At 45.4% G+C, this 288,358-nt stretch overlaps 1 protein-coding gene across 1 annotated transcript; it reads left to right on the plus strand.

The window, feature by feature from the left end:
- Positions 1-42,171: 42,171 nt before the first annotated feature.
- ZBTB8A (zinc finger and BTB domain containing 8A) lies at positions 42,172-221,021 on the plus strand. The gene is made up of 4 exons (XM_086955702.1): positions 42,172-42,307; positions 144,870-145,853; positions 203,674-203,843; positions 219,474-221,021. The coding sequence occupies exons 2-4, from the start codon at positions 144,887-144,889 to the stop codon at positions 219,822-219,824; spliced, it is 1,488 nt and encodes a 495-aa protein (XP_086811828.1). The 5' UTR covers positions 42,172-42,307; positions 144,870-144,886; the 3' UTR covers positions 219,825-221,021.
- Positions 221,022-288,358: the final 67,337 nt, after the last annotated feature.

Genomic DNA, 288,358 nt, shown 5'->3' on the forward strand with positions numbered 1-288,358 from the left:
GTGGGGAGCGGTCTGGTGGCCCCCCTTCAGCTCAAGATCGCTGCCATCCAGTCCTGGCAACCACCTGTCACCCAAACCGAGGTCCGAGCCTTCCTGGGGCTCACCGGATACTACCGGCGGTTTGTAAAGGACTATGGCAGCATTGTGGGGCCCCTCACAGAACTCACTTCCAAGAAAAACCCCAAAACAGTCAAATGGACTCCGGACTGTCAAGCGGCCTTCGAGAAGTTGAAGACCGCCATGTGCACCGCCCCCGTGCTCCAGGCCCCCGACTACAGCCGGGTATTCATAGTCCAGACGGACGCCTCAGATCATGGCGTTGGGGCAGTCCTCTCTCAACTCAACGCCGAGGGAGTCGATCAGCCAGTGGCCTTCATCAGCCGACGCCTGCTGGCTCGAGAACAGCGTTGGAGCACCATCGAGCGGGAGGCCTTCACAGTGGTATGGGCCCTCAAGAAACTCCGGCCCTACCTCTTCGGTACCCATTTCAGGGTACAGACAGACCACCGACCCCTGCAGTGGCTGATGCAAATGCGGGGGGAGAACCCAAAACTGTTGCGATGGTCCATCTTCTTGCAGGGGATGGACTTCACTGTGGAGCATCGTCCTGGCCAGGACCACGCCAACGCGGACGGCCTGTCACGCTTTTTCCGCCTCGGCGAGGAGAGTACCCAAGAGGATGGGTGACTCTCCCTGCCTTCAGCTGGGGGGGACGCATGTTGGACAGGCCTCATGAAAGGCCCGCTCCCTCCCCGCATGATAAGGCCCGGACGCCAGCTCTCCCTGTATCCCCAGAAAGAACCTTCCCGGCAACCCACCGAGGCAACCCGCAACCCGTCCCCAACGGGACACCTGCTCCCGAACACCCCAGTATCGGCTGGCCCGGGCCTCCGTCAGCACCATTGCCCCGACCCAGCCGCCATCTTTGGACACTGCATCACGAGGCCGCGTGGCCTCGGCTCGACCCCAACCCTGGGCCTGGCCAGGCCCCGACATCGAGGCACCACCATCCACCCAGGAGGTGAAGAGACCACTTGGCAGGTCACTGGGAGAAAGGAGTGTCGATGGCTCTCCCCCGCCAGGTGCCGATTGCCCCCGGCCTCCCGGGCGCTGGCTCCACCCCACTGCTGGGTGTCTGGACTCCCTCATCCCGGACCTCCCGACCTCCAAGCGCGAGGGTCCGGACATCAAAGGAGACCAGACCTATAACTGGGGCAGCTCCAGAGCAGGAAGGCAGTTGTATCCTGGAGTCGAGAGACACCTTGAAGAACTCATCCTTGACGGACTGCTGGCGCTGCCGCAGCCTTGCCTTGTGAACCATCTCTGAAGCCTGCTGGCGCTGCCGCGGCCCTCTGCAACGTGCACCTTCGCCTTGGCCTGCTGGCGCTGCCGCGGCCCATCCTTGTGAACCATCGCTCCGGCCTGCTGGCGCTGCCGCGGCCCCTCTGCAACGTGAACCCTCATCCTAGCCTGCTGGCGCTGCTGCGGCCCTCCTCGTCGTAAAGCCTTCATCCTGGCCTGCTGGCGCTGCCGCGGCCCTCCTTGCCGAGAACTATCATCTTAGCCTGCTGGCGCTGCCGCGGCCCTCCTTGCCGATAACTATCATCCTAGCCTGCTGGCGCTGCCGCGGCCCGACCTTGCAGACCCCTGAGCTCGAGGATTGTGAGCTCCTTCTGGCCGCCCCAGTACCGGACCGGTACCAAGACTGTCCTGCTACCCCTTACCCTACAGAGACTAGAATTGGGAGGATCCTCGTGTCCTGCCCCCACTGTATCGTTGATAACCTTGCCTCAAGAACCCTATATAAAGTGTGCAGATCTCATCCTTGTGTGGTGTCCATTTGTGGGGGGGAAGTTACTTGTCTGTACGATCGCCGGAGACGGCCCTCACCGGAGGCCTCTCCCCCTGTACTCGGCCGACCCTCTGGGTCTCCGTCTAACAAACCCCATAGAGAACGTCTTGGCATATTGTTCAAAGCCCGATGCACTCCATACAGATGTTTTACCCAGCTCTGACCCTTACCTAATACTCTAGCTGTTAAAGACTCCTTTAAGTCTCGGTTTTTCCACTCAGTGACTGAATTTCCCTCGGGATGGTACAGAGAGGAGTACCGCAATGCTGCACCCAATCCTTGCATGGCCTCCTTGTAAGCCCGAAAGCTAAACGCAGAGCCCTGGTGAGAATGTAATGTGCCAATTGCGGATGTCCCTATAAAGACTTGAAAATCTTTTATAACAGTTTGAGCATCAGCCGAGCATTGGGGCCACACCCATAGGAATCTTGAGCAGGAATCCACTGCAATCGCGATATACCTGTAAGCCCCATCTCTTTTCAAGGGGCTGCAGTGGTCCAAGTAAACACACGCTAGTGGGTTGTTAGATATTATCAACCGTGTCTACGCTGGTCGTGTTACGGTGGAACCTTTTATCTGCTGGCAGATGTCGCATTTCAAGACATAGTCTTTTGTCTGCTTTGTTAATCCAGGCCACCAATAGCTCTGTTTCAATAAAGAAACTGTCGCCGTAACTCCTGCATGTGCAGAACCTATCCCCTCGTGTGCTGCTAGAATTAAACCTAATCCACGTTCCATGTTTGGAATTACTCTATCCTCCACTCCAGGAATCTGAGCAAATGGAATGTTATTGGCTTTTAACTTGTAGGAGTACTTGAGTGGAAATCTTTTTGGTACTGCAACGCTGTTTTTGATTGAAGCAGTAACAGCTACCATAATCTCACCGTCTATTTTCGTTTTAGAATGAGTGATTGCAGCTACGGAAGCCGTGCGTACAGCCCCGGCTTCATCAGCCAAAGAATTCCCTTCAAAGTGAACGCCATAACGCTGATGACTCAGTGTATGTATCACGTGAGCCCTGTGTAGTTCGGTTTTCAACTCCACTACCTATACCCATAGCATGTTATGCTTTATTTTGCCACCTTTAGCATCTTTGAAACGTTTTGAATCCAGTGTTGCAAATATTTATTATATGACTGCACACAGTAAAAGGAATCGCACACAATTAGTGTGGGGAATTCTTGATCAGTATTTACCAGTGCCAGTATCAAAGCTTTTAACTTTGCCAACTGTGTCGTGCAGTCTCCTAGAGCTTGCGTTTTCGTGCAACTCGGATGGAATATTCCATCCTGCACGCAACCTTTAACGATTGCACATGCCTTGCTATATTGCTGGCTACTTCCTATGGCCGGTTGAGCAGATCCGTCAGTGTAAATTATATATTCATACTGATCTAGAGGCATTATTTCATTTGGTAGAGGATATTCTTGTTCGTATTGCAAGACTGCTTGGGTCTTTAAATTTGGGTCGTACCTATATTCTACATCTGTTGCAGTGAGAGAAGTAGCCCATTGTATCCAGAAAACATCGTTTACAACGCACGCGTTACAATGTGTGTCATTACAACAAATGTTTTATAATGCAAAATCCATTAAAACGCATGTCATTACATCGCATAATCCATTACAACACACTCCCCAAAGTAACGCCCCGCAGAGTTAGAATAGTAATTGAATTGTAATGGATTATGCGTTGTACCGGCATGGGTTGTAATGGATTTTGCGGTGTAAAAAATCAGTTGTATTGCCAAGCATTGTAACGCGTGCGCTGCAATGTGTCATATTCATTGGATCCATCTTGGATATAAGGCTTTAGTGTTAGAAACACTTGCCTTTGTCACAGCCTCTAAGGCTGGAACCGGAGTCACTACTAATATTCGTTTCTCTGTGTCAGTGCTCTTTCTCCTACAACAGCAGTGTGTACTGCTGTCAGTATCTTTTCTGTAGATGCGAAGCGCATCTCAGCATTTGTGTACAAATGTGATTTGTATGCAATTGGTACTGTTTCCACTTCACTGTACGTCAGATAAGTGTACCCAGATTGACCCGCAATTATACGGATAACCAGGTGTCATACGTTTACGCGTGTCTGTAAGTGTTTGGAAGCTATCTTGTCAGCTTGTAAGAAACGAAGTGTATCTGTGTGTTCCTGTGTCCATTGTCCTACTGAAAAATCAGGTTTTATTAAGTCGTAGAAAGGTTTTACTCTTTCTGCGTAATCTAAAATGTATGTTCTACCAACATTTAAGAAGCCCAGTATTGACTGCAAATTTTTTAATAATCTTTCAGCGCTTGTTTACCCTTAGACTGGCTACCTTGACTGCCAATTTTACAACATCACCTCGCAGAAGGGTAAACACCCCATCAAGTGCTTGAAACCCGCAGTTGGCTGGATCGCAGTGGTGGAGTGGGTTTGTATTAGAGTGAGAGACTTGAGTTTGCAATAATTGTGTTAATTCTTTGGTTACGTTTACATACACACCGACGTTCCGTTATTACTTCTCTCCCTGGGTTTCTCGACAGCTCATCATTATTATTAACCCAGCTGCAGGACGGCAGTTAACGTGTCTGCCCGCCGCTGAGCGCGAGGAAGGTTCTGTTCGGTGAGTCTCTGAAAGTTTACATCGGTACTCACGCCGTTTTCGCGCTGATTGGCCGCTGTGTGCTTCAATCCTGCCCGCAGAGAAAGCGGTCTTTCTCCTCAGTCGGTGCCCTTGTTCCTGACGGCAGGTCCCCTCCGCTCACAGGGAGGCATTCACTGCACACTCTCGAGTGAGGAGGTTGCAGCCACTGTCTGGGAGTTGACGCCGTCCGCTGAGCCTCCTCGCCGCAGCATCTTTCTTTGTTCCGGATGATTGCGCAAACAGGGCCCGGGTTTATTTTTATCTCAGTGCCGGCGGGTTTTTTGATCTGGGGTGGGGGTATAATGCAGTAAGGTGGTGATTGGGGCGGTGGACGGACAAGTAACAGTACATCTTTAAGGGCCATCATTATAGGGCCCATTCTGGGTTGCATGCACAGCACAAGCCCAGTCCCACGCTCAGGACATTCTTAGATACACGGTCAACTGGATGTCCACCAACCAGCTTAAAATTAACCCCGAAAAGACAGAGGTGCTGGTAGTACCATCCAAGTGCTCCTCCTGGAGTGATGTGTACTGGCCCCAGGAGCTGGGCCCAACCCCACAGCCAGCAGCCACGGTAAAAAGTCTGGGTATTAAATTGGACAGTGCCCTCTCAATGACCAACCAGGTTTCTACCGTGGTTGGCACCTGTACAGGTCTTCTAAGACAGTTGCGCAAATTAGTCCCTCTCCTCTCCCAGTCGATGCTACGCACGGTGGTCTCAGCCACCATAGTATCTAGACTTGACTATGGCAATGCGCTCTACTTAGGCCTGCCAAAAATGCTGACAAACAGACTTCAGGTAGTCCTAAATGACGCCGCAAGACTTATTTTTAACCTTCCGCGGAGAACGCATGCCTCTCCACTACTAAAAAGTCTACATTGGCTGCCAATTGGACAGAGGTCCGTTTTTAAAAGCCTTTGTATAGCCCACAAAGCCATCTATGGGAAGGCCCCGACCTATATCAAGGAGCGGATCGAGATATATAGGCCGGAAAGAAATCTCAGGTCCGCTGATGCCAATCTCCTTGTATGTCCTCGTTTTAAAATGTCCACAATGGGAGGGAGATCCTTTTCGGTTTTACTACCGAACCTCTGGAACGCCCTGCCTGAGACACTCCGAAAGGAGGGAAATCTACTCCGTTTCAGGAAAGCCTTGAAGACAAATCTGTTCAGAACAGCACTCAGCTCAGCCTAAGTACTCCCCCTTTTCAATATCCCGGATGTTATGTTCTGTGGTCAAAGCGCCCTGAGACCTGCAGGTGACCCAGGCGCTATACAAATCCACTATAACAATAACAATAACAATAACAATAACAGCATGTAACCAGATTGCTCAATGATTCCATCTACCTAAAGCCTCATGCCGACGGTGGCACTGCCCATCCCGCGGGCTTCAGAGTAAATTTTATTTAAAAGATTCTGTGAGGGCCTTGACATGAAGCTGTGGAGCACCACATACAGTATCGGGGCTCTACTCTATCTGGTTTCAGTCCCTGCCCACCACCTCCATCTTGTTTCCTTCTATTGCTTTTCCGTGTCTTGTGCCGCTGTAAAACAGCACTGGGACAGTTTGCTTTCGAGAAGAAGGCACACATTGGGCGTGTTGCTTATAGTGTCTGGAATTCATCCTGTTGTGTAAACCATGGCAGAGATGTGCTATTGTTGTATAGTGTTGTCTGCTGATTTTCCTCGGACCAGTGTGTGGCCGCGCTTTCTATAAAGTGCCTCATGGCCCTTTCTAATGGGCGATCAGGACTCTCCTCGCTCTTAAGAAGATGCAATCAATTTATTGAAGGGCTGGGGCGCATTTGGTATGTAGAGAAAGGCAGTGTAGCTAAACTCTAAGGGAAAGGATACTCCCTGAATCAGAATCTAAACAGAATAATAGACCCTTTAAAACAATCAAATAAATGTGTGCTGAAACGAAAATTTATACAAAAATCCTTTAGTTTATTATATATTATTTGTTTTTGGTATATTTTGTTTGTTATTTATATCTTTTGTGCAAAATTTATTTACTTTTTTAATTCATTGTTTACATTTAAGAAGAAGCTTGATGTGTATTCCATGATATCAAGAAACATTAATAAGTGAGAACAGAAAAATTTACATAGACACAATTACATATATACATTAACCCCGTGATATACGAAATATTCAGTTGTTGGTAAATTGATGAAGGCAATGCGGTTGAGTGGAACTACGCGCGTTTCGGCCTGAGGCCTTCGTCAGGTGACCGTCATTCGTATGTTAAACATAAATCAAAAACAGTGATTTAACACAACAAAGAATAGGATGACGTATCAACGTTTTTGCCTCTTGTGGTGACACATTTAATATCATTAATCCAATGTTGGGTATTCTTATTTACTCCTGCCGCGTGGTTTTGTATCCATTAAATCACATCATATGTTGAAGAATAAAGTGAAACTTTGGGATCCTTAATTTAGAGAACTGGTTCTTAAAAATCTGATATTTCTGAAGTATTTTTGTCGCAAGGTAAACCACTGAAGAGGTACAAGCTTTTGAATCACTTTCTTTTTAGTTAATCTTGATCTAATAGCGCTGTCAGCTGCGCTTGCTGAGGGTATTTGCCACTTATAAAACTGGTGCTCGAACGTTCTAACGGGGGTTCTGTTGCGATGATGCTTCCGATGTCCGCGATCTAAAAAGATCGGTACACCCCCAGAGTTCAGGGCACAGAGCAATCAAAAACACAGTGTTGACATCTTAGTGAAAGAACAGTGCCTTGAGTTACTATGGAGTGAACCATTACCAACGTCTTTTTCGAGTCATGTGCTGTCTGCGAGTATGTGTCAATGCAAGGCCTGTGATCCCACAGCTCAACTCACTTATCTAATGCGGTCAGCCTGCAGACAGGTTTTCCGAAAGCATGTTGACATTTATTCGTATGTAATTTTAAGAGGTGGAACTGCAATGTTCAGGTTGCTAAAATGTAGTCATAGCTACCATGTGGCCAAATCAATCAGTCAATCAAATAGTATTTGTATAGTGCGGCTAATCACCCCAGGGAGTATCCAAGCCCTGTGCTGCAGGTGTCAGTTGAAGAGCCAGATCTTGAGTCCCTTATTGTAGTGGTTCAGCAAGGGTGAGGTGTGGGGGTATGTTCCAGTGAGGTGGGAGAAGGAACTAACTCCAGAGTAGCTGCATGAGTATGTTCTGGATGGTCTGCAGTCTTATCATGAGTTTGGTGGTGCCGGTATAGAGTGCATTGCTGTAGTCAAGCTGGTGATAAGGGCCTTTCTCCTTATGCTAATGGGGAGCCATCTGAAAATCTTACAAATTGTGTGGAAGCAGGCTGCGACAACAGCGTTGACCTGCCATTTCATGAAGAGTTTGCTGACCAGTATGGTGCTGAGACTGGGCCTCAGAGGGTTTCAGCATCTGCAAGCGCACGGAGCTGCAGAAATGAAATTTCTTCGCTCATATAATGCAAACAGGGCAGTAAAGTGCACGTGTGGTGCTGTGCTCCTGGGCGGGTCAACGCTTAACATTGATGGGCAGAGGAAGACCATTCAAGACAACTGGCCTGTAGCACCTAGACTCACTACTTACTCTCTGATGGCAAATCAGGACCCTCTGCCAATACTTAGGCCATCAACCTACTTTATTTTTAAAGCACATGTTAGCGTTGTGAAGTAACCTAAAAGGTAAACGCAGCGCTTTACAAAGCTCCTAAATAAATATTTAACTTTTAGTATTCCGTTTTATTTAGGGCCTCTCCTTCCGTAACCTTAAGATTTGGGCTCCGCCTCCCGTCAGCTCCTTTTCAGAAACGGCCTGGCTGGAGGCACGCTTCCCACTGTGCGGAGCGGCCACAAAAAGATGCTTTACATCTAGCTGAGTTGAGGTTCTATTTTAAGACGTTTTGGCTTAGTGCCTAATGAACGCATTGAGATGCAGGGGGTGGTGGGTCTGCAGGCGGGAACACACCAGCCGCAATAACTTAAATGGCCGGTGGGAGAGCAGATGATAGACTGCGCTTGGACCAGATGGGGCTGAGGATAGTAATTAGACGCGATTTACTAACTATCGGTTCTCACGAGAGGTGGCTCTCGCTTTATTACATCTGGGCTGGGCCCACCTCACTTGCCCTGCCGCCAACATCATATTGTCTTGTTGGGTGTTAACAATGTGCTTAAACCCTTGGCGATTAACCCTTTGATGGAAGTTAATGCTGCCCTCTATGCAAAGACCCTTTGCAAAACGTTCAAACAAGCATTGGCATAACCAATAGGCCTCGCTTTTGGGGCCTTATAAGTATTTAGTTATGCCTCACAATATCCTTGGTGCAACAATATCAACTGTAGCATGGCTAAACACTTATAAGGCCTCAAAGGTGAGACATATTGGCTATGCCAATGCTTGTTTAGCTTCTTGCTTTATTAAATACTGCCTCTGTGCAGTAGGAGTGTTTTAGAGGGAATTATGTGGTGGGTTGAATCCTCATCCTATCCAACATGTTTTTTGTATAATGCTGGAGCCTGGGCTACTGCCCACTCCTGCGCATATGTGTGTTGTTAAGTGCCTGGTAATATGATGTGAAAATGCCAGTAGAATTATGTGGCGTGGGATCAAGAAGAGACCTGAGACCAGTTCGGGGTACGTAAGGTTTTATTTTAGTAAATGTATTTTTATAGCGAGTTGTCAGTGAATCTCTCTTAAACGCTCTGGGGTCTGTGGTGGTGTCGGGTTAGGGACTTGCTTCCAGATGGTGAGGAGGCAGGCTTCAGGGTATGTTCCATTCTTCCCCACACCTCTTTGGACTCCGCCAGGGAAAGAGAAACAGGAACAGATAGTCAGGATTTGTAGTCTATCTGGACTCTCCCACAGGGAACCGGGTAAGTGCACAGGACACCCGTGCTAAGGTGCTAAACAGTGTATTGTACGTATGAGGGTGCATAGGAGTGACTACGGGTGAGGAAGGGTGTATTTACAAAGTAAGGTTGTGCAGGTATTCTGGCATACACGGGCTACGAACTAGAAGAAACCCGTCTTCCTACCCAGCCCGCCAAACGCTGCTGTACCTGTTGTAGCCACACTCCTCCCTCTGGAGTGTGGCACGGCGATTCACGGATCCGGTGGCCTCCTGGCTTACTCCGGTCGTCCTCTGGTCCGTCTCCTTCAGCTTTGTTCTCCTCTCCTCCGGGCAGCTCTCCTACTCCCGATCTCCAATCGGTGACGTCACACGCCAGCACATCTCCTTCCGCGTTTTTCTCCTGTAGGAATCCTGCGTCGTCATCAGGGGGCGGGGCCGCGTACTCGTGTGTCCTCCAGTTAAAGGGGCCGTCATCCGATTTGTCGACCAGTTCCCATGAGCAGGCTTCTCCTCTGTTCCAGTCGCGCTGATAATGAGGCAGAGAGGGGGAGGACGTCAGTTCACTATGCCACCACTCCGCATTATCCGGTTCTTTTCTTCCCGTCCCCTTCCCCTTGTTACAAATTACCATTTCTCATTTAGGGCAATGCATGATGAATGCTGGCGGGCAATCTCGTAAAATGTCATAGCCAAACTTAAGGTTCTCCAAAAAGAGACCTTTCACTGTTCTTCATTTGTCCCCCTCCATCTGGAGCGTTATTTCATGTACTTTATGTGGGACACTTAGCCTAGTATCGGGTGTTTCTACTGTGATATAATCATTCGAGTCCGCTAACACCAGGAATTCCATCAGGTTCTGGCGAGCTATTGTTACTTCTGCCGCACTGTCTAGCATTATAAATAGAGGGGTCCCAGACTGGGAAAAGGGAAAGAATTATAAACAAAATGATAGAAACATTACTTTGTTACAAATGGAAAAAGACATAGTCAAATCAAGAATACAATGTTTTAATTCACACTGTACTGGAAACCTGATCACTGGTTATACATTGTAAAAAAAGGCTTTTGCAATTTTACAAGATTTAAATGTGCCCAGAGAGGGAAAGGGGAGGGAGCGGTGTGCTGTGAAGGGATATGGTGTAGGTATAAATAGAAAGACAGTCTTCAATATCACACCAACAAATGCACTTCTTTATATGCACACAAAAAACTTTTTTGAATGATCCCCTTATCAAGGGTCAAGGAAGTATTAATCGATACAATCAATTATGGACCATGCTTCTGAGATAGCTGTATGAATCCGCCATGGGGTGGAAGCTGTTGTGGTGTAGTAGAAGTCTACGTTTCGACCCTAAATGATGCAGGGGTGGTTACCCTTGCCACGCGGGTCTTCGTCAGGACAACAGGGTGGGGAGAAGGGAAAAGGGGTGGGCAACCTCCTAAGAGTGAATGGAAAAACGACAGTCAGAAAGAGGGTCTCAAAGAGATCCCTAACTAGCCATAATGGGTGTGACCCCACTTGGACTAAGAACACAAACTTACACACAGGTTTACATTATTAGTACACGTTGAACGACTTAGGAAGAAAAATCACAAGGGATTTTAAGAATTGTAATCTCCGTAATAAAAGTCGCTCCTATAGAGCACATACAATCATTACAAGGCCTCCGGTAGAAAGTGCCTTAAATTTCTTTCCCCATGTATTCCAGATAAATGTCAAAGTGGGCCCCAACATACTCAACACACAGATGCGGCACTGGAATCCTAAAGTTACCTTGAAAGACGAACTTAATGAGGGAAGTGTTATCGTCCTTCTTTGTAGTTAAAACACTATGGAAAAAACCAAACGTAAGTTACGCTCAGGACGAGTGAGAACTACATTAAAGAAAACTCAGAATCCATTAGAGTCAGTGACCAGCTCGTATGTGTTATTGAGCCTTCGCTCACCTGTCCCTGGAGAAATACACAGGCAGGGGACGCGTGGATCAAGTCATTCAAGTGCTACTGTGGGCTTCTTTAGAGGATATCCCTATCGATTTAAAAGTAAAACAAAACTATCTCAAAATATTGTCCAGACCGTGGCTCAGATGCATAAATACATTCTAATACAGCAGTCTACCTATAACATATAGTGATAACCGCTCACCTGTACTCATTGGTTACAACGAGAAAAGCGGGGCCAGCAGGATCTCACCCGATCGGCAAATGATGGCGTCTTATCAGTTGAAATATCTATAAAGTTGAAAAACACCCCATAGTTAAAGCCGAACGTAGCGCGTCTCCTAGTCAAAACGTCAGATATGAGGCAGCACTTTTTGGGTTGAAAACCTTACCTATTGAAAGTTTTTGATGAGGCAAAGGGGTTTAGTCCGTATTCTTTCCTAGTCGCATAACATGCGCGCGAACACGGGCTCCGTCGGCTTGCACAGTTAAAAAAGGGGGCGGCGTGACTGGACCCACACGTCAAAAAGTGAAGAGAGACTCCATTGTGATTATGGTAACTAGGCAACCCTGTCTCTTGTGAGAAGACAGACTATTCCCTACGGACAGCCTTTGTTCAAATTTTTTTTATCAATAGTGTTTGGGAAAAGCAAAAAAAATCGAACGAGGTTATCCAAAGCGCCTCATTAAAAAGGCTAGAAAAAGAGCTTGGTTCAATCCCTCATGCATAATGTATGAGATTTGAACTAGGGAAAAACCTGCGTTCTGAATGCAGTGTCATATCTAGGTAAAAGGTCAGTCCATAAGAACCGTTAAGTATTTAATGTAGGGAAGAAAATAAGTGAAAGGTTACAATGTACCTGCACCAATATAGGGTACCTATATGGTGTGAGAAGTTGGCCTGATATATGATGTTTCCAATTCGGGAACCACCTTGTATCAGTCCAAACAATACCTTATGGTGTCTGGTTGTAAGTCAACCTTATAGACAAGCTATCTTAATGGCAGCATAGACTAAGCAGCCTTAAAGGCTAAACTCAAGAGGTCGTGTTAAGCGAGCTGTTTTACCAATCACAGTCCCGTAATATCAAGTGAAAGGACATCACACAAGTATATATTATAAAAATATAAGTATTTATTTCTAAAATAATCCCCAGTACTCTTTATGAGCAAAGGGGCACAAGCGTTAAATCAAAAGCACAGTATAACATACAAAGTTGCACAATTATGGATGAGGGCGGGTGGCCACTCAAACCATATATTAAAAAAGTGGTATAAGAGATACCAATCCAACAGTGGTTAGGCCTAGGGCCTAGGGAATCGCTGGGAGCAGTCGGGACAAGCAATGCTGAAGTCGGGAAAAGCCCGCGGGATTCGGGTGCAGCGCTTAAAGCACACGCATGCACCAATGTTAAGTCAATGGTGCGTACAAGTTACACAAATAGAGTTTAAGGACACTTCCGCTGAACCTAGAAGGACAAAACTTTAGACACAGGCCCTAGAGGTGTGTACCAGTGTGGGAACACCGGCGTTGCAATGTTACCTCACCCACAGGAAGCGGATGCATAGGGTCGAAGTGGCGTCGGGTTTCGTCACGCAGGTTCTTGGTGCTTGGAGCTGAAGATGCTGCAGGCGATGTGAAGGAGAAGTGTCCGGTGTGATCCAAGGGTGGATCAGAGTAGAAAAGTACCTGAAAGCAGAGGGGACAGAGTCTGGGTCACTCAGCAGTGACCCGGGTGGAACCAGGACGGAACCAGGCAATGTCGGGCGCAATCAGGTGGTTGTCGAGGAGCTTCTCTCCGCTGCCACGTGGGCTCTGGGGCATCTGCAACGTCCAGGAGCGGGTCACGAGCTGTCCCACGCAGGCTCTCACCGTCGGCGCTATCGGCTTCAAGATCGGAGTCAACAACACTTGGTAAGAGCAATCCACGCAGGACTGGAAGATTGCTTCTCACTCGGACCAGGAGGGTCAGAGCGGGGGCTCCTTTTCAGGGGAGCTGGTGCACGTCTGGAGCAACCAGAATCGCAAGTCGGTTTTACGTTTTCGCCGGCACAGGGGCCACAAGCCAGCTGGCAAGTGACCGGGCCAACGCGTCGAGCCAAAGAAAGCAGAAGGGCCCCACGCAGCACTCGTCGAGTGTGGAGGGGTGAGCTTCGGTGCTAGAGTGGCTCAGGGTTGGGACTTCTCAAGCCCCGGAGTACCGCTTCGAGGGTCACTCGTGGGCTGCACGATCAGCGTCTCGTGGTCTTTTCAAGATGGCGTGCCCCACGCTTCCGGTCGCCTCCACGGGTCTCAGCTCTGCAGGGACTGTGGATCGGGCTGTAAGAAGGCAGGCAAGCTTGATCTCGTCGATCTCTGTTGCTCGAGTTCCGGCGGGAACTGCAACAAAGCAGACGTCGAGGTGCTGGATGGTGCCTGTTTGCACAGGGTGGTCACTCCTTGACCACAAGGGAGATTCTTCAGTCTTCTACATTGAGTAGGATGTCGAAGGGTCCAGAGTTTCGTTTCTTATGTTTCATCAGGATAATCTGAGTGCGTTGGCACTGCTCCCATTTATTTATTTATTTTATTTTTAGAGTTTTATATAGCGCGAACTTGAACCAATTAGGTTATCAGAGCGCTTTACATAGCACCAGTTCCGTTACATGTTATCAAAGCATTTTACATAGAATCAGTTACAAATACATAAAGAACACATTACTTTTTGTTCTAATGAATAGGGTATCTCTTCACACGAGGGAAGGTATACACCTGGCTTTACTCCGACAGTCACACAGGCAACTAGTCGTTAAAGCTATATCTCTAAACACAGGGAGGGGATACACTTGGATAGTTCTAGTGAATAGGGTATCTCTTCACACGAGGGAAGGTATACACCTGGCTATACTACGACAGTCACACAGGCAACTAGTCGTTAAAGCTATATCTCTAAACACCGGGAGGGGATACACTTGGATACAAACTACAAATCACATAGGATCCTAGTCATTAGAGTTATCTTCAATCTACACAGGAGGGATATGACTGGAAATACTCTAAGGGTCACATAGGAGTGGTAGAGAGTATAAAGGTCCACGGTACACACTAGTGATAAGAGTCAACTAAATACACAGAGGAAGGGATATGACTGGTTAAACTCGAATAGACGCATAGGGGTGGTATATGGTGTAGGGACTTCAGCGAATACCAAAGCTTAGCATTGTTGCAATAGGTCAAAGATGCAATCACAGCATAGAGGAATGGTGGGTGGGATGCAAGGTATGGAGGGAAGGGCTAGAGTCCAGCGAGAACTGTCCGAAGAACAGCAGCAAAGTGTCATTCAGGGTAGCATGCAAGTCGAGCAGTCCCGGAGGGAAGGTGGGAACCCAGGGGGGAAATGAAGAAAGAAGTCCAGGAGAGAAGGTGGAAGCCCAGGTGGGGGACGAAGTTGGAAGCCAGCCGCAGGTGCGTCGCCATCCTGGAGAGCCTGCGGTCATCCGGCTCGGTGGGCGCGAGAGTGCGCAGGGTGGTGGAGGTGTTGGTGCGGACCCGCGTTGGCCATGGGGCGCTGCCCAGGCATGTTAAGAGCAGTGGTGGCCATCCTCGCTCTGCGGTCACTGGCGGCCGCCTTCCAAGGTCCAGGCGAGTTGCAAGGAGGGTGGTGCGAGGGGGAGCCGCTGCAGCACTATGTTAGCGGGAGGCTCCGCTAGGAATCAGCGAGCAGCCAGCGATCCTATCTCCCGGGATGTTGTCGTCGGGTGGCAGATCAAATGTCCGGCCGATCGCAGGGCCAGATGCAGGCGAGGGTCACCGCCAGGGATCCCTGAAGAGGGCTCACCCTCGCAGGCAAGAGACACAGAGAGAGCCTGCGGGGTCGCCCCTGGGAGAGGCAGCAAGCGCTGGGGCCAGATGGTCAAGCAAAGGTGACGATCGTTAGCTGGGAGTCACACCGGGCCGCCATTTTAAGGTCAGGCAGGCGGGGGAAGGGAGATTCTAGCCGGGGCCACCCCCGGTGTCTTGCCGCTACAGAGGCCCCCGGAGACTATCCTCAAATAGAGGCGGCCCCTGCGTTCCTCAGATTTCGCCCATCAGCGTACCTCCCATAGAGAGTTGAGGTCATCGGCGCTCTCATCAGGGCTCCAGCCGCCATTTTGCCCGCGGCCGTCCTCTCCTCGCGTCTCCTCCTAGATCCAGCTACAGCGGTGCCAGGGGCGATCGGAGCAGCCCCGCAGGTGCCCTGCACCTTCCGCTTCCTATGGGTGCCGAAAACAGCCCCCGGGCCACTGGGGAACCGCCAAACCAAGCTCCCGAGCAGCGCCGGAGCCGGGAGCCGAGATGGAACACGACCGCCCTTTAAAAACCTTAAGTCAATAGGAGACTTAAATAAGGACAGCTGATCCGGCAGACAGAGAAATGCAGACAAAGCCGATAGATAACCTTTTACTGTAGCTACAGCAAACCCTTGCTAAGACAAAGAAAGCGCAAACTGAAGAATGTCAGACAATCAAGCCTTCAAAGGATCAATGGATTTCTCCCCACACCAAGAGACAAATTTGGACCACCTATAAGAGTAGATAGACTTGGTGGAATGACATCTCGCTGATAAGATGACATCCTCCACATCATGTGGGAGAGAAAAAGAATTCAGGTTGCCCCGTTCAATCTCCAGGCATGAAGGTGTAAGGTCTGGAGGTGGGGGTGTAGAACCTGCCCCTACATCTGAGAGAGGAGGTCTGCCCTGAGAGGGAGATGGAGCGGCGGGCACGAGGAGAGGTGGAGAAGATCTGTGTACCACACCCTTCTTGGCCAATCCAGGGCGATCAATATGACTTGGGCCCGGTCTTGGCGTATCTTCCTCAGAACCAGAGGAATCAAGGGTATGGTTGGAAACGTGTAAAGGAGTTTTAAGTCCCAACTCAACTGAAACGCTTCCCCTAAAACGGATTCCCCTGCATCGGATACAGGAGACTGCAGAATGACGGGCACGGAGCGTTCTCGTGAGTGGCGAACAGGTCCACCTGAGGAGATCCCCACGTCCGAAAGATGTGAAGAACCACCTCCGGATGAAGCCTCCACTCGTGGTCGGCCGAGAACTGCCGACAGATGATTTGCCATCAGACAAATCTGATGGTCCTGGACCCAGGACCAGAGTCGCAGAGCCTCTCTGCAGAGACATTGCGACCCCACTCCACCCTGCTTGTTGACATACCACATCGCGGTAGCGTTGTCTGTCAGAACCTGCACCGACTGACCGCGAAGGGAAGGGAGGAAGGCCTTGAGCGCCAAGCGTATCTCCTGTAACTCTAGAAAGTTGATGTGAAGCAACCTTTCCTCTGGAGACCAAAGATCCTCCAGATGAGCACCCCATTTTAGGGTGGATGCATCCGTTATCACTGTGGCCACCGATGGAGGTAAGTGGAACAGCTTCCCTTGAGTCTGATTGCTTTCCACGCTCCACCAAGACAGATCCGCTGCAGCTTCTCTGGAGATCCTGATTGACTCCCTGAGATCTCCGTTGTGCTGATACCACTGCCTGCGGCGGCACCACTAGAGTGCCCTCATGTGCCAGCGTGCATGATTGACCAGCAGAATGCAGGTAGCCATCAGATCGAGCAGACGAAGGACCTTCAGAACTGGAACGACGGCTCCATTGTAAAATAAAGGAATCATATCCTGTATGTCGCGAATCCTTTGCGGAGAAGGGAATGCCCGACACACAGTGGTATCCAGTACCGCACCTATGAACAGCTGGCACTGGGAGGGCACCAGGTGAGATTTGGGCACATTTATCGAAAAGCCCAAGCTGTACAACAACTGAGTCGTGACTTGCAGATGATGGAGCACCTTCTCTGGAGATTCCGCTTTGATCAGCCAATCTTCCAGATAAAGGAATACTGGTATCCCCGACCTTCTGAGATGTGCTGCCACTACAGCCATCACCGTGGTGAAAACTCGAGGTGCAGTAGTAAGACCAAACGGAAGGACCGCAAACTGGTAATGTTGCGATCCCACCGTGAAACGGAGATACTTCCTGTGAGACTTCAGGATGGGAATATGAAAATATGCACCCTGCAAGTCGATTGACACCATCCAGTCTTCTTCCAGCAGTGCTTGGAGAACCTGCGCAAGGGTGAGCATCTTGAACTTCTCCTGTTTCAGAAAGAGATTCAAGACCCTGAGGTCCAGGATTGGACGAAGCCTGCCATCCTTCGTGGGTATCAGAAAATACTGGGAGTAGCATCCCTGACCCCTTTCCTGCTCCGGAACCATCTGTATTGCACCTTTTCCTAGTAAAGGCAGGACTTCCTCCTGCAGGAGAAGCAGGTGGACCTTCGTGCAAAATCCTTAGCAAGGAGGATAATTTGGGGAAACTTTCTTATACCAATCTAGGAGGCTGGATTACCTGCTAGGTCCCTTCCTATGGGTGGGACCCAGGAAGGGGGTGGATACACCCCTTTCCTTTGATCCAGGCCGCGCTGGGACAGGGGCTGGTGTGCCCCAGAACTGGTTTGGCCGGAATATGCAAGGGGCAGCCTTGTGCTCCCCAGGCAGTGTCTGGTTTCTTTCAAACATCCCTGCTACAATCCACTATCTCCTGTCTGGGGTGGTGTAACACCGCCCTGCAACAGGAAACCCTTTGTCCAGGCCTCCTCTGCTGAGTTTCGGTCAGCAGCAGGAGGTCAGACTTGTGTCTGTGGCAGAAGCATCCATTTTGTGGATCTGAGGCTCTTTTAAAATCAACCGCGTTTTAGCAAAGTAACATGTTGTCTCCCTCTAGAGGGGTGGAATGCTACCCCCGTCGCCAGGACTGGCGAGGGGGTAGTATTCCAAATCGTATGACACCTTACACGACATGTTTTGATAAAGCCAAACCAAAGTTAACATATAACCGCGGGGATTATAATGCACTTAAGAGTATATGGTATGGCATTATCCCGGAACAGCTTAGGGAATTGGTCCCGACAGCTGCAGACAGGCTCAGCTCATGCTAGAGCACCATCTCACATAAAACCAAGCACTCTGCCTCCAGGATTGTTAAGGCCTGCCATAGGAGTGGCTTATAGGTTTATATGTGTCCAGATAGGTTTAGATATAGGCATACTATATCTAAGCAAGGGGTGATTACACCACCTTGCCCCAGCTGAGTGATCTGCCAGTTGTGTCAATTTTAGATAGCCAGGCCAGGGGTGGCAAAAGATATGCTGCAGCCCCTGGTAGGCCTTGGATGCACCTATGCCCTGGGCACCTATAGTGCTCTGTACAGGGGCTGATAAGGTGACCCAAGCCAATCTAGTTATGCACCTAAGGTACATGGAATCCATTTTACAGAGAGAGCAGATAGCCTGGGGCCCTGATTAGCAGGGAACCAGGCCAACTAAGTCGAAAACCAGCTAAACACAAGGCAAAAAATCTGGGGTAACCATAGTCAGGTAGCCACCTTCCTACATATGGAATATAACAATATGGTTTGATATTCGTGAGGCTGGAGAGTTTAAGTGAACGGCACAACGGGACGAATATGCATTATGGCATTGCATGATGAACATTGTAGTCTGAAAGAGTAAAAGAAGTAACAAATAAATTAACACTGAAAATGTGTTTTCTGTTGAGAACTGCAAAAGAAAACAGATGGATTAAACCAGCCCTATTAAGAACAAGGTGTACATTCATGTATCTTCACTGCACCTACATACTTTAATGTCATTTTAATCCACGAAAATGAACTGGTGTTGAAGGTATCTCACCCGTAGTCTCTTCACCTTTTAAAAGAGAAGTAATTCATCTGTTCCATATTGCCGTATGATTAAGGCCCGAGATGTGGTATGGTAGCGATTACCACGCTAATAAATACTTGCTAAACAAATAGATGAAGGGCTTGCTGCACATCATTTGGAGTAATATGTGTTTTTCTTCTGGAATATGTAATCAGTGATGCTCCGCTATACAGGTACCAACTCAAGAATTTGGGCGTCCGTCTGTGCGTCAATTTCTTTTTGAATATATATATATATATATATATATATATATATATATATATATATATATATATATATATATATATATATATATATTTATTTTTTCCACTGAAAAAACAAAGGTTACAAAGACATTATAGTTAGGTTCAGATTACCCACACAAAACCATAGAAATGCAACCGTTATAATTATGTTTATCTCAAGACACAATAACTTGTGCCCTAAGGTAACTAAAACTCACCCCCGCCATTCTCAGTTTTCTCATGTAAATGTAAAATGTAAATTGATACTTGCATAGCGCACTACTCACCCGCAAGGGTCTCAAGGTGCTTGTACGAATACCGCTGTGGAACCCATCCTGGCTTTCCCTGTGAGGCGTCCACTCCTGGGCACCCCCAAGGTGGAGGCCAGGCATCCTTAGCGTTGTGGGGGCCGTTGTGGAGATTAAACAAGCTATTGCCCAGAGTTGCAGAGTGGGACTCCATGATGGGAATAGGCACCGAGGCGAGAATTATCAGGTCCGTGGAATTTTTTTAGCCCAAGACCCGCCTAGGCGGGGAATTGAACCCTGGTCCCGGGCAAGCACTGCATCAGGGTCTGCCGCTCCAACCATTGAGCCACACTTCTCCACCACAATTTTTATTGCAAATGTTGCAGTTTTATTATGAATGATGTCATACAAGATGTAATTTCTGATCTAATATGTGGGGTATGTAGCAGTGCATGGTGAGGGCGCCAGTTACAGTTACCTTGGGGCACGAGTTATAGTTTTTTGAGATAAGTATAACTATAACTGTTGAATTTCAATGGTTTTGTGCATGTAAGACATGAGCCCAACTATTATATTGCTGAAGGTAGCACTGCTCAAGAAGTGAGAAGTGTCCCCCGGGCTCCTCGCTAGTCCTTATATAAAGGTTTCACACGATGAAAATCGGAAGTTTTAACAATGTTTGTATTTATTTTTTCATTGATCTTGTTGTATTCACAAGAGCATCGTAAATTCACAAAAGTCTTTCATTGTTAAAAAATGCACTCATATAAATCCCAATGCATTTCGGCATTACTAGGATGCCTTCTTCCAGGGGATAAATATCTGTCAATGAAGAAAAGAAAACTATTATATCCCTGTAAACTTTCATTTTTTCATTTTTTCAGTGAATATCAAGGTTTTTTAAATTCTATTTCCTAACTATAACGTTCCTGTAACATTTGTTTTTTTCAAGTGAGTTTCTAGTTTTTTTATGTTAAGTCATATTTAATTACCTTATGTTAAGCCAACCTCTGGTAGTCACCTAATCCCGTGCCATGCACGGCCTTCAGCCTGGCCCTGCAGCCAATCCCTTTCAGGCACCCACCCCGTATGAAGGCAACCTGTGAGGGGTGCACGCAGCCCCATCCCCTGGCCGATTTTGGCCCTGGGGACACCATCCACAGGGCCTGGCTAATTCATGAAAGGGGAGAGGGGGCTGAGTGGCTCCTGTCCTTGGGTCGAATTTGGCTCTGGGACTCCAACCCCTGGAGCACGGCCAATTAATGAAAGACGATTGGGAGCCACGTGGCCCCCCCTTTCACAGGCCGTTTTGGCTCCAGGGACCTTGCCACTACATCTTTGGTGTGCAGGTCCCAACATACGCCACTCAATGCCCCGTGGTCCCTGCCAGCTCTCTGCCTCCAGTGTGTGCATGCAAGAGCAATTCTTTCATCTGTTTTCCTGCCTGACAGACAGCGGGCACGAAAACAGATTAAAACTCTGCTCACAGCGGGCGGGAGAAGTTTTCCTGCTCCCCCTCGCTGGGAGCAGTCTACCATTTGCACCAGCTTGGCGGGAGCTGTGAAAGCTCCCACTAAGTGAAATCAAACATCTATGTCCCAAGGGTGGGCACCTTGGGACATAAGGAGCTGGCCCTGGGTGGTGGCGATCCCCAGGGCCGCCCGGCCCCCTCACACTTATTACTGGCCTGCCCCAGGAAGTTTGCGGTCCCAAAAGGCTGAAATGGGCCATGGAGAGGGGGCTAAGTTCAACCCCCTCTCCACTTTAATTATTAAATTATACCCCCAGGACCTGACCCGAGATTCAAAGATCTGCTGCGATCACTGGAATGTTTTTTAATAAAATGCTTTTTCGCCCTGGCGGGGTCCCACCACCCGGCCTAGGGGTTCAGGAAATTCCTACCCTGCTCCCGTCTCCTACTTTTGGTAACTATTTTTGGGGACTCTGTTAAATCCAAGTTTTAAAATGGATGCCAATACTTCCTAGTTGAAATGTTGGCAGCTAATGAGATCTCTACATGAGATCTGTCAGATCCGCAGAGTGTTCATGCCCCTAGAAATCTATATTTCCTTTTTGTTTAATAACTTCAAAACTACAGCATGGATTTGCACCAAATCGGAAAAAAAGGCTCTTTCTGGACCAAGAGCTAGCTTACTGACAAATTTGGTGTAATTCCGTTCAGCGGTTTGGGTCTAAAATCCCTGAGGAAAATTGCATGGGGAAAATAAGTTTTAGCATCTACCCCTTTTCTCGGCCACCGCTTGATGAATCACCCCAAAACTTTCTACACAGCAGCTGAACTTAAATTATTATCAAAACAAAAAATGTTTTCCTTATGGAAACTGGGTCCTAACTATAGCTACCTACTGGCAGTATTAGGAATTAGGGTAAATGTGTTTTAAGGGTTTAGGGGTTGTTAAGGGAATTGGGCAGTACGGGCGTTTTTAGGGGTATAGGGTGAGTAAGGGTATAGGGAGGTATGGGTGAATTTAGGGTTTAGGCTTTAAGGTTATTAGCTTGTAAGTGTATTTTTAGGGTTTAGGGGAGGGTAAGGATATTGGGTGGTAAAGGTGTTTTTAGGGTGTAGCAGTGTGTAGGGGTATAGGGCGGTAAAGCGTATTTTAGTTTTTAGGGGTGGGTAAGGGTAGCGGGAGTTAAGGGTATTTTTAGGGTTTAGGGGTGGGTAAGGGATACAGGCTGTAAGGGTGTTTTTATGATTTAGGGATGGCTAAGGGTATTGGGTGGAAGGATGTTTTGGGATTATGGGGTGGGTAATAGTATTGGGTGGTAAGGGTGTTTTTATGGTTTAGGAGTGGGTATGGGTATTGAGTCATAAGGGTGTTTTAAGGGTTATGGGGTGGTAAGGGTATTTTTAGGGGTGGGTGAGTTTAGAGGTCAAGGGTCGATAAAGGAATATTTATATATTTATCAGCAGAATTCCTCAAGAAGGCCCTACATATACCAATACTTTCAATCCAAGGCGAAACAAAAGGACGGCATGCAAAGAATCCTTTGAGAATGAGAATTAAACAAGGACCCCCTGGGTAGTAAGGTACGCAGACTCCTAGGGCAGGGTAAAGACCAATGTGGGAAAAAAAACCTAGGCCATCAGCAAGAGTTAGTGAACAATTAGTCTAAACTATACAGAGAAAAGAACAATAGAATGTGAAAATATATTAAAAATATATGTTTAATTAGCATAGATAAAAATCATATAGTAACTACAACAAGTTGAAACCATATGATGCAATAAAAATAACATGAACAAATTATACCCACTATAAATGCATAGCATATAAATCATAAACATTACAATTAAAACAGTTCATACACAGTTGTCATAATAAATTGCTGTAGAATTATAATAAAAACTCGACGCGCGTTTCGGCTGAAAAAACGCCTTCCTCAGGAGTCACTGGTGATAACTCTGGAAATACATTTTACAAGAAAGACATATATCAGTATACTAGTAAATATTTTGTGTTGAACATTATTAATGAAAGACTAAATTTATATATAAACGCCAAAAAACATTCATAAAGATAAAACAGTTTAACAGTGTATATATTAGATTCAAAGTTCTTCTCAACCTGAAAGTTCTAGGCTATGAATTTGAACACTAAAGTCATATTATAGACAATTATTTATTCGAAAATTGTACAGTACTCAGTTTGATAACATTCAAATCATGATTTGTATATATGAAACACAATACTTTCTTCTTCTTCACAGTGATATAACACACCCGTTTTAAACAGAATCAATAGATAGTTTGAGCCCTGATTTGGCGTCTAAGAGTTAAGGGTGGGCGTAAAATCCGTTTCGCGGGCGAATTTGCGGATTTTCTGCGATTTCGCGATCCGCGAATCTCGCGAAATCGCTGTAAAATCCGCAAATAAGCGGTGACGAATTTTCAGCCAAGCAAAGGTTACAGCAGCAGGTGCAAAAGTTGAACCTAATTTCTTTGTAACCTTTTACAAAAGGGTTACAAACAAATTAACTTCAAATTGGACACCTGCTGCTAATTGCTTCCTGGCGCCTCGTTGCCTAATTGCAACTATTCTCTGACCCTGCTCTGACCCTTGAAGCAGGGTCAGAGAATAGTTACAAGTAGGCAACGAGGCACCTGTCCAAGGAATTAAACCTCATCAGGAAGCACTTACAGATATAAAAAACAGGAAGAAGGGAGAGGATGGCAAATACACCCATTTTGAGTTGTCAGGAGGGGTTAAACTAAAAGAGACCTTTACAGCACAATTTTCATATGCATTTTGCTAAAAATAAAAGGCTGTATGTTCTGTAGGGGCAACTCAGGAATCTGGCCCTTCAGAGATCTGGCCTCTCTTTCTTTCTCTCGTTCTCTCTCTCCCTCTCTCTTTCTCTCTCTTTCTATCTATCTATCTATCTATCTATCTATCTATCTATCTCTCTCTCCCTATCCCATAAACGACTGCATGGGTAACTTCGCTATGCAAGCGGCTCGCGAAGACGCAAAAATCCCCGCGAACATGCAAAAATCCCCGCGAACACGCAAAAAACCCGCGAATACGCAAAAAAACCAAAAATCTGCAAATTCGCACAAATTCGCGAATTTTGCGGATCGCGAATTTGCAAATCCGCAAATTTGCGGATCGCGAATTCGCAAAATTCGCCCATGCTTACTATGAGTATTCAGAGAACAACTTACATTAAAAGTACTATGTTCTTGTTTAGTACATCAGAAAATGGATAGCATCTTCTCATATCCAAAAGGCTGTTCTACTTTGTATCACGACTAAATTTATCAAGTATTGTCAGTGCTCACTTCTATAGTGTAGGTGTATTAAACCACCTTAATAAGCATCTAATCTATAATCAGTCATGGCCCAGTTACCAACCTTTGGGTTTTCAGATGAAGTATTTGCTTCCCTTGTTGGCGCAAGCACGACCACCAGTAATGGGGGGTCTGCAAATATATCAACTAATGAAGACAGCCGTAAACTTATTGAACTTAAAAAGAAATTGACCCGTATGGAGGCCCACGGGGTATTTATGTTGGCTTATTTAAAAAATGGCATCATCCCAATGGGCCTAAAAGTTCGAAATATCCCAGGCCTTTTTGTAAATCACAGGCCGTTCTTAGAAAAATGGAGTCTTATCGCCAACAGATGTTCTAGGGACCTCATGATCCTTATCATCGAGGCAGCTAAAGAATTAGCTGTGGACATTAAGAAAGAAATCGACGCCCTAGAAACTAAACTCAAGTCAAGTAATATAGAAGATGCCATCAAGAAAATAGAAGAGGCTAACAAGGAATTAGAATCATTCAGCGCGTATCTTAATAAACGCAAGAATGATAAACTAACAAAAGACAAACGTTTTTATACATTGGAAGGAACTTACCCGTACTTAAAACAAGACTTTTACAACCAAAATCACTATGTTGATGATATCAGAACAACACCTCAAAGAGTTAATAACTTTACAGACTCTTCGGACTCTGAGAATGAAGGCACAAATAGTTATTATGAGGGAGAAAACAATTTCAATCAATATAATGGCCCCCGACCGAAACAACCTTTTTTGTCCAACCGAGGCCCACGACGGGGAAGACCCAGGGCCCGATTCACAGAACTAACTTAAGACAAAATCCTAAACTTACTACTTATGGTATTCACAGAAGTTAGGATTGTGTCTTAAGTTTGTCTTAAGACAGATTTAAGACAGACTTAAGACAAAATCCTAACTTAAGTCTGTCTTAAGTATGTCTTAAGTCTGTCTTAAGACAAACTTAAGACAAAATCCTAACTTCTGTGAATACCAAAAGTAGTAAGTTTAGGATTTTGTCTTAAGTTAGTTCTGTGAATCGGTCCGCCAGAGTCCATTTCCAAAATCAAACCAGAGGTCATTTCCAACAAGCCCATCATCAACAACAACATCAGCATCAGCATCTACATCAACACCAACAGCATCAGCCACAAGAACCCCAATTCATACGCGAGACCCGGAACCGCCAATACTGGGGACAAGGGATGTAATTCCAATCTTCAACCTGTCCTCCGGTAATATAGATCTCCATACTGAGTCACTATTATCTAAGGGCTTATCTTATGTCCCCCATTCTCAAGTAAATATTTTTGAGCTACAGAAAGACGTCATCTCTTTTTTTCGTAAAATTAGGTAAAAGAAATGTTATTCCCAAATTGAAGATACTGACGGGACAGTTCAGGAAATGAGACAACTATCATTGCCCTCCACCTTTAATCCTTCACTAGAGCAGTTAGGCCCTGAGGTTGCTACTTTTGAATTGGTTGTATTACAGCAACTCGAAAGAGCCATGCGATATATACCCAAACCTATCTACAATTTGAGTAGAGAAGAATCAGAGTCCCTTAAAGACCTTAGACATAACAATAATCTGGTCATTAAGAGTTGTGACAAAGGAGGAGGTATCGTTCTGATAGATACCAACAAATACGAACAAAAAATGAGAACCATGCTCTCTGACACTACTACCTATTCAGTAGTAAGAACCAATCCATTAATCCTAATATCTAAAAAAATACGTGATCTCACTGCTACAGCCCTTAATGCAGGTGATATTAGTCAAAAGGAGTTTGATTTTTTAAACCACCATCAGCATAAAACAGCCTGCATCTACGGTTTACCAAAAATCCATAAGAGCACCATTGACCCCCCTTACAGACCTATTGTGTCTACAATAGGCACTAATACTGAGCCCCTCTCTAAATTTATTGATTCATTTTTACGTCCCCACATCCCCAAAATAGCTTCGTACATCAAAGATACAGGCTCAATGATAGCTAAAATAGAAAATCTATCCTTCGATCCCAATATAGATCTGCTAGTGACTATGGATATCGAGGCGCTATATAGCAACATACCCCAGCAAGAAGCGATGTCAGCCACGAGCTGGTTTATAGACACTTTTGACATCAGATGTCCTAAAGATTTTCTATTAGACCTTCTTCAAATTGTACTGACTGAGAACATAATAGAATTTGGCAATACCCTTTATCGACAAACTAAGGGTGTCAGCATGGGGGCTTCAGTAGCCCCCTCAATTGCCAACATCTATATGGCAGCTTTTGAATCGAGAGTCATCCACAATGAAATAGCGCCCTTTTTTGAGTCTATCTCCCATTGGTCCAGATATATTGATGACTTCTTCTTTATCTGGACCAATGGGAGAGACTCACTGTGTGAATTTCTAGAGTGGATCAACTTGGCGGATGCAAACCTTAAATTCACTGCCCAATACAACAGTACCCAAGTTGAGTTTTTAGATATAGCCATCAAACACCAAGACAACAAACTTGCTGTTGATCTTTTTATCAAACCTACAGCGAGGAATACCCTCCTTCATTTCAAACGTTTTCACCCCAGATGTCAGCGAGAGAGCATACCTTTCTCCCAGTTCCTTCGAGTCAGAAGGAACTGTTCCAATCTAGCTGACTTTGACAGACAAGCGACCATAATGCGGCAGAAATTTCTTGACAGAGGATATCCGCATAGGTTAGTCAGAGACTCCTATAAACAAGAAAGATTTTATGACCGAGACTCGTTACTTAAATCAAAGCCACATACAATAAATAATCAATTAGTCTGTATCACAAAGCACTCTACTCTGGATAATACGGTTCGACACATTGTAAATTCTAACTGGCATATTTTGAATTCTAACCCTACCACTTGTAAACTTGATAAACCTATGTTCGCACACAGAAGGAATAAAAATCTTAAAGATCTGATTGTACATTACCGATTTACTGCTAATAATGTGCGTTCTGAATTTGTTCAACGGTCAATTGATGACAATTTCCCAGTCAGGGGCACTGTTAAATGCTCATCCTGCAAATCCTGTAATAACATCATAACAGGCGAATCATTTGAACACAATGGTTGTCATACTAATGCCAGTGATATGTAGAACTGTAAAACGGCTAATTGTATATATTTTATCCTATGTCCCTGCCAACTAGGATATGTTGGTGAAACTTCCAGGCCTATACAGACTAGACTCACAGAGCATCGGTCAGCCATTCGTACTAACAAGAGTGTAGCCCCTCTCGTTAAACACTTTGTAGAAAACCAACATGGCCCAGACGATTTCAAATGGCGCATTCTAGAAAAGATAAGACTCCCAAACAGCAAAGGTGGTGATAAAGTCAGGAAGAAGAGGGAAGTCTTCTGGATTTTTTCCTTGGGTACCTTCCAGAGAGGCTTGAATGCCGAGATCCCTTGGGAAAATGCCATAATATAAATCTTTTGGTATTCTGTTATAGTTATACTACACGTATATCTACGCGCGTTTAATACTCATGAAACTAGTCTTTGCTACATCACGGGGATACGTAAAGAAATCACCTCCGCGTTGGACATATCCTTTGAAGTCCCACTATATCCTCACGGTCGATTTAGTTTAGTAATATATAGTAATTCCTCAAGTCAATGAAATAAATAAATAAATAAATATCACTTGTTAATAGTCAATATAACAATTAATCATACATTATGGTTATCCTTCATTTTTCTTATCCTTTTCCATATTCAAATATATATCCTTCTATCCTTTTTAAATATATTGAACAGATTATAATCTTTCTTCAAGTTTTCTTTTAAGCTTTCTTTTAAGTTTAACCTCTTATATCCATCTGTATCGTCATCCTTTGCCATATTTGTTAAATAACTTTATTGTACAATTGACATGTTTAGCATAGAATATAGAATATTGTCTTTATTTTACCTTTTTATTTTAGTCCTACATCTGCCCATATACATAATAATCTTCTTTTTCTGATCTATCCTCTGCTCCTTCGCTGTTTTGGTTTTAGCCGGAGCGCCATCTTTGAATGGGTTAATTGTCGGGTTTGGGGCTATATATCAGTACCATTATTGCATCTTTGTTATAATTGGAATGCTACTACCTAAAATACACTAAAATCTATCAACAATCCTTTGCCTTCTCTCTATTTTTGGAATGTAGCCACCGATAAAACTTTATCTTAAAAAATTTTCATCTTATCTTATCTTGAAACGGACTGAATTCCTATTACAGGAAGGGTCCCAGTCCGTCATTGCTTCCCACCTGAAGTAAAAATCCTAGTCCGTCACCGCTGTCTACCGGAATGGCCGATCCGGAGTTTTTCGCGCCTTTCACTGGGCTTTAAATACTAGCCCGAGTCAGAGCATTCATCTCTTTTATCGGCGAAGTAAACCCCCTTCTTCCAGGAACAGCACCATCTTGCTGCACGCTCGGTTTTTATCATAATCAGGTAAGAGTCAATAGAGGACCGATCTATTTGAACTGCCACCTTCTATTTCCGTTTGTCGATAATCAGCTCTTCTCAGTCTCTAAGCCTAATTGTTTAGGATACCTTCTGTTCTATTACATCTTTCCCTTACTGCAGCCCTGCAATATCCAGCCAGAAGAGGCAGCTCTACTCCTATGTATAGACCATCGTTTTCCAACTTAAGACGTTGTTACACAATATATAAGGTATTGTGCTGGTTATACATTAGTACTTGTTCATCTATTTAGCTGTTGGTATATTCCTTACAACCAGCTTACCGCTAGTAACAGATTTTTTATATTTTTTCATATATTTTCTCTTTATAGCCACAAGCTATCGAGCACTATTAGATATATCCGTTCTTTTGATGTGACCGGCCCCCTTATGAAATTAATACGTCAATCCAAACATTCAAGGTAATTCAACAGTGTTGCAATATAACACTATAACCAAAGTATGTCACTTTTCCCCTCTGATCTGGCATCAATTTGGTGTTATAGTCATTGTGATATGGTAGTATTCCGGCTTATTACTCTCCATTCTCCTTCTTGTTTATCCCATAGTGTTTTTTATTTTGAAGCCAATGCAAGGGGTGCATATTTACACAATTAACCATTTTTGAAGGCTTATCCTGCAACTCTAAACAATCCTTTTTCGTGTCCGGAATATATCAATACCCTGTACAAGATTACTACAAAGTCTATCAGGTAATGAAGTTATCTAGTTTGTTTCTTTTTAATGAAATCATCTTCTTTTTGGAGTTAGGTAGTAGTTAATATTCGCTATTAGCGATTGATGATGAAATCCACTATATTCTGTTCCCTTAATATCCATGAATTCCTGAACACGAATCCGCTTGTGTCTAAAATTTAATGATTGTGACTTTAATCTATATAGCGCCTTTTCGATACTCAAACAATGATGACTGAGACCATGAATAATCCATATCATAGTGCTATAGACCAGGCTCCAATTAATTATCCACCCATTACCATAAATAGGACTGATAGAACAACTTCATTTGTTTATATATTCCCTATATTTAGTTGAGAAACTAGATATATCCTCATCTATCTTTCAGCTAGACTGATTTGTTCAGCAATCTATACAACCATGTGTGTTCAAAGTGAGTTCACTATATCTTTATTTTATATAACTGGATGTTTTTATTAACTAGGAATTAGCCTTTATCAAGTGGCTCCCTTTTGGATATGAGAAGATGCTATCCATTTTCTGATGTACTAAACAAGAACATAGTACTTTTAATGTAAGTTGTTCTCTGAATAGTCATAGACACCAAATCAGGGCTCAAACTATCTATTGATTCTGTTTGAACCGTGTGTGTTATATCACTGTGAAGAAGAAGAAAGTATTGTGTTTCATATATACAAATCATGATTTGAATGTTATCAAACTGAGTACTGTACAATTTTCGAATAAATAATTGTCTATCATATGACTTTAGTGTTCAAATTCATAGCCTAGAACTTTCAGGTTGAGAAGAACTTTGAATCTAATATATACACTGTTAAACTGTTTTATCTTTATGAATGTTTTTTGGCATTTATTTATAAATTTAGTCTTTCATTAATAATGTTTAACACAAAATATTTACTAGTATACTGATATATGTCTTTCTTGTAAAATGTATTTCCAGAGTTATCACCAGTGACTCCTGAGGAAGGCGTATTTTCAGCCGAAACGCGCGTCGAGTTTTTATTATAATTCTACAGCAATTTATTATGACAACTGTGTATGAACTGTTTTAATTGTAATGTTTATGATTTATATGCTATGCATTTATAGTGGGTATAATTTGTTCATGTTATTTTTATTGCATCATATGGTTTTAACTTGTTGTAGTTACTATATGATTTTTATCTATGCTAATTAAACATATATTTTTTATATATATTCACATTCTATTGTTCTTTTCTCTGTATAGTTTAGACTAATTGTTCACTAACTCTTGCTGATGGCCTAGGTTTTTTTTCCCACATTAAGAATCTTTTGAGAAGCAGTTCATTAGAGTTCAACTGTTTTCATAGCTTTTTCTGCAGTTCAAAGCAAAGTGCAAGGTGCATGTAAAATCCCAAAACAGACCTAACCGTTTTGGCCGTAGCCTTCTACTGGGTCATTTATTTATATGTATATATAGAGAGATACACACACACACTTATATATTACCTACTGCAAGTCGCCAGTAGATAGTTATAGATAGGACCATGTTTCCATAGGAAAAGCGTTTTTCGAATTGCCTAGATCTTCGGTGCCGTTTGACGAACCTTAACAAAATGTTCCAAAATATGTGCCCTAGTGATTTTAGTTGTGCACATAAAGTTTCGAGTGATCCGTCAAGCAGGGACCGAGAAAAAGTGTGAGTAAAAAAAGTGTGTTTCCCTTGTTATTTCCCATAGCCCCAACTACTGGACGGAACTACATCAAATTTGACAGAAAGGTAGATTTTGTAATGGACATCACGCTTTTGGTTATGAGGTGTAAATCCGTTCAGTAGTTTTGGAGATATTAAAGGAAATCCAAATTTGTATATCTAGGGATGCTGAAATCTAATTGGGTGGCAACACTTCAACCAGGAAGTGTTGGCAGCCATCTTGGGACTCAGCTTCAGCCGAGCCCCGGAAAAATGTAAAAAAAGAAAATTGGGTAGGGTAGAAAAACCCAGACTCCCCAGCTCTGGTCCAGGGGTCCCCGTGGGCCCCCTCCAGTGCAAAAAAGCACTTTAAAAAAAAAAAAATTGCCACGGAGTCACGAATTGCATGCTAAAAATATAAGAAACACAATCATGGTTTCCAGAGCCTGTTTACATTATAGCCTGTGGGTGTGCCAAGTCCCGGGGGCATTACAAATTAAAAGGAGGGAGGTGCAAAAGGCTCCACTCTGAGGGCTTTTTGAGCCCTGGGGACCAACACTTCCTGAGGCTTTGTTTTTTAATAATGGAGGGGGCCGCGTGGACCCCCCTCCTAGGCTTTCTAGAAGCCTCGGGGTCTACCACTCCCTGGGCTTTGTTTTCAATATTGGAGAGGGGCCGTGCGGGCCCCTTCCAGGGGTACTAGAAGGTCTGGGGCCACCGCCACACCGGGGCAATAAGAACAATTTGCGGGGGTTTCTCGAACCCCTGGAACCACCACCTCCCTGGGGGGCTTAAAAATAAATGATTCTGGGAGGAGGGCCTGCACGAACCCCCTACCTGGCCATATTCGGCATCAGGGATTACAACCTCCCTGTGGCCGGCCAGTACCCAGAGAAGGAAAGGGGCCACGTGGACCGCCTCCTGGAGCCATTAAGGGCACTGGGGAGTGTCACCCCCCAAGGCTGGCTCCTGCTATGTCTTGGGGTGCCCACCTCTGGGACATAGCTGGTTGCTGGGAGTTGGCAGGAGCTGTGACAGCTCCAGCTAAGTCAGAGCAACACTAACTCCACTCCCAGCAAGCGTAACCTGTGAAATAGCTTGCTGGGAGCAGAGTATTCATCTGTTACCCTGCCCACTGTCAAACAGGCATGGAAACAGACAAAATATTTGCTCTCACACACAGAGAGATGCATGTTTAACAGCTCCCTGTATGTGAGAGCAATGCTGGCTCCCGCTGCAGGCGGGGAGCCGACAGGGACCGCAGGGGCATTCAGGCTCCCCCGCAGTCCCCAACAATGTTTACTGGGTGCACTGGGTGGGCTCCAGGGCACCCAGCATGTCAAGGCTGGCCCAGGGGCTGAAATCAGCCTGGGGAGAAGCTTTGCTGCCCCCTCTGCCACTGTATTGTGGCTGGGCCCCGGGGAATGGGGTCCCCAGGGCCGAAATCAGCCGGGGTGGGGAGCCGCATGGCCCCCCCCCCCTCTAATAATGCGAATATTTAGTGACAGCATTTCGGTTGCTAAACATTATTACATACTACTGTGATTCTGTATTAGGAAGGGATACCCTAAACACACTTCTTCCTAATACTGAATCTGTATGTATTCCCAATTCCAAACTGCGATTCAGTAACATGTTACTGAATCGCAATTTGTGAAGGACATATACTAGAATGCATTTTTTCTGGTCCCAAAATCGAGCCAGTTCTGGCTGGAAAAATGCTTGCTGCATTCGGACCCTAGTTCCTTGGCCCATATGAATGTAGGCTGATGTGTGTGCCATTGTACACAGGCCTTTATTATAAGAAAGTTTTTATTGCATGATTTGTTAAAACCAATGCAATGCCATACACAATAAAACATAAGTAAAATTCATAAAACGTACACAAAGAATCATTATCATTAAAAGCATTGCCATCTTCACCGAAGAAACAGAGAACCCATGTAAGTCAAAATGTTTAAAGGAGTTTGCAAAGGAGGCTCACTTCCTGCCCTATAGCTTAAAATAGTTTTAACATTGGCACCTATGCTTTAAAGCAGGTGGATCGGCGGTGGGAAAGTGTTGATTTCAGATGTACCCTTGCTTCCCCAGGGTCGCAAAATTACTTTAAAAGTTTGTAAGACTGCAGTTACGGCCTATGTGATGGGAAAGTGCAAGAGCAGAAGATAAAGTGCAGTCGCATTGTAGCAGTAATTTGCGGGTACTGAAACTAAGGTGCCTTTGGGAACCTTACTACCTAAAATGTTCAATTATAGGTAATAAATAATGCAACAGATATTAGGTGCAGGGTACAAGACCATGGTGAGAGTAGTGCAGTGGGAATTATCGGTGTAACGTGCAGGTGCAGCAAGCTCAATGAATGAAATGCCTTCTCCAGGCACATGTGCCTCCCTACAGACGCTGACTAATGGGCGATGGTTAAGGACAGCAGCCCACAGGTGCAGAAAGTTAAGTCTACAAGGCTATTTCCGCCAATCAAGCCCATTTGCGAATAGAAGGAGGTATAGGGTACAGCCACCAGGTGGCATTAAGTATTGTGTCATCAGCCTAATTGGTCACTGGGCCCTGTGGACTGGGAGGATAAATTAGGATTGCGTGCTTTGAGATTTCCTTAACTAATATTTAACCTATATTATGGCTAGTTACGTCCCTACCCTGCAACTGCTGGGGCCCTAGCCTCAATCTTTTTCCTACCTCTCTGGAGGAATTGCACCATTGCACAGATCGAATGTCTGACAAAATATCGAAAGACAAAATATCTACATGCAAAAATATCGCAACAAAAATATCGATGTCAACAATATCGACATCATAGCTCCAAAAAGGTAAGTACAAAAATATCGAGAAAAAAATATAGAATGTCAAAAAGATCGTAATTTAAAAATATCGTTTTAAAAAAAATAAAAATAGGTAAAATAATTAAATAATACTCATAAATGTAATAAACATAGTTAAAATATGTTATAATATTTAAAATTAATAATTAATATACACAATTTAATTTAAAAAATTCATTAAACATACATGTAAAACATAATATATACTTACTTAATAATAACTTTTTATAATTATTTTAATTTATGGAAATAAACAAGGACCCCCTGAATGGGATACATTTCCTGGGTCAGGATAAAGCAATATGATGCGAAGGTAAAAAGCCAGGCAAATTAAAACAAATTATCTGGCAAAGAAAGATATAATTGAAAGAAAACACAGCATAAGGAGAAAGAAACTCAAACAAACTATGATAACATGAAAAATTTAATTATACTTATAAAAATTGATATGAACATATTCAATGATACAAATATTTTTAAAAGGTTTTAAAAAAACACACAATTCTTCAATCCAATTGATATACAGTAATCAGGGAAATATTAGAGCATTGATAATTCCCAAAATTAATCGAAGAAGCTGATTCCTGTCAACGCGTTTCGACACATGCATTGTGTCTTCATCAGGACAATTTCAGCAAAATTCTAGAGTTCAACAGATAAAAATGTTTAATATAAAAAACTCTCCTTATGTCTGATACAATACATTCATTACTATTCAACACAGTGGTATTACAATCTGTTGCCAGAGAGATAGTGATTTAACATGATACATTGCCAATGCAGAAACACATATATTTTGATTCACAAAAATGTCGGTTCTCAACAGGGTGGTCATGTAACCATAGAGTGGGAAAAAAAGAGCAGATTTTAGATAGAAACATAGATAAAGAGAAACAAGTTAAAAAAGGGGGTTACTGGTGCTCTTCTCCTAACTAATTTTAGATTGAATTCCTAAATTCTAATATATTCACCTTACACTTCCTATAAATGCCACCAGTTGATGTCTCTGAGTGACACTGTCTAGTAATTATATTTAAGACATGTGGGAATCCTATTTTTCAGTTGTAGACAAAAGATAAATTAAGCCTAATTTATTCATGCTACGATTTATCTGTTCTATGACTCTTACCTTTAGACTTGAAAAATATAACAAACGTATAAATAAATTAATATTTAAAGATAGATAAAGAATTATTATTAAATAAATGTAAACTATTTACAAATACCAATACATAATTATTTAGAACATAATTACCAAATAATAAAGTAACAATAAATTAATATTGAATACCAGTTAATAAAAATTAATTACCAATTAATAATTAACAATAATATAATTAACAAAACATTTAATGAAAATAAATTATTACTTAATTACATTTAAATTACTTCCCACCCTATTCCCCTATAAAAGAATAACTCGCTACAGAACATAATTATCAATTAATCAATGAATTAAAATTAATTCACAATTATTAAAATGTAATTACCAATTAATTAAAATTACTTTATAATTCCTAAAAATTTTAAATAAATGTAATACATTAAATTACTTCCCACCCTATTCCCTTATAAACCCACAACCCGCTATGGTACTAAAATACAAAAGTTACTAAAATTACATTTAAAAAAAACAGAAAACATATTAAATACCTAATTAAGTAACAATAAATTAATATTAAATATCAATTAATAAAAATCCATTACCAATCAATAATTAATTAACAATAATATAATTAACAAAACAATAATGAAAATAAATTATTACTTAATTACATCTAAATTACTTCCCACCGTATTCCCTTATAAACCCACAACCTGCTACGGTACTAAAATACAAAATTTACTAAAATTACATTTTTTTAAAAAACATTAAATACCTAATAATATACATAAAAAGCGATATTAGTAACATCGATATTAGTAACATTGATATTACTAAAATCGATATTTACAAAAATCGATATTACTTACCTTCGAAATTCTTTACCTTCGATATTTAAAAATCAATATTATTGTATATCGATATTTAAAAATCGATATTTTGTCTGCCTACCCACAGATCAACCTAATGTCTAATGGTTCAAAGCAGGCCATAGCTGCCTCCTTGCAGGTCCTTATGCCATACTTGTTCCATGTTCTTCATAGGAGCTTGAGCTGTTCCTCCATTAAGGTGGTGCACAGGCGGAGGATGTGAATGATGTCTTCCTGTCCCTGGTCACATAGCTGGAAGTTATACTGTGCTTCCCGTTCAATCCATAAAGTCTTGAGATCAGTAGTATCCCCAGCCTATGCAGTACCCCTAGCCTGTGTTTCAGCAACTGTATCTTCGTTCACTTTCTGTAGGGTTCGCCTACGTAGACCTGAGGTTTCAGCCTGGTGTAACTGTGGAGAGTCATCCAGCCATGCTTGCGTTAAGACAGATAATCCTTGTCCTCAAGCAATGACTGCAACTGGGCACTTGATTCAACCAACGTTTTAAACTCTAGATAGCTGATGGTTAAGTCACAAGTGTTGGTTAAGCCAAGAGTACTCAAGGCATGTAGAAGATAAGTCCTTGCCGGGGATCTATGCCTTGCTTCGAACGAAAGATAATGGCCAAGGGAGGCCTCCTTTGACAATTTGAGTTTGCAGCACCACACCATGAAGGCCGCCTTCCGTGCAAGTGACTGTTTAACAATCCCAAATTTCAGCCTGATCTGGGCAGGTGAAGAGTAAGAGGGTAGCTGGAAAGTCAACCTATACACCTTGAGTAACATTTTATCCAGTGTGTACTGTCCTACCCCCTAAGTGCCTCGCTTCCATAGGTCAGGGTTGGAAGAATCTTTGCTTGGGCCATCTGCAGAATCTGCATGAGCAATGGCCATTTCAGTTTTCTATAGATTTCTCTAAGGCCGAAAGCCAGTGCATTGCCCTTACTCCTAATTTCTTCAAGCTGTTCACTATAATTCCCATTCTCGTTAAAGTAGACTCCGAGGTACTTGAAGCTTTTTGCCAGCCCTAATTTTTCTTTGTCCAGAAACCACATGGGCTTTTGCGTTCTATAGCCTTGGACTGCTAAGATTTTTTGCTTTCTTTCTATTTATTGTCAGTCCATCCCTTGAGGAGTAGGCCAAGGTTGCATCAACAAGGTACAGGAAGCCAACCTTGGTTCTGCTAATTAAGACAAGATCATCCACATATAGCAGATTTGAAAGCTGAAAGCCCTCTAGTGTGGGCATATGAGAGTTAACTGCATTAAGAGCCGGGTGAGATCTGATACGAATATGTTGAATAGTGTTGGGGACAAGAACACAGCCCTGCTTAAGGCCTTGCATGGTTTTGATTGGCCTGCATAGGCCATCTCCAATTTTGATTCTGACCCATGTTTCTGAGTGCAAGAGTTCGAGGGCCCTTAACAGGCTGGCCGGGATGTTTAGGTTGGACAATTTCCACCACAGCTTCCCATGATCAACCCTATCAAATGTGGACTTTTAGTCGATGCAACCAAGGTAGACTGGGAGCTCTGGGTCTTTTCCTAGTCGGTAAATAGGGACAGTGTCATGTTGTTGACTGAGGTCCTTGTAGTCTTGGAGAAGCCAATCTGGTTCCGTTGGAATTATGGCACTAGTCTCAGTCCACTGAGTTGTTAATTAGTGCTACCAAGCGATAGTTCCCAGGGACCCCCTTGTTGTCCCCTTTGAAGATTGGTGCCAGAGTCAAACCTTGCCATGAGGGGGGAGGTGTTGTTGAGCTGCAAGATGGTGGAGAAGAGGGGTGTTAGCTGTGCAGCCCAAAATGTTGGGTCATCCTTGTAGATGGCCGGAGGAATTCTGTTCAGGCCTGGAGCACCCTCCCTGTAACCCTTTGCACTTTTTTTCAAAACAATTCTTGTAGAGACAGTGCACCAAGTGGATTTTTGATCGTTTCCCATATCGTCCTTTAGCTGCGTTCTTTAGGGCTCCAATTCATTTGCCTGTGTGCTAAATTGGCCTTACTGTGTCGCAGATTAGAATGATAAAGCAGGAATTTGGCACCAGATTGACTCGGAGATATTGGAGGAAGCCACATTTGGCAGGTGTCTGCCAATTCCATTTATTTTTCTTCATATCATGCAGCAGCTTTGCCCAGAAGGAATTCCATTGCACCATTTGACTCTTTTTTTCCTCCCTTTTCAATGTTTTCCTCACCGCTCGTAGATTAAGCAGTATGGCAACCTTTTGAGTGCTCTCATCAGATAGTTGGTCCTCCTGTTGGCCCATCTTATTGTGTAATTATTTCCCGGTCATGGAGGGAGGGTCATGATGTCTTTTTCTTGACCCAGACAGGCTTGGCATGCAGGTTGAAAAGTTTTGTGGTAAACCTTTCCCATTCAGTCAGAGTCTCCCCCCTGCGTAAGTGTAGATGCTATTAGTTGCTTAGCTTCAAATGCCAATGCAGAGAAAGACTCTGTAATGCATCTAAAACATTTGAGGTTGATAGTAGGATGTAGCTAGTGGACATCTAGTTCCTTAGGCCATATGGATTTAGGCTGTGTGTGGCATTGTACACAGACCTTTGTTATGGTTTTTGCTGGGTTGACTTTAGGTGCTAATGATCCATGAATCTAAGGCACGGAGGCAATCAACAGTTTTTGACTGTTTGGTTTTAAACAACCTGCCTTCTCAACCTGAATGAATCTCGTGTTAAAAGCGATGTGGCAAGCACCCAGGAGGCTACCTTAGAGGTTGCCCACCTGGTTGCTGCAGCTTCTCTGTGCTCTGGCTGGCAAACCCACGTTTTCCATGTTTGCTGCAGCCAAGAGAGGGTTCTGACCTCCAGCAAGGCAGTTTGTTCCTGGAGTCAGGAACAAAAGCTAGGGCAGGAAGGAGGTCACACGCCCCTCCTCCCAAGCAAGCTAGTGAAGGGCACATCTGGGCGGTGAGCATCAAAGACGGCACCTCCTCTGATATGCATCAAGGCTGACTCCTGTGGGAGGAAGCAGTCCTCCCCTGCCCAAGGCATATTTGCACCCAGACAAGCATAACATTAATAAAGGAGGAGTACACCCCCAGAAGGCTAGCTAAACCTTCAGGGTGGGCATCCTGGTTTGTACAATAAAATTAGATTTCTGCCATTTTAGGAGTGCCAGATTAGGGCGTTCTGGGTAGAAAAGGTGACCCACACCCCAGATGTGGTCATCTCATGGATGGACTAGCTGTATGGACTGGCAGCCCATTGGCTACTTGCTCCCACACCCCTAACTCCCCTAAATCTAGGATTTAAGGAACCCCCTGACACCAGAAACTTAGTTCTGAACAACCTGCATCAAAGAGGGCAGAAGAAGAGACCAGTGTCAGCGACAACCGGACTTGCACAAAGCAAAAGAGGGATACCCTGTACTGTGGCGAACCTCATGGAACTGCCTGATCGTGACTAATCCTAGGTTATCCCTTGTCCGCTCAGATAGAGGGACCCCTGTAGAAACCTGAAACACCCTCAGACTCTCCTGGACTAGTGGCACTAGTCCTCTGCAAAGTCCAGGTAAAACAACACTCCAGATCTGAAGAATCGCTGGCCATGGGGCCCTCCGAGGTATTGCCCAAATCCAGATGCTCTAGTGCATTGTTGGAACTATAGTTCTGCCTTGCACAGAGTTACAGGCAGATACCGAATTCCACTGGATGTCGAAGTTACTTTCTGCTCTACTTATGGCCAGTCCGGCAACTGACCCATTTACTTGACGCTGCACATAGAGAGAACTCCTTCCGACCCCGTTGTTGTGTTTGGGCATCTTTCTCCCCCACAGCACCATTTCAATGGTAACAGAAGCGGCTCCTTTTCAGCACCAGAGACAGCCAGGACAACTCTGCTCCTGGGCTCCATGGGCCAAGAAAAACTGAACTGTCATGGCTGTGTCCTGGGACATGATTCACCTTTACCCTGCAAGAGTACCACACAACTCAACCTGCAAGTTCCCGATTGTCACTAGTGATTTTCCAATAGACCACAATTATAAAGATCCACTGTATTATTTTGCACTGATTTTATATTGCTTCAACATGTTATAACTCCGGTTATATGTATGCTGCTCCGCTCATTTTGGTATAAATTAAGATAAAAATGCACTCTACTTTAATAAATTGGTGTAGGATTTCTCGAGTTGTGTCAATTACTTTTTGTTCATGTTGGTACTCTGAAATGCTTAATACATGCTCCTCTAGTAAAGCCTGACTGCTCTTTGCCACACTTCCAGGACTTAGCTACGGATTTATTAGTGTGAATCCAAGAACCATCTTTGGAGTATTGTGATAGTATTACATGGTGAGGTTTAACCCCCACACAACATAATATTCCACTTTCCTACAGGCCACACTAAAAACGGACTGTGAGGGCTGGGGGTGTGTGCATGTGTGTGAAGTGTACTATAGTAATCCTAGTGTCCTCCAGCATCTAACACTAATATCCAGTTTCAGGCAGGTCCTGTACACACAACAACCTCAGAGACAGAGGTCTGGTAGAACAAAAGCTGGGATTTCAGCAAACAGACAGTTGATACAAAATAGTTATTTTGCCATGTTTGCCTCCTTTGAAATACACCCCAATGGTCATATGAAAAACCCCAGTACGTCTGTCAAGCAGGTTTTGACACTCCAGTAGGATTTGACCCTCTGATGTCATACAAGAGACCCACTATGATTGAGGCTGTTCTGGCTGAGGGATAAAAGACGGATGCAAGCCTGTGTGGTAGCTACATCTGCTTGTGACAGGGCAGGCCTATTTGAAGGGAATGATCAGCATACAAGGGCACTCACTGCACATTTTTAAAACACTGGAACCGGTTCCTAGGTAGCATTAAAACGGAACCCTCCTAGTGGAAGCTGGGCTCATGCGCTCGCTACTTTCAAAGATCATCAGCTGCCACTGGCCTTATAACAGGCAAATATACAATGCACCAGGATGTCAAATATAACTGTTACCAGTGGCTCAGCCTCTCTTCCTGTCCTTGCTATCATTAATACCACCTGTATCTTTTCTTCCTTCCCCGTGCATCCTCTCACCCATGTTCAGTCCCTGTTACTAAATCAGGCACAGGAGGGTGACTTGATGGAAGTAATGAAGAAAAGAGATGATGATAATGGTGCAGGAGGAGACAAAAAGGGCAAAAAGAAGACAAAGACATAAAGGCAATAGTGAGTGAAGAGAAATGTGAGAGAACATATGGAGAAAGGAGACAGAGAGTACTGGGGCACTAAAGAAATGACGCGGTGTGATCAATTCCCCTGCACAGGGCAATTAAAGGACAATACTTGCACCCATAGTTGGCGGTTTAAAGTTTCAATAGCGTTTCGAGCAGCAACGAAGTGTCATATATGCTACTAGAAAGTCATGCAATTGCTCAGATTAATCTTATATTAACTGTATGGAAAAACAAATGCACCACAATTTTGGACCTGTGACATCGGCAGAACCAGTGTCCTCGTGACTCTGGTGTTTAAGAGGCTGTAAGAATTTGCGTTAAGCAGGAACTGCGCAGTGTTGACACATTCAGTTGCATTTTCTAACTATGGGCTTGATGGTGAGTTGTAGTTTCCTTAGGAACAGAATGAGCAGGCTGGCTGGTGGGGTGACAAGAGAACAGTTTGACCAGAGGTTAAGTAAAGCCGCAGACTGGATATTATGAGTTGAATATGTCGGTGTCATAAATGATGTGACTAAACGGAGTGGAAAGATAAAGAATAATTGGTTTCAGGCTTGAATGAAAAGTAAGGTGCACAAGCTCCAATTAATGAAAGCCACAGTCCTCTCTATGGGAGATGCACTAGTCTTCCACCGTGAGCTGCACAGTTCTTTCTCATCTGGATGCCTATTTTTCTCCGAGATGCACAAGCACCTTGCAGAAAACTCGTGAAATGTAGAACCTTACCCATACCCAAGAGTGCCAGGATTAAATTTATGCCCCCGCGGAGTTGGGCGGGAGCGTGTTTAAGTAAACTCTTGGGGGAAAAGTGCTGGTGTTTTGGAAAAGTAACAGCATTCTTTAGCCACTTCACGCAGCTGTGGGGGATGCTTTCTGAGACGTAGTGCCTCACCACACTCTTCACAACATAAACCGAGCTACCTTCCGTGCTCCGGGTGTCCCTGTGGATTACACCCCCTCCTCCTGTAGCGGGTGTCCGGGTGACACCGCCTTTGCCCCTCCTCTTCGGCCCTATACCTACCAATCGCCGCCCGCGAAGGCTGTGCCCGGATATGGCGTGTTGCCCTCCAAGGGAGTCGGCTGCCCGCGGGCGTCTTCCCCCCCGCCCGCCCCCAGCGCGGCATTCCGAGCCTCTACCGGCAGGGCTGTAGCGGGCGTGCGGGTGAGTGACACCCCCGGGGGTCGTTTTGCGAAGTGTTGAGGGAAAGAGTTTGATGCCCCGGGTGAGCGCCGTGGTTCTCGGGTGCAGCCTGAGACTAGGGTGGGTTGCGGAGAGACCTGTGACGGGGCGGTGTTTGGGCCGGAGATGGAGGGGGGTGTTGGTTTAATGGAGGGGTCTGCAGGGCGTGCGTCGTTATGAGGCTCGCGCCGGGCTCCTGGCAGGGGGTGACATCCATTGGGTCAGTCCTTTGTTCCCGGCTCTCGGGCGTCTCTCCAGTGCGTGCAGACAGACAGCGAGCTCAGCCAATCAGAGGCCCGTCAGTCCAACCCCGCAGTTAGAAGCCAGCATCGCAAGACAGCAGCTCTTCCCAAACTAAGGGGCCACGCGATGCTGGCCTGCAAATACAACGCCCCTGGAAATTTTGCTACCACCCTTGCTGCTAATCATACAAGCGGGCCACTACATCTCTCTTGCTGCAATTATTTCGAATAGCCCCTTATATTGTACACCCTTACAAGAGATAACACCTCCATCTGAAAATACCCCCGCTGTGCACCGCACCAGCAGCCTATTAGTAACCCCCACTACATATGGTGCCAGTAGCCACTACATAGCCTACTGTTGCAAAACATACCTGCTAAACAACGCACCGTTGCAGACGGTGCTAGTAGCCTAATGGTCAAATGGTGCCAGCCGACCCTGTACACCCCAACGCTGTAAATGGCAATAACCCCTGCACATACCGCAGCTGTAAAAGATGTGAGCAGCTCATACATACACCACTGAATCAAATTATGTTGGCAGTCCCCACACATTCCGCCTCTGCAGATGATGCTAGCAGTTCCCACGTATCCCTTGGACGCAATTAGTGATAGCTGTCACTATTACTCTACCCTTCATATGGTGAATATCATATTCACCATATGAAGGGTAGAGTAATAGTGACAGCTATCACGAATTACGTCCTGTTTCACCAGCCTTAGCAGAAGCAAGTGGGGCTACTAAGTCCCAGCTCACCCCATAACATTACACCTTGAAATTATTTTGGTCTATAACCCGGCTAGTCAACCCCCCGCAAATATACCCAGAACTTCCTTTTCGGTAACATTCTCCTTAGGGGCAAGCAAAGAGGTTGCTTGCCACTAAGGAGAATGTTACCGGACAGGATGTTCTGGGTATATTTGCGGAGGAGGGTTGACTAGCCGCGAATTGAGTTTCAGCCATCTTCTACAACACGAATAAGACCCGCAAACCTTCCGTTCGTAAAAAAAAGAAGTATTTCCGTCGCACAGCAAAAAGGACTAGCAGACCTTTCGAATTTGGCCCTGCTGCGTCACCCCGCACAGACGCCCTTTGTGCCAGGTATCTTGATAGTTCATGTATGAAAGTAGGGATGTTTTTATTAGAAGGAGGAAAGAAACAGAGAAGCCCTTAGTGATCTGTGGGGTCCAGGCCTACAAAATAATACTAGTTGGTATGGCAAATATTAGTGTATCGAGAAAGGTTGATGTACCCGGCAGTTTTATTAACATTCTCGTTTACTGTGAGCTCTGTTCACTATATATACCTAAACACTTACATATTTGTATTTAATTTAAGTTACAGCGACGTTGGACTTTTTATTTTATTTACAGTGGTCCGAAAAGGAATTCAGACACAGTGAAAATGATGCAGCAGTACACGTTGACCTGCATCCTGATGCTAGACTGAAAAATGTTGTGGCAAGAGTTTTTGTTTGTTAGTCTTGAGTCAAGAGTACATGCATTTCTTTCGTGCTCAATACTTCTGCACCTGCATAGGTTTTTGCGGTTTTCCTAGATGAGTGCTATGACCTTCTTGAGATATATATAATGAGTTACATCGATTCTAAAGGAAAAACATAGCTCCACTGTAAATGAGGCTTAAATAATTAAAATCATATTTTCCGCAATTTACGTTTATGAGGAGACACAACATAAAGTTAGACGAGATGGCTTGTAGGTTAGTATGTAGTTCTTTCATTTCTCTCTTAACGGGTCCATCCAGGAATTGCGAAGACAGGAGATTTAACAAGCATTTACAAATCAACGGTCTCGCCTTCGGAAAAGTTAGAGCTATTGGCATTGTAAATGACAAACTTTTTATTTATGTGTTGGTTTTGAAAACAGATAAATAAATGGCATTGTCATTTACAATGCCAATAGCTTAATCTTTCGCAAATTCGAGACCTATTGCATTTGCACCCCCCCCACACACACAGCGCCACACACACACACACACACAATGCCACACACACACACACACACAATGCCACACACACAATGCCACACACACAAAGAGCCACACACACACACAGAGCGACACACACATACACACACACATTGAGCGCCACACACACACACAGAGCGCCACACACACACACAGAGCGCCACACACAGAGCACCACACACACACACACACAGCGCCACACACAGCTCCGGGTGTGAGGGTGAGGGGATGTGAGGGTGTGTGAGGGGGTGAGAGGGTGTGTGAGGGTGTGTGTGAGGGTGAGGGTGTGAGTGAGGTTGTGTGTGAGGGTGAGAGAGTGGTGAGGGTGTGTGAGGGTGAGGGGGTGTGAGTGAGGGTGTGAGAGGGTTTTGAGGGTGAGAGGTGGTGAGGGTGTGTGAGGGTGAGAGGTTGGTGAGGGGGTGTGAGGGTGAGGGGGGTGAGGGTGAGTGAGGATGTGGGAGGGTGTGTGAGAGGGTGTGTGAGGGTGAGTGATGGTGAGGGTGAGTGAGGGGGTGTGAGGGTTAGGGGGTTGAGGGGGTGTGAGAGGAGTAGCAAACTTAAGGGGTGGGATAGCCACAATTTTGGACAAGCCAATGGCTGTCAGGTAAGCAAAACCTAAACATGATTTGTAAGTTTTGCGACATAATGAAACGTGAGTCTGCATGACCTTTTTTTTTTTTAACTGTCTCCAATACCTGTGGCTTTTAAGCCAATTGTTAACAGAAATTTTGCTGAAAAAGTCCCTGTTATACCAGAGTATTTCAGTGTTGTCTTGAGGAGGGCGATAACCCCGGGCTGTTGAGGGGAGGTCTCAGAGGCTTGTTTAACGCACCATGAATGAAAGTTTTGAAATATTTCATAAGTGCCCCTTCTTAACCTATGGCATTTTAGCAGGTTTTTGGGGTGACAAGCGTGCCTCAAACTGCATGCTTAAGTCTCTTGGTGAATTTTATGGCTGGCAGCTATTCCACACCATGTTCAAGGTTCAGAAACTCTACTCTGTTTTGGCTCGCATTTCTCCATGGGACAGTGGTCGAGCGTGGCAAGAGCCCGCATCGACCCTTGCCTGAGTTGCATATTTCTATTTTAAAGCACGGGAATATCTCCTTCCTTATTATCGTTGTGAGGGCACTATTCACGTAGAAGTAGGAATCCACAGGCTGCCCGATCAAGAATTTAAAAGTACCCCATGATTTGCGAGCAACCTGTTTTACCGCGTCAAGTGGCTCGCACGCATCCATCCTATCTTTGTCATTGTACGAAGCACTTTTGTTACTTGGTAGCGATTACTCACCGTTTTGGGTAGGTTCATGCTGCACAATTGGATAAACATGTTTCCTAAAAGTACAGGTCTAAGAAGCCCTCTTGCTAGGTGCACTCAGTGTCGCCAAGGAGCCCATGGCTGTGGCCTGCTCCTACGGATCTCTGAGGGAGTCTTTGTAACGGAGTAACATTACACACATCATCCCGTCACTCGTGTTAGCGGTCCATTCCACCCCGCAAGCTTGGTAGTATGCCGGTGGGGGGGGGTTCCTGGGTGAAGGCGAAAAAGACAGCTAAGGCCACCGGAAGCAGACGTGGCCAGCCTAGGTAGGAAGGAGCCCCGCATGCAAGGTGGGATGAGGTGGTAGCACACAGCCGCGCGCAGCCGGGGCCGACCATTCAACCCCGGACAGCGAGGCCCACAGAGCGGGAGACTTCCGCCTGGCAAGCTAGCCCCCCTGCTGGACCAGACATGCCACAATACTTCCCAGTGAGTAATACTGTAATTATCAACTGTCTGGTCTCCCTTTGATTTGGAAATAAAGCGAAAACTACAACTAAATCATTTTAAGTGTGTCACCTGAACACGTGGTCTAACCTCCAGTGACACTTGCCCGCCCCATGTTACTCTAATACGAGTGGTGTAGCCGACACTGTGGGCAATGATCAAATAACCTGTGACCAACTTTTCAGGGAATTAACCTCGATTGCTTAGATGTTTAGAAGACCACGTTAGAGTTCCAGGATATCACAACTTCAACAACAGCCCTTTCTTACTTTAAGGGGGAGAAGATATATATGCCCTCACCAAACACGTGGCGCTAGAAGAAAATTCTGAGCGAACAGGGGCTTCGAATAACGATTACGGAGCCCTTTGGAGGACGTGAGCTTCTGTCTGGTGCAGTTTCGACCCACAGAAATCACCGCCCGAGGCTCTTAGCCCCGCGTGCCGCTTTGGAACCCGTAATCGACTTCCTATCGCTCCCGCACTCAGCAACTGTGTGCGCCTCTCTCCAGCGGCGCCTCGAAAAGGGGTTTTGACGTCACTTCCGTATGCAGTTGGAAAGTGCGAATGGTTTCCTCACAGAACAAGACATAAACAAGCCCTAAGCACTAAGCCCCGTCCTTTGCAGACTGGAGGGGCGTGTTTTTCTTTCTCCCCTTTTCTCCATTGGCTGGAATGTAAACAACGGGCGTGTTTTTGACTTGTTGTTTACCATTCCAGCCAATGGAGAAGAGGGTAGAACAAACTGAAAAAAACGCCCCCCAATCCGAAAAGGACAGGGCTTAGAGCGAGACAATGATGACACTGAGACCTTTTCTCCAATGGATGGTCGCCCGTTTCGGAGGCCAGCCAATGGAGAAGAGGGGCGGGGTTTACCCTGGCTACTCAGTCATTATGTCTTGCTGGCGAGACTGCGCATGTGCGCAGCCTATGCCAGTCTCGACCTAAAAACCTCAGCATGCATGCATACAAGAATGCCTAATATTGCTGATTGTTACAGAGGCAGGACTGGGCAAAAATAACTTTTATTTCCACGCTGGATGGGCGCTTTCATTCTTAAGCTGCTGAGACTTTTCACCCTAGTGCAAAGCACTGATTTCTGATGTTTGGTGCATTTCATACTCAATCCTTCACAACGTGTGTTCTTTAAAGATATGTATGAATGAGCAGTACTAAGTCCTGAAGTCCTGATGTTCCAGATTCTGGAAGCTGCCCCAGATGATTAGTAGAATGGTGTTTGGTACTGGGTTTGTCATCCTCAAAAGAGTGAAAGGCTGAGTGGACCAACAAAGATATTCATCTTTGACCAAAGAGTCAATCATGGATAGCATTTCATTTGATAACTTTATTTCGGCCGAAGACCATAAAAGTGCAGATAAAATACATACAAAGCACAAGGAATTAAGACAATAAATAACAACAATTGTTAAAAATGAATTAAACTCAGAAGTTATCAAAGAACAGAAGTATAAAATTCATACTTGGTCACAGATATTATACAAAGATTTGCCTTCTGCGCCACATACCAAATAAGAAACGGGATACGGCAAAAACAATAGGGGGATGGGTATCAAAGGTCAAGACCCGACAGCCCTGCACACAATGTCAAAATCCGAGATTCCTGCATAGTGGGGTTAACCAACATTTCCTAATTATTGCATACGCAGGACAGAAAAATATAACATGGGGGACGTCTTCTCCTTTATAGTTGCATGCAGGACAGGCTTCCCTATCTGATTTTGACCATTTGCAGGTAAATATCCTGATAGGCAGACTGCCATGCCTTAGCTTGTCGTAAATATTTAATTTACCGTCTTAATTTCTATGCAGGTAAGTACTTAATCAATAATAACTCAATCGGAAAGAAAAAAACAGAGTCCGTGGTGTTAGAGTTCTTAGGGGTTTTATTCCTTAAAAAGGAATCGTTCCGGAACTGGATATCATGTTCCTGCAACCACAAGGGGTTCAGGAAGGGATAGAGCCATATTTTATTGACAATACATAGCTTATATACTTAATTCACATCATAGAAACCAATATAGTAGGCGTAACAGCTGAGAGAAGACAAGATAACAGCATCCACGTGTTAGGAGTACGTAATCAGAAGGCGTGAACTGGGCGTGAACTAGAGGTGTGTGCTAGAAACGTCACAGGTAGGTGTCATAAGTGGGTGGCACAAAACAGAAATGTTGCAATGTCAGCAGAAATCGGAGGCTTGGATGCGCGCGCAGCTGCATGACGTGTGATTGACGTGAAACTGGAGGGTGCAGGGGACTTGACATTTACACTAGCGGAAAGAGACAGAAGTCTGGCATGTCAGATCAACTCGTACTTCTATCATATCTGATGTTTGGGAACCATATTATCTGAACGGAAAAGGTCTCTGGGGCAGAAGCTATTCTATACTGACTGTGAGTGCGTGTATAAGCGCCCTAGTGTCTGCATGAGAAGCGTGGGGGCATGGGCATTCCATGGGAGCATGGTAACAGAGGCTATGAATTACTTGCACGGAGACAGTGAGGCCGGCCCTTCGGCTCTGCAGCTGGGAGGATGTTTACTTAAACTAGTAGGCAGGAATGTATTTTCGAGGAGCGAAACAGATAATTCGAAGGTTGTAGTCAGTCTTGGCAGGCAGCAGGCTGAGCTAAGCGCGGTGGGCCGCGCTGGAAGTAAGTCAGAGTTCACGGGTACAGAGGCAGCCTGGGCTGAGGCTTTCAGAGTCAGAAGCCAGAAAAAAGGCTCGATGGCAGAAATTCAGGGCCTACTTTGCCAGAGCTGAAAAACGTGTAAAGTACACTACAAAAAGACGTTGGCATAGCATACTTAGGAACGGACTATTCAACCCATTCAGGGTGGGTCTGAAAGAGGACAGGTTAACGTTGGACGCAAATGTATTTGCGTCTTCATAGCTGGCACAGGAGGGAAGTTACATGCACTTTAAGCTGGTACATGGAGACGGTGGGGTACACGATAGGGAACACAACTTGACCATAAAATTTATATTTCCTCATTCCCTCCTTGTTCCCTACGGACCCTTCATGATATATCGATCCTCATGAATCGATCAGTTTGTTCTTGTAACATCATTTGCTCTTCTTTCTTTCTTTGACGTTGTGAGAGAAAACTGGAATGTTCAATGCATGATGTGGCACACAGTCCACAAATCGCTGGCCCACACTGTAGGCACAGGCAGCAACTGAATACTAGGACTAGGCCAATGCCTAGGAAGGATAGGATCTTTCATCCCCAAGCGGTTAACGTTGTCCAGAACCAACCGGACCAAGTCCAGGTGCCTGGATTCTGATGTATCAGATTGGCAATTTTATGAAGACGGGTAATAGCTTTGTATACGGATGGTGCGTTTTCTGGAATGAAAACACAGCAACTTGACCCGATGACCTTACAGGCTCCACCTCTATCTGCCAAGATGACGTCAATAACAAGACGATTCTGAAGGACAACAACCCGCATGGCGGACTGCTCTTCGGTTAAGTTACCTAGGGCGGAGGCAGTTTCATTCACTACTGCTTCAAGTGTTCTAGTTAATCTGCGTATTAGTTTACTATTTTGGACGGGGCCTAAGAAGAAAAAGAATCCTTTATTAAAATCGGTGTATTGTTCCCATGCTGTTTCTGTGTAGTCGACAAGCGAGAGATCTCTTCTGAGTCTATTCTTTACTAGATTTGTATTTCTGTGATAATCAGGAGGGGCTAGAAAAACAGGTGGCAGAAGGAATGCAATATAACAGGTACCATCCCAATCTGGAGGTAAACGTATGTATGCGGTATGACCACAAACAAAATAAGAATGACGGATAGCTTTAAAGGACGATTTACCATGATCACTGAATTCGACCACAGTAGTACATTTACTATGACCTAAGTGTACTGAACCTCTCTTACTGACACATAATTCACCAGTGACTGGTAATACTGACATAGCGGGCAGAACTGGTGCAGCTTCGGGTTCAACAGTAAGAATCATAAGGTTAATTGTGTAATTACCTAATCCATATACTTCATTTTCTAGATCAGTTCCTATTCTAGTGGGGAGTCCCTCCTTATCAGGGTAACAGACATCGAGCAGAACTAAGTTCAAGTTTCCCCAAACCCAGCTCCCTTTGAAAACAGCAATATCAGGATCTAAGGAATTAATTATTTTAAACCATGCACCACAGGAGCCATTGTGAGTGAACGGGTACGGAAAGAGGGGCAGAGCTCCCTTGTAATTCTGGTAGGGAGGGAGTCGGCCACATATCCAGCAATTTGTAGCATTATTAGTCTGATGGGAATGATGTAACATACTAATGAATGTGTTGTTGCGCAGCGCGAGTCTGTAAGAAAGTTCATGTGGAGGTAACTCGCTAAAAGAATGTTCAGCAGAAACATTGTAAGCAGATTGTTCACGCTTGAAAATAGGGTAATAGATAGGAAGCAGTATACTTGCAACAATAATCAGAAGACTTAGAAAAAACATAATTAATAATGTCACTATACAGTGACTACGCAGTGATTTGCAATATGTACGTTTCTTGAGTTGTCTCTCTCTCTCTCTATCTCGATCTAGGGGATACATGTCAGAAACTATTTAACCGATTCACCTAGGGGAGGACTTAAACAATTAAACTGTCTGACTTGCTAGATCGGAGTTTTAATTTATACTCCTCTTGGGGAGTTTTCTCTCGTTCGGAAACTTTAAAGTCACTAGGCTCAATACAGTCTTTGGAAGGGGTGGACGAGTCTGGGTCTGGTTTCAGTTCGTTGCATTGTTTAATATGGCTCGTGTGGATCCACCCCTTTCTGCCTTCCACTTTTACTGCGGTCCTCGTAGTAAGAAGGACGGTCTTCGGCGCTTTCCAGCGGGGCTCCAGCGGACTTTTCCTATCGAAGTTCCTAATCAAGACCAGGTCCCCGGGACGGACATCATGCGGCTTTACATCAGTGTTGTCAGGGAAGGCTGCGGCAACCTGTGAACGACATGATTGGAGTGCAGACATCAAGGAGGCAAGGTAATCTGTCAACATGTTACAATCAACATCAGTAATTTTCTTAGGAATGGGCGTCCCCCACATATTCGGTGGTCTACCAAAGACCACTTCGTACGGGGATAGTCCTGATCTCGAGTGGGCAACCATTCTCATGTAGAACAGTGCAACTGGCAGGGCGACTATCCAGTCGACCCCTTTCTCTTGACATATTTTAGCAAGGCGGATCTTTAGTGTCTGGTTATGCCTCTCTACAAGGCCTGCGGCTTCCGGATGTCGGACACAATGGAATTTCCACTGATATCCTAGCAGCAAGGAAACTTGTTTCATTAATTCGGATGAGAATGGCTGTCCGTTATCTGAGTACACGACACGAGGCAAGCCGTACCGTGGGAAGAATTCTCGAACCAGCTGCTTGGCAGTGGTCGGAGCAGTGTAATCTGGGACTGGATATGCTTCGGTCCAACGGGAAAGTGCACAAACAATTACGAGGACATATTTGAATCCTCGACAACGGTCCATCTGGATATAATCCATCTGGAGGACTTCAAAAGGGTGATCGGGAGGATGAAATCCACCTTGCTCTACAGGGACGCTTTTACCTGGATTGAACTGACAACAGATCATGCAAGTACGCACTTTCTGTTTTGCTGCTGCTCGTAAGTGTTTATTGCTCCAAAGATTTTGTAAACTGTCTAACATCGCTTTTTCTCCTAGATGTGCTGGACTATGTGCTGTATTGATTATGACTTGAACCATAGAGTCAGGGAGAAACCATGTAGATTTTCCCTTCGTCATCCAACCTTGATCTGTCTGGATCCCTCCTAATTCAGTCCATTTCTTTATTTCATCTGGGGTAGCATGTGTCTGAATATCGATTACATCTAGTGTGGGATCCCTGACTGTCATACAATTTGTCGGTACTATTGTCTTTGTCACGTCAGTTGTCTGAGTGTGAGTCAATACTGTATGTTTTGCTGTCTGGTCTGCCAGGTCGTTACCCTGGGAAACAGAATCTGTAACTTTAGTATGTGCTTTACACTTCATGACGGATATGCCTGAAGGCAGATGTATTGCTTCTAACAGTGCTTGAATGAGGGGACCATGTTGGATCTTGGCACCATGAGAGGTCAAGAAACCTCTTTCTTGCCATAACATTCCGAAGTCGTGTACAACTCCGAACGCATAACGGGAATCAGTGTATATGTTAACATTTCTGTTCTTGGCTAGTATACAGGCTCGGGTCAGAGCAATAAGCTCTGCCGCTTGAGCGGACAGTGTGTCAATACGATATGTTTCTTTAACTTCAGTTTCAGTGGTCACTGCATACGCGGCCACTAATTCTCCTGTACTTGTTCTCATACATGAACCATCCACATAAAGTGTCAGGTCTGGGTTTGTCAATGGAACATCGGTTAAGTCTCGTCGAGGCTTTGTTACTGCATTAATGATCTCTATACAATCATGCGGGGCTGGATCTGTCATACTTGTAGGTAACAGTGTTGCGGGGTTCAGAATGCTGCAGCGTCTGATTTCTATGTGTGGCTGGAATAGCGTTAATTCGTAACCTGTCAGTCGTGCTATAGTCAAGTGCTGAGTCTGGGTTCTGTTTAAAAGAACCTCTACAGAATGTGGAACTTGTACTGTTAGCTGATGGCCTAAAACAATTGAATCGCTTTGTCTGATTGCTAATGCTGTCGCTGCTACTGACTTTAAGCACGCAGGGAGTGCCTGGGCTACTGAATCCAATGTACTTGAAAAATAAGCGCAAGGCTTATGTGAACCTGCTTGATCTTGGGTGAGGACAGACAACGCTGTACCATCACGTTCTGTAACAAAAAGTGTAAACGGTTTACTGTAACATGGTGTCGCTAAAACTGGTGCCTGGCATAATGCTTTCTTTAATTCCTCAAAGGCTTGTGTGTGTTCCTGAGTCCAAGGGAGGACAGTCGAAGTCGCTGCCTCTTGTGTTGTTAACTGAATGAGTGGTTTAGCTAGAAATGCATATTGAGGAATCCATTGTCTGCAGTACGAGGTGAGGCCTATGAAGGCCCGCACTTCCTTTTGTGTCTGGGGTTGTGGCATATTTACAATTAACTGAATGCGATCGGGAGTGAGCTGTCTCCCCACTTTGGACAGCAAGTGACCCAAGTACACAACTTGCTGAACACAGAATTGTAGCTTCGAAGGAGACACCTTGTGTCCCTTGTCGGCCAGAAAATGTAATACTGTCAGTGATGCTTGTTCACATTCGGGCTCACTTCGTGCGGTGATCAGCAGATCATCGACGTATTGCAGTAAAGCGGTGTTAACTGGCATTTGAATACAATCTAGTTGTCTTTTCAGTGCTTGACTATAGATGCTGGGGCTCTCTGTGAATCCTTGAGGTGCGCGGGAAAATTTGAAACTTCGTCCATTTAAACTGAATCCGAAGAGGTATTGGCTCTCTGGATCAATGGGTACACTAAAGAAAGCGTTCTTGAGATCAATTACAGTAAAGAACGTTGCTTCAGAATCAATAGCAGTCAATAGGGAAGAGATATCGGGGACCACAGGGTACTGTGGTACAATGCATTTATTCAGTTCTCGCAGATCAATCACCAGCCGATATACTGGCGGTGCATTGGGATCAGTACGTTTAAGGATCGGAATGATGGGTGAATTACAGATATTGGAGTCGGTCTCTACGACCACTCCTTGGGCAATGAGCTCTTCAATGATTTCCAGTAAAGCCACTACAGCATCAGGTGGTAACTTGTATTGTCTGATTCGGGGTAAAACAACCCCTGTCTTGAGTGTAACACGGTACGGTGTGATATGCATACAACCTACATCAGTTGGGCCTTTTGCCCACAAGTGATCTGGTACATTTTTCAATCTGACATCAAACTCTCGTAATACATAATGACCCTTGAAATCCCGCAAAAAGAGTCTAACTCCCTCCGGGGAACAGCATATTATGGCTCCTAGAGCCTTCAATGTCTTTCTTCCTAACAGATTTTCTGGACATGATTTCGTAAGTAATAAGTCTGTAACACGTGATAACGGACCCACAGCCAGGGGGACGGGTTCTGATACCTCATTTACAATGGGCTGTCCTGAAAAACCAAGGGAAACATTCTGTGAGCCTGAGAGGGGTGCCCCTGGGACTTCGTCATGGCTTATTGTGGTGCGGCTTGCCCCTGTGTCAATTAAAAACTTTCTGTCTTTTCCCAATACTTGACTGTGTACATAAGGACCTTCTTGATCTACAGGAATTTCAATAAGAGGCAAGCCCAACTCCCTCTCTAGGCTGTTTCATGCGTATCGTTGGTAATCGGGGTAAGCAGATTGGGCATACTGGTACATCTGTTGGGAAACTTGTTGAGTCGCGGCAATGGGCTGTGGCTGTGATACCGCTACTGTCTGTGCTGTATGAGATGAAGCATGCATAGGCTGCGTATTCTGCATGGGCTGTACGTTCTGTGAGGTCTGTTGCTGGGCCTGATCTTGTCTCGGTGGATGCGGTCTCTCTTTAGTTTTACCTGTTGCTATGTTATGTTTCAGAACGGGACATTCATGTACGTAGTGACCTGGCTGCTTGCAATAGTTGCATGTCCCTTTTACTGGAGCTGCGGTGTGACCTGTAAGGGTCGTACCCTTTCTTTGGCCGTCGACTGGAACTGATTGGGCTACTAACATTTTCATTTTCGTGTCTTTCATACGTTTCTGTTCATGATCTTGTTCTTCTCTAATTCTGTTCTGATGATATTGTAACATTTGTAACATCTGTGATGGCGTATTTGCTTGCCATGTACTCTCAACCTTGTATACACGGTTTTTAACTGCTAACAGGGAATTCTCGACTAACTTTGATACAAAAAGATGCGGGTACGACTCGCTACTTGGTTTAAGACCACTATTAATAATAAAACATTTCTCAAATCTTGAATAGAAGTCACTAGTATCTTCGTCGGGTTTCTGTTTACATGCTGAGATTGCGTCCCAGTCTTCCTTTCTAGTTGTCAATAATCTTGGCAGAACCTGTACTATCAAACCTGGTAATGCTTTAGTTTTCTCCCCAAGGCCTACCCCTGGGACACGTTTGTTCTCTTCGTCTTCTATTTCTGCCCATACAATCTTTTTCTCTCCCACCTCCCATTCCTTTTCCTTCAGTTTCTCGTAGATGCCCGTAGGCAGCAGTACCTTTAACATTTTCATGATATCTTCATATGTGTAATCCCCCATCAGTAACATGTCTTTAAGTTCTCTGTGAAAACCTGCAGGGTCTTTATCATGACAGGGTACTAGTTTCTTCATTTCTAACAGTTCTAACTTAGTCAGAGGCGTGTGTACATACACACGTTTCAAGGTATGATCGTCACCCATGACTGGATGTACTTCTCGTAAGGGGTTCTGACTTTCAATGTCATGCAGACGTTCCATATGATACATTTTCCTTTCTGGTGGCGGAGCGGGAACATATTCGGAGCTTACGAAAGTGTTATATCTATGTCGTTGTTCTAGAATTATTTGTATTAACTTGGTACTTAGACCTCTCCATCTATCCATGAGTAGTGCTTCTAATGTTTCGTGTAAGGGACCTGGATCAGAATGTTGGTTTCTGTATAACGTGAGGAGGTGCTGCATCATGTATACACCTGCTAATTTCTGCTCGTCTGGGGAAAGGTTCAGGAATGTCTGCGCTACGGTGTCATCATTGTATATGTCTGGATTGTCAGCCCATAATATTGCTGACCGGGCTAGTTCTTGTTCATCCATAGAATTGAGTACATGGTACCCTATTCGGTCTCGAAGCCTTTTATCAGTCTCCTGGAACCGATGTTCAGGAGAATTCGGGTTTGTTAAGCCAGAGAGAAAAACTCTCTTGCTTTCTGGACGAATGCCTTTCCTAAGGTAAGTTCCCTTACCTACATACGCTATCGTATCTGTAGTCTTTTCTGGTTCTTCAAGTTCTTCCTCCTCCTCGGAGGAGGCCTTTTCTTTCTCTTTTTCGTGTATTTCTATCACTGCTTTTCTTATTTTCTTGTACATACTGGCTATGCAAGTCCCCTTATCATGTTTTCCTTCAGATATATTTTGGCCCCACCTGTTGAGTGCATCTAATTCATCCTGTTCTGTTTCAGGCCTGTCTCGTTCTCTTATTAGGCAATTTATAAAAAAACGTAGTATATATGCTTGAGTGTCAACTTTCTGATGCTCCATGGCATCCTTAATACTTTCAGGGTCTTTCCCAGTCTGAACAAAGTGATATATTCTATCTAGGCGCTCTTTCATTCCTGCAAATAACAGCAGGTAATCGGTAGCATATCGTAACCGTAGTGATGCCATCATCATTCTATCGTCTTTGCCGGGTACTGGATCATATCTGCAAACTGCAAGTGGTTCTTTGAGTAGGTCGAGACGGGGTGATTTGAACGTGAAAGGACTCTGCATATCCCTAAGGTGTAATCTGTGTGTTAATGGCGGCGTCCGAAGACCCCCCATCGCACCTCCTGAGGCGGAAGCTTGGACATTATCTCTCTGTGGAGTCTGTATCTGTACTTGAATTTGTCTTTTAGTAGGGTCAGGTGGAAGCGATTTCGGTAGATCAACTTTAGGTGCGGGAAGTGGTGGAGGTGGAGGAATGGTGGGCGATCGAACGGGGAAACCTGGTTGCAGTTGTGGCGGGATATGGTCTGGGGGCGCGTTGCCACCTCCGTCACCGTCAGTAGGCGGGACACGAACAGGCAGATTGGTGTAAGCGGGTGCTACATCCTCTAGATAGGAATTCAGGAATATGTCTTTAGTGGTCCTGTGAGTTACTTTAGTTGGAACCAATGGTGGCGGCAGATTTTTCGGTATTTCTGAAATGGCCTCAGGCGAACCCTCGACCGCGAGATACATGCCATTTACGAGATTGTTTCGTGCGCGGTCTATTTGCTCTGATTTTACTCGGATCCCTTCAGTAACTAATTAGTTTTCTTGGGCTTTATCTGATTCTTTAAGTCTGTCTTCTCTACGTAGTGCTTTTTCAGCACGCTTATGTGATTCCTTACGCCAAAACTCTATGGCGTCTTTCTGAGATTGTCTGGCTTTCTTTTTCCATAGTGCTTCCTCTACCTTCATGATGCACTCGGCATCCCATGTTCCGGTAACAGGCCATCTGTGTCTCTCGTCTAGATGCTTAGTATAGTCGGCCCATAAATCTAGATACAATATGGCATCTAAGCCATGCTTGTGGTACATAAAATTTCCAGGAGTGTCCCTAGGGGGGATAGGAATTTCTTCCTCTAGTATCCCTTTCCTAGTTCCTATCTGCTTTAACTTGTTGAAAAACGGCATCTTGTTTTACTTAGTACTGAATGCTCAATCCTAACTACTTAATACTGAATACAGCTAGTTATACAAGAACACAATAATGCACATTAAAACAGTCACACTCATACCACGACATTAATCACATGAAAAGACGTTTGAGACATATATGACTACCCCCTATACCGGATGTACTGCTAAACAGCACAGATACACTGCTCAGAACAGTGCAAAAACTTGAAATAACTGATGTACTGCTAAACAGTACAGATACACTGTCTAAAACAGTGCAGACCGGACTTGTGTACCCAAACCCGTCTAGATACGTCCCAGCAATGGTACTCACCGGGAAGCACGGAAAACAGAAGGCCTCGGAAAACTCGACTGGACTGGACCGGACTCGACTCGACTCGACACGTGGATACTTCGGAAAACTGGTGGGCCTCTTGACACCTCGGACCTTGCTTCTTTCGGCTAGGCTCTGGTCGGGATCCTCCGCACTCCTCACCGCCTCGTCTGGGTGCTGATCGCAGTCTTCGTCACCTCCGTGGGCCAGAGGGAGATACAGGAAATCCTGCCGGTACGCGTAGTTTCCGTCTAACTGATGGCAGGGGACAGAGCTTGCAACGCACCAACCGGCGCGTGGGGTGGGGGAGGGGTCCCTATTCGGGCGCCAAAATGTCGTAAATATTTAATTTACCGTCTTAATTTCTATGCAGGTAAGTACTTAATCAATAATAACTCAATCGGAAAGAAAAAAACAGAGTCCGTGGTGTTAGAGTTCTTAGGGGTTTTATTCCTTAAAAAGGAATCGTTCCGGAACTGGATATCATGTTCCTGCAACCACAAGGGGTTCAGGAAGGGATAGAGCCATATTTTATTGACAATACATAGCTTATATACTTAATTCACATCATAGAAACCAATATAGTAGGCGTAACAGCTGAGAGAAGACAAGATAACAGCATCCACGTGTTAGGAGTACGTAATCAGAAGGCGTGAACTGGGCGTGAACTAGAGGTGTGTGCTAGAAACGTCACAGGTAGGTGTCATAAGTGGGTGGCACAAAACAGAAATGTTGCAATGTCAGCAGAAATCGGAGGCTTGGATGCGCGCGCAGCTGCATGACGTGTGATTGACGTGAAACTGGAGGGTGCAGGGGACTTGACATTTACACTAGCGGAAAGAGACAGAAGTCTGGCATGTCAGATCAACTCGTACTTCTATCATATCTGATATCTGATGTTTGGGAAACATATTATCTCAACGGAAAAGGTCTCTGGGGCAGAAGCTATTCTATACTGACTGTGAGTGCGTGTATAAGCGCCCTAGTGTATGCATGAGAAGCGTGGGGGCATGGGCCTTCCATGGGAGCATGGTAACAGAGGCTATGAATTACTTGCACGGAGACAGTGAGGCCGGCCCTTCGGCTCTGCAGCTGGGAGGATGTTTACTTAAACTAGTAGGCAGGAATGTATTTTCGAGGAGCGGAACAGATAATTCGAAGGTTGTAGTCAGTCTTGGCAGGCAGCAGGCTGAGCTAAGCGCGGTGGGCCGCGCTGGAAGTAAGTCAGAGTTCACGGGTACAGAGGCAGCCTGGGCTGAGGCTTTCAGAGTCAGAAGCCAGAAAAAAGGCTTGATGGCAGAAATTCAGGGCCTACTTTGCCAGAGCTGAAAAACGTGTAAAGTACACTACAAAAAGACGTTGGCATAGCATACTTAGGAACGGACTATTCAACCCATTCAGGGTGGGTCTGAAAGAGGACAGGTTAACGTTGGACGCAAATGTATTTGCGTCTTCATAGCTGGCACAGGAGGGAAGTTACATGCACTTTAAGCTGGTACATGGAGACGGTGGGGTACACGATAGGGAACACAACTTGACCATAAAATTTATATTTCCTCAAGCTGAAGATACAACTTCCTCGCTAGTGGTGGTTGTATTACATCTAGGAATTCCTCAAAACGAGGTTCCATTTTTACTAGGAGGAACTCAGCAGACAGCCTACCCAGGGTTACCGATTTCTGCAGGACTAATAAATTCTGTCTCCTCAACTGGGTTTGTAATTCCAGTCTCGACATCCCCGGACAACACAGCTCAGGGTCTCCCAGAGCTGTGGCAAGCCTATCCGCGTGCTAAGTGCCCTAATATGAAGCAACCATGGGATATTTTTGATTTTTAAGAAAGGCCAAACCTCCAGGAACTCTGCTCTATAGGAAGCCAGTTCGGGAACTGACCACAACCTCTTCCAATAGAGCATAAGCCTTGCGGCTACAAGCTCCTGTATCGACTCCAACCCTAAATCAAGTCGCAGAGGAATGAGTGGTGTACTTGGTGGTAGTCCTACCAGATTCCTTATGAAATTTTGCTCCACTCTCAAGATGTTAGATGTATTTTTGTGGCCCCAAAGTTCAGCACCTTAAATTGAGGCCGTTCTGGCCTGAAGTCGATAAATTTCAAGAGCCGGAGCTGCCGGTTTGAGGTCAGATATTCTGTGGACTTTACTGATACCCCCAGTTACTTGTGATAGTTTAAGAGCAGATTTAGAAATTTGAAGGCCCCAATCAAAGTTCTCCGTTATGCTGATACCAAGATAAACAAAGGTCTTGACCCTCTCCAGGGGGATACCATCAAGGACAGGGTTTGGGCGTACCCGCTTCGGAGGATTGAAGATCATAAACTTGGTTTTATCCAAGCTTATCTCCAATCCCCGCGAAGCACAAAACGCTGCAAAGCCGTCCACGATGCGCTGAATGCCCGATGATGTTTTGGATAACAGCAAAGTGTCATCTGCAAACATCAGAGCGGGCACTCTCCCAGTCGCTAATCTAGGGGCATCATTGTCTATTACACGAGATAGATGGTCTACAAGACCATTGATGTACAGACTGAATAGCGTAGGGGCCAAAACGCAACCCTGGCATACTCCCTTCCTGACGGGAAAGCGTTTTGAGAGGTCCCCGTGCCTCCCGCACCTTACCGGGGCATAGTTGCCAGTATGTATTCTGATTAATACGGCCAAAAGGTAGGGCAGGAGACCCAAGTTGCCAGGCCCTTCCACAGCTTATCCCTGGGCACGAGGTCAAAGGCAGTCCGCAGGTCGACAAAGACAAGGTAGAGGCTGCCACCCTCCACACTTGCAGTTTTCCAAAATAAAACCTGCAGGCGAAATATTTGGTCCAGGGTAGAAATGCCTGATCTAAATCCGGCCTGGAGTGTGGTCAATACTTCGTTCTCCTCCATCCAGCCCAGGATCCTATCCAGAATAATCCTACCCATTAGTTTTTGTGTTGTGTCTATAAGACTAATGGGCCTATATTTGGATGGGGTCAACGGGCAACCTTTCTTGTAGATGGGGACGATTTCGGCTCCGAGCCATGTCCCCGGCAGATCAGTCGCCAACAGAATCTCATTGAACAAGACAGCCAGGTATGGGGCCCATATTTTGGGCTGGGAGCGGAATAAGTCTCCTGGCAGTTTATCCAAACCAGGGGCCTTATTAGGAGGTAGCTTTCCTATTGCTGACTCAACTTCCTTCAGAGTGATAACCTCGTGCCATTCGGGATGGCACACTTCCCCAGCCTCAGTGGGATACCTCCTCCGCCGGTCACCCATGGCACCCCAACTTCCCCCTGTACCAGAACAACCATCCCCACCTGTCCTGGCTCCTTACAAAGTTCACGGCTTGGGTCGGTTGTGATCTCTGGTTCGGTACTAGCGTATAGTGCCCCAAAATATGCCTCCCACACTGAAGATGCTATATTAGAGGCACAAGCCGGGCCGCCCCGCTCGTACCCGTTGCGACGATGGCCCAGAACGACTTGGGGTCCCTACGCTTAAGTGCGGATCCAAGCTCCTCCCACGTCTTTTCCTCCCAATCCTTCTTACCCCCTATGATTGCCTTTTTATAGAGCAGTCGAGATTTCTTTATACCTACTCTATCTTGGGCTTTGATTGCAGCCAATAGGTCTTTTTTTGCCTTCCTACAGGAGGCATCGTACCATGGGTGTGTCTTGGCCCGCGGTGGGTTTGCCAAAGCCCCAAAACAAAACACCTCCGCTAGCTCGGCTGCCAATTGCTTGTGGATTTTCACAGCTCTACCCTCAGAGGCGGCATCCCCCATTTTAGAAATCAGTGGTATGGCTATATTATATATTTTAGCCAATTTGGTGGGAGAATCCTGTAAGTACGGCCATTTTACCCTTCGCCTGTTATTAGCTATTATGTGGGGCAGGATTACACTGGTTGCTTCGGGTGCCAGGTTAGTCAACCAGAAGCTTCCAGGTTTCAATGTTAGCACAAGGGCGGTGTGGTCACTATCATGTCTCGGGAGAACCCTGAATTCCAGCAGCCTATCTCAATATTTTACTTCCATCAATATATAATCAATGATGGAAGTTTGGTGTAGCCTGTTAAAAGTAACTGACCCAGGTCTGTCAGGCTCCACCCGCCCATTACACACCCTCATAGACGTTGCGAGGGAGAGTGATTGAATTTGCAGGACCAATGGGGACCATGCCTTAACAGAAGGGATCTGTGGATCAGGAACATGCCAGAACTGGTCTTTATCATCCTGTTCACCCAGCTCTGGACTCACAAGGGGCTCAAACTGGCAGTTGAAATCTCCTCCAATAACCAAGGCAATTGACGGGTTAAGTGAATGTATAAAACATTTCAATGCAACAATTGCAACAGACTCCCGCCCGCTCTTGACTGGTCTTGAATAAATATTTAATATAGCCACTTGGGGCATATTTTCTGGGGTTAGGAGTACACATTGAACGTCTGGGGAGTTGGTGGACATTTGTACAGCCCTGGCACAGAAAGTGCGTGGCCACCCATATCGTAAGCCCGCCCGATGGTCTCCCTCTACCCCCAGTTGTTGCCAAGATGTCAAAGGCGGCAAAGCCTGGCATTGCACTCTACTCCAATACCCAAATTTCCTGCATTAAGCAAATATCGTGCAAAGCCATGAAGGAACCCCACTAGGGAAACGGTAATTTACTTTTCAGCCCAGCCACGTTCCATGACAAGATTTTTATACAACCATCAGTTCTCCCAGGGCTAGTTATTGCGCTTTCCATGCCTATATTGGTCCCAGCGTTGAGAGTTAGGTTTCTGGACTCAGGTGTCCTTTCCCTTATCGCACCACAGGATAGTGCATCATTTAGGGCACTAAGCTCCACAGGTTGTTCTAATACCCCCAATGGCGTCCCATCTTCAGGGATTCGTAGGTGATCTGCTGTTATGTTCGCTAGAACAGTGCTAGGATCATTACCCTCCAATTGGTCAACTAGCTTGCCAACACTGCTAACCATAGGTGGTAAAGGGTTCTGCCACACTGGGCGTCAATCTTCCAACTCCAAGGGACTGAACCTGTTTTTTTGAGGTAATAGGGAGAATAGAGGAATGTGCAGATAGGTGCCCTCCCAGGATGTAGACCCCTGGTAGGTTCTGTAAGGAAATTTATTATTAGGCCCCTGATGCTTGGGGCTCAAGCACCAGCCAGTTCTCCTCTGGACAGTGGGGTAAAAATAAGATAGAGGCAGTGGGAAGATTTGTGTATTCGACCAGATTGGCAACCCATTACAAATATGTTCTACAGCACATGTGTGCCTAAAGTTTATAACCACACAATTTCCTGCCATGGTTTTGGGTCCAGATCCAATCCAGTCTATTCTTCTGACAGATAGGATTTCATCTGAGGAGCTAGGGGGAGAGGGCCTGTTGGTCCTAAGCCATTGAATGCATTTGTTTTTAAGATCACTATGGTCCTCGCTTTTCCAATGGGCTAAGGGAGGTTACCCGGTTAGGACCAGTACGTATGGCAAGGACTCAGGGGGTAGGTCAATGGTGGGCAACTTTGTCGGAGAACCCCTTGCTGGGCTATTTCTACTACCCATGGCTTGTCGATCCGATTTGCTTATCCCTCCTTTTGGGCCCTCCTCTTGGCGGTATGTTAGCACCACCCACCAATTTCCTATCACTAGGTGAAGGCAAGGCCAATACAGGGATTGGATTACCTAATGCCTGGGAAGTTGTAACTACAATGTTATTACTGTTAGGCGGGACCCTTGCACCACCAATTAGATTAGTGAGGACAGGATTCGGCCCATCTACAAGGTTCCCATCTGCACTGTTATCAGCTCGAACGGTAAGGTTGGCAATACTAGGGTTCGATTCATTAGCTTCTTTTACCGTAAGGCTCACAGGCTGGACCTTCCCATAGCCTTTGTTTTTAATTGTGGAAACTATTCTATCCAACCTAGATGCCAATGGTGAGCCAATAGTCTGTTCAATATGGGTCTGAAAATCAAGAAGTAAGTAAGTAACCCAAACAGGGGTTCCTGCAGAGGGTAATGAAGGGCCAACATCAACCGGTGCAGGTCCGGGGGTGGGGGGGGGGGATTGGTCTTTTTAATTGTTTTCTTTTGAGTTTTACATTTCTTACTTCTAGGGCGGATTTTGGCTAACTTTTCCGCTAAAACTTGTGGAGGGGATTTGGGCGAAGATGGGCTACCAATAGTGCTAATAGCAGCCTGGGCACAAGGTAGTTCAGCAAAAGAGGACGTGAGGAAAAAACTACAGTCAGGGTGATTAACTGTAACTGCAGAAGAATCCCCCACTTGCTGTAATGGAGGGCCAGCTGGGGTAATTGATAATCGCCTCTCCGTGTTTTCCATTGCCGTCGCCACTACCCCTATCGTTTTCTGGAGCATCTTATCGATTGCTGTTAGGCTCCGGAGGGGTTGGGTCGTGGCAGCATGATGCCTAGTCATCGGATAAGATTTATTATTTTTACCCATTTCGGCCATTAATAATAGTAGGCAAATTTTAGGCTAATTTGAGCAACCAAATTTCACTCCAAAGGATGTTCCCTGGGCAACCCAAGAAGGATTTGCAAGCGAAATAAGGCAAAAGAAAGAAAAGAGACAACTCTGTAGCCAATTACATTTAACACAACGTCCCCTTTTTTCTTTTTCTAGGTCAAAGTACCTTTTAAGACAGTTTGCAGTCCAGGGGAAGGGTACAGATGTTAGAGGGCTGGCCCAGCCCAGCCTCGGCCGGTCTAGGACGGCCGCAGATGGCCCGCCCTGGTCACGGACTTCTCCCGGGCACGCTCCCGCGTAGCGGCTCAGGGGAATGACTATATAACGTCTGTGGTTGGTGGGCGGTCCTCAGCGGGATGACCAGGTGTTGCAGCGGCCCAAGTGCTCCTGGGACTTTGAGTCCTGCACGCGGGCCGCGATGTCTCCTCTCCTCTCAGGCTGCGCCCGCAGGTGTATGTCACAGGGTCTAGAGGCCCCCAAGGATCACTGGTGGCAGAAAACAACAGCAACTCGGCCCAACTAGCGAAGCGGCACCCGCTAATCTGGTGCGGCGAGGCACTTTAAGGCGTCCGTGGTGGGTGGGCGGTCCTCAGCGGGATGACCAGGTGTTGCAGCAGCCCAAGTGCTCCTGGGACTTTGAGTCCTGCACGCGGGCCGCAATGTCTCCTCTCCTCTCAGGCTGCGCCCGCAGGTGTATGTCACAGGGTTTAAAGGCCCCCAAGGATCATTGGTGGCAGAAAACAACAGCAACTCGGCCCAACTAGCGAAGTGGCACCCACGAAGCGGCACCTGCGAAGCGGGTGCAGCGAGGCGCTTTAAGGCATCCGTGGTGGGTGGGCGGTCCTCAGCGGGATGACCAGGTGTTGCAGCGGCCCAAGTGCTCCTGGGACTTTGAGTCCTGCACGCGGGCTGCGATGTCTCCTCTTCTCTCAGGTTGCACCCGCAGGTGTATGTCACAGGGTCTAGAGGCCCCCAAGGATCACTGGTGGCAGAAAACAACAGCAACTCGGCCCACCTAGCAAACGCATTAGTCCACTGAGCTACGAGCTACTGTTCTGAGGCCATTCACTGCTGCAAAAGAGGACTGTTGGTACGAAGGATCAATGAGATAAATATTCAACCTCTTATATCAAATGTGATCTGCAAGTCACCAGTGCAAGTCCTTGTAAGGTCAACATAACTTTACAGGTAAGTAAACTGAGAACCATTAAATTGTGTATACAGCGCTTATGAACAGCAGAAGTGCGATATGAAGCGACTTATTAATTTTTCTTTTTTTATAATTTTGCTCTTTGCACCCACTCCTAAGCAGCATCCTTTAGACGACGTTGTGGCTTTAAGCACATGTGGGTCAGAATTCAGTAAAGTGATCCAGAAATCCAAGTTCCCCTGCATTAGTGAAAATGAAATGGTGTTCAAAAGTAAATGTTAGGGTGCAGAGAGAGAGAGTTCACAAAGATTGGTGTTTATTAATGCTTGCAGGTCAGGCCGCTCCCATCGCCGAACAGCACCTCCGCAGTGCCCGTGCCTCTCCCCCGCTGCTGCCGTAGGTTCGCCGCTCATCCTCTGTATGCTGTGGCTGTTGCTCCTGTGACTCCATAATTGTTGCCCATTTTTCCTTCTGTGCCCCTTTTGCTATTGTTGCCCACTTTTTCTTCTGTCCCCCTTTTTCTATTGTTGCCCACTTTCCTTCTGTGCCCCTTTTGCTATTGTTGCCCACTGTTTTATTTTTAGTTTTTTGTGCTATTGTTTTCTCACGTGTTCTGTGTGGTTGCTGACCCCTCCCTTATTTTTGCCACCAGTATTCCGCCCTTTCCTCTGTTCCCGGCGCTGCTTCCCTGCGGCCCTGCCCACTCGCCGCCCCGCACACTCGCCACCCCGCTCCCGCCTCCCAGCTGCTCCTCCCTCCCACCTCCCCTTATACGGAGGCCGTGCAGCGGGCTCGCCGCAGGTGAGCCTAAGGCAAGCCCGTCTGCGCCCGTCGCGCCTGGACCGCGCCCAGCACCAGGACCCCTGGCCCCCGCAAACGCCAGGACGCCCGCCTCTGCCACGACTCCAGCATCCTCCACGCACTCAATGCTGGACGATCACATACCTGCTGCCTGTCTGCCCCGAAGCACACCCAAGAAAACTTCTCCTGCCGGAACTGCAGCTTCACCAGCATCCGGCCCGCCAACCCACCTACCAAAGAACCCAACTTCCTCAGATGCATCCTGCTCAACACCCGCTCCGCCCATAAACACGCCGTCGAACTCTGGGACCTACTCAACACCAACACCCGAGACGTCGCCTTCCTGACAGAGACCTAGCTGAACCCCTCCTCGGCACCCGATATCGCCATTGCCATCCCGGAAGGCTACAAGATCACCCACAAGGACCACACCAACGGAGTAGGACGAGGAATTGCCATCGTCCACAGAAACACCCTCAAAATCTCGACAGACACCGATGACACCCTCATCACAGCCGAACACCTGCATTGCCATATCCACAACAATCCCAACACCACCCTCCGAGGAACCCTCGTCTACAGACCCTCCGGACCCCGACCACAGTTCAGCGACTCCATCGCCGACAGAGCGTCCACCTCCCACCCCCCCCTTCCTCTCCAAAGCCACCGAGATCATCTGCTTCGTACCCCTAGACTCATCCCAACGTTGTTCAACTTCTACATGGCACCGCTGGCCCACGTCGCACGGTGGCACTACCTCAACATCCTCTCCTATGCAGACGACGCCCAGCTGATCCTCTCCCTCACCAAAGACCATCACCCAGCCAAAACCAACCTCCATGGAGGAATGAAGAGCATCGTCGAAGGGATGAGAAACAGCCGATTTAAGCTGAAGTCAGACAAGACGGAGGTCCTCATCCTCGGATCCACCCCCTCGGCCTGGGACGACTCCTGGTGGCTGACCGCACTGGGAGAATCCCCTACACCCACCGACCACGTATGCAACCTAGGGGTCATCCTCGACTCCACTCTCTCCATAATGAAGCAGGTAAACGCCGTCTCCTCCTGCTTCAACACCTTCTGCAAGCTTCTCAGGATCTTTAAGTGGATCCCCACTGAGACTAGAAGGGACCCAGGCCCTCGTCAGCAGTAGACTGGACTACGGCAACGCACTCTACGCAGGAGCCCCGGCCAAACTCCTGAAATGGCTTAAACGCATCCAGAGCGCCTCTGCATGCCTGATCCTCGACATTCCTCGCCACCAAGACATGGAACACCCTCTCCATCCGCCTGCGGCGGACCGAAGACCTCCTAACCTTCAGGAGACTCCTCAAGACCTAACTCTTCGAACAGTAGCAGGGTCTCCCCCCCCCCCCCCCCCCCCCCCCCCCCGCCCCCAGCGCCTTGAGACCCTTTCGGGTATGTAGTGCGCTTTTTAAATGTTATGATTGATTGATTGAATGGGGCAACCCTGTGTCCAGCAGTTGGAATCAACAACTGGACACTGATCAGGGATTGGGGTAATTTAGAAAGCTGGCAAGTTCTGTACTGGAGCTAGTAGTGCTGGAATTTAGTTAGCACCCACAATACATCTCCGAGGAGTCAAAACTTCAGGGCCTGTAACTTGAGCCTGGCTGATAGTCTCAGTTTTGAGGTGCATGCTGTGGACTACAGACAAATCCTTAACCTGTAGTCACACATTTACACCACAGATTAGTAAGGCCAGCTTAGTTACAGGGTATTCGCAGCTCCCAAATTACTAATTCTTCGAGACAGCCTTCATGCTGTGTGCAATAAACTAGGACTTGCACTTGTTGTTTTAGCAAAGATCAAGTTCCTCTCTCCAAACAAGCCTTCCAGTTTCCTCCTCTGCCAATGCATGGAGCATTAGCAGGGTATCTACAGAGTCTTAAGTCTGGTTTTAGCTTTTATGAAAATGACAAACAGCTGGTCATGTTTCTGTCTGGCAGTTGCTTCTGTGGGCTTTCGCTTAGTCTTCTTCAGCTTTCCTGCCAAAACACAACTAAAGGTAGGACGGGTGATGGGCTGCATTAATTTTTTAGGTCCGAATACAGTGTGAGTAATGTACTTTTACGTCTTTAACCGCTCCCACCATGTATTACCTGATCAGGCAATATTTATTTGCATACTCAAACATAAATATCCATATCCTAATGGCGGTCGCCAGCCATGAGATGTCATGAGTGAATTCGTTGACCATGTGATGAGTGATGTAATATGTGAAGTCATAAGCAGTGCATTGTGGGGGCGCGAGTTATAGTAAGCTCAGCTAACTGTAACTGCTATATTTCTCTGTTTTGAACAAGTGAAACCTGAGACTAATGTAACATCTCTGTAACCTTTGTTTTTTTCCAGGAAAATATATTTGTGTGTTTTTGTAGTTTAATGAGTAAAATAATACGTGTTTGTCTGTATTAAGCTGCAATTCTGAAGATGTGAGCCTTGAAGACTAACATGAAAGAGGGCAAATAGGATTCATCTCGTATTTTGAAAGTGAGGATATCCTATGGGGTGAGAGGTACAATATGTTTAAAGCGTTTGAGTTTAGAAGCAATGCAACAGTGATTTGAGACTAAAGAAAGGTCATGGTGGGCAGAGCACAGCACTCTTCTTGGGACATAGCAGGAGAGGGTCTGAGCAAATTGGGGTGCATTGTCCTGCTTTCACGACTTCGATGAGCAGCATACAGGTGGCAACATTAATTACTTTATGCAAGGGCCTGGGTTACCTGTCCCAGTTTTGACTATAAATAGGAACGAAATATGGGTAGTACGAGAGGACACTTGTCAAATATAGGCAATTCCATCCATTTCAAATTTGAACAATGCTCTTATTTTCTTTTATCTCAAATCGTTTTTAATGAATTTTTAAGAAAAGAAAACCTAAATAAATAAACACAATGATAACTGATAATGATCACAGGAACACTGTCAATTAAATAAAATAGAGGAAAATAGACAAAAGAAGTAGAAAAACAGCAAATTATTCAAGTGTGTTACCGTAGAAGTTGCAATGATGCTAGAAAGAAATACAGGTGGTCTATAAAAATCACACTCTTCACAATTGTTATATGAAAAGTACAATACTGGCGTAATACATAGGACATAGCATACTATAAGCATTACAAAATAGGAAATTGAAAAACAAATCCTATACGAAGCAATCCTGAAGTGGGGGTGGGGAGTGTGTATAATTGGAAAGCCACCAATGTAAAGGACAAGATCTCTAGGGCATGTGTAGTTGTGAAGGTAGTCATTGAGATAAGTTTAATGGTGGATCATATGTGAAGGAAAAGGCATTAAGGGACCTCCATAGTTTACTGTGTGTTTACGCCAGGGAGTGAAGAGAGATGTTGTCAGCCCCTCTGAGAAAGGACAACCACTCTTGCCACATCCTAAAGGAAACTTCTTTGGAGTTTTTCCACTTATTGAGTACTGTTTTACAGACCACAGTGAGCGATGCTCTTATTTTCATTGCAAAATCTATGTTCCTGCCCCTTCTGCTCTCGATTTCCAGCTCAGGTGTCAATTATTTGCTTTGCACAGCGGGCCTCCTTTGAAAACCTCCCTAGGTCATATGAGGTGACTCGACATGAGATTGAGTTCATTCTTGATTTTGGGGTGGGCAGGTGAAGGGGCTGTTCAGGTAGAGCAGGGCATTCAAAACCCCACTCGCCATATCCCAGCTCTCTTGTCAAGACCACAGTCACTTCTTTTTACGGGCAAATTATACAATTTATTTCAAGGTTGGCAAGTCTGATGATGTGGAAAAAATAGTGCCCTTCAATAAAACAGGTAATCATGGCTTACCATTTGTTTTCAAACCCCAGTCAATCAGTGACTACACTGGAAATGGACCAGATTACTTTGTAAAATTAAAAACAAAAAATCCAAGTGAATGTTTGACACGCGTGAAACCCCTTCAGTCAGTCCAGGCTTTTCAGCTAGCGACACTTTCCACTTTTGTGGTTTCCAGAGCCTGCTTATAATGCCCAAACTTAGCATTGCTGTGCGTGTTGAACTGAGATTGGCTAAAACTGTAACACAGAACAAGGGCCCCTTGACAACTACTTAAAGTTTGAAAAATCCAGCTTCCTTTTGTGATTTGCTGCCCTTGTTCGTGGATGAATCAAAGCTTAATAAGTGAAGTGGTGAAGGGATTTTTTACGATCCCTTCATCTGACGTGTTGCTGGGACTCCAGCTCAGTTCCTCGCAGACGTTGGCACCTGTACCACAAATTATTTACTTTGAGGGTATTTGCGAAACTAGTATATAATCTTTCCTTGTCCGGAGACACAGCCCTGTAGCCAGTCTGGTGAGAGGGGGCCTGGTCGACAAGAGACTGGGACCGGTGACCGCCTCTTGGCTACCCCGCATAAGCAGCGAGAGAGGGACATGATTGAGGACCAGTTGGCCTAATCCCAGAATATAACTGAAAGGCATGGAGAGGGTTACTGTGGTGACCATTGGTGCGCGGTTGATGGTGCCTGGCTTACAGGGAGCACACCCCGTTTAGGGAGCCGGTGGCAGAGCTTTAGAATGGAGGGCAGGTGAGGATAATGGAGCTATGAGCATGGAGTTTGGTGTTTTACAGACACCAAGGAAGGTGGCGGCCTTCGAGTAGAGAAGCTACCAAAAGGGACAGAAGGCCATATGAGGACAAGAGAACGGTTACAAAAAGGCTAACAATTTTGGGACCAGGGTTTAGAGGCATAGGGGAGGTGGAGGAGAAGGGTGGCATGGGAGCTCCATTGGGGCTGGTATTGAGGTGGCTGAATTGGGGGAAGAAGGATGTTGGAAGGATGATAAGCATGTTCATGATACAGGGGTAGTGACACGCCAGCAGGTAAAGTGGGTGGGGGAAGAAGAATGCTGAGGTAGATCGAAGTGAGGACAAACCTTGAGGGAAAGGAGATCGGAAGGAAGGGGTGAATGTTGTACGACCAGATGGTGCAAATTATCCTTAAGGTTGGCGTGTCTGATGATATGAATGAAATTGTATTTCCATAAAATATATGAACATGCTTTATCTTAATTTTTATTCTCTCATTTAAGCTGTAACTGAATTGGAAAATGACTACATTACTTTGTAAACTTAATACAAATTCCCAATGATCCTATGTCATAGGTGGCTCTTTCTTTTCCATTTTGGGGTTTTCAGCTCCTGCTTACAATGTTGGAAAGCTACAAGTCCCAAAATGCAGCAATCCTGTGCCTGTAAAGACCTGGCCTGCTGAAAGTGTAATACAATACTGTGAGTCACTTGGCAACTATGTAATGGAACCTGTGTATCATCTAAAATCAGGACAAATATAGGTATTGAAAAAGGATGTGTTCTGGCCCCACGCCTGTTTAATTTATACTTATCAGATCTTGCAGACACTTTGGATTTAGAAAACAGTCATCCACCATTGCTTGCGGACGAGAAGTTGGGCTGTCTACAGTATGCGGACAATATATTCCTATTAAGTAAAACACCAATAGGTTTACAAAGGAGTATGAATGCCCTAAATAAATAAATGGCAACACAGGGGCTTGATCGGAATTTAAATACAACTTTAGTGTTCCGGTTGGTTGATTTTAAGTTTAAAAATCATGTGTGGTGGCTGGAAGGAAGTAAATTGGACAAAGTGCACTCCTATAAATATCTGGGATTTAATATGGATAAGCACATGACCGGTAAATCCCACTTATTATCAATTCAGTCCAAGGCGCAATCATTAATATACGGCTTCAAAATATTAAAACGAAAATTTAATTGTCAATCGTTAACCCACTTATTTAAGGTTATGGAGGCCCGGCTATTACCTTCACTATCATATGGTACAGAAGTTATGAAGGGTTTGGAAATAGACATGTTGAATAGAAGCCAATTAAATGTCTACAGAGCCGTATTCAACATTCCAAAATCAGTTTCACCTGCACAGATACAGCTAGAGTTCGGATTTAAAAATCAGAAACATCAGTGTGAAAGTACTTTTATAAACCTGTGTTGGAGACTGCGAGCAGCAAAAAAAGGGTCTATCAGCTATTTATGCTGGCAGGAAATAGAGAACCAACTGTCTAGTACTACAAAGGGACCCTGGGGAAGTAATTTAATTTTATCTATTAAGGTTTTAGGCATACAAGAAGCCTGGGGAGCGATAACGGGAAAAGCATCTTTTAAACAAGCCTAAGATCTGCAGCACAAATGTAATAAAATCTAACAGATAAAAATGCTTTTCCACTAAGGAGACATGCTTGGACAGTAATACATTCGTACTCCAGCATAGGTCCTCAATCGTATCTGGCAGAACATTTTTCATTAAGATTGAAACCTCAATTTCTGTTACCCCGGTTTGGCATTATGGAAACTAAAGACCTTGTTCCATCCTGGAAAAAACAGCCAAAGAACTTTTTTTGCAGATTATCTATATCTATATCTATACTAATATAATAAAGAGAGAGCCCAAACCTTTGAGGCGGGTAATCTCAGGAACCAGAGCACCAATAATAACACTCAATACAGCATTGGAAAGGACAGTTGCAGCAGATGGACATAGGATATACAGCTGCCCACCATATACATTAGAAACGTAAAAGAACCTTACCGGCAAAGTAGTCCCTTGTGGGCGTTGGCGGGGCGCGGCATGACGACAAAAAAAAGCGTTCCTTAAACGTGTGCGTTGTGCTCGGGGCGTGTGCTGGGGGCGTGAACAAGGCAAATGGGCACGGCAATTGCAATTGCGCAGCACTAAGGGGTGTGGCAAATGGATACGACAAACGGCAACAATCACGCAGCACATCCCCCCCCCAAAAAACGTGCCTTGGAAAACAAACCTGTGTGTTGGGCCGGGGCGTGGCCAAGACCAATGGTTGCGGCAATTGCGCGGGAGCAAGGGGCGTGGCCAATGGGCTCAGCAATTGCCGGGGCTTAGGCGGGGGCAGACGCGACTGATCGTTCCTGCGGGAACAATAACTGCACAGTATCCTGCGCGCTGTCAGCCAGTCAACTCTCTGCATAAAGGACCGTGCCTGTGGGGACACTAACTGCAGCGTCTCCTGCGCACTGTCACACACTCAACTCTCTGTATAAACGAATTGACACCAGGCGCACAACATCAACCAGGGTTGGAGCCGGGCTCAGGCGGCGGCTGACGCGAGTAAGCGCGCCTGCTGGGACAATAACCTTTGAACTGACTGCACTTTCCCACACGCGCAGCGTCTCCAGCGCGCGCTGTCACCCACTCAACTCTCTGCATCAACGACTTTACACCACAAGCACAACATCAAACAAAACTGGAGCCGGGCCTCAAGTGGGGGATGACTCGATTCAGCGTGCCTGCTGGGACACGAAATTTACAACTGAATGCACTTTCACACACGCTTACCTACGGAAGTGGAGTACATACACACTAGATGTATCTGCTAATACTTCTTACTCCGAGGTACACACAATATCTGCACACACACATGCCTAACTATTGTGACACTTCATGTTGGCTACCGCAAGATTTTAAAATAAATTTCCCTTGCCTATTACACACATTGCACACATTCTATTTCATACCCGGACAACGTCGGGACGGGCTGCTAGTGTGGTATAAGAGTGAATCATTAATTCACTTATTCTGTGTTTGTCCTGTTCCCTTACCGCAAAGGAAAATTATGCTGAAATCGATATTTAGAAATATGGGAATTCGTACATGCCGGCAAGCCGTAATCACCTGGCTAAGTGGACATTCAGCCGTTCTTGCATGTATGGAAGTAAAGTGTCTAATTCCTTTATTTAAGGACATTTCAAATATACAGGACTAAGAATACTGGCTATATTCGGTTTCATAACAACATTGCCTAAGAGTTATGAATTATTATTGGAATTATTATTGGTATTTAAAATGTGTTGTTTTTAGTTTAATGTTTTTCCGAAAATTAGCACTTGTAAATGTTTTAGCTTTTTAAAACATTTTTTAATTCGTGATAATTAATATGTACTGTTGTGATGATTTTAAATAACTAAAAACAATAAAAGATCTTCTTCTTAGCAACTATGTAAAGCGTTTAAACAATGTACTTTCCTTATATAATGTTGCAGCCTTTGTTCATTGAGGAATAAAAATTTAATTAGCAAAGTGGTGAATTGGCTCTTTTAGGAGCTGCTCAACTGAAATATTGCTGGGGCTCGAGTCCCCGTGCCCCACAAAAGTTGGCACCTCTGCTACGAAATAATTGCGTTGTAGGTATTTACAAAAGTAATAAGTACCATTTCTCTTACTGGAAGGTTTTTGCAAAGTGAGATAAGTAGTTTCAAATACATCCGGAGAGATGTTTCTTTTTCTAAGACTCGTGTTAACCAGGACTTTTTTGATTTTATCTAAAATTATAGATATAATATACATACTTATAGTGGCTTTCAGCTTACCCTTTTCATCCATTGGTCTGTTGTGTCAATTAATTTCTGCCCCTTTGCAGCACAGTGCAATGGGTCAACCCTCTTAAGCCATTGCCTCTTTGGTGAGCAACAGCCTACTGCAGTTTCGCAAGGAACACATCCCCCACGAAGTAGTTCCCTTCACTTCTATTGCAATGTGTGTATTTTGAGACCAAAACATATTTTTGCTATTATCCATTTTTTTCTTCTGTATTGGCGAGGACCTGGTAACTCCCACAGTACTACCATTTTAGAAAAGCAATCGTGAAACAAGCATTGCCAAAGGCAAAAGGCCAGCAGCCAGTGCCATACCTGTCGGTTTTGCTAATGCTTGTTCTTTTAGTCTTCTGGAATTCAGCCTGACTTCAAACAACAAGCTTCTACTGTTCCTAGAAACGAAAAGGGAAAAATAGGAACAGATGCAAGAATTTGTTAACAAAAGAGATTTAGACACTATCTCTTTAGGCTAAACAGTCACCTTGAAAGCCCCATGGTGATTCACCAGGAAGAAGGTCACGCTTTTATGTATTAACAGAGAGTGAGTATGGAGAAGCATATTTTTTATTGTTTTCATTAGTATTTTCATCTGAATAGCGTAGCGTACACCGTTCTGCCATTAGCATCTTTGAGATTTTACATCAATGCATGTTTAGAAGTACCATTCATCAGCAAAGGAGTTAATTACATTTGAACTGAAAGGCATTGTTATTAAACGCATCGTATTTATAAGATCGGTAGTGGCTTCAGCAAGACAAGGGGGATTGGCACACAACGCTGAATGGACCAAGAGTACATTTCTACAATGTGCTTAACCTTAGCGTAGAGGGAGACCCAACAAAGTTTCTGCTCACCTTTGCCATTGTCCTTTCTACATTGTAACAGGAGTAGTTCCGCTCAATAGGAGCTCAAGAGGGAGTTGTGGTAAATTGAAAGTCCTTGAGTCAGGTATATAAAGCAAGCTGGATTTATTGAAGCTTAGTTACAAGATAAGTTCATTAGATGAAGATAGGTAGTTAGAAGTATAGCCCACCAGGAGCAGCCTCCCTGCTGCTCAGCCTGCACACTCCAACTGACACTCACACACAAACATGCACTCAAGCATTCCGTGAGGTCATCAGGCATTCTAACACTCATCCTGGCTGAGCAGCAGGGAAAGACACAGCGAGAGAAAGGAATAGCACAAGTCAATTATAACAGGAGTGTGGTCAGTTTTGTCTTTTGTATTTAGTTATCACGGCTTCCCATGCTGAAATTCTCCCTCCCCCGGCCCACCTATCTAAATAAGTCCGTCAGAATTGTTCCATTTTATCAACTCCCCCCATCCACGCATCCAAGATAGGCGCCTGAGTCAACTTCCAAGCTCTGGCCACGTCACTTGTCCAGCACCCATGCTAAATCAGCAAACCTAGTATCCAGCATTTTCACCTTTGCCCTTTTGTACAGACTCAAGATGTTGTATTTGACGATTAGGGTGTAATTTCTACGTGTCATCTTCCATACCAAGTTTTGGTTTTCATTCCAGAGTGGAGGAAGCGCCAGACCATTTCAAAATACATGGGCCACGCCTGTTGCTGGCTACACATGGGACACAAATCTGATACTGTAGGGAATATGTTATGTAACGTGTAAGGGGTTAAATATACCCTGTGGAGTATTTTGAATTGGATAAGTAAAATCTTCCATTAATGTGGCACCCCTGAAGGGTACTGGACAATACTGGACCACTATTTGGTCTAGTGTCCAAAATTGTAAAATCTTTCATCACCCCCGAAGCAGTTAAAACTGCTATCATCCCTTCCGCCGAACTCTGTGAAAAACTCTTGATTTTCTTTGAAAAGTTTAAGAATCTTTATGCTACCTTCCCGGCGGCATCTGAAGGAGACAAGGCTGACATTCCAGCTCATGTGGAGAATGCAACCTCCATTGCACCCGTCAGTCTCAAGCCGTACTTTTCGGATTTTGGTCATATTTCTGAGGAAGTCTCCTTAAATGAGCTAAAAAAAGTGTAAGTCAGGCACCCTTGATGATTCCTGACCTCCGCACATTTAAAGGTCGATGGCCTAGCATTTTAACCGTTACCATAAAATCTGTAATTTCTCTGTTGTCTGGTGTTTTTCCTAAATGTTGGAAACGGGCATCTCTTCTGCCGCTTCTTAAAAAGCTGAATGCAGACCCTTCTGTCTTGCGTAACTACTGACCTATATCACTTCTCCTGGCACCTACCAAAGTCTTGGAGACATTGGTGAACCAACAGCTGTCTGCCCTTGTGGAAACTAATGCCATTCTCCACGACTTTCATTCAGGACGCTAAGCGTGCTATAGCACGTAGATGGCTCTCCTGGAGGTGGCAGAGTTTGTTAAGGAGAATCTTGATAATATCACACCTGTAATAGTGTTGCTTCTTGTCCTGTCGGCTGCATTTGCCAAAGTGTCCCATTTCATCCTAATGAACAGACTATGTCATTTAGGTATTCAGGGCAAGGCCCTTATGTGGCTCAAATCCTTTTTGTAGGGCATATCCAAGCATCTGTACCTACACCCATTTTCCTTATCATCTAAACTGCTGGTGTGTGGAGTACCACAGGGATCAGTCCTAGCCTGTTTAACTTCTACCTTGCCCCCCTGGAGGATTTAAAGTTTAACGGTAGTGTCATATGAAGATGACTACCATTTGGTGGTCCACTTTCGGAACAGAGGTGAACCAGTGCCTGTCATCGTCCTGAAGCGCACCTGCTACAGGCTTTCAGACGGCGAACTCACCGTACTTTCATTGACAGGCGCTTTAACTGTGGATCGCTGATAACCGGCGATCCACCTTTAGAAGCGGACTGATTCAGGCAGGCTCCGCTTCACAACACCCTAGGTCTCTGGCATTCCGGACCGACCGTTTCTGACAACTTGTTACCCGAGTACCTTTTGCACTTATCCTTTCCCCACCAGCTGAGCCAGGTTGGAATTATCACCAGTGAAGCGACCCTACCTGATAACAGAATGGGTAAAGTTGCCTCCAAGGGAGTTTTTTATACTGATTGACTTGACTTAATTGAGTTGAATACAGGTAAATTAATTGTCCTGGTTGAAATTAATTATAATACATTAAATAAACATACATATACTTAAAACTGACTCGACATAACAATACTTAACATTAAGACAAAAACAAATAGACGTGTGTATAGGCAAAAAGGGAATTTTATCAAAATTAGATCATAAAGGGAAAAATACAAAGCATGAAAAAATTTGCAAAACAGGAATACAGGATAAATATCATGGAACAAATCAGAATCTCTGTAAAGCCTGTAAGCCGCCTATCCAAAATAAAGATTTAAGGAATTTTCCTTTGGATAAAGCTGAGAGTCGACGTTTCGGTCTTTATGGGCAACTCTTCAAGACCATCATCAGGACAGTAGAAAGTTAATATTGTAAATCCCTTAAATCGATAACCTTGACTCCGTATGATGGAGGGAGATGATATGCTGATATGTAGAGTCGGGACAGAGGTCAAACCTCGCACGTTTAATAAGGTGAATCGCAAAGAAATTCAAAGTCGTCAAAATTGGACGATCTGTAAAATCAGCAAGGGGTGTCGGCCGTCACTCTGCATGCAGAGTGACGGCTGACACCCCTTGCTGCTTCTTTGGAACTTTGAAGACTAGACTAGATTGCCGAATTCTGGCGACTTTTTCATTAACTGTGATCCCCTTGACAAGTGTGCGAGGAGTGAAGTACAAAGAGAAGAGCTTTAATTTGCTCACTTCCCTGACGCATTTACAGATCGTCCAATTTTGACGACTTTGAATTTCTTTGCGATTCACCTTATTAAACGTGCGAGGTTTGACCAATCAAGAGCAAAGCTTCAATTGCTTACTCCCTCGTGAGTACATAGATTAACCTCTGTCCCGACTCTACATATCATCTCCCTCCATCATACGGAGTCAAGGTTATCGATTTAAGGGATTTACAATATTAACTTTCTACTGTCCTGATGATGGTCTTGAAGAGTTGCCCATAAAGACCGAAACGTCGACTCTCAGCTTTATCCAAAGGAAAATTCCTTAAATCTTTATTTTGGATAGGCGGCTTACAGGCTTTACAGAGATTCTGATTTGTTCCATGATATTTATCCTGTATTCCTGTTTTGCACATTTTTTCATGCTTTGTATTTTTCCCTTTATGATCTAATTTTGATAAAATTCACTTTTTGCCTATACACACGTCTATTTGTTTTTGTCTTAATGTTAAGTATTGTTATGTCGAGTCAGTTTTAAGTATATGTATGTTTATTTAATGTATTATAATTAATTTCAACCAGGACAATTAATTTACCTGTATTCAACTCAATTAAGTCAAGTCAATCAGTATAACAAACTCCTTTGGAGGCAACTTTACCCATTCTATTACGTTCTTACCCAAGCCCCCAAAGGTTTATTGGGTTGCTCACTCTATTTACCTACCTGATAACAGCGCTTCTCAGACAGCCCTGAAGAAGTCACAGGATACTTCCCAATTGTGACGAAACACGTGTTGGCTGGTTGTATTCGGAACGATTAAATACTTAAATGAACAAATGTGTGGATAATAATTATCAGACTTTGTGAAATACGATTGACTTTATTGACAATAAGTAGTTCACCTAGCTTACGTGTGCCCAGGACTTTGGTTTTCTGTAAATTGTGTGAGTCCTCACCCACACGCAATTAGGGGTTCAGGGTTTTTCCCCCTATCCTGGCTGCACCGTGCCGTACGGCAGAACGAATACCTTTACGCAAACAGAGCAGGGCACCAAACTCCCAAACCCTTTCCATTAGACATACCATTTGCGTTCTAGGAATTGTTTGGAAGTAAGACATGCCCATATCAGAATGTAAGCAGTGATGCACCCATGTTTGGTTAGGTCTGTAGAAAACTTGGAGAGAAAATGTTGAAATGTTGGGGTTTTTAGTATCCTGAATACAAATGTATAGACGGACGACAGCGTCTGGTGCATACGTCTTTATTTCTCTACATCTCGGCCCAATCTAACTTTCCCTTTCCGGTCTTCTGGTTCCTGCTATGCCTCGCCCTGACGTGACACTACATCTAATTGAGTGTCCCATGCTTACTTGCTCAGAGTTCTTCGATAAGCCGGGTGGATTTCTTGATCATTCTCTGTGGACGGGTTTGCTGCAAGTTGAGGTTCTTTTTGATCTTCAGCTTCTCGGCTTGAGTCATCTGTGTCCCATTCTGGTTCTTTGGTTCGGGTGCATACTGCAGGATTACATTTCTTGAAGTGTGAAATATTTCATATGATTCTCTTGGTTTTAGAGGCAGCTGTAAACCATAGTCCCTTTCCCCCGCATCATTTTTAGGGTACACAGTCAAAATATCGAGTTGTAAATTTCGACTTACAAAAATATCGTGTTCTAAATTTCGAAGGTGCAGAATATCGATGTCAAGAATATCGTTGGACAGAATATCGACCCTAAGGTAAGTAATATCGAAATTCTTTATATCGATGTAAGTAATATCGAAGTTAGTAATATCGATAGCATATATATCGATGTAACTAATTTCGATGACACTAATATCGATATTTGGATTATTTTTTTGTTTTTTATTATGTATGTGTTATATGTTTTAGTTAAGTATTTAAAATAATTTATATTATATGTGTATTAATTTTATATATTAATAAATTTATTTATAAGTAAATTATATGTTTTAGTACAGGAGCGGGTTGTGGGTTTATAGGGGAATAGGGTGGGAAGTAATTTAATTGTAATTAATAAAATATTTTTTATGTATAATTTATTTTGTAATTAATTATTAATTGGCAATTAATTATTTTAATTGATAAATTAATTATTTAATTGGTAATTAATGTTAATTTTAATTAAATGTTATGTTTTAGTACCGGAGCGGGTTGTGGGTTTATACGGGAATAGGGTGGGAAGTAATTTAATTGTAATTAATAAAATATTTATTTATGTATACTTTATTTTGTAATTAATTATTAATTGGCAATTAAATATTTTAATTGATAAATTAATTATTTAATTGGTAATTAATGTTAATTTTAAATAAATGTTATGTTTTAGTACCGGAGCGGGTTGTGGGTTTATAGGGGAATAGGGTGGGAAGTAATTTTATTGTAAATATTTAATTATTATTTATTATTTATACATTTTGTTATGGTTAATTAATGTATTAAATAATTAATAATTGGTAATTAATTATTTCAATAAGTGTTTTTTAAATTGTCAATTAATATTTGTAATTTGTAATAGTTTTTTAATAAGTAGAAAAATTATTTAATTAATTGTTAAACATTTTTTTTTAAATATGCATTTGTATAATGTATGTTAATTTTTAATATTGATTTACATGTTAATAATATTTTATTGTTATGATAAATTTATTATTTAATATTTATTATTTGGTGAGTAATATTTAATAATTATTATGTATTGGTGTTGTTAAATTATTGTCAATTATTCAAATGTAATTGGTTTTATTAATTATTACTTGTCGATGTATTTAAAAATTTAATTATACATTATTTCAAATATAAACATTATTTAGAAGTATGTTAAAAAAAATTCTATGTTATTAAACGCTTTCCCTACTGTTGCACCATTTGGAGTTGGAATAGTAATTTTTCACCCTTCGCTATCCAAAGCTTTCCCTACTGTTGCACCCTTTGGAGTTGGAATAGTAATTTTTCCCCCTACGCTATCCAAATCTTTCCCTACTGTTGCACCCTTTGGAGTTGGAATAGTAATTTTTCCCCCTACGCTATCCAAATCTTTCCCTACTGTTGCACTCTCTGGAGTGGGAATAGTAATTTTACCCCCTACACTATCCAACGCATTCCCTACTGTTGCACTCATTGGAGTGGGAATAGTCATTTTTACCTACCCGCTATCCAACGCTTTCCCTACTTTTGCACCCCCTGGAGTGGGAATAGTAATTTTTACCCGTACGCTATCCAACCGATTCCCTACTGTTGCACTCACTGGATTGGGAATAGTAATTTTTACCCACCCGCTATCCAACGCTTTCCCTACTGTTGCACTCTCTGAGTGGGAATAGTAATTTTACCCCCTACACTATTCAACGCTTTCCCTACTGTTGCACCCTTTAGAGTTGGAATAGTAATTTTTACCCTTACGATATCCTATGCTTTCCCTACTGTTGCACTCTCTGGAGTGGGAATAGTTATGTTTACCCACCCGCTATCCAATGTTTTCTCTACTGTTGCACTCTCTGGAGTGTGAATAGTAATTATTCTCCTTACGCTATCCAATGCTTTCCCTACTGTTGCACCCTTTGGAGTTGGAATAATAATTTTTAGCCTTACGCTATCCAATGCTTTCCCTAATGTTGCACTCATTGGAGTGGGAATAGTCATTTTTACCTACCCGCTATCCAACGCTTTCCCTACTGTTGCACTCACTGGAGTGGGAATAGTAATTTTTACCCACCCGCTATCCAACGCTTTCTCTACTGTTGCACTCTCTGGAGTGGGAATAGTAATTTTACTCCCGACACTAATCAACGCTTACCCTACTGTTGCACCCTTTGGAGTTTGAATAGTAATTTATACTCTTACGCTATCCAACGCTTTCCCTACTGTTGCAATCACTGGAGTGGGAATAGTAATTTTGTACCCAGCTGCTATCCAACGCTTTCCCTACTGTTGCACTCTCTGGAGTGGGATAGTTATTTTTACCCACCCGCTATCCAATGTTTTCTCTACTGTTGCACCCTCTGGAGTGTGAATAGTAATTATTCTCCCTACACTATCCAATGCTTTCCCTACTGTTGCACCCTTTGGAGTTGGAATAGTAATTTTTACCCGTACGCTATCCAACGCTTTCCCTACTGTTGCACTCACTGGAGTGGGAATAGTAATTTTTACCCACCCGCTATCCAACGCTTTCCCTACTTTTGCACTCTCTGAAGTGGGAATAGTAATTTTACCCCCTACACTATCCAACGCTTTCCCTACTGTTGCACCCTTTGGAGTGGGAATAGTAATTTTTACCTATCCGCTATCCAACACTTTCCCTACTGTTGCACCCTATGGAGTTTGAATAGTAATTTTTAGCCTTACGCTATCCAATATAATTTATATTTATTTATGTATTTTATAATATTTTTATTATGTTACATAATGTTGTGTTTAATTAATTTTTTTAATATAGAAAGTATATTTCATTGTTTTTATGTATTAAATATAAATATTTATTATTATTTATTTTATTATTTTATGAGTTTGATGTATTTGTAATTTATAGTATTTGTTAATATTTTTAAAATAATTTAAAAAATAATAAATATTATAATTAATTAAATATATATTACATATTGTATGTTTAATTTTAATTAAAAGTTTAACATTAAATATGTATTATTTATTCATTTTAAACATTCTAAAATATTTTTACATACGTTTAAATTATATAAAAGTATTATTTACTTTATATTTCTTTTTTTAATAACAAAAAAACCCCGATATTTTTAATTACGATATTTTTAACATCGATATTTTAGTTTCGATATTTTTGTACTTACCATGTTGTAGATAGGGTGTCGATATAATTGCCTTCGATATTCCAGCGTCGATATTTTGTCTGTCGATATCCTGTCTCTCGATATTCTGTCAGAGATTCATTTTTAGTGGTTGGGCACAATAGCGTCTGTCGTCCTTGGTCTTTTGTTCTTGCCCGACCAGCACCCAATCTCCTTCTTGAATGTCGGATGCATTGGCGTGTCGATGACTATCTGCGTACTCTTTCATTTTCGCCTTCTTACTCCTGTCAAGAGTCACTAGTGTCTCGTGATCCGAGGTTGGGGTCCTGGACCGTATGGCGACATCTGCAGCTGGTATTATGGTGCGTGGAGTTCTTCCGAGCATCAGAGTAGCCCGACACTTATTAGTGGTGCTGTGTGGCTTAGTCCTGTACGCTCGTAGTACTTCATTGAGTGATGGTTGAATGTCACGCTGGGTCAGTTCAGTTTGTTGTATCATTTTCTTTATGGTGGCCATAAATCTTTCGACCATCTCATTTGGCTTGAGGCCACATGGGGGTGATATTCTGTGTCTAAAGTTCAAGTGTCTTGCAAACTCATGCCCATTGAATGGTGGTCCATTATCCGTTTTTACTACTGTGGGGATTCCCCACACAGCAAAGGCTTTGTCAATGATTGGTATGACAGCGGCTGCTCTTATGGACGAGACCTACTGTGCGATGGGGAATCTGGAGTGCTCATCCATGATGACGATTATGTATTTTCCAGACTTCAGTGGACCAAAGAAGTCGATAGCCACTTGTTGCCATGCTCTGTCTGGGAGGTCAGACATTTGAAGCGGATGGTGTGATTCCTCACACCCTACCAGTTGGCATTGAGGGCAGTCTTGGAGGGTAGTTTCTACCATTTGGTCGAGAGACAGGAACCAGACTCCCTCCTGTAGCACTTTCTTCGTTGCCACCACACCTGTGTCCTTCTAGCGCTAGGTTGACAGTTCCTTGTCTCAGTTGTTGTGGAATGACAATTCGCCTATCTCCTAATAGCAGTCCAGTGGTGCTGATCGAAAATCATCTTTGACATGTCGGAATGACGCAAGTTCTTGCATGTCGACAGTTTCATCACTTGGTACCTACTCCAGGTGTCTCCATGAGTTTGTGCGGATGCGATGCATAATGTTCTGGAGCGTGGCGTCCTTGGCAGTAGCTTCTATGATGGCTTCTAATGGCACAGCGGGTGGTCGTGCCCGATCAATGACAAAGTGGAGGTATTCTTATGTGACCAAGCACCTTGTCCTTGTTCAGACCTGGGGATGTCACGTTATGTAATCTGCCGGGTTCTCCGCCTTCCACGGTTTGTGAATGATGGTGTACGTGTAAGGAGGCGAATACCCCACTGTTCGATCCGTGGTGGCTTCTTTGCACAAGGGTTTCCGAAGATCGTTATGAGGGCTTGATGATCGGTGATTAGCGCGAAGTGCTTCTCAAAACCGAAGAGATGAAAGTGCTCACATGCCCACACAACTGCCAGGCTCTCTTTTTCAGGCTGCGAGTAGGCCCTCTCAGTGTCAGTGAGACTGCGACTAGCGTATGCTATGATGTGACGCTGGTCTCCTTCATCGTCGTACTGGGCCAAAATAGCTCCAAGTCCTACAGGACTCGCATCAACTGTAATTTCTGTCTTCTTGTGGGGGTTGGAATACGCCAAGTTGATGACAGAGCCCACTGCTGTTTTGATTTGACTGAAGGCATGCTGAAACCTGGATGACCAGTGAAAGGCTTGGCCTTGTTTTGTAAGTTCCTGCAGGGGATAACTGATGGGGCATAGTCCTTGATATAGCGGGCACAGTAACTAGCCATGCCCAAGAAGGATCGTACATCACTGATGGCTCGGGCGCGGTGTGTCAGAGAGTGCCGATACCTTTTCAGGATCGGGTCACATTCCATCTTTGGAGAATAAGTGACTGTAGAATTTTAAAGTAGACTTGTGAAACTCACATTTGTCTCGGTTGAGTGTAAGGTTGGCATCAAGGTGTGCATGACACACGCGATCAAGTGCTTTGTCGTGTTCCTTGCGGGTTTCACCGAACACCAGGATATCGTAACTGTAGTTGAATGAGTTTGGAATGTGCTCAATGACGCGCCGCACCTCCTCTTGAAATATTTCCGCTGCCGAGGAAATTCTGACAGCCTCTGGTGCATACGGCTTTATTTCTCAACATCTCGGCCCTATCAAACTTTCCCTTTCCACTTCCGGTCTTCCAGTTCCTGCCACGCCTGGTCCTGATGTCACGCGCCAAGTCAGGCATGGCGACACATCAGGGTTAACAGTACAGAACAGTAAATTCCAGCCAGAAACATACCAACATAATGTGCATTGCACCATTTTGTGTCATTGGGGTATTTTCCAATCGGAAAACTTGAATATAAACACACCACATAATGTAGGTCCAATGAGTATAGATCACGGTCAAAGAAAATGTAACAGAATGTGGTCGGTGGTCAACTGAGAAACCCGATCCGGGCACCTTATTGTTCAGGAGCAATGACCCTCGCACACCCAGATGGGTGTCATGCTTCATCATAGGGCAGCTCCTCGTTGGGCCAGCGCTGCAATACCCAACAAGCCCACAGAGGGTACTCTTTACCGGAGGTCTTTTGATTCTGCCGTTGTTAAGTATGAATGGCAGTGCTTTGTGTGTAATTAAGTGTACTTTGGTGTGATGTGAGTATTAAAATAACGAAGAGGTACCCTGGGGTAGTTAATATGTGTTTCCCCTTGTTATAATAAAAATAATGAGTGGCAGGGGGTGGATCTAATGGTCCAATCCAGCTCAAAGAGTTGTGTAGAATTAGGTTGACTTGTTTCTTGCCAAATTACACTCGCTGTCGATCTCAGCAATTCATCATAACCGAGGACCTAATCTACAGAGCATTGGGTTTATGAAGGCAAACATGTTTATAAATACTCAATCACATGTGTCTATAGTATACTTTAGTTATAAAAACCGACCTGATTGTGGTAAGGTTAAGACCCCATGGGATAGTGGCAGAGGACGTGCTCATTTGTGTGCTAGAAAGGAATCTAACGCTATTCGCAATGACCTACCCTGCTCTTTGGCCTCAGATGTCAAGCAAGCCACATACTGATGTATGAGACATCAGGATATTTTTTAAACATTTTGTGACATTGGGATATTTTTTTAACATCGCTCAAGTGAGAAAGATCTCGATCGGCGTGTGGTGCAATGTTTTATTACTACAAGTTGGAGCCATTTTAATATTGTATATATTCAACGGTGATTGACTCGCCACAAGTGTCTATTTTTTGTTCCAGTACCTACTAGTTATTTAACTGTGGAAGCCACATCAAGAAGGGGTATAGAAGTTAAAGTCTCCTAATAAACAACCTGCATGCTGGGCAAATGGTGACAGGCATACCACTAAAGGTAGTAGTGTATTTTGGAAAACAATTCATAAGTGACTATTGGTTGGTTATTCAAATACACATCGGTTGGTTAACTGTGGAAGGCACATCAATAGTGCTTATAGAAATTTGTGGCTTCTAATTAACAGCCTGCATTTAGGAAAATGGTGACATGCACACCATTAAAGGTACTATTGCATTTTTGAATTGCCACTCGTGTGTGGAAACTGGCACATTAGTCATAGTTCTTCAAGTACTGCTATTTTAAGCTTCTTGGATTTTCATGTATATTGTGAGGTTATAACTTGTACTTGAGCTTTACTATCTATTTATTTGTGCATGCAGAGAGATTTGCTTAGTAGATGGGTTTATTGTGTACCTTTACAGTGAAGATTTTAATGCAGAATATTACTACTGTTTTTTTCTAGCTGATCTGGAAAACAGATAATCAAATGGGCAAAACGAAAAAAAAATCCTTCAAAACTATGCACGTGTGGGGCCAATTTAGGGGCAGGGAGAAGGTTAACTCTGCTAATGCACACAATAGTGGCTGAGGGACAAATTCGTTGAATAATCTGCCAATGTTGAGCCCTTAGGCGAGAAATGGTCTCAATGGATATGAGATAGCCATCAAGAAGCTTGATTTGCTCTGTTTTCCTTGTGTTAGCCCAATTCTTGAAACGTACAATTTCGGGCATAGAATACAATATATGATGCAGCAGAAGAGTTTATTACAGCTCTTCTGAAGTTAGCAGCTGCATGTAAGTTTGGAGCTTTCACAGAAGAAAAAATTAGGGACCAATTGTTATTGAATCGCAAATGTGGTTAAAAGCTGCAGAGTTTTGGATGAAAGACAGACCCCCGCTTCCCCCCTACCAACTATTAAAGATGTGGCATCTACAGCTAGAACAGTTGAACACGTGATAACATTTGTAGAAGGACTTAAGTAGGAGAATGTGGTGAAACTAGAGGTGAAGGAAGTGGGAACTAAAATCAATGTTAAAATGTCTAAAGTACAAGGGGAATGAATCTAAAGGCCAGTGCTATAGATGTGGACAAATGCTATAGATGTGGACAAATTGGTCACATGGCCAATAAAACAGAGAGTCCAGTTATAAAGGCTGCACGCAATAAGTGTGAGGAGAGATCGTGTTGTCAAATATTGTAGGAGTGCTGATAAGATGGTAAAGTAATGTTTATGAAAGAAGTTTGTAAATACCTATTTTTACAAATTGGAGAAATGTTAGGAAATCCTAAACATGTGGTAGAAAATGTAGTTTTTGGTATGAAGTTTGATTCATGTTCCAGACTGAGCATGATTTCTGAAAAGGTGTTTAAACAACACTTTGAGAAGAAAGGGAATCTTCAGCATATGGATATCTGGCTTGCTGGAAAAGGGAGACAGACGATTGAGAATGACATTTTCTTTAGTGTAATGGAATATAGAGGTAGAATTATCCATAAAAAAAGTGTATGTTGCTGTGATAGGTGGCAATATCTTAGGGTACAAAAACACAAAGCTACTGTAGAGAAGGACAGCTGATCGGTTTAGTGGGGTCCTAAGTGGTTTCTCTGTTACAAAACCATCAAAAGCCTTTGTTTAAGGATAAAACCCCACCCTACCCCATCCCATCCTGGGGTACCATGATTCATCATAGGGTCATTCCTCACACAACTTGCATTAGTTTGTGCTGTGGGCTACAACTCCCGAAACTCCGTAGGGAGGAGTACTTAAAAAGCCATCTCTGGGAGATAATCCTATATGTTCATTGGAAGTTGTGGGTGTGTGGTGCAGTGTGTGTAGCAGTGAACTGTGGGGTTAAAAATTCCTCTTGGTGGAAATAACAAAATCTTTAGTCATGTTACCACCATTTATATATATATATATATATATATATATTTTTTTTTTTTTATTATTTATTTATAAATGGAGGGGATCTCGGACCCCCTACCCCTGGGCCGGGTGACCCCCCCCCCCCCCACCTCCCGGGGTTTTTCTCAAATTGAATGGAGTAGGGGGCACAGACACATGTTCAGCAGCTCCCTATGTGGAAAAGCAATGCGGTCTCCCACATTAGGAAGGGAGCTGGCAGGGACTGCAAGGGCCTTTAAGGCTCCTCCCGCGGTTCCCATCAGTAGTGAGTGGGTGCCTTGGGTGAGACCAAGGCACCCACCATAGAGGCTGGGCCCTGGGGTCCACTGGCCAAAATTGTCCCTGGAGGGGAGCCACGTGGTCCCCTCCCTATATATGTATTTTTTTTTAAATAGGCCAGGTCCCAGGGGATCGGGCCCCAGGCCTGAAATCCCCCCAGGAGGGGGGCATTTGACCCGTCCCCCTTTAAGTTAAAAAAATAAGGCAGAGTGCACCTGGGGGATAAACAAGCCCTCCTGTTACCTTCAGTAAGTCCCTGTCAGCGGGATTGCTGAGAGGACTTCAGAGGCCACATGCCCTTTCTCCACCACACTCCAGCCGCTCCACCTGGCGCACTGCTGGTTGGGGGATGAAGTCCTCTTGGATGATTTGGGTTCTTGAGGGCCCAGAAGCCCTCCTGCTACCTCCAGTGAGTCAGACAAAGCAGGTTTCCAAAGAGCTGATCGAAGTCCCCGACCCCTTTCTCCACCACTCTGCAAACGCGACTACTACTTAAATATAAAAAGCAAAAAAAATTACCTTTTCTGACGGCCGTGTCTCTCCTTCGCTTCTCTGCTTCAGAAGAAGATGCAGGAAGCACCCCGCACACAGGCTTCCCTGAGTTAATCACAATGCTGCAATGCAGCGTTGTATTTGATCTGAGCGCCGTGAATCAGCACTCAGATTGTGACAGGGATCGTGTGCATATTCCCCAATCAGGCTGTCCATTACAGCCTGATGGGGAATATACAAAGTGTGCATGGCTGTTTGGCCGGCCGGATACGTCTGGCCAAGCAGTCATGCGCATTTAGTGTGCACAGCCCTCTCCTCCTCCCACCCTGAGCCCCACCTGCCCTAACCCAGCCCGCAGCAACCAGAAACAAACGATAATGACCTTGTTGTTTTATTTTTCCATTTTCACTGCTCTATGAGCAGTGGGGCAATGCTCCTCCGTCCTAGCAGTGGACCCACCACTGGATAGCTGTCTAAATAGAGCACCAAATTAAAGAGAGTGGCTCCTTATAAACCCGAAGGGAATGGAGCTCCAGTTACTGCAAGTAAACAACAAAAGTTCCCTTGGGGTATACTTACTATTCAAATACTGAAATGCTCGACACTTTCCTCATACATACTTCACATGACACCAGTGGTAACAACTATAATGAAACTTTTGCAGAGGTAGACATATAAGCTCAACAACATAGAATTATATAAAAAAGGACTGTTTTATTAATGAAAGACAATAAAATCACACTAATTTAGTGCATGATGTACATCACATATATTTATAAGAACAATTAATAAAAACCCATATGCATAAAATTTGCGAACAAAGGTACAGGAGAAATGTGTAAACAAAGACAGCCCCCTATGTCTTTTGGATAATCAATTCATAAACATTTGGATCAACTGGGAGTTAGAGTATCCTATTTCTCCAGAAAGGTTGACCAATTAGAATTTGATTTTGCAAAAAGAGCGTCGACGCGTTTCTGCAGTATAATTCAATTAATAACCGCCTTCTTCAGGACATAAACGAATGAATTTCTCCTTGCAATTAAAAACAGCATCACCTAATGTGAAAGAAACATTATTTTATAAAGCTATTCAAAAATACATCAATTAAAACAGTTGAGAGTTCATAATTAATAAACAGCGAAAAACACCCAGCAAACAATCAGGATCTATGTATAACTCCCAAGGTACATATAATTTCCTCTCAGTCACCCCTTATTTTTTAACTGTACTATAAACCACCCTCGTTGATCCCTATGTAGTGACTAGACATCCATTTATAACAAATTTTTAAAAAAGGAGAATGTTTTCTTCTTACAAAATGGGGAGATTGCAACCTAATCACATTTGCAACTGTTTCATCATAGTTCTGAATACCTATCACTCCTCATACACACCGAAGCATTCATACACCTTCAAACATGATATAGAGGTCTCACCTATGCCTCAGCATATGGATGAAGAGAATCTTAATGCTTGTGCAGCGCTCGCTTCAATGATTCAGAGCTGCTGGAATACGCTGTCAATATCAGAGAGGTTATTAAAGATTAAATGGAGGGAAAACCTCAGAGAATGGCACACTTAGTTCTTTAAATGAGTGCCAAATAGACTGATTATTCTACTGATTATTGAGTTATGTTACACATACCTGCTGAACTTTGTATTCAGTTTGCAGGCTCACGTTCTGGAAAAATGCACTCTCACACTTCGGGGACAATATAGCTTCTAAAATGCCTGAAAGGACATATATATATTTATTTGGTATAGTCCCTCTAGTTTACTTCATTTAGTTTGTAGGCCATCACATATATACCTTATATTTGTTCATGGGATCCTTCCCTGCTTTTGTTTCCTGGCCGTAGTGTTTAGATCACTGCTCCTATTCAAATGTATTGGTAGCTAGTGAATAATAAAGAAATATTATTTTTATTCAGAAAGAGTTTTATATAAAGGCTAGATCACACCATATCTCTCTGTCAATTAATCTTAAACTCTGTGTGTGATATTCCTCATAGAGGTAAGTGTTAGACAAACTCTCACCTTGTGATTCTTGTTCCGAAAAATTTGAGGTGTGCAAGCCTCAGCCTGGGGTAAGTTTGCTCGTGGCTACATGTTACCAACGATCGCAGCAGGCACATTGAAAAGAAATGGGAAGATAGTTTCAAACAAAAGCTTTTTAATTACATGTGTTTATTTTATCCACGATTCCTTATTATCTTATTAGTCCCTCTCTATCACTAGGTTTACCAAGCTATTTGTCGCGCTTTGGGTTTTCGCTAAATTCACTTGGAGGCAGGAATCAGAAGGGAAGATGCTTGTAGCCTCCACTATTTGAAGCTAATCCCTCTTGCCCTTCAAGAGGGGTATGACTTATATATTCCCAAACTGGTATACAATCATGAGTGTTTGAACAATATTATGTTTAGAGAAATATCTATTTTTTATCCACTTATCCTTGGCTGGAGCGTTATTCTTTATAAACACTCGCAATTGCTATAACGATATCTCTATTGTCACCCCCTAGTTTGAATTAAAGTGTGGGTGACCCATATGCGATCCTGCCCTACCACTGTGTTAGCGCCGCATAAACATTGCGTACTGCCGAACCTTTGTGCTAAAGCTGCATAGAGAATGCGTAGTTATCCTATCTAGTATGGACCCATACCTTTCAAAGTCCGACAAAAAGCATCCCCTCACGGCGTTCCTCGGCACTGATTCCGCGATACAATCTTCTGAGACCAACAAAGGACTAGATTTGATGTGCCGGCTCTTTTAAAGCGCGTCATATCCGTGACGTCACCATTGCTGGCCCGTGTTCCCTTGGTAACGTATTTGTAAAACTCATCGGCAACTTTTTTTTCCTAGAGAGTTTCTCGAGAAAACTTTATGTGTTGAGTAAACAGTTAACACTGCCTGCCAATATTCTGGCCAGGACCTTTATTTATTTGTAATGTCCAGATACCCTCCAAGTCCACCCTCCACCTCCACCCTCCACCCTCCAACTCCAACTCCACCCTCCAACTCCACCCTCCAACTCCACCCTCCAACTCCACCCCCAACTCCAACTCCACACTCCAACTCCACCCTTCAACTCCAACTCCACCCTTCAACTCCAACTCCACCCTCCAACTCCACCCTCCAACTCCACCCTCCAACTCCACCTTCCAACTCCACCCCCCAACTCCACCCTCCAACTCCAACCTTACCCTCCAACTCCAACTACACTCTCCAACTCCACCCTCCAACTCCACCCTACAACTCCACCCTACAACTCCACCCTCCAACTCAACTACACCCTCCAACTCCACCTCCACCCTCCAACTCCACACTCCAACTACACCCTCCAACTACAAATACACCCTCCAACTCCACCCTCCAACTCCACCCTCCACCTCCACCCTCCAACTCCACCTCCACCCTCCAACTCCAACTCCACCCTCCAACTCCAACTACACCCTCCAACTCCACCTCCACCTTCCAACTCCACACTCCAACTACACCCTCCAACTCCAACTACACCCTCCAACTACAAATACCCCCTCCAACTCCAACTCTACCCTCCAACTACAAATACACCCTCCAACTCCAACTCCACCCTCCACCTCCACCCTCCAACTTCACCCTCCAACTCCACCTCCACCCTCCAACTCCAGCTCCACCCTCCAGCTCCACCCTCCAGCTCCCCCTTCCAGCTCCCCCTTCCAGCTCCACCCTCCAACTCCACCCTCCAACTCCACCCTCTATCACTCAGGAACACCACCACATCACTCAGGAGCACCACCAAATCACTCAGGGGCACCACCACATCACTCAGGGGCACCACTCAGGGACACCATCACATCACTCGGGGACACCACCACATCACTCGGGGACACCATCACATCACTCGGGGACACCATCACATCACTCGGGGACACCACCACATCACTCGGGGACACCACCACGTCACTCTGGGACACCACCACATCACTCTGGGACACCACCTCATCACTCGGGAACACCACCACATCACTCGGGAACACCACCACATAACTCGGGAACACCACCACATCACTCGGGGACACCACCACATCACTCGGGGACACCACCACATCACACGGGGACACCACCACATCACACGGGGACAACTACACCCTCCAACTCCAACTACACCCTCCAACTACAAATACACCCTCCAACTCCAACTCTACCCTCCAACTACACCCTCCAACTCCAACTCCACCCTCCACCCTCCAACTTCACCCTCCAACTCCACCTCCACCCTCCAACTCCAACTCCACCCTCCAGCTCCACCCTCCAGCTCCCCCTTCCAGCTCCACCCTCCAACTCCACCCTCCAACTCCACCCTCCATCACTCAGGAACACCACCACATCATTCAGGGCACCACCACATCACTCAGGGGCACCACTCGGGGACACCATCACATCACTAGGGGACACCACCACATCACTCGGGGACACCACCACGTCACTCTGGGACACCACCACATCACTCGGGACACCACCACATCACTCGGGAACACCACCACATCACTCGGGAACACCACCACATCACTCGGAAACACCACCACATCACTCTGGGACACCACCACATCACACGGGGACACCACCACATCACACGGGGACACCACCACATCACATGGGGACACCACCACGTCACTCGGGGACACCACCACATCATTAGCGGGACACCACCACATCACACGGGGACACCACCACATCACACGGGGACACCACCACATCAAACGGGGACACCACCACATCACTTGGGAACACCACCACATCCCTCGGGGACACCACCACATCACTCGGGGACACCACCACATCACTCGGGGACACCACCACATCACTCAGGGGCACAACCCAGGGTCACCACCACATCACTCAGGGACACCACCTAATCACTCAGGGGCACCACTCAGGGGCACCACCACATCACTCAGGGACACCACCACATCACTCAGGGGCACCACTCAGGGGCACTACCACATCACTCGGGACCCACCACATCACTCCGGGACACCACCACAGCACTCGGGGACACCACCATATCACTCGGGGACACCACCACCACATCACTCGGTGACACCACCACATCACTCCACCCTCCAACTCCACCCTCCACCCTCCAACTCCACCCTCCACCCTCCAACTCCACCCTCCAAATCCACCCTCCAAATCCATATTCCAACTCCAAATCCACCCTCCAACTCCAAATCCACCCTCCAACTCCACCCTACAACTCCACCCTACAACTCCACCCTCCAACTCCAACTCCACCCTCCAACTCCAACTACACCCTCCAACTCCAACTACACCCTCCAACTACAAATACACCCTCCAACTCCAACTCTACCCTCCAACGCCAACTACACCCTCCAACTCCACCCTCCAGCTCCCCCTTCCAGCTCCACCTTCCAACTCCACCCTCCAACTCCACCCTCCAACTCCACCCTCCATCACTCAGGAACACCACCACATCACTCAGGGGCACCACCACATCACTTAGGGGCACCACTCGGGGACACCATCACATCACTCGGGGACACCACCACATCACTCGGGAACACCACCACATCACTCTGGGACACCACCACATCACTCGGGAACACCACCACATCACTCGGGAACACCACCACATCACTCGGGAACACCACCACATCACTCGGGGACACCACCACATCACACGGAGACACCACCACATCACACGGGGACACCACCACATCACTCGGGAACACCACCACGTCACTCGGGGACACCACCACGTCACTCGGGGACACCACCACATCACTCGGGGACACCACCACATCACTCGGGGACACCACCACATCACACGGGGACACCACCACATCACTCGGGAACACCACCACATCACTCGGGAACACCACCACATCACTCAGGAACACTCCCACATCCCTCGGGGACACCACCACATCCCTCGGGGACACCACCACATCACTCGAGGACACCACCACATCACTCGGGGACGCCACCACATCACTCAGGGGCACCACCCAGGGTCACCACCACATCACTCAGGGACACCACCTCATCACTCAGGGGCACCACCACATCACTCAGGGACACCACCACATCACTCAGGGACACCACCACATCAATCAGGGGCACCACTCAGGGGCACTACCACATCACTCGGGGACCCACCACATCACTTGGGGACACCACCACATCACTCGGGGACACCACCATATAACTCAGGGACACCACCACCACATCACTCGGTGACACCACCACATCACTCCACCCTCCAACTCCACCCTCCAACTCCACCCTCCAACTCCACATTCCAACTCCAAATCCACCCTCCAACTCCAAATCCACCCTCCAACTCCAAATCCAATATCCAAATCCAAATGCACCCTCCATGTCCACCCTCCATGTCCACCCTCCATGTCCACCCTCCATGTCCACCCTCCATGTCCACCCTCCAAGTCCACCCTCCAAGTCCACCCTCCAAGTCCACCCTCCAAGTCCACCCTCCAAGTCCACCCTCCAACTCCAACTTCACCCTCCAACTCCAACTACACCCTCCAACTCCAACTACACCCTCCAACTCCAAATACACCCTCCACCTCCAACTCCACCCTCGACCCTCCAACTTCACCCTCCACCTCCACCCTCCAACTCCAGCTCCACCCTCCAGCTCCACCCTCCAGCTCCACCCTCCAGCTCCACCCTCCAGCTCCACCCTCCAACTCCACCTCCAGCCTCCAATTCCACCCTCCATCACTCAGGAACACCACCACATCACTCAGGGGCACCACCACATTACTCAGGGGCACCACCACATTACTCAGGGGCACCACCACATCACTCAGGGGCACCACTCAGGGGCACCACCACATCACTCGGGGACGACACCACATCACTCGGGGACACCACCACATCACTCGGGGACACCACCACATCACTCGGGACACTACCACATCACTCGGGACACCACCTCATCACTCGGGAACACCACCACATCACTCTGGAACACCACCACATCACTCTGGAAAACCACCACATCACTCTGGAACACCACCACATCACTCGGGGACACCACCACATCACTCGGGGACACCACCACATCACTCGGGGACACCACCACATCACTCGGGGACACCACACATCACTCGGGAACACCACCACATCACTCTGGAACACTACCACATCACTCTGGGAACACCACCACATCACTCTGGAACACCACCACATCACTCGGGACACCACCACGTCACTCGGGAGACCACCTCATCACTCGGGAACACCACCACATCACTCTGGAACACCACCACACCACTCTGGAACACCACCACATCACTCTGGAACACCACCACATCACTCTGGAACACCACCACATCACTCGGGGACACCACCACATCACTCGGGGACACCACCACATCACTCGGGGACACCACCACATCACTCGGGGACACCACCACATCACTCGGGGACACCACCACATCACTCGGAAACACCACCACATCACTCTGGAACACTACCACATCACTCTGGAACACTACCACATCACTCTGGGAACACCACCACATCACTCTGGAACACCACCACATCACTCTGGAACACCACCACATCACTCAGGGGCACCACCACATCACTCAGGGACACCATCTCATCACTCAGGGGCACCACCACATCACTCAGAAACACCACCACATCACTCAGGGACACCACCACATCACTCAGGGGCACCACTCAGGGGCACCACCACATCACTCGGGGACACCACCACATCACTCGTGGACACCACCCCATCACATCACTCGGGGACACCACCACATCACATCACTCGGGGACACCACCACATCACTCGGGAGCACCACCACATCACTCGGGAGCACCACCACATCACTCGGGAGCACCACCACATCACTCGGGTACACCACCACATCACTCGGGAACACCACCACATCACTCTGGGAACACCACCACATCAATCGTGGACACCACCACATCACTCCGGGACACCACCACATCACTCCGGGACACCACCACATCACTCGGGGACACCTCCACCACATCACTCGGTGACACCACCACATCACTCCACCCTCCAACTCCAGCCTTTAACTCCAACTCCACCCTTCAACTCCACCCTTCAACTTCACCCTCCAACTCCACCCTCCAACTCCACCCTCCAAATCCACCCTCCACCCTCCAACTCCACCCTCCAACTCCATCTCCCCCCCATCCTCCAACTCCACCCTCCAACTCTACCAACACTCTAATACACCACCAAATCACTCATCCCAACGACATCATCACTCAGCACCACAACAGCACTGTCCTTGCTTGCTACCAAGCATTGCCATAGCCAATAGGACTCTCTTTAGGAAAGTGTAAGCTATTGGCTTTGTGAATAACGATGCTATTAATTTATATATTTTCAAAGGTAACACATAATTTTTTTTTTAATTTACAATACCAATAGCTCACACTTTCCTAATGCAAGACCTATTGCATTGCAAATGCTTGTTTTACTTGAATTATGCTTCTAAACTGAAAGACGGTTTGAAGATACGCGAAGTCTTCAAAGCCTTGTCAGGGTATAGGAAGCACTATATAAATACAATTGACAATTACAATGGTGATTATTTACACAACAACAAATTGAAAAACAAAGTTACACCCAGGACATTTTAAAGAAGAAAGAAAAGCTTCAAAGGAGGATATACCAAAACAGAGACTGCACCGTATCATAGCATCTGTGCGCATCAAGGACACTTGTTCGCCTCCCAGACAGTTCTTACATCCGCTGTCATATACTACGTCCATCAGGTAGATTTGTGACTCGGGTGTCGTAACCTGTCCTTACAGATCCTGCTTCAAAGCGCCTCATGCTGCTATGCCGATGTGGAACGTCACTTTATCTTCACTGTTTCCGTTCGAGGCTTGACAAACTCCCCTGCTTCTAGGCGCTGCAGCAAAGAACGCAAAACTCTATCCTAGCAATATTTCACTTGCCATCTTCTCAACACTAGTTTTTGTAACAATGAACCCTTAAATCACAGCTTGCTGTAACTTCTACTTCAGATTTTCAGAACATTGCCACTTTGCCACGTTAGAAATTTCGTTCTCCCTCTGGCTGCCTCGTATGCTCTGGTGTAAATGCGGTGTTTCCTACCTGCTCCGCGGTGCCCAGGGGCACCGATGCCGCTGGCAGCCTCGTTGTATCCAGGGCGCAGCAGCAGCTGAAGCACTGGGCTCCGGCGCGAAGTGCAGTACTGTGCTGTCAGCCTCCAGCGCCCGCACACGCTGCACTGAGCTGCTTGGGAGCGAGGGGTGGCGGGGGTGAGCAGACCACAAACTAGTTTTTGTGTGAAAAAGGCCGCTTTATTGAAACAGGTGCACATTAACAGATTATAAACCTCGGTCAACTCCTTACAAAACTAAACCTCACTAAATAACACAATTCCTTAACCCCCAATCACCGCCCCCACCCCTAAAATGTCATTGACCCCGCCCCCCCACCCATACATTACAACATTACAAAATACAAACAATGCAAATACCTGCATAATCATTTCAACGTATCAAATCCCACCAACCATTACACAAAATCCCCAGTTTGCCCCTCCACAACTCTTGTTCCCCTCGCCTATGGAACCACCCCAACAACGTATCCTGCCCAACTCCCCCAGTTGATGCCACAACTAGGCAAATGACAACCAAAATCCTGCCAAACCTGGCAAAAACACTACTAACCCCGCCACCCAGAAAGCAGAGGGGGAGAAACTACCCCCCTTTCTGCCCCCAAACTGAGCAAAGAAAAACCTGTGACTGACTAAAGATACCTTAACTGGCAAATTCCTGAACTTTCAAACTTCTAGACAAGACTTCTCTCAGCTTCAACAGATACAAATCCATACCAATTCTGGAGAGGTGAACCCCATCATTCCGAAAGAACTCAACTGCATCAAAACGAATATCCTTGTGATTTAACCCTACCAAAACCCAAACCTCTACAAAATCTGGAAATTTCAAGATTGATCTTCTTGCGCGCCCTGTCAATCGCTTTAGGCTTGAGCGCCCCTCTCCAAACCCTATGTGGGACCAGCTCTGTCCACAACACATGGCAACCTGCCCACTGCTGTTTCAAAAGAGAAAGGTCTCTCTTCATTGCCCTCAACAAAACCACTCCCTTGACCCCACACAAATCATTTTCACCCAAATGAATGACCAGAACATCCGGGCATTGGCCCCCGATCATCCAAGAATTAAGTGCTGGAATCAACTCCCTCCAGAGCATCCCTTCTTTGCCCTTCCACACAACCGGGAACAAACGCTCATTAAAACTCAGCAATGACCCAAAATAACTATTACATGCTTGTACATGCGCCCATTTAACAAAGGAATGCCCCACAATCCAGATGGTTATTGCCGCCGAGCGGGGGCAGCCACCGAACCTGAAAAGAGAAAAGAAGTATCAGATTTAAGATAACGAGGATGACGCAGGTGCCTCCCCTACATCGCTTCTCACATAGCGCTGAAAGCAATTTGAAGACCACCGCCCCAAGCGCATAATGTCCTGTCAGGACCAACCCCTATTGTGGGCCTCAGTCGCTGCCCTGATCCTGAAGGAATGAGTCCCATACTTCGCTCCATCCAAACCGATACTTCGCAAAGCCTTGCGTAGCACCATGCACAACTGGTAGTTTGTGACTTGAGTCCCATCAGCATGCTGAAAAACACTAGCTTCCACACCCCCCCGCCCGGACACACCCCACCATTGCCGGGCCCACTGTAACGGGCACGTCCCAACTGGATAAGACGCCTCCAACCACACCCCTCTTCCCTTGCTCTTCTGGTCAGTTTTTGATCTTAGAAGCCAAATGTGAACTCCTCTGTCTAACAAACGCACATCCCCCCACCCAATACCCCTGGATAACTTAGAACCCAACAACTCCGGAACTCTGAACGCCCCAAAAAACATTAAAACCATGAGCGTGGAAAAAAGGCACGCTTCAAACTGATCACTACAAACTGAAGGCAAAGTTTCTAACACCCTAGCTAAAGTCTTCCATGATATGGGGCTCCTAACAGAGAGCTCCGCTCCCTGCTCCCTAGCCCAACCTTCTATCATTCTCCTCCCCACCTGCCCTGCAGACGGGGAGTAACCCCAAAGGAGTTTCCCATGAATGCAATACCTGGTAGCTTTCCTGCTATGGTAACTCTGGACAGGCCCTTGTCCATTAAATCAAGGATGAACTGAACAACATCTTCAGACCGCAGCCAACCAGGCTCCCGCCTACACGCCCCGGACGCCAAAAAATCCCTCCAAGCCAGCTCATATGCGGCTCGAGTAGATGCAGACAAAGACCCTACCACCAATTGTATGACCCTACGTTGCCTACATACCACAAGTGATCCGGCATGGGGGTCGGTGTCCTGTCCGCCTCCGTGGCTAGCCCACGGATCTCTCCCACTGCGAACGAGACAAAGCATCCTCAATGTCATTGTCCACACCGGGGATGTGTAAGGCCCTGAAAGTGATGTCAAACCTAAGGCAACCTAACACAAAGACACGCAGCAATTTCAAAATCTGTTCATCTCTGGCTGACTGTATTGATAATGTCCACAACAGCCATGTTGTCAATCCAGAACAGAACCTTCTTATGAGCAAACTCCTGCCCCCACAGTGTCAAGGCTACTAGCACTGGAAAGAGTTCCAAAAAGGCAATACTCCTCCCGCCCTCCTTCCACGGGTCAGGCCACTTCTCTGCACACCACCTACCCTGCCAGTAAAGACCAAAACCTTCACTGCCTGCTGCATCTGAGAAAATCTCTACATCCCATTCCCAGTCCTCCTCCTGACCACATACGCAGATCTTCCTTGACACCTGCTGACAAACGGACGTGGTGATGAGGCAAATGATGTCCAGAAAGACATGGTCGCGCAAGGACCCATTGTCTTCTCAGGTGCCAGCGGCACCCCCAATTCCTCCATGGGCTCTTGGAACGTGTCCAGAGCTACCTGGCACTCAGTGGAGCCCGGGGAACCAACGAAAAAGAATTTGTCTAAATAGTGTGTCACTAACTCATGGCCGGTGTGTTGTGTGAAATACCATTGCAAAAAGGTGCTGAAGGATTCAAAAAGAGAACAGGACATTGAACAACCCATCGGCAATGGTTGGTCCACGTACCATTTCCCATCGAAATGGATCCCCAGAAGATTCCAATCATCTGGATGGACTGGAAGCAATCCCTTCCTGAAAGCCTTCAAGTAACATCTTCCGCACTCTCGCATCTCCATACCCCTGCAACCCGACTTCTAACTGCTCTATCTTAACCGGAGTATGAGCCTTTGGGCCAAGCTCCCTGAGGGGCCTTACCCTCTCTATTACCCTGGGATTGCTGAGAGGGGCCTGGAACACTGTTACTCTGCTATTGCCACTGCTGGCTGCCTTAATTCCTTGACCCCCAACACCTGACCAAGGGATGCTTCTTGCCACATTGTGAACACTCATGCCTAAATCTACAGTATTCTCTAGTGCACTCACCCTTATTGAAGTCCCAGCATGCACCAATCCCCGTCTGTGTTGTCGTTGTATTCCCCACCCCTTCCCGGGTAGGCTTCCCCTGAAAGGGCCGGTATACTAAGGGCAATCCACTAGCTGTAAAAATCGTCTTCCCCCCAGCTGGAGCCCCCATCAGGTGCTGCCACAGATCTGTATCTAACTCACCCCACTTTGCCTCCGGATCCCAGGCCATGCGGGCCCTAAACTCCTCATCGTATTGGGCCCACGCAAAACCACTACCCGTTATCTGCGCCTTTCTGATGACGTCCATATATTTGAAAATGGCAACACAGCGCTCCGGAAACTTTTCACAGTATACGCTGGCATATATTAAAAATGCATTTTCACAGAACAAGGGAAAACCCAAAAGGAATAACACTAGGGTCCTTGGGCAGTAGTATATTTTACAGAACAGAGGACCCTAGTAATTTAGGGATCAACGGAATGATAGACATATACTAGATAGTATATATGACTTCTGTCCAGCCGGACAGAGTTTTTTTATTTTTCAATTCTTCAGTTTAAGAGTGTAAATATAATATTTATACAAAAGTGGGCACAGCCTGTGACCCACAAAGGACAAGACAAAACATATGACAAAACAATTATGTAAAAGCGCACAAAAGCGGTCTGTACTATTAATCTGTTTTACAGACTAGAATTAAATCGTAGCAACCCATTGTTTTACACAGTATGTGAATTCCAACAAACATATGGTGCAATAAGGTCCTTAAACTGAAGAATTGAAAAATAAAAAAACTCTGTCCGGCTGGACAGAAGTCATATATACTATCTAGTATATGTCTATCATTCCGTTGATCCCTAAATTACTAGGGTCCTCTGTTCTGTAAAATATATATTAAAAATGCAGCCGTCCAATTTTCAATTGTTAATGGTACCTTTGTAGGCTTAGCCAACTTGTATTCTTCTTCCTTCGAACCCTCTTTCGAGCGTACCTCCCTGTGTAACAATTTCAGTATTTCAGCAAAATCCCCTTTTAAAATCCTTTCCTTTGTTTGTTGATAACATCAAGTGTGCTCCTAGAGGCTTTGTTACCCCATGTAGGGAAGCTTCTTAATCTTCAACTCTTTGCTATGCAAAGGTACTTTCACTACTTTAACTACCTCTGTGTTACTACCACTCTCCACCTTGGTGCCCAATATTCCTTCCCCCTCACTCGTACCTACCCCCTGATCCTTAACATAACAACCTTGTAGAGTTTCCCTTCACTCCCCCCCAACTGCTTCCCACCCCCACCCCACCAGTCCATACAGACCCCATTTTTGGTTTGGCCCGTGGTTCACAAATCTAACCTGAAGGGTTGCTGTACTATCCAGTGTCTCATGTCCCTGATGCTTATGCTACAATAGCATTGCAATCCTTGCTATGCGGGGCTCAAATACCCAAAGGAGATGTGATCTATTAAAACAGAGGCAGACTTGTCCAGAATGTCTGTTTTCTCACTCATCTAAAATGTGTAATCGTGTGATAAGCGCTGTTTACAGCCATGTTCCCAAAAGGTGATGCTGTGGCCACACTATTGAGCCGCTCCAAGTTGCAACAAGCATTTACAATGCAATAGGTCTCGCATTATTAACGTTTGAGCTATTGGCATTGCTAAAGAATGCAACACCAATAGCCCAAACTTTAATAATGCGAGACCTATTGCATTGTAAATGCTTGTTTAACCAGTAATCGCATTTGCATAGTGGAGAGAGGGGGCTGGACCTCCAACCAGCTCTCAGGAATAATGCTTTGTAGGACTTACAGGAGGTAGCAGGAGGGCTTCTTGGCCCTTAAAGTCCCTCAAGAGTAAAGTGGACTTCCCCCCCCCAACCAGTAGTACACCATGAGCTGAACCACGTTTACACAGTGATGGTTAAAGGGGGCATGGCCTCCAAAGACCTCTTAGCAATCCCACTGTGTGAGACTTACTGAAGGGAACCAGGAGGGGTAGTTGGCCCTCGAGGACTTCCTTGGGGGGGCCAACTACCCACCCTAATTTTCTCCAGTAAGTCACACAGCAGGATTGCTGAGAGGTTTTCGGAGGCCAAGCCCCCTTTCTCCACTACTGTGAAAACGCAGCTCCGGGCGAAACTACTAGCAGGGGGAGGAAGTGCCCTTGGCTCTAGGGGATCCTTGGAGCCAACTACACCTCCTGTTGACTCCAGTAGTTCCCACACAGTGAGTTTGCTGAAAGATATTTGGTGACCATGCCACATTCTCCACAACTTTGGAAACGCACCTCCTGGCGCACTACTAGTTGGTTGATGAAGTCCCCTTGACTCTTGAGGGTCCTTGGTGGCCAGCTACCCCTCCTGCCACCTCCAGTAGCACTCACACAGTTGGATTGCTGAGAGGGTGTCCAAGGCCATGCCTCCTTTCTCTATCACTTGGCTAATGTGCCTCCTGAGGCACTGTTGGTTGGGGGAAGTAGTCCACTTTAGTCCTGAGGCCCTCAGGAGTAAAGTGGAATTCATTCCCCAACCAGAAGCGCACCAGGATGTGAGTTTGCAGAGTGGTGGAGAAAGGGGGCTTCAGCAAGCCCACTCTCTGGGACTTATTGCAGGTAACAAGAGGGCTTGAGCGGCCCCCAAAGACCCTCAGCATTCTAGGCGTTTTCAGTCCCCAACGACCATTGCATCAGGTGGCGTGTTTGCAGAGTGGGCGTTCAGGAGGCGTGGCCTCTGCCGACTTCTGGAGTTTTTTTTTTATGAAACCAATTTAGGGCGTGGGAACCCCATACCACAGGGCCACTTTTTTTTTTTTTTTAAATGGATGAAAGGGCCCGGCCTTTTCCTTTTTTATAGAAAAAATGTAACATAAAGGAAGGGCCCCCTTCCCTTAGGCTATTTAGGTCCCTGGGACCCCATGCTCTGGGACCTGCTCATTATTATTTTTAATGAGGGGTGGGCGCGACTCCCCTCCTAAGGCCAACATTAGCACCGGGAACCCCATCACCCAGGGCCAGGCCTAGGCTTTTATTTATCTTTAATTATATTTTTTTAAAGGGCTGGGGGACGCATGGCCCACCTCCCCAGGCCTATTCTGCCCTAGGGACCTCACCCATTATTTATTTATTTATTTATTTTAAGTTGTGAGGGGCCAGCACAGCCCCCTCCCCGGGCCGATATTGCCCTGGGGACCCCTTCCCCTGTGGCATGCCCACCATTTAGGGAACTGCAGGGGGAGCCTCAAGGACCCCAGGGTCCCTGCCGGCTCCCCGCCTCCTGCTGGAGCCAGCATTGCTTTTGGAAAGAAGCAGCTGCAAACATGGAGCTCACTCTGTCCAAAAGCAATTTTGCTCCGCTTCATGGAAGCGAGATCATTTTCAATGTTCCTGCTTCCCTGAACCGGAGGAGAGTTTGCTATGCCTTGGTAGGAGTAGTGCTCCCTCCAAGCCATAGCAAACTGCAATGTCCCGTGGCTGGGTACCCTGGGACATTGCTGGAGCTGGTCCGGGGAGTGACTGTCCCCAGGTCCCTCTCCAGCTCCACGAGTGGGGGGGCAGCCTGGCCAACATTAGTTAAGCCCTGTGGAGGTGGCGGTTCCCGGGGCTGCAAGGGCCGTGCTGCCCCATATGTAATTTAATTTAGAGTTGCCCGGAGGAGGTGGCGTTCCCTGGGGCTGCAGGTGGGGCTGTAGCACCTGCACACATTGTTTTATTACAGGCCGAGGGCGGTGGTGGTCCCCGGTGTTGTGGGATGCCTGTATGGGGCCCCATCATGAATTTATTTTTGCCTCGGGACCTGGCCCGCACTTTATTTTTTGCAAAATTTTCATCCGGAGTCGCAGATCCACCACAACTCCAGCTGGAAATAAAAATAAAAAAAGGCTTTTTATGGACGGGCCTAGGGGGACCACCTGAACAGGCCTAGGGGGGTTAGGGTGTTTCCGCCCTGCCCCCTTGTCTTTTTAAAAAAAAAATGTTTACTTTTGTTTTTTGTGACTCGGTTCAACTGAGTTCAAGATGGCTACCAACACTTCCTGGTTTGAAGTGTTGGCAGCCAATCGGATCTCAGGCACTAGATCGGGAGGGTCGCGGATCCACCACAGCCACTGTTGTGTATCTGCGAAATCTCTAAATTTCTCAGGAACTACTGAACCGATTTACACCGTTTAACAAAAAGAGTGCTTTCTGGACCAAGAGATAACTTTGCCATATTTTGTGTAAAACCGAGTCTAAAGTTTCCCATGAAATTTTACATGGAGAAAAAGGTTTTTGAGACCCCCACCTTTTTCTTGGCCCCAGCTTGACGGATCACCCTGAAACTTTCAAGACCGCAGCTAAATTGACTGGCGTATTATTTTCGATAATGTTGCGGGGATTCATCAAACTATGCTAAAGTTATTGACAAATGAAAAAACGCTCTTCCTATAGAAACTAGGTCCTAATTATAACTACCTACTGGCGACTCCCAGTAGGTAATATGAAAAAAAAATATATATATATATAAACACCTGTGAAATACTTACTTTTTCGTTGCAAAGGCATATTTGTGGTAAATAACTATGTGGAAAGACATGTGAGGTAGAGTTGCATGCGTTGTAATGGACACTTGGTAAAGGTCATTTGTGGTTCCAGCTGCTTTGCAAAGGCTGTCTCCCAACTGCTGTATGACTTCTGCTAATCTTAGTGCTAAGATTTTCATGTAAGTCTTATAGTCTGAAGTCAGCAGCTTAATAGAACAGAATGCGTTTGCCTTATGCATTTTTCTCTTTTTTTATTTTTATAAATCATGTAAAGATCCCTTTATGAAACAAAGGGGGAATAGCACATCCGCTCAACACTTTATTAAACGTATGTAACAGAACGGTCTCTATTCCGGGAGTAGTATCTAGTACAATTCCGATGGAAACCATCCTTCCCTGCAGCCTTCTATCTAGACAGTGCTTTGACCACTTCCTCAATTTTCTGTTAAGCTATTGGGCGAAGAAAAATTTGTGCGGCTTCATTGGTCAACATCGGGAGCCTAATTTTTATCAGGGATTGTATTATATCAATATTTCCTGAAGACCGCACTTCTTTTTCGAAAAGTGATATTGAAACACTTCCTCTGTTTGATGTACTTCATGGCGCAAATTGCTCTGAAATGGGTTTCTGATTTTATAAAACCGCATTTTTGAATTGTTGTGTTCTGGCCTTCAGGCCAGCAGCTGCCTACTTATCTCCCCCTCTATATGTAACTGTTGCCCAAAGGTTCTAATATTAGGAACTGGTTTCTCAATTAAAATGTATTGTGACTCCTGTTTAGCCCTCTCTCTAGCAATATAATGTTGTGGACTGTCTATTTGAGAGAGCTTTAATTCTGCCTGTACAAAGACCTTAGTCAATTCCCTTAATTTCATACTCCCCAATTTATCTAAATTAGTGTGAAAAGTAACTATTTCTCCCCATATAGTTGATTTAAATGCTTCCCAGATATTTACTGTGGAAGAGGAGTTTTTATTTTATTCAGAAAACAGCCTAGTTTGGGCCTTCATAAGATCGGTAGAAAGACACTTCCGCCAGCAAAGTTCTATTTAAGGATCAGCAAGAGAGCTGTGCCAGCTTCAGGGATGTGGAATTCCTAAAGCCCGATGCCTAGGACATATTGTTTGGGGTCAAGGGCAACAAGTTAACGTGTATGTTTGTCCTTGGGACAAGTAGGGCCAACCGCCTGCAGCATAAACCCTTTGGGCTGCCAGTTTGCAGTACCACATTATGGATAAGGGAAGGACACTGTCTGCAGTTGAGGTAATATTTATGTCCATATATTAATGCTGTTTGAACTTGTATTTATTCATTAATACAAAGCCTTTATTATTAGGGGGACCGCTCTAAGGAAATGTAAGTTCAGACTGCACTACTGACTGTAGTTCCAGTATAAAATCTGTACATGTTTGCAAGGTTTAACAGTTTGACACTACGTATAATGCTTCCAGGATGCTCTCTGATTAGATGCAAATATAAGCAAAAGCTTGAAAAAAAGATTGATTCTTTGCTTTCAAAATAAAATGTTCATTACAAAAATGCAACTAAGAAAAAAAACAGTTTTAAACTACTGTCATTTTAGATACTATTTCTATGAAGCATCATTTAGTAAAGTGTGTTGATGCATGCTAGTATTTCCAAAACATATTCATAATGGAAAATCAGTGTAACCAGTTTCAACATAATTGCATGAAACATGAGGATAAACAAGCATTTGCAAAGCCAATAGGTATGACATTATTGGCCATCCTTTTGGTTTTGTTAATGCAGTCTTATTTACACATGCTTTTTGAAAAACGTTATTGTTGTGTGTGCTCCTGGTCCCTCATCATTACAACAAACAATGGCAAAAGCAAAAATATTTTTGGCCTTATAAAAAAAACATATTGACACAGTAGACAGTTCCTCGCACTGAACAAAACTGCTTTGTGTGCCGATATGCTCTTTGTGAAAGAGCAGAATGCTGTCACTCACAGTGAAGCCAGCCAGTATAAAGAGAGAGGATTTTAATAAAAACAAATGGTCTTGGTTAACGCTAGATATAAATTGGGACTCAGTTCTGAAAGAAAAGTCACAAAAGTGTACCCATGGCATATGTCCTTGCATTAGTGCAGATGTACAGTTTTCATGAATTCTTAAGAATTTACTGAAGTAGGTCAGGAAATCGCACTCCTAGAAAATATATGTGAGCTGCATTTTAGCACAAGCAAATATGCATGCGTAGATTTGCTCATTCAGAAATGTGTTGAGCAGGGTTAAGTTCACACTTCCACCAACCATCTTTTTTTCTCCAACCCTGGAAGAAGTTTTAGTTCTGCCCTTGTGAGGAGTAAAATAAAAACCTTTCTCTGTTGGGAAAATATTAGGGACGAGCTGATGAAAACCCATAAAACATGCAGGTTGGTAGGTCTGCATAGACTCTTTCTTTCAAATCTTTTATTCGATTAACGTTTAGATAATCATAAAAAGTACATCATACAATTGAATACATTTACATAAAATCACATTATTACATTACAAAACGGAAATATAAAAAGACTATGCTTTAAATCTATATACAAAATTGATTCAAAATTGATTCAGGTGATCATGAATTCAGTTAAGCATTATCCCCATAGTATTACGGGTCGTTAAACATGATTTTAGAAAAAGCACTACATTCTTTGCCACATATTGTGAGTCTAACTGCTGAAGTGCCAAAAATGCCGGACGACAGGTCCTCAACCCCATTTGGCGCAACAGTGGAATAATCCAACGTTTACGCGCTTGATCGTAATAACGACAAAACAAAACAGCATGCATAGTCGTTTGGGGAGAGACTTGGTCACACGGACATTTGGCTAGGTCATGAGACCAATTTGACACAGTGGGAAAGGTGACAAGACGGAAAAACAAATTAAAACTAAACCTAGTTAGTAAATACTTTTCGTAATTCGACAAGTAAAAGGTGAGGTAGGGCTGGATCCCAGGAGAGACTTGGACCATCAATACTTGTACATTTGTTTGTTTATCTACTTCACAAGAGAGGCGCAGTTCTCTTAGGTGGTTGAGGCATTGATTTTTCAATGCATTTCTGCTTATCGCGACTAAAGAAGATGGCTCAGTGAAGTATTGTGTGAGGTTCAGGTCCTTCAGGAAGTTAAAAACGTACATTAACCATGGAATTTTCTTCCAGCTCATCATTTTTATACAATCAGAGATCAGGGCACGTGTTAGGTGACATTGTGGTTTTTTCCAAATACGGTGCCATAAGAGGATTGGTTGACATTTGATGTTATCTGAGAGGTAGTCAATACCAAGCTCAATATGGCTACCGTATATTGGAGCGCTCTGTGGGAGTGCCAGTAGATATTTTATGAAACCATTTTGGATTTTTTGTAGATCTTCTGTGTTTACGTAGCCCCAGACGCCTGCGCCATATGTTGCAATACTGTGGCATTTGGCTTGATAAATTTTGAGCAACTCGGATGGAGCAGGTTTGCCCAATTTTCTAGAGAAGGAGACAAGCGCCGAAGTCGCTCTCTGATAGAGCAGTTTCCTGCTTGCCATCGCCCTTTTCCAGGTTAATTAGTCATCAATTAAAATACCTAGGTAGGGGTATTCCCTAGTTCGTTCTAGTTTGGTTTGCTCGATATAAAGGTGTTTGGGATTTTTTACCTTCGGACCCGTATACATGACGAAAGTCTTGCTTTTGTTCACTTTTAGCCCCAAAGAAAGCATATATTTACAGTATTTATCCAGTTGTTTTTGCAGCTGTACTAGGGTTCTGGCTAGTATGACGGAGTCATCAGCATAGAGTAATGCTGGGATAGGGCGATGGTTGATGGTAGGTAGGTCCTGGTTCCCTTCTAACATGGCTGTTTCCAGCCCGTTAGTATATAGATTAAACAAAAAGGGAGTCAGGACGCAGCCCTGTCTGACTCCTCGTGTTATAGAGAATGAAGGTGATAGTTCTCCACCTATCCCGTATCTTACGCAGGCCGAGGCATCGGAACACAGCAGTTCGTGTGGCAGAAGGCTCCGCCCCTCGACCGGGGTGACGCTGAATTTAAGCTCCTTCTGGCGCGCAAATGTCGCGGAGTGTGCCGCTGAGGATGCTGGGTATTGTAGTCTTTTAGCCCCACACCACTCTCCACTTGGCGGCCGGACCCCAAGATGGAACAGGAGTCAGGCGGCGGGAGGCGGGTGGGCGAAGACACGAGTTTTGGCAATCCAAATTGGGCACAAGATCAACAAAGAGTCCTGAACACAGCAGTTCGTGTGGCAGAAGGTTCCCCCCCTCGACCGGGGTGACGCTGAATTTAAGCGCCTCCTGGCGCAAGAATGTCGCGGAGTGTGCCGCTGAGGATGCTGGGTATTGTAGTCTTTTAGCCCCACACCACGCTCCACTCGGCGGCCGGACCCCAAGATGGAACAGGAGTCAGGCGGCGGGAGGCGGGTGGGCGAAGACACGAGTTTTGGCAATCCAAATTGGGCACAAGATCAACAAAGAGTCCTGAACACAGCAGTTCGTGTGGCAGAAGGTTCCCCCCCTCGACCGGGGTGACGCTGAATTTAAGCGCCTCCTGGCGCGCAAATGTCACGGAGTGTGCCGCTGAGGATGCTGGGTATTGTAGTCTTTTAGCCCCACACCACGCTCCACTCGGCGGCCGGACCCCAAGATGGAACAGGAGTCAGGCGGCGGGAGGCGGGTGGGCGAAGACACGAGTTTTGGCAATCCAAATTGGGCACAAGATCAACAAAGAGTCCTGAACACAGCAGTTCGTGTGGCAGAAGGTTCCCCCCCTCGACCGGGGTGACGCTGAATTTAAGCGCCTCCTGGCGAGCAAATGTCGCGGAGTGTGCCGCTGAGGATGCTGGGTATTGTAGTCTTTTAGCCCCACACCACGCTCCACTCGGCGGCCGGACCCCAAGATGGAACAGGAGTCAGGCGGCGGGAGGCGGGTGGGCGAAGACACGAGTTTTGGCAATCCAAATTGGGCACAAGATCAACAAAGAGTCCTGAACACAGCAGTTCGTGTGGTAGAAGGTTAGACTCAAAAGAACATTCCAACCAGGGGGATCCGTTGCTTACTGCTACCTCCAGCTCCAGTATGTAGCTCTATGGAAAGGTGGCAAAATAAGGGAATTACTAGTATTCAAACTCTACTATAGTATGAGCTCTGGCATGATCAGAGCGGCTATTAGCAGAGCTCTTATATAATGAGATTGCTGCCATAATTTGTCCTTGCACTACATGGCACCAAAGAGACAAGTGGATTTTGTTACAGGGACAGTCGATTTATGAAGCAACATGTCCCATGGGCAAGTAAATATTTTATTAAATTCCACACCCCTGGGATATATATATTAAATACCTACAGGCAGTTGCCAGTAGGTAGTTATTGTTAGGGCCTAGTTTCCTTAAGAATGGGGTCATAATCAGAGCATTGCAGGGATGTAAGTTATAGTTAGCTCAGGTAACTATAACTGCAGAATTTCTATAGTGTTGTACAAGTGAAATCTGAGCCGAATTAGAACGTCTCTGTAACCTTTGTTTTCTCAATGAATTTCTATGGTTTTTCAAATTCTATATCCTAGCTATAACGTTGATGTAACATTTGTTTTTTTAAGTGAATTTCTATGTTTTTAAACTGGTAGTCTTGTTTGCAGAGTGGTGGAGAAAGGGGGCAGGGCCTTCAACAGCTCTCAGGAATCCCGCTGTTTGGGAATTACTGGAGGTAATAGGAGGGCTTGTTGACCCCCAAGGACCCTCCACATCCAAGGGGACTCCATTCCCCAACCAACTGCGCCAGGAGGCATGTTTGCAGAGTGGTGGAAAAAGTAGTCCCACTGTGTCTGATTTACTGGAGGTAAGAAGAGGGGTTGTTGGCTCTCAAGGACCCTTTGCAGCCAAGGGGACTTAATCTCCCAACCTGTGGTGTGCCAGGAGGCGCGTTTGCAGAGTGGTTGTGAAAGGAGGTAAAAACTTGTGGTCTTTTGTTAACATTTTTGAGATAGTGTGGAAGCCTGGATTTTGAAAATGGGCTAGCTCGACAACAAGCAGGCCATAAGCGGCACAGCCAGCATAAGTGTACTGGAAGATGCAGGGGTGTAGTTGCCCCTTTAAAAGTATACAGCAAACCTTACTCTCCATTAGCAGCTAAATGGGTTCCCTAGACCACAGAAGCAATGCATGATAACTAAGGTAGACTAACATAAAATAAGACTTGGTGAAGCTGAGTTGCGTATTTCAAATACAAAAGACTAGTTAAAACCCCAAAATGATTAACTCCTCGATATGGACACAGTACTTTCACTGATCAGAATGAAAAATTAAAGATCTTGAAGTGCAATTTCGGCATAACAATATCTGCATACTAGCGGTAGAAGAATCAACAGACACAGGAAAACTCGAGAGCTATGTTGAAGACCTGATAACATCTCTATTTGGTGAGGATAAATTCTCCTGATTGTTCATAGTAGAAAGAGCACACCGCATCTTGGCTCCAAGACCACCACCTCATGCCACAGTGTGTTCTATAAGACCGAGACTAATGAAGTACAGAGAAAGATGCTGCACTCCCCTTGGCCAGTGAGAAAAAAGAGCTAGAGTGTAATGAAAACAATAGATCAATTTACCCAGATTTCACCCAGAATGTGCACAGAGAGTACATGGCAGTGAAAAGCAAGCTAAAATTGTACACACAACAGGCCATGATCTGTTCAAAACCAGGTGCAGTGCTGAGGTCCCTCTGGGAGGATATAAAAAGTTAGAACTTGAGGTGCAATGTCTAGAGCAGGTACAAATGCAAACCGGGGATAGGTCAGAACTGGCAACTATAAAATTACAGCGAGGTCTCATATAGAAATGTATAAATAAACATGAGGTGGCCCATAGATACAGAGAAGGTAATCGCCTTGATAAGACATAGGCAGCATTGACCAAGCAACCCTGGGCAGTTGATACAGATGAAGACGTTAATATCAAATACTATGCAGAGGGCATGCTACAAGCTTTTGGGAACATTTATTCGGAACTGTACTCCATAAATACTGGCTGCGACCTGATCCACATAAATAACTATATCGAGGCTACGCATATCACCTGGCTCACCAATGTGCACATAGCATTCTGTGTGAGCCGATAAGACTGGAGGAGGTTAAAGAGGCCATGAGAGAGTTGCCTGCAAGCAAGGCCCCTGGCCTAGACGCACTTAGGCGAAATTTTTCAAGGAATATGCTGGCTTACTACTGCCACATCTGGTAGTACAGTTTAAAGAAAAGGCCACAAATTGCTTCTGGCCACCGACATTGCTAATCAGTTTGGTTAAGCTTGGAAAGCTGGCTGAAAAGCTGGACTCATTGATAAATTGTGATGAGAACCTATTTGGGAAAAAAACAATGGCAAATGGAATCCTCCTGCCAGACCAAGCTGGATTCATTCCAGGGTGATCAATAGTCCACAACTTGTGCCCGCTATTTGCCTTGATTAATCATCTGAACCCTACCATAAGAGTCAGAAACTTTCCTTGATGCCACAAACGCTTTCAGGTCTTTAGAGTGGCTGTACCTCTTTAGTATAATCCAGCGAATGGGCATGCCATTATCTTATGTAAACCAAATCAAACTACGGTATACATACCCAGTAGCGAGACTGAAACTCAGTGGCCTGATGTGTTCACCAGCTACTGTCTCTAGGGGCACGAGACAAGGTTGCTCTCTACCCCCATTTTCTTTGCACTTGCACCATTAGGTGCAAAGCGGAGGCAGGATCATGAGACCTTTGCGCAACCTGCAGTGTAGCATTGTAATCTTGAAATATGCGAAAGATATGACTCGATGCCTTCGGGAAGCACATGAGAGTTTAAACCCAGTACTCCGAGAAATTATTGCATTTGGGAGTTACTTGGGTATCTCAATTAATGGGAGTAAGTCTGAGATATTGTTTCTAAATGCGAATGCATGGAAATTTACCCCAGACTTTTCTTTAACATGGAATGAAAAGGCAGTAACATTTTTGGGCATATGGGTTAGCACTGATAAAAGCCTCATACTGGTTGACAATAAGGGTGGGCGTAAAATCAGTTTCGCGGGCGAATTTGCGGATTTTCTGCGATTTCGCGATCCGCGAATCAGCGGGGACGAATTTTCAGCCAAGCAAGGGTTACAGCAGCAGGTGCAAAAGTTGAACCTAATTTCTTTGTAACCTTTTACAAAAGGGTTACAAACAAATTAACTTCAACTTGGACACCTTCTGCTAATTGCTTCCTGGCGCCTCGTTGCCTACTTGCAACTATTCTCTGACCCTGCTCTGACCCTTGAAGCAGGGTCAGAGAATAGTTACAAGTAGGCAACGAGGCACCTGTCCAAGGAATTAAACCTCATCAGGAAGCACTTACTGATATAAAAACAGGAAGAAGGGAGAGGATGGCAAATACACCCATTTTGAGTTGTCAGGAGGGGTTAAACTAAAAGAGACCTTTACAGCACAATTTTCATATACATTTTGCTAAAAATAAAAAACTGTATGTTCTGTAGGGGCAACTCAGGAATCTGGCCCTTCAGAGATCCGGCCTCTCTTTCTCTCGTTCTCTCTCTCCCTCTCTCTTTCCCTCTCTTTCTCTCTCTTTCTATCTATCTATCTCTCTCTCCCTCTCCCATAAACGACTGCATGGGTAACTTCGCTATGCAAGCGGCTCGCGAAGACGCAAAAATCCCCGCAAACACGCAAAAAACCCCGCGAACACGCAAAAAACCCCGCGAACACGCAAAAAAACAGAAATTCGCACAAATTTGTGAATTTTGCGGTTCGCAAATCCGCAAATTCGCGGATCGCGAATTCGCTAAATTCGCCCATGCTTAGTTGACAATTACGGGACCATGATCCCTAAATTGGAAGCCAAAGTGGAGAGCGGGATAGCACTTCCATGATCAATGGTGGAACACACAGCAGCCCAGCAGCCGAACAAGCCACATCTGGATGAGGAAAGCACCCTTGGGATCCACAAGTCCTGTGTGCACTCTAATCTGAAAGAAAAGCACCTGACTGCTCACTGAAATTGACACATTAGATTGCACTCCAGAGCTTGGCGAAAATTGAGAGCACGGGTAGGGTTAGACTTACTTTATTCACCAAATATACCTATAGTAGGTTATCCAAATATTCCCCACGCAGGAAAAGAGTGCAGCATTAAAACTATCCAAACTCACCACATTGGGAGCACTGTACGACAAGGGTTACACCATTCCTCGTTCGAAAATCACGAGTGAAGCCTCCCATATAGCACTTGATATGTTTCTATACTATGGACTCCATGCAGCTAGTAAGGCCTCGCCCTTATTCTCACAAGAATCCCTCCCCCACAGTTTTCAGTCTTTAAATCAGATAAAAAGGCACGAAGACACCGAGAAGATTAATCACCCCACTATATAGATCTGTACAACAAACAGTTTCAATGCATTACCAAAACAATTGAAGTGGCGGGATGACTGTTGCACACATTTGCATTCAAAGTCCCTAAGCAAAGTAAGTCCAAACGGTTCTCAAGTGATGTGAGGCTTCCACTCGCGCTTCAAAACAGAGGACAAAAATTGCCCCTTATTCACACACAAAGAATCCATCCGCTCCGTTCTAAAAATCTCCACAAATTATGATATAGATGTATTCTTCTATTTTTCTTTATCCATTACATCCAAAACAAACATGTAGCCGGCACGTGTCTTGTCTGTGGCAAGTTTACTATTGATTTCCTCAGAGCTAACGACAATCTCATATTGTAGCTAGCTGGCTCTGTATATACTACCAGCAGCCCATCCTGACGTTGTCCGGGTATGAATTGCTGCTGGCCAGTAGTATATTGTGTTGTAGGATTTCGTTTTGATAGCATTTCTTATCTGTGACAGGCCTGTGAAACGCTCCGATTCACAGTGCACTGCTGATGCACTTAAGAGTGAGCGTTCAGTAGTGTGTGAACTCGAGTTTCCCTACTTTATTTTTCCTTGCAATATTATATAGCGCAAACTCGACAACATGGCATGAGCACAATTTACATTACAGAAGAACACATTCATTTGTGGTAGGCACGGGGAGACAAAGCGGTTTGCCTGGAATCAAAGGATTTTGAGCTGATGCCGAGATTCGAACGTCGCTCCCCAGCTCTAAAGTTCGCAATTCTAGAACTTGTGGCGGGAGGTGTGTCTAAAAGTGTATGTTGGTGCTGGCCATCAATGAGAGAGACCTGTGCATTTTTCAAATGGGTTGTGAAAAAATATGAGTATGTTGCTGGAGATGTGGGCCGCCGTGCCACCAATGTACTTACTGGGGGAGGGTAAACACCCATTATTCCGCAACTTTCTTTCCGCATACCATCACTCCGCATACTTTCATTACGAAAGTACCATGACTCCACAATGCCATTATAACACATGGCATTACATTTTGTATGCTTTTACCACACATACATATATGTTTTGGGGTACTGAGGTATATGTTTTGGGGTGTTTGGGTATTTTAAGGGTTCAGATATAGTATTGGGTTATGGGGTACAGGGGCAGTTTTAGGGTTTAGGGATAGGTATGGGTTTTGGGGTACTGGGGTATTTTTAGGGTTCAGGGCTAGGTTTGGGTTTTGGGGTATAGGGGTATTTTTTGGGGTTCAGGGGTAGGTTTGGGTTTTGGGGTACAGGGGTATTTTAAGGGTTCAGGGCTAGGTTTGGGTTTTGGGGTGCAGGGGTGTTTTTAGGGTTCAGGGCTAGGTTTGGGTTTTGGGGTACAGGGGTATTGTTAGGGTTCAGAGGTAGGTTTGGGTTTTGGGGTACATGGTTATTTTTAGGGTTATGGGCTAAGTTTGGGTTTTGGGGTACAGGGGTATTTTTAGGGTTCAGAGGTAGGTTTGGGTTTTGGGGTACAGGGTTATTAAGGGTTCAGGGCTAGGTTTGGGTTTTGGGGTACAAGGGTATTTTAGGGTTCAGGGGTACGTTTGGGTTTTGGGGTACAGGGGTATTTTTAGGGTTCAGGGCTAGGTTTGGGGTACAGGGGTATTTTTAGGGTTCAGGGGTAGGTTTGGGTTTTGAGGTACAGGGGTATTGTTAGGGTTCAGAGGTAGGTTTGGGTTTTGGGGTACATGGTTATTTTTAGGGTTATGGGCTAAGTTTGGGTTTTGGGGTACAGGGGTATTTTTAGGGTTCAGAGGTAGGTTTGGGTTTTGGGGTACAGGGTTATTAAGGGTTCAGGGCTAGGTTTGGGTTTTGGGGTACAAGGGTATTTTAGGGTTCAGGGGTACGTTTGGGTTTTGGGGTACAGGGGTATTTTTAGGGTTCAGGGCTAGGTTTGGGTTTTGGGGTACAGGGGTATTTTTAGGGTTCAGGGCTAGGTTTGGGTTTTGAGGTACAGGGGTATTTATAGGGTTCAGGGCTAGGTTTGGGTTTAGGGGTACAGGTGTATTTTTAGGGTTTAGGGATAGGTTTGGGTTTTGGGGTACAGGATATATTTGTAGGGTTAAGATGGGTTAGTGTTTAAGGGTGTTGGGGTATTTTAAGGAGTAAGGGTGAACTATGATTATGGGGTGCAGGGGTATTTAAAGGGAGCAGGGTGGGATTCGTTTTTAGGGTGTAAAGGGTAATAAAATAAAATAATAAATAAAAATAATATAAATAATGCAATTTAATAGAATAAATGTTTTAATTAACTTAAAAAAATGTGTGTGTATATATATTTATACCGCTATTTCGATTTTATTGCAACTATTTCCACCTTAGGTTGCTTTGTCTTTGCACATAGGCTCTAAAAACACTAAATACCCTTGTATTTACACTGTCATTTGCAGAAAAACGTTTCTAGAGCAATGGGGCTCCATTTCCTAAGCAAGGGGTATTTACTGCCCACAATAGTAAAAGTTGTAGCGCTGCTATCTTTATAATCTTTTAATTATGCACTTTATTTGGTATATGGTTACATACTGTTTGCACTATTCACCGTTTTTTAACAGGACTTGGTTTTTATTAATATTTATCAGAACCGCTATTTTGCACATGTTTTTAGCTATGAAATGAATACAATATGTCTATTTATGTATTGTGGAAACGTTTAGTTAATGTATTTGTAGCGTTTTTTCTTTAATCTACAAAAACTCTTCTGTTTCCATTGAAAGCGTATACATGTGACCCTTTGATTTAAAATATTTAAACCAATGTCCTGTTAGAACTTTGTCATGTGAACAAGCGCTCGTGGAAGCGCGAAACGCGTCATGACAACTTTGAACACCGTGGAATAAAATATCCTTGCACCTACTTTTGGGTCCGTGTCCGTGTTTACTGTTCGATTTTTGTGCAGCGCCTACATTGGATTTCCCTGGAATATATATATATATATATATATATATATATATATTTATATATATATATATATATATATATACACACACACATATATATCTCCCTGATTTCGCCTCCAACACACAGGACTCGAATCCAAAGAGACGATGCAGACCCAGCTTTCGTGCAAATATTCCTTTATTTCATAACTCGCCCAAACACCACCGCCATGACGCGTTTCGGTCCCTCTCGGACCTTGAACACATATATATATATATATATATATATATCTATACTACTATTATAAAGAGAGAACTGTGTCCTTTGAGCCAGGTAAACTCGAAAAGTACACCACCCATCCAAACACCCAATACATCTTTGAAAATGCTAGGGCAAGCAGAAGGACATAGGCTACATAAAAACAAAATATGTATGTTAGAAGGGAAACGTAATTTTAAAGGGAAAGTAGTCCCTTAGAAGTAGCGCCAGCTAACGATGTGCGTGCTGATGCGTGCTGACATCACGGGGGAGCGCGGAAGCCGGAAGCAACACCCTGCGAGGAGCGGACAGGAGAACGGAAGCGACACCCCCCAAGGTCCGGAGTGCGTAGAGGAGCGTCGACATGCCCAGGGGAGCGCAGAGTAAGAGCAGACAGGAGAGTCGGCAGAAGCGGCCAGGACCAATACAACGAGCGCGGAGAAACAGCAGAAGCGACACCCTCGAAGGTCCAAAGCGAGTAGAGGGGACTCGACATGCCCAGGGGAGCGCAGAGTAAGAGCGGACAGGAGAGTCGGCAGAAGCGGCCAGGACCAAGAAAACGAGCGCCGAGAACCAGCGGACACGAGCGTGGGCAGAAGGGGCCAGGACCAATAAAACAGGAGGAAGGAAACACTGTAAGTACGCTCTGCTGCTCCCGGACGCTCTGATGCGCCTCTCCTGCTGCGATGCTGCCCCCAGCCCCCTTCTGCCCCGGGCAATGCCGGGGCGGGCTGCTAGTATATATATATATATGTTCCAAATGCCCAAGCATTCACTGCTTCCACCGTATCGAGAGTTGCGTCGTCACCAAGAGACTCCTTGAACTGAGTCTCGCTTACACCTCCATTAAACGACCACGCCGTGTGAGATTTTCAAAAGATTTCTTTATTTAGCCGCTGCCAATCGGCAGCGGCTAAATACATATATTTGATACAAACATATATTTGATACTTTAATAATGTATATGACTTTACCACACATGCATTTGCGTTATAATGGCATGCGTGATAAAGTCATATGCGTTGTAAAAGTTTTAGAAATGATGTCTTTGTGGAGTAATAGTCCCGCGTTATAAAAATTGCGGAGTGATGGTATGCGGGATGTTGGTTTGCAGAATATCATCACATATTCCCGGGGGAGGGATAGTCCCTTTCTTGCTATTTCCGTGGAGGCGGGCCTTGTGTCCGGATGTGCGTGGCGCGAGGTCTGTGCGCAACAGACGTGGAAAATCTCCAGTGTGCGCTTCAGGCGTCACCGGAAGTTAAGGCGAGATTACATTTCCTGCACAATGGCCCCTGTTTGCGCTCCTTCCGGCCCTTGGGAATAGCTCCATGCCAGACCTCCATACAGTAAAGCAGGGGCACGTCACTGGGAGCGCGGGGCAAGCACACCCAGAGCTGGAATGTACAGAACCTGGGAAGAAAAAACACTGAAATATTGGGCACAACGCTCGCTTTTTTTCCCTTAATCCCGCGCCCCCCACACGCCCACACCCCCAGCATACGCCCACAGCACACGATATGAGACATGGCGTGAAGGGTGGAACGTACCACACGCCCCCAGCATTTGTCACGCCCCCAGCACACGCCCACAGCACAACGCAGACACACCCACAAGGGACTACTTTGCTGGCACGGTTCTTTTACCTTTTAAATGTATATGGTGGGCGGGGGAGGCGCTAGGGGGCGCACAGCGAGATGGCTGCCTGAGCTGCAGCTCCGCCGGGCGATCGGTAACTTTGGTGGATCTCGCCGGTTTCGCCCCGGCCGCCGGCTCCCCGAGCACCTCAGCGGATGGGGGAAGTGCTGTAGCACTAAATGCAGTGGAGGAAGGCCCCCGGCGGACAATGATTGCTCCTTAATTCGGCGGTGAAAACAGCGGCATGTCCGGATGCCTGACAAGATGGCCGCCGCTGGGGGACATAGGCACAGCGCCGATGGAGCAGGCAGTCATCGATAGACCATCCATGCTCGCCGCAGCATTTCGAAGGTAGGGTCTTGAAGTCTGGCCCTTCCGCTGCCGCTGCACTATCCTTTGTCACGCTGCTGAGCACCAGGGACCCCCGTATTGGCGCCGATGCGAATGCCTGACAAGATGGCGGCCGCCTCTCTGAAAACGCGGGCATAGCCGACCCCTCTCCGGACCCAGGGAATGTGCCAAGACCTTGATGGCGGTCCGGTGCGGCAGAGACGGTGACTGCAATCTGCAAAATACCCAGCGTGGAGGGCAGAACTGACAGCAGGCACAGTACACACGCCTGCCGGATAAATAGCGATGGCTGGTGGCGACGCGCGTTGAGGGTGGCGAACAGTCTGCGCTCGTCTGTACTGACTGCTGCGCTACGGGAGCTCGCCCTTGCTCCAGGAACCTGTCGGCATCACTGCACTGCCCCTTCAGCCCACGAGAGCACGGTGCTTTTCTTCTGTGGCGCCCAGGTCAGTGGCTGACGGAGTAGCGAGGGCTGACTAGCGACCACGTGCGTGGCTGCCCCTCTCGGCTCGGCGCACACAGACCCCGGCATTGCTAGTCCACCAAGGCGGGAGCGGAGGGTTGCAGCCTGTCATGCATTTGTGCCTGCGGGGAAGGCATACCTACTGCGATGGCTGCCTAGAGGTACCCCATGAGGAGGGAGAGTGAAGTGCCTACTGCGACCACACGCCATCTGGGGGGTCGGTAAGGCCCGAGAACTCATCTACACAGCGAGCTGCCACACCGGATCGCACATTCTGCACGGCTGAGTGGCCACTGGCCGACTGCGTTGAGGGGGTCTGCTGGACAGCGGAGCAATCAGCCATCAGCCGGCGTTCGGCCAAATCACCTCACACCCAGGAGAGTGTCACCTTCACCCTTTACGTAAAGCGGTGGGTCGATCTTTTCGACGGCGAGCATTCCACGGGTGGGGATCACCACGGCGTCAGCGACCAGAATTACGAGGTCATCGGGGCCCACGTGCAGGAAGACAGTTTCCCCGCCCGCCATCATGGGCAAGCCGGACAAACACCAACAGAAGCTGTCCTTTGAGGCCAAAAAATCGCAGAAGTCCACTGACGAGGTGGTGGAGGATGAGGCAGGGCCTGCGCCCAATAACAACATAGAAAAGATCCTACTGGCGATTCAATCGAACCTGCAGGACATTAATGGCAAGCTGGATAACTTAACTTGCAGAATGGACAGCATGGCGGCAGGGCAGGAAAAGCATGGCGAGCGACTGGATGAGGCCGAAACACGCATCTCCGCGGTCGAAGATGAGGCGCGAGCCTCCACCTCAAAATGCGCGGATATGGAACGGCTCCTGGAGGTGATCAGGGCGAAGGAGGAGGATTTGGAGGCGCGCTCGAGGCGCAACAACGTACGGATCGCGGGCCTGCCGGAGTCCACCAACACAGGACGAATGGAGACCTACGTGGAAACGCTATGCAAAGACCTGTTCGGGGCTGAGGCCCTATCACCCCTCTTCATCGTGGAGCGTGCACATAGATCACTGGCCCCGAAACCACCACCCGGCGCCACGCCAAGACCGATTGTAGCGCGAATCCTCAACTACCGCGACAGGGACACGATCCTTCGGCTAGCGAGAGAAAAAGGGAAGATCCAGCATCAAGGGAACTCCTTGGAATTTTATCCTGACCACACAGTTGCGGTCCAGCAGGCCCGGAAAGAGTACACCGCAGTGAAGGCCAAATTGCGTGATATGAACATTGCGTATTCCATGATGTATCCGGCGCGCCTAAGGGTGGTATGCAAAGAGAAAGCGACTGTACTGACGTCACCGAAGGCAGCGCAAGAATTTGTCAAGAAGGTGCAACGGGAGATGAGAGACAACTCGCAAAATGAACAACGCCGTGACTCGGACTAGAGACATGGGGTTGATTCTTGGTCTGCCACTGGTGAGTTCATTGTACTGTCCGAAAGCATGCGTTTTAGCATGGACACTTTTGTCCACACTTGGCTGGCCTGCATGATCCTGTTCTCCTGGGTGAGCGATTGTGGTGTTGGTACAACGTAAACTGCGTGTCTGGATGGAGAGGGCCCACTGGAGCTCGGAGACTGCTGTTCGATAATGCGGAATACTGCTAACTTTGGTTTGTGAATGCCCTGCGATCCATGCACTCTTGATGGCACAGTATTGGCCAACGCTGACAAGCGATGCTGGTACCGTATGGCGTTTACTCTATGCAGGCTAGTTCACGTATAGCGGACTACTGCCCCTTGTGTGATGTACTCTGCTCACTATGCGCTAACTTTGGGACGCCTCAATCACTGACTGCCAGCGGTCTCCGATGCAGTATGTGTGGCGATCAGTACAAGTGGGTGGCAAAGGGTTCTGCTCTTTGCTGTTTAAATGATGTAACTGCATTGGGGTCGCACTGTTCCAGGCATGTTGCTCAACCAGTGGCTCTGCTGATGGTTCTTCGGGGGGTGGGGGGGGGGGGAGGGGCGGCGAGTATTCACCTGAACTGCGTTTCATACAGCTTCTTTAGCATCGCCCACACCTGTACACCGGGTGGAGAGTTGTGCCCCTGGCGGACCTCTATAAGGGTATAACCCAGTAAGAGTTTGGTTCTGGGCACTGTATTTATGGTTGTGAAAGTTACAGATTGGTGCACTGGATGGGAATGGCTTCGGCAGGTTGGGGTTGCTGGAGTGGGTGGGTTCAGGGGGGGCGGGTTGTTTGGATGTACTGTTAGACCGACAGAGTATGAAGTGTCTTTTCGAGCTGGTTCCCCGTTAGTCCTGGCTACTGCTGTGCCAAATGGGACTCCTAAAGGTGAGGAGCTGGCAATACCTATGCAATTGATTGGAAGTATGCGGTCATGTCTTATGTCACTCAAATTTGATGGGGACCAGGGAAGCGGGTAGACGCAGCTTGAACGTTCTCACATGGAACATTAGAGGTTTCTCACAGCCACGTAAAATACGGCAGATATTTACAAGCCTGACAAGGTGGAATGTGGACATAGCATTCCTACAGGAATCTCACCTGGCCCCGCACTCACACGCACAGCTGGGGTCAAGGTGGGCGGAAGAGGTTTACAGGGCCTCGTACTCTTCTTACTCTAGAGGGGTGATCATTTTGGTAAAACGGGGGGTGGGATTCGAGACTCGCACTGTAACACAGGACCCATCAGGTAGATTTTTGCTGGTATCGGGTACATTGAGAGGACAGAAAGTGACGTTGTTGAATGTGTATGGTCCTAACACAGACGCCCCGGACTTCTTCCGGGAGGTGTGGGGACACTTGCAGAAGCACGATAGCACGCACATATTATGTGGGGGTGATTGGAACGTGACCCTACGTGACGGTTTGGACCGATCAGCTAACTCAGTAGAACAACACAAACAGTCACGCATACTGGTGGGACACATGATGAAAGACTTGGGTTTGGAGGATCTTTGGAGGTTAAGGAACACTGACACGGCTGGGGCCACGCACATTACGACTTCCCACAACAGCTGGTCCAGGCTGGATTACTGGCTAGGCACCAAAGACCTGGCGCTATGGGTGCGTCACCTGCAGGTGCTCCCTCGAACACTTTCAGACCACAATCCCGTCCTCTTGCAATTAGACATTCCAAGATACACACCCCCTCCCTTCCAATGGCGCTTTAACTCGCGTGCTCTAAATGACGCGGTTTATGCTGACACGATCAAACAGGCGATTAAGGATTACTTTGACCTTAATGCCCCATCGACTGATGACCCTTGCGTTCTTTGGGAGGCATTCAAGGCCACGCTGAGAGGGGTCTGTATTAGCACCACAGCGGGGGTTCTGAAGGATATTAGAGCCCAGATACGCAGATGCGAGCAGCAGATGAGAGACCTGGAATCCCTATATGAGTCCACTCAGGATGTCCTACACCTAGCTAAACTCCGGGAAGTACACACAGAGCACGCAGACTTTCTCGACTCCGAAATGAAATATTTGAACCGTACGCATGTGGCTAGAGCCTTTGGGGAAGGAGGTAGACCGGGGGCTTTTTTAGCTCGGAAAATATGCACAGGTCGTGGTCCTACTGCGATACTTAGGGTGAAGAACGGGGAGGGAGACACACAGACCCATGCTGCAGACATATTGAAATGCTTTGTTAATTCTTTTGGGTCCCTCTACAAGTCCCAGCCCACTGCTCCGGCTGCTGACACCTATGAATACCTGCACGATGTGGCGATCGGATGGCTGTCAGATGCGCATAGGGAATACTTAGCAAGGCCTATCACGGCGGATGAGGTATCTGAGATCATAGGCTCACTTCCGAATGGAAAGGCGCCTGGCCCGGATGGGTTTACCTCGGAATTTTACAAACATTATGCAGACGTCCTAGCGCCACACCTAGTGGATATGTATGGCACCTCCTTTGAGAAAGCAGTGCTCCCCCCCACACTACGCGAAGCTATGATTATCGCTCTCCTGAAACCATCTAAAAATCCGGAGGAGTGCGACTCGTACCGGCCGCTGTCATTAATTAACGTGGATTCGAAAATTCTTGCGAAGCTTATCGCCAAGCGGCTGTCACCATTGATGACCAGTCTGGTCCTGCCGGACCAATATGGCTTTGTGCCCTCAAGATCAACAGCACATAACACCAGGACTCTATTTGCACTCTCGCACTACCTGCAACCTTCGGTCAAAGCAGTAGCGGTCATGCTAGACGCGGCAAAAGCATTTGACTCCATTGAATGGCGGTATATGATCACTGTCCTCAATAGAATGGGGTTTCCTAAGCGATTTGTGCAATGGGTCTCCCTGCTTTACACGCAACCACGTGCCAGGGTCAGAATCAATGGATACGTTTCGGATCAATTTGCAATTGAGCGAGGGACGAGGCAAGGCTGCCCGCTCTCGCCTCTATTATTCGCGTTAGCACTGGAACCCCTGGCATGTCTGATACGGCAGAACTACAAGGACTCGGCACTGCACTTCATAGCCAGGCCGCTTCACATATCGTTGTATGCGGACGACATGTTACTGTATGTCCGGGACCCTGAGACTCACTTGAACGCCCTACTCCGGGAATACATCAGATTCGGGGGGCACTCGGGTCTGGCCATAAATTGGTCCAAATCCTCTATAATACCCCTCACTGACACCACTTCCCCCTTTGTAGTGGATTTTCCGCTAGAGTGGCAACAGGACCCGATCAGATACCTAGGGGTCATGTACCATAGAGATCCGGATGAGGTGCTGAGGGCGAACTACGGTGTGGTACTCTCGAAACTGGAGGACAGTATACAACGCTGGATACATCTGCCCCTTTCGCTAGCCGACCGGATAGCGGTTGTTAAAATGAACATACTGCCCAAGCTACTATACCTGTTTAATAACATTCCAATCACGCCACCGCAGGCAATATTCCGTCAAATAAACTCCCTGGTGAGGACCTTGATTTGGGCGGGTAAACAGGCCCGTGTGGATCTGCAGACTCTTACACTTCCACTTGCACGGGGCGGCTTCGGGGTACCTGATTTCCTCCTATACTACCTATGCGCGCAGGCTCAATACGCGGCGTATTGGTACCATGCAGTTCCATACCTCACTCACACCGCTATAGAGGAGAGCGACGCACACCCTATTCCCCTCACAGCAATAATCTCACACACCCGCCCCCCGCTACATGCTAGGGATATCAACACAGTGGACGCTACGGTCAAAGCCTGGCATAGACTGGGGCACCTAGCACACAAGACCCCACTATATGCACCGGCCATGATGCTACACCACCATCAGGAGCTCTCAGTAACTGGGGAAAGCGTCGGAATGTCTCTACTGACCAGAGCCGGTATTGATAGGATGGGGGACGTGTTTCAGGGAGGCGAATTCGTAGGCCTCGACAAGCTGGGGTATGTTCACAACCAAACATCCATGTTTCGCTTCACATATTTCAGACTCACTAGAGCCCTGAGGGAGCACTACCCTACGTTCCCTTCGGAGCCGGAATGCCTTGCACCACTGCAACTATTGATCACAACTAACGATTTATCACACCTGGTGTCTAGGCTTTATTCAGCTGCACAATCGGAACTAGTGGGGCATGAATTGAAGGCAAAGGGGCGGTGGGATGCACTACTCGACACACCATTGTCTGATGAAGAATGGGCTAGCGCCTGCGCCCTGACACAGATACTTACACCCAACGGTAATCTGCGGATAATTCACTTTAAATTCCTTCACCAAATTTATTACACACCAGCGAAACTGCTGAAATTCGGGTTTCAGGAGGAGGACAGATGTAAAAGGTGTAACCAGGAGGGTGCGGGCTTTGCACATTTGGCGTGGGACTGCGCCAAGGTAGAGAGTTACTGGGTGGAGGTCACTACCACTTTGTCTGTTATGCTGGAGGAGGAGGTACACTGTACACCCAAAGTCTGCTTGCTGGGGATAGTTCCACAGTTCAGGGCTTTGAAGCGGAAGTTCTGTGCGGTAGCATTATTATTAGCTAAGAGACAAGTGGCACAATGCTGGCACAGTCGTAAAGTGCCGAAGTTAAAAACATGGTTGCATGAAATGTCCACCTGTCGCGACAAGCTACAAACTTATGAAGAGTTGTTACCAGCAAAGACGAGACCAAAAAATATGTGGGTTTATTTGGAGGATTATCTTGCTTCCCTACAGAATGATGAGGAACCTCAACCATTGGACTGAATGGGTTGAACGACTGAATGGGTAATCACGGGGCAGGTGCAGGATGGCGGCGGGAAGAGGGGGAACCTATGAATGCCACCACAACTGCCGTGTAGCACGATGAGGATACACTGTAAGGTCTGAGTTGGGGTATGTTGTTATATTGTTCTTGTTATCAAAAGAGAAAATGTGAGACTCAGTTCTATTACCAGCTGTTAGCCATACATACGATAAACTACAGTATTCTGCGTCATATGCAACATTCACTCACAATGTTGGTTAATGGTATTAACGTAGCGAGCCGGCCCCAGGGTTGTAGGCTCATGCTGTGTTAACTGCTTTGATTTCAATAAAGGTCTTATGCAAAAAAAAAAAAATGTATATGGTGGGCGTCTGCATAGCCTATGTCCTTCTGCTGCAACTGCCCTTTCCAACGCTGTATTGGGTGTTGTGATTGGTGCTGTGGTTCCTGAGATTACCCGCCTCAATGGTTTGGGCTCTCTCATTATTATATTAGTATAGATATAGATACCAAAGTGAGGTATAGTGTGTACAGAGTCCTGTGGAACCCCAAAGGTAGGCAGAGGTAAAGTTAGATAGCATCTCACTCTCTATTTGTGGTAGTGTGGGCGAGCAGTAAAGCAGTATCAGAGGACAGTGTTAAGCATTTGTTGTACACATTCACACACTCAAAGACTGAACTTCAGATCAATTGTTTTTGTATAAAAAATATTCTTTTAGTTATTTTATTTTCTAGAACCAAGCAAGCCTGGCACAGGAAAGCAATACATACTTTACAGTAGTCATGAAGTTTGTAAACAGTTTGAATTGTAATTGTATATGCACTTTGTTTTGACTTATAGTATGGTTGCAGAGAAATGTAATACTTTGTAAATACAGTACATAGACTTGAATGGGCTAAAATACCAGGTAAGTTACTTTTTAGATTACTTTTCTTACTCAGAGTAGTATACCTCGATACTACTTTGGGACATTTCCTGTAAACCGGTAAGTAAAATCGTTTTGGTTAAATAGTACTATTTTAAAGAATTTCTTTAGGTTTTCAAACTGCACACTTAGAAGCTTTTCCAAGAAAAGCAGCCAATGTTATCCTACAGAGGAAAATAGTGTTAACAGGTTTAGTGTAAGTATTGGGTAGTGGGAGTTGAGTTTCTGGGGGTAGACTCAGGGGTCACCCAGGGTCAGGTATGCACTCTAGTTACACCCTCAGCGGATCTAGGGCGGCCGGGTGCAGAGTGCTGAGGCCCAATGTTATCCAATGGGGGGGCTCCGGTTGGTGGCTGCTGACGAGCAGGCCACTTGGTTGTGGGAGCACAGCTCCTAGACTTTAGCTCAGGGCAAATGGGGAAACAAAGTAGCACCAAAGGTGCACCCTCTGTGGTGCTTAGGCAGCCGGTTGCAAGGTGCTGTTCCGACATCAGGCGCCCTGTTGTTTGCAATGGGGAACCTCCGGTTTGCAAAGGCACTGCATGCCTGGGGACGAAGATCTCCTGGGGGCGACTACCACTTCGAGAGGTAAGTTGGGGGTTGGTTAGGCACTGTTGGTTTGGCCACCCAAAGCCATGGGGCGTAAGTAGCAGAGGTGCCTTTTGGGGTCGAATCTTCTTACCAGCTCCTGGTCGCGGTTGGGGGGACCTTCCGGATTTGGGCTGCAGGCGTCGGCTTGAGACTGGTCAAGGGTCGCCGGATCTCTGGTTAGGATTGCCGGGCGGACCTCCTCGGGGTGTTTGCCCACTCAAGCTCAGGCCATGGACGGCGGTTGCAGAGAAGGGCGAATCTGCTGTGTCTGACCGGAACCAGGGGTTGCAGATGAACAAATACGGTGTTCACCGGAGACAGTCTTTAAGGTTGAAGGCAGGCAGGTCCTCTAGGGTTTTCGAGTTTGCTGACTGCAGTGCACACCGGGATTTCGCAGGAGCAGGTTCAAGGTGGAGACAGGCCTGTAGGGCTGTGGCCAAGTCAGTGGGCGTCTTCCTCTTGTTAGCTTCTGCACGGCTGTTTGGTCCTTCTTCTTCCCTTGTAGTTTCTTCTTGACTGAAAAATCAAGGTGCAGGGGTGCCCCTAAATACTAGATTATGGGGCGTCAGGTGGGTAAAAAGGATGGGACCAATGGGTCTCTTCCCTGGGGTGGGTACATCCCTTATTATGCCACCCTCCAGTGGAAGGGGGGCATAAGCCTTTTCCTGGTTGGCTGGGTACCCCATCTGCAAGATGGCAGTGACTGAGTATTGTGCTTCACCTTGCCTCCCCCACCTGATGGTTGGAGTTGGTAGAGGTGGGCACACCTCTCTTCCTCACTTGTAATTATGGGCGCAAAATCCGTTCTGCTCGCGGATTTTGCGGATTTTGGGCAAATTCGCGATCCGCGTGAAATTGCCGAAAAATCCATCCGCGAGCAGATTTGCAGATTCTTTTTTTTTTTTTTCAGTAGAGGGTGGCATCTTCGTGGATAAATATGCAGGCAGGTCTCATTCTGGCACGATGCACCTGTCACAAAAATTAAACCTCAACAGGAAGCACTTACAGATATACATAAAGCAGGTGCTCGAGTTGAAGCTCAAATTCAGTCACGCATTATAATCAGCCCAAACAACTGGTGAGCATGGTCGAGACTAGGAAGGTGTGCTTCCTCCCCATATCTACCGCCTACAATTAGATGTAATCCTTGATGGAGGTCTTTGCATCCACGAGTTTCTCAAGCGCAATCCCCGTGTACTTCCTGTGACCAGGAGGCTGCTTTCTTCTCATCTGCTGCTCTGATCGGTCTCCGACCCTTTAAACAAGAGGCATGTGAACTCACATGGAAGCTCCGCACGTTTGGACCCACACACACTAGGGTATGCAACGTCTTCGCGCCCTTTCCTCACAATGATGGACAGCTCACTCGAGGGACCTCTGTGCCTTTTCGGCGCGGTGGCAAAATTACAGACACACGTGGTCACTAGAGACAACTCTTCTGGCCTTTTACGCAGCTGTAGTGTAGCAAAAGCACTACACATTTACCCAACGAGGTACCACTTACTGATTAGGCAGTAGAAAGTACTCCAGTTGAGTAGAGGTATGGCACAACACGGTGGCATCTTTGTGGATAAATATGCAGGCAGGACTCATTCTGGCACGATGCTCCTGTGCCCGAGTTGAAGTTCAAATTCAGTAACGCATTATAATCAGCCCAAACAACTAGTGAGCATGGTCGAGACTTGGCAGGTGTGCTTCCTCCCCTTATCTACCGCCTACAATTAGATGTAATCCTTGATGGAGGTCTTTGCATCCACAAGATTCTCGAGCGCAATCCCCATGTACTTCCTGTGACCAGGAGGCTGTTTCCTTCTCATCTGCTGCTCTGATCGGTCTCTGACCCTTTATAAACAAGAGGCATGTGAACTCGCTTGGAAACCCCACCCGTTTGGCCCCATCACACACACACTAGGGTACACGACATCACATTATTGCAAATGGCAAAAAAATCCATAAGTTTGCAGGAAAATCTGCAAATTTGTGGATTTTTTTGCTATTTTGTGCAAATTCGCGGACTGCGGATCCGCAAAATTCACCCATACTTACTAACTTGTTTTTCCCGCCGGTTCTCCCAACCAAAGTGGGGGTCAGAACCAGTGATGACCAGATGCTGAAAGCAGCAAGTGGTCTGGGGAAGCTCACAAAGGCGGCAAGACTTTGAAGCTTCCCCATCGTGACCCCTACCCATCCTGGGGGAGGAGGCTTGGCACCTCGTTCCAGGATGTGCATTGTTTCAGGCTCCCAAGAGCAGCAAGCTCTCGCCCATGGGTCCAGAAACATGTCTGCTGGTGGCAGCTGACTCAGCCTGGACACTAGTGGTAGGTCTTTTTTCAGGGGGCATCTCTAAGATGCCCTCTGTGTGCATTTTTCATTAAATCCCACACTGCCATCAGTGTGGGTTTAATGTGCTGAGAAGTAGGATACCAAACTTCTAATTTTTTAGTTTAGCCATTATAGTGCTGTGGAGTTCGTAATGACAAACTTCTAGCACCATATGCTCTTAATGGCAGCACTGCACTTACAATGTCTAAGAATGGGCTTAAACACTGTAGGTATACAGGAAACATGCACCTGTACCCTCACCACTGGTATAGTGCACCCAGCTAGAAGGGTGACTGATCTATGGCAGGGCAGTGGGTTGTAGGCATGGCACACAGGGAAGTGTGCCATGTCGGCTCTAAACTTTGTTCTGCACCAAGACACGCACCCTGCAAAGGCAGTGTGTGGGTGTATTGGTACAGGGCCTCTAAGGGTGGCACAAAAAGTGCTACAGCCCTTAAAGGTCTTCCCTGGTCATAGTGCCCCGGGTTACTTGTGGCACCATTTACCAGGGACTGACCTGTGGCCAGAGATGACAATTGGGTTTGGGTTAGTGTAGGGGAAAGAACACACGCCCTGGGAACCTGATTGGCAGGTACCCAGGGCACCTCAAATCAAAAGTGCATTATTAGTCTGGCAAAAGGTATGGGGTTACTGCAACAGAAACCTAACTTCTCACACGTGTGGTCAAAGTGCTGCATATTTACATTAACTGCTGGGTTCCAGTATCCAGACCTTGTGTTGTGGCTGCCTGCCCTAATTTTCCATAATGGCGTGGCATGCCATTGCAGACAAAGGAACACACTCCTGTTGATACTTTGTCACAGAAACTGGATGTGTCTTTAAGAATTGAAGAAATTTTCCAAAATGTGTTTTTTGGCAAAGTATTGCCTTTCCTTTTTTTTGGAGTACTCTTTGGTGATGGAGATTCCTGGTTAGTACAAAAATCCCTTAAAAAGAATAGTTTATTGAGAGCAGTAGGTGCGACCACAGACTTTGCCAAAAGGCTTGGGGCCAAACCGATGCAAGCTATGGTTACGGTGTATTGTGAGAAGTGTCTACCAATGGCAACTTATGGGTGTGGTGTCTGGGGGTTCAAAGATGTTGGAGAACTTCTGGTGATTGAAAATAAATTCCTGCTTAGTATCCTCACCGTTCCTGCCAATACTCCTTCTTTATCGGTTCATGAGGAAGTGAGTCTAGGTTACATCACAGACCTCATTGGTCTGGGACTCAATTTGTGGTGGATTAGAATCTGGTCTAGCCCAGCCCTCAATCTAAATCAGCTTGTGATTGAGGACTGTAGATCATTTGCCGGCGCTTTTGACAGACCATGGCTGACCAAGCTGATGTTGATCATTGTGGGTTGTACAGATCTGTTTACCAACCGTAGACAGCTGCGGCCAGGGGAGATGTAGGATATAAAAACATGTTCCTAAACAGGTGGCAAAGTGAAAGAGAGTGTAGTGAGTTACATAAACCTACAGTGAGACAATACACTCTGCTGAAAATATGTCCCCAGTGGTGTGGTAAATAAAATATTACCCTGTCGGAATTTCTATACTTAAACAATGGGTCATGCACATAATGAGAGGCAGAGTCCGTGGTGTCCGATTCAAAAGGGCTTTATTTCAGTAACTCGAGTTAAGGGAGAATCGGGTTCCATCACCACTCAGGTTCAGGAAGGGTCTTCTAAACTTTATTCACAGAGTACAATATTTATACATGAAAGATACATTACATTGCATAGAGAAGGAGGAGCGCTCCAGGCAGAGCAAAAGAAAGAGAGATAAGAACATATGGGCGTGAAAGAGGCGTGTAAGAAGGCGTACATGTGGGCGTTCACTTGAGGAGTCATAGGTGAGTCATAGGTGGGTGGATACATGGAGGGGGTCTGCATGGCCAGCTGGGACCTTTACCCTACTTGTGTGCGCAACTTGGTCATGACGTATAATTGACGTGTAACTGGGGGAAGCTGGGGGGGAGCTGACTCTCGATCTAGTAGAGAAGCCTTCAGTGTCAGGACGACCTGCACGTCTGGTATTATCTGATATCTTAAGTTTGGAGGATGTATTATCTGAAGTAAAGATCGTTCGAGCAAAGGTTGCTCATCACCAAGAGGCAGTGTATGCATATATGTCTTCGTGCATTGCGTGGGGGCCATGGGCTTTCTATGGATGCGAGCTCTGTAAATCACTTAAACGGAGACAGAAAGGCTAGGCCCTATCTCTGCAACTGGGCTCTGTTTACCTTCTTTACCAGGCAGGAATGTGTTTCTGTGGAGCAAGTAGATAACTGTGTGCAAAATACTGTCTTGGCAGGCCGGGCTGGGCCAGAAGTATGCGAGAGGTCAGGGATACGTAGCTAAGCTGCAGCTTTCAGAGTGTCTGGAGGCATGAAAACCTTAATTCGGAAACTCGCTCAAGCTGAGCCACAAAACGGGTTCATTTCGATATATTAAACGTGCACAGTGCAAATACATTGGCAACATGGGCCTCAGTGCAGAATTAACGTTTCTTTCATGTGGGACTTGGTAACTGACATTCTAATGTGAGACGGAAATACAGAGGCATTATTATTACAGGCACGAGAGGGAAGATGCATGGGTGACATGCACATACACTAAACGTGGGGTACATGCAGGGGACACATTGGCCACGTAAAATTTCTATTTCCTCATTCCCTCCTTGTCCCCTTCAGGACACATCTATATTCATGAGACCGTATATCTGATCATACAGCATCATTTGTTCGTCTTTTTTCTTTTGTATACGTGGATGAGGAATACAGACAGTGGCACACAGGCCGCAAATCGCCGGGCCACATTGCAGACAGAGACAGCAGCTGAATATCAGAAGCAGTATCATTCCTAGGAACGACAACACTTTCCATCCCCATGCTGATATTACACCCCACAGCCAACCGGACCAAGTCCATGTGCCTGGGTCTTGATGGATCTCGTGAGCAATCTTGTGAAGTCTTGTTATTGCTGCATACACGGATGGCGCGTTATTAGGAATAAACACGCAACAACTGGAGCCGATCACTCTACAAGCCCCGCCCCTATCTGCCAGGATGACGTCAAGAACAAGGCGGTTCTGAAGTCTCATGGCGGACTGTTCCTGGGTCAAGTTAGCCAGGGCAGCTGTTGTCTCATTCACTACTGCTTCTAGAGTTCTTGTTAACCTGCGTATGAGTTTACTGTTTTGGACGGGACCTATGAAGAAAAAGAATCCTCTATTGAAATCTGTATACTGTTCCCAAGCTGTCTCAGTCTGATCAACCACTGGGGAATCGGTCTCCCTCCTGTGCCTAACATGCACTAGTCGTGAATCTCGATGATAATGGGATGGGGCTAGAAAGACAGGGGGCAGAAGGAACGATATATAGCATGTTCCACCCCAGTCTAAGGGCAGATATGTATAGGCTGTCTGACCGCAAATAAAATAGGAATGGCGAGATGTGTTGAAGGAAGACTTTCCTTGATCATTAAACTCGACTACTGTATTACATTCACTGTGTCCCAGATGTACTGATCCTTTCTTTCTGACGCACAAATCACCTTTTACTGGTCGGACTGTAATAAACGGTGGACCTACATTTTGCTTGGGCTGAACATTCAGAATCATAAAGTTAAGGGAAGCATTTCCTTGCTTGTACTCTTCAGTTTCTAGATCGGTCCCCTTCCTTTGGGGAAGTCCGTCTTCGTCTGGAAAACATGCCTCATTCATTACTTTATTCAAATCTCCCCATATCCAATCGTCCTTGGAAACTGTGGACTTTCTTTCTAGTGATGTCATTAAAGCAAACCATGCTCCGCACGAACCATTGTGGGAGAACGGAAAAGGGAAGAAGGGCAGTACTCCCTTCGTCTTTTGAAAAGGTGGGAGCTGGCCACACACCCAACAATCTGTCGCATTGCTGGTCTGATGAGAACGGTGCAACATCCGAATAAAAGTATTGTTGCGCAGGGCTAGTCGATATGACAATTCATGAGGTGGCAGATCACTAAATGTATGCTCTGCAGTGTTATTAATGGAGAAGTGTATACGTGAAGAAAGAGGAGGAAAGAAGACATGTAGTGCCAAGCTGATACATATGATAGTGATGCACAGAAGAGACATAAAAATCAGAGTTACTATACATCTACTGCGTAATATCTTGCAGTATTTCTCTCTCATCTTGCTCTTTTTACTATTCTGGTCTACGATCTTATACATGTCAGGAACCTGTCTAACCGATTCACCACCTAGTGGACTTAAACAATTAAACGCTGTCTGACTTACTAGATCGTAACTTGGACCTATATTCTTGTTGCGGAGTCTTTTCTAGCAAAGGGGGCTTAAAGTCGGTACTATCGGGGCTTTCCGTACTGTCCTTTGTCTTTATCAAAATTCCAGGATCTCCAAAGAATTTCTTGCAGTGTTGAGCGTGAAGCCAGCCTTTACGTCCCTCGAACTTGACGGCAGTCCTCGTGGTGAGCAGTACTAATTTCGGTGTCTTCCAGCGTGGCTCAAGGGGGCTTGATCGATCAAAGTTCCTTATATACACGAAATTTCCAGGGACGATGGTATGCTCCTTGACTTGGGTGATGTCAGGGAAGGCGGCGGCAACCTGTGAACGACAAGAGAGTAGTGCAGACATCAAGGAAGCCAGGTAATCTGTCAGCATGTTACTGTCAACATCAGTTCTTTTCCTCAGCATAGGCGTACCCCACATATTCGGTGGTCTACCGAAAACCACTTCATAAGGAGATAGGCCTGTTCTGGAATGAGCTACCATACACATTTAAAAGAGGGCAACCGGCAAGGCTACCATCCAATCAACGCCTTTTTCTGCACAAACTTTTGCTAATTTTGTCTTAAGTGTCTGATTATGGCGCTCGACAAGTCCAGCTGCTTCAGGGTGTCGTACACAATGACATTTCCATTGATATCCTAACAGAAGGGACACTTGTTTCATTAATTCAGAAGTAAAGGGTTGGCCATTATCTGAGTACACGACACGGGGCAATCCATATCTGGGAAAATACTCACGCACCAATTGCCTGGCGGTGGTCACAGCAGTATAATCTGGGACTGGGTACGCTTCTGTCCATCTAGATAGTGCACACACAACTACCAGGACATACTTGTAACCTCTACATCTGTCCATCTGGATATAATCCATCTGGAGGACTTCAAAAGGATGGTCAGGAGGATGAAATCCGCCATGTTCCACCGGAATGCCTTTGCCTGGATTGAACTGGCAACAGATCATACAGGTACGTACTTTCTGTTTCGCTGCTGCACGCAGGTGCTTGTTAAACCAGATATTCTGTAAGCTGTCTAGCATTGCCTTTTCTCCTAAGTGTGCTGGACTATGTGCTGTGTTTATGATCACTTGTACCATAGAGTCTGGGAGAAACCATGTAGCTTTGCCTTTAGTCACCCAACCTTGATCAGTCTGGACCCCTCCTTGTTCAGTCCATTTCTTTATTTCGTCCGGAGTGGCATGTGTCTGTAGGTCGAGTACATCTTGTAAAGGATCCCTGACTGTCATATGTTTTGTCAGTAATGGTACCTCTGTCTTTGTCGTGTCTGTTGGTGTCTGAGCTGTCAATTTAGCAGTTCGGTCTGCCAGGTCATTACCCTGGGAAATGGTGTCTGTGACTTTGGTGTGTGCTTTGCATTTCAGGATAGCTATGGCTGTAGGCAAATGTATTGCTTCTAACAGAGCCTGAATGAGCGGGCCGTGCTGGATTTTAGTCCCATGAGAGGTCAAGAAACCTCTCTCCCTCCATAACACTCCGAAATCATGAACAACACCGAATGCATACTGTGAATCTGTATATATGTTCACTTTCAAGTTCTTGGCTCTTATGCAGGCTTGTGTCAGAGCGATGAGCTCTGCTGCTTGTGCTGACAGTGTATCTATTCTGTGTGTCTCTATGACTTCAGTAGCAGTGGTCACGGCATATGCGGCCACTAGCTCTCCTGTGCTTGTTCTCATGCATGAACCATGAACATAAAGTGTCAGGTCAGGGTCTGGAAGTGCAACATCTGTCAGGTCTTGTCTTGGTTTCGTCACTGTATTCATTACTTCCACACAGTCATGTGGTGCGGTGTCTACTGTACTTGAGGGTAAAAGTGTAGCAGGGTTAAGAATATTGCATCGTCTGATCTCTATGTGTGGCTGAAATAATGTCAGTTCATATCCTGTCAGTCTCGCTACAGTCAAGTGCTGTGTCTGTGTTCTGTTCAAGAGAACTTCCACTGCATGTGGTACCTGTACTGTCAGGGGGTGTCCCAGTACTATGGAATCACTCTCTCTTATGGCTAGGGCTGTTGCTGCAACTGATTTCAAGCACGCAGGCAGAGCCTGGGCCACTGGATCCAGTGTACTAGAAAAATAAGCGCAAGGCTTGTGTTTTCCTGCCTGATCCTGTGTAAGGACAGATAATGCTGTTCCATCTCGTTCAGTGACAAAAAGCATAAAAGGTTTGCTGTAACAAGGAGTCGCTAAAACTGGTGCTTGACATAAGGCTCTTTTTAATTCTTCAAATGCCAAAGTATGTTCTTGTGTCCAAGGGAGGACAGTCGAAGACGCTGCCTCCTGTGTTGTCAACTGTATGAGTGGTTTGGCTAGATAGGCATACTGGGGAATCCATTGTCTGCAGTATGAAGTGAGGCCAATGAAGGCCCGTACTTCCTTTTGTGTCTTTGGCTGGGAAAGGTTAGCAATTAACTGAATACGTTCTTGTGTCAGCTGTCTACCCCTCTTGGACAGCAAGTGTCCAAGGTACACCACTTGCTGTGCACAGAATTGCAACTTCGAAGGGGACACTTTGTGCCCCTTGTCTGCCAGAAAGTGTAAAACTGTCAGTGATGCATTTTCACAGTCAGGTTCTGATCGTGCTGTAATTAGGATGTCGTCTACGTACTGGAGCAGTGCAGTGATGGTAGGCATATGAATACTGTCCAGCTGTCTTTTTAATGCTTGGCTGTAAATGCTAGGACTCTCTGTAAAACCTTGAGGAGCTCTCGTAAATTTAAAGCTGCGTCCATTTAAACTGAATCCGAAAAGGTACTGACTATCTGGATGAATTGGAACACTGAAAAAGGCATTCTTCAAGTCAATTACAGTAAAGCACGTTGCCTCAGAATCAATAGCAGTCAGTAATGAAGAAATGTCGGGGACCACTGGGTATTGAGGGACTACACATTTGTTCAATTCTCGAAGGTCAACAACTAGTCTGTAAACAGGTGGTGCATTAGGGTCTGTTCGTTTAAGAATAGGGATGACAGGTGAATTACATACATTCGAGTCAGTCTCTACTACCACCCCTTGTGCAATGAGTTCGTCAACAATTTTCAGTAAGGCTACTACGGCATCAGGTGGTAACTTGTATTGTCTGATACGTGGTAGTATTACTCCTGTCTTGAGAGTGACACGGTGTGGTGTAATGTGCATGTAACCTACGTCAGTCGGACCTTGTGCCCATAGGTGCTGTGGTACATTCTGGAGTCTGTGGTCAAAATCCTTCAACACATAATGTCCCTTAAAATCACGTAAGAACAATCGTACTCCTTCCGGAGAACAACATATAACTGCTCCTAGTTCTTTTAATGTCTTTATACCAAGCAAGTTTTCTGGACATTATTTAGTAAGTAGCAAGTCTGTGGTACGTGACAATGGACCTACTCCTAGGGAAACTGGTTTCGATACTTCATTAACAATAGGCTTTCCTGAAAATCCCAGGGAAACATTCTGTGAGCCTGAAAGGGGTGCCCCTGGAACCTCGTCATGACTGATGGTAGTTCTGCTCGCCCCTGTGTCAATCAGGAATTTTCTGTCCTTTCCCAATACACGACTATGTACATAGGGACCCTCTTGATCTACAGGAACCTCAATAAGGGGCAAGCCAACTTCCCTCTCTAGGCTGTTTCATGAGAACTGTTGGTATTCTGGATAGTCAGACTGCGTGTACTGATACATTTGTTGTGTGGCAGGCGGTGGTGGGGGTGGAAAATTCGCTACTGTCTGGTTTGTGTTCTGTGGGGTGCTATTCTGCCTAGGAGGATGCGGTCGTTCTTTTGTCTTGCGTGTAGCTATATTGTGTTTCAGGACAGCACAATCTTTTACAAAGTGACCTGGTTGTTTGCAATAATTACAGTTCCCATTAACAAGTGTTGTGCCCTTTTTGTTCGCATTGGCTGGTACCGTTTGGGCAACCAGCACTTTCATTTTCGTATCTTTCATGCGTCTCTTTTCATGATCCTGCTCTTCTCTAATCCTGTTCTGGTGATATTGTAACATTTGCAACATTTGGGAAGGACTATTTGCTTGCCAAGTACTCTCAACCTTCAGTACTCTATTCTTGATCTGGGGTAAGGAATTCTCTACTAATTTGCTCACGAAAAGATGTGGATATGACTCGCTACTGGGCTTAAGGCCACTATTAATAGAAAAACATTTCTCGAATCTAGAATAGAAATCACTCGTATCCTCGTCTTGTTTCTGTTTACAGGCTGAAATAGCATCCCAGTCTTCCTTTTTAGTAGTCAATAGTCTCGGCAAAACCTGTATCAGGAGTTCAGGTAGTTCTTTAGCTTTGCCCCCAAGACCAACCCCCGGGTGCCTACCTTTATCCTCTGTCTCCAATTCTGCCCAACTTAACTTTTTCTCTCCCACCTCCCAGTCTTTTTCCTTAAGCTTTTCATAAATACCAACAGGCAACAGTACTTTCAATAGTTTCAGAATGTCAGCGTACGTATAGTCTCCTATGCGGAGAATATCTTTTAATTCTCGGTGAAAACCCCCCGGGTCTTTATCATGGCAGGGCAACATCTTTTTCATTTCCAGTATTTCTAATTTCGTCAAGGGTGTGTAAACATACACTCGTTGAAGCTCACCCGCTGCATTTTTGACGGGATGCACCTCTCGTAGGGGGTTCTGTCTGTCTATGTATAATTTCTTTCTGTCGTGGTGTGGGGCGGGAAGCATGCATGTGGTCAGAGAAAATAAGTACTTATGTTGTTGATCCAGAATGACATTAATTAAATCAGTACCTAAGCCTGTCCATCTTTCTAGAAGTATATCGTCCAGTAACTTTTACAAGGGACCGGGATCAGAATATTGACTCTCATACAACGTTATCAAATGTTGAACCATGTAAATACCGGCCAAACGCTGTTCGTTCAGCGGAAGGCTCAAGAAAGTCTGGGCCACTATATCATCGCTATATATGTTACAATTGGACACCCATTGGACGGCTGACCGGACCAATTCCTTTTCGTGTGGGGTGTGGGATCGCTCGCTCTCTACCTGTCGTTGCAGGGCTTTTTCAGTAGCTTGGAATAAGTTCTCAAGGCAATATCTTTCTTTTATAGCCTGTCCCTGTTTGCGGTAGTCGAGGCCCTTGGGCCTGTCAAACTGCCGTGCTTTGCCTACGTAATTAATTTTGTCCTTTTCCTCGGTTTCTGGCTCAAGATCATCCGATGATAACTCATACTTCCCGTCAGACTCTTCACGGTGTATTTCTAAGATCTCCTTTCGTATTTTCTTGTACATACTTTCTGTCTGTCCCTGTCTATCATGCCGACCGGCAGCTATGTTGTCACTCCAATCCTTCAGACCTTTCTTTACTTCTTTGTCTGGTTGGTCTTGTTCCCTGATCAGACAGTTAATCATAAAACGTAGAATAATGTTCTTAACCTCCACCTTTCTGTGTTCCATGGCCTTTTCTATACACTCGGGTCCCTCCCCCGTTCTAATGAAATGGTATATTTTATCTAGGTGTTCCTTCATGTCTGGTAATGTGATCAAATAGTCGGCGGCATGTCTTAATCTTAGTGAAAACATGAGCATTGGACCCTCTCCTGGTACTGGATCGTATATACAACGTGGGATTGTTACACCTACAGAATACTTAAATGGCGTTGATGTCGTTTGTGGCGTTCGCGGTGGCCCTAGCCCTAGCAGTGTTCGCGGCGGTGTTCGTGGTGTTGGCGGTGGCCCCCCTCCCACTGCCCCGGGCCCTACGTCGTCTGTCACGACCTGCTGGAGCGGAAGCTGTATGAGCTGATCCGCTGGTGGGGGCGGAGGAAAACCTGCGTTCACATAGTCCAGTGCAGGCTCCTCTAGATAGGAGGAAATAAAAGCCTCAGATGCTGTCGGCTTCGTTCTATGTACTCTAAAGGGTACTGGTGGTGGTGACGACCTACGGGGTATTTCTGAGGAGGTCACTCTAGCTAGTTCTTCTGAGAGGACTGGATAGATGCCAGCAACGAGGGCATTTCTTTCTCTTTCAGCTTGTTCTGCCTTGACCCGTTCCCCCTCCTCCCGCAGTTCTTTTTCTCTGGCTTTTTCCGCTGCTTGTTTACTTCTCTCTGCTTGGTGGAATTCTTTCTCTGCCCTCCTATGCGCTTCTTTACGCCATAATTCAATGGCATCTTTCTGAGACGGTCTTACTTTCCGTTTCCACAGTGCTTCCTCTACTTTCATAATACATTCAGAATCCCATGTTCCGGAGGCAGGCCATCTGTACTTCTCCTCTAAATACTTCGTGTAATCTACCCATAAGTCTAAAAACAATATGGCATCTAGCCCATGTTTATTGTACATGAAATGTCCAGGTGTGTCTCTAGGCGGGATGTTAACTGGCTCTTCTAATATGCCTTTCCTGGTCCCTATCTGACGTAATTTCGAAAACAGTGGCATGTTGAAACTAAACTTAACGAAAACACAATACGCACTAAAATAGACTGACTGGAACGATCATTCACACTAAAACGTTACAATACTAAAACATTAAAACAGATACGTTCTAACTAATAAATGGGGAAAAACATGAACTTGAAAACAGTTAACTTTATGCACTGGAGTACAGTACAGCCATACCGGTCTCGTAAAGAGACACGTCTTTACCGTGCCCACGTTTACCGTGGGCCCGTCTTTACCGTGCACTGGCACGTCTTTACCGAGCTCAAATAAATGAACCCGTCTTTAATCTTTATGCGTTCCCTATAACGGTACTCACCGGGAAGCAGAACTTGAAGGCCTCGGAAACTTGATACTGCCTGCGCATGCGCCACGGAACAGGTGGACCTTCGGAAACCTCGGACCTTGCTCTCTCACGGCTTGGGCTCTGGTTGGGATGATCCGCAATCCTCACCGCCTCGTGTGGATGCCTGGTCGCAGTCTGTCCTCCTCGTGGGCCTGAGGGAGTAAGCAGGAAATCCTGCTGGCGTGTACACTTTGAAGTCCGTCACGGCTGTAGAAGGGGGCAAGGGCTGGACCTACATCACCGGCGCGTGGGGAAGGGGACTAGTCCCTGTTCGAGCGCCAGATTATGTGGTAAATAAAATATTACCCTGTCGGAATTTCTATACTTAAACAATGGGTCATGCACATAATGAGAGGCAGAGTCCGTGGTGTCCGATTCAAAAGGGCTTTATTTCAGTAACTCGAGTTAAGGGAGAATCGGGTTCCATCACCACTCAGGTTCAGGAAGGGTCTTCTAAACTTTATTCACAGAGTACAATATTTATACATGAAAGATACATTACATTGCATAGAGAAGGAGGAGCGCTCCAGGCAGAGCAAAAGAAAGAGAGATAAGAACATATGGGCGTTAAAGAGGCGTGCAAGAAGGCGTACATGTGGGTGTTCACTTGAGGAGTCATAGGTGAGTCATAGGTGGGTGGATACATGGAGGGGGTCTGCATGGCCAGCTGGGACCTTTACCCTACTTGTGTGCGCAACTTGGTCATGACGTATAATTGACATGTAACTGGGGGAAGCTAGGGGGGAGCTGACTCTCGATCTAGTAGAGAAGCCTTCAGTTTCAGGACGACCTGCACGTCTGGTATTATCTGATATCTTAAGTTTGGAGGATGTATTATCTGAAGTAAAGGTCGCTCGAGCAAAGGTTGCTCATCACCAAGAGGCAGTGTATGCATATATGTCTTCGTGCATTGCGTGGGGGCCATGGGCTTTCTATGGATGTGAGCTCTGTAAATCACTTAAACGGAGACAGAAAGGCTAGGCCCTATCTCTGCAACCGGGCTCTGTTTACCTTCTTTACCAGGCAGGAATGTGTTTCTGTGGAGCAAGTAGATAACTGTGTGCAAAATACTGTCTTGGCAGGCCGGGCTGGGCCAGAAGTATGCGAGAGGTCAGGGATACGTAGCTAAGCTGCAGCTTTCAGAGTGTCTGGAGGCATAAAAACCTTAATTCGGAAACTGGCTCAAGCTGAGCCACAAAACGGGTTCATTTCGATATATTAAACGTGCACAGTGCAAATACATTGGCAACATGGGCCTCAGTGCAGAATTAACGTTTCTTTCATGTGGGACTTGGTAACTGACATTCTAATGTGAGATGGAAATACAGAGGCATTATTATTACAGGCACGAGAGCGAAGATGCATGGGTGACATGCACATACACTAAACGTGGGGTACATGCAGGGGACACATTGGCCACGTAAAATGTCTATTTCCTCAGTGGGGAACCTTATTTTTCCTCTGTTACGAACACTCAATAGCGTTTTTTAGTAACAAGGTTCAGGTTCAACTTAATTCACTGGCCTTTAGCTGTTCCCAAAGGATTCCACTAGCTGGGTGATTGAAAACGGTGTTCCTGCGATAACTTTTCGGACCAAGATATCTTACATTTTATGTTTTTTTGTGTGACTTATATCAGGTATGAAGGACTAGATACATTCTTGAGTTGGTAAGAAACAATCATTTTACACAAGTAAGAACAGCTCTGATGCCCTACAAATTTTTCCACCCTCCCTCACCCCATTACCCCAACAGTTTGTTTTGGGGGTTGCAAGTTTCCTTGCCGGAGCACTCAGACTTAGGAAAAAGTTATTCACTGATTAGAGATTATTTTTAATTACAATAGATAGCACTCTGTTAGGCTAGTATAGGGGTTGACCCGGAGTTTGCACTTTATGTATTTGGTACCGTAATGGCGCATTCACACTTTATATGGCTGTCCGACGTAGCCTACGCTAGCACCATATCCCAATTTTTATACTGGTTTTTATCAATGTGATTAGATTAATTGGTTTTAACTAACATAGTGGACCCTATCTTTGAGATTTTTGTTGTCAGGTTTTATTAGGATGATGCCCTACACTGTTCATTTACAACCATTTTCTTTATTCTTGGATGTCTTCCATTTTAAACTTGAGTTTTTGCGCGTATCATTACGGTATGCTGTGTATTTCTCGTAATGAATTTGCGATTGTTTTTTCTTTGCTCCATGATCATGTTTTATAGATTTGTTTGTATATTATATCGAGCTATGTCTGTATGTACAGCTGTGATAGGACATGACTTGTGGGTGTTTATTTGCGCTTTTATGGCCTATATTGGCCAAATAAAGAGTTATTGACTGACTGGCGCTAAATGTGATTTTATTTTATTTTTTATTTAGGACCATCTGCACCACCGATGTCGGAAATGGAGATTTCCTCCCATCACTCACGCCTGTTACACCAGCTGAACGAGCAGCGCCAGCAGGACTTATTTTGCGACTGCCATATCCTCATTCAGGGGAGGACTTTCAAAGCTCATCGAAATGTGCTGTTTGCTAGTAGTGGATATTTCAAAATGCTCCTTTCCCAGAGTTCAAAAGAGGCGTGTCCGCCATCCACAGCAACTTTTGAAGTCTTCTCACCTGAAACATTCCATGTCATCCTGGACTTCATGTATACAGGCAAACTCTCTCTTAATGGCCAAACAGTCATTGAAGTCATGTCGGCAGCTAGCTACCTTCAAATGACCGACGTTATTGGTGCCTGCAAGACCTTCATCAAGTCCTCTTTGGACATCAACGAAAAAGAAAAAGATGATTTTTTTAACCTTTCTGAAAAGGACACAAAACAAGGTATAAACGGTAATGGTGATGAACAGACAGACATGTATGGCTTAGAATGGGAGGTAGCAGAAAGCAGTCCACAGCATTCCAGAGTACCTCCTGAAGGAGGCAAAAGCACAAGTGATAATAGCTGGAATGTTTACAATTATTACAAGGCTTTTCAAAGAAGTACCCAAGAGCGGACAGCCAAACAGGACCAAAGACACGACTCTGCTAAAAAGCAGAGTAGGCACTTAAGAGAACCAGAATCAGGTGATGTACCTGATAGTAAGCAAATCAAAGAAGAACCTGCTCCAGAAACTTGTAGGATATCAAAACCAAAAGGCTTTGTTTCTCAGTCGGAAGAGCCAGTTCCAATTGATTTTGACGTAGATGCTGGGTTCCCTCTTGATAATGTTGCGGGCATGACACCTAGGACCTGGACAGTAAACCAGCCATCCCAATCACGGAGGTCTGCTAGCAAGTCCAAGTCATCCAAAGCTGATGAGCTATATGCCACAATGCCCACAATCCTAGGGGTTGTGGGTGGCTGGGGTGAAGGTAAATATAGATACATATGTTCCTAAATGTTCTGCTCATTTTCAGTGCCTCTAATAATGATGGAAAATTTGAAGCCTCCCCTAGTAGTAACCTTTGCATTTTGAGTTTCCCAGGCCCCTTCATGGGATGACCTATGCATGGCTGGTACCAGAATAGAAAGTTTGGTTCTGCCTCGACTGTCCCTTCTAACTCCTCAGAGCGGAGTCCTCTTATCTGGCGTCAGTATGGATTAGTCCCGACCATGGGTCAGGGAACTACTGTAATGTATGAAGGATGAACTAGAATTAATAATATTTATTCAGTCTTGGTCTGACTATCTTCAGTCCAGTTAATAAGAGCGTTCAAAGGTATGTAATACCATCTGTAGCACTTTCTGTGTAGTTCATTATACAGTGTAGCAAAAATGTTTTGATCATGGACTGACCAAACCTGTTTTCAGTCTCCCAGCGAACATTAATGTGTAATCTTTACAAAAAGTGTGGGTTGCGGCACACTTTGTTGCTTAGCAAATGTCATTAATTGTGTATGCTTTTGCAAAACTATGAAGGCTGCCTTGTCTGAGACTACAGGAGCTTGAATACTATTTACTGCGGAGTGCCTCACAAAGTGGTGTCTACCATGATGTCCATGACAATTTCTCTAATTTTAGAGGTAGTGTGTTTTATTTTGGCAAGTATAGTGCTCGCACATGTTACATCAATGAAAAGTCTGTTGAGGAATAAAACATTGGGGGCCGCTCAAGTAGGTTGGAAATGAGACTGTATTCCAGTGAAGACAATGCAGTCAGCTGAGCAGAAGCACACTAACAACTGCCAGCCTGCCCCTTCAAAACATTACACCTACAACCCTCAGCTCGTTCAGAGAACAAGACCCACGCACCATGCCCCCTAGAAGATGGACGCAGTTCAAGCACTGCTCATGTAAGCCTTCAAATGATGAGAGTTGTTCAGCTTTCGAAGAAAGGTTTACAAAAAAGTCAGGAAGCAAATCTCCTGATCTAAGTGAAACTCCAATACATTTGGCAACAAGCATTTACAATGCAATGGTCTTGTCTTTATTAAAGTTAGAGCTATTGGCATTGCTCATGACATTATTTTTGTTTTTTAAACATATAAATAAACACCTCCAGCCAAGGCTCCAACTCTGGCGGCAAACGAGCTGCGACAAACGGAGCCCGCCCCAGACCTCGTATCTGCCCCCAGGCCTGCGCCGGATAATATCTGCCGCTCTTACCTAGCTATTCCTCCTTTAGAAGGCAATGCCCATAGGTACAGACTCCATGGATCCCGGAGGGTGACACTGACCCTGCGGGACCCTGCCCTGAGCACCGGAGTGAGGCACCGGTGCAAGGAGCAGGAGATGCAATCGGGGGGAAGCCTTCTCTGTCTCGGCCGGGGAAGGGGGGGAGGAGCCAGCGGAAGGCGGCCACACACAGAGCCCAGCAGCAGCGGCAGCCAGGGAGCGCATCAGCCGGGACGGAACAGACCGGGAGAGCCCAGGAGAGAGGTGAGAAGAGGGGTGGGGGGAGAGGAAGCGACACACCATGTTTCTCCGAGGTCAAGCACAAAAGAGAAACACCCCGTCCTTTTCAGACTGGGGGGCGTGTTTTTCTTTCTCCCCTCTTCTCCATTGACTGGAATGTAAACAACGTGCGTGTTTTTGACTGTTGCTGTTACATTTCAGCCAATGGAGAAGAATGAGAAAGAAACTAAAAAACACACCCCTCAATCCGAAAAAGACGGGCTTAGCTGGAAAAAATGACATCACTAAAACCTCTTCTCCAATGGCTGGCCGCCGTTTAGGAAGCCAGCCAATGGAGAAGAGGGGCGGGGTTTACCCACGCTACTAAGAAACAAAATCTCACCAGTGAGACTGCGCATGTGCGCAGCCTATGCTAGCCGAGACCTAAAAATGCAGTACATTCTAACAAACATCTCTCAAACAAACTGTATTGCATCTTGGGGGCATGTGCCTGGAGCTGATTTTTTCTTAGAGCTAAGGTATCTGGAATCAAAAAAGTGATCTTCCATGTTGCCCTGTCAATTTCAAAGGCTCAATAATGATGGATTTAAAAAAAAACAATTGTGCAGTGGCTGAAGCTTCGTAGAGTGACAAAATGAATGTTAAAATATATTTTGATTTTATACTGGTCTAAAGAATACAACTGGTTCTCAGAATTTCCTAGAGCTAAAAGACATGCCAGCATTGTTTATTTATCAAATATACCTACATTAATCCAGTCTTTCGATTTGAGTGGAAATAAAAGATTGATCTAAGTAAGATTGTGGTACAAAATTGTAAGGCAAATTTGTCATTTATAAATGCTATGTAAGGCTCTGATGCTGAGAAGCGCATTGTCTATGGGTCAAACTTATAGCAGATTAAAAGCAGTGTTAGGGCAAGTGTCCTTGTAGATACACATGCTTTGCAAACTCCTGCCATCTAGTGTTAGGTCATGATGTGTGCATGTTGTTTTTCCTCGAAGAAGTCTTTCTAGTCATGAGGAACTCCTCCTTCTTTGTGATAATGTGCATGAGCATCGACTCCATTGTTAGATTCTTCTTGTTTCTGCCTCTGGGTTCGGACCTATGTGCCTGTGCCCCATCGATACTTCATGGTGCTCTTTTCGGCTTGTGCAACACTATTCCCCTCCTCTGTATTGTTTTGAGCATATTTTCCATTCTGCGTATTGAGGTATATCTAAATCTCTTATTGAGTTGCTTCAATCGTGGTAGCTACAGAGCCTCCCCCTTCGGAGCCATCTTCAGTCTCCATCAAGTTCTTCTGAGAATGCCTTGCTAGTGATGGAACGGACTCCCTTCCACTGCTTCCCTTGCTGACACGCGCAGTATCCCCGGACCGAACTACATCAGGTCTGCAATCTGTGTTTATCACCAGAACACAGAGAAGGGGATTGCATCACCTGCTGCACCTTCCGCTCCAAGAAAACCCTTCAAGACAGCCGAGCACATCAGCTTGATGTGTTGCAGAGAAGCATTGAGGATAATCCAGGCATCTTCGGTCATGAAGATATCAAAGTACTGGGAGAACATCCTACGCTGTCGGCTGTGGAGGAAGAGGCGTTATCCATTGAGGGCAGTTCCGGCTCCAACCTTAAGGTCGACCTGGAGATGGAGAAAGTTACACAAGGTCAACAGTCTGTGAATACGGTACTCCCGGTCTTTAATCACAGTGTTGATCAGCCCAAACGACTTTTGATCTCTCTGAAACAACATACAGAGGCCCTCAGTCCACAATGCCTTTTGACCATGGTCGGCACTAGGCAACTGTTTTGGATGCCCGCCTTCTGGCTCGGCGCCAAAACAACAACCAAGGCCCGAAACCTTCTGAATCGAGCACTTGGGAACGCCACTTGCGCCTGTCGGACCCTCGGTGCCGAGCTGACCATCACCATTGACAGGCACCTCTTCAACACCAAAACCGCAGTTGCACCCGAAATCTTTGAAGAGACTTCCAAGCCCCATTTGGCATGCTATTGGAGTCCATTCTTCATAGACTCCAAGAGCAACTGGACGCCAAGCAAAAGCAAATCCACATCCAGCCTCACATGAACCGTAACCTTGCCAAATCTTCAGCTTTGATTTCCTCACCACCAAAAAGACTGCTGTCTTTCCAGGAGGCTCTGGATCAACTGGTACCACCAAAACATCATAACAAGTCTGATAAGGTCACCAGACCTTTGCCTCCTCTGTCACCCTCAGCTGCTTAGCCTTCTCCTCACCAATATATAGCAGACTCCCTAGATATTTCAGCTCAGGGGTCTCTAAAAGCTGATACAGCTGGGTATGGTGGGGGCCAAGTCACTTTTGGGACACCACCACATACCAACCCCTGAGATACTTTTGTTATCTACCCTCCACGAGACACTGACGCAGATCTTTATCCTGCCGGTCCATCCCTTCCTGATGACTCAACATCACATCAGGAGCTTCCAGGCAGAGCTGCTGCTTTCCACGACGTGCAACTCCATAAAGAGGCTTTAGAAGAGGACTTTCTCTTTGAGACTCTTTTCCTCACTGATAGTGTCTCCCTGTGCTAAAGAGCATGCTAAGACGCACAGAGGACATCTGTAAAAACCCTATTAGTGCTAAAGTTCTAACGCCCAGACTAGATAAAAAATATAAGGCCTCCCCATCTGATCTCATCTACACCAGAGGTCAGTTACCACCGGACTCGCTTGTATCACCACTGCTCGCAAGCATGCCAGCTCACAAACTAGCGAAGATGCCATGCTGCCCAACAAGGAAAGCAAGCGTAAGTGGGTTGCAACATAATCCCCCAATTATTGGCATAGTGCCAATTCAATGGGCTACTTGCTCGTTACAGTCATGCTCACCAGGATGAGATGGATCACCCGCTCCAATATCTCCCAGAGGAATACAAAAATCAGGGACAAGAACTTCTCTGAAAGCAAGCTTATATCAAATACCCTGTGCCTTAGACTCTGCTGACACTGCAGCTAGGGGTATCAACACTAGTATTTTGCTTAGACGTCACACATGGTTCCTTATTTCTAGTTTCGAACCAGAGGTGATGTAGAATGTCTGCAGGAAGATCTGTTTAGTCCCCAAGTAGAACAAACTAGAAAACGTTTTAAAAGATAGAGAGATGGTGAAAGCAATGGGGACTCTCCTAACACGTACTCCTGTGGCTCCTTTCGCTGCCCCAACTATTGTGGAGGTTCCAAAGCAGCCTTTTCTGATAACTCCCCCCTCCTACCACCGTAATCAAAGTCAACATACTTTCCAGAGAGTCTATATCTGAGGCTCCTACAGGGGTAATAATGCCACAGGTAGAGGTAAGGCTGCTTCTCCTTACATAGCAACACCCGCCACCAAGCAATTACTTCCCCTGTCGGAGGTCGCTTACAAGATTTCCTACCCACATGGCAAACAGTTACTTCAGACCAATGGGTATTGGACATTATCTAACATGGCTATTGTCTGGAGCTCATTACTACACTCCCAGCATTTTACCTCTCACTCACAGGCTATCACTGGACCATCAAATATTCCTCAAACAGGAAGTTCAAGCTGTCCCTCTACATCATCAGAGTTCAGTGGTGTACTCTCTTTACTTCATAATACCCAACAGGGCGAATCTTTACAACTAATTCTAGAACTCAGGCTTATCAAAGCCAATACTCATTAGCAGTACCAACAACACACTCCGACTATAATAATTCTGCTCTGTCGCTTAGGGTTCACCGTCAGTGTCATCAAGTCTCACCTTCAACCGCTGCGGGTTCAGCCATATCTAGGGACAACTCTAAACAAAGAGTAGGATTAGCCTATCCCAATACTGCTAGAATTCAGAATTTCCAAGTGTTAATACTCCCATTCTAGGCACATCAACAACTTACAGTGAGGACAGTCCTGCATCTCTTAGGTATGGTGGCCTCCTGCATTGCCATAGCACCTCATGCGCAATTACACAAACATCTGTTACATGAGTGCCTAGCTCAACAGTAGGGTCAATCACAGGGTCACTCAGAAGATATAGTGTTGCTAGACCGCCACACTCGTCACTCTCTGCAGTGGCAGTGGGCGAACACCAATAGCCTATTCCAGGGGCAATCCTTCCTCAGCCCTGTTCTCCACATCACTCTCACAACGGACACATCATTCACGGGATGGGATGCGCACTTGCAGAACAGTACAGGGTCTCTGGGACACCAAACACCTGGGTCTCCACATCAACTACCTAGAGCTTCAAGCTGTTCACCTTGCATTGAAAGCGTTCCTGCTTCAGCTGATCGGCAAGGTTGTCCTAGTTCGGGGGTGGAGGGGGACAATATGACAGCCATGTATTATCTTCAAAAACAGGGGTGAAGGACACATTTTCCACAACTATATCCCCTATCTCAAGCTATTTGGAGATGGGCTCTACATTACAACATTAATTTATCATCGGAATACCTTCCGGGAACAGACGATTTTTAAGTTCTTCTCAGCAGGATGCAGCAACAAGTCCACAAGTGGGAACTCCACTCCCAAGACCTCCTCCCATACTTTGACAGATGGGGGTCTCCTCAAATAGATCTTTTTCCAACCACAGACAACGCCAAATGCCCATACTTTGCATTCAGGTTCCCACACCCAATATTCAAGTGCAACACACTATGGATGAGTTGGTCAGGGATATTTGCCTACGCTTTTCCTCCTCTCCTTTAATTTCTGGTTTTGAAGCTCAGGCAAATATCTCACACTAATACTAGTGGCTCCCACATGGGCCCGTCAGCCCTGGTTCACAGTATTACTGGACCTCTCTTGTAGTTCCCCATAAGATGTTCCCCAGCAGACTGGGCCTTCTCACTTATAACTACGGAGAAATTAAGGACCCAGATTTTAAGGCTCGCAATCTGGCTCCTGAGGTCATAGAATTCTGTTATTTGAATCTACCACCCAAATGTATTCCTATTCTTAAGGAAGCACGTAGGCCTACCACTCGAGCATGCTTCACGGCTAAGTGGGAAAGGCTTGTTTGTTATTTTCTTTCAAAACAAGTTGATCCCTTCAATGTTGCTGTTCAGAGCATTGCCTGTTACCTGCTTCATTTACAACTCTTTTGGCTAGCAGTCACCTCCATGATGTTACAGTTCGCTGCATTAGCTGCCTGTCTACAAAATTAGCAACACATGTTTTTATTCAAAATATCAATCATTAAAGCCTTCATGGAGAGTCTTTATAGAGTAATTCCACCACTGAATCCACCTGCACCGTCATAGAATCTTAACATTGTTCTTACACAATTCATGGGTACTCCATTTGAGCCCATGCATACCTGCTCCCTTCAATTCCTTTCTTGTAAGGTTGCATTTTTGGTTGCTATTATCTCATTTAGATAATTTAGATGTTTTAGTGAGCGCCAGGCAATAACCTTGGAAGAACCTTTCTTCCAACTCCACAGAGACAGGATGGTCCTTCATACCAACCCTCAATTTCTTCCAAAATGTGTCTAACTTTCACCTCAATCAATCGAGTTACCGTTTTCTTCCCCTCAACCAGACTCAGTTGAAGAGAGGGCTCTTCACACAGATGTCAAAAGAATCGTTATGTTCTACATTAATGGAACTAAAACTTTTAGAAACACTAAACTTTTTGTTGCTCCCTCTTCATAAAGGAAGGCCTATATCCCAATTGGGTATTGCCAGATGGATAGTCAAGTGCATTCAGATATGTTACGCTAAAGCCAAAAGAACTCTACCTACACCTCCTAGAGCACACACTACTCAGAAAAAAGGAGCATCTGTGGCTTTCATAGGAAACATTCAAATAGCTGACATATGCAAAGCAGCCTCATGATCTACATCCACACTTCAACTAAACATTATTGTGTGGATGTTCTAGCATGGCAACAAAATAATATACGAAAGGCAGTGCTATGTACACTTTTCCGAACAACTGTAACGCCCACAGGTTAGCCACTGCTTCTGAGGACAGTCACTGCCTGACGTCATCAGGGTTCAGGGAAATACTCTCTATACTTCCTAATACTCAAAAAGTACGGATCTTTGCGGCCAATTCTAGATCTCGGGCCCTGAAACAAGCACATCCTGTCAGCACACGTACCCCTTACAAGACGTGATCCCTCTTCTCCAGCTACCTGACTTTATAGCTACAGTTTACAGTCTATGCAATTCATGGGTATCTACAGCCACACAAGCCTCAAACAAAATAGTTACTTACCGTGCAAGCATCTGTTCGTGACATGTAGTGCAGTAAATTCACATGCGCCAACCCTCCTCCCCATAAAACCTGTGGATGTTGCTGTTTACTTCATATATACATGGACATCTCTTTACTTACTTACTTTACACTCCATTCTAACCCACCTGCTGGGGAACAATCTAACAATGGAGTCTATGCCCATGCGCATTATCACCAAGAGGACTCGCTACCTCATGACTCAAAAGACTTCTTCGAAGAAAAACAACGTGCACACATCCAGACCCAAAACTAGATTGCAGGAGTATGTTCAGCATATGAATCTACAGCACTACATGCTATTAACAGGTGCTTACAGGGTAAGTAATATATTCCTTTTTATGTTGATAGCGTCTTATCTGGTGTAGGTAAAGGAATTGTGAGTCAAACTTGCCTCAAGAGAGTCTTATTCCCTAAAGAAAAAAAGACTGTTCTGATGTTCCGTTAAGCTCTTGTAGTTAAAAATGTATTTTACAGGAGTCTGACTTAATTCCCATATCACTATCCACTTGAGCAGTTTGTTGTCTCTTCCAATCGCAGTATCTTGCTTACTTTCTTTTTTTATTGTTTCGTAGGGGGAAGCTTTCCTGCTGTCAGAATGTCCAGATTTTGTTTTCAAAGATCTGGGCATCCAAGAGCTAAGCACTTGTGCACCAAGCATTCCAAATAAGTAATATTGTATCTGAATGACCCCTTAAAGTCTCCAAGAGTTTGTTCAGATGCACAAAGAATTATATTGAGGGTGGCGCTCCTATCCTTCAGTTGGCCAATTGTTCATACTGGAAAAGGGCCTGCTTCCACTGCGCTTATAACTGTATCTAACACTATTAACATTGAATTCATTCATATATCTTTATTTCGGCAAATTTTTTGCCATAAAAAGATGTTCAAAACATTCTTTAAAAAATACAATATACAGGGATGATAAATAATTTTAGTTAAACACAAGCAAATTGACAACAGTAAAAAGTTCAAATTGATGCTTAAAAGACCCAGCAATTTCTATACATCTATTATATCATCTACAGCAATCAATTACAAAGTGCTTGTGCAATGAATTTAAACAATGTTGGTTAAAAACCTACGCTTGTGCCACATTGCTGCCAAAAATGTTGCTACAGCAAAAACAATCAGACTGGTTAGATCTGTTTTAAGGATTCTATAAGCTTGCATACAATGAGTAAATCCCAAATTTTTACAGAGAGGTATGAGCCAATACCTTCTTGGCTTTTTGTACGCTGGACAAAAAAACAAAATATGCAGGTAATTTTCCAGATCGCAGTTACAACCAGGGCAGTTATTTGGCGAAGATAAGCACCATTTGCTGGTAAGGGCTCTGATTGGTAAGGTGCCATATCTCCATTGTTGGTATACTTTTCTAGTTAAAATAGGAAAATATCATCCAAAACATGCTCAAAATAATACAAATCTTTAACTTTAAAAAAAGATTCAGTTAAGGTGCCAATTTGTGGGTTGTGTATGGTGGCAGTTAATTTGCTATCATAGTATAATCTTGCCAGGTGCTTACGTGAAACCATGTTACAAGCTGTCTCCGGGTCTGACCACAATAATGGTACACCCAACTTCCCACATTCATTTTTTATATACTTGAACCATGGGATTTTCCCCACATTCGGTAGGCTTAAGATTTCTTGGAATTCCTGCCTATATTTAAGGAGCTCCGGTGTAATCCAGAGCCTCCGCCAGAATGTTAGCGGTTTAAGTTCCAGATCCTCGTCTATTGATCTAAGGCCCATGTCGAGCCTCAGTGGTAGCAGAGGAGTACTAGAGGGCAGGGTTAGCAACTGTCTAAGAAATTTGTTTTCAGTGACAACAATCTCAGGTCTACACAGGTAACCCCAAAGTTCGGCGCCATAGGTGACTGGCCCCCTTGCCTGCATTTTACATATCTCCAGGGGTGGGCCAATGGGTTTGATGATGGATGTGTTGGAAAGCTTTAGAATGCCCCCTGCTAATTGGGCCAGTTTAAGTTGTGATTTGATTTGATGGGGGCCCAAGTCATACTTTCGTTTATGGTCACCCCCAGATATTCAAAGATCTGAACCCTTTCCAACCTAGTGGTGCCTAAACTAGGGTTTGGGCATGTAGTTACTGGGGGATTAAAAATCATAAATTTAGTTTTGAGGGCATTTAGCTCTAAGCCCCGATCAGCACAACATACCTCAAAACCGTCCAACACACGTTGGATCCCCATTGGAGATTTAGACAGCAGCAGCGTGTCGTCTGCGAACTTAATCGCAGGCACCCTACTGCCAGCAAGCTTAGGGGCATCACTGTTCGGTATCCCATTCAAGTGGGCGATTACCCCGTTGACGTAGAGGCAAAACAGGGTAGGTGCTAAAACGCACCCCTGTCTTACCCCCTGTCAACGGGGAATCTGGATGACAACAAACCCTTCTTCCCACACCTGACCTGTGCGAAATTCTCCTCATGAAGCCTCATTCGTATATTCAAAAGTTGGGGTGGGATACCCAGCTTTAGGAGCACAGACCAGAGTTTCCCTCATGGGACCAAATCAGAGGCCGCACGTAAGTCCACAAAGACCATATATAAGCTACCGCCCTCAATCCTGACAGTTTTCCAAAACAATAGGGTCAAGCAAAAAATTTGGTCCATTGTGGATGTTTTTTCTGAACCCTGCCTGGTAGGGACTCAAAATTGAATATTCCTCAATCCAGTCCTGAAGGCGATCTAAGATCAGCCTCGTGAAGATCTTTTGTGGCACATCGATGAGGCTGATGGGCCTGTAGTTGGCTGGGAGCAGAGGAGAGCCCTTCTTAAAAATAGGGACAATCTCTGCGCCCAGCCAAGTACAGGGTACCGCCATGCCCCTCAAGACCGCATTGAAGATAACCAATAAATATGGGGCCCATACCTTGGATTCATGCTTAAAGAGGTCGCCGGGGAGTTTATCAAACCCCGGGGCTTTTCCAGCTGCAAGTTTGGATATTGCAACACAGACCTCCTCCTTAGTAAAGTCATACCCATCAAATTGTGGGGTAAGATTTGGCAATGTCCCCCCTGGGTCCCCGGCTAATTCAGCATTATCCACTACATACAGGGCACGGAAGTGATCCTCCCACACATTGGCGGCTATGTTTGCTTCGACGGCCAATGATGCCTCGCCAGACCCCGCATTCACAATTGACCAGAATTTACGTGAGTCTCTGGTTGCAAGGGCAGTGGTTAGATTCAGCCAGTTATCATGGTCCCATTCCACCTTAGCACAATGCATTAAGCGCTTGTATTCAGTTCTCCTGGCTTGTATTAATGATTTATTAGTATTTTACTTCAGGGACAAAACTAGGTCTGCCTTCGCCTTTCTACAGCGGCATTGTACCATGAGGATCTGTTACCCCTAGTCGTCCGCTTTATTACGCGGGGGTTGAACACCTCTACCAAATTACTGATTAAGTCCCCATGAAGGGCCCAAAGCTTTTGATGCAAGTCAGGGGGATAGGGTTGCGTGGTTAAAGCACTAACCTCTTCAAATACAGGGACGATCTGAGCATGCAGCTTGGCAACGTCCTCAGGGTGTGCTACTAATTTGTCCCACCTGACTCTGCGTCTATCATTTGATAGACTCATCCTCGGGTCAGGGTCATCACTGCCATTGTATTTGTCTTTCAGAATGCCCGGAAAAGACATTTCCAAATTTAGCGCATTATGATCGCTCTCATCTCTTGGGATAACCCTGAAAGTCAATATCCTTGGACCAGGAACAGGTTTCAACCAGTATGTAATTCAACCGTGACTCCTGTCCCGGCTTATTGAATGTGCATTTTAGGAGGATATCGGATTGACACGTCCATTACAAGCCCTGATTGAATGATTGAGTGTTAGTGCCATAATTTGGACGGCTAAAGGCGTCCATGACCTGGGTGAGGGGGCCGCTGTTGGTGGTATTGCCCAATAATCATCTTCTTCCAGGGCTGCGCCGTCTGTCAAGCCTGTTAATAGCTCGAAATGGCAGTTCAGATCACCCCCTACCACGAATGAGGTACCAAAGGGAATGGTATTTAGGAATAAAGACAATTCCTCGATAGTTCTAGACTCACTTGTTATACTCACTGGTCTAGAATACACGTTGACCAGTGCGAGCTTGGCACTGAATTAACGAACCCCTGCTATTAATGCTTTATTAAATATTTAGGGCCAGATGTACAAAGCGTTTTTGCGGTCGTAAATGGCCCGATTCACAGAAACGGGCCATTTGCTAGCTCGAAAGTGCATTTTTTAATTTACAAATCCATATTTTCAATGTGGTAACCTATTACCGAATCGCAAATTGGGTTTGTAATTCGGTATTAGGAAGGGGTGTGTTTAGGGCATCCCTTCCTAATACCGAATCACATGTGTTAATGTTTTGCGACCGTAATGCGGTCTTCTGGTGCAAGAAGACATTTGTGCCCCACAGGGAGAGTTACTGAGCATCACCTAAAACCTTCTACATCTTCGAGCCCTAAGATGTCTTCGAGTAGGAGCATACAGGGCTATGTGGTATTTCAGCAACCCGGGGGCTGGACGGGTGGAGAGTCACAGACCTTAGCTAACACCTTCGGAAACCTCTGACATCAAATAAGTAGTCATGGAGCAACCACTCCCTCAAAGCTTGGAAAGATGCATGCCCAGCCCCTACCAGCAGACTTGTTTTCGTCTCTGCTTGAGCTGTAGTGTGTTCCGTTGCAACTCATCTGCCAGGTATGTTTAGATGAGAGGTGCATGGTGGGTGAACTGGGAAAATGGAACACAATTTAAATTAAAATTAAACTAAAGTTAAATAGAAAAAGAGTACGTATGTATGGCGCCTGCCTTGGTAAACAACATGCCTATGGTTTAAATCTTTTTATTTTGAAAGAAATGGCAGGCATCTGCAGTGTATATTATTATTCGTGTCACTGTTGGACATCAATGCTAGAGCCCCAGGCATTTATTAAAAGAAGAGGATCGAAAGGAAAGCAGAGAGAGACCTGTCCTACATTTAAAGGAAAACAGGAAAAAACATTACCTTCCCTAGCCCTCCCCCACCCACTAAGTTTGGTTCACTGTGCTTTCCATAATTAAGACAGAGTAGATCACATCATAACTAGTTGCACCTGCTTATGTTTTGGTGTTCACATCTGAGAGCTGCAGAAGTCTTCGATATTTAGGGCACGTCAGTTCTCTAAAGTCTTGCGATAGGAGGGATATATAGGGGCACCACAATTTCTCAAGGCCTCCTTGGTTTGCTAGTGTCAAAGATATCCTTTCCATGCCCAGTATATTCCATAACTTATGTAGCCATCCTGTATGGGTTGGCAGTTGCGACGTGCTCAAGTGTGCGACAAAGGTTACGGTGAGGGGAAGTGCCTGTGGCAGTGTGCCTTGCTCTGAAATATATCTCACCCATTCCTTCTTCGTTAGCTGTCTCCCAGTTCCAGCTCCCATCTATGTTGACTTGCTTTGTACGTGTGCTTATTACTTTGAGTCAAATATGCATATATCTCTGAAATGAGACGTCTTCTGTGGTATGGATGACTAGCTAGTATTTGTAGGTTGCGTGAGGCCCCTGAATGGCAGATGTATTATTGGGATGTGTTAACTAGTGACGAAGCTTTAATTAGTGTAGTCTTTCTCTTTCGGGAAGGGAAAATCACTTCTTCTTCGTCTATCATGTGCCCCATAGAGCGATATCTCGGTTCTATTTTTAGATTTAAGTAGGTTCTTTTTTGGAGAGAATCCCATCAATAGGTCATGCAACATCCAGGTCCAGCTGCAACTGAACTCTTTGAATCGCATAACCTGTTATGCAGAGCAGAGCATTTTTACATCCCCTCTTTTGTAAGAAAACATTGTAAGATCCCTTACACCTAATTATCAGATACCACACACCTCCCTCCTTTACAAATATAACAAAAGAAGAAACAAAAGAAATCCTAGACCTAAAAAATTGAACAGAAACTTAGGTGACAAAAAACACAACACAAGAACAATATAAAAGCAAGAGAAATGTTGACTTAACATTGCAGAACACCATACAAAGAAATCTATAACTCACACTGGTTCATTTCCTTTGTACGCTACTATCCTATTAAGGTTCCAGATCTTCCCATCTTCCACTTTAATAGCATTGCCAAAGAGTTTGACGATTCTCTGAGGACCCATTTATTTGGACCCACTTTTTGACAACACTGTTTTTTTAATCAATATAAGATCACCAACCGACACATTCAATTTCTTCACACCTTTCTACATATCAAAATCTACCTTATGATTCTCCTCACAATTCTTTTCCTTTTCACTATCACCCTTCATTAATTCCCATGACACACTTTGATCTTTTCCCCAATATAACCAGCCAGGGTACAATTCTGTATTGGCCTTTCTTCCCATAAACAATTCAAAGGGACCCTCGCCTGGGGTTTTGTCTGGAGCAAATCTACGTGCATACAAAAACCTCTTCAACCCTTCCTTCCAATTCCTTCCTGCACACACTTCCTGTTGAATACATTCCTTAATTCATTTTTATAAACTTTTTTTATTGAATTATAACAACAAGCACAGCAATGCATTTCGGTCAAAAAGGAAAATACACCACATTCAGATACAGAATATATATATCATTTTGTACATACAACAGCTCACATATGCATGTCAATTTGGTACATCTACGGCTTCAGCCAACAAAGCATTTAAGCTAGATGCTCCACGGAGATACAAAAATATCCCCCCTGTGTGTATTCCATTCAGCCCACTTACAGTCCTATTTTTTGGTGCAACCTCTGTTTAAAAACGTCTTTCTCTGCGACCATTGCTCTGTCCATGTCAGCAGCCCAATTCCTAACACTCTGCATCTTCCCCCACCCCCCACCTCTGTGCAATATTACGTTTGGCAATTGCCCACCCCAGTGAGACCCACAACTTCTCGGTCTGAGTGAGGTCATTTGCATCCCAAACATTCAACAAGCAGAGCTTTGGGGATGTCATCAGTGTCTTAGCCCCCCCCCCACAGTCTGTAATTGAGCGGTGATGGCTTTCGAGTATGCTTGAGCCCCCAGACAATCCCAAATTATGTGGAAGAAGGTCCCTTCCTGGTGACATTGTCTGAGACAGAACAAATCGGTCCTTCTCCCCATCTTAACCAACACTCCAGCCGCAAAATAGGTGCGGTGCAGGATTGTAAATTGGACCAATCTCAGCCTCATGGGGATAGCCACCTCTTTGGGAGAAGCTAGGGCGTCTCACCAATCATCTTCATCTAGCTCTCACAAATCTGTCTCCCACTGTTGCCGCAGATGCGCTAGGGGGTCTGGTTGATTATTAATCAGTTTTTGGTATGTGAGGGAGATAGCCTTTTTATCCATAGGGTCGAGTAGTAACCTATCTCCAAGTGGGGAGACTTCAGGAGGTGGGTCACCCCCCGGTATTGCTGATTTCGGTAGATGCAAGGTCGTACTCCTTCTGTAGAGTGGCAAAAGTGAACAGCCCCTTAGAGTTCCACAGGTCTCCAACCCTCAAAATACCAGAAGGTCCCATTTGTCGAAACCGGGGCAGGCTATTAGGTGTCCCAGTTGCTCAGGTTCCCACAAGGGGGTTGCACGAGTGATCCGATTATGCCAGCCCAGTTTTTTATTAACCCTATACCAGGTTTCAATTGTGTGAGCTGTCAGTCCAGTTAGGTGTAATCTATTCGGATTTGTGTAGAGAGTTCTGTTAAAGCTGCCCTGTCCCATGAGACACCAGTCGGTGCGGAGACTCGGATCTCCCCTATTCCCCTATCTCCATGTTGCCAATGATTGATCACCACCAATTGAGACGCCTGATAATATAGCCGGAGGTCCGGCAGCACAATTCCCCCTATCTCAGTTTTCTTTTAAATAATGCAACACCATGAGCACGTTACAAAATGGAATCAGTTGAATGATAAAGCTGATCTGTGAAGGAAAAATATCAACAGGGTTGGGGCGGATGGGAGGAGACAGATCAACTCATGTGGAGTGCTCAAAGAAAAAAAAAAGCTCCAAAACTGGAAGCAGTGGATGGACACTAGTACTTAGTCCATGATCTGGGGAAGGGCTAAACACAGGAAGAGGCATGACAAATTCAGGCCATTGACAAACTGGAACGAAGAATAGGAGAGCAACTTTGAAGCAAACAAATGGAAAGCCTATGGGCATGCCGAAGCCCACTGAATTGTAAACATGTCTCTTGGAGACAACATGCGCCGCCTAGGGTAGACCTAAAAAAGTGTGTTTTTTGCAAGACAAGGATGATTTTCTGTGGAAACACTGTCCAAAGTAAAAAGGACGGTGCTATATCTCCTGTTGTTGAAGGGCATGCTAAGGACAGTGAGTATAAAGCAGGGTGACTCCCGAAATTAGTTTTAGGTCTAGAGGAGGGAGAAAAACAAAAAAAACTATACCACTAAAGAACCTCTAGGCTGACCTATATTATTTTCAAAATGAATTAATCTATACCTTTCAATGGATACAACACATCAAAGACTTTCAGGCTAGAATTTTATTTTTCATTTTATTTATTTTTCTTTTTTGAATTGTTTATTTTCATTGTCAATAAAGTTTATCAAAAATAGACATATATTTTATGAGATTTTGTACAGTGCAATTAACATAAAGAACAATTTGACATACCCCCAACAAGTACTGAAGAAATACAATTATGGGCCATATGTATCAAGCCGTTTTTGAATCGCAAACGGCTGTTTTGCACGTTTTGGAATGTATGAAACATTCCCAAAATAAGGAATTGCAAACTTTTCCTTATTTTTCCATAGCATTTAGGGAATCGCAAATTTGCGATTCCTTAAATGCTATGTGTTGGACCCGGCCCTTTAGGCAGGTTCACCCCGAGACTTTTTGCTTTTTCCTAGCCTGTTTCTGGAACCTGGTGGTGGTGATTTTAGGCCTCTGCGCACTTTTTCACTGTAGTACAGTGTAAAGTGCTTGAGCTCTCTGTGTATGTGTGGTGAGTGACCTGCCCTCCCATAGGAATGAATGGGGAATATGTATGCCCATGGTAGTTCCTGATGTGTGGGGAGTGCAGAGGCGAGTTTGGTATGAGAGAACTCGTGAGACTGAATGCTGCGAAATGGTATATGCGGCATGAGTGTGTCTAGTCTAGAAGTGCCACTTTTAGAAGTTGGCATATTTGTGTAATTTGTGTCTGGTGTGTGATTGGCTGGTGAGCCTGGGTCAGGAGTGCCTGGGCCTGCTTGTGGATTGACTGTCTGGTTTGAGGGTGACAGGGGCTGGAGAGCCCAGGAGGTTGTCTGAGTCAGCCCGTGGATGAAAGGCTGCATCTGCTGCCAGGGAAGTGGGAGGAGATGGCACCTGATAGTGAAGGGCTGTGCCTGCCAAACCACAATGCTGGCTCCACCCCCGCTGGGCGACTGTCACCTCTGTCCCTGATACTGACAGAACTTCCCTATAACCAGTTCTAGCTGGTTCTCACACTGCCTACACAAAGACTTCAAAGACTTTTCTGTGTATAAGAAGGGGCTGTGTCCCCTTCCAATTTGTTCGTGTTTCTAACTTGAATCTGCCAAGGGCATGCTGCTGCTGGGGCTCAGGGGAATCCCTGAGCCCTGCCCAGCCCCTGGACTCCTGATGGACTTTCCCTGCTGGGAGCTGTGTTACTCCATCTTTATTCTGCCAGGACTGCTAAGGACTTTGCTGCATCTCCTGGAAGACTTTACTGGACTTTGGATGTTCTTATACGCTGGGGGCGCTGTAGGTTGATTCTCAGCGCTGATAGTGCTTTATTTTTAATCCTGGGCTTGAGGGCGCGTGTTCTTGCCCCTTTAGCGCTTTGGAGCGCTTTATCTTGCCCAAGCGCTTAGTAGCGCTTTTATTTTCATATTTATTGAAGGCCGGTGCCCACCCGGCATTGCCCCGTGTGTTCACCGCCGCGGCCTGGGGTCCTGAAAATGACCAGGAGCCGAGGAGAGGAAAACTAAGAGGCCGTGACCTGATTGGTCCCTCGCCGACAGGAGCCGCGCTCTGATTGGCCGTTGCAGGAGGCCTGTCCCCGAGAGCCGCGCTCTGATTGGCCGCCTGGCCCGCAGAAGCTGGGATGTCAGGAGGGGCTAGTCCGTGGAGCCGCGACCTCATCGGTCCACCCCAAGGAAGTGTGGTTCCTGCTTCGATGCCGGTCTCCCGTGTGGAGAGGGAGACCGGGAATGCAGCTTCAAGCGAGGGAGACCGGAAGCGGAAGGATGGGCGGTTGCGGGGCTCCCGTGTGCTGAGGGAGCCCCGAGTGAGGAGAGCCGCCGGCTGCCAGACCCAGTGAGTGTTGCAGAGAAGGAGGGGAGGGGCGTCGGGGCACATTGCCGGTGCCCGCCCTCCCCTCCAGTGCGAGCGCCTGGGTGCTCAGAGGCCGTGGAGCTTCCGCGGCTGCCGAGTCCCCCGAGGGAGACTCCTCCTATTGTTTTGGAGCCTGAGAGGCTCGAGGTCCAGTTCCTAGTTGTTGGAGCACAGCGAGGCTCGCGTGGCCGCATTTGTTAAGAGCCCTGAGAGGCTCACGGCTCATGTCTGTTTTGCGAGCCCAGAGAGGCTCGTGGGGCCATCGTTGTTGTATTTGGAGCCCAGCGAGGCTCAGGGGGCCATGGTAGCTGAATGTGGGCTCACCTATGTGTTTGTCTTCAACAGATACTAGTAAGATACCAGGTGCCGAAGAGGATTTGAGACAGTTGAAGGAACACTATATCCTTTACTGGTATTGTGTCACTAGTGTGTTTTTTTAAATTATTTTTCACACATTAAGTCACTTATAGGCAGTAGCATTTTGTAGAACAGCGGCCCTGAAGAAAGTCTTGGTCATTTTCCGTTATAGGCTGAAGCATGTTGGCCATCGCGCAGCTATTTGTTTACACTGCGATCATTGAATTGCACTGTTCTTGGTTTTAAACAGGAAGGGGCTTACGCCCAATAAATAATTGCTGTTAAGTTCCCTATCCCTTTTTAATCACCACTTATGTTTTTTGCACTGCACTTCCCCATCATATCAACACCATGTGGTAATACTGAGTGATTGTGGGTGATTACCCCAAGCCAACCAGAGGGGTATGCTGTCAGTCTCAGTGATCAAGAGACACAATACCCTGGTAGGATTACCAGATGAGAATATTGATCAACACAAGATTTTGATGGGAATCCACATGGAGGTTTACTGACAATCACAGGTGTTGCACATTTTGGTGATATGGTCTGTTGGTATAATTTGTTCATTCCGATGTACTCTAAGAGACATTAGGATAATTCTAAGAAATCACTAAAGGATTTCTATCCTAGACCCCTAAGTTCTTTTGTTGTATATGTTAGTTCCCTTGGGGGATATTACTTAGGCAAGGTCTTTAAACATCCCTCTAGCCCTCATTCACCGTATTGTTATTTATAGGTACTTACCTGTTACCAGTAGATACTGGTTGTGATTTCTAACTGTTACTTTGTGCTATAGTGATTTTATATTCTTTTATTCTAATTTCTGACAGTATTTCATTTCTACTAAGTGCTGATTCTGACAGTGGCCCATGTGGCCCTGTCTTGCGAATAATCCCTTGTAAATATTACCCGTGCCAGTTGGCACAATGTACATGTGTGATTCTATCTGATATGTTTTGACAATACAAAAGTTATTTTATAATAACCTTGTGTGGAGTCCCCTTTGTGGTGTGCCTAGTATGTTGTTGCTGTTGTGTGCTGGCGCAAATGCTTTACACATTGCCTCCGAGTTTAGCCTTACAGCTCGTGCCAAGCTACCAAGGGGGTGAGCAGGGGTTATCTTGGCGTGTGACTTCCTTGCCCTGACTAGAATGGTGGTTTCTGCCTGGCTTTGGCGTCAGCCTTAGCCTACCAGAAATAGCCAGTTCTAACATTGTTGGTCAGCGGTGCGGATTTGGACTTGTGTTTGCGCAGTGCCACAGCGACAGCTGGCTACATTACAAAACTCTGCAATTTTTTTCAGATAGTCACATGTTTGGGATTATTGTTTTTGATTTTTGTTTTTCCTCAAAATGTCATTTTCAAATGTATTCCTGCGCTTTATGTCTAGTGGCAGATGAGAGAAAGTGACAGGGCGGGACGCCAGTAGAGGGGGAGGTTCCCATAGATTAGGAATCCCTTGCTGGGTCCAGTGTCCAATTCCTGTTCCTGTTCCTGTGTGGGTAGATGGAAGAGAGGGAGTGTGGAGGAGAAATGACTAGCTCAGGAGGGTGGTTATCGCCTGAGTGTAGTGTGTGTGTCTGGATTCCACAGTATGGTAGGATCCAGTGGTGGCAGCTTAAATGTGTCCAGTGCGTGTGAAGTCCCATTCCCAGTTCCCAGAGTATGGTGCCTGGTGCTCAGTAAGAGGGGTACAGGTTGTGAGTCAGAGGCAGTAAGGAACTGTCTCACAAGTCTGGAGGGGAGTGTGTGGATGAGTGGTGTCTTGAACTGGAGGAGTTGGTGTGAGTTTTTTTTAAGGAGCTTGCATGTGAGGTGTACCTCTGGTGTGTGCAGGAGGTCCTGCAGAGGCACTGGACAAGAAGGTGGATGTCTGGCGGTGTGCTAGATGTCTTGCAGAGGCATTAGGGAGTGGTTCCAAAAGGAGTGGCTTGTGTATCTGATGATCCTGTGAAGGGGAAGAGGTTCATGTGTAACCCAGCTAGGTTCCAGTAGTATGGTAGGGGTGTAGGGGCTCACGCCCTGTCTCAGTGGAGGCGGAGTGAGTGTGGGACGGTGTTCCCACGTTGGCCCGAAACCCTATCTCAGGGCCTGGAGGGTTCCCTAAGGGAGCGCCAGGTCAGGGGCCTAAGCTGTACATAGGTCATTTGAGGAGGATCTTCCTGTGTCTAGAGGACGGGGAGTGTCTGTAACCAGAACTCCGGCGGTCCTAGTGTTGGGCAGCACCGCTCCTAAGTGGAGGGTGCAGAAGTCCTGGCTCGCTGAGCATTTGACCGTCTAGAGTGCTTGACCATTTGTGGGGCCTCTGGAGGTCGTTCCCCGAGGAGGGGGGAAAGCCGGGTTGGGGTTGTGGCCTGACCTGGAAGGAGTACTGAAGGAAAGTGTGTCACTGATACGCCGCTGGCGTGTGCTCTGTCTAGCCTGGGACATACTGAGAATTACCCTGTGATAGGGAGTACTGGAGGAGAGTGTGTTGCTGATACGCCGCTGGTGTGTGCTCTGTCTAGCCTGAGACATACTGGAAGGGGGTGCAGAGGGACGGTGTCCTTACTTCTGACCCCGGTGCAACCTGAGGGTTTAGATCTTAGGTTGGGAGATTAGGAAACTTCTAGGTCAAGAGGAATCTCTGCCAAAGTGGATCAGCTGAAGAGACTGAGGGTGCTGCCCTTGCTGTGTGTTCTGGGGCTCACCTGCAGTTTGTTGTTTCCACTAAGGTAGAGGAAAGGGGACTTTGCTGTGTGCTATGTCCCCCCACCTGCTTGAAGAGGGACTGTGCTGTGTGCTTTGTACCTCAGAAGTGGAATAGTTTCCAGGTGGTAGACCAGTGATGGAGTGAGGTCCTGATCTGGTAGGAGAATTGTGTTCTGGTGAGTGCTTCTCTGTGAGGGTGCGGAAACCCAGAAGTAGAGGTAGGGTGGGGCATTCTTGCCCGTGACCTCTGGTCAGCCTGGGGGTGTGGACCCTAGGTTGTTGGATCAGTGGTAGTTGTAGCTACACTGAGAGAGAGAGTGGAGAATGGCTATTGTGTGCCAGGGGTTACTACCCCCCGCTCTGTGGATTGGTTAGGACCTGTGATTTGGATGGCCTATGGCCTGGTCTTGGCCGTGGATGACTAGGGTGTACCAGTGGGGTATCCTAGTTGTGTCAGAGAGTTATTGTTTAGAGGAAACCATGTGGGTTCAGAGTAGCGTAGAACCGGAAGGTGTCCCTGCTGTGCGGGTCCGTGTTTTGTCGCCCAAAGCAAGGAAGCCCATCAGTGGAGTGATTGGTCTACCCTGCGTTTTGGCTGGAAGGGGGTTGTGTTGGACCCGGCCCTTTAGGCAGGTTCACCCGAGACTTTTTGCTTTTTCCTAGCCTGTTTCTGGAACCTGGTGGTGGTGATTTTAGGCCTCTGCGCACTTTTTCACTGTAGTACAGTGTAAAGTGCTTGAGCTCTCTGTGTATGTGTGGTGAGTGACCTGCCCTCCCATAGGAATGAATGGGGAATATGTATGCCCATGGTAGTTCCTGATGTGTGGGGAGTGCAGGGGCGAGTTTGGTATGAGAGAACTCGTGAGACTGAATGCTGCGAAATGGTATTTATTTATTTATTTATTTTTAATCCTGGGCTTGAGGGCGCGTGTTCTTGCCCCTTTAGCGCTTTGGAGCGCTTTATCTTGCCCAAGCGCTTAGTAGCGCTTTTATTTTCATATTTATTGGAGGCCGGTGCCACCCGGCATTGCCCCGTGTGCTCACCGTCGCGGCCTGGGGTCCTGAAAATGACCAGGAGCCGAGGAGAGGAAAACGAAGAGGCCGTGACCTGATTAGTCCCTCGCTGACAGGAGCCGCGCGCTGATTGGCCGTTGCAGGAGGCCTGTCCCTGAGAGCCGCGCTTCGATTGGCCGCCTGGCCCGCAGAAGCTGGGACGTCAGGAGGGGCTCGTCCGTGGAGCCGGGACCTCATTGGTCCACCCCAAGGAAGTGTGGTTCCTGCTTCGATGCCGGTCTCCCGTGTGGAGAGGGAGACCGGGAATGCAGCTTCGAGCGAGGGAGACCGGAAGCGGAAGGATGGGCGGTTGCGGGGCTCCCGTGTGCTGAGGGAGCCCTGAGTGAGGAGAGCCGCCGGCTGCCAGACCCGGTGAGTGTTGCAGAGAAGGAGGGGAGGGGCGTCGGGGCACATTGCCGGTGCCCGCCCTCCCCTCCAGTGCGAGCGCCTGGGTGCTCAGAGGCCGTAGAGCTTCCGCGGCTGCCGAGTCCCCTCCTATTGTTTTGGAGCCTGAGAGGCTAGAGGTCCAGTTCCTAGTTGTTGGAGCCCAGCGAGGCTCGCGTGGCCGCATTTGTTAAGAGCCCTGAGAGCAGCCGTGGTGCGTCCATTGGGGCGTAGGGGCGTAGCCCCACTAGTCCATGGACCCGCGGCTGTGCAAGGAAGTTATAAATATTTCATTTTATTAATCCTCATGTCCAGGCCGTCAGGAATCTGGGCAGCACCCGGCGTATCCGGGAGTCGGGGGAGTGCTCGGGGGAGTGCTCTGCGGCAGGGGGGCTGGACTGCTGTGCAGCTTGAGTTGAGTGACAGTCCACGTCACTCAGCTGCAGCAGCAGAGGTGTCCCGAGGCTCGAGTGCGCAAGTGAAGCTCAGGGCTTAAACTAGCCCAAGCATGCGCATTAGTTGTTCTCCTGCTAGCGAGTGGCCAGGGGGGTGCTGGGTTTAACCAGGCGACAGCCCCCGGCGACAGGGCGAGCACGCAGTGTGCCCCCCCAGCACAAGGATTGGCCAGTCACCGCGCGCAGGGCAATCCATTATTGGATGCCGCACCACTGCCTAATGGCCAATCACTGTGTCTGACTTCAGTCATGCAGTGATTGGCCAGCTGCTGACGTCACGATCCTGTTCTCTACTCTCTCTCTCTGGGTGGGTGGTGGTGACTCTCGCTGCCTCGTGTGTGCATCAGCCAGCCTGTGTGCTCTTGAGTCCGTCGACCCGTCGTGTGTGAAGTACTGAGTGACCACCACTACTTCAACTTCAGTAGTTCTCCAGCACTAGTAGTCTCTTTTTTTAGTGAGTATATAATTCTGATATGTAGACTAATTGTTTTAATCTCCAGTCGATAATTTACAATTTAGAACGACGGCGCTGCCACGCTGGGCCTTGTGTGCTGCAGCCAGAGAAGCCTAGGCCGGCTCATTTCCGTTTCTGATCAAAACGGTGTTGTTGAATGACGTGTTACTTATGTTGTTCTGTGCCACGCGCTGGCAAATTGTACCTCCCTCCCACACACACACACTGCCAACAATTTTGCTCCGGAGTGAGACAACATGGTGAGAACCATCACGGCAAATAAAATATTGCACACCAGGGTGGGAAAAAAAATCACAATGCGCAACACCAGCGTGGAGTGCAAATTGTGCAGGGTCTGTACTGTAATCTCGTTTTGGGCACAAATTGAAGATTGATTGGTGATTGCACCCAAAAGTGGATTTGTAATCCCGCCGTTGGAATCGTGTTTCGGAAGTAGTAATTGTTGTTGACTGTAATAATCTCTCTCTAGACTCTAGTCGACGACTAGAGTCTAGAGAGAGATTAGTAGTCGATTATTTAGAACGACGTCGCTGTCACGCTGGGCCTGGGCCTGGAGATTAAGTGATTTGCCCAAAATTCCAGAACGGTGAGGCCACACCTAGGCTCGAACCCTGTTCCCCAGCACTAAAGTCGGAAGCTTTAGCCGTAAGGCTACATCCACAGATGAGCTGTAGATGCTCTCTCTACATACTTTCTTTTTTGTCAATACCACAGTCAAAGTGATCCCGGCAGAATCTGGTGGACGTGAACGTGCAGATAACGCAAGCATGACATTGATTGAATTGGCATATTTCAGGCAGCACTTTAAGCTTGAGTGCACATGGTTGTTGTTTGTTTTGTTTACCAGACTCATCATCAGTGACTAAACAGAGCTTCACAAAATGCTTTGAGGTAATGCTTTACCATGCGTGGCATAGTGTTTCAGTAACATACACTTCGTGAAAGCTAAACTGTTGCTCTGGCATCCTCCAATTTATGCTTAATGTCAGGTTACGTTAATAGGGAACATGTGGTTGGAGTGAAATTAATGTAAGTGCATTACTGTGTTAGACTGGGGTGCAGTCGTTTTACTATATTAAAAGAGCAAAATCAATGCACTTTGCACAGTATGACGAACAAAACACAGAGACACAGGTCTGTAAAATAAAAGGCAGGGAAATCGACAATTGTGCTCCAAAAGTGCATGCAAATGGCTGCTTCACCTCAACCTGCCTGATTGTGTCTCCGGTCTCTGATCTATGAGATGCAGGCTCGCATGTGGTAGGAATCATGAAAAAACACTTTCTTCCTTTGATTTTCTTAATAACACCACGTAGCGCCATTAGACCATCACAAGCTTCAATGTTCCCCGGGGTAGAAAACACAGACCTGACTAGCTGCACCTGTGACATGGGTTTTCTTACTCTGCCCTTCTGATCCCGTTAAAGCTGGAGGCACAGTTTTTCGCAGGGTGCAGGATATGTCGGGTTCAGCAAACAACATTTGTTTTCATTGACCAATTATGTGTCATTTATAATTCAATTGCAAGGAAATCATTATTCCCTTACATGAACAACCCTATTATTAAGACTAATAATAACTATGAAAATGATGATGATAGTAGTAAAAATAATAATAACACAACAATAACCTGTCAAGGTACACAAGCAGCTACACTACTAATATTTTCATCTTCCAGTCGTTCAAAAATTATGTCGACTGAAAGAACTTCCCTCATCGCCGGCGCTGTAGTGTCAGCTTCGTGAGGGCATTGGGTTGTAACTTCATGATCTAGGGTTTTTTTGTGTGATGTGTGTGTTACTTAAAACTCTTTAGCAAGTCTGACACTTCTCGTTTGGCACCTCTGTGCTCCCTCTGTACTTGAAGTGATTGAGAAATAGCTGCGTTTATCTCTGTTCTCACTAATGTCTTGTTAATTGTGCTACAGCTGGAGACGACACACTGAGTGTGTCATTAATGGGCGTGAGACAGGCAGAGAGTGTGGTCGTGATTGAAGTGCTTCCAAATAAAGGCGACCAAGATGCTGAGATTGTCTCTTGGAAGTTGAGGAACAAATTAAACACTTTCCACAATGCTCATGAGATGGAAATTCGTTAAATAAAGACATATTTACCCTGTTATGCCAACAATCTAGCAATTTAAGAGCCGTGTAGGAGACAAAAAACATGTATTATTCGTTGTGCTGCAGATTTGGTTATGTGGTTTCTTATTCTTATAATTACTTTATTTCGATCTCCAGGGCCTTAGAATAGTAATATGAGGACATTGACGCGGCGCTTGGACAGGTTCAACGCGTCTCGGGGAGAGCGATAGGAGCGCACGAGGCAGCGAGACCCTGGTCGCGATAGTATGGTGGGAGATAGCATGGGAGGTGAAGGGATAGAGAGATTGGGGAGGGTGAAGTCAGTGATACTACTGTAGTGATGGAATGGGACAACATGATAGGGAGGGGGGCATGTGAGGAAGAAGGGTTGAGAGCGGCGATGGGGTGATAGGAAGCATAACATGGAAGAAGTATGGCAGGGAGTGGAGAGCGGGAGCATGTTAAGAGGTAGGGAGGAGGGTGTTACCGACCGTATAAGCCTCAGACAGTTAAAAAGTCACCCCTCAGTCCACTCTGCTGCACTGAGAGGTGTGTGTGAGGCAGCCTTCTTCTACTCTTAGAGCTGAGATTTCCATGAAAGTCTTATAGTCTGAATTCAGCACCTGAGCATAATAGGACGGAATGTATGAAGCTCTGTGGTTATACTGAATAAGCAGCTACCTATGTTATGCCATCTATTAATGTAATAACTGCACTTTCACAATTGCTTTATAACCTTCCTGCTTTCTCAAATTTGCTTGAAAATGCACAATTTTTCTTCTTTTTTTTCAAAATTTTCTTTGGGGGGGGGGAATCCCCCCAAACTCCCCTTTTGGGGTTTGGGCTCGCTCGCTCGCTACGATGCTGTATGCAAATCACTTTGCGCCCCACCACTTTAAAATCTCACCCACCGCCCCTGCCTGTGAGGCTTACGGCTCATGTCTGTTTTGCAAGCCAGAGAGGCTCGTGGGGCCATTGTTGTTGCATTTGGAGCCCAGCGAGGCTCAGGGGGCCATTTTTGAGATGTTGAGCCCAGGAGAGAGGCTCCACCGACCCCCCCACCGTTATTTACAGAGCCCGCTAGGCTCAGGGGGCATATTTGTTCAGAGCCTGTGTGGCTCCAGCATTTGGCCGCAGTATGATGTCAGAGCCTGTGTGGCTCCAACGATTGAGCGCAGCTCTGTCCCTGAGGGCTAGTGAGAGCCCTGCCGCAGTTCTGCATCCCAGCTGCCCAGCAATTAGTGGGCAGCTGCACCGTTTAGGCACAATTTCAGGAGAGAGTCCCTGTGTGGGACAGAGAGGGCACAGTGGTGCCAAGCCTTCACAGCTGCGCAGCACTTAGTGCCAGCTGCTAGGTTTAGGCTTTCTTTTCTTGAGACTGGCGCTGCATGGCAGCGCACCCTGACATTGAGACTCGGGGCATCTTTGCCCCAATAAGGCCCGTTGGCCTAGGGACTGCCACAGGTGGTGGCTTATGTAAGTTGTGCGCAATGTGGTTATGTGCTATGTCTAGGATGGTAACTGCCTACTGTGTGTTTTTGCGCTATTGAGTTGTTGTGCACCTCTGAATGTATTTCTATGCATCATGTGTCTTCCTTTCTTTCCCTGCGCTGCACCTCTGAATGTTTTAGGCATCATGTGTCTTCTTGCGCTGCACCCCTGAATGTATTTTATTGCATCATGTGCTTTATTCTTAACACCTCTGAATGTTTTAGGCATCATGTGTTTCTCTTTATTACTCCTCTGAATGTGTTTTCATGCATCATGGGTAATATGTTCTTGTTTATACCCCTAAATGTATTTTATTCTTAGGTGGTTGTTCTTTTTAGTACAGGTGGTCCTAGTGAGGTCCTGGTCCCCTGCGTGACATGCTCCTGAGGTGTTTAGGGTTGCGTAGGTGGTACTTACCTGTTACCAGAATATACTGGTTGTGATTTCTAACTGTTACTTTGTGCTTCAGTGATTTTATATTCTTTTATTCTAATTTCTGACAGTATTTCATTTCTACTAAGTGCTGATTCTGACAGTGGCCCATGTGGCCCTGTCTTGTGAATAATCCCTTGTAAATATTGCCCGTGCCAGTTGGCACAATGTACATGTGTGATTCTATCTGATATGTTTTGACAATACAAAAGTTATTTTATAATAACCTTGTGTGGAGTCCTTTTGTGGTGTGCCTAGTATGTTGTTGCTGTTGTGTGCTGGCGCAAATGCTTTACACATTGCCTCCGAGTTTAGCCTTACTGCTCGTGCCAAGCTACCAAGGGGGTGAGCAGGGGTTATCTTGGCGTGTGACTTCCTTGCCCTGACTAGAATGGTGGTTTCTGCCTGGCTTTGGCGTCAGCCTTAGCCTACCAGAAATAGCCAGTTCTAACACTATGTATGTAGCAATTTTAGCTTGCGAATTTTGTTTAGGAATTCGCAAATTACCACCAACTTTCAGTTGATGGTAACTTGCAAATTCTTCCAGAAATGCACAAATTGGCATTTTTAAAGGTGGCATATGATGCAAACACATGCCCATAGGGCATGTATGTGCGCCATATGCACACACATGTTCTTTTCAGGGGTGCAGCAGGGTGTCTTTGAGACACCCCTGCACCCTTGCAATAATTCTCAAATTGCGATTAGCAAATTGCAAATTCGCAATTTGAGAATTATTTTGCATTCATTCCTATGGGCCTCCTGGCCCATAGGAATGCATTGGAAAATATTCCTTAATAGCGAATTCGCAAAATGCGAATTCGCAATTAAGGAAGATTAAGTAATCGCAAATTAAATGCGATTTTGTTCATACATACCATTTTGCATTTCCTAAATAGCGATTCCTTAAAATTCGCTATTTAGGAAATGCAAAATAGTTTGATGATACATATGGCCTAGATTACTAAAAAGTCTATCTATCATACCTAACTATCTCACCATATATACATTCATACTCACTCTCATACTGTGCAAAAAAACTAAAATAGCAGACAAAAAGATAAGATATCTGAGATACAGAATATACTAACAATACATTTCATCAATGATTTGATACATAGTTGTTGCAAAAGTGGAATAATTGTTTTGGCTCTCGGTTTGTTCAGCTCATCCAAGAGTTGGTCTCAGATATATATGCCCACATGCATCAAGGTAAATTGCATTCGCAAACGGTGCGAATCGCAAAATTCGGCGTTTGCGAATGCAATTTCCTTTTTTGGGAATGCATCATGTTTTTTTATTTTTTCGCAATTTAAGGAATCGCAATTATGTTGCGATTTCTTAAATTGCGATTGCATTTAAGAAATCACAATTTGTGATTTCTTAAATGCAATGCATGAATATTTTTTTTTTTTGCGAATTTGCAAATAGGAAGAGGTAAATTACCATGAAGTTGAACTTCATGGTAATTTGCTAAAACTTTCAAAAATGCACAAAAGTGCATTTTTGAAAGTTTCATTTTACACACACACATGCCCTTGGGGCATGTGTGTGTGAAAAATGTTCTTAAAGTGAAATTTCAGGGGTGCAGGCGGGGGTCCTTGGGACCCCTCCCTGCACCCTTGAAATAGCATTCTCATTTTGCGATTCCTTAATTGCGAATCGCAAAATGAGAACGGCTTCCCATTCATTCCTATGGGCCTCTAGGCCCATTGGAATCAATGGGAAGGTATTCCTTAATTGCGATTCGCAAATTGTGAATCGCAATTAAGGAAAATTAAGGAATCGCAATGCATAGCATTTTGCGATTTCTTAATTGCGATTCCTTAATTTTCGCAATTAAGAAATCGCAAAATGTAACAATGATGCATGTGGCCGCTAGGGCCTATGTATGTTTCGGTGAAAGTGGGTTATTTAAATCACCTACCTCAGGGCCGACATTAACACATACAAATATACAAATATACAGTAAAAAACCAGGGAGTCTTCTCATATGGGTCTTAGAAAAGGATATATTTCTCAAAGATGACAGAATGTGCGCTGGCTCTTGTAATATAGTAACCATTAATGTGGAAATAGAAGCGTATCTTCAGGTCAGTGTAACTCATATGGAAGTGGCTGGAAGGATACAGCCTAATCGGTAGCGCACAATTCAGTACGAATTTCCACAAAGTACGAACGTGTTCCTGAAGTAATGACAAGATTTGGAAACACCTTTAAAATGGTGTGCTTCACGGTGTATTTATCCAAAGTATTCAAACGCAAACGCCGGTCTCGAAAATACTGCTGCCAGTGACGTTGTGTGCTTTTATCGATTAGTCCATCTTGAACCAGGAACACTGGGAGCTGTTCGTCTGCAGCACGGCGACCTTATTGACAATGAAAATAAACAACTCAAAAAAGAAAAATAAATACAATGAAAAATAAAATGCTAGCCTGAAAGTCTTTGATGTGTTGTATCCACTGAAAGGTACAGATTAATTCATTTTGAAAATAATATAGGTCAGCCTAGAGGTTCTTTAGTGGTATAGTGGGCATGCTAAGGACAGCCATGGACAACTTTTAAAGACCTGGTAAATGCAAAACTCCCAGAAGAGAAAACATTTTAAACCCTCGCCCGATTATAGCAGGCTATGGCTCAGGCAATGGCGGGTGCGCCTCCACGTGAGAAAAAGAGCAAAAGCATTAACGCTGTTTGCAAGTGCATGGCAGTGGTGGTGGGGGGGGGGGAGGGGGGATATTCGTCCTGGAAGACTGGATTCCAACCAGAGGTGGAACAGCTTGCCTTTTGATGGCAAGCATCACTTGGCCCTCCAGATCAATGGGATCCCCTTAAAAATAAACAAACATTGGCAAACCCAATAGGCCTTGCCACTGAAACCTATTGGCTTTGTCAATATGTTCTAGCCATGCTGAGCAGCAGTCTCAAAGATATGTTGCATGGCTAAATAAGAGAAAAAAAGGCTTATGATGTGGCCAGCTGTGTTACCTTTTTTAGGCATAGACGCCAGGCATGCATCTGCAAATAAAAAGAAAAAACGTGCAAAAGCAATTTTTTTGCGCCCGTTTGTGGGAAGAGCAATATGAATGGTGTGTAAAAGCAATGAGGGTGGGGAGGAGGAGCATAAGTGACAGAATGAGAGCACAGTATGAGAGAAGCATCATGTAGTGCGAGGGAAGGGGAGCAACAGAGAAGGAGGGGAGGAAAAGCAACAGGCAGCAGGAAAAAAGAAAAGGCTGTGCTTAAAAAGCAAGCAGTAAAAGCATAGAAGCCAGCAAATCAAAAAAGATGATAAAGAGGCTACCCTCCATGGGATGAACAAGCACAAGATGGGACACAAATAAGAGTGACAGGAAAGCCAACCAATAATAAGCAATGGGTGAGTTCCAAGCCACGGTACGTTCCTGGTAAAGCCCACAATTTGTCTTTTGCTCAATCTAAACAGGCATTGTCAGCGCCAATAGGTCTCGCTTTTGGGACCTTCTAAGTATTTAGTTATGCAGCACAATATCCTTGGGGCAACCACATCAACTGTTGCGTGGCTAAACATTTATAAGGTCCCAAAGGTGAGACCTATTGGCTATCCCAATGCTTGGTGTGGTTGTGTGTGTGTGGTTGTGTGGGTGTGTGTGATTGTGTGTGCGGTTGTGTTTGTGGTTGTGTGTGTGGTTGTGTGTGGGTGCGGTTGTGGGTGTGTGGATGTGTGACTGTGAGTGGTTGTGTGTGTGTGGTAGTGTGTGTGGTTTGTGTGTGTGTGGTTGTGTGTCTATGTGTGGCTGTGTGTGTGTGTGTGGTTGTGTGTGGGTGTTTGTGAGTGTGGTTGTGTGTGATTGGTTGGGTGGGGTTGTTTGTGTGTGTGGGTGGTTGTGTTGTTTGTGGGGTTGTGTGTGTGTGGTTGTTTTTGTGGTTGTGTGTGTGGTTTTGGGTGAGTGTGTGGTTGTGTGTGTATGTAGTTGTGTGGGTGGTTGTGTGTAAGGGTGATTGTATGTGTTGTTGTGGGTGTGGTTGTATGTGTGGTTGTATGTGTGTGGTGTGTGGGGGTGTGTGTGTGTGCGTGTGGTTGTGTGTGTGGTTGTGTGTGTAAGTGGTTTTGTGTGTGGTTCTGTGTGTGTGGTTGTGTGTGGCTGTGTGTGTGGTTGTGTATGTGGTTGTTTGTTTGTGGTTGTGTGTGTGACAGTAAGACTAAAAGCATCTCAAAATAAAAGAATACAAACATAGAGTTTGTGGAAAGAGAAAGCACGTTGTAAGTCAAACGGGCGCAGCAAAGCATTAACACAACAACGTGTTCTTTGATGTTCTTTGAACGAGAACATCAAAGGGGCGCTGCTAAAGTGATCGCGGGCGAAAGTGACACATGTTCTTTGATGTTTGATGTTCTTTGAACGAGAACATCAAAGGGGCACTGCTAAAGTGATTGCGGGCGAAATTGATTTTGGGCGCTTAATGAGTGTGACGAGGTTTGCCATTTGGCGCCTCGGCTCCTAAGCGCGCGTCCGTGCGCAAGCACTGTAGCTCTAGGCTGGCCGTGGTAGTATTTTTTGAGCCCTCACTAAATGTCTCGCCAGACTAGGGCATGCTCTGGGTCAGGCGAGACCAAAAAAGACTCGGACATAGCTATGTCCATGGGTGCTACCACATATCCCACCCAGCCACAAACACCTTTGGCTACTCTGAGAAGAGTTAAAGAAAAACCTTGCCATGGTTGCCATAGAGCTAGTGCCCCCCCCCCCCCACCAGCATGCCAAAGAGTGTATTCCCCGTGCACCCTGGTCCAAAAAAGGACAGCTTCTTCAGACCGATCCTCGACCTAAGGCCTCTCAACCAGTAGATCCTGCTAGATTCTTTTTGATCTGACCGTCCTTCAGGCCATAATCCTACTGTTCCCTAAGTACAACTTCATGTTGGCGTTGAACCTGAAAGACACCTACTTCCACAACCATCGAGCTCACCACCGGTCCCTCCACTTTGTGGTAAGAGGGCAACATTATAATTTCAAGGCACTGCCCTACAGAGTCGCCAGGGCCCGAGGGTCTTAACAAAGGTGTTGCAGTGTTGGTAGTGAATACACACAGGAACATCTTTTATATCTTTACCTAGACGACTGGCTGATCAAGAGCAGCAGCAGACAACAATGTCTAACACACACTCAAACAACATTGTCCAAATTCTACAGGCTTGGGCTCACCTTCAACGCCAAACAAATCGCCTCTTAACCTCCAACGGATCAAACCCTTCCTACGGTCCATCCTCAACCCTGTTGCAGGGTACAGCATACTCCAACCAGTAGAAGGTGATGGCATGCTAAAGACTCTGCCCCTTTTTCAGGCAGGGTGTCCTCTTATTGTAAGAACAGAAATGAAATTGTTGCGGATGGCAGCATTGTGCATTGCCATAATGCTGCATTCAAGGCCACACATGCGTCCACACCAAGAGTGTGCGCAAGCCGAGGACTATTGGAAAAGACGAAGACTCCATGTTCTTCCCTATGGTAGAACAGCAACAATTCTTTCCTCCGAAGCCCCTTCCCTGACCCACTTTAACAAGTTACCATTGCCATGGATGCCTCACTCAATTAGTGGGGAGCCAACCTCCGCACATTACTATTAAGGCATCCGGACCCCACAACACTAGAGGTGTCCTATCACCTTCCAGGTATTACCAGCCATCGATCTAGCCCTCAAGGCATCCTTCAAGCTCATCAGGAAAAAAAGCTCTCACAAAGATAGACCATACAATGTCCATGTACTACATCCAGAAGCAGCGGTACCCACTTTCCCAAGCTATCAGGATGGCGGACGAGATTTGGTATTGAGTGATTCTCAATACCATACATCTATTAGCATAACACTTGCATGGATGGACAACAATTTTGTGGGCTTGCTAAGCAGGATGCATCAAAAAGTTCACAAATGGGAGCTGAACCAACAAGTCGTACAGGTACTTCTACCAGTGGAAAACTTTGTCCATCAGCTGGTTTGCCACCGCCGGACAAACAAAATGCCAAAGCTTCATCTCCAGATACCCACTGTCAAGTTCCAGGTTGCCAGTAACAGTCAAGGGAATGAACTGTGATCCTTTGATGTCACGGAGGTAGTTTACACTCAACAGCTGGACTATAGGGGATCATTGAGTATATTGAACCAGCCAGAGAGAATCCAATGTAAACTAACTTTCTTACTAATTTTGGCAAAGGAGGTTGTCATTTTGAGCCTCAGGACAGCCAGGAATCCAGCCGTAAGCACAGGACACTACCACAAACACACTAGCAATATAGAACTCCAAGAGGCAACAACAAGCGCTAAAACAAGACAGATGGGGGAACCTTCTTTACAAATGCACCTAACCAAAATAACCACAAAAGTAATTTTCTCTTTATATTCTAGACTGGGACTTGTGTGCACACCGTTAAACACCCACCATCACAGTGATAGTTCAAAACCGAACTTGCCGTAATTTGTTTTATAAGCACAGGTGCACCACATGTAAGAATTGTGAAAACTAAGTCACAAAAAAAATATTACAAATACACTGAGAGTAATGTCCAATTTTTTAGAAAAGATCCTCTTTATTGTTCCATTTGTAAAAAAGAACAGCCGACGCGTTTCGTCCCGGTGGGACTTCTTCAGGGCTGTATTGTAACAAGACAAACCATATAAAAATACAATTAAAATCATGACCTATTTACATGCTCAGCCGAGCAACAATAGTCATACGTTAAAAACATAGCTGCTGGTGTTCCAGTATCCAATTATATCTTAGTACACAATAGGCGCCAATATGGGCGAGACTTAGGCCATGGCCTCCCCAAATCTAATACCATATCAAATGGTCAATAAAGTCTGTTTTCAAAGTCCCCTCCCATTTCATTTTGTATCAGTAAAGAGAGGCATTTGTGAGATTCTAAACCAAGCAGAACCGGTGATAACATTTTCCTCTGCCCTTCCAATTGTTATAAGCAAAAGACCCAGAAGAGATGAACGCAAATTGAATCATGGTAATGCTGCGGACAGCGAATTATATAGAAGCAACATTAGGACCTACCGAGATGTAATACGACCTCATAGAAGGTTCAGCAGGTCATATAGGAGTAGGCAAACGTTTTGATAACTGCTGCTTTATGCACTGCACAAGTGTATCTATTCCAAAAAAGAAGAAGAACAAGATTGTCTTAGATTCAAGACGGCGCTTTAACAAATTCACCTCCATGACCTAGTGACACCCCTCCCTCATCAGTATAAAGGACAGTGAATACCCAGGGGGAGGCAAAGTGGGTCACTCACGTTTTGTGAAGTTGTGGTGAAGTCTTCCTATTCACATTGTCTTAGAAGGAGAAGGGAACCCTAATCAGGGTACAGTGGAAACAAGACTGGAGCTTGAACTGTGAAAGACATTGAAAGCAGATAGTGAGTATATCTATGTTCATGGGCCACGTTGGAGAACCTATCCAAGAGCATAAAATATCACTATATTGTGGGTATAAACCCTTAATTTGTGTCCTGAGATGATCCTATTACCCATCTGTGCCCTAATCTCGTTCTTATCCTGAAAGCAGAACACGGCAATATGCATATGATAAACGCAAGATTCTCATGTCATTAACTGAGTCTCCCATAAAGGGAGACCCATGGATTTTCAATTTACAAATCACTCCTGTATTGACAATGCTTACCCTTACAAGTCCCAAAAACGTAAAGCTTATGTCAAAACCAGTAGAGCACCATCGGTAAGATGTGCCAATTAATCCTGTGGAAGGGGAAAGAACACGAAATTCAAAAACTCAGAAGTCTGAGGCGAAGTGCATAATGCATTAATGTCAAGCAGGAGGTCTAAGTTACCTGGTCTCCAATTATATAACTCAGATCGGCGTTCTAAAGTATGAGTAGAAACTTTCTTCTGTCCGTGGCCGACTCTAAGAGGAACGAAAAACAGCAATTAATAACTAAAGGGATAACATACTCCATTTATGTGCCTATTGAATCTAAAAAACGTGTGCAGTTTTAAATAAGTAGCGCTATAAGAAGGAGCTACGTGCACACTCTATATTGCTAGATTAACTGTGATGATTATATATATATATATATATATATATATATATATATATATATATTTCTCACACAATTCCTCCAGCAGGAGAAATAATTGGGTCGCACTCCACAGGTCGTTTTTGCAATTTTTTCTTTTTATTTTCTTTACATTCTCTTCAAGTTCAAAGGCAGCTGTTACGATCTACGCGTTTCGGTTTTCCCAAAACCTTGCTCACGATCAACCAACCACTTGGCTCCCCCCTGTTTGATATAGTTAATTACATCTCACATCACTTCCTGTTGGGGATAGCCAATGCCTCTATGATTTCTGGGATATGTAGTTTTTTTTGTTACATCTTTCATTTGATTCTTTACCATATTGCTGATATTATGCTATTTTGCTACTTATTCCGTGTCAGTGTGCATGCTCATCACATCTCATATCAATTGGATCCCTCTAGTGGGATTACATTACTTTTTGGTATACATCTTTAACTCCGTTGATCAATAATTTCAACTTTGTACATACCCCCCAATGGGTTATTATTATTAAATCGTATACCATCCCATATTTAAAAAAAAAAAAAGATACAACGTAGCTAATAAAAACCGCATTGTGCTTTCAATGAGGAAACGCGCGGCAAGAGAGCTAATAAATCGTTGTTTAAATTAGTACACAGGTCAGCAATCAGTATTGTTCCCTATCAAGCGGGAATTCAGGATTGTGAAATCAAACATCAAAGGCAGCTAACATGGAAAAAAGAGAAGCGAAGCGAAATGATTTATTGCGACAAATGTTTGAAAAGGGTGCAGTGGAAAAGGAAGTTGGAGTGACTAATGTGCAGGCAAAAACAGATACAAAATCAAAATTGAGAAACTGGGAGAAATTGAGTCGCAAGATTAATGAATCATGGGAGCTGATAACATTAAAAGAATATCTGGATGCAAAACGAGTCCCTAGGGGATTAAGGATAATGTTGATGCCTAGCCATCAGGACAGCTCCAATGAATTACTGCAAGAATGGGGAGAATGCTGAAATGACCAAATTCAAGGAGGAACTAGAAACGCAAATAGAGAAACATGAAGACACTGTAAGAGAACGAAAACATCAGAAATTTATAAGAGACGCCACGGATTACACGGAAGGGCGAATCTTTTCATTCTCAAAAAAATATGACCTGATGAGACAACAAGTAATGACAACAAGCTCAATGAGTCTATCTAGCAGTGCATCTTCCTTAATATCCACAGATAACAGCGATGGAGAACCTGGGACTTCATCTAGTATGGGACAACAGCCTTTTTTAGGGGACATGCGTCTAGTGCTGCAACAAAAACAGTGGGAGCAGAACTCAACCTCACGTCCACAACAAAGGGGAAGAGGGAGAGGACGCAGATGGTCCCCAAAAAACAAAAGAGGAGAGGAAAAAGGAGTAAAAAACAACGAAAGCGCGAAATGGATGAACTCCAGGTGGTAAATCTATCCAAGAAAGCAATTTCAAAGACAGAGGAAAATTTGTTGAAAAAAGGCATAAACTTCTGTCCTACGACGAGGATGAATTTTGCTCAAGTACGGATAGACTTTTATTTATATATAAGGAAGATAAAACTGGCGAAATATTTTGCAGAAAAAGAAAAACAAGAAAAAACAAAAAAGACTCAAAAGATAGACAGTGGACCATCATTAACAGTCAAAGACACAGAAGCTTTCATGACTCTAGTGAATCTAGATACGGAGGAAAATCAAGAAATCCCCCTAGAGGCAGCATGTAAACAAGAAGGAGCTGGTTTAAGTGGTAAGAAACCAAAATCAAAGTTTTACCCACAATTGATACCAGGCAATAAAATCGACCTTTTCCATGAAGCAGTAACCCAAGACTTGTATAAACTGAAGAATACGAACTATAAGGATAATCTAACTAAAAACGAGAGAGAGGCACTTCTGCAACTATCTAAAAACGATCAAATAGAAATCAAGATGGCCGATAAAGGCGGGAATATTGTGATACTGGAAAAAACAACATACATCACAGAAGCACATCGCCAATTAAGAGACACCAAATACTATGATAAACTGAAAAGGAATCCAACCATGGAGATCAAAGACATGGTGGATGCGAAGTTGGTGGAATGGACAAAGGGGGGCCTAATTGATGAAGATGAGAGGAAATATATGACAGTGGTACATCCAGTAACAGCCACTATTTCCTCCCGAAATTACATAAGAATCAGAAGATGCCTCTAGGACGCCCAATCCTGTCTGCGAAGGGTTCTCTCCTTGAACCAATTGCAAATTACATCGATTATTTTTTAAATCCGTTTGTGACGTGCCTAGATTCTTACATACAGGACACTAGCGACCTATTGAGAAAACTGGAAAACACTCCCTGGCAAGACTCATACCAACTGGTATCGATGGATGTCATATCCCTTTATACCAACATAGGGAATGACATGGGCCTGAAAGCGTGCAATTCTTTTTTAAAAGAAAGAAATATTGAATTTGGAAACCATAATCAGATGTTACTGGAAATGATCACTATATGCCTGACAAAAAATGTTTTTCTCTTCGGAGATGAAGTATATGGTCAAAACAGTGGTACAGCAATGGGATTTTCCTTCAGTCCCAGCTACGCCTGTTTAGCGATGGGATGGTGGGAGAAGGAGGTGGCATGGAACAACAGCAATGAGGAATCCGTGAACAAAGTCATCAGTTGGACAAGGTATATCGATGACTTATTAATCATTTGGGATGGAAGCAAAGAGGAGTTTCTAGAATACTTTGAAGTCATGAACAATAGTATACCAAACCTAAAATTCAGTTACGAAATAAGTAATGACCGAATTGTATTTCTGGATACAGAGATTTATATAAGAAACAACCAAATACAGACTACTTTACATCGCAAATGCACGGCCACAAATGCCACCTTAGAAGCTACAGGCTTCCACCAGCAGTCCCTCATCACTAGTATCCCCTACGGGGAGTTCTTAAGAATCCGCAGAATCTGTAGTGAAAATGATGAATGGCTGAAACACAGTGCGGCAACCACAAACAGATTCAAACGGAGGAAATACAACAATGGCGTAATCAAAAAATGCTGGGAGAGAACCAATCAGAAAACCAGAGAAGAATGTCTAGTAAGAAAACAAAAGGAATCCACAAGTGAATCGGAACTAGTGCGAATTATAATGGACTATTCGAATGAAAGTAAGAAAATTGCAAACATCCTCAAACGTAATTGGAAAATACTACAACTGGATGACACAGTTAAGAACATTGTGGGACATCACCCAACAATTACGTACAGGAGGGCAAAAAACCTAAAGGATCATCTTATCCATAGCCATTTCAAGAAACCAACTGCAACTAAAAAAGATTCATGGCTAAAATCAACAGGTTTTGTTAAATGCTATGCATGCACGGCGTGCCAAACAGCCAAACCCATCAAAAAAGTACAAATGGCTAACCAAAAAACATGGGAGATCAGAGAACTGATCACTTGTAAAACCACACATGTGGTATATGTCGTGGAATGCCCTTGCCCCATGAGGTATGTGGGCAGTACGGTGTGTGAACTAAAAAAGGGAATACTTGAGCACGTCCGAGCTACCATACATCAGGATAGAGCAAACGCGGTAGCCAAGCACATGGAACTATATCACCAAAGTGATTGGACCCAACTGAAATTCTTTGGTATTGAAAGTGTCCCCAAAAAAGAGCGAGGGGGAGACAGAGAAAGACTATTGAGACAAAAGGAGTCACGTCACATCCTAAACCTAAGGACCCTAACCCCTCATGGGCTAAACCAGTCGGAGGAACTTTATATACATTTGTAATGACTTCGCTTTGAGAAAGGAACATTGCCAGATAATATGCTAAACTGATATGTATATATATAAAAAATCCCACAGAGGGCATGAAAGAAAGAAAAATTAATGGATACAGTGTGTAAAATATCAGCAAACTAATTGCAGATAATGTCTAATGGTGAAATATGGGATGGTATACGATTTAATAATAATAACCCATTGGGGGGTATGTACAAAGTTGAAATTATTGATCAACGGAGTTAAAGATGTATACCAAAAAGTAATGTAATCCCACTAGAGGGATCCAATTGATATGAGATGTGATGAGCATGCACACTGACACGGAATAAGTAGCAAAATAGCATAATATCAGCAATATGGTAAAGAATCAAATGAAAGATGTAACAAAAAAACTACATATCCCAGAAAGCATAGAGGCATTGGCTATCCCCAACAGGAAGTGATGTGAGATGTAATTAACTATATCAAACAGGGGGGAGCCAAGTGGTCGGTTGATCGTGAGCAAGGTTTTGGGAAAACCGAAACGCGTAGATCGTAACAGCTGCCTTTGAACTTGAAGAGAATGTAAAGAAAATAAAAAGAAAAAATTGCAAAAACGACCTGTGGAGTGCGACCCAATTATTTCTCCTGCTGGAGGAATTGTGTGAGAATTGTGAACAGCGTGGTTCGGCTGCAGGGCGCCGCACCCGTCTGAGCGCTGCGGTATCGGCAAAGGGAACCAAAAGAGAAGGATATATATATATATATATATATATATATATATATATATATATATATATATATATATATATATATATATATATATATATATATATATATATCTATCTATCTATCTATCTATCTATCCATCCCTCCATCCCCTAGCCACTACCGCGTATTTTAATTTCTGGGGGAAGAAAGGGGCGACGAAATGAGTTAATTAAGATGCTAAGAGCTAGAGACTTCAAAACGCCTGAGTGGAGATGTGGTTTTGTGACTAACATTTCTAGCTGTGTTTCCGGATTTACCACACTGTGTGGTCCTGGGCATACAGATTCACCCTTCTTCATTTCCTTTGTCTGATAAACTGGCCAAATTAAGAACGACTGGAAACAGGTTTAAAGCCACAGTTAAGCTATATATAGGTGGACATCTGCATCTGAAAAGAGCATCTTCGTCTCCCCGGGGAGGCCCATGGCGGCTGTGCATTCAGTTATTTAACGGAATCAAAATGAGAATTGCCTTTTTGTTCAATGGGTGGGCCCGCCGCCATTTTAAAAGATTAGCAGCTGATAAAGCTGCCAGAAGGTACTTAGTATAAAGCTGACAGTGTGTGTCCTTTGATTTTATAACGCCAGCACAACTTTCGATACCCATTCCTGCTAACACACGTGCCAAGGCAGGTGTGATGCCAACGTAGGCACAGAGCTGCCTGCCAGCGATGTCACGCATTGTTAAAGTGGTGCGCCAGGGGTGACAGAAGGAGCGAGAAGGCCTCGCTCTGCCCTGGCCCACTGGGCACACGCCCGTGTTCATAAGTGACACACAGCTATTATGAATCACAGTTTCACACTCTCGCCTGTCCGCGAGTGCGAAGATCTGCAGATGAAGCCCCCCGCGGCCGGGTCCCTGGAGGGTTGGTGGGGTGGAGAAGGGGTGCACGGCAGCCCAGCCCCCAGAGTATCACAGATGGCGGCGAGGCCAGGCGGCTGCACCACGCCGCCGCTACTAATGCTACCGCGGGCGGGACTCCTCTCAGTGCAACGGGTGCTGCTGCTTCTCATGCCGGGGGCAGAAAACTCGACAGAAAATGCGACAACGAAAGGAAAGGAAATACCTAAAACGGGCAAGCCACTATTTAAGGGAAGACAAAAACAGAAGCATGCAGATTTATTGACGCTGTGGTTGGACTTACAAAACAAGTATTACCCCTTCCTCCGCCTCCGTTGCTGCTCGTCGTGGTTCCTCCGCGGTCGCCGACGCTCGGCCCAAACTTCCCGCTGCCCTGCTCCTCTTCACACCGGGTCTCCGAGGTAAAAAACGAAACCGAAACTTAAGAACCTCACGCGCGCGCGCGACCAAATCCTAAGGCGCGCGTCGTAATCCGACTCTGCCATGACTCTGCCATGCTGTTTCAATGCTGCGCGTGGTGCGCGTGGCCAGCTCCTGTCTCCAGTCCTTGGCGGATGAAGTCGGCTGAACTGACAGCTATAGGCTCTCAGCGACAGCTTTTCGCAGCGAGACCTAAAAAGGAACTAGGCAAAAGGAACAAGGGAACCAAGAAGGGGAAGGGCCAAGGAAACTGAAAAGGAAATGCACAACTACTTTGAGAGACGGAGAGGAGTGTGATCCAGTACATAAATGGAGCGAGCCAGTGCCACTAGCGACTCGTTGTAAGACAAGGACTCTAGGCCCACAGTGATCTTAAATAAAAGTCTGCCACTGGTGACCCCCGTGTGACCAAGATGCCAAGAGTTGAGTATGTGAATTATGTGAATGAATGTAGTTAGCAGTCTATTTTTCCAGATTTCCTGGATCCGGCCTGGGTCTGCGGGCCAATACAAGCCTTCTGGTAGGAAGTTGAGGGTGCCCTGGCCGTTATGATAGGACACCCACTTGACCTCACACTGCTCATTGTAGTATTGGAATACACAAGAGAGACAGAGGTGTACTTTGGCAAATACGTGTCATTCTGTCTCCTACTGGCTAAGCAAAGGGTTCATATAATGGGAGAGACGACATGCTCCGAAATTGAAGGTATGAATGCATGATCTATGCAAAAACCACAGTTGATGGACAGAATGCAGAACAATGTAATACATTCACCCCAGTACAGAGATCTGGGCCTAAATCCATCGTTTTTTTGCACTCCACACCACCCCATTTCAGACATGGCCATATGCAAATTAGCCTTGAACCTGTGCCTTATGGGAACAGTCCAAGCCATGTCTTTCCTGAACCGGAATCAAGCATCCTAGGACCGGTTTCTGGCTATCAGCCGTCTTCAGCCAGGATAGCTTGACTCCAGTAGTGTGGAGAGCATGGGACTCACGTCTGAGCATACCCATCCCACTCGGGGTGACAAATGCAAGAACCACAGTTGATGGACAGAATGCAGAACAATGTCAAAAATTCACCCCAGTAAAGAGATCTGGGTCTAAATCCATCGTTTTTTCGCATTATCTCACATATGGCAGAGAGCAGCTTACCACATATGCAGAGCTACTGTCCCCTAGTTTTAGACCTCGTGATATATTGGAACCACTGCAGACATACTTGATGAATCAGGCACAAGAGGGGACAGATGCAGGCTTGACACAACTGGTAAGGAGCGATCCCTCTGGAGGCACAGTCTAATATCAAGCCCCGACAGAGAGCCTCCTGTGATGCCCTGCTGTACCATACCTGGGAGATTTGGTAGACCTGAGGGAACATTTAGCATTGTCTATCTTTGATTAAATTTATGTATTGCCGTCGCATTAGTTGTTGTTTTTTAAACATGCTTATGAAAATGTATTTGCATATTGTTTTCGTGATAAATTATTTGGGCTGCATTATCCAGCAGGAACTGGAATAAACTCACTTGGGGCAGCTGAACTGTTGGGCATGAATAATGCGAGAATTTAAGAGATTATTACAATAATTATTGGTGAACGATTCACGTAGAGACACGGTCTTGTATTTGTGCATAAAAACTCAATAAAGAAATATTTTTAAAAAATGGTTTCCCACCCCTATGCATGAGATCACCTATCCAGGATTTTACTTATTCTTTTTACTTTGCATTCTGTGACTTATAGCCATGAGCTTTTGGGCTACAAGACCCAAAATGAAAAGGAAACAACTATATTGAGTGATTTACTCATGTATGATTTGGTAACTTTTAGAGCTGCCATTGTACATGCTAACATAGGCATGATCACAGCTGGTGTGGTGATCCATTTGTTTTACGACTGCAGAGGTCACTACAGGAGGTACAATACACTTGCACCGTTTTCATGGGTCCCTCACCATCAAGTCTGTTAAAGTAGACCAGAGCTAATGCATTTGCTGTTTGTTCAGTGCAGCTCTCATCTTGCTATCCTCATCCAATGCCTACATTTGAGAGGTCTTTAGCGAAGGAGTTCCTAAAGCATTGCAGTTCAGCCAGGGTGTATCTACCAAGTAGTGTAGAAGGGCCCACTGGACCCCAGTTACGACTGAATTTCGCCACTCATCTAGCGGACAGGCACCATTCTGGCCCGTGGCACCATTGAAGCTACAATGTATACTAGTAGGAAATTACCAGTCTAAGAATTTTGTTTTGCGTATAGTAATGGTAATTAATTTCCCCTTGATGACCCCCTCCTTCTAACAACCAATGGATTTGGTAGACATCATTTTAGAAATTAAATTTTTATAATGTGTACCCACAAGGCAAATCGATAAAACAATGCTGGAGTCGGAGATCTCAGTATTACACCAGTTTTCTTGTTTCAATAGCTTGAAAAAAGTGCCACTCAAAGTGTCACATATGAGGTAGGTCAATGTTACACAAAGGCCCGATGCGGACATGGAAACATCACATGTAAGCATCCTGAAAATGTAGCAGCTATGCACTGCCTTTGTTTGCTGTGAATCCTGACACCCAGAGTCCACGGACACTGCACATGGATGAACTAGCCCAAGATATTATATTACGCTTTCCCTCCTCTCCCTTTTATTTTGTTCCAGGCCAGGAAATTGAGGCCGATATCCATGACCCTCGTCCTAGGTGATTCAACCTGGGCCAGGCAACCTTGGTACTGCATGATGCTACAGATGTCAACCAGCCCACATGTGAAAGCTGCTCCTGAGGCCGTACCTTCCATTCAGCTTCAATGCCAACTCAGGCATCTAGATCCCAAACAGCCCAACCTAGCAACTTTGCACCTGATGACCTATTATTCTGGTATCTCAAGCTCCCATAGGAGTGCTTGCTTAATCTCCAGGAGTTGCACAGGCACATTATATGTGCCTGTTATGTGGCAAAGTGGGTAAGGTGTGTCTACTACTGCATCAATAAGCACATAGACCCCCTGAAAGTCTTGGTTTTGAACCCTTACACTCCAGGTTTGTCCAGTTCTGGTCACAGAAGTTGGTAATTAAAATCACTTCTCTCAAGCTCATCAGCAAACTACAAGCTTTAACCATAAAGGAACATTTCATTCAGGTTCACAAGGACAGAGTGATTGTTGAAGCCCATTCCAAGTTCCTGCTAAAGGCAGTGTCACCTTTTCATATTAATCAAAGAGTTTAGCTACTGCCTTCTTCCTGCAGCCTGACTCTGTGGTTGAAAGGGCTTTTGACACACTAGATGTTAAAAAGGCGCCCATGTACTACATCAGCTGGACCAAGTCCTTCCTTAAAACAAAACAACTCTTTGTAGCTTTTGCCAAGCCTTAAATGTGACCATTCATCTCTAAGTCAGACATTGCGAGATATATTTTTCAAATTCATACACACCTGTTATGCCAAACCCAAGTGCCCACTAGCTGCACTGCCAGAGCTCATTTCACTTGCAAAAATGGTACCTCCATGGCTTTTTTAGGCAACATCCCTTTAGTAGACATCTGTAAAACTACTACTTAGTCAACACCAAACACTTTCACAGCACACTCCTCTGTGGACATCCAAGCCCATTAAAAGGCTATAGTTGGCTTAACTGTATTAAGAACCCTGCTTATAATATCTGCATCTTCTACTCGCTACCCACAGCTGAGGAGAAAATCTACTTTACAGTCAATGCAGAACATGTGCATCTACAGCCACAAGTACTTATAAAATGCTACCCTGTAACTATTTGTTTGTAGTGTGTAAAAAGGAAGATTCATATGTTTCCACCCTCCTCCTCAAAGCTAGGGATGATCAGATGTTTTTAGACTTTTCTATCACTTTACACTTTTACAATACACAGTACACCTGTCTTTAGTATTATGCTCCACTTTTGTTAGCACTCAGCAGCTGGACAGGAGAAATATCAGAGGTGAAGTCATTGTACTAGTGCATTGTGGACTAAGGGGGAAGTCACCACAGATCTTGTGAATCAAGACTTGGAAATAGTTGCAAATGTCTGGGTCCAGCACTAGATGGCAGAAGTATGTGAATCTACAGCATTAAATGCTACAAATAGGTAGTTACAAAGTAAAGTACCAGTTTCAACTAATGTATTTACTGAAAAAGCCAAATGTAAAAGTAATGTCATAGTTAGGTGTTGAAATAATAAACTAATGTTTTTTTTTTAATTCAAAACTGAAATTCAGCAGTCAGGCAATCAGGCAGGCAGTCAGGCAATGTGGACAACTCTCTGTAGTTTAGTAAAATGCAGTATAAACATCCCTGAGATCAGCACTTGCTGCATAATTTGCAGATTGCACCCAATATGTTGCTTATCACAAATGGATACAAATATTAACAGAATTTGCCACATTATTTGTATTTTATTACTGAATAATCTATATAACCATACTGTATTATTTGGTTTCCATGCCGTATAATACTGGGTGCTCTCACAGTGTTAAAGGTCTGCAGAGTACTTTGAGGGAAGCAGCGATAATGATGGTAAAATGTGTATTTCACCGAAAATCCTGAAATATTGCCCCAATTTCATGGTTTCGTGTGAAATGTATTTTTATACCACTATATTTTGTGCAATAAAAGCACCAAAGCAATATATTTTGGGGAATATTCAAAATGCGAGGAATGTGTGGCTAGAAGTCTCTATCAGAAATGTTGTTTTGACACAATTGGTTAGTTCATCTTAACGAATGTGAACCAATTCAACTCTTATCCTTACCAACATACTTCATCCGCTTTTCAATCATGGCCTCATTATGCAATATCAATTTGATTGTATATCTAGGTGTACTTTACCAATGTGAAAACCAAAAGCACAATACTGGTGGTTAAATACTGAAATGTAATCTGAGATATGATTAAACTATTATGTGAAGTGTTTTCAATTATAAGGAGTCGACTGGTTGAAGTCTTGAATGTGTCATTAGACATAACATACTTTTCTTTCTGCTGTACTCTCTGTATTTTGTGCAATAAAAACACCAAAGCAATATATATGCACAGCCCGACGGCCGATTTTTCAGACCGAATGCGGGGCAGCTAATTTAGTCGTATCATCCGTTAACCTAAGATTGTGCTGGAAGGGGGCCGATAATTTGGATATTTTTAGGAAATTGGTAAAGGGAAATATGCCTCTTATCGATTCCTGCCTTTCATTAGAATCTCCACCTGCGCAGGTAATTGAGGATTTTGGGAAGATTTGCCAGACGGTCAAAACCATCCTCTCTAAACCTCCCCAGAAGGTAGTACTCACCCCTAGATGGTTCAACCATGACTGTTCCCAAGCGGATAGAAACCTACGCAGGGCATTAACTACCACCCCAAAGTGCCCTGTGGGAGTTAAGCGGGCAAGAGATGAATATAAGGAGGCAATTAAATGTAGAAAGAATGAAGTTTTAAGGGAACGATGGGACAAATTGTCTGACGCAGCTAATTTAAAATATGGTAACATCTTTTGGGCGGCGGTCAGGGAAGTCTGCTCCATGGGCCGGTCCCTGACGCCGATTAGTTGTATATAGCTAGCGGCGCATGGGTGAATCATTTTCAGCTATTTATTCTGCCCTATCCCAATGCGATTTAACCCGTACTGAAGGTAATCCAACACCAATAGATATCAGTATTTAAGAAGTCGTAGAAGCAATCAATCAAAGTTTAGGCAACAAAGCGCCAGTTCCAGATGGGCTGCCTATACATTGGATTAAATGGAATCCGGCCTTTTGAGCCCCGCTGCTTCTGAATATTTTTAATAACTTGTCGTTGGCAAAGATACCCTAGACTTGGGCCAGAAGAATAATAGTCCCGATCTTCAAGAAGGGAGATCGATCTCCACCATGCAACTACCGACCTATCTCCTTAATAGACAACACCCTCAAAATTTTAGGTAGAGTCCTCTATAACAAAATCGTGAATTGGATAGAAACAAGCAACATCTTAGATCCTTTCCAGTTGGGTTTTAGGGACAAGGTAGGAACCAAGGAACATTGCCTCAACCTAAACCTAATTATTGGTAAATATGCTATCGCCAAAAAATCCCCGGTATATATGGCTTTTATGGATTTGTCCAGAGCCTTTGACCTAGTGAATAGGTCAAGGCTGTGGGCCATCCTTCTGGAGGGAGGCCTGGACGAAACCTTGGTGAATTTTCTAGCATTTTTGTATAGAGGTCTTAAGGCCCAAGTAAGAATCGAAGTGGGCGGAGAGGTTTCGGGGCCTATTGATGTTGGCAGGGGGGTCAGACAAGGATGTATGTTGGCCCCCCTGCTTTTTATCATATACATCAACGGCCTAAATGCCTCTCTGAGATTGGCCCCCCAAGATGCCCCATATATTAACAAAGAACCCATCCCTGTGCTGCTTTACGCAGACGATGCGGTTCTTATAAGCCGTACCCCAAATTCACTGCGTCTTCTTGTCCAAAATTTTAATAGCTACATGAAAAATATAGACCTGCGGGTAAATTTTAAGAAATCATTTTTAATGAGCAGCGGCCTGGGGAAGCATGACATATGCCCTATTATAATAGATGGACATAAAATGACCTTTGTAAGATCCTTTGTTTATTTGGGATTGGCCTTTGCTGCGAACAGCTCCTGGAGTGAGCATTTAGCTCACGCCAGGAGCAAGTTCTCAAAGGCCATCAATTAGATCTTAAGCTTACCCCGACTGGCTCGCCAACCGACCCATGTCCCCACTACATCTTCAACAAAGCAGACTCCATCATCGCACCCCACCTCCGTGATATTTTCAACTGTTCCTTCAACTCTGCTACCTTCCCAGAAAGCTGGAAACATGCCGAAGTCAGCGCCCTCCTGAAGAAACCCACAGCAGACCCCTCTGAACTCAAAAACTACCGCCCAATATCCCTCCTCCCTTTCCCGGCAAAAGTCATCGAGAAAGCCGTCAATAGCCAACTCGCCGCCTTCCTCGAAGACAACAACTCCCTTGATCCCTCACAGAACGGCTTTCGAGCCAAACACAGCACCGAAACCGCCCTCATCGCAGCCACAGACGACATCCGAACACTACTGGACAACGGAGAAACAGTGGCCCTCATTCTACTCGACCTCTCCGCCGCCTTCGACACAGTCTCTCACAGCACCCTCATACAACACCTCAACAATATCGGAATACAAGGAAAAGCGTTGGACTGGATCGTCTCCTTCCTCGCCGGAAGAACCCAGAGAGTACGACTTCCCCCATTCAAATCCGAGGCTACCGAAGTCATTTGCGGTGTACCACAAGGTTCATCACTCAGTCCCACCCTCTTCAATGTTTACATAAGTCCACTCGTATCCATCGCGTGTCAACACAACCTTAACATCATCTCCTACGCTGACGATACCCAGCTGATCCTTTCCCTCACCAAAGACCCTAACTCCGCCAAAACCAATCTTCACGAAGGTATGAAAGAAGTTGCCGAATGGATGAAAACCAGCCGCCTAAAACTTAACTCAGACAAAACGGAGGTGCTCATCCTAGGATCATCCCCCTCTGCCTGGGACGACTCATGGTGGCCTTCGGCTCTGGGCACAGCACCCACACACACAGATCACGCACGCAACCTGGGCTTCATCCTAGATTCCTCACTCTCAATGACCAGACAAGTCAACGCTGTCTCATCCTCCTGCTTCAACGTACTTCGTATGCTCAAAAAAATCTTCCGTTGGATCCCCTCCGAGACAAGAAAAACTGTCACCCACGCACTAGTCACGAGTCGACTGGACTACGGAAACACCCTCTACGCCGGAATTACAGCCAAATTACTGAAAAACTCCAACGTATCCAAAACGCATCAGCGAGACTCATTTTGGACATCCCTCGCCAAAATCACATTACCGGCCACCTGAAAGGCCTCCACTGGCTCCCCGTCAACAAGAGAATAACATTCCGTCTCCTCACCCACGCACACAAGGCCCTCTACAAGCTAGGGCCCGAATGCCTCAACACTCGACTATCCTTCTACACACGCACCCGCCAATTAAGATCCTCCGATCAAGGCCTCGCCGCAATCCCGCGCATCCAAAGATCCACCATGGGAGGTAGATCCTTCTCCTACTTGGCGGCCAAGACCTGGAACTCACTCCCCACCCACCTTCGCCTTACACAGAACCACATCTCCTTCAGAAAATTACTTAAAACCTGACTATTCGATAAATAATGAACCCCTTCCCCAAGCGCCTTGAGACCCTCTGGGTGAGTAGTGCGCTATATAAATTCTGGAACTGGAACTTGAACTTGAACTTGCTGTACAGAAAAAAATGTAACTTCAGTGCACCCCGGTGGCCACATATGGCACCGAGATCTGGGAACGGCCAACTGCTCAGGAATCCAGCCGGAAGAAAATAGGTTTTGCAGGAAATTATTGAACACCCACATTTCTACCCCTCAATACATTTGCCACAAAGAGCACAACATTAATTTTATAACTGATTTCATTCGGGCACGTCCGGCATTAATGTGGATTGCAGCATGGCAAAACGAAGCAGCCTCCTTGACACAGCTGATTATCAAGGACTGTTTACGCTGTGATAAGGGCTTAGAGATCCCATGGCTGAGTGGTGTGCTGAGTAGTTTGCGCAGTATAAATATGGAAAGTATTTTCTGGGACCCCACATTAGAAGCCTCAGTCGCAAAAAAGAAAATGCAGAACACCCTGTACTCCCCATATAAGGATGAGCGGGAGGTGAGAGAGACCAGGAAAATAACTGTGCGCAACTACATGGCCATTAAACGGTATAGGCATCCGCTTCACACATATTTGACCTTACCAATGAGCCGTTGGGAGATGAGTTTACTGTTCCGTTCAAGAGCTGGCACAATTCGATCTGTACTTTTCTTCCCAATGGGTCATAGCCCAAATTCGAATTTTAATTTGTTCTCTTGTGATGGGAGAAGTGAGCAAACTATTGTGCACTTCATATTTTTCTGTAAACACTATATCAAATATTTTAAACAGTTTCTATGTCCCTTTTTTAACAAAAGAAGACCAATTAGTCTGGAGGCCGCATATAGATCAATGATAGATCAATGATAGATTTAGAGGATGTTGAACTTATCTTCCGCACTAGCGCTTTCCTAAAAGCCGCAACAAGGGCGCGGAGATCCATGATGGACCCTTGATATTGTTTAATATAAACTGAGAAGTGTTTCTCTTTTTTAATAATCACACACATTGACATGACGGACAGTTTTGCACAAGTCACTTTTGAATTTGTATATTGTATTTTTAATCTTTTGTATTAACTATTGTGATGTATTTGTCTAGTGTGCTTTTATGGGTACTGTTGTATCCGAATAAAGTTGAACTGAACTGAACTGAACTGAACTGATTAAACTATTATATGAAGTGTTTTCAATTATAAGGAGTCGACTGGTTGAAGTCTTGAATGTGTCATTAGATATAACATACTTTTCTTTCTGCTGTGCTCTCTGTATTTTGTGCAATAAAAACACCAAAGCAATATAGCGAGCGTTTTAAAGAGAGCATGGCTACTGCATACTCTCTGGGCCTTTTCGCCACACCTCGCCAACTGCAAAGGTTCCATCACTCTTTTTGTTACTTTGGCCGAGGTGCTCCCTACTGTCAGCCTGTCTAGTCTCCAAAGGGAACCCAGCAATTTTGCGGTCAAGGCAGTGGTGCCCACCGACCCTGCTGCCAAGGTCAATGGGCCGCTCAGTCTGCCGCCTCTGCTGCGGCCACACCTCTTTAGTGTTCCCTTATAGTAGCACAGCCTCCCGGTGGGAGGCGAATCCACTGATCCTACTGGGTTGCAGGTGAATGCTGTGGACAGGTGGGATTTACAAATGTTTTAAGGGGCTATACTTACCCTTCCTTCCTTTCTTCTCTGCAGTAATCCTGCTCTCACCCCTGCCCCCTCCCCAGTGTTTTATGGAGAACTGTCTCTCTGTTTTCCAGCATAAAGTGCAAACCATTTTGGCCTAAGGGACTATTGAGAGAACCCTTGTGGCAGATGTAGATTGTGATTGCTAATCCTACTATTTTCTGGTGCCCAGGAAAGATGAAGGCCTGTGTCCTCCAAAGGAGAAAATCAAAATGCTCGCCTGGGCCTTGTCTGCTTTCGACTGTGTAGACTGCTTGGTACTGTTGGGTTGTAGGACAGTCCCAGTGCTTAATTTGTAAAAAAAAAAAAAAAAATTCCAATGCCCTTGGCTGGTGCTCGCACCATTGATAGCTGTTGCCAGTGACGGTACCTAAACAACTACTAACCATCACACTGCTACAACAGAGGCAATTCAGACTGTTAGTGGCCCTCAAAGCTCAAAGAATGGTATGAGTGACATGCATTGGTTCTTTTCAATTATTAAACAACTGTTATCCTACTCATCTCTAAATTACACAAACAGCTGGCACAAGTGCTGGTGTTGATGATTAAGTGCCTGTGCAGAGCACCGGAAAACACTGTCTCAAATTAAGCACTGTAGGACAGCCATTTCTATTTCCCCATCCTGGGCCTCTGGAGTTACATGCGGTTTGTGGCAGGACAGGAGAATATTAAGTTTGCTGTTCTCCCTTTTGATCTCATCAGTACCCCATAGATGTTCGCTAAAGTGATGGTGGTGGTGGCAGTGCACCTTCAGAGGTGCCAGTCTTCCTCTTAACTCAATGACTGGCTTTTGCAGGAGGGCTTGCTGCAGGCAGTTATTAGCCACCTCCTGACTTCAACATACCTCCTATAATCTAAGGTGTTCACTATCAATGTGCTGAAGTCACACTGAGTCCGATACTCCCTTTCATCTGAGCCATTCTGGACAAGCTTTGGTTTCCTTCATTTCCCTTAGGAAAGAGAGCACAGGACATTCAGACTATGATCTGGTCTTTCAGCCTCGGTCCTGGATTTCAGTGTAGTCTTCTATGTGACTGCTGGGACTTATGGTCTCCTGCATCCTGCTGGTAGAGCATGCCGGTTGGCATATTTGGGCCCTGCAGTAGAATCTGAAGTCTCCGTGGGCCCATCTTCAATCTGACAGTAGTAACTGATGCATCGCTTCTGGGTTGGGCCAGCCATTTTTGAAAGGTTGAGATCTGAGGCCTCTAGTCTCCAGCAGACTCCAACTCCATATCTCGGAGCTGAAGACCATCTACTTGGCGTTGAAAGCCTTCATTAAATTCCTCAACAGGAGGCTGGTACAGGTGCAAAATGACAACACCACCGCCATGTGGTACTACAACAAGAAGGGCTGGGTTGGTACACCAAGTAGGGCAGGGTAGGGTCACCAACCATTTTCCTTGAGGCCTGAGCCTTTCGAAATAGCTGGACCACCTAGGCATCTTCCCTGTGGTGAATCACCTAGCAGGATCATTAATGACAGGGCAGTCAAGCTCAGCCATCGGGCACCTAGCGGATCACAAGTGTCAGTGACACCCAGAGGTGGTGCAAGGTCTATTCCCCGAATGGGGAAACTCTTGGCTTGATCTGTTTGCCACCACTGAGAACATGCAATGTCACCCTTTCTGTGCATTGGAGCTTCCAAGGATTCTCTCGCTCAAAGACGCATTCTGCCTTGAAAGGAACTCTAGACTCCTGTATGACTTTCTGCCAATATCACTCCTGTCTAAGTTCTCTAGAATATTACAAATGACCAGACCTAAGTCATCCCAGTGGCTCCGGATTGGGCACGGAGAGTATGGTATCCAGAACTCCTAGGCTTGAGCATCTGTCCTCTGATCAAGCTGCCCCTCTGGGAGGAGCTGCTGTCTCGGCAAAAGGGCACTGTCCTACACCCGAGTCATCACAGTTTCTACCTTCATGCTTGGAGATTAGGTGGCGACGACTGAACACCTTTAACCTTCCTCCTGAGGTGGTTGATTTCATCTTGGGAGTATGGCATCCCTCAACTAAAAAACTGTATACTGCTGTGGTTGGGACAAATTTGCGGCTTGGTGCAGCACATGACAGATTGACCTCCTCAAAGCCAAGTTATCTGATGTATTGCTATTTGTTTCTTCTCTTGCCTGGTAAGCCTTTGCTTTGGGCACAGATTATAGTTCAGCACTTTCAGCCTTCTTTCGATTGCCAGGCAGCTCTCCATGTTTAAGCCACCATTTGTGATGCAGTTTTGTTTTAAAGAGCTACAACATATGTTTCCCCTTCTCCGTTTGTGATGCCCCAATGAGACCTTAAACTTGTTCTCACTTACTTATTGAGCACTCTGTTTGCGGTGCTTCTCAGCTGACCTGGGCATCTCCTTACTACAAGTTGGTGTTGCCCATCACCATCACATCGGCATGGTGTGTGAGTGAGCTGTTGGAACTTTGTGTTAAACTTCCATTTGAAACCTTTTTCTCTAGACAAACTGGTTTTGCAGAATCAGTCATCCTTTCTGCCAAACGTTCTGATGCCATTCCATCCTGATCAAATCATCACTCCGCCAGCTTTCTATGCTCTGCATCACCCTCTAAGAGAGCTTTGAGGGGAGCAAGAGAGAGCTGACCTTCTACATAGATCGCACCAAAGAATCTCAGGTGGAAAATCAGCTCTTTGTGGGGTTTGCTAGAGCAAAAAAAGGCAAACCTGTGCAGGACAGAACTATCTCCTGTTGGATCGTGCTCTGTATCTGCTGTACACTGGTTAAAAAGCAGCCAGAAGGACTGAGTGTTCATTCTACCAGGGCCAAAGCTGCTACCACTGTCCTAGTGCACAGAGTTCCTGTCCTTGACGTGTGACAGGCAGCTACGTGGGTGCCCATCCAATCATTCACGAAGCACTATTGTCTGGACACCTATGTTCACAAAGAGGGTTACTTTGCCTGTTCGGTCCTGCAGGATTTTCTGGTTTGAGTCCATTCACAGGCCCGCCTCTGAATAGGTACTGCTTTGGTATTTATTCAAATGGTAAAGAATCTGCAGCTAGAAGTCTCTATCAGAAGTACCACTTTCCTTCGGTAACGCTCTTTCAGAAAGAGGCTCTACCTAGCCGCAGATTCTTCACCGACCCTCCCCAATCTGTGGTTGGACTCTAACCATTAAGAAGATCCCAAGTTTGGGAATCTGCACACTGATCATGACCAACTCGCTCTTGGGGTTCTGCTGTTAGGAGCCGGCCAGCTCGAAAGTAACTGATGTCAGCGTGCAGGGGTGTCGTCTATATGGGCCCCCACATAATTTCCGGAGCAGAAATGCATCAATGCAGAGCCACATAGCACCACCTGATGGTAAGCCGAGGTACTACTGACATTTTTCCAGATCACCTATGGCGCCTGGGGAATATTGAAAAGGTGAGCTACCTGTGATTAGATACACTCCCTACCAGAAGTAGCTTTACTGAAGGTAAGTAACTTGCGCATATAACCTGCTTAGCATTCAATCCAGAGTGAAATATCTGAGCTTTTGAATGTAAAACTGTTACCGAGTTGATGTTTTGCCTACTCAAGAACTTAAAGGTTTGTCTGGTAATACAAGCAGTATTTGTTCATATTATGTATGTGTTATGTCATGGCTCTGTGAAACTTGAGACTGAGGAGAAGGAAGCAACAGAAGTAGAGGCTGTGGGTTGGGGAGTTTACAGAGGGAAAGAAGGGTTGTTTCCCTTGTGGTTCAAAGTAGTTTAAGAATAAAGATAGCTTGAAGGACCAAATAGCAGAAAGGCTAATAGAGATCACGGGGAGCAAGGGGTTTAGCTCGGTTCAGTGCTAGAGAAAAAGAAAAGATTGCTTGAAGGAAGTGCACTGTGCACAGATAGATGATAACAACATTTCCACACTTATTGATGGAATGGCCAGCTTTTCCTTGAGACAGTTGGTTAAACAAGGAACTCACAAGGCAGGACATATCCTAGATGGAATATTTACATCAAACAATAGGATAGAAGTGCTGGAAATCACCCTAGTGACTTGGTCAGATCACAAAGCCGTTTTATTTATTATACGGGACACCCAGCAACCAATAACACCACAATTTGCTCATGGCATAGTCACTTATCAGGATTGGAGCAAAATAAATTCCACTAACTTTCAGACTCGGCTAGAAACCACTAAACCAAAGCGAGACCTAGGTGTTAACAATATGGTCAATAAGGTAAATTCCTGGATCAAAGTAGCGGTAGACCTAACTGTCCCTAAAAAGAGGCTACGATCAAAAAGGAAAAAGCCATCCGAGCCACGGTTCACGGATAAACTCAGAAAACAGAAAAAAGTATGTAGAAGATTTGAAAGACTTTGGAGAACCGACTACACAGAGGCAAGGAAAAGAGATTATGCTACTAGTGTATCTGATTATAAAAAAATTATTGTTAAGGAGAAAAGTAACTATTTTACCCAAAAAATCCTAGAATCTAAAAACTCCAGTAAGGAGCTTTTCAATACAGTGAAAAAGTTAGACAAACTTCCAGAGAACCTGCAAAAAATAGAAAACCCTGAATTCTGCAATATACTTGGAGTCTTTTTTTACCCACAAAGTGGAGGAAGTGTATAAAACGTTCAGGGATAGCATAAATAAACCGGTGGAAATAAAAACGCCGGGCTTCCACTCCTCAGCAAATGTTCCAACTTTCTCTTTTCTCCCACCAACAGATGAACAGATTGTCCAAGTAGTTAAGACAACCAGGGCAGGGGCTCCATCGGATCCATGGCGTCCAAAAATTTTTCATCTATGTCCAGAACTAATTAGTGAACAACTTAGACCAGTTTTCCAAGAAATAAATCAGTCAGGTATTTTCCCAGACTCATGGAAAAAGGCTTCGGTTCGGCCATTATTAAAGAAGGCTAACATGGATCCAACAGAACCTAAAAGCTACAGGCCAATATCTAGAATTCCTTTCTGCGCCAAGGTGTTGGAAAAGTTGATTAACAGGCAGATGATGTCCTTTATCACAGAGGGCGAACTACTGGATGATTCCCAGTATGGGTTCAGGGAAGGCCATGGAACTGAGACGGCCTTGGTGATGGCAGTAGAAGAACTAAGGTAATCTCTGGATAAGGTAAAGAAGGCCGCCTTGATCCTATTAGAACTATCGGCGGCCTTCGACACGGTCAATCACCAAATTCTGATCGACAGACTTGTGGAAATGGGATTTCAAGTCAGTGCCATTAAATTACTGACATCATTTCTAACAAATAGATTATTTTCGGTAGAAATGGATGGCAGGATCTCCAAATCTTTTGAGCTGCCATGTGGGGTGCCTCAGGGCTCATCTCTGAGTCCCACTCTTTTTAACATTTATGTGACCCCGCTGGCAGAAATTATCAGACAATGCGGCTTCTCGGTTATATCATATGCCGATGATACACAGGTGGTGATTTCGGTATCAGAAAATGTTGAGGAGACGGCTGAGCGTTTCAATATCTGTATGTTGCAGATTAACTCCTGGATGCAGAAGAATTGCCTCAAATTGAACAGCGATAAGACTGAGGTTCTTATACTGGGCAACAATACCCCTTTCTGGTCCCCAAAGTGGTGGCCGGTCGACCTGGGCGATTGCCCTGTACCAGTCTCTAAGGTCAGAAACCTGGGGGTCATATTTGACCAAAAACTGACCTTTGAAGGTCAAATTAGCAAACTTACCTACACCTTTTGGGGTATCCTAAAAATCATCAGAAAGATCTGTCCATGTATCCCTATGGATGCTCTAATAACGGTGGTAACAGCATTAGCCATATCACGGCTGGACTACGGAAACGCTCTATATGTAGGACTCCAAGCACAGCTCCTGTTCAGACTTAAACAGATGCAGAACGCAGCGGCAAGACTAATCTTAGACATCCCTAAACATGAACCAGTAACCAATCGACTGAAGGATCTCCACTGGCTGCCGGTGGGGAAGAGAATTATATTCAAGTCTCAGTGTCTTGCATTTAAGGCATTACAGGGGAAAGGACCCCTCTATCTTAGAACACATCTCAGGAAATATGTCCCTCGCAGAATCCTAAGATCAGCAGACGCATACTTATTGGTAGTTCCAAAATACAGGCAGCAACGCTGGGTAGGAGGAGTTTTCTCGTTGGCACGGCTAAGGTTTGGAACTCCTTGCCCTTGCAGATTAAAAACAGTAACTCTTTAATGTTGTTCAGAAGTCAGCTGAAAACATGGCTGTTTAAAAACTAATTAGCCATACAAAGTAAAGTTTTAGTTGGTACTCTATTTTCCATGCTATATCAGCTCCAAGACGCCCTTGGGCATACGTTGCGCTTTATAAAATGTAAAATCAAATCAAATCAAATCTGTGGCAGGAGAAGGCAGGGAGCAAGATGCAACTAAAATACAGTATTTTGTTGTTTGAAATTGAACATTGGGTAAGAACGTCAATGCTCCTTGAATATAATCCAGAGAAAGGTAACTGAATCACAGTAAATGGTTAGTCCAAACATATGTGGACTAAGAACAACCAGCACAATAACACTGAACTAGTTTGTCATATTTTTGTTCTGAATACGTTTTCAACTAATACTATTTCTGCCACAGATGATATGCCACGGATGAGGTTCAAGTGTCCCTTCTGCACTCATATGGTGAAGAGGAAAGCAGATCTGAAGCGCCACCTTCGTTGCCACACAGGGGAGAGACCTTATCCATGTGAAGCATGCGGCAAACGATTCACCAGATTAGAACATTTACGCAGCCATTTCCGAACAGTATGTATGTTCTTGTTTCAGAAAAATACATGAAGTGAGAGGTCAATGTAAGTGAATTGTTGAAAACCTAATACTCAGTTGTACTGTATCCGCACCACGGAAGGTGTTGCATCTCTTGATGTTTGCCACTTTTTTGGCAGTGCTGTTTTCTTTCTCTGTTCCACTTCTCAAAAGTTTTTTTTTCCTTTATTTTCCAAGAAAGTTTTGAGTTTTACATTTAAAAATAACAAGGTCGAGAAAAACAATTGCAATTCCAAATGTAAGTATAACAAGGTTAAGAAAAACATTCACAATTCCAATAAGCACTTTTACATAGTATACGTAGCAGGCATTGGGGCATTCCCTTGCTCATTCCCTCCCTCTCAGCCTCCTAATATCCTAATATTTGATTTTAATAGGCTAAAAGAAAACAATTGCCTCCCTCTGCCGCATATGCCATTGACAATGGATCTAGTGCCTGGGGAACTGCCATCCTGTGACTTCTTGCCCATTATGTTCTGAAATGTATCCCAAGTGGCTAAAAACCATCTCCTACCTCTGTCAAAGAAAAGACCAATACTCAAGGAGGCCCTCACAATGGATGTTCTGGCACTTAGGGAAGAGGGATTCGGTTAAGAGCAGTGCCACTGTGTTGGAAAAGCGCATCAGTAATGGGGAGAGGGCCTATTGTAGGGCCCTCTACTGCCAATTTTTGTGAATGGGATCCTCTCGCACACACATTTGCGAGTAACTCTAGGAGAAAAAGCGCTCGGTCATATGGCCTAGGCTGCTGTAGCACTAGACCAATTTTACAGAGCCCATCCAATACGGGAAGTACCACAGAAGGGTTCTTCTGCTATAGAATTCATCAGACGGGAATAGTCTTTGGTGTATGTCATACTCCTATATTCGAATCTCCATCCTATGTCAATAGATCTTTGGCTAAATGCCTCCAGTTGGAGGTTGAGCCAGTCCTGCTTCGCCTTCGTGGTCTCTCTAACAACCTATCTGTACTCTGGTTACCATTGACCAGTGTGGTTGTGTTAAACAAACTACCCCCAGATCCATAATTTGTGCACAAGTTGGATATATGAGAGATTCTGAAAATAAAACTAGTACCCAAGTTGTTACCTGCACCTGCTTTAAGGGTCCATTTCCCAAATGACAAAACAATCTGAAAAAAGGGATGCAATATATCACAGGCAGTACTGGTCTCTGTAAAGTCACACCAGTTTCTTTACAACGTTGCTGTTAAAGACAAGTTTAATTTGCTAGTATCTGAGCCGGTATAAACACCAGCTAAAAGCATGTTTGTACCTGAATCTGACCCGTAGGCAAGTTAGAAGAGCTTCTTGTCCTTTACCTCCAAATCAAGCAAGAACTGGACACCAACGCACACGGTATATACAATGAGGATGGACACTTTCATTCTAGTAACAAAGTTCATTCCAGAATGACAAAGGCAATAGGGTAATTATGCCTTCTTCTACCTTCTAAGCCTGGCACATCTTTCTCTTTTCAAGGCTCACCTCTTCTATCACACTGAAGCCTCTAATACTATGGAATCTTTTTTTTATCAAACAGTCCTTGATGATTTGGAGCAGGACGTATTCTGAACCTTCTATTTCTGAGATGACAAGCACACTACCAAAGATGGGCTCTATATTGTTATGGATAATTTGCCAGCTCAGTGCTGGCTGGTAGCCATCTTATATTCCGTCTGTAATTCATCGGATGAGCTGAGTCCCTGTGCATCCCATACATCTCCCAGTTTTGTTATTCCGATTAGGGCCCATTTTTGATTGCTTTCTAGTGCTCTCAGTTCTGACAGTGTATCAGATTCCCACCAGAAGGTCTCTAGTACCAACCCCTCACCCCCCCCCTCAAAGGCAATTTTTTCATAGCTTTGTTCCAAAGGAGGACCACCTTCTCGGTCAGTGAGGGGTATCGGGGGCAGGAACGCTGCTATACAGCCCTGGAAATACCCCACTGAATCCATTGCTCAACTGGCCACCATCGGCGAAGGCTACTGCAGTGATGAGAAAGCCCAGTCATTAACCACGAGAGGTTGAGATGCCCAGAGGTAGTCTGAGGTCGGGCAGGGCCAACCCTCCATCGTAGGGATTTCTCAACCAAGTTTGCAGGGCAAAGCAAGGGGTACCTCTGGCCCACAGTAATGTTCACGTCACCGCATCAGCAACCCAGAAAAAGCTACCCTGGACCCAATACAGTGAGTTCTGGGGCATGTGCAGGAACATTTGGCAGCACTATAATTTTGTACAGGGCTGCTTTACCTATGAAGGACAATGGGGGTTTTCTCCAATGTCCCGTGTCTCGTTTATTATCATCTAGGATCATCCGTCATTTCGTTGGTGGAAACTACACGGAGTCCAGGATAATGTACAAACCCAATTTAAAGCCAGCTGGAATCCACAATAAGGGATATTGCTACTCTGGCTGGGGACCCAGCGACCCAACGGCAGTGCCAGAGATGTGTGCCCATCAATACAGACCCATGAATACCACCCAGTTTTTTTCAGAATTTCTCGAGCCCTTGGTATGAACTGTTGCAGGTCTACCAAGTATACCTACAATCATTCTTTCCTCTTTTCACAGGGAACATTTTTCAAGTCCAGACAACACTACTTCCCTATTATATTTAAACAGCAGGGAGATAACCTATCTTGTTCAGTTTGTCGTCTTGCAACCCAGCTTTGGGACCAGCCCTCATTGTAATGGCCTTTTTTCCCTGTTGCATTTAACGAGCAGAAGAAGAATTTAAAGGGAGATCGTTTTGGGAAGTTCTACAATGCTCTTTTTCGCAAAGGTCTACTGACAATTATCCAGAAAGAATTCTTTATGAAGTAGACATTTTAGCAGCTCGAAATAGCTGTGCCTAGAGTTTGCCTCCTGGCTTGGACCTGTGAGTACAACTGTGTGAGCAACTCTTCTAGTGGACCAAAGAAGATGGGGTTTGTACCTGTCCCAGTTTCTCCTCATTTATCAAATTCTTTAAACGTTGTTGAGATCCACACATTTCTGAGATTATGCTCATAGTCCAGCTTTGACCCTGCCAAATCTGGTTCTGAAAATTCCTGTCTTTCCTGCAGAAAAATCCCTTCCTTTTACAAGCTTCATATCCATTTGTTATTTTTTTTACAAACATCCCTTCCACTGCGGAGCCTGTTTCCTGAAATGTTTTATTGTAGACACATGTAAAATCTCTAAAGGGAACATCGCCATTTATTTATTTGGTTGTAGTTTTGTACAAATCCAGCCAGATCCACCAGGGTAGTAGAGAACTTCACAAGGGATAAGATTTATAGAAAAGTCTTCAAAATGGAGGTTAAATGACCATCATAAATAGTGGAGACATCTATGAATAGAAAGAAGCACGTAGAAAGTGATTGTGCCATATAATCTTAAATCTTTTCAAGCTTTCATGAATGAGAATTTGTATTTTAACACTTTTCTGGCTGAGACTGGGATCTTATTTGATTTCTGCAACTGCAGACACTGAAGTAAACAAGAGCACTCCGATTTACCTTCTTCCCCAAAAAAATGAGCTTACATGGGATAGCTTTGATAAACTCTTACAATACCATCCTCCCGTTATGGATCTTGCTTCTAATAGGGTATTCATCATCGTCTTTTCCCTTGATGTACAACTGTTTGAGTCAAATGATGTGTGTGATATGAGCTTGAAGGCAGAATTGCCTCTTCAAGAAGAAGTATGTCTTTTCTTCAAGGAGACTTGTATAATCCTCCACAGGGTGGAGTTTGCAATAGTCCCTTCTAATATTCTGGGTTTCATTTAAATCAGGAAATAATTATTTGTGATTGCCTGACACTATCCCATTTCACAATGTTGATGTTTCCATACCTCTGATATTCTACCTGTGAGGAACAGCTCCTTTCCGAGTTTCAGCACATTTTTTGTTTACTTATGGTTGGCTTTTCCCAGACAAAAAAGGTCCTCTTTCTATGTGGGTAGTTTCTGGCACATCAGAAAAATCTGACATGGGGATCTTAACTCTCTTGTGAGACTTCATGCTCCTTCTAACAGAGCAAAGGAAGTGTCAGTGGCTTTTCAAAGATACATTCTCACTGCAGACAAGAGCTAGCCAGTCATGTGGCCACACAACATGCTTTCTGTCACCAGAAAGTGTGGCTGAATGGTTAGAGCGGCAGACCCTGATACAGAGGTCTGGCCCGGGACCAGGGTTCAATTCCCGCCTCGGCGGGTCTTGGGCTCAATTTCCTCGGACCTGATAATTCTCGCCTCGGTGCCTATTCTAATCATGGGTCCCACTCTGCAACTCTGGGCAATAGCTTGCTTAATCTCCACAACGGCCCCAACTACGCTGGGATGCCTGACTTCACCTTGGGGTTGCCCAGGAGTGGGCATTTCACACGGAAAAGCCAGGAAGGGTTCCACAGCGGTATGCGTACAGCGCCAAGACGTCTCAGTGCGCGATACAAGTATGAATTCATTACTGAACATGTGCTTCGTCTAGAAAATATGTTGTTTTCAGGCATGAGTTCTGCACATACTATTTCTTGAGGCCGGGTTGTGCATATGATGTTTACCTTCCAGATCTCAGTGGTTTAACCTGTTGAACCAGATGCCCAAGTACTTGGGAAGAGGGGAGAACCAGGCGACAGAAAAAAGAAAATTTACCTTGATAACGATCTCAGTTCTTTAAGTCCTTGCTCATCCTTCTTAATAACACCCAACCATCTACCCTTTGGAGCTTATTCCACACTGAAACCTTGCATGTCGGAGAAAATAGGTAGGAACTGGTTGGCCTACAAGTGTTGATGTGCAGAGTTTATGCACACAGTAGTGGCCTTGCAATGGGGGCTCCAAAGGAAAAAAAAGAACCACCTTTCAAAAATAAAATGGAAAGATGCATTACAAACCTGAATGTGGCATGCAAGCAATTCACAACCCGTTGAGCGGTATCCAAGTACAGTGGTATTCTATGTCAGGATCCGAGGCGAGGATTATACTCATCTTTCTCTACTTTATTGCATACAGCTGCCTTAATTAACAAAACTACCTTCCCCAAAAAACACTAAGGGAAAGAAGAAAATTTCACAACCAATCAGTAAACAGTCCATGTATCATAGTCCATCGCCAATGTGTATGCCCCCTCTTTCTTCTTTGCTCAGCAGCCATGATTTAAGTGTTCTGATAGTCTCTTTTCTCATTTTTAGGCTTTGCCTAGCCAATGCGTACGAAGTACGCATGTGCTAGGAAAAACCTAATGAGATATAGTATATGGGGCTTGGAATCCGCCCCGTCTTCCATTGGCTAGCTCCATAAATGGAGGCTAGCCATTGGAAGACATGTTTTTCCGTCAATGCAGGACCAGATTCGGGGGCGTTTCCGAGAATTTTTGGCTTTTGGCGACGTCAGCCGAAAGCCTGTTCTCAGGAACGCCCCCGAATCTGGGCCGGCATTGGAAACACCGGAAGAAGATGTCCGGCCCGCCGCCTGGTTGTGGGCGGGGCCGGGAGGACGTGGTTTCCGCTTCCCCCTTCCTTGGGGAAGCCATTTCCTGCCTTGCCGGTCTCCCGTGTTGTGAGGGAGACCGGAGATGCTGCCCGCAGCGAGATCCGGCCCGAAGGAAGCAGCCGTGTGCCTCCAGCCAGGGCCACGCTGGGATTGGCCCTGCCGGCCGAGCCTCCGCCACGTCATCCGGAGGAGGAGTGGAGAGCAGGAAGCAACCTGCGTCTGTCCCGAGGCTCCCGAGCGAAGGAGGAGCCCCGGGGAAAGAGCAAGTCCTGCGGCGCCCCGGAGAGTCCCGAGGAGCGGGAGCTCTCCTTCTCCAGCAGCCGCCAGACCAGGTGAGTGGGGCAAACGTGCTAATCTCCCCGTGTCGCCCCTCCCACCTCCACCTGCCACCCGTCACTGCTTGCCACACCAAAACCTTCCTCCCTCCGACCCTACTTTGACCATTTTCTTACTAAGCACTCGTGTTTCCAAGCTCGGCGGCCCTATACATTTTTTTTATCCAAACCTTGTGTTTTCAACCCCCAGACTCCGACAGCCCTATAATTTCTTTTTATTCCAACATAATGCGCCGTGCTGCTTATAGCGGCTTCACAAGCGCTCGTGTTTCCGAGGTCCGACGGCCCTGAAAATCTTTTTGGAAAAGTGCCACAGTATGTGTAAACAGAACAGCACCGATCTGCTGGAGGTATTTATTTGTTTAATCAATTTCGTCTCATTTCAGTTTATTGTGCCATGCTTTTATGAAATACTTTTTGTGGGCGATGAACTCTGCCATGCGGGACCTGTGGCATGATTACTGATTGTCCTCAGTGCCGTTCACGGCACATGCTGAACTGAACCCATCCCCGCCTCAAAGCGCTGTGCACTTCTAGTGCTTCCACTTGCAAGGCTTTCAACCTGTACCCGTTCCGCAGGGGCGGGATCCCTCCGGCCGCCCTTGTAAATATGCGTGCCAAAGCCTGGTGCCTTAAGCTGGCAGACACCGGCGCCATAGCGGCTTCACAAGCGCTCGTGTTTCCGAGCTCCGACGGCCCTGAAAATCTTTTTGGAAAAGTGCCACAGTATGTGTAAACAGAACAGCACCGATCTGCTGGAGGTATTTATTTGTTTAATCAATTTCGTCCCATTTTAGTTTATTGTCCCCTGCTTTTATGAAATACTTTTTGTGGGCGATGAACTCTGCCATGCGGGACCTGTGGCATGATTACTGATTGTCCTCAGTGCAGTTCACGGCACATGCTGAACTGAACCCATCCCCACCTCAAAGCGCTGTGCACTTCTAGTGCTTCCACTTGCAAGGCTTTCAACCTGTACCCGTTCCGCAGGGGCGGGATCCCTCCGGCCGCCCTTGTAAATATGCGTGCCAAAGCCTGGTGCCTTAAGCTGGCAGACACCGGCGCCATAGCGGCTTCACAAGCGCTCGTGTTTCCGAGCTCCGACGGCCCTGAAAATCTTTTTGGAAAAGTGCCACAGTATGTGTAAACAGAACAGCACCGATCTGCTGGAGGTATTTATTTGTTTAATCAATTTCGTCCCATTTTAGTTTATTGTCCCCTGCTTTTATGAAATACTTTTTGTGGGCGATGAACTCTGCCATGCGGGACCTGTGGCATGATTACTGATTGTCCTCAGTGCCGTTCACGGCACATGCTGAACTGAACCCATCCCCGCCTCGAAGCGCTGTGCACTTCTAGTGCTTCCACTTGCACCCGTTCCGCAGGGGCGGGATCCCTCCGGCCGCCCTTGTACATATGCGTGCCAAAGCCTGGTGCCTTAAGCTGGCAGACACCGGCGCCCTGTGCCATCTCCCCTCCCGCCCCCTTTCCCGGGAACTGTGGTTCCACCCCCGGGGCTCCGAGCTGACATGGATGCAGAGTCCCTCCCCACCTCCCCCCTCTCAGGTCTGCACGTGGCAAATATTCAAGGAGTCTAAAACTGGAGCACCGGGGATAGAGAGGCGAGAATGTGTGCACAGCATGTGTGATGGAAGTAGGACGGCGGGGAGGGGGGGCGGCGACATGTGTACGCAGCATGGAAGCAGGACTGCAGAGAGAGGAGGGGGGGGGCTGAGAATGTGTGCACAGTATGTGTGATGGAAGTAGGACGGCCGGGAGGGGGGCCGGCGACATGTGTACGCAGTATGCATGGAAGCAGGACTGCAGAGAGGAGGGGGGGCTGAGCATGGGTGCACAGTATGTATGGAAGCAGGACTGCAGAGAGAGGAGGGGGGCTGAGCATGGGTGCACAGTATGTAAGGAAGCAGGACTGCAGAGAGAGGAGGGGGCTGAGCATGGGTGCACAGTATGTATGGAAGCAGGACTGCAGAGAGAGGAGGGGGCTGAGCATGGGTGCACAGTATGTATGGAAGCAGGACTGCAGAGAGGAGGGGAGGGGCTGAGCATGGTTGCACAGTATGTATGGAAGCAGGACTGCAGAGAGGAGGAGGGGGAGGTGAGGATAGGTGCACAGTATGTATGGAAGCAGGACTGCAGAGAGGAGGGGGGCTGAGCATGGGTGCACTGTATGTATGGAAGCAGGACTGCAGAGAGAGGAGGGGGACTGAGCATGGGTGCACAGTATGTATGGAAGCAGGACTGCAGAGAGAGGAGGGGGTGAGCATGGGTGCACAGTATGTATGGAAGCAGGACTGCAGAGAGAGGAGGGGGGCTGAGCATGGGTGCACAGTATGTATGGAAGCAGGACTGCAGAGAGAGGAGGGGGGCTGAGCATGGGTGCACAGTATGTATGGAAGCAGGACTGCAGAGAGAGGAGGGGGGGGCTGAGCATCGGTGCACAGTATGTATGGAAGCAGGACTGCAGAGAGGAGGGGTTTAGAGATCTGTTTTTAAAGCAAACTCCCTCCGAACAGTTTGAGTAAATTAGATTTTTATCCAGAAATAGCCAGAAAGGATACAACAGCTAGCAAGTATTCAAATGTTTCTCATATTTCTCATGTGGTTGTTGACATGAGGGAAGTTAAGACAATGACCATGTTTGGTCCACTTGTAACTGTTGTGACCGGGGCTTTAGTTTTTTTGTCACTGCTAGTAGGGGAACATGAGGTTACGGTTCTGGGTTAAGGTTTGGAAGCTGTTCATTTGATGGAGTGGTAAATGGACAGTAGATATTATGGACAGACTAGCAGCTCTTGGACTCTATGCCACAGTTCAATGAGCAAGTCATCTGAGCTCACAGAAACGTTGTAACTGAAGAGCCAGCTGATATTTGGATAATTACTTTTACATATATATATATGGCTCTGGGTGTGTGTGTGTGGGGCTCTGTGTGTGTGTGTGTGGGGGGCTCTGTGTGTGTGTGTGTGTGTGTGTGTGTGTGTGTGTGTGTGGGGCGGGGGACTCTGGGTGTGTGTGTGTGTGGGGGCGGGGGGGAGGCTCTGGGTGTGTGTGTGGTAGTAATTGCTGTCTGCTGAGCTCGTCCGTAGGGTTCAATAGGTCTCACATTTGCGAGAGATTAAGCTAATGGCAATGTAAATGACAATGCCATTTATTTATCTGTTTTCAAAACCAACACATAAATACAAATGTTGTCATTTACAATGCCAATAGCTCTAACTTTTCCAAAGGCAAAACCATTGCATTGTAAATGCTTGTTGAAATTTTCACTGCTATTGTGGGATTGCTAATTGATTTACGTGCTTTGGGTGTCTAACTCGTTGTTTTTTCTTCTACTGATAGAGGGCGCTCGTAGCGCAACAAGACCCTCCTCCAGCTCCACAAGTGTTGCTTTCTGTTTCTGCAATTGCAGAGAAGTTGCCTCTCAGAGCCTTGGCCTCTTTGTGGGTGCCCCGGGTACCCTGGAAGCCCGTAACTCCCTTACAGGGGTCTGTATCTGAAGGCTATTGCCCAGTAATTGTTCATTTTACTGTGCGGTGACCGCCACCCGGCTGTGGCCCCTCAGGGCTCTAGAATTTTGTGTTCCAGTGTCCTGCCAGTTTAATCCCTAAGGGCCCAGAGACCGTTTAACTGGACTTACACATTTTTAGGGGCCCTTAGTCCCACTTTGAAGGCACTGTTGTACCATAGGTCCATTTTGATCTGCCCCCTGTATCCCAGAACGCGTGGCCTGTGCGGCCTGCTTCTATATCATCACATGAGTCTTTACTCTGCACTGCAAGGGCCTGCCCTGGCTGTTATTCTATTTAGCAACGCTAATTGTGCATTATCAACTGAGTGGGCCAAAAGTTGGGGGACTTGGCAGCTTTGGAGGACGGTTCGACTACGCAAAGGGGGTCCTCCGTAAATGCGAAGGAGCATCGCCCCACTGGTCAGAGTCAGTCACAAAAAAATAAATGATAATAAAACCATAATATCATTTTATTTTTCTGTGACTGGCTCTGGCTGGCATGCCTGTGTAGGGCGGGGCTGGACCATGAAAGGGAGTAGTGATGGGCACGCATGTAAGTTGGCATGCTGCCTTAGTCCGGCCAAATAGACATGTGCACTTCTGTTTCTCCAATTCAGCTGTGTTCACAGCCAGGTTGGAGAAAAGCTGTAGGTTTCCAGGCACTGTCTGAGCAGCAGACCAGGCCGATCAGACCAATCATAGCATGAGAGCAACATCTGGATTGGGTGGGGAACCTGTGCTTTCCAGTGACTGCGGGAGAGAAGCACCTGTCAGCATTAGCGGGAGGAAGTGTTTTTTCTTCTTCATTATTATTTTTTCCCTCTCATTCACCCTGGCCGCCCCTGTGTGGTCCCATATACATTGAGTCAACTACTCCATATCCGTATATACAGGACGAATCTGCCTCCTTTTTGCCTCTTGATGACATGTTTTGTGAGGTGTTAGAGGCCTCAATACAACATGCGGCGCCTCTGGCACTAGGGCTCTTGGTGAAAAAGAATGAGAAATTGGCCTAAGTTCACCAACAAACTCCTCTCATTGAAACAGAGTGCCCTGTGGCCCTGCATCACACGCACAAGCCTCCTCCAATCAGGGCATTGATAAGGACACTTTCGAGTATCTCAAAAGAGCTTTCCCCAAGACCCAGCCATCGTTTCCAGCTTCTGACCCCTTTGTACTGGACCTTCCCTCTCCTAATCCTATGGGAGATGATGATTTGCAGGGGGATTCGGATGGCAACCCAGGCCCTTCTAGACTGTGCTGCCCATCATCAGACAAGGTTTCCCTGCCTTCCCAGCTTCCTGCCCCTCCACCGGATAATTTGATAGCAGACATGTTGGATGCGGACGATTTCCTTCACCCAAAGTCCTCTGTGTTGTCCCCTAGCGAGAAGGTTGCAACCTATGTGGAAGGGCGTCTTAGGAAGCCTCTTGAAAAAGAGGCCAGGTCCCGCATGCGGGCAGAGTGTCCCCATCAATCCCCTCACTCCATAGATTGATGAATGGATGGCAACATTCTTGGTGAATTACATTAGAGACCCCAAGAAGGGCATTGACCGCTCCTGTGGTCCTGTCAGGATAAACGTTTAAGTGTGAGGGGGGTTCCTACGAAGATTCTAGATATGTCTAAACAAGCCAAACAGTGGAGTGCTCTAATCTTTCCTGAGATTCTATCACGATGCACCCAGAGAGCAGTTATTTTATTGGGCAACGCTAATTGTGTGTTATCAATTGAGTGGCCCAAAAGTTGAGGTACTTAGGAGATTTGGAGGAGGGTTTCCCAAATGCAAGGGGGGGTTGTTTGGGGACCTCTTTTTCAAAGAACTTAGCAAGTTTTTGCCACTTTAAAATCACTTAATAAGGGGAAGGCCTCTATCAAGAAAATATTTTTGTCTACGGTTTTTGTTGGGGCCGTGTGTGGCAGGCGGTGCTGGTCTGGCCATTTCGTCATCAATGCCTCCCAGGGAAGCCAAGGCTCCTATCTAGGGCAAAGGCAAGACGAAGTGAGATTTAGAGGTTTCTATCCCTTCCAACATGATACCGTGGGGGGGCAGAGAAGATGGCTGCAGCCATGCCCATGGATCTCTCCAAGGTAAGGACTCTCCTTTCTTCCCGACTAAAGGTGGGAGGGCATCCGGCTTTATTCCATGAGAATTGGTGGCAGGTAACTTCTGACACCTGAGTTCTCCAGACAGTCCATGGTTTTCGTTTCGAGTACCTCGGAACTCCATCGAACACTTCAGGCCATTATCGCTGACGTTTTCCCAGGTACAATGTTCCCTGGTAGATCAGTAGATCTACGAGCTATTGAGGAAAGGGCCAATAGTTCTTCAGTCATCCACTGAAGCGGGTTTGTGAGCAATATTTTCCTGTTGGAGAAGAGGGGGAGTCAACTCCCAGTGATCAATCTAAGGGTGATCAAAAAGTGGCTGGTATATCGCCACTTCAAGATGGAAGGCATCCATCTCCCCCGTGACCTTCTGAGGCTGGTGGACTGGTTAGTGTGGCAAAATCTCAAGGATGCGTATTGTACGGTCCCAATCTTGTTGCCTCATCGCAGATTTCTGCAATTCTTTCAGGGTCATCAGGTCTTTGAGTTTTTGACACTGCCCTTCGGTCTGCTGTCCGCCCCCTGGTGTTTCACCATGGTTCTTAAGCTAGTGGTGGAGTTCCTCTGTGGCAGAGGCATACATTTGATCGCCTATCTGAACGACATCTTACAGATGGACCAGTGCCCTTGAACGTTATAAAACCATCTCCAGAAGATGGTGAATCTGTTGGAGGATCTGGAATTTATGATGAACCAGTGGAAATCCTTCTGGTCCCATCTCCGCAAACATCCTTCCTAGATTTCCTTACCAACTCAAGGGAGTCCTCTCTGAATCTGCCCTCCAAAAAGATGGTGAAGATTCGTCACGAACTCCGGAATACCATGGCCTGGAGTCTCACATCTCTCAGACAAATGGCAAGGCTGGTTGGCCTGTTGGGAACATCCATCCAGGCCATATTCCTGGGCCCTCTTCATTACAGGACTCTGCAGCAGGTGAAGGCACGCCATCTATGCAAAGGTTTGAATTATTCGGCGGTGATTACTCTAAAAGAGCGTGCCAAAAGAGAAATGGTTTGGTGGTTGACTCACATGGAGGTCTGGAATGGGAGGGACATCTTTGTTTTCAGTCCGGATATCGGTATCGAGTCAGAAGCCAGCATGACAGGTTGGGGGGGGGGCAGCTTTGGAGGTATAGTCACAGGAGGAAAATGTTCCTCAAAAGAGCAGTCTATGCATATAAATTGTCTAGAGCTGCTGGCAGCCTGTTTCGAGGTCCGTTGCTGGACAAAGGACAAGGTGAGTTGTTCGGTTCTGTTGAAAATGGACTACATATTGGTGGTGAGGTACATCAGCTGCCTGCAAGGTCCTCAATCCAAATTGCTAGCCGAACTGACAAAAGGGTTTTGGCACGATTGTCTGGATCGCAATATTTCGGTAACAGCGGAGTACCTTCTGGGGAGATCCAGCGAAGTGGCAGATTGGCACTGCCGGCATCTTCAGGATCTCAGTGAACGGCAACTAGACCCGGAGGTGTTCAGAATGATTCAGACGCTCTGGGGCTCTTACTTGTGGACCTGTTCGACTCTTGCCTCAATTGTCAAATAGCCAGTTTCTTCAGCTAGAGGCCAGACCCGTAGGTGGTGGCGACGGATGCGTTCCTGCAGGATTGGAGTGTGGAAGCAGGGTATTATTTTTCCCTGTTTGCAAAGCTGATGCGCATGGCGACCCAGGTTTGACGACAGAAGGCAAATCCGGTGGTGATCCCGCTGTTTTGGAGGCATGGGGATTTTCCAATCTGCCTACCCCATAGGCAGGATATTCTTCAGGATCTCCTGGGGAATTCACTTCACATGGTCTTGGGGGTGGGTTGCGCCTCATGGCGTGGAGGATTACAGGACTAGTGGTAGTCTGAGTACTTTCGGAAACAGCTCAAACTTTCTTGGCCAGGGCTAGGCAAGATGGGAAAAATAAAATGTACAAGTCTGCATGGGGCAGATGGTTGCTTTGGTGTGTGCATACGGATGTAGATCTCATTGACTCAGGAGTGTTTCACATTTTGAACTTATTATCCTCCTTGGCATAAAGAAGGTATGGCATACAGGTCTGTAAATACTTTCCACTTGGCTATTTCGGCAGCCACCTTCGCATAGAGGGTTCCCAGGTCGTTGAATATATCTTGGTTAGGAGTTTAATGAGGAGTGTAAGGTTGTCGGATTCTCCTGCGCCAAGGTATTCATCCCTATGGAATGTTAACAGAGTCCTCAACCTTTTCGTCTCTTGCCCACACAATAAGTACCTTTCTAGGAAACATTTTTGAGGTAGGTTTGGCATGTTGTTGTGTTTTGGTTTCTTGCAAACGATTATCGGATGTTGGATCTCTGGATAATGCAGGTAGGGTATTTACCCTGGATGGGTCATCCCATGATGGTTTCCTATCCAGCTTTTGTGGATGTTCCAAAGTTATGTGTAGTCTGGTGCCTTAAACACTATGAGTCATTAACAGAAGAAGTTTGCCCAGCTGGGGTACGTTAACTTTTGATTGCCTTACGTAAACCGTTCAAGGCGGTTTCTTCCTCCACCATAGCCTGCTGGGTGAGGGGCAGGAATTGACTCCTCTCTATTTGGCACACATTTGGAGAGAGTTGCTAGGGCATCTAAAGATTTTTCTTTAGGCGCTTGCATTGAGGAAATCTTGAATGCTGCTGACTGGTCGTCAGATTCTACGTTTCAGACATTCTTGTTCACACCGGTAGTAAATATGGCTACTTTGGTAGCAAGTAAGCTTTGAAAGTGCATAATCCTTGCCTCCGGTCCTGACATAGAATATAACATTTCCTAGCTGTCATAACGGAAAGTTTCAATTGTATTAAGGACATGAAGTTGAGGATTATTCCCACCCGTATCAAGGCTGCTTGTACCCTCCCTGGTGAGGTTTTGCAAAAACGTGGAGTGCTGGATTTCATTGGGTGTAACTATGTTTATTGATTTTTGATTTGTTGCGATTGTTTCAGTGATGACGCTCTATAATGGTATGTTTCCTTGCATCAATGACTATGTCTCAGAATTTTCAGGGAATGATGCCTCCGAGCAAGACTGAGGCAACTATGGATGGAACACGCATGTCAGGAGGCATCTGTCGCACGAGGAAAGAGGGGCTATAAATAGTGGTGATGGATTATAATACACTGACTCTTTACTGATTGATTGTGATGTTCTCTTCTTTTGTTTTTGGAAACGTAGTTTTGTTTATTAAGGCTGCTGTATGCAATATAGAGGAGAAAGATGAGCATAATCCTTGCCTGTGTCCTTAATAGAATTGAAACTTTCCAATATGACAGCTAGTAAATGTAATTACATTACTTGTAATGTAGCAGCATCATCTAATTTAATATATCAGTTTATGTCAATATATTTGGTGACGTATAAATAACTTCAGTAAATCACTTACAGTTTCACCTGCTAAACATGTAACCGTCCATAGAGACAGCTGTGAGATGGAAATATATGTTTGTATTTCCAAACACCATTAAGTGTTGAAGATTCACCCTTCCACTGCATATATGTTGACATTTCTATATGACTATATAATGAAGGTTATAGCACACACAGTAAACAATCTCTGCAGGGTTAGGCTGATGTTCTGAACCCATTTCCTGGATTGTACACTTACATGTGGTGTAATAATAGTGCCAAACTGTAATGCCTACTCTCAGGGTCTCGACAAATCTCAAACTAACTTTATTAACTTCTAATCTACAAGCAGGTGGTTATGGGCTTTGGTCATGTTCCACCAGGATAAGGATTGTTTTTATAGCTTTCCAGCTCTGTCCAAACTGGGTAAACATTTGGTCACATTAAAGGCTGTCATATGGTTTTAAAGGAAGCTCAAAATGTCAGAAGTACAGTATACTAGGTTACATTGATTAGCCTCACACATTTAGCAATAGCCAGGAGAAAGCTTTTGTTTTAAGTGATCACGGTGGCTCATTTTAGTCTTGTGTCTGAATTACCATTTGTTCTTCATTGTTTGGATGCAATACTCTCTAACCAATTTCTTTTCTTGAGCAGTAGATATGTTGACATACTTTCTTTTTTCATAGGAGTGAAACTAATGGCCACAAGTAACTGTATTTTGAGTGCGTATTTTTTCCACTGCATTCAACAGCATTTCTTGTCAAGAATATTTTTCTAAAAAATATATTTTATTATTTATGCAGATCCATCAGGCTGGAAAGCCTATCTGCAGGAAGTGTAAACGCCATGTCACAGACTTGACAGGACAGGTTGTGCAAGAGGGAACAAGGCGCTACCGGCTCTGTAATGAATGCCTGTCCGAGGCCGGTGTGGAGAGCATTCCTATTGACTTAGATGACGATGAGGATGACGAATCGTCTCTTGTGTTTTCGCCTTCGCCAGATGATGAGAAGGACTCTGGGTGGCAGGTTGGCAGTGAGCAAAGATTGACTGCAGAAATGATGGAAGATGGGTCATCAGATTTGGTTATCCATCAAGTTGACGACAGCGATGATGAAGTGGAGGAAAATGATGTGAAACCATGTATAAGCTAGGCAGCTGCCTTCTACTGAAACCGTAAATGCAATCTACACAGTGACTTGATATTTGTTACTTGCAATTCGAATCCCTAACCATGGAGTTACTTGCATTCAAAGAGAGCTTTGTTGGTGACATTGTTGAACTTGCATGCATTCCTGAATATGCACTTCATTTGTATTAACTGTGCGGCAAGGTAGGTATGGTTTTGCTGGGTGAATATTTTCTGTATTTAGGTGGTACGTGCTAACCATCATCAGGAGATTGGGTTCGTAATTGTTCCTTTAGTCTTCTTTTTTGCTCGTTCATTTGGTCCCTCGCCCCTCCTTGGATGAGGTAAGATGTGCACCCCAGAAACCACTCAATGTAGTCCTCATAATCATATTCTTCTTTTCCACTCTGGGGTCTGCAAGCACAGCCAGTGGCACTGGAGAAGAAAAATGTTTGCCGAAAAGACCAAGAACTCACAGAGGACACCAAAGAGCAGAGTAGCTTGTAGCAAGATTACCGACAGACGTCAAGGGGGAGGAAAAACATAAAAGAAATCCAGAAAACAACAAAGGTTTTCAAGAACTCGCATCAATCACTTGGATCAGAGAATGACTAAGGGATATGGAGCATACACCATTTAGATTTTGCCCCAACTGCCACCACAAATATGTTTGAAAGAACAGCTATGTTTGCAACCTTTGTCTCCTGAAGATTACAAACTGGAATGGTGCACTGCATGCAGAGTTTCAGCCGAAAAGTGTCAAAGCATTGGCGAACCAGAGGTGGGCACACCATACCATGGCACTGTTCCAGTACAAGCACTATTTGCTCAAATATTTTGGGGTTGTCCAGCGACAACGAAACACATGAGGAAACCGAAGTGGCTCAGGCAGAAGACCCTGACATCAAAGAAATCCTTAAGACAGATAAGGAAAGAATACAGAAAAGAACATTGAGTGATGTTGCATCCAAAAAACGCCAAGTAATGCACAAAGGGTGTGCAGGAGTGGAGCTGAAATCTTCAGTAACAAAGCACACAAAAATTGTCTCAACACAAAAACCTTTGCCGACCGAAGCCAGGCAGAAGTCTTAAGATTCCCACGGGAAGGAGGAAAGGAGAAATCCTATCTTAAATGCTGTCCACCAAAACGCTCTTGAAGTTGAAAGAAGCATGGAAGGAACCAGCTGCAGTGAAATCATTCACACCAAGAATAGAAAAGAAAGACAGGCACTCTACCCAAGAACTACCTTGTGTCAAGAGCAATGTGGCATCAGAATCCTGGATAGTTGCAACAGCACTTAAGAGGGTAAATATATCCACCGCAACTATGCTTCCACCTGACAAGGAGAGTAAGTGAGGGGACATGGTGGGAAGGAAGATGGAAAGGTCAGTGGCAGCATATTACAAACCCTAGATCAATATGTCCACCAACAATGGGATGAGATCGAGGTCCTCCTGCAACATCTGCCAGTGTAATATTTAAACAGGGCAAAACAGTAGATCAGTAGGTTAAGAATATTTCCAGTGCCTTAAGTCAGCAATTGACACTGTAGACATCACAAGCAGGCAATTGTGTGCAGCCAAGACACAGAGGAGACACACATGGTAAGGGTGTCGGGGTGTAGGCAAGAGGTATGGGCCTCGGCAATCAACATGCCCTTCACAGGGGACAGTAAATTCAGCAGTACAGTTGAGGAGTACTAAGGCGCACGAAAAAGGACGAGACAGACACTGTCTCATACAAAGGGCATTTTGTGGAGGAATGGCCCAGAGGAAGAAAATACCCATAAGGGAAGGGTAATAACCTTCAATGTTGCACGCTCCCTTCATTTCACTATGTCCGCTACATCACCACGGTGGCCATATGGATCTCCTTCACTCCACAGATTACAAGGGGGACCCAGAGGAATAGTAATTCCCCCTGAAAGGATCAGGACACTCCAACAAGTGTCTTTTCAGCAGATCCTCTCCTGTACAAAACATCAGTGGGGGAAAGGTCGGAGGGTTCATCCAGGATTATAAGGAAATCAACCTGACAGATGGATGTCAAACCTAATCAAACACGATTATTGTATAGAACTATTATCCTCCCAACAAGAAGACTGCAAGCAAAGGTAGGCAGCAAAGAAGAAAAGTTGCACCTATAGCTAGGAGTCAAAAACCTCTTAATCAAGAAGGCAATAGAGAAAGTACCACCGGAGCAAAGGGACCAAGGAGTTTCTTTAGTTTATTTCCTTGTATCAAAACCAGACAAGACACTCAGGCCAATATTAGACCTAAGGGAATTGAAACAGATTTGTAAAGAGACAAAAAAAAAAACAACAACGCTGCAGGCGGTGATTCCACTGTTGCAAAAATGAGACTACACAGCGACTGTAGACCACAAAGATTCTGACTTGTACATACCAGTTAACACAGGACCTAAAATATTCCTGAGGTTTGTTGTGGTCAATGTACATTATCACTTCAGGGTACTACACTTTTAAAGTTTGAACCTAGGGTTTTCACAATAGTGGCAGCACATCTGAAGAGAAGAGGAATATATGTTGACCTGTATTTAGACAATTGGCTGGTAAAGGGGAACTTACTCATACATCATTTAGATTTTGCCCCAACTGCCTTTGGTGGATAGCACCTCCAAAGGCAGTCCCAGGACAACATAACTGTTATATAAACGCTTTATAAGCTTGACTTCTCCCTCAACTTAAAAAAATCATCCCCAAATGCAAGTGAAAGACGTTTATCGGGGCAACACTAAACATTGTGAGAGCCAGGGGCTTGCTTCCCTGTTAAACACATACAAGGGGAGAGGGCCAAATTATTTATACTCCAATACCCAGGACCCCCTAAAGGACTATGATCACAAAAACAATGGGTATAAAGAGTTCATCAACATAAACAAAGGGAAATTCCCAATTTGGAGAAAACTGCCCTCACTCACATACCGAAGTATGTGACATGCTTCATCATAGGGCCTGCTACAAACGCCCTGGTGTAGCCACATCCAGGGCGGAGCATTAGGGAAGGGGAAAAAAATAATAAATTTCCACGTTACAAGACGTACAACATAATACGTTAATACGTACAACGAGTAACATACATAAGTGATACCGTGTGTAGAGGAACACCTCGTGGATCAGATGTGCGACACAAATAAGTGCAGTAAAGACGTGTGTTAAAACTGATTAGGGGTGCCAAAAGAAAGAATTACTTTATTAGAACCAATTATGGTACCCTTATCAGGATTAAAAGAAAAGAAAGGATGGGAAAATGTCTTGTTGAGAAAATGAGGTTTCTCAAGACTTCCCTCCTACCACTGCTCGAGTCAACATGTTTGGACCATTGATTTGTGCCCGAAAGGTCACCCTGGTCTTCTTCAGGACTGTCGCAGTCAAATCCACCGGTTACCCGTATCTTAATTAGATCCTTGGGTAGCCCAGCTAGATGTAGGTCACCGGGATCCGTACTCTGCTGGGTGTGTCTCTAAATCAGTGGAGGAAATGTCCCTGTACAAATCATGGGAAAACATTCACGAGTTTATAGAATTCTAAAACTCGAACTGATGGCCGCCCGGGAGGTTCTGCCCATGAACACAATCGTTCAGTCCGGCAGCACCCGCAAACACATACTCAGGCATAGAACCACCGCGTAGTAGGGCGCACCCGGCGAAAACCTACACCGAGGAGACACCTATCTCTAAACAAATAAAGTGCTTTATACCGCTGCCACCGGACACGGCATTACCCGCCGCCGTCGCAGCTTGTGATCACTTCAGATTTTCACCCAGAAACTCAACGCACACTTTTTAAGTGCCGTCCACCCTGACATATCCGACCAGGACCGGGTTGGAATTATCACCAGTCCCCCGACCCCTCCGTTCACGACTTGTGTACAGCCCTGAAGAGTCAAGGGTTATCACCCTTCTTGACGAAACACGTGTCGGCTGGTCTCTTGTACCAACTAGATGCATTCCAATAAATCGACACAATAAGAACACATTTGTACGTCTTCTTCCTTGCTACGTTGTCTGTGATCAATCATATCACACATACCAAGTTGTGTGCATCGGAATTTCCTCACAAATATCCTTAAACAACATTTGCATGATAGCCATGTAGTCTTCTGTGTATACTTTAACTGAACATTACTGTGTGGACATTCAGGCCTGTCAGGTGGGACAAACAGTTTTAAAACAAGGCACACTGTGGTAATCTCAACCTCCCAATGGAAAAGGATACCTCTATGAAATCAGTGGGGAGAGGAGTTAGCCTAACGGCTAGGGTGGTCGACCTTGAATCTGGAGAACCGGGTTTGAGTCTCGGCAATAACGCTGAACATCCTGTGATTCTGGGCAAATCACTTAATCGCTCTGTGCCTATTAAAAAAAAAATTAATGTGTCCTCATGTAACGCAACTGGTGCTATGTAAAGCGCTCTGATACCTGAAACCGGGTCAAGTTTGCGCTATATAAAACTCCATAAAAAATATATATATGTATGTATAGCATGTGAATCCAGAAAACATTCATACTGTAAAACAAAATGTTACTTACGTATAGTAGTTTTGCAGCTTGAAGAATTTAATGAATTCAAATGCAATCCTCCCGCGTTTAGGTGTATATCCAAAGAAAGAAGATTTGCAAGGTTTACGAATAGGAAATCATACAAGGAAAAAAGGGGAAAAAAGAACTTGAAGTTGGGGACTACATTGAGTGGTTTCTGGGGCGTACATCTGACATCATTCAAGGAGAGACATGGGACTAAATGGTCCACGACTCAATGATGGCCACAAAATAATGAGGAGAAAGACTAAAAGGAACAACAACAGACCCATCCACTAGATGGAGGAATGGTGCATAACATGTGAATCCAGAAAATAATTTTAGCTGCAAAACTACTCCCACGGGTAAGTAACCATTTTGTTTTATTGCACTGGAATCATTACCATGTTCTTCTAGAAATTTTTAAATAATGACCAGTTTTAACTTCCGCCGTGACACTTTTTGAAAAAAACATTTTTAAATGTATTTGGTACCATGTAAAAAAGTTGTATGTATTTGTTACACTGTACACAAACTATAAGCTTTTGTCACAGATTAATTTTTTTATTGTAAATTGTTCAGTGTTTTAAGTGTATGTAAGCTGAATGAATAAGGCAGTATTAATAATTGATTCTTGAAAGGTGATGCAGCATGTACTGATGTAGTTAAAGAATTAAGTAGTACAATACTGGACTGAATGCACGGGTTGCAAAACTACATTAGGATGCACAGGGCCTTGGATCTCATATAAAACATTTTTTCAGCAGTTTCTTTGTTTATGTTTTTTCTAAACTAGAATTGTGAATTTTTAGTTATAAATATTTTTCCCCTCAGGGAAGGTGGGAGGAAGTTATGGCTGAAGTGATGGTGCAACTGTGGATGTTCTACAACAATTGTATTCTCTTTTCGCACTGATTGATGAATGGTGAAACATTACAGACCTCTGAAAAAGTGAATTTAACATTGTATTGCATTATAGCATTTACATAGTACTTCATACACCTTCATGGCGTTCTGAGGTGCTCCAGTTTGCATTGTCTTTCTGAATGCTATTTAACAGTGCATGTTTGTAAGGGTGTTGAATGTAGTCAGCTCTGTATGAGAGATGTTGGGTGAGGGCTGGAGGCGTACTCTAAATATACTGTGGCTGTAGGTAAGCTTGCAATGTGGAGGAATGATGTGAAAGTTGACTCAACCACGCATGTGACTACATACAAAACGTTTGTTTAAAAGAAGAGCAAGCTTTTTATAATGCTTTCTGAAATTCAAAAACATTGTGCACTATTCTAGCACGAATTGATTTCCATTCCTTAGCACCTAAACTGAGGAGATTCCACCAGAAAGGAATGGTTAGGCGAGGAACCAACCTGCAGATAAGGGCTTTGGTTTAGTGATCGGCTCAGATGATATGCTGCAGGCAGAGCCTGGGGGCCCAGAGCCGAGGTAGTACAATGAGCTATTCACATAAAAGCGATCCATCCGATCACAAGCACACAGAATAGAGACTGAAGAGCTATTGAAATGTGAGTTCAAATATTTCATCAAGGAGTCAATCACCGAGCGATTTTCTGGATCCTATGTAGCTTCCTAATCCCATGGAGGAAAACGAGGTAAATACTGTTGGCATAATCTAGATGGCAGAGTACTAAATTGAGGGTTGCTTGTAATATGTCAGGAAAACATAAGCAAAGGGGAAAAGACAATGGCATCTTTGTGTAAAAGGATCCTCTGATAACTAGATGCATTTCAGGTATAAGGAAGAGATTAGAATCCATGTTCATCCATAGATTCCTTTATATGATGTGTTCTGAAGTGAGCCAAGCTATTATTTGACCAGATTGTGGGCAGGTCGAAGTGGTCCATTTACTCGTATGCCAGCATATCAGTTTTTGATGGGTTCAGCTTGAGGTGACTCATTAGGATACAGTGGGCAACAGTTAGGAGGGATTTGCTATCGACTAAAGATTCAAGATCAGAAGGGCTTTCAATTTGTATTTTAATATGCTTGTCTTATATGTAATTATAGCTCTCTAGGTTGAAGGAGAAGATGCACTTGGGTGGTGGGCTAAGGTACCTTTTCATAGGTAGGAAAAGTGGTAGAACTTCAGCAATTAAGGAAAAAGGTGCAGAGTGTAAATGGGAACATGATCGTATGAGAGCTCTGTAGAGAGGAAGGAAGGCCTCCTATAGTTTAACTTCTTAGGAGCACTTTAGGATGATAGGACCCATTAAAGAAGTATTAAGTGTAGTCCGTACTTGCAATTTGCCTAGTCGTAGACCATTGCTTTGCGGGCTTCAGAAGACACCACGTGGTTGGTCCTTTCGGTTTTATTTTTAATGTGTTTCAATAATCAGTTTTGAGTTCATTTGGGACTAAAGCTTACTCCATTGTAAGGTTGCAGAGTGGAGGTTGAAGGAGAGTAGTCTCTGATGTAGGATGATTGGACAAGCCAAAGTGAAGGTTGTGTTGCTATGTATTTCCAAATTGTTTTCAGTATCAAGATGCTGTTCCAGTTCTTTGGCTTTGAAGATGAATTGATCTTCTAAGTAGTTAAACTGATGTGACTTGGTGAACGTGGAGGTCGAATATACAGCATTTTAGAATTCAGCAGTTATCTTGTGAAGTTCTTTGAGCAGGGTAATTAGCTTTGAATATATAAGTAATGCCGTCTTTGCCTTTCTTACCATGGCTCTATAGGCTTTATATAATATGGAATGAAGTTGTTACGTTCTTAAATGGGTCAGTGGGTTCAGGACACACTGGCATTGCTGCTTTCAGGTCTGGATGACACAACATCTGTTCAGGACTCCATAGAGAGCTAGCTCCAGTCGAGAAAATGTATCCAGTTAAAATCCTTGGCATCGTCCATTGGTCACAGAATAACATCTGCTCTGCTTTCCTATGATTTAAGAAGGTAAGTTATTTTTTTTAATCCTAGTTCTTCACTGGAGCATCTCTCTGAAGTCATGAAAGGTTGAATATCTCAGCACGTGCAAAATCCTGTAACACCTGTTTAAAAACAAAAATCAAATACTCAGAAAAAATGGCCAAGAAAGCAACATTTATTGATTTTTTTATTTTTATGTATTTGTTCTTTTAACCGGTTAGCCACAATGCAAGATAAGGAGTACATTTGGATAAGAATATCAACCAAAAACGGTAAGCAGAGTAAAAGAAAAGCAGGAAATTGCACCCCAGTGTAAAGCATGCACATAATAGAATTAGACTGATTATCTCGCACATGCAGGGAGGTATTATACCTTTCCTGACTATCAGAATGAATACCACGGTGAAGCATCACAACCAGTACAGTTGAGCAATATAGTCCAAGTGAATGTGCGCTCCTCCTAGCCTCAAGCACAAACATCAGTATGGAAGTCGAGAAGTACCCTAGTGTGCAACTAGAGCACGAAGCAGATTTGCCAACTGTTCCTTCACTGATGGAGCTTGTAGTTCACTCACCTTCCTGGTTGATGTTATGCCATCGATAAATCCTGTCTTCCAGGGTATGAATCAGAGATTTGATTTATGTGTAGGATCAAAGGGATTATCTGGGACTTTACAATGAGAGGGGACGTTGTAAATAACTGGCTCTGGATTCTTGAGTTATCCTTTCTGAAAATAGCAACATTTTCACTGATTCTTTTCTGTACCTATATTTCTGCCAGACGTCTTAAAGTGAAATATTTTATTGCTCATTCTGCCATATTTATTAGATATGATACAATTGACTGAGGCACAGAGACCTAGATTGGCACTATGGTATCCACTTCTGACAAAGCTATTGTGTTAAAGGTAGTGCAAGAACATTTCAAGACCAACGACTTATACCAACTTGATGAATCCACATTTTCCGATTGATGATCTCAATTCTTTTTATCAAGGATCACAGAGATACCATCTCCTCTGTCCTCTTGTATCTTTTGAATCCCCTCTTCCTAGGTTATCCTACTCATTATAAAGTGTTCTTGCTACAAGTTTACTGATAGAGGGGACGTCCATGAACCCCCTCCCCTTCTACTTATCCCTTTGATACAAAATACCCCTGGACCGAACTGCACAGGATATGTAATTTATATCTCCAGATCACAAGGCCACCAACTGTACCTTCTGCTAATTCTTTTGCTGCAAGAACAGTCTCTGGCAGAGCAGAGACTGACGCTGGGCACACATCACCATGTAACCGCATTCAACAGATGGCACACCTGACCTATTTGGGAAGGCAGATCCCCTCAGTGCCAAGGAAGAAAAGAGGGAGATGATGTTGAATTGCAAGGCCTGCCTGCGCCCCAGCCCAGAGGCAATCAACTCCAATGCATGCGAGCAGAAAGAGAAGCATCTGAGACATTCAAAGAGCCCTAATATACTGCATTGACAGCACTAAGACCTTCCGTAAATCTCAGCAGCATTTAAACGCTTTTGCTAAACCTCCTAAGGGACACCCATATCAAAATATGGCATAGCTAAATATATAGTTGAATATATCCAGAAATGCTGCCTTGTTCCCAAGCGTTAACACCACTTCTCTAGGCCCTACTTTACTAAAAAAAAAGGGCAACAAAGGATCTTTAAGGAACTTTCCCATAGCTGACATCTGTAAAGCTGCAATGTGGTCAAGCCCACACACCTTTAAAAGGCACTACTATGTGGATATTGTTTTTGCCCATCAGCAGGCTAGGATTTGCCACACAGTTTAAAAAAACTTTATTTCAGACATCCACATTGCCTAACAGCTCAATTTTCTGGAGATACTTTCCCGCAGAGAAACAATTCAATCAGACCTCTGGAATGATAACATCACCCGGATGTTGCAACTAGAAAGAGGGAACTTAGCTCTGTTCATGTACTATTAGAGAAACTGACTGTATGGACCAACAAATTCTCATGACTTGTAAAATCCCAAAGAGCAGATCCAGGTGAGCACTACATTATACATTCAAGGACACTTAGCATTAGAGGCTGGTTCAGGTGTAAAGGAAGGACAGGAGATCATCACCTGCCACCCAGAGGGAACTGTGATTGTGACTGGAGAACACAGTATAATACAAGTCACTGCTATTTTCTTCTCACAGCTGGGAAATAGGATAGGACATTGTGAGCATATGTGGTAAACCCAGGATGGAGGGTTGTAGGATTGCCCTTACAAATTATAAAAGTGTGGTGCTTGTGCAGGGTGGGGAAAGCTTTCACAATTGACTAAAGGCATGATATGCTCACATAAATCTGGTCAGTCTACTTTGAACCTCTGACAGTGTTTTTTGTTATTAGGAAACTACGTTTGTTTTGTTACACAGAGGTGTGAGGTCCGGTGTAGCTGCTCAGGGAGACCTCTGCCGCAAAAGTGCTTCAGTGTGCTGTATTCAGTGGGTTAACAAAAAGGTTTTGCACCCATTCCATTCGGGGAATCCAGGTGAAGTTTTGTGAGAACCAAGGAGAGGTAAGCTAGGAGAACTCCTGCCTAAGAGAAGATAGTAGAAACACCTGCCCAAATGGAATCGTTCAAGGCAGTATTAGAAGGTTTTGGAACCCTGAGGACTAGAAACAATATATCACCCTAAATTTTTTGCTGAACCTGATTTTTTGCTGGCTACAGAACTCAGTGCACTCTCCCCCTGCTAACCAGTGCTAATGTGCTAATGCTCTACCTTTCAATATGATGAAACTGGCACTTTCCTGATTGACATATTTAACTTTCATATAAGCCCCTAGCATATGGTACCCCAGGGCCTGTAATTTGAATATCCCCTGTAGGTTCCAGCCCTCAATGCGTCACCCACTGCAGTGACGATGAAAGCATGACTGCCACCAGTAGCCTGGCTTTGCAGGTTTAAACTACAAATTCGACCTGTCAAGATAACCCCTTTTGATAGAATTAAATACTCCTTTCAAATATTAATATGTTACCCCTACGTAGGTCTTACTGCCCATAAAGGCAGGGTACATGGTATAAAAAAGTAGGTCTTGTAAAAGTAAAAGTTTAATGTTAAATGTCCTTACATTGAAAATGCCCTTGACGCTATTTTCAATGTAGCAGGTTTGGCTGTTTCAAAGAAACACACTGGGATGCTATTTTAAATAGTAATCCTGTGACTCTGAATTGGGATAGCTCGAAAAATAATGCAACAACTATTTTTAATAGTTGTTCAAATCCAAGTAGAATTTTGTCTTACTATTGCAGAAAAGGTACTTTTGGAAAGTTACTTCTGGCCTCCTTAAATTTCCCAACGCCTTTCAGTGCCTTCCAACTGTCACCTGACAGCTGATGGCTCCTTTCTGGTAAGAAGTTTTTAGAACTGGCATACTTTGGGTAGTCTTCAACCTGGATTTTTTGCCTTTTACCTCAATGTTTAGCTGATTCTTTTTTTGAACTTAGGACTCTGAGTACTTTCACACTGCTAACCAATACAAAAGTGCACATGCTTCCCCCCTAAACATGCGAACATTGGTGTTATGTTGAGGAGAGGATGTATCCTTACGGCTAGAGCGGTCTATCTCGAAGCTGGGGAACCAGGTTTGAGTCTCGGCAATGACGCTCAACATCCTGTGATTCTGGGCAAATAACTTAATCTCCCCATGTGTGCCTGAATCACCCTTCAAGGGTATCTCTGTGCTACTGTGGAATCACAGGCAAGTAGTATTAGTTTCTGAAAAGCTCAATTTTGAGAAGCTTTTTAAAATGAAGATGATTTATGCACTTCCAAGGTGAGAGGGTAGATGGTTCCAGAAAAGGAGGGCCAGGTAGGAGAAGGCTTTGCCCCCGGAGTGTGTTCTCCTGTCTGTCATTCAGTGATTTGTGTACTATACAACAGATCTTGAGCATGATTCTCTTGCGTATAGAAAGCCAATGTAGTGAGCACAAGAGGGGGAGAGAGGCGGTTCTTTCTGGCATATACTGGACCACCTGGAGTTTGTTCAGTAGAGACTCACTAGCCAAAGCCAAAAGAACGTTACAGTAGTCCAAGCAACTAATTACCAGTGCCTGAACCAGAGTTTTTCTCACCGAGAGTGGGAGGAGTGGGAAAAATCTACCCAAAAGACTCATCATATGAAGGCAGGTGCCAGTGGTAGCCACTACCTGATCTTTCATAGTAAGGTGTATACCTGATTTAACATTCGATGTACTGGTAAGTCCCTTCTAAAATGGTATTCTATATGTCCAGGACCTGTCCTTTAACCCTTTCGATGCTGATGACGAGCTCAGCTCGTCATCACCCACGGGTGTCGTGTGCTGATGACGAGCTGAGCTCGTCATGGTGCCACTAAAATGGCATTTTCCAGCACAGGGGGGGAAAACGCCCAGCAGCCATGTGGTTAAAGGCTACTTGGGGGCCTGCAGCACTCATTGTGCCACCCACTGAAGTAGTCTTTCAAATCTGTCTCATGCCTGTCACTGCAGTGCCTGTGTGTTCAGTTACTGCCAGCTTTGGCTTAGCATTTAAAACGACTTGCCACTCCTTAAATTCCCCTTTTATTACACATGATACCCCTAAGGGCAGGGTACATTGTAAAATAAGTAGGACATGTACTTTTATGTTTTGCTTGTCCTAGTAGTGACAAACAGCCTATTAAATGTTTCACTACTGTGAGGCCATACTCCTCCCATAGGCCAGCATTGGGAATTCCTTTGCATGCTTTTAAGCTGTAATTCATGATCAGAGGGGAATAGCTTTTTCATGTTTCATATCTTCGGAATGGTAATGAAATGGGTAGGTATAATAGGTAGTGTCTTGTCCACACACAAGCACTGATTTACCCCCGACAGATAGCCTGGCAGACATCACTTGGTTGGGTTGAAATGGATCCTTGTGCACTTCAGAGAGCTGCTTTAAAGTCACCCCTTACCATCAAAGGCACTTAAGTACTGGGTCTCTGACCCCCTAAAGTCAGACAAACTGATTCATTGCCTTCAAAGATACCTTGTTCACTGGGGCCTATGTGAGTCCTGTAGCTGGCCTCCGTGGGTCCTGTAGCTGGCCTCCGCTTCCACGAAGTCAGCCCAAACTTTGACTGTATTCCAGGCCAGTGCGCACTAACGTAACTTTTTTTGTGTTAATTGTTTCTGAGTGCTTTACTGTATTTATTCCTTCAAAATTCAATATCTCATCTTCCATCCTTTTATTTTTTTGTTGTTAAGGTCTTGTTTTGTTTACAATATAATAATCTATTTTTATAACCAGCGTGGAGGCTTTTTTGTGTTATATTCATTGGGTTGCTGTGTGTGTGTGTTGCACAAATGCTTTACACATTGCCTCTTTAGATAAGCCTGACTGCTCTGTGCCAAGCTATCAGACGGTGGGTACATATTATCTTTTAGTGTGTATCTAGCCTACCGTGCCTAGAATGGTAATTCCTGCCTGGTCTGGGTGTATACCTCAGCCAGTCAGGAAACCCATTTCTGACATTGGTGATCAGCAGTGAGGATTGGACATATAGTAACTCTTTGTTCACTGCAAAGCTATACTTAGACCAATTCAAGCCTTTTTCAATTCTCCCTGTTCCGACAAATTTTGATTTTCCAAAGTCCTTTTGCCCAAGTCCCATTTTCTCTGCAATGTCTTTGGGTCTGCCTGGCAATATGGAATTTGAGCTGGCCAATCTGGAGGCAAACACAGTGGCCCAGCTCAAGGGGGTTTGCTAGGAGAGGGGTGTTCCATAAGGGACGTGACAGGAAGGCAGACCTTCAAAAAGCCTTAAGAACATGGGCAGCAGCCCACCCAGAAGGAGAAATGGATGAGGATTAGTGATCTGTGTCTGAGGAAGGACCGGAGCGGGACCTGACAGAGGGTCTTGTTATGCAGCCTATGGGGTGGGGGCAATTTTCTCTCAGGACTGACCCTCCACTGGGGTTCCGGCAACAGCAATATTGGTGGCAGCATACTTGCAGGGTCCTCACGTGAGTCCAGCTTTCATATATTCCAGATATGGTACCCAGTTATAATTAAGGCTCCCGGTTTTCCACTTAAACAGATTTTTACATTTAAATGCAGACGGAAAAATATGTTTCCTTTGTCTGCATTTATATATAAAAACGGAAAAATGCCAATATGTAGGTTTATCTCTGTTGTGGTCTTCGAGGAGCACACCAGTTTGTCCAAGCGCTGGCGGGGAGAGGGCTTATCGGATTTCAGCCGAGTTGATGTTAAGGGGCCATTAGGCCTCCTTTTGTTCCTGGCTTGGAGCAGAAGTGTGGCAGGATGCACAGTGTGACACAGAGTCACCTTGAAGTGCTACAAATGGGGCCCTTGCTGCGCTTCTGGGTCCGTTGATTACAGGCCCCAGGAGATGAAGGATGAAAGGGGCAGGGAAGATTACACTACTTCATCTCAGCTTTCAGTAAGAAGGTTTGGTGTAGGGTAGGGCTATCGCAAGTGCACATAGGAATAAAATAGGGAGAAGTGATTCTCAGCAGCACGCCTGTTACTTTGCTGCAAAAATATGTTAACAAAATACTCATGTTCTGTTATCCTTTTAGTTCAGCAAGAATGACAAAAAGGGCTTCGGTAGCACTGGAGAACTACTAATGTACATGTATGTAAACAGGAAAAGGGTTTCAACATAATGCAATGTTTTTCAAACGTTGTAATGTCTGGAAAATCATTTTCACTACTTTTCTTTTACTTGTTACTGCCTGCTTTAATAATATTATTCGCTATTGTGATAGAAAAGATTGTCAGCTCTCTGTCTCCCAATAAAAATAAGTTAGTGTGGCACACCATGTGTGGTGTGCAGCACCGTTTAACTTATGTTTGTTTTACTCGATGGCCCCCTTGCCATGTTCGATATATAGTGCTTCACCAATCTCTTATTTTAATAAGTGCTTCTCTAATTCAGTTTCATTCTGCAGTGTCGCCTTCTCTCGCTCTGGTTTCTCTATGGGGGTCTCAGACCAACATATCCTTCAGTGACCCTGAACTGAGGCGCAACTAGGGTGAAATTTCGAGGGGGGGGATGCCTAATTCTTCCAGCAATCAGAAGAGTGAAGATGCAGGGGCTCTAAGAAGGGGTGAAAGTACAACAAAGGCTCATTAATAAGTAAATGGTCTTTTAAAGACCTGTGAAGTCCTGAGGGGGGGGCTGTGTGTGCCCTGGGAAGCTGTCTCAGCCGGGCTGACACACACAACTGGGGAGGCTAAAGCCCTTTGAGCCCAATGGGCATTGCGCGCCTGCACTGAAATAATGTTCCTCTCTGAGAGAGTTTGGATTACTGGTTACTGAGAGGCCGCTTGCCTACCTTTGTCCAGAAAAGTTTCTTCACTGTTATTGAATCTTAGGATGCAGTGAAATCTGCAAATGTGAATCATCAGTCCGATGGTTCAAAATGAGCCTTTATGTTGATATTTCTTTTTTTTTAATTCAAATCTTTTTTATTGAAGAACAAAGATGAAAATAAAAACAATACAATTAATCTTCCAAGGTACACATGAATACAGTGTTGGCGAAATGACACTAACAATAATCAAAATCAAGTCAAAGAAGAAAGAGAAGAAAAGGGGGATAAAGAAAGAGGAAAAGCGAGAGAGAGGAGAAGAGAAAAAGAGTAGAGAAGAGAGAGGACAGGTGTATCCGTAGAACAATAGCAATCGGTTCACCCAGACCTGGTCCGCTGCGCGTGTAACAGGAAATATACAGTAAGTATACATAGTCAATCCCACTAAATTCTATATTGATTCTATTTAGCCAAGTTGACCGTTGAGCTGTACTTCATGGAGGTTCAAAGTGGGAGGATGATGCATCCAGGGACGACCAGAGTTTGTTGTTCGAAGGTTTCCAAGTGGCTGACTGTAGTGCAGGATTGTCCGCCCCTCTTAGAAAGGAAAGCTATTCCAGCCACATTTTAAAGTTGACTTCAGCAACATTTTTCCATTTGTAAAGTATGACCTTGCACGCCAATGTCAACATGATATCAAGCAATTGTCTGTCATGAATGTCCGGCAATTGTGCTTCTAAAGGGCCCAGAATGACATATATAAATTCCTGGATAGGGGTGATTCCAAATACTTGCTGAATATATGTAAATATTTTACTCCAAAACGGTCGCAATAAGGAACAATTAAAAAGCATGTGGGCCAAGTCACCTGGTGCTTCCTGGCAGTTCCAACAGTTAGGCGTGTCCCTCAGTTTACATTTAAACAATTTCTGGGGGGTCCAAAACACTCTGTTCAACAACATATATTTCGTTTGGCATAGGATCGGGGATACCTTGTTTGTTAGTGCGGTGTTGTGTATCACTTCCCAGTCTATCGCTAGGCCTGTGGAGTTAGGCTCCGACTCCCACTTACATTCTGTCGACCTATGTGGCTTCTTGGGCAGGGGGAGGAGCAGTTTATATACTCTGGATACAAAATGATCAGCATGGTACAATATTCGGAGACGGGTCACTAGCCAAGGCAAGTCTGTAGTGAGGGGACATTTGGAGATAGCGGCTTTCAGTTTTAGGAATTGGTAAAATTCTATGGGTGGCAAATTAAATTTCTCTTGCAATGACGAGAAGGGTAGGGGCCTGCCATTCTCATAGAGGTCACTCACTATATGTATACCTTTCGCAGCCCACAGTTCCCAATAAAGGGTCTGTCCCTCCATCCGGAGCATAGGGTTACGCCATAATGAGATCAAAGTAGATCTCTTAATCACCGAAGCAGTTTTATGGGACTGATCAAGTCGGAGGAGTGCTCTTCTGGTATTTAGTAGAATGTACTTAGAGTGAGGTACATGGGCCAAGTCCATGGTGAGGATAGCCGAGAGGGGTGCATGTGCCATTAAGGAACGTTCGATAGTTAGCCACACAGGAGTGTAGGATGTAGCATCAACCAGCCAAAGTGCCCCTTGCTTACAGAGGAAGGCTGTTTGGTAGTTCCTGAACGAGGGCAGGCCCAAGCCGCCCTTTTCCTTTGCTAATTGCAGCTTTTTTAGTGATATCCTGGCTTTCTTCCCTCGCCACAGGAACTCTCCGAACAACCTATCTACCTTCTTAATGAATTCGTCTGAAAAAGTCATGGGTAGCATGGAGGCTAAGTAGTTAACTAGAGGCGTGCACATCATTTTAAGGGTCTCAGCCCTACCCCACCAGGATAAAAATTTTGGTGACCAGCTGTCTAGCAGCTTAGATATCTTTTTTAATGTCAAGTCTTCATTTAATTTCAGAGTCGTAATCAAGTCCTTCTCAAAATCTAAGCCCAAATATTTAAAAGCTTTCGGTTGCCATGTGAGGCCAGATGAACCCAGAATTTCTTTACCCCCAATATTGTTTAGTAACTTAACTTCTGTTTTGTCTTTATTCAGTTTATACCCTGAAACTCTAGAGAACCCCTCAATTGTGTCCATCAGTGCCGGGATAGCCTCGTCGGCTTTTTCTGTCAGGATCAGCACATCGTCGGCGTATGCAGTCAATTTTACAGTGCAGTCATCGAATGGAACACCAGCAATGGCTTCATTATGTCTAATATGCCACAAAAAGGGTTCTATTGCTAGTAAGAACAGAGATGGTGATAATGGGCAACCTTGTCTCGTCCCCTGTTTCAAACAAAAGGAAGAAGAGAAGGAGCCACCCGCTCTGACCTTGGCAGTAGGGCCGGCATATAAAGCCATTACGAGTTTAGTAAACGTCTCTCCTAGGTTAAAGTTGTGTAGAACCGCCTCAAGGAAGGACCAATCTACCTTGTCGAAGGCTTTTTCCGCGTCTAGTGTGACAGCTACCGTGGGAGTTTTCAGAAGTTTTGCTTTTTCTAGGGCATGGGCTAGTACTCTGGTGTTATCACTAGACAATCTATGCTTCAGGAAACCCGCTTGGGATGGGTGTACAAGGGTAGGAAGGACTTTTTGTAAATGGGCTGACAGAATCATGGCCAGTAGTTTACAATCTAAATTGATCAGGAAAATCAGCCTATAATTTTTTGGTAATGACGGGTCTTTGCCGTCTTTTGGCAGAACTGCAATAGTCGCTTCTGCTAATGTGCCCCTTACCTCCCCTGACTCTGTGAATTCATGAAAGAGGTTTAGAAGAGGTTTAATCAAATCCGTTTTAAAGCTTTTATAAAATTTGGCCGTGAAGCCATCTGGGCCCGGTGCCTTCCCGCATTTCAATCCCCTGATCGCTTTTTCCACCTCAGTAGCCGAGATCGGCTCATTAAGACTGAGTTGTTCTTCAGGCTTTAACTTTGGTAGAACACATTCCTGTAGATACTCCTGAATTCTGTCTACATCCACCAACTCGTTTTTAGCGTATAAGTCCTCGTAAAAGTCTTTAAAGACTTCAGTTATTTTTTGGGGGTCTGAGTGAGTAATTCCTGCAGAGTCCCTAATAACATTAATAGCATTCTTTTGGACCTTGAATTTTAAGTATGCCGCTAGGCTCTTGCCGGCCTTATTAGATTCACATAGCTTAAACCTTCGCTTCCTGTCTAGCCACACCCCCGCCCTTTCGCTCACTAGCTTGTTATATTCATATTTTCTGTTGGTCATAATATTGAACGTCTCCCTGTCCCTTGTCATTTGGTGTTTGTTCTCTAGGATAGCTATTTCAGCTTCTAACCCTTCCAGCTTTGCATTACAATCTCTGTTCATTGCTGAACGAATTTTGATGCACACCCCCCTTATTGTACTCTTCAAAGCCTCCCACCGTACTAGATCTGAAGTGTCCCCTTTCACATTATTCTCCGAATAAGATCTAATGGCTGTTAGAATTTCAGTTCTATTTTGTTCTTTGCTTAAGATTTCTTCATTGAGTCTCCAAGACGTTTGTTTAGGGGACGGTTTAATGTTACAAATGGATAGAGAAATGCATGAGTGATCGGACAGTACCGTAGGTTCAATTGATGTATCCTCTATCCTTGCTACGCCATTTTGTGTAATGAAAATGTAGTCAATGCGGGAGAACGAGTCGTGAGGGGAGGAGTAAAATGTGTAATCCCTATCAGTAGGGTTTTGTATTCTCCATGTATCAATTAAGTGAAATTGTTGACATAGTTTGATAAAGGCATTATGTGATTTGTTCGGTTTGAATACACATTTTGAATCCCTATTTAAGGCCGGGTCAAAAGGGAGATTGAAATCACCCCCAAATATATGTACCGCCGTATCAGGTATCGTTGCAATCTGCTTGACTAAGTCCTGCCAAAATTCCAAGTCATTAGCGTTAGGTGCGTAAACATTAGTGACAAAGAATTCTGTGTTGTCCTTAGAAATTTTCACTGTGACCCAGCGTCCCTTTTCATCTGATGAGGAAGACCGTAATTCTACTTTGGACTTTTTTGACAGTAATACCAGAACTCCATTCTTTTTACCAAGTGCACTAGATCCTACAACCTCCGTATAAAACTTGTTGCGCAGAGTGTAAAATTGTTTAGCATCTAGTTTGGTTTCTTGTAGCAATACAATGTCCCCCTTCTGCCTGCGTACATAGTCTAATATCTTCTGTTTTTTAATGGGTTGATTTAAACCTTTAACATTCATAGACAGAATCTTCAATCGGTCAAGTGAGGTTGCCCCAAATGGAGTGGAAATCGTTGTATGTGACATTTAAATTAGTATATGTATCATGAATGGTCCATGAGAGCCAAGAAGAAACATGTTACACGGCGCATTATGCATAGAACACATTGGTTTGCTCCCTATGACGTAAAACGGGAAGAGACCATGCGCAGAGATCTGGGCGCCCGGGGATAGAACATGACTGGTCTGAGTACGGGTAGACAAATACAACATATGCATGATACAACTTGTCCAATCAAGAGCAAAGAGATAGACCGGAAGAGAAAATAATAGCAAGGAAAAGAGAAGAAGAAGAGGAAGAGAAAAAGAAGGAGAAAGAAGAAGAAGAAGAAAAAATGCAAACCATAGAACACTACACCCATCCCCCCCAATCCCCCATATCCCCCCACCCCACCCTCCCCAACTGTAGTACAGAAGCATGGCGACGTGAGGAAAACCGCAGCAACCCTCCCGTCTAAACTAGTCATGTATAGACATTGGAACAGTTATGCACAACGCAAAATGCATATAAACACTACGTAAGCAGTGGGACATTAGGACATTAGAACATTGGAATGGTGTGGCAGAACCAACATGTAATCAATATGAATCCACTAGCACACCCCCACTATATATTCTTGATAAATCAGAAACAGTCCTATGTACCCATTCAATTATAGCTATCGAGCAGAAAGTTGAGAAAACAACGACCTGATCCATTGTAAATTATTATAGCTTCATACCCTACAGCAAAGGTCTGTAATGGTTAGTAGTCTTTAGGCCCATGCATCAGTGGTGGGTAACCTAAACAAAATCAGTAACTTGACAGTAACCATTCTCTTAAACAAAGAGTCTCAGCGTGGTCGACCTGAAATCCAATCTACCCTGAATCATCCTGCCAATGTACCGGAGTCTGCTCCATTCAAAAGGTTTAGACCAATAACAACAGGTCTGTGTCAAATACAACTGGAGAAGCAAAGTAAGGAGACCTCCAGGACTTTAGATCAAACCCTAGCGCGACGTTTCAAGCATCATAGAACTTCCGGTGCAAGGAGGCATCCGTAAACTTAGGACCTTACCCTGTAGTTACCTTGTAATTGACAAGCGCATTAGGCTTGTAGAATCAGCAGAGCAGAAATATCCTGATGAGAGTACTGAGGCTCAGATGTGGTCATTTGTAGCCTGAAGCCAAAGCTGAGGCTGCTGGGCTATCTGGATAGTTAGTTTCCATGTCGCGCTCCATATCCCGTTCTTCTACGTCATCAAGCATATGTTTAAGCTTCCTGGGATCCGTGAAGTAGTGAGACGATCCACGGATTGTCACCCTGTACTTCGCTGGGCCTACAAAGCCAAATTGATATCCCTTCACTGTCAGTTGTGGACGTAGGGCAAGGAAGGCCTTCCTTATTTCAACGGTCTCCTTACTGTAGTCTTGGGAAATGTAGACCTTGGTGTCCTTCCATAGAATATGATTGTGCTTCCGCACGAAGGCAAGGATTTGCTCGACATGTTGGTAGCGCAACGGTTTACACACGATGGGCCTTGGTCCTCTCTGCGTCTTAGTGATTCTCCCTGGCACTCTATGTGCCCTGTCAAATTCAAAAGGGCTTGTGAAAGTCAGGTTCGTGGCTTTAGTGAACCAGGATTCCAAGAACCGAATGCATGAACCTTCCGACTCTTCGGACCCCTCTGGAATTCCAAAAATGCGTAGGTTCCCTCTCCTATTCCTATCCTCCAACTCGGCTAGTCGTCTAGCCGTCTGGTCTGAGGAGATGTGTAGGTGTTTCAGAGCCGTTGAAGTTTTAACCTCTATGTCTTCCAGGCGACTGATCCGGGATTCTGTTTCTGTTAGGCGCGCATTAGTATCTCGGATATCTTGACGGATTGCCACCACTTCCTCTTTAGTGACCTTGGCCAGGTCCTTCACTTCATCCAGCCTATTCAATATCATATCAAGTGCGTCCGGAGTAATCTTCTTTGGTTTATTTGGTGATCCCGGGTTCGAGTGATCCGACTTAAGCCTTTTAAGGGTAGTCTGGTCTTTGGTATCCATCTTGGTCGCTAGAACCTTCTTGAATTGCCTGGATTCTCAAACTGCGTCCGGAAAGACCCCCCTTTGGTAGTCACGTGGAGTAGAGTGTGCAGCACAAGTCCATATAATAGAGTGGTCAACTAGATCTCAGTACACTGGGAGCAGCATTACCTCGCGTTTGGGATCTCAGGTACAGAGCACCTCACATATTCATTCAGACTGCGCACGTGGTGTACACTGGCATTGGAAAAAGCTTTTGCGGAGAAAAGACTATCGTTGAGAGGCTCACCGAATATTGATTATTGTGTAGGTAGAAGAGAGCTGAGTTTTAGGCACTAGTCAGCATTCGGGGAAAGCGCTGGTGTAGCAGGGAGTCGAATGCAGTTCGGTATCATGTAATCCAGGCACTCAGCTTTAAGCCCCCATCAACAGAATGGCATCCATTATGTGTGAAGCACAGATCACGTGTTTGGTGGAGTTCAATACAGTCTAATGGTTGGTACTGCAAACATACATTGTGGTTGCATTAACATTAACTTCTCATGGCCATATGCTCACATGTTCAAACTGGTAGAGCAGTTGTCAGCATCGCCCTCCTGTTGTTGCATGTGGATTAATTTAAGCAGAGATGGCGGGGAGAGTCACTTTGTCTCGGACTGCAGTGCATTACCGAGTGGCGGCCGCCATCTTGTCTAAGACGGAGGAAGCCTCGGCACGGGCGATCACACAGTACTCACGCGACCAGTGTTTCGGTCCGTCTGCTCAGGGGCGCATTCCTTCGTCGGTCCTTCCCTCCGCTTCAGACTTCCTCGCTAAGGCACGTTCCCCGCATCGGCACGCTGGAGGTTACTTCTCGCTCCGCGTCTTTCCTTCACCGCGTTCTGCCGCCATGTGCGTCCGGAGCTTCAAACGGCACAGCTCCTGAACCACTGCAGTTACGATCGCATGGGGCAGCTCCTCGTATTCCGTGAGTGTTCCGGTTCTTGAGACTGCGGTCACATCTCAGCTACAGAACTAAAGAAGCGTTCCAATTCAGGATTCAAGCGCTCGTGACGGGAGGAGAGACGCTCTAAGCCGCCATCTTCCTCGGCGTCCAAGCCACGCCCATTTTATGTTGATATTTCTAATATGTTTTTATGAAGAAGACTGCATTTCTTTTAGTACTGCTAGGTCAGTGACAAGACAATATGCATGCGTACCAATGGCAAACACAATTCTTTCACCTCTAGTCAAATAATATTGTTTTCCTTACTAATATGTGACCACCACGGAAAGTCATGCAATTCACAATCCCTGATTCTGTGAGTTAGTTCCGGAGTAGGGTACTACTGGATAAAAAAAAAAAACCTTCAATGCCTTATCAAGGGTAGTAAGCGCTTTATAAATACAATTACAATACAATACATAACACAGTGAGGTTTACAAGGCCCTTCATAGCTCACTGTCTTATATTAGAAGGTTTGCAATTTATTAACAGCAAGTAACAAAAGGATCTCTTTGTTAAAAGCTGTAACCCATTTACCCATCTGCATAAACCTATCTGAACCTATAGCCGTTGGCCTAGTTTCCTTTATTTATATTTATTATTTATACATATGTATTTAAGTTTTTCCCTTTGTGTTGTATCTTTGTAACTATGTTTTTTAGAAAGAAGTGGTGACGGGGTTCAGTTGTCCCACTGTAAAGAGGACATAAATAGGGTACTGATATATCAAAACTTTGTTCTACAATTGCCTTTTTAAATAAATGTAAATAAATACTAGCCACAGCGTCTTTTTTTTGCTCACGACAAAATAAATATGGATAAATACAGAAAAAATGACCACAAAATAAATATGGATAAATACAGACGGAAATGTTAAAAAAATAAATACCATAAAACTGGGAGCCCTAGTTATAATGTGGGGGATGACATAGATAAATGGTTTGCAGCCTATGAAGTGGCCTTCAAAGTGCACAGGGTCCCAGAGGAGTTCTGGGGAGATAGTATTGAGAGGTACATGGCCACTGTGGGAAAGGACACACTCCACACATTAGAGATGGGGACCCCCCCATAACCTATCCAAGTCCGCATCAAAAACCTTCAAGCACAAACTCCTGACAAGCCACCCTGAGACACTGATATCCAGCCTGTACTACAACCTGGAGAAGGCACCATTGTTAATGATCTAATAGTTTACACCAGGAAAACTGGACTATGGCAAGCAGCCATAATAAACTCACTAAACATTATTGAAACCAGAAACATTCCGTATGGCAACAAAATTATGACAGCTCCCTCACAATACGTTAGAGCTGACCTCAACATCAAAATCCATAAAAATGGCACCGTTCTGATCGAAGCCCCTCAAAAAGATCTCAAACAATTCAATGTCCACTTCCCCACCCTAACAGAGCAGGTGCTTGCCTCCCACCCTTTAATGCACCCCCTATCTCATCTAACGCATGTCAGAGCAGTGTCCACTAAAGCTCAAAATTAGCTTTGGAGGGTAAGGGCCTCCGGCCCATGTCTACCAAAACACAAGCTACTTCTTCTCGCTCCCTTCGCTCCTTAACACCCTCTCCCAAAGAATAGTCTGGCACTAATCTCCCCTTAGTGTTGTCCCTACAGCAATGGAATCAGGGCAGCTTCTCCCCCAAAGCCAATAGAATACCACCTACTTTACCACCTCAATCTCTCAATAAATCAACTGGAGTACCATGTAAATGTAAATGTATAGGCATTTATATAGCGCACTACTTACCCGTAGGGTCCCAAGGCGCTTCGACCGCTGCGAAACCCTTCCTGGCTTCCCTGAGAGATGGTCCCTTAATGGGTATCTCCAGGGTGAGACCAGGCATCCCCGGCGGTCTGGTGGGGCCGTTAGTGAAGATGAGGCAAGCTAATGCCCAGAGTTGCCGAGTGTGATCGCTGATCAGAGTGGACACCGAGGTGAGAGAATTATCGAGTCCGCTGACCCTGGTCCAGAAACCTGCCGCGCCGGGAATCGAACCCTGGTCCCGGGCCGTCCTCTGCTCTCGGGTCTGCCGCCTCTAACCAGTGAGCCACACTACTTCACTACCATATACCTCACCACCTCAATCCCTCAAAAAGGCTACGCCTATAACCACACCATCCACTCGTCTCCATCCCATATCCTTAGCGGAGAGCGCACAGACCATCCAGAGCTTGTTGCCTACCCCCCTAAAGGCCCCTCGACCACCACCCTAAAGGCCCCTCAACCACCCCTCGGCTCACCTCTCCACACAGAAGTGCAGCTACTTGGAGACTGAACTCCAATGCTCTTACCAGGATCCCGACTATGCCACTCCAAGCCCTGATCCCTTTGCCATTTTGCCACTAGTACACCCTTCACTAACGGACCTCGAAGCTCTGAACCTCCGAACAGCCAGCCTAGCTCAGAACATCCATAAAGCGACTCTCGAATTGAGGAACCTCCTACTCTTTACTGAACACTCTTTCACCAAAATCAAGCAGTCAAAAATCAGTACTCTGCCTTACCTTCAACCATTATCACTGGCTAATAGACACTATCGCCCTCGCAACCATTTAACTATCTATTAGAGGATGAAATTCTAGCTCTTCTACTATCCTACGAGGAGACACCTGCCACCTCTAATCCCCCTGACAAGGAAGGTGAAAACAAAATCAATACTTTCTCAATCAACATGAACAGATCATCCATATGCAGAAACAGAGGGGTAAACAGCAGTAATCTAAAACGAGTACCTTTATGCACCCCCTAACCCACAACATAACCCCGGGGAACTCCGGGTCTCTGCTCTCTTTCTTAACTGCCGATCAGCAGTGAAACATGCCTCGGACATTGCCAAACTCATCCTTAGTCAAGAAATTGACGTGGCAATCTTAACCTAATCTTGGCTCAACAAAGCTTCATCACTGCATGGATCTACTGGTTCCTCCAAACTATAACATTACAAGGCCTGACAGACAAATAAAAAAAGGGGGAAGGTATCGCTTGCATCCATCGCTCCGACCTCTCCGTTACCCAGTTCCGCTCCGACACTCTTGACTCCTGTGAATACCTCCCACCCTCCATACGTAACAACTCTAACCAATTGTGCAAACTGCACACCTTCTAACACCCCCTAGTTGAGAATGACCCATTCATTGACCACCTCATAGAAATCAATATAGCAAATACCTACCCACACTCCAATGATATATTCCTAGGAGACTTTAACCTTCACTGGAATGACCTCAACGACGTTCAGGTCAACATCCTCAAAGACTTCCTGGCTTACCAATCACTTACTCAAGCCTGCATTCTAACCACACACTCAAAAGGCGGCACGCTGGACTGGATCATCTCAAAGGAAATGGTGATCAGGCTAACCTCAATTGCTCCTTGTAATTGGTCAGACCACCGTGGTATTTTGTTCCAAATACTGGGCGTACCTAAGGAAAGATCAGTGCAACTAGTGAAACTGAAACTATGGCTCCGGGACACTAAAAGCCTAGACTACGAGAAGCTGGCAGCATGATGCGAGATGCATCTTCCTCCTCACCCGAAAATTTCAACTGTCAGCAAACTTACAGACCACTACAACTCAACAATGTCTGATATAACGGACTCACTAGCCCCGTTAAAACTAAAAAGAACTTAGGCCAAAAACAAAAATCCCTGGTTCATTGGGTTCCTAAACACCGAAAGGAGAAATCTTCGGCTAACAGAAAGGAATTGGAAACAACACCCTTCCTCCCCCCAACGAAAACTTCTTAGAAAGACCAAAAATGCGTACAATAAGAGCGTTTTCAAATCCAAAAAAGAATTCTCAGGGTAGAACTTGAAAACGCTGAGAACAGACCTCTTAAGCTATTTCAATTGGTAAAACAACAATATCATAAACTGGCAAAAACCTCTAAAGAAACACCTAAATCCCTAATAAATTGCAATGAGTTCTCCTCCTCCTACTCAGCTAAAATCAACTCCCTGGGAAACAAGCTGTATTCCGCTGCTATTGTCCTCTCACAGCCCTTGTTGACACTTCCAAACATCTCTACACAATCCCTACAGGTGGTACACAAAAACCAAGCCCACTGAACCACCTTCAACCTTTATGACGACCATAGCATATCAAAAATTATTTTGTCCATTAAACTGAACAACCACTTCAATCAGCAGCTCCCATCCAACTTCTTATCCACAGCCAACCAATTTATCATACCCATCTGGACCACAATAATCAAAGCTTCCCTAATGCAAGGGGACATACCAGACTCTGTAAAAACTGGTCAAGTCATCCCCATTCTAAAAAAAACCTTACTGAATCCTGATGAACCGGACAATTTCAGACCAATATCTAATATTCCTAGACAAGCAAAATTACTTGAGAAATGTGTGCAACAACAACTTAGCCTACACATCGCTACTTTCAACGTGCTAGATGAGGAAATCGGAATGGGACTAGGGGGAGCCCTTCTTGAGTGGTTCAAATCCTTCCTACAGAACCGCTCCCAGAGATTCGTAGTTAATCATAATCTATCCTCCCCTTCCTGAATTACGATTGGTGTCCCCCAAGGTTAAACTCTCTCCCCAACTCTCTTTAACCTCTATTTTGAACCATTAGCTGAAATTATACATATCGCCAACATCTCTTTCCACATGTACTCAGACGACACTCAGATCTTCATCACAATTTCATCCCTAGAGGATGTCAAAACAATGAATGAAGCTCTGAAACGGACTGTTCAATGGCTTGCTAGCAACCAGCTCAAACCTAATTTGCAGAAAAACGAATTCTTATTAATTTCCCCTCCGAAAAGCTCCGATGACCTACTTGAAGGGACCACCTCGATCACCCCGCTGAACTGCACTCCGACCATATTGGAGTCAGCCAAATCACTAGGAATCACACTGGACTAGGGGCCAGATGTAGGTAAGTTAATTTTACTGATTCATAAATACTGAATTTTACCGATTCGGTATTTATGAATCGGTAAAATACAAGGGGGGAGATGTAGAAAGAATCGGTAATTGAATTACCGATTCTGTAGGAATCGGTATTTACCGAATCGGTAAATACCGATTCGGTAATGCCCATTGATTCCTATGGGCATTGAAGCCCATAGGAATCAATGGGCATTACCGAATTGGTATTTACCGATTCGGTAAATACCGATTTTTGCAAGGGTGTAGGGGTTGTCACTTTGACACCCTCTAGCACCCCGATTTAAGGCATGTGTGACATGTGGCACACAGACATGCTCTAAGGGCATGTCCGTCTGTTACATGCCATAGGTGTGCATGCACACATGTGCATGCACACCTGGAATCGGTATTTTACCACCCAATTGGATTGGGTGGTAAAATACTGATTCGGTAAGGCCTGTGGGACTCAGAAGAGTCCCACCTACATTGCAAAATTACAGAATCGGTAAAAATACCGATTCGGTATTTTACCGATTCGGTAAATTTACCGATTTGGTAAAAAGGTGCCCCTACATCACAAATGACCATTTACCGGTCGGTAACGGACGAAATCGTCCGTTACCGGTCGGTAAATGGCCACCTACATCTGGCCCAAAAACCTGAATATGTGAGCCCATCTAAACACACTGGCCAAAAATGCCACGTTTCACCTGAGCTACCTGAGAAATCTCAAACCATTCCTAGATACATCAGACCTAAAAATGGACGTTCAGGCTTTAGTTATCTCTAGGATCGAATACAGATGCTCAACCTCATCTGGCCTACCCTAGATCTCAAATGCTCCCCTAAAAGCAGCAGCAAGACTCCTAACAGGCTCAAACAAATTCAACCACATTTCTTCACACCCGAAGGCGGGTGTATTGGCTGCCATACGAAGCCAGAATCCAACTCAAACTGACCTGTATCACTCATGTAGCTGTACGCTGTACACTCTACGGGGCAGATTGAGACGCATTTGCGCTGCCGCTGAGTCACTTCTGTGATGCAGTGGCGGCGCAAAGCAAAGCGCCATGCTGTAACGGATTTACAACGGGACGCATCTAGGGAGATGCGTCACGTAAACTCCTATGCCAAATTATACCTGCGTCAGGTAAAATGTGGGCTTACCATCCCAGTGTGGGCGTTATGTCGCAGGAAAGCCTCGAAAAAGTGCCTGAGTGAAATCTACAAGATTTCACTCAGTATTTTTTCTGACGCCGCTGCGTCAAAACCTTAAGCCTGCCCGAAGCAGGCGTAAGGCGTTACGCACAATGTTAAAGATAGTCTGGTTTGGAACAGTGTTGGAGTTGCGTCGCGCCGGCGACACGACGAGGACTGCACCAACTTTGACTGCAGATACGACACGCATCTGCCTATCCTTGCGCCACGGCGCACCGCATTTACAATGCAGCGCATCTGTGGTGGCGCAAGTGTAGTTTTGCGTGTTGCAAATTTTCTGGCTCATCCCGGCTGATTTGCAGAAATACACCAGACCTAGTACATCTGCCCTTACGTCTCCTGCATATCTCGCTCAGAAAATCATGGTTTCCCAGGTGTGCCAGGGATTTTGTGTTGAAACCAACTCTATTCCGGAAGAAGAAAACATACAAGAGGCAAAGGTGGGTGCTGTGCAGTCTCCCTCTGCTCCTGCCAACGTCCTCTTGCTATCTCCCCCAACTCTACTCTTGATCCCCACTCCTAATCTCTGTAAACAGCTTGTTATTCCCTGCACTGTTTTCTCATGTTCGCCACCTCCAATTTGTACTTAACTTGTTTTTAATAAATCTTCTAAATAACTTGCGATTGCTGTAAAGCGCTCTGATACCCTAACAGGTCACGTTAGCGCTATACAAAACACAAAATAAATAAATAGACCAAGGAAAGTGCACTCTGATAGAAGTCAGTCAGGAAACACACATATAATCCCAAAATCTACTTTTTATTCAAAGTTGTTTGTTTAAAACCCGCACACAGCCAACACGTTTTGTCCCTAGTGCCACAGGAACTTCGTCAGGGCTTACTCCAAAGAGTCAAATAACTGAATGCAACCAATATGACAGGAATAGTTCCCTTAAGGTGTATATCCACACCTATTCGCAAATATCAAATTTAAATACGTCCAAGTAATTCTTGAGAAAACAAGCGAACATCCAAAATGGATTACAAAGATTCACATATTGGCTCCCAAATTGTAGCAAAAAGCAGATGTAAATGAAAACTAATATCAATATCTTGATCAATAGAAATGAGCATCCAAAGTTGATCACAACGGTTCAAGTAGTCAGAAAGTTAGGGCTGGCAAGTACAGGCAATGGTTCAGGGCTAGACACAAACATGGGTGGATTTCTTGGATTATGCTGGTAAAACACTGAAGGGCTGGGTGAGGGGCAACAAAGTTAATGATTATGAAGGGTTGTACAACTTGTTTTTGAAGGAGCCTATTCTTGATACTGGTTTGTTTTCCAGAGCTGCTATCACATCTGGTTGATAGGAAGCTTACTGACTCCAGGAAGCTTTCTGAGGAGGCGGACCTCTGGGTTAGGGCCAGAGTTTCCAAAAAGGTATCTGAGGGCTACTCCCAAATGGGTGGTCACCGTTCCCACCAGAAGAAGTAGGCGAAGATAAAAAGACTGAGTTCTCTGAAGGCCCCAAAACAGCTCATAGGGGAAAGGGCCTGATTCACATTCCCTATCTGACCACCAGAAGAAAACCTACCCTGACAAAAGTCAGTAGTACAAGCCCATCGAGAGCTATGAGTGCTAGGAGTATGGACACTACAAGGGGGATTTTTTTTATTACAGTACATAATTTCAATATTACACAATCATACACAACAAAAGACTTTTGTCATTTTTTGTATGATTGTGTAATATTGAAATTATGTACTGTAATGAAAAATTCTTTTTAATAAACTACTGTTTTTATCACTTATGCACATAAGGTTGTTTTGTAATGCTGCAGGGCTTTATGCAATACTGAGTACCCAACGAAACGGACGCTCAGCTAGTGTTGAGCTGAGTCTTATTGTTGTAACTTGACCATAGGGTTGTTCTTTGAGTCGGTTGGTGGTGTGCAGGGCCGGACTGGGAACCGAAACCGGCCCTGGCAAAGTGCTCGGCCGGCCTCCCCCTCCCCCCCAGGGGGGGGGGGGGGGGGCATTGGGGTGCGACCGTGCTCTTAGCCAGGGCCGGTTTTCTGCCGATTTTGTTACAGGGCCGTCTTTGCAGCTATGCTGCAAAAAACGGCCCTGTAGCAAAAACGGCCCCCTGGGGCCCAAAATCGGCCCCCACCCATGCGGCCGACCGGGGGATTGCCCGGTGCCCGCAACGGCCAGTCCGGGCCTGGTGGTGTGTCACCTTATTAGTTGAGGCCAGGAACACTTCGACATAAGGGATATCCTTAAGCTCAGGGACTGTTTTCCTTTTTTAAACATTGATTCACCCTGTCCCATATCGGTTCATAGGGTACCTCCCTTGTTTGTTCTTTGAGTATCTGAGGGATACAGGAGCCAGTATGCGTATGGTAAGAGGACAGCTGGTTTCTCCAGAACAGGTAATTCCTAATTTATTTTATTTTATTCGAAAAGTTTTATATAGCGCCTCAAGACCCAGGGGTAGCAGAGCGCTTTACATGACCATTAAGATGCCAGTCGGTACAGTAGATTCAGCAGGATCGAAAAAAAATATACAGACATTACACATTTAACAAAAAACACTTCTTAAATAAGCAAAATAGACTAATAGATATGGCCATGAGTAGAACGAAAATGTGGGACAAGGCTTTCGTATATGCAGTTAAATGCGATAGGGCTGATCAAATATACATTGCCCGAACTAAGTCTCTCTCCCTCATGACATGGAATGTCAATGGTCTTGCAGCAGGATAAAAAGGGGGATAGTCATGCAATATCTTAAGCGCCACGCTCCGGACCTGGTTCTCCTCCAAGAAACACACTTGATGGGTAACACATGTCAAGCACTACACCGGTGGGGTTACAAATTGCTTGTACACGCAGGATTTACCTCCGGGTCCAGAGGAACCGGTATCCTTGTTCGTAAAAATGTTGCCCTAACGTGTACAAAGACATGGGCTGACCCACTTGGTCGCTTTGCTGTGATAGAGGCCATCTGGGAGGGAAAACAGTTAAATGTTATTTCAGTTTACATTCCCCCAACCTTGGGAGCAGACGCACTGCAGACCTTGCAGCGCCTCATACTAGATCTCCCACAAGGACCCCTGCTCATTGGGGGTGACTTCAATATGACAATGAACGACGCCCTCGATCGCCACCCCCAGCATTCGTCACATAGACAAGGTTCTGATCTTCTAGATTTTACACAGGCAATGGGACTCGAAGATCTATGGCGTTTGTTTCACCCTACTACTTCTTATTTCACACACTACTCTAATGCCCATAGTAGTAGCTCTCGTATAGAATACCTTTTCCCCCCACAACTAATATAGAGCTTTTTCGCCGCCCTAAGGGACTCCCCAGGGGAATCTCAGACCACTCCCCACTTCTTGTAGAATTTACATACCATCGCCAGAGATCCAGCGGTCCCATTATAATAACCCCTTGGCTTCTAAAAATCCCCGACATAAAAGACAGCCTGCTAGAACACACAGAATAAATTTTCGCTGAAAATGCGTGGTCCGTGAAGTCGGCTATAACTGTCAGGCTCCACGCTGCAGGATCCGATTGTAGCACATAGGGCTCCACCTCCCGACCACACCAACACACTGAGGTAAAAGCACAGTGTGTTCGAGGGATAGGGCGAGGGAAAAAAATAGAACAAGGAGGGGACGGAAGGGGACTGCAGGGAAGGGACAGCTGAAAGACAAGAAAAGGAAACACACAGGTTAACGTTATTCCCTACTCAACCTACTCTCATTGCATTCTCGCTAAAAGGACAACCATGTTCACCTTTGTGAGTGAGGTATTCTCCTCCTTTCCCTTGTATTTAGTTCACGGGTATCAGTACATCTAAGTCCTAAAGAACACAAGAAAACAGGTTATACTCTGACAACAGAAAAGAACTCCACCTAGTATTTGTTGGAATCTTGGTAGAACATACCCCTCCTTGTATATATTGGTATCCTTATGCTGCTTCCATGATACACTGCATTCCCCAAGTGTAGATCAATAAGAAGTGTGAAACCGAAAAGTTCTTTTTATAAAGGCACACAGAAATATCTCCAAAGTAGACACGGTAAGACGTAGCATACAACCACTGTCCTCCGCTCTCTTAATTTGTTTCCACAAGATTACAATTCTATTTTCCTCTCCAAATACGGCAAGGTGTAGGGCCCCACTACCTTCCGCTTTGACACTGAAAAGAACAGGACACTAGTGACCTTCTTCTGAACGGTAGCGTGTAGGAATGACCTCCCACTACGCTCCGCTCTACCGCTGTCCTTAATCCAGGTAAAACTGCACAGCCGTGCCAGTTCAATAAAACCAAAGGCTCAGTCCCACACAAAAAAAAGAATCTATAACCTTATAATGCAATTCACAAGACACGCATTAAACCCCACGCGCTGTCTTTGACTATCGGGAAATGTTAGTAACACAACTCCGCTTCTACTCACTGTCTCCGTTTCCTCTCCGGTAGAGTTTGTCAGCTCAGAGTTCTCTGTAAATAATCCTCTCTATGAATGCGTCTTTGCTCCGCTCTCTCTGTTTGTAACAGTGACTCCAGCCGCTTCTTAACTGCAGTTCATTAAAGTAACAAAGTATCGAGCTCCGCTCTCTCTGTTTGTAACATTGACGCCAGCCGCTTCTTAACTGCAGTTCATTAAAGTAACAAAGTATCGAGCTCCGCTCTCTCTGTTTGCAACAGTGACGCCAGCCGCTTCTTAACTGCAGTTAATTAAAGTAACAATGTAGCGAGCTCTCTCTCTCTCGCCTCAGTATTTCAGCCTAGAAGCAGCTCTGTAATATATCAGGAACAAGAACATGAAGTGCAGCTCAAACCAACGGACTCCGATTCTCCATGAACACCAACAGTACAAAATCACGAGCAATGTCAGGTGGTCCCTCCCCTCCTTTTATTGCGCCACTCCCACTACCAGGACTTCTGGGAGATGTAGTTTAACAGTTTAGGTAGGCGCCTTGCTAGTTCCTGACAGTATGTCCCCGTCCCTAGCGCCTCCTAGGACAATGCTTAGCAGGAAACCTTCGATGAAAAGTCCGCACCTCCCCAGGAGCAGGCACCTCGGAACAAACCACCCCTTGCATGTACTCCTCCTTGACCTTGTTCAAACACACCTGCACTCCCTTGTGAACCCTCTTCAGCATTAATACCTTTTCCTTAACAGATGTCTGAAAATGGAGACTAACAGGAATAACAACCGGCAATGTGATGGCGTCAATTCCGGAATTAGCTAGGAAGGGTAGCATTCCCGTGGAACTATGCCACGCCTTCTCACTGGACCTCTCCGCCCTCACCATGCCATTAACCTTCCCTGTAGGAATGATAGACTGTTTATCGTCCACTCCCTCCTTGATTGGCAGTGTCTGTCGGTTTAATGTGTCTGTCTTCTGACTTCCCAACCCAGTGCAGATGGTGACCACCTCTTTCTCTGCCAATGTGGCCACCCTGAACTGACATGCGGCTACCGATAAAGATGAGGATGCATAAGACACCAGATGTTCCTGACAATACCCAGACAAAAATTGCACTGTTCGGGTTTTCCAGTCTATAGAAGGATTGTGGTACGTAAACCACGGCATCCCCAATATGATCTCATATTGAGGAGCTTCTATAATGTTCAACGTTATCTTTTCCACATGTCTCCCTTCTGACACATCTATTGACAACACTACCTCAGCTGTTTTCTCAACTATTAGACCTGATTTTATAGGCTGTCCATCTACTGCCAAAACCTCCTCTGGTATATCTCTAGGTACTCTGGGTATAGCTAAGCGAGACACTAACCCATTATCAATAAAATTACCTGGGGCTCCAGTGTCCAACATAACCCTAACTTGATGAATTTTCTGCTCACACTCTAAGGACATGTTAAGAACCAGGTGTGACTCGTTCACTCCTATCCCAGGTGAAGATAGGGAAGTAAGTCTCCAATCAGGTATATCTTTCTCTCGGGATGAAGGTGCTAACAAGTTGTCTGTCTCCCTTCCTATAGTGGAAACAGCTACTCTTTTATTCTTGTTCCAACTAGAGGGGTTCTTGGGCTTAGAAGGGCATTCACGCACGTAATGCCCTTTTTTGCCACAGTACATACAAAGGCCTAGTACTCTTCTGCTTTCTTTCTCATCATTGGACAGAGGGGGTCTAAGAGCTCCTATTTCCATAGGTTCTGACCCGTCCTCCGCTGTCTCTATAGCTCCAGGAGGAGTACTCACTACACGGTTGTGGCCCCTGTCCCAGTTTCTTCTATCTCCACTCCGCTCAGTCAGTCTACCATCCAGCCTTAAAACCAGATTCACCATGTCAACACACGTAGTGGGTTGGGGATCTATATGCGCCATCCCATCTTTTAATTCATCCCTTAATCCCTGATAAAACAAAGACATTTTTTTTCCCTCTGGCCATTCTGTTTCAGCCACCAATCGATTAAAAGTTGTTAGGTACGTTATTAAATCACTTCTACCCTGACGCAAAGTCAACAACTCTTTATCGGCACTGAAGTTTGTGGCCCTCCTGTCAAAAACCTTTTCGAATTCGTTCTTGAATGCTGTCCAATTAGACAAGATAGCATCGTCTCTCTTTATCAGTGGTACTGCCCAGTTAGCGGCATCCCCCACCAAATACGAAATAGCAAAGGCAACCCTTGAGTGATTAGTGGGGAATGAAGCTGGTTTACAAGAGAAATGGAGCATCACCTGAGTCAAAAACACCTGTGTTTTACGCGGATCACCTGCATACCTTTCTGGGGTAGCCAATGGAATAGGGGGAGGAACTGTAACCTGTATTTGAGAGGGACTAGCAGAAAAAGGATTCTTGGATAACTGCTCTACTCTGTCTTTATGTACAGCAGCCTCGGTCTTGGATGATGCCAACTCTTGTTGAACCAGGACCAAAGCCCGCATCACGTCCTCCAAGGTGGCCATATGTACAACAACCGGACCAGGCAGAATGCAATTCGTGGGCTCGTGATTCTGTCAGGCTCCACGCTGCAGGATCCGATTGTAGCACATAGGGCTCCACCTCCCGACCACACCAACACACTGAGGTAAAAGCACAGTGTGTTCGAGGGATAGGGCGAGGGAAAAAAATAGAACAAGGAGGGGACGGAAGGGGACTGCAGGGAAGGGACAGCTGAAAGACAAGAAAAGGAAACACACAGGTTAACGTTATTCCCTACTCAACCTACTCTCATTGCATTCTCGCTAAAAGGACAACCATGTTCACCTTTGTGAGTGAGGTATTCTCCTCCTTTCCCTTGTATTTAGTTCACGGGTATCAGTACATCTAAGTCCTAAAGAACACAAGAAAACAGGTTATACTCTGACAACAGAAAAGAACTCCACCTAGTATTTGTTGGAATCTTGGTAGAACATACCCCTCCTTGTATATATTGGTATCCTTATGCTGCTTCCATGATACACTGCATTCCCCAAGTGTAGATCAATAAGAAGTGTGAAACCGAAAAGTTCTTTTTATAAAGGCACACAGAAATATCTCCAAAGTAGACACGGTAAGACGTAGCATACAACCACTGTCCTCCGCTCTCTTAATTTGTTTCCACAAGATTACAATTCTATTTTCCTCTCCAAATACGGCAAGGTGTAGGGCCCCACTACCTTCCGCTTTGACACTGAAAAGAACAGGACACTAGTGACCTTCTTCTGAACGGTAGCGTGTAGGAATGACCTCCCACTACGCTCCGCTCTACCGCTGTCCTTAATCCAGGTAAAACTGCACAGCCGTGCCAGTTCAATAAAACCAAAGGCTCAGTCCCACACAAAAAAAAGAATCTATAACCTTATAATGCAATTCACAAGACACGCATTAAACCCCACGCGCTGTCTTTGACTATCGGGAAATGTTAGTAACACAACTCCGCTTCTACTCACTGTCTCCGTTTCCTCTCCGGTAGAGTTTGTCAGCTCAGAGTTCTCTGTAAATAATCCTCTCTATGAATGCGTCTTTGCTCCGCTCTCTCTGTTTGTAACAGTGACTCCAGCCGCTTCTTAACTGCAGTTCATTAAAGTAACAAAGTATCGAGCCCCGCTCTGTCTGTTTGTAACATTGACGCCAGCCGCTTCTTAACTGCAGTTCATTAAAGTAACAAAGTATCGAGCTCCGCTCTCTCTGTTTGTAAACTTTGACGCCAGCCGCTTCTTAACTGCAGTTCATTAAAGTAACAAAGTATCGAGCTCCGCTCTCTCTGTTTGTAACAGTGACGCCAGCCGCTTCTTAACTGCAGTTAATTAAAGTAACAATGTAGCGAGCTCTCTCTCTCTCGCCTCAGTATTTCAGCCTAGAAGCAGCTCTGTAATATATCAGGAACAAGAACATGAAGTGCAGCTCAAACCAACGGACTCCGATTCTCCATGAACACCAACAGTACAAAATCACGAGCAATGTCAGGTGGTCCCTCCCCTCCTTTTATTGCGCCACTCCCACTACCAGGACTTCTGGGAGATGTAGTTTAACAGTTTAGGTAGGCGCCTTGCTAGTTCCTGACAATAACCATCTGGGAGGCCTACAAGGCTGTACTAAAAGGGAAGGTGTTAGCTCTCAAGACAGGCTATATACACAAACAAAGTGAGCACCTAATCCAGACCGAAGTAGACCTAGTTCACCTGGAGTCGGCGCATAACGTGAACCCCTCAGAAGAGACGGCAACCCGTCTCCATACGAAACAACTAGAATATAGAGCACTAGCCCTGGAAAAGGCACAGGCCAAGCTCCTCAAAACTCGCCATTGAGTGTATGGGCTGGGTGATAGAGCAGGTAAAATGCTGGCATGGCGAGAAAAACGCGAGCAATGCTCTAGATGGATCCCGGAACTGTCCGGACCAGGCACTACTCCTATCACAGATCCCGGGGAGATAGCGGAAGCCTTTGCTCCCCATCTAGAGGGAGTGTACACAGCCAGGGCGCACTATACAGCCGGGGAGTCTAGACTACCTTTAAACGAAATACGCTTACCTACACTCTCGGAGACTGACGCGAAAGACTTAGAGGCAGACCTCACAACGGAGGAGATTGGAAATGCACTGTTTGCCATAAAATCGGGTAAAGCTATGGGCCCCAACGGTGTCCCTATTGAATTTCTGAAAGGCATGGCGGGTGAGGTTATCCCACACCTGAAGGCAATGTTCGAGGAGAGCCGTGACGCTGGATCCCTGCTGCTAGACCAAAGGTTGGCTTCAATAGTTGTAATCCACAAACCTAATAAACCAGCTACTGATTGCAGCTCTTACAGGCCGATTTCTCTCATTAACTCTGAGGTGAAGATTCTGGCGAAACTCCTCGCCACTAGACTTATGACAGTCCTCCCCTCCTTAATTCACGAGGACCAATCGGGCTTCCTCCCAGGCCGTAACACGGCGCTTAATCTCCAGAGGGTCCACAGCGTTATGAGTAGAATACCAAATCTCCTAGAAGACGCAGCTATCCTTTCCCTCAACTCCATAGAATGGTCTTACCTTTTGGAGGTCTTAACCCGTTATGGCTTCGGTCCAAACTTTATTCTATACATCCGATTGCTTTATACTGATCTCTGGGGTCAAGTTTATGTCAACGGTCATACATCCAGAAGATTTCCTCTACACAGGGGAACTCGGCAGGGTTGTCCCCTGTCCCCATTAATGTTCGCGCTCACCCTAGAACCTTTGGCCCATTGGGTTAGAACTGATAACTCTATCCGAGGCCTTCGGTGGAATGACAATACAATTGACAAGATCTCACTATACGCAGACGACAGTCTCGTCTACATCTCCTCCCCCAAATCCTCTATTAATAGCCTACTGCACGTCATCACCAATTTTGGCAAGTACTCGGGCTTCTTCATCAATTGGTCCAAATCAGTGCTATACGGGCTACATGGCCCACCCCCTCCTCTCTCGAGGGGGTATTCGATTAATGTGGCCCAGGATGGATTCAAGTACCTTGGCATTTTTGTTACTCCAGATCCCAAAGTCTTCTATGACCGTAACCTAAAGGGCCCGCTACAAAGACTCCATAATGACATATCGCATTGGAGATCGCTGCCTCTGTCTCTCCCAGGCAGAGCAGCCCTTTTTAAAATGCTCGCATTTCCTCGTTTTTTGTACGCCTTGCAGAATTGCCCGTTTCCCATTGCCGACTCCTACTTTAATGCACTGGAGGGAGACCTCCGCCTCCTTCTATGGGACGGCGGCTCTCCTCGCATAGCTCTTCTTTCACTTACGCAGGGGTGGTACAATGTTGGTATTGCTTTGCCAAATATTCGACTTTATTATTGGGCATCTCAATTGATTGCCACCAACTCTTGGATATATGGTCCACCAACCAACCCGGCTTTCCACCTTGAACGATATCAGACGGGTCGTGAGGGCTACCTAGGTGTCTTATATGGTAAGCCTTCCCGCACTCGCTATATAGGCCCGATGTCACAAACACTAACAATCTGGCAACGAGCGAACAAGTGCCTCGGCTGGTCTGACTCTCACACATTAGCCACTCCGCTCTGGACTTCACGTACCCTGGGCTCCCTCTGTCACTATCAGGGCTTTGACAAATGGGACATGATCGGCATCTCTACCCTGGGTGACATGATCCATAAGGGCAAACTGCTGACATTTATAGAGCTCCAGAAGAAATATGATCTAGCCCACTCTGAGGCCTTCCGCTACCTCCAAATCAAGCATGCCATACTCACTAATGTCCCTGATCTCTCTTCTCTCCCACAATTTTCACCTCTTGAATATAGACTATTATCAGAACCCCTTCAGGCCAAGGCGATGTCCTATACCTACCGCAAGCTCTGCAATAACATGCCTAACGCCTTCCAACTCCTGAGAGACAAATGGCAGGGCGACATTGGGGCCATGGAGGATGCTCAATGGCAGGCGACATTGATGTCCCCATGTGAGCCGGCTATCAATCACAGATTCAGACTCATACAATTGAAGATATTACATAGAACGTACATGTCTGCTCCCCTCCTAGCCAAAATTGGTAGGCGCGCAACCGATCTCTGTCTCCGTAACTGTGGGCTTGTCGGCACTTTTTACCACATTATCTGGGGCTGCCCAATGATCCAAGACCTGTGGGAGCGAGCGACCCGTAAGATGTCTGATGCACTGGGAAAGCCTGTCCCTCTATCTCCCAAAGGTGGACTCCTTAATGTGTGGGACCCCACAGATCTCACTGCGCTGGAATGACAATGGGCAGCTCTGGGCTTTCTCTTATTAAAGCGTGAAATAGCAATGCAATGGGGCTCGCCAAATAAACCGCTCTTAATCAGATGGGTCGCTGCAATGGATACATGTATGTTGTCCGAAAAAACTGTTTACACGGTCAGGGGGTGTCCTAGGACTTGGGATAAGAAATGGGGTCACTGGAATGTCTATAGAGGCGAGCTTTGTAGTTCCCCTACAACTGATATGGCGCTGACCAGGATTGGTCCTCCCCACACTCGCACTAATAATGCACCGCTGTGATGTATGCCTTGTATGTCAATTTTTGTACTTAATGACTGCCAAATGAATATTTACTCTGCTTTTGTTCAATAAAATATTTTTTTTTAAAACCCTTCACCTCCTACCTTCAGAGAATGGCAAACTTCAGTCCTGCAGACCTCACGTACCGACCTTGCCAGATCTGGTAACCAGAGCAAAAGGGCTTTTTGTCATTTATTATCATGGCTTCATTGATTTAACCGGGGTTTTTTTTCCCCCGGGTCCAGTGATTGATCTCCTATGGTGTCTCTAATGTTTGCACCAGTGGAACAGCCGCTACCCGGTCCAAGCCCGGCCCCCAATTGGCTGTCACTTACGCCAAGGTTTGCCGTAGATAGGTAAATCGTGGCTATTGTGCTTCTTTGGACGCAGTTGACAGCTGAGGGATGGATGGCCCCTACTATACTTATGTCCCTTCCAGTTTTTCTAATAAACTGAGACAGCTGATCTCTGTCAATTCCTTTTGGCACTTTGTCTACATGATGGTAATGAGGACAAAAAAGAAATATTTTTTTAAAAATATATATATATATACATTGCCCGAAACATGCAGCACAGCTCAAAATAGGAAAGGGTAGAGGGAGAGATCGGGCCTGTTAATTAAGGAAGCAAAGAAAAATCTAGTGAAATAGGGTTGAAGGGAGCAGAAGAGAGGAGAAGGGAGCAACAAGTTTGGGGGAGAATTGAGGAGAAGCTAAAGGTAAGTGTTAAAAGGAGGGAGGGTAGCATTAGAGTGGAGAAAAAAAAGTCAAGGAGGGAGAGAGAGGGGAGAAGAGTCGGACAGAAAAAGACTGTCATGGGGGAATGAATAACGGGGGATGAATAAAGGGTTGAATGCAGCGTTTACTGACCCCCAGTATTTGCAGAGAAGGTGGGATTTTAGGTATTTTTTAAAGCTGTGGTATAAGGGGTTGCAGCGCAGGTCTCTGGGGAGGGCATTCCAGATAATCGGGGCATTTCCAGAGAAGGAGCGGGATTGTGTAGAGCTCCTATTTGATAGGTGGTGGACGAAAAGTAGAGCATTAGAGCTTCTCGTATGCCGGGCGCAGCCCGCTTTTTCAAGTTTGTCAGAGAGATATAGCAGGGTTTGTTGGTGGAGGGCTTTGCATGTAATGCAAGCAGTCTTGTATGCAGATCTTCCCTCAACAGGTAGCCAGTTTAGGGCCTTGAGGGCTGGGGAGATGTGGTTGAAACGTTTGCAGTCGGTGATTAGCCTGGCGGCAGAGTTAAGCACAGATCTGACAGGGGTAAGGTGTGTTTTGGGGATTCCAGTGAGGATAGCATTACCATAGTCTATTTTGGAGAGGACTAGGGATCGGACAACCCATTTAAAGTCGTCAGAAGGATTGAAGGGTTTGACTTTTTTAAGATGCCGGAGGGTGTAGAGAGCTCCTTTTGCCACATTCTTAATGTGGTTGTTAATAGTGAGTTTATTGTCGATATTGAAGCCAAGTGATTTTGCTGAGTTGGATAAGGAGAGCAAGCAGTTCAGGGAATTGAGGTCAGAGAACCACCCTTGGATGGGGAGCTTGTTGTTTTTGGGTGAGAAGAGAATGATTTCCACCAGGTTGTGGTGGCTGACAACAGAGAAGGTCTGTATCCTGTGGCCCTAGTTCCATTTTAGTAGGGGGAGTTCAGGTCTTCTAAAGGTTGCAGTGAGTCCTGCCATGTCTGTGGAATGTGTGTTAGGTATTGACCTGGAGCACAGTATCTGAAAGGAAGTGGAGCTCTAGGCTCATGGGGAGATGTTAATGTTAACTGAGTGGATCTGTGACATGATGAGGTCCATGGCTGCCCAGGAAGAGAGCCAAGAAGGGCTGGAGCCTGGAACAATGGCCCAACCAGCTGCTAATGTACCTCCAGTGAGATGGATGTGACATCTACAAGGGCCGCCCCGGAGTATACTGAGGAGGAAATTGCTTTCCTTGGTGACCTACCTTAGGTTGCTAAATGCATGTGGAAGGAGGTCCCACCAAGGAGGACTTCTGGTGGGCACAAAGGGAGTGCTCATCCATTGTGGACTTGAGGCAACAGGCTGAAGCCCAAGCAGCAGATCATGCCTCTAATAGCCACCACATTTACTGGAAGGACAACCTGCTGTACAGTGAGCCAAAGGCTGATGGGCTTTTACATCAAGGGCCCTGTGGTTCCCCAATGCTACAGGGCTTTGCTACTGGAGCTGGCATACGAGATTCCCCTGGCAGGACACCTAGGCCAAGACAAGACCTTTGCAAGTCTTGTTTGCCACTTCTATTGGCCTAGGATCAAGAATTCATCAGATGCATTCTGTAGAACGTGTGTAATCTGCCATGCTAGCGGGAAGACGGGACAGAGGTTTAAAGCCTCCCTTAATCCCTTGTATGTTGTTAGTACCCCCTTTGAGAGGGTGGGCATAGACACTGTTGGGCCTATGGATCTCCAGACTAGATCAAATAACAGGTTTATTATGGTTCTGGTGGATCATGCCACTGGAAACCAGAGACAAGCCCTCTGAGAAATACTACTGCATCTGCAGTGGCAAAGGCCCAGATGGAAATCTTTACCCGGGTGGGTTTCTCCAAGGAAGTTATATCTGACTGGGTTACAAACTTCTGTATGCTTATATGCAGTCAATGTGACAGACATGTGAGGTAACGTACAGGTTCTCCACCCCTTACTATCAAAGAAGTTCAACAAGACCCTGAAAGGCATGATCAAAGGTCTGCCTGAAGCCTTGAGGAGAAATTGAGACATCCTCTTACCATACCTGTTGTTCACATACAGAGAGGTGCCACAGAGAGGAGTGGGTTTCAGCTCTTTTGAACTGTTGTATAGGCACCCAGCCAGAAGACCTATGGGTCAGAACATGCTCCCAGGTAGGTATCCCAAGATGTAGTGAGCTACATGTTGGCCTTCAGAAGCCAGATGGCAAAGTTATTGAAGCAAGCATCCAGTAGCCTGGAAGCCAACCAGGGAGTTATGAAGGAGTGGTATGACAAAATCTCTACCACTATGGAATTTCAACGTGGTCAGGAAGTGTGGGAGATGGAGCGGTAGAGCCCAGGGTCATCCCGGACCATTGGAATGGGCTATATGAAGTAACTGAAAGAAAGGATGAGGCCACATACCTGGTGGGCCTCTGTAGAACCGGCTTTTTGAAGACCTCTCCCCCACTAGGAGAGTCAAAGCCAGTGGTGCAGGGGACACCTTAGAATCTACGGGTTCTCCTTGTTAAAATCATACATTACCAAAGAGACCAGGACAACCAGCCATGGAGGGAAGTAAGTTATTTATTAGCTCGAGCTAAGGACAGGGTCCCAGAATGGTACAAACACAATTCTATGGAGACTGCTGTTTTACTCCACAGCTTACACGTATTTATAGTACTGGCAACCCCCCTTACACAATGCAAGTTTCTCATCTGTCCAGTTCTAGTTAGGCCTCGTGCTTCATCAGCCTCGGGTGGTGCACTCGTGGTCAAGGAGCTTGTGCCTCAGGTGGCGCAATGTTCGTTGGATCCGACTTCCGTGCTCACATGGCGTAGTCGCAGAGCATCTGTTTCTGCTTGCGCAACACACACAGCCTCTGTCTTCCTTCAGCCTTTGTTTTCAGGACACAGATGGTGGTCACAAGTCACAGTCGCTGGTCATGAGAGGCTGAATTACCAACAGCTGACAGAAAGTGGCTGAACCTGTGGTCCAACGGAAGACAAGGTGCACAAGCAGCTTTTCAGGAGGCTCAACCACGAGGAGTAGGGGGTTAAGCAAGGTTCAACAGAGACACGGAAAGCAATTCTTTACCAGGTTGCCAAGAGCATGGCTACACAGAATGGAGTCTTGATGGTCATTTTTAAGCACAGTTCAACACCTCAAGACACCTGGGCAACCCCACAGGGTGCTGCATATAAAACACCTCAAACCACACTTTGAGAGGTCTGAGCTCACCATGATGTTGGTGACTGACGGAAAAGAGAGTGAACCTCTCCCTGACTTCTTGGACCCCAAGGAGAAGGATGGGTCTGTGGAAGGAGTAATCCTTTCCCCCACTCTAACTCCTGAACAACAGAAAGACTGATACCAAGTGTTGGGGCAATACTCTTCTCTGTTCTCCCTTATCCCTGTGACTACCCACCTGTGCACCCCTGATGTGGACACAGAGGACAATCCCCCCCCAATCTTACAGGTTGTCGGATAAGGTGAGGTCCAGCATTAAGGCTGAAGTGTTTCAAAATACTGGAGTTGGGGATGATAAAACCCTCCAGTAGCCCCTGGTCCAGTTCTGTGGTCCCCTGGTCCAGTTCTGTGGTACCAGTACCAAAAGCAGGCATCAGACAAGACTGGTTTGAAATGGGTCCTTGTGCATTTCGGAGAGCTGATGTGAAGTCACCCCCTACATCAAAGGCATTTTTAGGTATTGTACTGGGTCTTTGACCCCTGAAAATCAGACACCTCTGGATCTTGAATTGAACCTCTGTCAAAAGGACTGCTGTGCTGCTTAAAGGACTCAACTTGACTCCTTTTCTGCTTTTTGCCCTGCTGCTCCCTGACTCTGCCTTCCCCCCAAGTGATCTCCAAGGGCTTGCTGGCTTCCCTCCTACTCTTTGAAGTCTCAAGGACACAAAACACTTCCTGCTATTCTGATTGTCTCTGCCTTCTGAGAGTCCTACCCTTCCGGAGATGTCCTCTCCAAGTTCTGGGCCTCAGATGAGGGCTACAAAAGTGACGCATCATGACCACTGCACCGATGGGAACTGACGTAGTGCCCTTCAATGCTAATGCAGTGCTGATCTGGAGACAGCCCTGCACAGCTCGCCAATCACGAAGGCCTGACTACAAGGTTCAACGATGACGCAGCACCAATCTGAGGTCCCGACCGCAAGGTTCAACAACGTCGCAGTGCCGATTCGAGGTCCCGACCACAAAGTTCTACTTCGAAGCATCAACCTCGACTGTGTGAATGGGAATGGATGCATTAACTTCACTGCTTGGAGAAGATTGACATGGTTCATTGCTTGCGACCTGGAAAAGTACTTTGTTTACTGGGCCCTACGCAAGTCCTGTAGCCAGCCTGCTCTTCCAAGCAGTCAGCTCAAACTTTGACTTTGTCCCTGTCCAGCGTGACCTAAAGTAAACTTTTTTGCGCTTTACCAGGATGGTGGAGTACACCATCTGCTGCAATTTTTAGACCTTGCCCATAGCGATGCAGTGCGCAGCACAGTTCGCGCAGGTGAGCCCTTTTGTGGGGGGTTTAGAAACGGAGCCTGGAATCGCACATGCTCGTGCATGAGCTTTTCCTTTTGGCTTCTGTTATTGGGCTTGCACGCAATAGGCCAAAGGCAGGCACATTGCTCCGCCCATGGCCAATTGGTGCCTGTTACGTGCACTAAAGGCCATGTGGTTTCAATTATCGTGCCCAGACACAGGCGCGATAATTGAAAACATATGGCTCGCTGTGGTGCGCCCGCGTGCACCACTCGCGGACGTGTTTTTTTTTTCTTCAGTGCCGCTTGGTTTGTCTAGTGTTTTTGCAGCCTGGCACTGCATGCCTCACTGACTCAAAAGTAAATATACCTTATTGCAGAGGTCATATGTGATTCACGTCAAAACACCACAGTGATTCAGGAAATGGATGCCCCCATTAAAAGAAGCCTCATTTAAAGACCCTGTTGTTTGGGTGGGCGTTTCCACTAAGGAGTTTGGTCTATGTAAGGATAAAAAGCTGCCTAAGAAAGCAATTGATGCATTTGGCTTAATAGACTGCTCCCCGAGTTAAGTTCTAAAATGTATGAATTCCCAAAAGCATTGTTCCTTTTACAAGAGCATTATCAAATACAACCAGTGCGGAGATTAAACTTACCCCAGTAGATTAAGTACAAATTATCTCTGCTCGGGTTTCAGACTCACTTTTTCATTAATCACATAACAGCTAGCATTTCTGGTCAGTGTCAATATGCTCTGCATCCTTGCAGTTAACAGATGGCTTCTCTTGTCGAATGAATTACTTTAAATGTTACGCGCTGGTGGCCGCAGATGTGTCACTATAGCAACATCATTAATTTTTGATCGCACCGGAAATGTGCACTCCAATCAACCCTAATTATACCACATTGCTTTCTTGTCCCACAGTAAGGAAGCAATAAGAAAATATTGGGATACTTCATTTTCTATTCTACTGTGGCAAATGAGAGGAGCGCGGTGATGGAGGTGTCTTGTCAAAAAGCTTATTGATGAAGCGCAAACCCAATTTACAATCATACAAAGGACTACCTTGCAATTATGTTAGCAGTGTAATGCTCCTTACTCAACGTCTAATTCTAAATCATCTGAAGTGATGTGCGATCTGTTGCAAGCTGTTTGCTTTCCCTTTTCTTCTTTCCTCCAACATAAGGAATCCTCGGCGCGCAGTGGCAGTCACGTAGCGCGAGCGTTTCTCGAGCACGCCGAACCAGTCACTTGGGTTTCCTTTTAACACACTTGTGTAATGATGCTTGTTGGTCCCCCCCACACAGTGCTAGGAGCCTCTTATGTTTAGAACAGGTTTTATTCCTTCAACAGCAACACTCCTAATCACATAGAGCGCCGAGCGTCTAACATCTACTCGCTCCGGTCGCCAACTGCCGATTCTCTTCGCGCCCTTCGCTTTCCGCACTTCTGCGCATGCGCGCGCATCCCGCTCTCGTCTACGGCGTGACGCGTCATCGCGTACACGCTCGTAGACTAGAGCGCAACACCACATATCTCCCCCCTTTGACACACCAACAATTTAAACAATACTAGAGTCCATCTCTAAAGTCCACTCATATCAAAGTCTCTATATTTTGAAGGTAAGGTGACAGCTCTCCCCATGCGGGTGCGCCTTACCGGATTGTTCTCTTCTCCATCGCTCCCACCTGGAAACCTCTCAATGTCTCTCTGATCCTCTCTCGCCTCGTCAGTAGCTGGGACGGAGAAGTCTCCCGCTAACTCTGCTGCTTGCGCTTCTCTTACTCCTCCTTCTTCTCTTTCTCCTGGGGTTTCATCCTAGACTCCCCCACTTGTAGGCATCTCTTCTCCTCCTTCTATGCTTGTCTCCTCGTCCTCGGACTTAGGCCACCGTACAATCCTGTTGACTTTCGCCATGCGGTCTTGGGACCACACCTTGCCGTCGCTGAGTAGGGCGGCTCTTCCTCGCACCTCCTTGACTTGTAAGGGTTGGCTATACTTGCTCTCTCCTTTCTTTTGCAGGGTGGGAAGTTTGACTCTGACCCATTCTCCCTCTTCCAACGCGGTTTCTTTAGTGTTGCGCCTCCTGTCATAATGGGCTGCATATATCTTTTGAGCCTTTTCTAGGTTGTGCTGCACCACTGCTGGGGACCATTTGCTGGTAACAGTTTTCTCTCTCCACACCACGTTGTCCCGGGTGAACGGGAGGCGACCTCTCAAAATTTGGAAGGGGCTGTATCCTACCACTGTGGGAGTGATCCTGTACGCCCACAACGTGCTCTGGACTTCTGCCTCCCAGTCCTTCCCTTGCATGATGGCCGCCTGAATGGAGCCCATTAGTACACGGTTGAACCGTTCCACTTGGCCGTTACACGCTGGGTGGTAGATGGCGGTGTGTTTAGATTCGATTCCGTTCCTCTTCATGAATCGGACCCATTTGTCAGATACGAACTGAGGTCCGTTATCACTCAGTACTGTCTTGGGTATCCCTTCCCTTAAGAACAGGGAAGTTAGAAACTTCAGCACAGTTTCGGTGTCCATGGACTCTTGCACGTCCACCTCTGGCCATTTTGAGTATTTGTCGATGACCACGCACAAGAATTTGTTTATTCCTCTGTTGTCTAGCACTGGTCCTAAGAGGTCCACAGCTAAGTCTTCCCACGGGTTCTGGGGATTCTCAAATTTCCCTAGTGCTGGTCTGAGGGGTCGGAGTATTTTGTCCGCTCCTTGGCATTGTTCACATTTTCTCACCTGCCTTTCAATTTGGTTATCCATGCCAGGCCATCAATACATTTGTTTCACACGGGCTTTGGTCTTTACGATGCCCAGGTGTCCTTCGTGCAGTTAGTTTAACAAAGTCGGTACAAGGGCCTCTGGTGGAATGACCCTCTCTCCTCTATACAGGAAGACTCCCGAGTCGCTCAGGGATAGTTCCTCCCGAATTTCATAGTATTTCCTCAACCCCGCCGTGAGCCTTCGTTTGTCCGGCCATCCTGACGTGAGGTGCTGTTTGACCTTAGACTTCTCCTCGTCCTGCTCATATGCTGCGGCCCAATCCTGCCTGCTTATCGTCATCTCATTGTCAACCATGTTCGCTACCATCTCAGTCATGTCCGGAGTTATTTCCGGAGGATCCTCCATGGCGGAAGCCCTGCTGAGGTAGTCGGCTACCCTGTTCTGTGTTCCTGGTAGATATTCGATATCATAGGTGTAGTCCAATAATTTGAGCGTCATTTTTGCAATGCGCGGGGTAGCAGTGTCATGACCGGAGGACGTCAGGACTTTGACCAATGGTTTGTGGTCGGTTTGGAGTTTGAACCTGGTGCCCCAGATGAATTGTCGGAATTTGCTCATTGCCCAGGTGACCGCTAGCATCTCTTTCTCTATGACGCTGTATCTTTGTTCCGTGGGAGAGAGAGCTCTTGAGGCGAAACTGATAGTGTCTACTGATCCATTTGCCCTCACCTGTGCTAGCACCGCTCCAAGGCCTTGGTCACTGGCGTCGGTTGTTGGAATGGTGCTGCCTGAGGGGTCGTAACCTTGCAAGGGGATGGCCTCACTGATGTCTTTCTTTATGGCGTCGAATTCACTTTGAGCCTCTGTGTCCCAGTCGAACTTGGACTTGTCTCTGACGAGCTGGCGCATCCTATGCGTTTTAGTGGCAAAGTGTCTCACGAATTTACTGTAGTACTCGGCCATGCCGAGGAAGGACCGTATCTCTTCTTTGGTCTTCGGGGCTCTGGCTTCTTTGATGGCTCTCACGTTCTGTTCCTTGGGAGAGATACCGTGTATGCCAATTTCGTGTCCTAAGTAGGTGACCGACGACATCCCGATTTTGCATTTGCTCCATTCCGCCGTGAGGCCTTTGTCTTGTAGCACGGTGAGGACCTTGGTCAGCTTCTCGTCGTGATCTTCCCGGGTGGACCCCATCACCAGGATGTCGTCCTGGAAATACTGGACTCCTGGGATTCCTTTGAATAAACGATGCATCAACTTTTGGAAGACCGCAGCTGCCGACGCCAGGCCAAACGGCATGCGGCGGAATTGGTAGCACCCAAAGGGCGTGATGAAGGAGGTGTATTTTCTGCTTGTGGGATGCAGGTCGATTTGGTGATACGCTGACGTGAGGTCAATTGTGGAGAAGTGGGTGATGCCTTTTGTTCTCGCCAGCATCTCCTCAATCCTGGGGAGAGGGAACTTTTCGACAACAAGGCACTTATTGAGTTCTCGAAGGTCCACACATAGACGGACCTTGCCGTTGGGCTTCTTGGCTACCACCAGGGGGGCCAACCACTCTGCACTGTCTATGGGTTCTATGATGCCCTGTCCTTCCAGCCTCTGGAGTTCCTGTTGTACAGCCTCGATGATGGATATGGGGATGTTTCTGACCTTGTGGGACACTGGTGTTGCTCCTTCCTTAAGTATTATCTTGTGGACGAACTTGTCCAGTTTTCCAACTGTTCCATCAAATACCTTCGGGTAGTTCAATTTCCACTCTTCGCTGTTGTTGGGTTGCCATTCTTCTGTAAGGAGGATTTGTTCTTTCCCGCCGGGTTCTAATTTGATTCCTAGGTATCCGGCATCTCTCCACCCGAGTACCGAGGGACTCCTTTCCGCCACGTTCAACTTGCAGGTTGCCGATCTTCCTCTGAATTCGAACTTCAATGGGCGAAAGCCTATCATGGGAATGGTGTTTTCGGTGTACGAGATGGCTCGAATGTCCGGTGGGCGTAGTTCGGGCCCTACCACTGGTGCAAAGTCTCCTTCCCATATGGACCTATGTACTATCGTCCAGGGGGACCCCGAGTCCACAGCCACATGCACCTTTACTCCGCCGATGAACATGTCCGTGCGTGGTTTGTCTGTGCGTTTTTCTGTCACGTCTAGTACCTGATCTTCTATGCACAGCACCATGTCGCCATCTTCCAGATCGTTCTCTGCACCGACGTCTGATGGTGCGGACTCCACACATTTTACTGTCGACCTCTTCCCCTTCTTGCGGCACACCTTCTCAAAATGCCCTACCAGGCCGCAGAACGCGCATCTGGCGCGAAATGCCGGGCAGCGTTTGTCCTGAGCTGAGTGCGCTGTGCTCCCGCACCTATAACATGAAAACTTGCTGTCTGTGGAAGGTCGTCCCATTTGCTTCCCTGCCCATCTGGGTTCCTGCTTCTGGTCGCCGTATGATCCTTTTTGCTTATGTGTGGACGAGGCCTCATCGATCTTGTTGACCATCTGCTTCTGTGTGCTTTCCCGTTTGGCTGCGTCAGCACAGCGCTTTGACATCTCGGCTTTTTTCACCATGGCTATGACATCCTTAAGCGATGTCTCACTCTGTGCCCATAGCTTGTCCTGGATTGATTTGTTGGTGGTATGCATAACTATCTGGTCCTTTATATACTCGTCTTGCAGTGTTCCATACTTGCACGTGATGGCTAGACGTCGTAGTGCGGCCACGTAGTCATCTATTGATTCACCAGCTTCTTGTTTCCTTTGCTGGAAATTGTAACGGTCTATGGACACGCACACGGCTGGTCGAAAATGGTTGTCTAGGTCTTCTAGCGCATTCTTGAAGACGTCGTCTTCCGTTGCGTCACGTTCCTTGGGCACTATGTTGGCAAACACTCTCACCCCTTCGGGACCCAGGTTGTGGAGCAACAGCCTCTTCTTCCGTGCCGGGGCGTATGGTTCTCCATTCTCATCCTCTAGTGCTTCTATGTAATTCCTGAAGTACTCCCTCCAGTCTTCCCACTTCATTTGGGGTTCGCCTGGCCTGGGTAGGAATGGGATGGGAGCCATCAACGCTGAGGATTGGTTTGCCATCTTCGGCTCGTCTCTGGGCGCTACTGCTTGGGCCCTGGGGCTACTGGGCGTGCTGGCGGTTTCCACTACACTTGCGGTGTCTCCCTGGCTCCTGGGGCTGCCCGGGGTGTTATCTTCTGTCCCCTGCCGTGGGTTGGTGGACTGCTCACCCTCCTCTAGCTTCTGGTCTGTTCCCTTGGTTGCCAGTGTGCTGGCTGGGGGACCCTCCACCTCTGGGGCAGCACTGACCTGAGGATCTCCTTGACTGGACCTCTGCTGCGTAGTGGGGGTGCGCTGCTGCCACGCTCTATGCTTCTTCTTGTGTACTGCTTCCGCACGCTGCTCTCCAGGCCTGGGATGGTTTCTTGGAGGTCAGGACTGACACCTGGCTTGACTGTGTGTGGGACGTGGGGAAATCCCAGTCCTCGTCGCCACTGTAATGATGCTTGTTGGTCCCCCCACACAGTGCTAGGAGCCTCTTATGTTTAGAACAGGTTTTATTCCTTCAACAGCAACACTCCTAATCACATAGAGCGCCGAGCGTCTAACATCTACTCGCTCCGGTCGCCAACTGCCGATTCTCTTCGCGCCCTTCGCTTTCCGCACTTCTGCGCATGCGCGCGCATCCCGCTCTCGTCTACGGCGTGACGCGTCATCGCGTACACGCTCGTAGACTAGAGCGCAACACCACAACTTGCACTCGTTTGCAAATGTGCGAATGTGCCTCTAGGGGGCAAGAGAGATGTGTGCGCCGTTTGAGAAGCTCATTTGCATTTCTCGTTTTAATAACGCACATTAGAAGGCTAAGGAGAGCGCTCCCAAGGGCTGCTTTAGTCATGTTGTGGATCCTCGAGCGCGGCTGAGTTCAGGCTTCCGCTCTGGCTCGCTCAGCGCTGAAGTTTCAAGGGGCGCATTTAGCAGGAAGCGCCATACGTGACTGGTAATATTTGTCAGGAGTCAATAAAAAAGTAACAAATAAAGGTAACGTCCCACTCTATTTTCATATTGTGGAAAACAAAGATATTTGAATAAAAGATATCTACAGAAATACCAAAGAGTGACAACAAAAATGGATTAATTATGAGATGCGTGTTTTCGTGCTTAATGCCTCCGTTTGATTCGGGGGTTCAAACACCTGCTATCGGCGTGCTGGGGCCGCCTAAACATGGTCGGCTGGAGGCACGCTAATTGCTACACAGTGAAATGCCTTTTTAAGAGCCGTTCCTTGACATTCTTTTAACCTTGTTAATCGGCTGAAGGAGTGGTTGTAATTTTCTTTCTGCTGGACCTGAAACAAAAGGACACACCTAGTCTGCGGCCTCTGTCCGACAATGATTTTCACAATAAAATAAAATTAACAAATAACTACATAAAGCAAATCTACTAATTTCTGACTTTCATGTACTGAAAAATAGATTACAAAAGAAAAGGCAAACACGTGGTGATGAGCTTTTCCAGCACGAAAGCTGTCTGCTCAAGCGATAGCACGCCTGGTATCGGAACTGTTGGTATTTCATTGGGACAGCGCTTAGTGGCATATACAAGGGATAACCCATCATCGCGGCCAGTGGTTGGGTAATCAGAGACAGCCTCGCTCAAAGCACAAACTACTAACCCACTCAACTTTAGCAATGAATAACTGTTAAGAGGATATGGCTGAGAGAAGGTGGTGAGCTTGGCAGAGAAATTAAAGGATGCCATTAAGAGGGATTATGATAACTAAGCAAATTAGAAATCAAGCAGGACAGTGAGAGGTACCAGGATCGACACCGAAATCCCAGGAAAGCAGCTGTTGGTGTCTCTAACTCCTCTCTCTATACAGTGCCTGTTTCTATGGCCTTTTCAGAACTCCCTTCACCCCTTTGTTAAACTTTCCTGCATAGCTAAGAGCAGGTTTGAAGGGGTGGGGTAGGGAAAGCACAGGGGCACACTACAGAGATCCATTCTTCATATCCTTTGACCCCTGGAGCTTGTGGAAGGACAGAGACATCAAAGGTTGAAGTGAAGAAGCAGCTCTCCCCGAGATGCTAAAGGAAGAAACCCTGGACCGAGAATGTTGCATCGTAGTCTAATCCTGAGGAACACTTGCAATTACAATTTTGTTTAACACAGAGAACTTTCTACAGACTCTTCATATATATGAGCAACGAAAAACAATAAAAAAAGCAGTAACTGGGCCAGATTAGTAGGATTATATTGCAATCCCTGTACACGTACTTATTTGCGCATGGATTGTAATTATAATGGGAACGTCCTTTAGGACGAAGAGGAATCACGTTGTACTTTCACAACATCTGCAATAGAAAACGCCATTAGCACGCATTCGTTCAGCACACAAGTCGTTATAACGACTTACTTTAGAGGGGGCTCATTGGTGGAATGGTGTTTGATTTAAAGTCCAACACCTTTCCTACTGTTGTACAGACTGGAGTTGGAATAGTAAATGATCCCATTCCAAAGACCAGCACCCCTCTAAGGCAAGTCTTTATAATAACTTGTGAGCTGAACGAATGCGTACTAATGACATGTTTGTTTTAATGACGGCCTGATGAAGGCATGCGCGATAAATGCCTGCGGTATTCCTTTGTACAATTATTTGGTGCAATGTTTATCACACTTGGTAATTACCAGGTGCAATAAAGTTGGCACTCTCAATCAAATTTTGGCAAGTCAAATTGCCGGAATTTATAAAGAGAAAAGGTTCAGTACTTACAGGACATTCAGACTGGGGGGTTTTAAGTACCAAACTCCACAGGTTATTGCCCAAATAGTTAGAATATGTGATGGCACATCGACAAGGGCCACTAGTAATAAATAAGGCCCATAGATGTATTTTGGAGTCCTCCTATTTGTAGTCCACTCCTTTCTTTTGTTGGATGTTTGCAAAAACCTTTAATTTTCCAAGGTCGCTCAAAAGCATGCACATTTTTAGGCGGGTTAATAATTATATATAAAAGTGTTATATGTAAAGCGCATTCGCGAAAGTGCTACATAAAAATGATTATTATACATCGGAAACGACTACTTGACATAATTGTCGTGTGACTCAAACAAAGGATTTTTTTTAAAGAGACAATTAGAACACAATGTTTAAACTGGTGAAGTAGATGGCGTAAGTTTAGCTTTACTATGTACAGCCTTTCTGATGGAAAGCATCCCATAAATAAATGAGAACGTAAGGTTGGTGGCAACAACCCAGCTCTCTGGGAACCTGACGTAAATAATTAATTTACTCTCTTAATTTCTATGCAGGTAAGTACTTAATCAATAATAACTCAGATCGGATGAAAAAAGACAGAGTCCGTGGTGTTAGAGTTTCTAAGGGTTTTATTCCTCATAAAGGAATGGTCTAGACCAGGATATCATGTTCTGACCACCACAGGGGTGTCAGAAGGGATAGAGCAAGCTTTATTGACATTACATAGCTTATATACTTTTTTATACCATAAGAAGTAATGTAAGAGGCGTAACAGCTGAGAGAAGACAAGATAACAGTATGCACGTGTTACTAGTACGTAATCAAGAGGCGTAAACTGGGCGTGAATCAGAGGTGTGTGCTAGAAACGTCACTGATAGGTGACGCAAGTGGGTGGCACCAAGGGGTGGTGCTAACAGAATAGTTGCAATGTCAGCAGAAATCGGAAGCTTGGATGCGCGCGCAGCTGCATGACGTGTGATTGACGGGGTGCAGGGGACTTGACATTTACACTGACGGAAAGAGACAGAAGTCTGGCATGTCAGATCAACTTGTACTTCTATCATATCTGATATCTGATGTTTAGGAACTATACTATCTGGACGGAAAGGTCTCTAGGGCAGAAGCTATTCTATGCTAACTGTGGATGCGTGTATAAGCGCCTAAGTGTCTGCATGTGAAGCGTGGGGGCACGGGGCCTTCCATGGAAGCATGGCAACAGAGGCTATGAATTACTTGCATTGAGACAGGTCGGCCCTTTGGCTCTGCAGCTGGGGAGGATGTTTACAGAATCTAGTAGGCAGGAATGCATTCTCGAGGAGCGGAACAGATAACTCGAAGGTTATAGTCAGTCTTGGCAGAAAGCAGGCTTGAGCTGAGCGCGAGGGGCCGCGCTGAAAGTAAGTCAGAGTTCACGGGTACAGAGGTAGCCTGGACAGAGGCTGCCAGAGTCAGGAGCCACAAAAGGTTCGATGGCAGAAATTCAGGGCCTACTCTGCTAGAGCAGGAAAACATGTAAAGTGTACTACAAAAAGACGGTGGCATAGCATACTTAGGAACGGACTATATAATCCATTCAGGGTGGATCTGAAAGAGGACAAGTTAACGTTGGACGCAAATGTATTTACGTCTTCATAACTGGTACAGGAGGGAAGTTACATGCACTTAAAGCTGGTACATGGAGTCGGTGGGGTACGCGCTAGGGAACATAGCATGACCAAAAATTTATATTTCCTCATTCCCTCCTTGTTCCCTACGGACCCTTCATGATATATCGATCCTCATAAATCGATCAGATTGTTCTTGTAACATCATTTGTTCTTCCTTCTTTTGTTTACGTTTTGAGAGAAAACTGGAATGTTCAATACATGACGTGGCACACAGTCCACAAATCGCTGGCCCACACTGTAGGCACAGGCAGCAACTGAATACTAGGACTAGGCCAATGCCTAGGAAGGACAGGATCTTCCATCCCCAAGCTGTTAACGTTGTCCAGAACCAACCGGACCAAGTCCAGGTGCCTGGATTCTGATGTATCTGATTTGCAATTTTATGGAGACGGGTGATAGCTTGATATACAGATGGTGCGTTTTGTGGTATGAAAACACAGCAACTTGACCCGATGACCTTACAGGCTCCACCTCTATCTGCCAAGATGACGTCAATAACAAGACGATTCTGAAGGACAACAACCCGCATGGCGGACTGCTCTTCGGTTAAGTTACCTAAGGCGGAGGCAGTTTCATTTACTACTGCTTCAAGTGTTCTAGTTAATCTGCGTATTAATTTACTATTCTGAACAGGTCCTAAGAAGAAAAAGAATCCTTTATTAAAATCGGTGTACTGTTCCCATGCCGTTTCTGTGTAGTCGACAAGTGGGATATCTCTTCTGTGTCTATTCTTTACTAGATTAGTATTTCTGTGGTAATCAGGAGGAGCTAGAAAAACAGGTGGCAGAAGGAATGCAATGTAACAGGTACCATCCCAATCTGGAGGTAGACGAATGTATGCGGTATGACCACAAACAAAGTAAGAATGACTGATGGCTTTGAAGGACGATTTTCCATGATCACTGAATTCGACCACAGTAGTGCATTTACTATGACCTAAGTGTACTGAACCTTTCTTCTTGATGAATAATTCACCAGTGACTGGCAATACTGACATAATGGGTAAAACTGGTGTGGCTTCGGACTCGACAGTAAGAATCATAAGGCTAATTGTATAATTACCTAATCCATATACTTCATTTTCTAGATCAGTTCCTATTCTAGTGGGGAGTCCCTCCTTATCTGGGTAACAGGCGTCGAGCAGGACCAAGTTCAGGTTTCCCCAAACCCAACCCCCATCGAAAACAGCAATATCAGGATCTAAGGAATTAATTATTTTAAACCATGCTCCGCAGGAGCCATTGTGAGTGAACGGATACGGAAAGAGGGGCAGGGCTCCCTTGTAATTCTGGTAGGGAGGGAGTCGGCCACATATCCAGCAATTTGTAGCATTATTAGTTTGATGAGAATGATGTAGCATACTAATGAATGTATTGTTGCGCAGCGCAAGTCTGTAGGAAAGCTCGTGTGGAGGTAACTCACTAAAAGTGTGTTCAGCAGATACATTATAGGCAGAATGTTCACGCTTGAAAATAGGATAATAGATGGGTAATACGATGCTGACAATAATAATTAGAATACTGAGAATAAACATGATTAATAGTGTCACTATACAGTGACTACGAAGTGATTTACAATATGTACGTTTCTTGGCCTCTCTCTCTCTCTCTCTATCTCGATCTAGGGGATACATGTCAGAGACTATTTAACCGATTCACCTAGGGGAGGACTTAAACAATTAAACTGTCTGACTTGCTAGATCGGAGTTTCATGCGATAATTTTCTTGAGGAGTCTTTTCTCGTTCAGATTCTGTAAAGTCTTTTTGTTTGGCACAGTCTTTGGTGGGGGTGGACGAGTCTCGATCAGGTTTCAGTCCAGAGAATTTTTTTATATGACTCGTGTGAACCCACCCCTTTCTTCCTTCTATTTTCACGGCCGTCCTGGTTGTTAGAAGAACGGTCTTCGGGGACTTCCAGCGGGGCTCCAGCGGACTCTTTCTGTCGAAGTTGCGGACGAACACAAGGTCACCAGGACGGACGTCGTGTGGCTTTACATCAGTGTTGTCAGGGAAGGCTGCGGCAACCTGTGAACGACATGATTGGAGTGCAGACATCAAGGAGGCAAGATAATCTGTCAACATATTACAATCAACATCAGTAATTTTTTTCGGAATGGGCGTCCCCCACATATTCGGTGGTCTGCCAAAGACCACCTCGTACGGGGATAGCCCTGATCTCGAATGGGCGACCATCCTCATGTAGAATAGTGCCACTGGCAGGGCGACTATCCAGTCGACCCCTTTCTCCTGACATATTTTGGCAAGGCGGATCTTTAGTGTCTGGTTATGCCTTTCTACAAGGCCTGCTGCTTCGGGATGTCGGACACAATGGAACTTCCACTGGTATCCCAGTAATAAGGAAACTTCTTTCATTAATGCAGATGAGAATGGCTGACCGTTATCTGAGTACACGACACGAGGCAAGCCGTATCGTGGGAAGAATTCACGAACCAGCTGCTTGGCAGTGGTCGGAGCAGTGTAATCTGGGACTGGGTATGCTTCGGTCCAGCGGGACAGAGCACAGACAATTACGAGAACATATTTAAATCCTCGACAACGGTCCATCTGGATATAATCCATCTGGAGGACTTCAAAAGGGTGATCGGGAGGATGAAATCCACCTTGCTCTACAGGGACGCTTTTTCCTGGATTGAACTGACAACAGATCATGCAAGTACGCACTTTCTGTTTTGCTGCTGCTCGTAAGTGTTTATTGTTCCAGAGATTTTGTAAACTGTCTAACATCGCTTTCTCTCCTAGATGTGCAGGACTATGTGCTGTATTTATCATAACTTGAACCATAGAATCAGGGAGAAACCATGTAGATTTTCCCTTCGTCATCCAACCTTGATCTGTCTGGATCCCTCCTAGTTCAATCCATTTCTTTATTTCTTCTGGAGTAGCATGTGTCTGAATGTCAATAACATCTAGTGTGGGATCCCTGACTGTCATACAGTTTGTCGGATCTGTTGTCTTTGTCGTATCAGTTGTCTGAGTGTGGGTCAGTGCTGTATGTTTTGCTGTCTGGTCTGCCAGGTCGTTACCCTGGGAAACAGAGTCTGTGACTTTAGTATGTGCTTTACACTTCATGACGGATATGGCTGAAGGCAGATGTATTGCTTCTAATAGTGCTTGAATGAGGGGACCGTGTTGGATTTTGGCACCATGAGAGGTCAGAAAACCTCGTTCTTGCCAGAGCATGCCGAAGTCGTGTACGACTCCGAACGCATAACGGGAATCAGTGTATATGTTGACATTTCTGTTCTTGGCTAGAATACAGGCTCGGGTCAGAGCGGTGAGCTCTGCTGCTTGAGCAGACAGTGTATCAATACGATGTGTGTCTTTAACTTCAGTTTCAGTGGTCACGGCATACGCGGCCACTAATTCTCCTGTACTTGTTCTCATACATGAACCATCCACATAAAGTGTCAGGTCTGGATTTGTCAATGGAACATCTGTTAAGTCTCGTCGGGGCTTTGTTACTGCATTAATGATCTCTATGCAATCATGCGGAGCTGGATCTGTCATATCTGTAGGTAACAGTGTTGCTGGGTTCAGGATACTGCAGCGTCTGATTTCTATGTGTGGCTGGAATAGTGTCAATTCGTAACCTGTCAGTCGTGCTATAGTCAAGTGTTGAGTTTGAGTTCTGTTTAACAGAACCTCTACAGAGTGTGGAACTTGTACTGTTAACTGATGACCTAGAACAATTGAATCGCTCTGTCTGATTGCTAACGCTGTTGCTGCTACTGACTTTAAGCACGCAGGGAGTGCCTGGGCTACTGAGTCCAATGTACTTGAAAAATAAGCGCAAGGCTTATGTGAACCTGCTTGATCTTGAGTGAGGACAGACAATGCTGTACCGTCACGTTCTGTAACAAAAAGTGTAAACGGTTTGCTGTAACATGGTGTCGCTAAAACTGGTGCTTGGCATAATGCTTTCTTTAATTCCTCAAAGGCTTGTGTGTGTTCCTGAGTCCAAGGGAGGGCAGGCGAAGTTGCTGCCTCCTGCGTCGTTAACTGGATGAGTGGTTTAGCTAGAAATGCATATTGAGGAATCCATTGTCTGCAGTACGAGGTGAGGCCTATAAAGGCCCGCACTTCCTTTTGTGTCTGGGGTCGTGGCATATTTACAATTAACTGAATGCGATCGGGAGTGAGCTGTCTCCCCACTTTGGACAGCAAGTGACCCAAGTACACAACTTGCTGAACACAGAATTGTAGCTTCGAAGGAGACACCTTGTGTCCCTTGTCGGCCAGGAAATGTAAAACTGTCAATGATGCTTGTTCACATTCGGGCTCACTTCGTGCGGTGATCAGTAGATCATCGACGTATTGCAGTAAAGCGGTGTTAACTGGCATTTGAACACAATCTAGTTGTCTTTTCAGTGCTTGACTATAGATGCTGGGGCTTTCTGTGAATCCTTGAGGTGCGCGGGAAAATTTGAAACTTCGTCCATTTAAACTGAATCCGAAGAGATATTGGCTCTCCGGGTCAATAGGTACACTGAAGAAAGCGTTCTTGAGGTCAATTACAGTAAAGAACGTTGCTTCTGAATCAATAGCAGTCAATAGGGAAGAGATATCGGGGACCACAGGGTACTGCGGTACAATGCATTTATTCAGCTCTCGAAGATCAATCACCAGCCGATATACTGGCGGTGCATTGGGGTCTGTACGTTTAAGAATTGGAATGATGGGTGAATTACAGATATTGGAGTCGGTCTCTACGACCACTCCCTGGGCAATAAGCTCTTCAATGATTTTCAGTAAAGCCACTACAGCATCGGGTGGTAACTTGTATTGTCTGATTCTGGGTAGAACAACTCCTGTCTTGAGTGTAACACGGTATGGAGTGATATGCATACAACCTACGTCGGCTGGGCCTTTTGCCCATAAGTGATCTGGTACATTTTTCAATCTGGCGTCAAAATCGCGCAAAACATAATGACCCTTGAAATCTCGTAGAAAGAGTCTAACTCCCTCCGGGGAACAGCATATTATGGCTCCTAGAGCCTTCAGTGTTTTAATTCCTAACAGATTTTCTGGGCATGATTTCGTAAGTAACAAGTCTGTAACTCGTGATAACGGACCCACAGCCAATGGTACTGGTTCCGATACTTCATTTACAATAGGCTGTCCTGAAAAACCAAGGGAAACATTCTGTGAGCCTGAGAGGGGTGCCCCTGGGACTTCATTGTGACTGATGGTAGTGCGACTTGCCCCTGTGTCAATTAAAAACTTTCTGTCTTTTCCCAATACGTGACTGTGTACATAAGGACCTTCTTGATCTACAGGAATTTCAATAAGAGGCAAACCACCTTCCCTCTCTAGGCTGTTTCATGTGTATCGGGGGTAATCTGGATATGCAGATTGGGCATACTGGTACATCTGTTGTGAGACTTGCTGAGTCGCGGCAATGGGCTGTGGCTGTGGTACTGCTACTGTCTGTGCTGTGTGAGATGGAGCATGCATAGGCTGTGTATTCTGTATTGGCTGTACATTCTGTGAGGTCTGTTGCTGGACCTGATCTTGTCTAGACGGATGCGGTCTTTCTTTAGTTTTACCTGTTGAGATGTTATGTTTCAGGACTGGGCATTCATGTACATAGTGACCTGGCTGCTTGCAGTAATTACATGTCCCTTTAACGGGAGCTGTAGAGTGATTGGTCTGGGCCCCACCTTTTCTCTGACCGTCGGCTGGGACCGACTGAGCTACCAACATTTTCATTTTTGTGTCCTTCATACGCTTCTGTTCCTGATCTTGTTCTTCTCTAATTCTGTTCTGATGATATTGTAACATTTGTAACATCTGGGATGGCGTATTTGCCTGCCAAGTACTTTCAACCTTGTACACTCTATTTTTAACTAATGGTAGGGAATTCTCGACTAACTTTGATACGAAAAGGTGTGGATATGACTCGCTGCTGGGTTGTAGGCCACTATTTATAATGAAACATTTCTCGAATCTTGAATAGAAGTCACTAGTATCTTCATCTTGTTTCTGTTTACAGGACGAGATGGCGTCCCAATCTTCCTTTCTAGTTGTCAATAATCTTGGTAAAACCTGTACTATTAATCCAGGCAATGCTTTAGTCCTATCCCCAAGGCCTACCCCTGGGATTCGTTTGCTTTCTTCGTCTTCTATTTCTGCCCATGCTATCTTTGTCTCTCCCACCTCCCAATCCTTTTCTTTTAATTTCTCGTAAATGCCCGTGGGCAACAGTACCTTTAACATTTTCATAATATCATCATACGTATAATCCCCCATTAACAACATGTCTTTAAGCTCTCTGTGAAAACCTGCAGGGTCTTTGTCGTGACACGGGACTAATTTCTTCATTTCTAACAGTTCTAACTTAGTCAGTGGTGTGTGGACATACACACGCTTCAAGACTTGATCCGCACCCATAACTGGGTGTACTTCTCGTAAGGGGTTCTGACTTTCAATGCCACTCAGGCATTGCATGTGATACGTTTTTCTTTCTGGAGGCGGGGCGGGAACATATTCAGAACTTATGAAGGTGTTATATTTACGTTGTTGTTCTAGAATTATTTGTATTAACTTGGTACTGAAACCTCTCCATCTATCCATGAGTAGGGCTTCTAATGTTTCGTGTAAGGGACCTGGATCGGAATGGTTGTTTCTGAACTTGATGAGGAGGTGCTGAATCATGTATACCCCTGCTAATTTCTGCTCGTCTGGGGAAAGGTTCAAGAATGTCTGTGCTAACGTATCGTCATTATATATGTCTGGGTTTTCGGCCCATAACACGGCTGACCGGGCTAGTTCCTGTTCATCCATAGAATTGAGTACATGGTACCCCATTCGGTCTCGAAGCCTTTTATCAGTTTCCTGGAACTGATGTTCAGAAGAATTCGGGTTTGTTAAAGCAGAGAGAAAAACTCTCTTGTTTTCCGGACGGATGCCTTTCCTAAGGTAGTTTCCCTTACCTACATACGCTATAGTATCTGTAGACCTTCCTTGTTCTGTAAGTTCTTCTTCCTCCTCGGAGGAAGCTTTATCATTCCCTTTCTGGTGTGCTGTTATCACTGCCCTTCTAATTTTCTGGTACATACTGGCTATGCAAGCCCCCTTGTCATGTTTTCCTTCGGCTATATTTTGACCCCACTTTGTTAGTCCATCTAATTCACTTTGATCTGTCTCGGGCCTGTCTCGTTCTCTTATTAGACAATTTATGAAAAATCGTAATATCTGTGCTTGGATGTCAACTTTCTGTTTATCCATGGCATCCTTGATACTGTCAGGGTCTTTCCCTGTCTGTATAAACTCGTATATTCTATCGAGACGCTCCTTCATTCCTACATAGCATAGCAAGATATCAGTGGCAGATCTCAATCGTAGTGATGCCAATATCATTAGATCACTTTTTCCGGGTACTGGATCATATCTACAAACTGACATGTTTTCCTTTAATGCGTCAAGGCGGGGGGACTGGAACGTGAAAGGATTCTGCGTGTCCCTTAAATTGAATCTGTGTGTTAATGGCGGGGTCTGAGGACCCGCAGTCGCACCTCCTGAGGCGGATGCTTGGGCATTATCTCTCCGCGGAGTCTGTATCTGAACTTGAATTTGTCGTTTAGTAGGATCAGGTAGGACTGGTTTCGGTAGGTCAGTCTTGAGTGCGGGAAGTGGCGGAGCTGGCGGAACATGATCTGGGGGCGTAGTGCCACCCCCATCCCTGTCAGTAGGCAGGGCACGAACAGGCAGATTGGTGTAAGCTGGTGCTACATCCTCTAAATATGAATTTAGGAATATGTCTTTAGTAGTTTTATGCATTACTTTAGTTGGAACTAATGGTGTCGGTAAGTTTTTCGGTATTTCTGATAGGGCTTCAGATGTGCCATCTGCTGCAAGATACATACCGTTTACAAGATTATTTCGGGCACGGTCTATTTGTTCTGTTTTTACTCGGATCCCTTCAGTAACTAATTCATTTTCTTGGGCTTTTTCTGATTCTTTAAGTCTGTCTTCTCTACAGAGTGCTTTCTCAGCACGCTTATGTGATTCCTTACGCCAGAATTCTATGGCGTCTTTCTGGGATTGTCTAGCTTTCTTTTTCCATAATGCTTCTTCTACCTTCATGATGCACTCGGCATCCCATGTTCCAGTAACAGGCCATCTGTGTCTTTCGTCTAGGTGTTTGGTGTAATCGGCCCATAAATCTAGATACAATATGGCATCTAAGCCATGTTTGTTGTACATAAAGTTACCTGGAGTGTCCCTAGGGGGAATAGGAATTTCTTCCTCCAGTATCCCTTTCCTAGTTCCTATCTGTTTTAACTTGTTGAAAAACGGCATTTTGCTTACTTATTACTGAATGCTCGATCCTTATTCCTTAATACTCTTGATAACTAGTTTATACGAGAAACACAATAATACACATTTAAACAGTCACATTCATACCACGACATTAATCACATAGGAACATTTAAGACATAGATGACTACCCCCCTATACTGGATGTACTGCTCAACAGTACAGATACACTGGTGTAACAGTGCAAAAATTCGGAATACTAGATATACTGCTAAACAGTACAGATACACTGCCTAAAAACAGTGCAGACCGGACTTGCGTACCCAAACCCGTCTAGATACGACCCAGCAATGGTACTCACCGGGAAGCACGGAAACAGAAGGCCTCGGAAAACTCGACTGGACTCGACTCGGTACTTCGGAAGACTTCGGAAAACTTCGGAAACCTGGTGGGCCTCTTGACACCTCGGACCTTGCTTCTTTCGGCTAGGCTCTGGTCGGGATCCTCCGCACTCCTCACCGCCTCGTCTGGGCACTGATCGCAGTCTTCGTCACCTCCGTGGGTCAGAGGGAGATGCAGGAAATCCTGCCAGTACGCGTATGTTCCATCTAACTGATGGCAGGGGACATAGCTTGCAACGCACCAACCGGCGCGTGAGGTGGGGGAGGGGTCCCTGTTCGGGCGCCAAAATGACGTAAATAATTAATTTACTCTCTTAATTTCTATGCAGGTAAGTACTTAATCAATAATAACTCAGATCGGATGAAAAAAGACAGAGTCCGTGGTGTTAGAGTTTCTAAGGGTTTTATTCCTCATAAAGGAATGGTCTAGACCAGGATATCATGTTCTGACCACCACAGGGGTGTCAGAAGGGATAGAGCAAGCTTTATTGACATTACATAGCTTATATACTTTTTTATACCATAAGAAGTAATGTAAGAGGCGTAACAGCTGAGAGAAGACAAGATAACAGTATGCACGTGTTACTAGTACGTAATCAAGAGGCGTAAACTGGGCGTGAATCAGAGGTGTGTGCTAGAAACGTCACTGATAGGTGACGCAAGTGGGTGGCACCAAGGGGTGGTGCTAACAGAATAGTTGCAATGTCAGCAGAAATCGGAAGCTTGGATGCGCGCGCAGCTGCATGACGTGTGATTGACGGGGTGCAGGGGACTTGACATTTACACTGACGGAAAGAGACAGAAGTCTGGCATGTCAGATCAACTTGTACTTCTATCATATCTGATATCTGATGTTTAGGAACTATACTATCTGGACGGAAAGGTCTCTAGGGCAGAAGCTATTCTATGCTAACTGTGGATGCGTGTATAAGCGCCTAAGTGTCTGCATGTGAAGCGTGGGGGCACGGGGCCTTCCATGGAAGCATGGCAACAGAGGCTATGAATTACTTGCATTGAGACAGGTCGGCCCTTTGGCTCTGCAGCTGGGGAGGATGTTTACAGAATCTAGTAGGCAGGAATGCATTCTCGAGGAGCGGAACAGATAACTCGAAGGTTATAGTCAGTCTTGGCAGAAAGCAGGCTTGAGCTGAGCGCGAGGGGCCGCGCTGAAAGTAAGTCAGAGTTCACGGGTACAGAGGTAGCCTGGACAGAGGCTGCCAGAGTCAGGAGCCACAAAAGGTTCGATGGCAGAAATTCAGGGCCTACTCTGCTAGAGCAGGAAAACATGTAAAGTGTACTACAAAAAGACGGTGGCATAGCATACTTAGGAACGGACTATATAATCCATTCAGGGTGGATCTGAAAGAGGACAAGTTAACGTTGGACGCAAATGTATTTACGTCTTCATAACTGGTACAGGAGGGAAGTTACATGCACTTAAAGCTGGTACATGGAGTCGGTGGGGTACGCGCTAGGGAACATAGCATGACCAAAAATTTATATTTCCTCAAACCTTTTGATTTATTATTCATTACGCGCAGTTAATGGTAGAGATTGTCGCTGCTCTGACGTGAATGAGACGCCAGCGCCCCAGAAATATTTTATGTTCATTTTTAAAATAGGAAAATTACTGCTTGAATCTAACCTACCCACTGTGTTGTTTACTTTTCTGTATCCCGCCCTGTTCCACCGCGGCCGGTGCCGTTTGTGTGGAGGGCGAGGCGAGCCGCCATCTTGGGTGGGGCTGGACCGGATCTAGCGGTCTAGTTCTCCCGGGAGGCAAGGCATAAAACCAAATGTGTATACAGGAGCGCAGCGGACGAGCGCAGCGGGCGCGACGAATGCGCGCCGAAGTCACGCATAAGTCAAGCCCGTCTGCGCCCGTCCGCGGCCGGTACCCCTGGCCAAATATACACATATTCTTCCCAGGCCCTGATACAACTTAGACCCACAGACAACCTGGGTCCTGCTTTACCTTCGTATGTACTAAAACGCGCCGCAACTTATGGCATTCTTAAATCCAAATACACTGCTGGTAAAGCCACGCGCCCCAATCCCTGTACTCCCCCTCTGCCCTCTTTGGACTTAGAGACTACACTTAAATGTTACTATTTAAACACCAGGTCTATGGTCAAACACCATATGGATATATTTTTTCCGCTTCAAGCCGAGCAACCTGATCTCTTACTTCTCACAGAGACTTGGCTTAATGCAGATTCTTTACCCTATATTTTAGCAGCTGTCCCCTCTAACTATTACATTTTAAATGTTAATAGACCTGCTGACAAAAGGGGTGGAGGAGTAGCAGCTATTATTCGCAACAGCCACAAATTCTCTCTTTTACCATCTCTTGACCTCCTAGGATCAGATAATATGGTTTTTAAAATGGACACTGACAGTGGATCACTACTAATGATCCTTATCTACCGTCCCCCCCCAAAATATGCCTATATTTGAGGCATCTTTGGCTAAACACCTAGCCCCCTTAATTATCAACCACAAAAAAATCGTGCTGCTGGGCGACTTTAATCTTTGGTTAAACTCTACTACGCTGGACACTCAGGCAGCCGCGTTGAAAGAGACTTTATTAGACCTGAACATGATCCAACAGATTCACTTACCCACCCATGAAAAAGGGCACAGCCTCGATCAAATTTGGTCACAGAATATCCCCTTGGTTATTAGTTCCATTACTCCTTGCATCTGGTCGGACCATTTTTTTATACATTTTACTATCGCTATCGCGAAAAGTAAAAAGCAGCCTTTCCAGAAAGGCGGGAAAGTCAGAATATGGAAGAACACTGACATCTCAGCCTTCATCGACACTTTGACTTCATCCCTCCCCCCATTAGATCAGGATATTAATGGGACTGAAGAAGCCTTTACCAACTGGCTACGTCAAGCAGCTGACGTGCATGCCCCCTGCTCTAATATTCCCCGCTCCCACCCTAATGACGTCAACAGGTGGTTTACACCTCACCTGAAGGCTTTAAAACTCGAAGTTCGTCAAAAAGAGCGGAAGTGGCGAACAGTGTATTCAGCACTAGATAAAGCCAACTACTGCAGGGCCCGAAAGGACTATCAGAAACTTGTCCAAAAACATAAAACTGACTACTTCTCAGAAAAAATCCTGAACTCCCGTAACAAATCAAAAGAATTGTTCAATATCGTTGAAAGTCTTAGTGGCAGTGATAGAACTACTCAATCTGTGGCTCCCACTCAGGACCTCTGTAATTCACTTAATTCTTTTTTCTTTGATAAAATCTGCACTATAAAACAAAGCATCTCCTCTACTCTGTCCTCCCCCTCTTTGGCTGATGCGTATTATAATTCTTCAACTTTGGAATCATTTCCCCTCATTGATGGCGATACTCTATCTACACTTTTCGCCAGGGTCAAATCAGGCTCACCTGATGACATCTGCCCTCCGCACATCTTGAGAGAGGTGGGAACTGCTATTCCTGAGGGCATGCTTTCTCTGTTGAACGGATCTCTTTCACAGGGTAAAGTCCCCAACAATCTCAAAAAGGTTCTACTTATTCCCCTGATAAAGAAGGTGGGAGCAAACCCGCTCGACCCCCTCAACTATAGGCCTATATCACTGTTGCCATACTGTGCTAAACTCTTGGAGGCTCACGTCTGTGACATTATGTCCAAATTTGTTGAAGAAACTGAATGCCTTGCACCTAACCAAGCTGGTTTTCGCCCATGTCACTCGACTGAGGCAGTTATCCTGGCGGTACAAAATACCCTGAGGCGGAACGCGGATAACGGGATCCACCAGGCCCTGGTGCTACTGGACCTCTCGGCTGCGTTCGACACGGTTGACTATACCATCTTGGTCAACCGTGTCGAACAAGCAGGTCTTAGGGGCCCTGCGCTGAGTTGGATCCGTTCTTTTATCACCGGCCGCACTCAATCTGTAAGATTGGGCCACTTCACAGCTCCCACTATATCCACCACCTGTGGAGTACCTCAGGGCTCATCATTGTCACCTTTACTTTTTAATTTATACCTACGCCCCCTATTGTACTCCTTAAGAAAAGCGAAAGTTACCATCTTCAACTATGCAGATGATTTGCAACTCATCTTCCCTTTGAACACCAAGGACTCAGTGGAGGAATTTCAAAATACCATGTCTCACATCCAGAGTTGGATGAGTTGCAATCATTTGAAACTCAACCCAGGCAAGACTGAACTGGTCTTGCCTGGGCAGAGTGTACTTAGCTGGAACCCAAGTTTTTGGCCTTCCAGCATGGGGGCCCCACCTTCCAAGTCATCTTCAGTTAAAAGTCTGGGAGTACTTATTAGTGAGGATCTGTCCCTGAAAAGACAGGTAGGCGCAGTGGTGTCATCCAGCTTCTTTCAATTAAAGAAAATTAAGAAAATCGCTTGTTTCTTTTCTCCAGCTGCCCTCACCCAGATTGTTATTGCCTTGGTCCTGTCGCGACTAGACTTCTCCAACAGCCTCTACCTTGGGCTTCAAATCGGAGAGTTAAAACGCCTCCAGCTGGTCCAAACCCAGGCTGCCAGGCTTATTCTGAACCTCTCTAAAAGGCAGTCTATTAGATCAGGGTTGAAACAGTTACATTGGCTGCCTGTTGAGCAGCGAGTTGCTTTCAAAACAGGGTGCATTTTATTTAAGTCCTTACTTGATTCTGGCCCTAAGTTCATCAGAGATCTGTTTATCAGATACGATCCTTCTCGCAATCTTCGGTCCTCCCACAAATCCCTATTGAATGTCCCCTCTTATAAGAGGAAGCGTCTAGGCGGTTGCTGCTTTGATCACCTTGCAGCCACCTTCTGGAACTCCCTTCCTCTTCAACTGAAACTGAGTGGTAACATTTTGAGTTTTAGACACTCTCAAAACCTCGTTATTCTCCCAGGCTTACTGCTGTGCTGCTTTATTTCTGTTTTTAACTG

The sequence above is a fragment of the Lissotriton vulgaris genome, chromosome 2_1 (assembly GCF_964263255.1).
Source record: "Lissotriton vulgaris chromosome 2_1, aLisVul1.2, whole genome shotgun sequence".
NCBI lineage: Eukaryota > Metazoa > Chordata > Amphibia > Caudata > Salamandridae > Lissotriton > Lissotriton vulgaris.

What these genes read in the sequence shown, in the direction of transcription:
- ZBTB8A (XM_086955702.1), top strand. Translation starts at nt 144,887, where the DNA reads ATGTCGGAAATGGAGATTTCCTCCCATCACTCACGCCTGTTACACCAG. An exon ending in TGTGGGTGGCTGGGGTGAAG is followed by an intron (nt 145,854 to 203,673) that starts GTAAATATAGAT and finishes TTTCTGCCACAG; the next exon opens with ATGATATGCCACGGATGAGG. An exon ending in TACGCAGCCATTTCCGAACA is followed by an intron (nt 203,844 to 219,473) that starts GTATGTATGTTC and finishes TTATTTATGCAG; the next exon opens with ATCCATCAGGCTGGAAAGCC.